General features: G+C 46.5%; 48 protein-coding genes and 2 long non-coding RNA genes across 67 annotated transcripts in view; 24 read left to right on the top strand and 26 right to left on the bottom strand.

Moving 5' to 3' along the window:
• LOC117592303 (long-chain-fatty-acid--CoA ligase 3) overlaps window positions 1-3,634 on the bottom strand; it is a 15,814-nt gene extending 12,180 nt beyond the window's left edge. Inside the window, exons 1-2 of one of the 2 annotated variants that reach the window (XM_034285977.1) lie at window positions 3,495-3,634; window positions 3,048-3,083 (exon numbers count right to left, since the gene is read on the bottom strand). The gene's annotated coding sequence lies outside the window, so the exon portion shown is untranslated. Of the gene's footprint in view, window positions 1-3,047; window positions 3,084-3,494 lie in introns of those variants that run through there. The other variant, XM_034285975.1, reaches the window with a different exon arrangement.
• Window positions 3,635-4,777: 1,143 nt separating this feature from the next.
• LOC117592302 (protein patched) lies at window positions 4,778-19,816 on the bottom strand. The gene is made up of 6 exons (XM_034285971.1): window positions 18,895-19,816; window positions 8,952-9,505; window positions 6,921-8,874; window positions 6,647-6,854; window positions 6,309-6,580; window positions 4,778-6,249 (listed from the first exon to the last, which is right to left on the bottom strand). Exons 1-6 carry the CDS (start codon window positions 19,021-19,023, stop codon window positions 5,464-5,466), a joined length of 3,903 nt encoding a protein of 1,300 aa, XP_034141862.1. The 5' UTR covers window positions 19,024-19,816; the 3' UTR covers window positions 4,778-5,463.
• Window positions 19,817-20,416: 600 nt separating this feature from the next.
• On the top strand, window positions 20,417-20,798 carry LOC117591901. The gene is made up of 2 exons (XR_004574498.1): window positions 20,417-20,459; window positions 20,517-20,798. It is a non-coding gene; the product is annotated as an uncharacterized LOC117591901 (long non-coding RNA).
• A 14,404-nt stretch (window positions 20,799-35,202) lies between these two features.
• On the top strand, window positions 35,203-36,727 carry LOC117591999 (zinc finger CCCH domain-containing protein 15 homolog). The gene is made up of 3 exons (XM_034285447.1): window positions 35,203-35,274; window positions 35,394-35,831; window positions 35,888-36,727. The coding sequence occupies exons 1-3, from the start codon at window positions 35,203-35,205 to the stop codon at window positions 36,602-36,604; spliced, it is 1,227 nt and encodes a 408-aa protein (XP_034141338.1). The 3' UTR covers window positions 36,605-36,727.
• Window positions 36,728-36,795: 68 nt separating this feature from the next.
• LOC117591997 (nucleoporin Gle1) lies at window positions 36,796-39,068 on the bottom strand. Its single transcript, XM_034285444.1, has 2 exons — window positions 38,949-39,068; window positions 36,796-38,889 (listed from the first exon to the last, which is right to left on the bottom strand). Exons 1-2 carry the CDS (start codon window positions 38,988-38,990, stop codon window positions 36,877-36,879), a joined length of 2,055 nt encoding a protein of 684 aa, XP_034141335.1. The 5' UTR covers window positions 38,991-39,068; the 3' UTR covers window positions 36,796-36,876.
• Window positions 39,069-39,215: 147 nt separating this feature from the next.
• LOC117592000 (vacuolar protein-sorting-associated protein 25) lies at window positions 39,216-40,095 on the bottom strand. The gene is made up of 2 exons (XM_034285448.1): window positions 39,978-40,095; window positions 39,216-39,925 (listed from the first exon to the last, which is right to left on the bottom strand). The coding sequence occupies exons 1-2, from the start codon at window positions 40,025-40,027 to the stop codon at window positions 39,451-39,453; spliced, it is 525 nt and encodes a 174-aa protein (XP_034141339.1). The 5' UTR covers window positions 40,028-40,095; the 3' UTR covers window positions 39,216-39,450.
• An 835-nt stretch (window positions 40,096-40,930) lies between these two features.
• On the bottom strand, window positions 40,931-50,870 carry LOC117591995 (latrophilin Cirl). 2 transcript variants are annotated; one of them, XM_034285441.1, is made up of 13 exons: window positions 50,288-50,870; window positions 50,081-50,143; window positions 49,859-49,938; window positions 49,310-49,499; window positions 47,780-49,248; window positions 47,473-47,700; window positions 47,203-47,413; window positions 46,896-47,136; window positions 45,169-45,337; window positions 44,878-45,107; window positions 44,709-44,806; window positions 42,907-44,637; window positions 42,383-42,839 (listed from the first exon to the last, which is right to left on the bottom strand). In XM_034285441.1, the coding sequence occupies exons 4-13, from the start codon at window positions 49,342-49,344 to the stop codon at window positions 42,383-42,385; spliced, it is 4,869 nt and encodes a 1,622-aa protein (XP_034141332.1). In that variant the 5' UTR covers window positions 49,345-49,499; window positions 49,859-49,938; window positions 50,081-50,143; window positions 50,288-50,870. The 2 variants fall into 2 exon arrangements, with proteins under 2 accessions (XP_034141331.1, XP_034141332.1); XM_034285440.1 differs by having other exon boundaries at window positions 40,931-42,839; window positions 49,310-49,938.
• Window positions 50,871-51,332: 462 nt separating this feature from the next.
• On the top strand, window positions 51,333-53,185 carry LOC117591998 (fibrinogen-like protein 1). The gene is made up of 3 exons (XM_034285446.1): window positions 51,333-51,447; window positions 51,533-52,889; window positions 52,951-53,185. The coding sequence occupies exons 2-3, from the start codon at window positions 51,733-51,735 to the stop codon at window positions 53,168-53,170; spliced, it is 1,377 nt and encodes a 458-aa protein (XP_034141337.1). The 5' UTR covers window positions 51,333-51,447; window positions 51,533-51,732; the 3' UTR covers window positions 53,171-53,185.
• A 487-nt stretch (window positions 53,186-53,672) lies between these two features.
• LOC117591996 (zinc finger protein 479) lies at window positions 53,673-64,561 on the bottom strand. 2 transcript variants are annotated; one of them, XM_034285442.1, is made up of 5 exons: window positions 63,566-64,561; window positions 56,072-56,275; window positions 55,643-55,987; window positions 55,192-55,584; window positions 53,673-55,126 (listed from the first exon to the last, which is right to left on the bottom strand). In XM_034285442.1, exons 1-5 carry the CDS (start codon window positions 64,316-64,318, stop codon window positions 54,155-54,157), a joined length of 2,667 nt encoding a protein of 888 aa, XP_034141333.1. In that variant the 5' UTR covers window positions 64,319-64,561; the 3' UTR covers window positions 53,673-54,154. The 2 variants fall into 2 exon arrangements, with proteins under 2 accessions (XP_034141333.1, XP_034141334.1); XM_034285443.1 differs by lacking the exon at window positions 63,566-64,561 and having other exon boundaries at window positions 56,068-56,233.
• A 538-nt stretch (window positions 64,562-65,099) lies between these two features.
• LOC117591361 (39S ribosomal protein L41, mitochondrial) lies at window positions 65,100-65,699 on the top strand. The gene has a single exon (XM_034284595.1). It carries the CDS (start codon window positions 65,150-65,152, stop codon window positions 65,648-65,650), a length of 501 nt encoding a protein of 166 aa, XP_034140486.1. The 5' UTR covers window positions 65,100-65,149; the 3' UTR covers window positions 65,651-65,699.
• Window positions 65,603-66,494, bottom strand: LOC117591354 (serine/threonine-protein kinase fray2). The gene is made up of 2 exons (XM_034284586.1): window positions 65,844-66,494; window positions 65,603-65,778 (listed from the first exon to the last, which is right to left on the bottom strand). The coding sequence occupies exons 1-2, from the start codon at window positions 66,402-66,404 to the stop codon at window positions 65,692-65,694; spliced, it is 648 nt and encodes a 215-aa protein (XP_034140477.1). The 5' UTR covers window positions 66,405-66,494; the 3' UTR covers window positions 65,603-65,691.
• A 519-nt stretch (window positions 66,495-67,013) lies between these two features.
• LOC117578673 (lipase 3) lies at window positions 67,014-68,392 on the top strand. Its single transcript, XM_034264300.1, has 2 exons — window positions 67,014-67,169; window positions 67,230-68,392. Exons 1-2 carry the CDS (start codon window positions 67,071-67,073, stop codon window positions 68,331-68,333), a joined length of 1,203 nt encoding a protein of 400 aa, XP_034120191.1. The 5' UTR covers window positions 67,014-67,070; the 3' UTR covers window positions 68,334-68,392.
• Window positions 68,393-68,666: 274 nt separating this feature from the next.
• On the top strand, window positions 68,667-73,804 carry LOC117578669. Its single transcript, XM_034264296.1, has 7 exons — window positions 68,667-69,674; window positions 69,731-70,035; window positions 70,099-70,623; window positions 70,687-70,777; window positions 71,447-72,252; window positions 72,316-72,683; window positions 72,761-73,804. Exons 1-7 carry the CDS (start codon window positions 68,798-68,800, stop codon window positions 73,599-73,601), a joined length of 3,813 nt encoding a protein of 1,270 aa, XP_034120187.1. The 5' UTR covers window positions 68,667-68,797; the 3' UTR covers window positions 73,602-73,804.
• A 125-nt stretch (window positions 73,805-73,929) lies between these two features.
• LOC117578670 lies at window positions 73,930-76,131 on the bottom strand. The gene has a single exon (XM_034264297.1). It carries the CDS (start codon window positions 75,967-75,969, stop codon window positions 74,167-74,169), a length of 1,803 nt encoding a protein of 600 aa, XP_034120188.1. The 5' UTR covers window positions 75,970-76,131; the 3' UTR covers window positions 73,930-74,166.
• Window positions 76,132-76,201: 70 nt separating this feature from the next.
• Window positions 76,202-79,112, bottom strand: LOC117578671 (nischarin). Its single transcript, XM_034264298.1, has 4 exons — window positions 78,735-79,112; window positions 78,424-78,657; window positions 76,628-77,489; window positions 76,202-76,559 (listed from the first exon to the last, which is right to left on the bottom strand). The coding sequence occupies exons 1-4, from the start codon at window positions 78,948-78,950 to the stop codon at window positions 76,414-76,416; spliced, it is 1,458 nt and encodes a 485-aa protein (XP_034120189.1). The 5' UTR covers window positions 78,951-79,112; the 3' UTR covers window positions 76,202-76,413.
• LOC117578674 (ankyrin repeat and LEM domain-containing protein 1) lies at window positions 77,523-78,343 on the bottom strand. The gene has a single exon (XM_034264301.1). It carries the CDS (start codon window positions 78,320-78,322, stop codon window positions 77,555-77,557), a length of 768 nt encoding a protein of 255 aa, XP_034120192.1. The 5' UTR covers window positions 78,323-78,343; the 3' UTR covers window positions 77,523-77,554.
• Window positions 79,113-79,340: 228 nt separating the features above from the next.
• LOC117578672 (Golgi pH regulator) lies at window positions 79,341-81,305 on the top strand. The gene is made up of 7 exons (XM_034264299.1): window positions 79,341-79,522; window positions 79,589-79,859; window positions 79,917-80,142; window positions 80,210-80,391; window positions 80,449-80,630; window positions 80,685-80,870; window positions 80,928-81,305. Exons 1-7 carry the CDS (start codon window positions 79,481-79,483, stop codon window positions 81,201-81,203), a joined length of 1,365 nt encoding a protein of 454 aa, XP_034120190.1. The 5' UTR covers window positions 79,341-79,480; the 3' UTR covers window positions 81,204-81,305.
• A 3,955-nt stretch (window positions 81,306-85,260) lies between these two features.
• Window positions 85,261-85,902, top strand: LOC117587862. The gene has a single exon (XM_034278831.1). It carries the CDS (start codon window positions 85,262-85,264, stop codon window positions 85,853-85,855), a length of 594 nt encoding a protein of 197 aa, XP_034134722.1. The 5' UTR covers window position 85,261; the 3' UTR covers window positions 85,856-85,902.
• A 4,845-nt stretch (window positions 85,903-90,747) lies between these two features.
• Window positions 90,748-120,868, bottom strand: LOC117578712 (protein bfr2). Its single transcript, XM_034264362.1, has 3 exons — window positions 120,420-120,868; window positions 97,902-98,111; window positions 90,748-92,008 (listed from the first exon to the last, which is right to left on the bottom strand). The coding sequence occupies exons 1-3, from the start codon at window positions 120,739-120,741 to the stop codon at window positions 91,782-91,784; spliced, it is 759 nt and encodes a 252-aa protein (XP_034120253.1). The 5' UTR covers window positions 120,742-120,868; the 3' UTR covers window positions 90,748-91,781.
• Window positions 98,039-128,036, bottom strand: LOC117578710 (U6 small nuclear RNA (adenine-(43)-N(6))-methyltransferase). Its single transcript, XM_034264360.1, has 6 exons — window positions 127,879-128,036; window positions 127,599-127,809; window positions 127,134-127,545; window positions 126,792-127,074; window positions 112,421-112,487; window positions 98,039-98,111 (listed from the first exon to the last, which is right to left on the bottom strand). The coding sequence occupies exons 1-4, from the start codon at window positions 127,990-127,992 to the stop codon at window positions 126,897-126,899; spliced, it is 915 nt and encodes a 304-aa protein (XP_034120251.1). The 5' UTR covers window positions 127,993-128,036; the 3' UTR covers window positions 98,039-98,111; window positions 112,421-112,487; window positions 126,792-126,896.
• A 104-nt stretch (window positions 128,037-128,140) lies between these two features.
• On the top strand, window positions 128,141-130,280 carry LOC117578700 (transcriptional repressor CTCF). 2 transcript variants are annotated; one of them, XM_034264346.1, is made up of 2 exons: window positions 128,141-128,974; window positions 129,036-129,252. In XM_034264346.1, the coding sequence occupies exons 1-2, from the start codon at window positions 128,149-128,151 to the stop codon at window positions 129,134-129,136; spliced, it is 927 nt and encodes a 308-aa protein (XP_034120237.1). In that variant the 5' UTR covers window positions 128,141-128,148; the 3' UTR covers window positions 129,137-129,252. The 2 variants fall into 2 exon arrangements, with proteins under 2 accessions (XP_034120237.1, XP_034120236.1); XM_034264345.1 differs by having other exon boundaries at window positions 128,141-130,280.
• A 388-nt stretch (window positions 130,281-130,668) lies between these two features.
• LOC117578715 lies at window positions 130,669-133,067 on the top strand. Its single transcript, XR_004573391.1, has 2 exons — window positions 130,669-130,796; window positions 132,982-133,067. It is a non-coding gene; the product is annotated as an uncharacterized LOC117578715 (long non-coding RNA).
• A 274-nt stretch (window positions 133,068-133,341) lies between these two features.
• LOC117578697 (eukaryotic translation initiation factor 4 gamma 2) lies at window positions 133,342-138,276 on the top strand (the record flags this gene model as incomplete). The annotated part of the gene is given in 3 exon segments (XM_034264342.1): window positions 133,342-135,866; window positions 135,926-137,733; window positions 137,834-138,276. Coding segments are annotated over 3 exon segments (4,512 nt in total), but the record flags the coding sequence as incomplete, so codon positions are not given.
• An 855-nt stretch (window positions 138,277-139,131) lies between these two features.
• On the top strand, window positions 139,132-139,999 carry LOC117578714. 2 transcript variants are annotated; one of them, XM_034264367.1, is made up of 2 exons: window positions 139,132-139,680; window positions 139,741-139,999. In XM_034264367.1, the coding sequence occupies exon 1, from the start codon at window positions 139,227-139,229 to the stop codon at window positions 139,662-139,664; it is 438 nt and encodes a 145-aa protein (XP_034120258.1). In that variant the 5' UTR covers window positions 139,132-139,226; the 3' UTR covers window positions 139,665-139,680; window positions 139,741-139,999. The 2 variants fall into 2 exon arrangements, with proteins under 2 accessions (XP_034120258.1, XP_034120257.1); XM_034264366.1 differs by having other exon boundaries at window positions 139,134-139,675.
• Window positions 140,000-143,039: 3,040 nt separating this feature from the next.
• LOC117578705 (zinc finger protein GLIS2 homolog) lies at window positions 143,040-159,164 on the top strand. 2 transcript variants are annotated; one of them, XM_034264352.1, is made up of 5 exons: window positions 143,041-143,620; window positions 143,686-144,028; window positions 144,107-144,525; window positions 151,024-151,033; window positions 159,147-159,164. In XM_034264352.1, exons 1-3 carry the CDS (start codon window positions 143,238-143,240, stop codon window positions 144,521-144,523), a joined length of 1,143 nt encoding a protein of 380 aa, XP_034120243.1. In that variant the 5' UTR covers window positions 143,041-143,237; the 3' UTR covers window positions 144,524-144,525; window positions 151,024-151,033; window positions 159,147-159,164. The 2 variants fall into 2 exon arrangements, with proteins under 2 accessions (XP_034120244.1, XP_034120243.1); XM_034264353.1 differs by lacking the exons at window positions 151,024-151,033; window positions 159,147-159,164 and having other exon boundaries at window positions 143,040-143,620; window positions 144,107-144,638.
• LOC117578699 lies at window positions 144,688-148,002 on the bottom strand. The gene is made up of 5 exons (XM_034264344.1): window positions 147,643-148,002; window positions 147,341-147,498; window positions 145,741-147,277; window positions 145,536-145,675; window positions 144,688-145,472 (listed from the first exon to the last, which is right to left on the bottom strand). Exons 1-5 carry the CDS (start codon window positions 147,708-147,710, stop codon window positions 145,297-145,299), a joined length of 2,079 nt encoding a protein of 692 aa, XP_034120235.1. The 5' UTR covers window positions 147,711-148,002; the 3' UTR covers window positions 144,688-145,296.
• LOC117578708 (DCN1-like protein 3) lies at window positions 148,621-150,906 on the bottom strand. The gene is made up of 4 exons (XM_034264358.1): window positions 150,226-150,906; window positions 150,017-150,154; window positions 149,615-149,948; window positions 148,621-149,539 (listed from the first exon to the last, which is right to left on the bottom strand). The coding sequence occupies exons 1-4, from the start codon at window positions 150,404-150,406 to the stop codon at window positions 149,182-149,184; spliced, it is 1,011 nt and encodes a 336-aa protein (XP_034120249.1). The 5' UTR covers window positions 150,407-150,906; the 3' UTR covers window positions 148,621-149,181.
• Window positions 151,209-153,719, top strand: LOC117578703 (Usher syndrome type-1G protein homolog). The gene is made up of 6 exons (XM_034264350.1): window positions 151,209-151,312; window positions 151,712-151,796; window positions 151,908-152,051; window positions 152,118-152,339; window positions 152,401-153,423; window positions 153,486-153,719. Exons 2-6 carry the CDS (start codon window positions 151,774-151,776, stop codon window positions 153,649-153,651), a joined length of 1,578 nt encoding a protein of 525 aa, XP_034120241.1. The 5' UTR covers window positions 151,209-151,312; window positions 151,712-151,773; the 3' UTR covers window positions 153,652-153,719.
• LOC117578713 (S-phase kinase-associated protein 1) lies at window positions 154,785-155,878 on the top strand. Its single transcript, XM_034264363.1, has 3 exons — window positions 154,785-154,955; window positions 155,025-155,171; window positions 155,232-155,878. The coding sequence occupies exon 3, from the start codon at window positions 155,240-155,242 to the stop codon at window positions 155,723-155,725; it is 486 nt and encodes a 161-aa protein (XP_034120254.1). The 5' UTR covers window positions 154,785-154,955; window positions 155,025-155,171; window positions 155,232-155,239; the 3' UTR covers window positions 155,726-155,878.
• On the top strand, window positions 156,356-158,895 carry LOC117578702 (SET and MYND domain-containing protein 4). Its single transcript, XM_034264349.1, has 3 exons — window positions 156,356-156,907; window positions 156,967-158,090; window positions 158,150-158,895. The coding sequence occupies exons 1-3, from the start codon at window positions 156,644-156,646 to the stop codon at window positions 158,484-158,486; spliced, it is 1,725 nt and encodes a 574-aa protein (XP_034120240.1). The 5' UTR covers window positions 156,356-156,643; the 3' UTR covers window positions 158,487-158,895.
• Window positions 159,016-160,516, bottom strand: LOC117578706 (protein OSCP1). Of its 2 annotated transcripts, XM_034264354.1 has the most exons (3): window positions 160,166-160,516; window positions 159,925-160,049; window positions 159,016-159,863 (listed from the first exon to the last, which is right to left on the bottom strand). In XM_034264354.1, the coding sequence occupies exons 1-3, from the start codon at window positions 160,291-160,293 to the stop codon at window positions 159,034-159,036; spliced, it is 1,083 nt and encodes a 360-aa protein (XP_034120245.1). In that variant the 5' UTR covers window positions 160,294-160,516; the 3' UTR covers window positions 159,016-159,033. The 2 variants fall into 2 exon arrangements, with proteins under 2 accessions (XP_034120245.1, XP_034120246.1); XM_034264355.1 differs by having other exon boundaries at window positions 159,925-160,266.
• A 287-nt stretch (window positions 160,517-160,803) lies between these two features.
• Window positions 160,804-162,093, top strand: LOC117578707 (enoyl-[acyl-carrier-protein] reductase, mitochondrial). The gene is made up of 2 exons (XM_034264357.1): window positions 160,804-161,072; window positions 161,133-162,093. Exons 1-2 carry the CDS (start codon window positions 160,862-160,864, stop codon window positions 161,990-161,992), a joined length of 1,071 nt encoding a protein of 356 aa, XP_034120248.1. The 5' UTR covers window positions 160,804-160,861; the 3' UTR covers window positions 161,993-162,093.
• LOC117578704 (nedd8-activating enzyme E1 catalytic subunit) lies at window positions 161,993-163,490 on the bottom strand. Its single transcript, XM_034264351.1, has one exon. The coding sequence runs from the start codon at window positions 163,434-163,436 to the stop codon at window positions 162,084-162,086; it is 1,353 nt and encodes a 450-aa protein (XP_034120242.1). The 5' UTR covers window positions 163,437-163,490; the 3' UTR covers window positions 161,993-162,083.
• A 105-nt stretch (window positions 163,491-163,595) lies between these two features.
• Window positions 163,596-166,097, top strand: LOC117578701 (rac GTPase-activating protein 1). The gene is made up of 4 exons (XM_034264347.1): window positions 163,596-163,849; window positions 163,916-164,849; window positions 164,916-165,703; window positions 165,759-166,097. Exons 1-4 carry the CDS (start codon window positions 163,771-163,773, stop codon window positions 165,830-165,832), a joined length of 1,875 nt encoding a protein of 624 aa, XP_034120238.1. The 5' UTR covers window positions 163,596-163,770; the 3' UTR covers window positions 165,833-166,097.
• A 203-nt stretch (window positions 166,098-166,300) lies between these two features.
• Window positions 166,301-167,473, top strand: LOC117578709 (low-density lipoprotein receptor). Its single transcript, XM_034264359.1, has 2 exons — window positions 166,301-167,168; window positions 167,225-167,473. The coding sequence occupies exons 1-2, from the start codon at window positions 166,430-166,432 to the stop codon at window positions 167,407-167,409; spliced, it is 924 nt and encodes a 307-aa protein (XP_034120250.1). The 5' UTR covers window positions 166,301-166,429; the 3' UTR covers window positions 167,410-167,473.
• A 13-nt stretch (window positions 167,474-167,486) lies between these two features.
• LOC117578711 (probable enoyl-CoA hydratase, mitochondrial) lies at window positions 167,487-168,910 on the top strand. Its single transcript, XM_034264361.1, has 4 exons — window positions 167,487-167,603; window positions 167,663-167,786; window positions 167,970-168,691; window positions 168,758-168,910. Exons 2-4 carry the CDS (start codon window positions 167,684-167,686, stop codon window positions 168,821-168,823), a joined length of 891 nt encoding a protein of 296 aa, XP_034120252.1. The 5' UTR covers window positions 167,487-167,603; window positions 167,663-167,683; the 3' UTR covers window positions 168,824-168,910.
• On the bottom strand, window positions 168,836-172,058 carry LOC117578698. Its single transcript, XM_034264343.1, has 2 exons — window positions 169,298-172,058; window positions 168,836-169,236 (listed from the first exon to the last, which is right to left on the bottom strand). Exons 1-2 carry the CDS (start codon window positions 171,948-171,950, stop codon window positions 169,073-169,075), a joined length of 2,817 nt encoding a protein of 938 aa, XP_034120234.1. The 5' UTR covers window positions 171,951-172,058; the 3' UTR covers window positions 168,836-169,072.
• A 507-nt stretch (window positions 172,059-172,565) lies between these two features.
• LOC117587958 (synaptogyrin) lies at window positions 172,566-175,529 on the top strand. 2 transcript variants are annotated; one of them, XM_034278974.1, is made up of 5 exons: window positions 172,566-173,180; window positions 173,820-174,051; window positions 174,113-174,252; window positions 174,331-174,501; window positions 174,570-175,529. In XM_034278974.1, the coding sequence occupies exons 1-5, from the start codon at window positions 173,052-173,054 to the stop codon at window positions 174,624-174,626; spliced, it is 729 nt and encodes a 242-aa protein (XP_034134865.1). In that variant the 5' UTR covers window positions 172,566-173,051; the 3' UTR covers window positions 174,627-175,529. The 2 variants fall into 2 exon arrangements, with proteins under 2 accessions (XP_034134865.1, XP_034134856.1); XM_034278965.1 differs by having other exon boundaries at window positions 174,331-174,505; window positions 174,571-175,529.
• Window positions 175,530-176,102: 573 nt separating this feature from the next.
• On the bottom strand, window positions 176,103-176,859 carry LOC117587973. The gene is made up of 2 exons (XM_034278985.1): window positions 176,421-176,859; window positions 176,103-176,362 (listed from the first exon to the last, which is right to left on the bottom strand). The coding sequence occupies exons 1-2, from the start codon at window positions 176,826-176,828 to the stop codon at window positions 176,144-176,146; spliced, it is 627 nt and encodes a 208-aa protein (XP_034134876.1). The 5' UTR covers window positions 176,829-176,859; the 3' UTR covers window positions 176,103-176,143.
• A 348-nt stretch (window positions 176,860-177,207) lies between these two features.
• On the bottom strand, window positions 177,208-179,558 carry LOC117587950 (cathepsin L1). Its single transcript, XM_034278952.1, has 3 exons — window positions 179,447-179,558; window positions 178,303-178,634; window positions 177,208-177,998 (listed from the first exon to the last, which is right to left on the bottom strand). Exons 2-3 carry the CDS (start codon window positions 178,632-178,634, stop codon window positions 177,269-177,271), a joined length of 1,062 nt encoding a protein of 353 aa, XP_034134843.1. The 5' UTR covers window positions 179,447-179,558; the 3' UTR covers window positions 177,208-177,268.
• Window positions 179,559-180,528: 970 nt separating this feature from the next.
• LOC117582008 (zingipain-2) lies at window positions 180,529-181,686 on the top strand. The gene is made up of 2 exons (XM_034269516.1): window positions 180,529-180,660; window positions 180,726-181,686. Exons 1-2 carry the CDS (start codon window positions 180,562-180,564, stop codon window positions 181,635-181,637), a joined length of 1,011 nt encoding a protein of 336 aa, XP_034125407.1. The 5' UTR covers window positions 180,529-180,561; the 3' UTR covers window positions 181,638-181,686.
• A 2,155-nt stretch (window positions 181,687-183,841) lies between these two features.
• Window positions 183,842-187,459, bottom strand: LOC117582011. Its single transcript, XM_034269530.1, has 4 exons — window positions 187,367-187,459; window positions 184,720-184,899; window positions 184,369-184,536; window positions 183,842-184,298 (listed from the first exon to the last, which is right to left on the bottom strand). The coding sequence occupies exons 2-4, from the start codon at window positions 184,775-184,777 to the stop codon at window positions 184,057-184,059; spliced, it is 468 nt and encodes a 155-aa protein (XP_034125421.1). The 5' UTR covers window positions 184,778-184,899; window positions 187,367-187,459; the 3' UTR covers window positions 183,842-184,056.
• A 579-nt stretch (window positions 187,460-188,038) lies between these two features.
• On the bottom strand, window positions 188,039-188,923 carry LOC117582018. Its single transcript, XM_034269543.1, has 2 exons — window positions 188,651-188,923; window positions 188,039-188,599 (listed from the first exon to the last, which is right to left on the bottom strand). Exons 1-2 carry the CDS (start codon window positions 188,886-188,888, stop codon window positions 188,379-188,381), a joined length of 459 nt encoding a protein of 152 aa, XP_034125434.1. The 5' UTR covers window positions 188,889-188,923; the 3' UTR covers window positions 188,039-188,378.
• A 728-nt stretch (window positions 188,924-189,651) lies between these two features.
• LOC117588657 (pre-mRNA-splicing regulator female-lethal(2)D) lies at window positions 189,652-194,489 on the top strand. Of its 2 annotated transcripts, none has more exons than XM_034280137.1 (4): window positions 189,652-190,381; window positions 192,488-192,612; window positions 192,670-193,003; window positions 193,068-194,489. In XM_034280137.1, exons 1-4 carry the CDS (start codon window positions 190,024-190,026, stop codon window positions 193,964-193,966), a joined length of 1,716 nt encoding a protein of 571 aa, XP_034136028.1. In that variant the 5' UTR covers window positions 189,652-190,023; the 3' UTR covers window positions 193,967-194,489. The 2 variants fall into 2 exon arrangements, with proteins under 2 accessions (XP_034136028.1, XP_034136110.1); XM_034280219.1 differs by lacking the exon at window positions 189,652-190,381 and adding an exon at window positions 191,981-192,262.
• Window positions 194,490-194,632: 143 nt separating this feature from the next.
• Window positions 194,633-208,037, bottom strand: LOC117588291 (voltage-dependent calcium channel subunit alpha-2/delta-3). 7 transcript variants are annotated; one of them, XM_034279510.1, is made up of 24 exons: window positions 207,433-208,037; window positions 207,292-207,373; window positions 206,343-206,447; window positions 206,004-206,280; window positions 204,759-205,153; window positions 204,087-204,536; window positions 203,848-203,988; window positions 203,704-203,787; window positions 203,250-203,306; window positions 200,025-200,105; window positions 199,878-199,952; window positions 199,713-199,820; window positions 199,578-199,649; window positions 199,317-199,519; window positions 199,121-199,263; window positions 198,868-198,924; window positions 198,294-198,387; window positions 197,890-197,937; window positions 197,666-197,770; window positions 197,492-197,610; window positions 197,295-197,434; window positions 197,011-197,235; window positions 196,429-196,953; window positions 194,633-196,371 (listed from the first exon to the last, which is right to left on the bottom strand). In XM_034279510.1, the coding sequence occupies exons 1-24, from the start codon at window positions 207,546-207,548 to the stop codon at window positions 196,279-196,281; spliced, it is 3,795 nt and encodes a 1,264-aa protein (XP_034135401.1). In that variant the 5' UTR covers window positions 207,549-208,037; the 3' UTR covers window positions 194,633-196,278. The 7 variants fall into 7 exon arrangements, with proteins under 7 accessions (XP_034135401.1, XP_034135905.1, XP_034135481.1 ...); XM_034280014.1 differs by lacking the exon at window positions 203,250-203,306 and adding an exon at window positions 201,763-201,816; XM_034279590.1 differs by lacking the exon at window positions 197,890-197,937.
• A 396-nt stretch (window positions 208,038-208,433) lies between these two features.
• LOC117582946 (pro-resilin) lies at window positions 208,434-216,015 on the bottom strand. Its single transcript, XM_034271058.1, has 4 exons — window positions 215,646-216,015; window positions 209,416-209,532; window positions 208,863-208,955; window positions 208,434-208,809 (listed from the first exon to the last, which is right to left on the bottom strand). The coding sequence occupies exons 1-4, from the start codon at window positions 215,673-215,675 to the stop codon at window positions 208,519-208,521; spliced, it is 531 nt and encodes a 176-aa protein (XP_034126949.1). The 5' UTR covers window positions 215,676-216,015; the 3' UTR covers window positions 208,434-208,518.
• Window positions 216,016-222,311: 6,296 nt separating this feature from the next.
• LOC117592508 lies at window positions 222,312-236,169 on the bottom strand. The gene is made up of 4 exons (XM_034286353.1): window positions 236,131-236,169; window positions 233,258-233,341; window positions 231,012-233,192; window positions 222,312-222,590 (listed from the first exon to the last, which is right to left on the bottom strand). Exons 1-4 carry the CDS (start codon window positions 236,167-236,169, stop codon window positions 222,372-222,374), a joined length of 2,523 nt encoding a protein of 840 aa, XP_034142244.1. The 3' UTR covers window positions 222,312-222,371.
• Window positions 228,479-230,206, top strand: LOC117591732 (cytosol aminopeptidase). Its single transcript, XM_034285048.1, has one exon. It carries the CDS (start codon window positions 228,558-228,560, stop codon window positions 230,127-230,129), a length of 1,572 nt encoding a protein of 523 aa, XP_034140939.1. The 5' UTR covers window positions 228,479-228,557; the 3' UTR covers window positions 230,130-230,206.
• A 9,940-nt stretch (window positions 236,170-246,109) lies between the features above and the next one.
• On the bottom strand, window positions 246,110-250,491 carry LOC117581106. Its single transcript, XM_034268002.1, has 4 exons — window positions 250,472-250,491; window positions 249,268-249,505; window positions 249,060-249,208; window positions 246,110-248,997 (listed from the first exon to the last, which is right to left on the bottom strand). The coding sequence occupies exons 2-4, from the start codon at window positions 249,496-249,498 to the stop codon at window positions 246,165-246,167; spliced, it is 3,213 nt and encodes a 1,070-aa protein (XP_034123893.1). The 5' UTR covers window positions 249,499-249,505; window positions 250,472-250,491; the 3' UTR covers window positions 246,110-246,164.
• Window positions 250,492-256,239: 5,748 nt separating this feature from the next.
• LOC117581330 overlaps window positions 256,240-267,261 on the bottom strand; it is a 121,625-nt gene continuing 110,603 nt past the window's right edge. For all 3 annotated transcript variants that reach the window (XM_034268455.1, XM_034268447.1, XM_034268464.1), the window contains exons 11-12: window positions 257,641-257,819; window positions 256,240-257,576 (exon numbers count right to left, since the gene is read on the bottom strand). In XM_034268455.1, coding sequence (XP_034124346.1) covers window positions 257,256-257,576; window positions 257,641-257,819 — 500 coding nt within the window. In that variant the 3' untranslated portion in view covers window positions 256,240-257,255. The remainder of the gene's footprint in view (window positions 257,577-257,640; window positions 257,820-267,261) is intronic.

Raw genomic sequence — 267,261 nt, 5'->3', positions numbered from 1 at the left:
GGTCGGAACAATGTGCTTTAAAGAACTGTTTCCCATTTTATCACCCGACCCATGAGCCACTGCACCTCGCTTATCTCCCCGCTTGGCTGTGTGCGGTCCATTCCAACAGTAAAAAATGTCATGCTTCCTAAACCTGACGCGCCGCGTATGCCGAAATAGAATTTTTAAATTGAAAACAAGTTAAGAATTGAATGGCGTGACAACTAGAAACAGGAAACAGCAATACTTATAGCAACTAAAATCACTAATGTGTTTGTCTTATCCCCATCGATCCATCTCTCGTGCGAGTATTTGGCTGTTTAAGTAAATCCAAAGTAAATAATACCTTGGTTATCCAAAATCGAATGCAACTGATGTGAAGAACAAACAGAAGCACTGACAGGAATGCAGGGCAACATTTACTAATGGAATTAACAAGTCCGCGCTGAAGCTATTTTCGCAAGCCGAAGCATGTGATACAGTGCTTTTTAATCCGTATAAATTTAAGCAATTCTTGAAATGTTTTGTCGTTCTTTAAACTTCGTGTTTTCTTCTCTAGACTTACAAATTCCAGGGGTAAAAAACAGAGACGAACAGATGAATAGAGAGAGCAATAACGGCAGCTAACGCTGCGCTGCACTGTTGCACCGTGAAGGAAAAAAAAGTAATAGCGAAACTGTTGAAGCCCTGGCAAACAGCCCAAAGGGGGTTGGGCAACCGATTACAAAATGTCATTACAATCTGAAATCCAGTCGGGGGGTGGTGCAGGGTTGGAGGGTCTGATCTGCCTTCGGTCGCCCCAGACATCGTGTGACTATTTTTGACACAGCGCCCGGCGCGAGCCAGCGAGAGAGAAAGAGAAAAGCAAAAAATGCAACGGCAAACGGGAAATCCTCCAACAAGAGTCACAAGGCGGGGTGAAAGGGACGGGTAGCCGGGTGGTGGTGAGGCAGTCGGGCAACTCTGGTGGCACGTTTTTCTTTCATTCGATGGCATTTCGTTATACCAGCTGAAAATCGTACGAGTTTCAGGGGAAATGCTGCCGCTCCCTCTGCCCTACCTATCCACCCTGTAAGCTTAAAACAAAGTAAAAGAATATGCGGCGAAGAGAGTAACCAAGATTAGGTGACTCAGAGAGAGCGAGAGTCGAAGAGAGACAGCCGGTTGCATGCGTGTGCGTCACAACTGTACTGTGGAAGAGCGAAGAGCGACTGTGTGTGTTGGTGTATGTGTGAGCAGGGGAAAATATTGAAAGGTCAAAGAGTACATTGTTTACATGAAAACACCTCGTGGAGTGGGGAAATGGCCTGCCTGCGTTGTAGGTGTGTGTGTGTGCTGGCTTGGCCATGAATGAAAACTGAGACCGGCAAATTCATTCCACGCACCTCCACTCGGCGAGGCAAAGAAGTTGAGGGCGCTTCTGGAAACTTATTAAAAATTGTTCGAAAAGTTGGTTCTCGTACATTAAATATGCACAAAATAATACATAAAATAAAGTTTATCTTTCAACATGTGGCCACAAAAATAACATTTTAATGCGACGTTGAATTACAGAAGCGGAAATGCCTGAGACACCAGTTTTGTAATGAAGACTGGCTATCACAGCAGTTTCCTCTTATCGCAACAGCCGACCCAATTGATTTACGTTGAATCTATTATATGTTACTCATTCGTAAAGGGTATAATTTGTACAGTAATTTCAATACACAAAGCTGCCATAGAAAACATGAATCAACAAAGGTTTTTGGCGTTTCTTTGATTCAAACAAAAACAGTTCTTACTGCCACCTGGAATCGCGCCATCTCACATTTTCAGCATTTGCTGCTTATTGCACTCACCGCTGGCAGTCCTGCTATCTTTTGCGTTTATCTTTTCCGCCTGAACTTTTGAAATGCATTCCACTTGCAACACGAAGCGCGACGTGCCGTACCTCTAGACTAACGGCAGCTATATGAGCGATATTTCGATTCTAAACTGCTTACAGTACGACCTGCTTCCGGCCATTGGCGAAGCCGCGCCCTAGAAACAAGACGGGGCCAACCGACCAACCACCCACATCCGTTTGAATGCAACACACCCACGCAGGCCTCCAGCCCACGGCCACACGCCACCCATCCAGCCGCTCAGCTGGTTCCAAGGAATCAGAAACAGATGACACACGTCACACCAGAACACACACACACACACACACACGCACATGCAGAGACAGTCACAGATGACCCCGAACTGGAGGCCCCAGCCTTGTGCCCCGGCATTCTCCTGCCACCCATCAAAGGCAAAACTCGCATGATTTTCAGTTGGTATAACATGGCGAGACAGTGGGACAGAGAGAGCAAGACCGGGAGAGAGAGATAACACGATGGGGAGAGCGTTTGCGCAAAATAAATTACAAGAACTTTACACGTGGAAAACAAGTAGGGGAAATCCACGAAGAGAGCAATATCTAAAGGGAAGAGCAAAGAGGAAAGAGAGAGCATATGCATGTGCGTAGGTCCGAAGAATGAAATATATAATTCTAATTGAAAAACAAAATGCGGGAGGGGCATCAATTAACAGGTTGTGAAAGCAAACGGAACACCAATGGAGTGTGACCAAGCCGACGCATCAATCGCCAACAGCTTCTCCATTGCACAAACAAATCAATAAATAACTCAAGAAAACAATACCTAAACACTGCGCTGCCATTGGCAACCAACAATTGCATAAGGAAAAGTGCAGTTGCACTGGAATAACGTGCATACATACATATGTATGTACATGCATACATCTGCATACATGTGCATATTTGTACATATATATTTATACGTAGGATAAATTGGGTCAGCGTCCGAGTGACAAATATAGTCGATTTCTCAAAGACTCTTTATAGACAAATTGCATATGTACGTCATTGATAAGGTAAGGTGGCGTGACATTCGGAAAACTACAAACTGAGAAGAGGCCCAGCCGGCGCAGGGGTGATAGAATAAAAGAGAGATATCGAGACAAAAGAGAGGCTTGCCAGCTGAGTCTCACTCACCTACGTCACAACAACATAACTCTGAAACGGAGTGATATGCTAAACTTACCTATGATGTGTGTCGCAGTTCTTGACAGAGGGAAAACTTTTGGTTTGTTTTGGTGGGAGACGCACATGGAATGGAGATAAAATATAAATCAGCGATCGGCGATTATATAAAATGACGTTTGCCAATAAGAACACGAAAACACACACACAGGCGCTGGCGCTCCCGCTCACGCATAAACGTAAAGCCACTGCCAGCATAAAATGATGCGTTGGCGTTGGCGTTGGATTCTTGAGCACGCTACACTCCGCTTCTCTTGATTTTCCCTAATCCTCACATTTTGCATGCGCTATATATATGAATAAATATTTTGTGAGTGAATCGGTGGCCGCTTTTCTCAAATGCGCTTTAAAGTGGTCACAAAACTTTCGCAAAAAAACTTTCACAAACTGCACAATTACTCACAAACACCAGCGCACACACGTATTGTGTTTAGACCACGTTACTTACTCCACTCACACACTCCTAAGAAGCGCTGTTGAACTGCGTTTTAAGAATTTGGCTTGTATTTTAGTTAGTGTGCTGTTTTAATTGGCGCCCGCATGAAACAAATTGTTGGAGCTCTCTTTCTGTACGGCAACGACGACGCGTGAACAACCGTTTGCGTTGGGCGGCGTTGGTTTTGGTTTTGATTCGAATTTTTCGCCGTCGTTTGCTTTTGCCACGATATTATTTTCTCCTTCATGGTCGCGCTCTCTCGCACGCTCTCACTCCCATCAGCACACACACACGCACACAACCAAACGGTGCTCACGTTTTTCTGATGTCTTTCGTCTGCTGTTCTTTTATGCAATTACGGGGCTCAGAATGTGATTGATTTATCAAAAGTAATTGATTCTCTTATTACATCGGCCACACACTTACTCTCATGATAACACTGTCATGCGATTTCGGTTAATTTTTATTTTTTTAGACTTTAGTTTGTTTGTTTGGCAATTGCCTTAGAGATGCGCATGGCCCCTGCCGGTCCGATGGTGCTATCGATATTATCTATGGGTTCGATAGTATCGCTAAAATAGTAGTATAGTATCGCCAGTACCCTTTAAAAACAACTTGAGCTTCCAGCCCTGTATAGAGGCGCAAGTGTACTTCCATTCTAGGTATACCCATTACTTTTTAATTTATCGCCATGATAGAAATTTGATCGATTCTAGAAGCGACACCGAGTGAGAAGGTAAAATCATTTACTAATGGGTCAAATATCACATGTAGTTGATTTATTTTTTAAATAATAAATATAATTACGTTGACTGGCTCACAGTTCGATTCTATTTGGCATTTCAGTAATTAGAAAGTAATTCTAATTTTAATGAAATAAAGGAAATAATGGCTGGCTTATTGCGTATCTAATACAGGGAATTAAATACAAAAAAACACGCAAATAAAGTCCTAACGGACTTCAAAATGCAAGCAGCTAAATTATATCGAATTAAGAACATCGCACATCCGATACTATCTAAGAGAGGAGCATGGTGTGTTAGCTAGAGAGGGTTCAACTAAAAAAATCAACTTCTTGTTCGCTAAATTGACCAACACTTAAATAACCGCCAAATTGCTGCAAAAGAATCGTTTCGCTTTTAAAAAACTGTATATTTTATTTAAAAGAAAGTCAATCCGTCTTTGGGCAACAAATGTACATGGTTAAATGCCGCGTTTACAATGATTCGCTTCCAGTCGCATTCTCATTAATTTCCATTAATCTCTTTTATGTTTTTCAATTATTTATATTTTCATTTTATTTTGGTTGTAAGTACCGTTACGGGGGATGGGCTTTTTTTGGAGTTTTTGTTGTTTTATTTTGCTTGTAATTGTTGTTGCTCGATTCAGTAATAGTAATTTTTTGTTTCTTTCGTTTCCATATAAGCGATACTATTTTGGTTCAAGTCCTTGTGGTTTTTTTTCGTTTGTCGTATGTACATATTTAAACTAAATTAAAGACTATAAATTACTAGTTTGTTTGTTTGCTTTGTGTGTCGTGCGGAGTGGTGGGGTGGGGGAGGGTGGTGTCGTGAATATCGCTTTTAATTGTGTTGGTGTGTAAGTACAGTGTGTGCTTGTGTGTGTGTGTGTGTGTGTGTTATAATAAATATGTATCTCTATGTATAAGAAATGCCTTAAGAGCTAAATACATACATACAAAGCTGCTAGGCAGAGGGATGGGATGGGAAGGAGTTCAGGGTAGGGCGAGGATGGTGACAGATAGTAGGAGTAGGATTAGAAGTAGGGGAACGTGGGGTTGTGGGGCATAGCAGCTGCTACATATAGATGCGCGCGGAAATTAACTAACATGCATACACATATACACATAAGCATATACACATATATATATATATAGACATATCTCGATTATACAGATAAAGTTAGAGTTAAAGCTTAAGCTACAGTTAGAGATAGTGGCTAATGGCTACAGGAACTAGTGCTAACTCGTAAAGTTATAGCTGCGCACCGCCCGCCCGGGCGTGACCAGCTCCACCTTAATGTTGGCCGTTGCCGTCACCTTGGTGGTGTTGCTGTCCGAGTGCGTCGTCTCCACCGTCACCTCCGGCTGCACAACGATGCTCTGCAGTTCTGGTGGATACTGCTGCTGTTGCTGTGCGGCCTTGTGGTACGCGGGTGGCGGTGCTCCATACGAGGCGGGGCGTGATCCCCCGCCGTGCTGATAGTTTATGTTGTTGAAGTTGTTCGTTGTCTGTGTCGGCGGCGGCGGTGCTGGTGCACTCCAGTCGTTGTGCATCTGGATGGAGGAGTTGCTGGACTTCCAGGACTGCGGCTCCTCCGTGATGGTCGTCAGCGAGGGATCGTTGATGTTGACGTCTTTGTGGTAGTGGTGCGCCTTCTGGCAGTTGTTGCGCGACGACGAACGCGAGCCGTTCCCACTGAACGACTTGTTCGAGCGCTTGCTGCTGCGCATGGGCAGGGGCGAGGGCGTGGATATCCTATCGGGATGTTCCAGTGGCACCAGCTCCGCCTCCGGCCCCAGCATGCTCAGCAGAATGGGGAAGACCACCAGGCTGTTGCATGCCCCCACACAAAGCACCACAATCAGCAGGAAGCAGAAGTGGCGGATGACAAACTCGAAGGGCGATGTGGAGAGCATGAAAACTGCCACCCCAGAGGTGAGCATTCCATGCACCAGCGGACCCAATGACAGTTGCATGGCCAGATGGACGCGGCGCTGACGATTGCCCACCGATGTCATAAAGCCCTGAGGAGAGATCAAAGGTTAGATATTGTTTGCAGCCATTGGGCAGATTGAGGACTCACCAGGGATATGTGCACATTGAAGCAGAGCATCATGCCCACGCTCAGTATTAGTATGACTGCGGGTATGGCCGACAGCTTTATGCCCAGCAAGGTCATGGCCCCAAAGATCTGTGCCAGCGAGGCCAAAACACTGAGTATCACCAGCACGGCGGCCCAAACGGACAGCAGCAGCAGCGAGACGAGCACCAAGGCAGCCAGCAAAACACACGCCAGAATCATGGCCAGCGAGGAGCGCAATGTCATGTACTGCTCCCAGAAAATGAAGGGAATGCCTGAGGATGCAGCAGAGAGATTGGGTTAGCTTTGGAGAATACATTTCTTGATGGTTTTGGACCTACCGGAAGGATAGTTGGGCAGTCCAAAGCCCTCGAACTTGACACTCAGGTCGCGTATGTGGCCGATCAGGGTCTTGATCTGTGAGGTGTCCGTGAGGCCGTGCAGATAGAAGGGCATCTGTGCATAGACCAGTGGCAGGCTCTTGGGTATCTTCAGGTCATACTCGTTGGGCGCATGATAATACTGACGCGGTTCTGGATACAGTTTGCCCTGCAAAAACAAAAAACACAAAAAGAGTTAGCTTTTGGGTGTAGAAAAGGTGTTAAAAGGACGTACCTGGGATGCACCATAGGCAAAGACATCGTTGGTGGCCCAGGCAGAGAGATAGTTGTAGAAGGCCTTTGGATTGATGATGCCATCGCTGAAGACCAGCCGATTCGTCTTCACCAGCTCCTTGTCCACCGGATTGTCCACATGGCCCGTCTGCACGATCAGCTTGTAGGCCAGGATGGCATCGCTGCTGGCATTCGGGTACCACACCTCCTTGTTCAGCCGCCCATCCCGAATCTCATCGTCGAAGATGCGCTGCAGATTTTTCAGCCAGTCGCGGAACAGCAGCAGCCAGAAGTCGGGCAGGCCTCCATTATCATTCTTGATGACATGCGGCACCCGGACGAAGGCGTCATGGTAGTCCCTCAGCAGCTGCTGCTGCGTGGGATACTCGAAGTTGCCCTGCGTCACCGCGTACATGCTGTAGAATCCGAAGAGGCGCGTCTGCGCGTCCAGGAACTTGTGCTCGTTGCTGTGCTTCGGCACCAGGTCAATGATGTCGAGGCCATCCTGCAGCTTGGTGGAGGCGTACAGACTGAAGATCAGCGCCACCAGGAAGCCCATAACGGCCAGAAACTTCACCCAGCTGCGCATCAGGAAGGGTGTGTAGTAGTCGAAGGCAAAGCTGGACAGGGAAAACGACGGCAGGGAGCTGCTCTTGCTGCTGCTGCTGATGCTGCCAGGCGTTGCGCCGCCGCCGTGCTGCTCCAGTAGAGGATTTTGGGATGGTGGCGGCGGAGGGAGACCCACGCGGCTGTTGTTACAATTCTTCACGTGACGCGCTCCCCGCAGGCTATTGTTGTTGTTCATCGGCATGACCTTGGGCTGCTCCTTCCACACGGGAAAGCAGCAGCAGAAGATGTCCGCCCGGCCGGCAGTGCGCCGTCGCAGATCGAGCGAAATCATGGCCGGAAAGACCAGCAGAGCAGCCGCCAGATTGAAGCACATCACGATGGCTGCCTGCAGGCAGAACACCTTTAGCGCCGGCACCGGAATGAAGGCTGCCGCGAAGAAGGAGCCGGCCGTGCTGCAGGCGCTGAAAAGGATGCTTGGTCCGACCTTCTTCAGGATCAGCTTGGTCTGCTCTTTGCGATTGCTCTCCGCATAGGCAGCCGTCAGCATGAAGATGTGATCCACGCCCAGGCCCAGGGCCAGGAATGGCACCACCTGAGTGCTGGCCGCATTGAAGACGATCCCCATCAGGGCACACAGACCCAAGCCAGCTGCGGTGCTGAAGCACATGAGCAGCACACCAGCGACACCCACGCTGCTCTGGCCCCGGACGGGATCACGCCACCGGAGAAGCGTGCAAAATGCGTAGAGAACGGTGACAGCTACTCCAATGACGATGCTTAGGGCACTCGGGTGCGAGAATTTGGCCAGAATGTCGTCAAGGGCGGCCGAGCTGAAAACGTAGATGTCATAGTTGGCGGAAATGCGAGACTGCTTGCGCAGCAGGAGCTCCACTTCGCGGGAAAAGTTACGCTGCCAGGCATTCAGCACTTCGGCGGCCTTCTCTTGGGTCCAGCCGATGTGGTGCACCTTGTAGTTGTCCTCCCACTGGTCGTACATCTCCTTCTCGGTCATCAGCTGCACCACCGTTTGCAGGGCCTGAGCCTTCTTCAGGTGTCCACTGCGATTCCGCTGTGCGCCGCCCACAATCAGCTGCTCCGGCCAGTGCATGTGCTTGGCCGCATAGCCGTAGCAGCCGCCCGACAGTATGGCCCCCACATCCGGCGGCGTGGTGCTATTCTTGTTCGGTGCCGTCTCCGGGCAGTTGGGATTCAGCGGATTGAGGCAGGGCTTCTCCATGTATCCGCTGCCGATGGCCGCCCGCTTCAAATACTGCTCCACGGTCTCGAAGTCAAAGCTGATCTTCTGGTCGGACATCTGCTGCTTCATGAACTGCATCACCGACGCGGGGTTCAGGGTGCTCCACATGAGGCGTTGATTAAGGCCACTGCCAGGCGCATGGAATGTCGAAACGTAAGATTAGACAACTGGAAATACTGGAAACTATTTCTAAGGATTACTCACGGAATGTTCACGGGAAACTCTGGTCCCAGCAGCTGGCTGCCCTCCCAGAAGCAATCCAAAGGCGTGATGATCGAGCACGGTATCAAATGCTTCAGTATCTGCTCGATGTAGTAGTGTCCCTCGAAAGTGGGCGTGGTCGGGGAGTTGCACATGTCGCGCAGTCCCCACTCGGCGTCGTACATGTGGATCTTGACGGCGGTGGCCTTGACCAGCACCTCGAGGTGGGAGAGCAGCGCCTGCGGATGCAACACCGAGACATTCGGATCGTGGGCCGTCTGGATGAGCAGCTGATGCGTGGAGGACTCGTCCTCGCCGATGGTCTTTTGTGTGTACGCCAGCTCCGACTCGAGGCGGCCGCCCTCCTGTATCCAAAGCTGGTGCACCTTAGAGTGGATCTGGGCGCTCTTCAGGCCCACACAGAAGGTGCTCAGCACCAGGATGGCCACGAATAGCACCTTGCCGGCATGCTTCTGCACGGAGCTGCCGAGCGTTTCGAGGTGGGACTGGAATACTGAACGCAGATAGATGGCCGTCCGGCTGCCACGCGCTTTACCCTGCAACGAGCGAGAGAGAGAGAGAGAGAGAGAACGGAATTAGTTTCCATGGATCTTGTCGATTTCGTTTCCCTTTCGGTGGATGCCATAAATAACGCATTAAAATTATAACGAAACAGCGTGTGGCCCGACGCAGCCATATAATTTATTTGTGTGTTTCTCGTGGCATCGCATCTGCGAGAACCGACCACAGAGGGAGCAGAGCAGCCGCCAAGCAGTCCCGATGAAACCATCATCATCATCATCATCATTCCCATTCCCAATTCCAGCGGACCCGGCGGGCCCAACCCAATATCCAGCCGCAGACATACAAAAACAACACAAGACGCCGCTGTCGCCGACGACGTTGCCAGGCCGAAAAAAAGAAGCGAACCTATAATCGCCTGCTTGGGCAATTGGATCGATCAGCTAGGGGCCTGGCTTTCTGGCTTTCCTTTCCCCTCCTTTCTCCGCTAATTTCGTGCCTGTTGCAGCGCCTGCACGAAAATTGTGCCCACCGTTCCCAAAAAAAATAATAATGAGGCGCGCGCTAACGCTAACGTCTCAATCGAAGTTTGAGTCAAACAATCATAAAAACAGTGGGTCAAGGCTGATAAAAACTGCATGGAAACATTCTTTAGATTGAAATCTTAAGGTGATTCCAATATTATTGATAGCGTTGTGTTGAGTGATATGGGCAACTAAATTCTATATTGATTCCACATCTCTGCCAATTTAATTAAAACGAGAACATAAACGTGTATAAATTCCACTCAAGTAAATCTATCCAGACCCACTGTACCCGCAAAGGCGCACCCACAGCAGGAACAGAACAGAACGGAACGCATTCCACACAAAACGAGACCGAAACAAACTCGAAAGTTCTCGAAGTTTAGCTCTCTTCTTTGATCGCTTTTCAAAGATTTTTCTCCAGCCAGAACCCAGTGGAAGTAAAGTCAGGTTGTTGGTAAAAAGCAACAAACAAAAAAAAACCAAAAAGAACATAGAGAGACGAAGCTTTAAATGCCCTTATGATTACCGATTGCTGTAATGCTAGTTCGAAAGAAGCAGAGAGAGCCACCAGACGGAGAGGATATCACTCTCTGCAAGAGTATACAAAAGATGAGTTAAGATCGGGAGTGGCTGCAGAGGTGGACAGTGGGAAGGAGCCATCACGGAGTGCCTTTGTTGTTGGGTCTTTGAGCATTTTATGACTACCGTTAAGATAGAGCGGGAGTACCACATAAATAATCCACGCTTAATGTCTTTGTTTGCTTCTCTCTCTCCCGCTCTATCCTCTCTGACAGAGTGGAAGTTGGAGTGGGATAGGCTGCACTTCCTGCCGTCGACGCCACTGCTCCTGCTGCTGTTTGTTTATGCAAGAGAGTACGCTGCACTTCCGCAAAGAGAGAGGGAGCGAGAAGGTAAACGCAAAGAGAGAGCACATCAAACGCTGCGCGTTCGATTTTGTCGCCATTAATTAAGTCATTGGCGGCGAGTCCCCTTTGAGACACTCTGAGGCTGCCTGTGCGCCGCCTGTGGCGACCTGTTCGTGGAAATTTTCCATAACATAATAATGTTGTATGCTCCTCGCCGCTCCCTTTTAATACAGCTGCTGCTTAGGTGCAAGAGCGTGAGGAAAACAAAAGCAGGCAAGAGGCATAGTATTCTTGGAATTGTTCCCTCTCTCAATCTGCCGCCCCTACAGAGGGGGAGGCAAACCATTTCTGCAGAGGCAGTGGGCCCCGAGGGGGCAGCCATAGCTAAAAATAAACGCAATCTAGATTTGGCCAGGTATTCCAGTGCGCCTCAAACTGTGCGATTATTGAGCCATCAGCCTGGTCGCTTACTGTTAACGCTTGTCACTCAGTCCTCTCTCATTCCTGCCTCTCCCTCGCTCCGTATCTGTAATATGATGCTCAACATGTTGCATGCACTGTGTGTGTGTGTGCGCGTGTGTGCATGTGACCATGTCATCAATCTTGTTGTTGCTGTTTTTTCCCTACGGCACACACCCCCCGAGGCTGCCTAAGGCTCGTTGTGAGGAAATGTGTCACAAATTGATTTATGACCAGGCCTTTTTCCTGAAACCGTTCCTTTCTGGTGCTCTCTCTCTCTCCTGGAAACGTCTTCATTAGAAACTAGCCTCGCCTCCAGGCAGGAGCCTGCCTTCTTAATCCCGCTGGACTAAGACCCCAGACGAGCTTAGACCTCGGATCCCATGACGAATCGCTCAGAAGGAGAAACAGAGATGGAAGTAGAGAGCTAAATGCAATGGCAGGTGCAAGTACAGAAGAATGGTACCACTTGGGAAGAAAGAATAAAGATGGTTTCTGGGTTATTTATTGATGCCTCTTTTTAGGTTATATTAAACATCTAAAAACAAAAAACATAATTATATATTCCCCTTTAATAACAATTTTCAATCAGGCATCAATCAATCAAAAGAACCGACACATCATCCGCCATAAAATCAAATTTCCCCTGGGCTGTGCCGGGCGGCCCCCCACAGAGTTTGACTACTTAATTACACGGTCCCGGTTCGGGAGGGAGCCACTCCACAAATATGAACACAAAAAACTTTTCCATGCCTTTTGGAAATCGAAAAACCACTTGACCGGGATATGGCGCGTCAAGCCATAAAATATGAGCGCACCCAGTTATGCCGCAATAAAAATCGAATGCAAAACAGCAAAAAGATACAACAAACAGTTTTTAGCATAAAATGAAATTCAATATGGCAGACCACCCAAAGGCAAAAGGCAATGAATATGAATATGAATAGTGACTGAATGTCTCTATAGAGCCTCTATAGAGCCAAATATGTATCTGCCATTGCCGAGCAAAATTTATGGGCTACAGTTTGTCCGAAGAAAGGAAAGAAATTACAGGGAAACATTGTAGTCCGCACCTGCTTTTTAGCGGGAGCGCAGCTTTTGATAGCTGACAAAAGGATGGTTGGATCGGATCTGCTCTATTTATGGAATCCATTGTCTGTGTGTGTCATGCCCCCCAGCCCAGCACACTGCACAGCTTTCCCATGTTGCTCACGTAAGCGTGTGCCATAAAACTTGTAGCTACCATAAAAGTTATATGCCACTTGATAACGTTTTGGAATACGAAATCCCCGACATTGCCCCATCCCATACATTTCCGATCTTCTCCTCTTATGTCTCTGTATATCTTATGGTTTTTTCTCTTTAGTATCTGTGTTTTTTTTATCTCTTTCCTTTGGCATTTAAATGGAGCTCTGTGCTTTTATTTTCACATGCCATTCACACAGCTGCGGCAGCTGTCAAACGGAATGGGAGAAGAAATGGAAACTGCGTCACTGGGAAGACGGTTTAATGTCTATTTTAAATGGGTTGGTGGGTATTGGAGGGAACTTGAAACAGATCTGTGAGGGGTATATATTTACACTATTCCAGTCTCCGCTTCCCTACTCTCCCTTGGAGAGTAGCCAGCCAAACGGCAACTACAAAATGGACTTTGACCGTCTTATTTTCTCTTCGACTGCCGGAAAGTAAATTGAATTTGCAGCAATTAAAAGAGATGCACAACTAAATGAGAAACCGTTGAATGCAAATTATCGCCTGCCGCCGATTTATGGCGCCCCCAAAACGTGACTAGCAAGCTGTTTGCCGAATTTATTCCCATTTCATGCTCTTCTTCAGGTTTTTCGATTTTGCTTTTTTTTAGACCGAGACCAAAAATTTGCATGCCCATAAAATGGAATCGTTAAAAAAGGTTTGAAGGTCATTGGAGCAGTGCCTTTTTCAGATCAGGGGAAGAGAGAGACAGCCAGTGAGCCGAGGTGAGAGGTAAGCCGAGGCTGAATTTTTACAGTTATGTACATAGCTCCAGCCAGCAGTGCCAGGTGCAAAGGAGAAACAGGGATAGCGAGTGACCGCACCCGCAGCTGTTGCGCCTGAAGAGAGCTCATGCAAAAGCTCTCTTGCTACAGTCTCTCGAAGAAGTAACGCCACTCAAATTTCAATATTATATGGAAATAATTTCCACCTGCCCAACAAGTTGCAGGAACAATTTTATTTTCTTGATTATTTTCAGACGAACATCGAAAACACAACAACCCCGGGGCTACCTTTTCGGCCTACCTGGCCGATTCATCCGTCCTCGCTGTCGTCGCAGGTACACACACACGCACTACTCGTACTCTGCGCCGACCCGAGACGAGTCGTCCGAGTGGAGTCTTCGTTGTTGTCCGGACCGCTCTGTCTGTCCGTTAACTGCTTTTTTAGTGAATTCCGTGATTATTGCTTGAATGTTTCTTTCCGGTATTCGGGCCCCCTCTCTTCCATTCACTCGCTCGCTCTCTCGCATTCTCTGTGTCTGCCTGTCTCTCCCTGGCCAGTGTCACTGTGTGTCTCGTCTGCTTCTTCTTGTACCTTTTTGTGTACCTTTTTTCGTTGTTACTCTTGGTCATAAGGTTCGGTCGGATCGGTTCGTCTCTTCTCTTCTCTCCTCGTTTCGTCTTGTCTCTTTATTCGGCTTGGACCGGGTCGGACCGGGCCGCGTGCTGTGTGGTCGAGTTAATGTCTTCATAATTCTTCTGATTTTTCTTCTCTCTTTTGTTGTTGCTGTTATGTCTTGCTACGTTCGTTTCTCGTTCGTGTGGGCCCGGCAGAAAGACGACTGATGAAGACAATAACAGTTTTATGTGCGGCCACTCCGAGCCCCACCCCCCCTCTGTTGGGAGCACACCTTTGGCTTTGCCTTTGGCCTGCACGAACCTGGCCCTAATGAAGACCAAACTGTGGCCGAGTACGTATCGTTTTTTTTCGTTTTTATTTCGAGTGTTTCAGTCCCCTCGCCAGCTGCTGCGGATGCCACGCACACGAACATCTCTATAGAGAAGTGTGTGTGTGTGTGTGTGTGTGTGTGTTTCGGTGGCCACGAATCACTTGATGAAGCTGTCAATCGTTTGGATCCGATACCCATGTGGGTGTGATGTGGGCCATTGGGTACTGCTCTGTGTTTGTGGTATTAAAGGCGGGACAACCAGGATCGATAATGGGCCATGGGATTACGTAGAGAGAGAGGGAGCAATACAGAGCGTTGGTATTTATGAATGAAGGAACATTATGACTAAGACGACCTTTGAAATTCGACTAAGTCTTATTTAAATAGTTTCAAAAATAAGTTTCTTTATCAAATAAGAATCCCCATAACTTCCCGTGTTTACATGGAAAAAACCCTTTTCAGATACCCCACATTTTGAGATTAGAATGTCCCAGAGTCATGTTCTGTTCGTGTAAGGAAAATTCGTAAGGAGAATACATATGTATTTCTTGGAAGAAGACCGTTTCTAGGCGTACACTTCCATTTCCACGGTCCTTATGTTGTTTTGCTTTCAACACGCCCAGCATGTCGAATTACCGTTAACTTGTTAAGCACTTCCTCCCTGTGTCGCTTCTATATCGGCATCTCTATCGCAGTATACCGGCCCGGCCCGGGGCCGTCCCTCTCTCGTGTTTACCCACTCATGGAGTAACCGTAAGCCGGAAATGCTTGTAGGCGTGAGATATCTTCATCGACATTTTTGTCGGAGCCTTCTGGGAAGCGAACGAAGCATCGATGAATCTATTCCACCCCTGCTGAAGGGGAATGGCAATTTATGCAGGTATCTCTCCATCCATCCATCCATTTCTCTCTCTCTCTCTCTCTCTCTCGCTATCACAGTGTGTCACTCCTCGAGCGAGTTTGCCCAAGGATTACTCTCCACTCCACACTCCACTTGAGATCCCGACTCACCCTCGCTTTTGCTTTCGGTTTACTCCCTTTGATCTTTTCTGGCATGCCTTACATGTACTTGTACTCTTTGTCATTTGGCATATTTTGTATTTCATATTATCCTAGTTCTACTCCTGTCTATTGGAGGTCGCCCCATGATATCTCCTCCATGAAAATATCACCTAACAAATATTGATCGAAAGTGTGACAATGATTTATTTGCCTTACACCTTCCCCACGCTCGAGATCTTATCTATGAGATAACGATCTGGAAATTATAATATTTGACTTACGGTCTCTGAAAGTCAATAGAAAACGTTATCGGTGGCTGTAGTAGAGGTTGAGGTCTTGATTTAATATTTGTTTTACCCACATGGTGCTTTGGGTGAGGTTGGAAGATACAGAAATATCTGTATCCTTCGAATAAGGAATTTATTTAAGCTCTGTATGCCCCATGTAGCAAGTAAACAAATGTCTTCTCCCACCATATTTCTTACGTTATATTCCCCACATCTTGGATGTTTGTCCAATCCATTAGGATCCTCTGCCTGAATGACAATTTCAAAGTTTGTGTAACTGAGCTACTGGTTGTGGTCTTCTTCGTTCAACTTTGGTTTTTTCTCGTTTTGGCCATGTCAATTTGAGAAATGTTTGCCCATTGTGTGTGTGTGGATGCCACAAATATTTGTGTTTGTGTTTGTTTTTCATGGGCAGTTGTGAAAAGAGTGCGCCGGATGGAAGGGGGCAATGGACAGTGCAGTGGACAGCGATGGATATCGCGGCATGACTAAACAAATTTATTGCCTACTGCCAGCAGCGGCAGCAACGTGAAGACTTCTTCAAAATGCCGCCAATGTTTCCCAACTTCCTGTGCAAAGTGTGTATCTGAGTATCTCTCTCTCCCTCTTGCTCCCTCTTGGTGTGAGTGTGTGTTTGCTTTACAATTGGCACAGCAAACCGAAGAAAGAGGGTGGGCAGAGGAGCCGCGACAAGCGATTTCATTCATGAATTTATACGTATCTCATAGATACAATACAACGAGCTCAATCCTCGCTGATCGACGGCGTACATGGCCTGCATCGATAGTGCGGCATTGCCTTTAAATTTGAATTCAGTTTGGGTTTGTCCGGAGGTTTTTTTGAGACACCTGACAAATACATATCTTTATAAACGGAATTGCAGAGAGCTTTTCAATGTAGGGAAAACTTTGGATTTCTCCGCCTCATCACATATTATGTATAAATTGATTAATGAACAACAAAAAGCTGACAAAATTGATTCCCAAGTTGTGACGGCCTTTGGATAGAGTAGAGCATATTTCTTTATGCTCGGCTTCATTTGGCATTCAGATCATGTGGGCGCAACGTCATCCCCTCTTCAAAGTCCGCCAGCCAGCCAGCAAAAGACCTCCCAGTAGCGCAAAAAAAAGGATAAAATAAATAAAAATAATAATAATAGTCACGTTGAGTAATTTGCATAGTCCCCAAAAAAAAAAAAAAAAAAAGCAAACGCACTTTGACAGCGTTGTGGCTGTTGTTGTTGCTTGGACGTGTGTGGTTCGCTCGGTTCGTTAGACAATTTTAATGTCTTCATATATTTCGTTAAATTGAGTCATTAAAATAAATCGCCATGGACGATGCTCGATGCGCGATGCCCGATGTCGATGACTACGACGACGACGATGACGGCGCCATCACGATCGATCGTTTGCTGCAACTTTCCAGAAGAGTTTAGGGCAGGAGAGGACCACGTTACAGCAGTGCCCCCAAGAGACTTTACGAGAAATAATTGAGATACGAAGAGAAGTCAGAAAGCGCACAGTTGCAGGAGGAGATGTAGATGGAGAAGAGGCAACAGAAAAACAACAACAGAGCAAGACACGCCACGCGGAGCGGCAGCAAACAGCAACAACCGGAGACCAGCAACATCCAGAAACAACCATGATGAAGACATCAAGTTGTAACAAGAAAGGCAGGCCTATCCTCGATGGCGTCGAAGCTTTAGATACCCTTTCAGGTCGTACAATTTTGTGGGAACTTATTCTGGCATGACCAGAGTGTAGAAGAAAGAGAAGCAGCGGTAAAGGTGGGGGGATACTGACACTGGAAAGTGCTGCAGCAACAACAAAGCGCGTGCGTCAGTGAAATTTTTCATTCGGTTTTATTTCTTTGTGCCTTTGGGCCACCCGTATCGAAGCAACTCGCCTCGCCTGCCACAGCCCCGTCTACATTTGCACCAGCCGCAACAACAAACAAAAATGCTTTTTGCTTTTGGCAATGATTGTTTACAGTTCTCTTTTTTGGGTTCAGTAATTGATGGAATAGCGAATGTAGCACACCCTTTCCCCGTTTACGCATAATGCTTTTTAATAAGCCCGCGCTGCATTACGTCACGCATCCTTCCACTCAAGCCGCCCAGAAGTGAGAGCATTCCCGACAAAAGCCATGCTACAACAAGAACGCATTCCATTTGAAAGAGCATCTGCAGCGGGGGGTGAGACACAAAGAAAGAGAGAGAGGGATAGACAGCAGCAGCACGTACGAAACGATTCGACTCTCGCGGAGAGCTCTGAGAAGACCAGAGCCCGCGCCCACCCATGTTGGGGCTGACTGAGGCTGCGGTTGCTCACACACACACACACACCCATACACATTAAAGCAAACAGCATTGTTGTTTATGATTATACCCTCGCGGAAGGTATTCCTATTTTGAGCATATGTTTGCAGGGCAGAGACTAAAGAAGGTCGAAAACCATATCTAAAAGATGCGTATCTTTATATACAGTATGTATATTCTTTAGAATGATCATCAGTAGTCCCTCAGTTAAAGGGCTATTGGCAGCATTCGATCTAAGTACTTTCGATATCGTTTCGAAAGGGTATTAAGGCTTCGGGACCACTTGTTTGAATTCCTTTCTTGTTTTCGTGTTGTGGTTTCCAAAGCTTTTTGCCTTTTTGGAAGGCTGCTGCTGCTGCTGCTGATGTTGCTATTGCTTTCCCTTGGATCTCCTGCTGCCACACAGACCTGATCTTTGCTGTTTTTGGCGCTAGCTGCAGTTGCAGTTTCTGTTTCTTTCCTTATTTTACGGTCAGACCAGACCCCAACTCGACTGCACAGTAGCGCCAAAGTAATGAAGTTGTCTGTGGAAATGTCTGTCCCTCCGAATCCAGATCTTGAGCCCTGCTGTGTGTGGCAGACCATACAGAGGAAATAGTCATTTTGACTCTGACATGAGAAGGATTGGCTTTAAACATAATGAAAACAAACCTTCTTTCTTGATGCCATATTTTAAAGCGTACAAAATGTATTTTTATAGAACTAATTCCTCCACGCTCTTTAGCCATAAAAAATATAAAATAACAAATTTGCATATAAGCCGATTGGCAGCATATTTCGCATAGATTTTTGCTAATCACTGTAATTAATAGGCTGACTTGTCTGGGGAACAGACAGCTCTATTAACCAGAGGCGACCCAGAGGCAGACCCGGGCAAACGAAAACGAAACAAAGCGAAATGAAACGAAAAATTATTGCGAGAGATATTGGCAATAAAATTTATTGGAGACTGTCTCCACGGCTTAATGGCCGCATTAAGCAAAAGTTACATGGGGCAAAGGCTCAATTGTTGTTGCTGTTTTTGGTTGATTTTGACCACTTACCTTATCAATTTGATCGAGCGCCACTTGGGCATCCACCCAGCTGGTCCTTATGTACAGATCCGAGAATAATTTCTCATCGACTACGTCGCCGTGGGTGTCCGGTACGCGGGGTAGGCTGTCCCTGTCCATGGCTTTATCTTTAGCTGTTTTAGCGCTAAAACGTGAGGGAATCTCTCTCGCTTTCGATATACAGTGCCTGCTGTCTGTCTGCGACCTGAGGTGTAGACAGATACAGTGCGTGCTGTGGAATTGTCTTCGCTTCTTTATTTGATTAATTTTTCGTGTGTTTTAGTAATTTGTTTGGCTGCATTTTGCACCGCACGCTGCATTCCCTCTAAAACGAGTCGACACTCCTCTCTCTCTCTCTCGCTCTCTTGTTATCTGTTCTCTCCGCAGCGTTGTGTATCTCTGGCCTCTCTTTTGTGTTGTTTGGTTTTGTTGTGATTGCTGGCTTCGTTGCTCAAGTCTTTTTGGACTCGGATTTTGGTTAGATCGAATATCGGGTTTTATCTACGGATTTGCTTCACTCACGGCCGGCCATTTGGGCACATTTTGTTGGGAAATTCGATGAATTTTTCACACATCATTTACACATGGAAAAGCAAAGCGCGTACGCGACAAACGGACGCCTCACGTTTTTCTTTGCAGCTCGTTTTCTTTGCCTTGCTCTCTCACTCTCTCTCTCTCTCTCTCGGGTTTTTGTTGCTTCGCGGCCAAGAAATTTGTGTTTGTTGAATATACTTATTATTATTATTTTTTAATCATATTTTTGTAGGTGATATCAACGTACTTTTCTGAATTCACAAATTCTACACTATTTTTCTGGTGTGTCCGACGCGGTCGACATTTTCATTCACGCTCGGTTCAAAAAGTTATTCATTTTATTTACGAATAGATTCAATGGATTCAATGTGGCGGTAGAAACCATACTGGCTTGGTTTTGTTGTCATATCGTGAATGGGGAATATTGCCTTATTGTGAACGTGCGCATAAAAGGTGCGCGAAATAAGCCAGCTTACAAACAGAAATACCCTTGATCAATATGAGCACAGAGTCCCACAGAAATATACCAAAAATAATATACGTTCACACTTAAAAACACTATTCCTAGATTTTGATCTTCCATTTAATATTACCAGCTAGTTAGAGCTCTTAACACAAAAACTATAATTTTAATTGACTAAGGAAGGAATTCTCCTCAAGATTTACCAGTTTTCATGGCTCTCTTTTATTGGATTTTTTACAAAATAAGGGTTTCTCCGCAACATTCAGAGGCCCCGAGCGTTTTGAGAGAGTGTCTCTCAGACAGTGTGACCGCGGAATTATCGATAGAATATACGGGCAGACCCTCGAAAATATACCAAAACATACCTTTCCTCTCCAAAACATACTGTAAATATACCAAATATCTTCAAAAAATTGATTTGAGAATGAACAGTGCGAGGGTAGATCGAGAGATTTGTCTTGACTAATACCGAATGGGATTTAGCGAACATCTATTTTAGTTTATGGACTGTTTGAATGTTGAGAGACGATCCGATTAAAATACATCTTTTTATAAAATTGTAATGGTTCGCTCATTTGTGTATGTATACTTCGTTACTAAGATATTTATTTTACAGATATTTAAGGCATTGAACTGACTTGGAGTAGTCGGACATGGATAAATCCAATCGGAATTTCATGCGAATCAAGAATACCATATGCACCCACTGATGAAACCGAGCAGTGGCAAAGCAGAGGGGTGGCAGAGGGGCGGCACAGGGGCGGCAGTATGCCTGCTCGCTAATTTCTATTGTTGGTTGAGACGACCACCCAAAAGTTTTTGATTGTTGTTGTAGCGGACCACCCAAAAATACATTTTTTGCTGTTGTTGTTGCCTTCATTAAACTCAACGACCGGCATTGTGGGTGGTCTTCGCGCGACCGGGTTTCATCTCTCAACTCTCCTCCCCCCCTGGTTTGTTGCCGCGGCCTTCAGCGTCGACGTTCGTTGGCGCTGAGCAGCAGAGAGGAGCATTTATTGTCTGTAACTTTTGCTTATGTAGTGGTGGGGAGCGCGTGCGTGGCAGGCTTTGGCGCTGGCTGTGTGAACTGCTGGCAAATTTGTTAGCTTTGCTTTGCAGTTGCTGTTTTTTTGCCTCGCTGTCTGTTTTTTGCATGGTCTTTTAATACTATATAATGAAACAGGATGTTTTTGTTATTCGCTTTGTTTTTGCATCATCTGATCCCCCTCTCCTATCGCGACTGTGTCCGAGTGTTTTTGGACCACACCGGACCATAATTTATCGCAGTAATTTGTATACTAATTTTGGACGATAGCAATAAACAATAATAATAAAACTAAAAACATCCCACCAAAAATTACAAAATAATAATGTACTAAATATTAAACTATCATGAAAATATTGAATTCATTTTAGAATCACTTCCCGTTGAAAATTTTTTGTTCGAACACCAGCCGAACAACACACAGGGCACATCGTCTTAAAATTTATGAATGAAACTGTATCTTTTACACGGCTAGTACCCCTTCTGCCATCTCCTCCCCCCGCAATGATAACCACACAGTGCACGACTTCCCCGCTGGTTTCCAACAGTAACAATAACAAAAACAACACCAACAAAAAACATCCACCGCAAAAAAATTGGCGCTCGAATCTGCCTCGGAATTCCAATTCGAATGCAACTGCAGCGTCATGGACCGTCGAAGGAGGAAGAAAGAGAGATGAAGTGATGGCCGGAGATGGGATGTGAATGTGGATGGAGACCCACCACCAAGCGGGGGGCTATTACAATCAAAGAGTCAAAGCAGCGGCAACAACAACAACAGCAGACAACATTGATGAGGGGCAGCGCACACGCTGCAGTTGCCTCTGCCTGCCCCACTATCTCTCTCTCTCTCTCTGATGTTCCATCTCTCTCCAGCGCACTCACCTGAGCGTTGCATCAATGGAATGGCTGGCTCTTGGTTTCTCATCAAACGTACTCTCGCGCTCCCGCTCTCTATCATTTGGTCTGCGTGTGGCGCTTTTTGGCGACATGGGCGGCATTTTTTTGCCGTAGCAGCATCGGCTTGCATATTTTAGCCATATCCATTGCTCTCTCTCTCTTGCGTTCTTTTACTCTCTGAAGATTGCGCCATCTTTATACACACTCACACACATGCTGAGAGCGCTCGCTCTTCAGTTTTTGCTCTCAATGACTTGCATTTTGTTTTGCTTTCGCTCAATCGCCTGCAGCAGCAGCTCCAATCCCCCAATGTTCACTTATAGCCACTGTGGAGAGCCAGAGAGAGAGAAAACGAACGCAAGAGAGAGAGGGCCACACACATACACCTAAAGTGGGCTGCGCCTGTGTGGCAGCGGCAGCTGCCACTGGACCACCAACGTTGAGAGGAGTTTGCTTTGAGAGCTTCATTTGCCGTTTCATTTGGAGTTGTAGTTGGAGAGGGAGCCAAGGAGACAGAGATGGAGACAGAGTCGGTTTTTATGGCTGGAGTTGTAGTTTGGATATATATTTTTACAGCCTGCGGAGCGAGCTTTGATCCAGGGTTGATCGATTATTATTTATCATTCATAATTGCATTAAAATATATATTATACATATTATATATTATATATGTATATTATATATTATACATATGTACATACATACATATGTATGTATGTTCTCTTTCTTTTTGTTCTTATGACTAGGAATGAATGATTTCATTTTATCGGTCTCGTCTGTTTACTATGACGCTTGAGCCTGAGTCTAACCCTGATCTCTTCTTTCCACTCTCCGGCTTTCTCTGTCGCTCCTTCTGCGACTTTAACGACAGGCTGTTTGTTTTTAATCGTATAATGTCTTAATTTATAGTGCAGCGTTGCCTAGACCTCCACTTGATATCCCGTCCCTCGTCGAGCGGACTCCTTCCTCAGCCGACCAGCCATCTATACAAATGCAATTGCATTTGTCATTGGCCTATAACGCCATTAACATTACTACATTGCGCGGTGGGTTTCATTCCATCTCTGCCTCCTCCTTCTTGGGTGTTTACTCTTCTGCGTGGTCTATCTTCCTGTTGCCATCCCAGGTGACGATCGCTCGCTCTGCCACTTAAAGTTTAACTGCATTCGCATTCGCCCAGAAAGCTTTTCTGACTGCACGAAGAGGGAAGCTCAGGGGAGTGCAGATTTTGTTGTTGCTGTGTTGCGGGGCTGCATTATTGCGGTGCATTTAATGTAATAATTACTATTTGCCACCGGTAATACGTAGGCCGGCAGCAGCAGCCTCAGCAGCAGATCGCCCAAGTCTCAATTCCTCTGCGTTGGGATGTGCACGGGGATGGATGGAATGGATGGCGTGTGTGGTTTGCTCTTTGTTGCTTTTTCTGTAGCTTTTGTAGTTGTTGTTTTGGTTAACTCGTTATCTTGGCGTCGGCTTTTGCGGTTGGGTCTGAGACGGAGACTTAGACTGGGACTGGGGTCTGGCTGGTGGCTGGAGACTGGGTCTGGGTCTGGGGACTGGTGCCGAGGTAGCCTTCGGTTCGGTTCGGTTCGTTTGTTCATGTAATCAACCGCCCCGTCCAACAGCAACTGGCAACTGGCAGCCGGCAATGGCAACCGCAACCCCCTCCTGATGCGCTGTGTGTGGGCTTTTCCAGCTTCTTGTGTGGTCCTGTCAGGCTTTCAACTCTGTTTCGCTCCATCTCTCGCTCTCTCTCTATCTCTCTTTTTCCCTCGGCCACTCCATACCTCGCCCTCCTTGGGTTTTGGATTTTGTTTTCGTGGGCCTTTTTTTTTAGGTTGCGATGCCTAGGGATCGATGGCTTTTTGGTTATCATTTGGCAAAGCCTACGCGTGACGACATTTCCAGCGAGGAGTCCATTCCAGATGGAATTGAAAGTGCCAGGCGGGTGGTCTCTGTTGTTGTAATTAATAGAACTAATCCCTGTGGCATGGACTTCCTTTAATGAAGCTTAGCCAAAAATTATCATAACTTTCCTTAACATACTATATCCGATCCTTTTCTTTCCCATAAACACCTCCCACATGGTCTCAGATCTCACTCAATCTCTGCGATTGCAGCTGCAAATCCCTCACCCATTAATTCTCTGGTAATCCCCAGTCCTCTGACATCAGTTAAGCTCAGCGCATAACCCATTTCCAAGTCGGGATGTGTTAATGTGACTGCAACGACGATAACGACAATAAGAGAAAGAGAGAGAGAGAGAGATCGAAACGAAACGAAGCGGAGAGACCCCAGAAATCGGAGAGAGGAAAAGGCAACAACAAGCTTAAGATAGATATAAAAGTAAGGCGATAAGCATGGAACCCCGTCACTGGGTCTGTCGGAGTGTCGACGTCGCTTTCGATGGAGTTGTGTGGATATAAGAAGATGAGGGCGCAGGGAAGGGGTGTAGGTACCAGAAGAATGTTGACGATGCATGCGTTTTGCGTTGGCTGTCAAATTAATTTCGTACGCTTCCCCGACTACGATTACCCGAGGAGGCACGATGACAATCCGACTTTGACTGCGACTGCGACTGTGTGGGCGTGCTTCGCTTTGACTGAGGGCCCAGGTCCAAGGCTCGATGGCGATATGGAGGGAGAGGTAATTTACATATCTTTGGAGACGCATGCATAATTTTGAGTTTGACAATGCTCACAGAGCGTGGGGAGGGTGGTGAGGGGATACAGGGAACAGACCCTACACTCATGACGCAGGCAGCGACATCCTTAGCATACTTAAGGCTGGTGAAATGTGAAATGGTACCCCAGCTCCTCCCACACCCACACCCACACCTACTCCCCCCCTCGCCATATGTCTAGAATTCGCCACAAAAGCGCCCCCTTGGTCCGAGAATTCGTGGAATGACTGCACAAATCGTTACCTGGGTGGTCCTCCACTCCACTCGACTCCACTCGAGTCGTCTCGGACTCGGACTCGGCTCGGTTTCGACTTTGACTGTGGCTTGGACCTCGCCCGGTGGTTTATGAGGCACGTGCGCTGGCGTTCGCTGCCCATTGAGTTGCTTATTTACGGCTCGAAGGTATTTCGTTCCCCCAATACCCAATACCCAATCCCAATCACAATCACCATGCCCCTTCTGCCACAACCTACGCTTTGGCTGTATTTATAAATGTATATTGGTGTGAAGTCAAGTGAAGTAATAAGAGTGGCAATTGCCGGATCGCCGGCGAGTGTCTGTGTGTGTGTTTCCAACAAATTGTGGTGAATATCCGATGATTGGATTGGGAGTTAGCTTAACTTTGGGCTTAAGAAAGTTTCGGCTAATTGGAAAAAGAGAAATATCTCAAGTTCAAGTTTTTCCTTCAGTGGATTGCCTTTTACCGATTGGCCAAGGATCACCCAAGAGATCAACCTACAAATGCCCAGTGTACAAACTACATTTTCCATTTGGTTAATGCGATCAATTAGGCAAATGTTTCAGTAAAGTCATAAAAAGACGTAGACGTGGATCGGGGGATCGGGGGATCGGGACCGGGACGGGACCGTCATAACTCAACGACACTTCACTTGCCTGCGGAGCTGCGTTGACAACTCAACTTGTTTGGGCCGACATATCTGGCTAGATACGATCGCTAGTCGGACTCCGAGTTGGACCACACCACGCCACAGCAATGCCAGTCAAATGTAAACCTAACCACAGCCCGCGTTTTTATTGCATTTCAGGCAGCAAAACCCAGAGAGAACTCGCTGATAGTGGAAGCGGGAGGCAGGGTAGGGAAGGGAAAAACGACTCAAATCAAATGAAAATCTCTTTCAAATTGATTTGCTGCGACTGCTGGCTGTAGTGCCAGGCAATGAAAACCCAAGTCGCAGCAGTGCAGCGCAGTCGCGTCCAGCTGTGCGGCTGTCGTTCTGGTCGAAAAGGTAGAAAACATTTCAATCTCGGGGAAAATGGAACTGGAATTGAAACTGGAAGAGAGAGAGGGAGAGAGAGAGACCTGGTCGGGGTCCCTACGACCGTATATCATTTGTTTACATTGTATTGAGTTGTTAGCCCGCCGCCTGCTGCCCTCGGCTACATTTTAATTGGTCCATGGGCGGGGGGCCAGGGGCCGCACACGTCGATGTCTTGATAAGCCCAGTCCAGTGCCCAGTCGGGGTCATGCGTGGGCCATCCCGCCCATAGACTCTTCTTGGTTTTCCATTCTTTCTTTCCATCACTGTATTTGGTTTTGTTTTTTGGCCAGCAGAAGACTTTATTTATGAGCTTGAGCATGCCGGAAGTCTGTGATAAGATCAAGTAATTTATCAAAAGTATTCTACTACGAGACTATCTGTAAAGAGAAAGAGAAACAAAATTTCCAGTTAATAACTTGATCGACTCCAAATACAATTTCTCTACTGCGGTAGGTACATACATACATAAACGAGAAACTGGAAAAGTAGAAAAGAATAGAAAAGAAAGGAAAGAAACGTTAGGAGCGCGCGTTAAACCTCTTAAGTTCCCATTCAGCTTTGACAGTTTTCTTAATGTATTGTGGCCGGGACAGCGCTTCCTCTATTCAGAAAAAAAGCAGAGGAAAATGAAAAGAGAGAAGAGAATGGGAGACTCGAAACGCCTTTGTCTTGGAACCCACAGGGGAATTCATCTTCAGAATCTATTTGTTTGTTGTCGCACTCGGTGTAATGATCTGCGTTTGTCATTCGGCAAGAGAATCCGAGAGTTGCTCTATGCATACACAGTGACGGTGCGTGGGAGTGGGGGATAGATCGTGTTGGAGGAGTCCTAAGTTGTTGTAGGAGGCAGTTCCTATGAACAGATGTTTCACCAGAAGTGATTGAACAACGTTATTCTAACGTTTACTCGAGAATCTTTCACTTTTTATGAAGTTCCTAAAGAGAGAGAAATGTAGGTAAACAAATTTCTGCTAATGTGTGACAAAAAGCTAATGCACTCAAGACCTTTACTATCGCCTGAATTGGATCTTCGTAGCACAGCAAACTCAAGAGTTCCATGGGTCGACCAGTAGCATTCTGCTCTACCATCGCAATGATAAGCTACACAGGCTACAGTTGAGAGGAAAGTCAGTCAAAAATGTACGAGTTCAGTGCAGAGAATAGAAATTCGTTCTACCTTCCAAGAACACTGATTTTTCCATGATGCTGCTGTTGGCCTGACACCGAAGGAGGTCTGCACTCGTAACTCATCATTAATAACCGAACCTAAATAAGACATTTTATTGTTGTAAACCAAATTGAATTCCCGCTGCGAGAGAAAGAGATCAACCCGTAGATTATCGATACAATGCCGGAGAGAGAGAGAGTGTCCAGAGAGTTCTCTCTCAGGTGTTACCCGGTCTCGGCACCGAACCAAAGGACCAGACACCAGAGGAAGACATCAAAGAGAACTGCGAGAACTGCCTGTCCTCTGCTTTGTTATTATTGTTATTATTACAGACACACATACATATATTATTGTTATTCCTCACTCACACTTCCTACACTGCACCCTGGGCAATGTCGTAATTAAAACCATTTTCGGGCCCCTCTATCCCATAATCTCATTTTGTTGGCATCTTTCTTTCTCTTTCTCTGTGGCTGCTGTTGTTGTTGTTGTTGGTTTTTGCGCAAGTGCAAAAGTCGTCGCTGGAGATCAAAGTCAAAGTCAAAGTCGAAGAAGCCATCTCGCCCCGAGCATTAATCTGGCGTATAAGGCTACCGCTACCTGTTGCCCCATCTGCTGACTGCTGATCTGCCGATCTGCTTGTCTTGTCCGACTGCTGTCGTCGCTCGGCTCGGCTCTGCTCGGCTCAGCTCCCCTGCCCATCCCCTTCCATCAACTATTCTTACACCAGTTTCCGTAATTTCGTAAAAGCGATTTGTGTTTCTCTTTGTTTTTTTTTTGGCTGGAACGATTCTACGAAACTAATTGATTATTTTGCTCAATCTTTGTCTTGTCTTTTGCTGGCGGCAACGGAAGACAAGTTAATTTTCTCACACCTTTTTCTACGAATTAATTTGATGGAGATTTCAATGGTTAATCAAGGGAGAGCCCGCCAGAACGTTGATGGATAATAATTGTACGATGTTTAATGGCTGCAACCGATCTAAGGAAATGAGTTTCGTGTAGCCCAAATGGGCCATTGATGGGAAATTGGCTCCATCAGGCCTGGCTTGGTTGATCAAAGGTGAACGATTTCCATGGAAAATCAAACGTACGTTCCCTGTCGCTTCAGTTTAACAATTTAAACAAATAAAGATCAGTGCAGATTCAGGCTTAAGTGTGTAAACAAATATTTGCTAAAAAAGATACCTAAGCCGAGCGAAGAGTGAACTTGAGCTGAAACTTGGGCTACATATAATTAGGCGCCTAACTAAACAAGGACAAGGCAAAGCTTTCGCAACCATCCAGGCCATTAAAATAATTTGAGACGAATGGGGGACTCAGCCAGAGTTCAGGCAAACTTTTCAGAGGGAACCACCACGAATTAAGCTACCTACAAATTACGCAGGAATAGAAAGAGAGGCCAAAGCTCGGACCAGGGCCAAAAACTGACAAGACAGACACACAAACATCCGGATTGCTGTAGATCGTACATATCTGTATGTATGTATATGTATATACGATGCACAACAGATGCTGGAAGCATTGAATAACCCAAAACGAAGACGAAAACCTCTACCTCTGCGGTGGCTGGCTGTTGCCTTACATTTATTGATTTCATCGCAGCAACATGCCCGCCGAGACGAGAAAGAGGAGGGAAGGAGATGGGGTGGAGAGATGTATTCCCCCCTGTTAGGGGTCCCAGTCCGAGCGTAGCCGGAGGAAACGGGTCTTCTGGTTCTGCTGCTGCGCATCGCATTAAGCGTAGAACAGTGGCAGCCGCACAGCCCGGAGGGATTTACCCCACACCCATCGACATTTCAACTTAATTCCTTTTTTGAGTCGCTTTCTGTCAGACCCGCAGATGCTCCCCATCCGCCATCTGGCATATGCGACTTTATAGATAGCCTTACGCTTTAAGAGATTTGGGTATAGAGAATATCTTTTAGGTAAGAAAATCTTGTATGCCTTCGAAAAACTGCCATTTAGAATCCCCACTAAAGCAGCGTAGCTCATTCTTTCATTCTGCATGGTCGAACTTTCTGGGGGAGACCCGGTCCCGGACTGGTTGTTTGACTTGCTGATTGCCAAGGTGCTGCCTGCGATTGCCGCGTATGCCATGAATTTGTTCCACTCTACGTGCAATCATGTTGACTGAGTCCGACTCTCCACTGGCTTCCACAGCTTGCTCCTTTCGTTGCGAGATCCGATACATACATACAAATACATATACATATACATATGTATACATACATAGATGTATGTATGTACATACATTTATGTAAATGTCTGCGGTCGTCGGGGCTTTTGTGCAAATCAGTAGCCTCCGTATTGAGTCGTTGACGTTACATGAACTTTGGTTACGGTTCAATTCGGACCATGGGCCCATCCTCTGGTAGCTCTTGTCTCCTACAGGATGCACTCTCTGGGCATGGGCATGCTCGACATGCTCACATTTTGTACCTAACAAAGTTGTAATTATTGTTGGGTACATTTCTAGCTAATCTGCTTAAGTTCCTCGCCTAGAAAGGAGATTCCCACGCACCAGAAAAGGGACTCAACTAATCCTGCGCACCTAATCCAATCAGAGTCGGAGCAGGAAACGCGGCAATGGCTGTCACTTATCACATCAGTTACGGCCACCCGCATACGATGTCAACAAAGTGGATTTATGCCTCACCTCGGTTAACCTCCTACTCCACCATGCAACATGCTCAGACCCAAAGACAGACCCCTGCCCCATGCCTATAGACATTTCCAATGGCCATTAGTCTGTCTGTCTTGGCAATTATCAACGCCCTGGAGTAGAGATGACTCACGTTTGACACTCAAGTCATAATGGAGAAGGCACTTAGCCAGAGACGGGATGGGACGGCAACCGATGGCTTTTTACGGTCAACACCCATTCGGGCCAAATTTAGACATTATCGGGGGATTGGGCCACATACACTCATACACACACACACACACACACACACGACATCATTGTTTGTCCAACTGTTTTGCGGTTGTGTAAATGCGTATAATTCCGTTTTATGGCTCCTGTGCTGCTGCCACCATCATCATCAGAAGAGGCAACTCCGACCGCGACTGTGACCGCATCCACCTCCAATTCGAGTTCCAACTCGCATTCTTGATGGACTTTAGAGACATGCTGCAGGAGTGGGAACGTGAAGACCGGGTACCGGCTGGCTACATAAAATTGTATTTAGTCATGCTACATCACTTTGTAATAATTTTCATTTTGGCGCTTGCTTTGATCTTCAGCCGCATGGCATACCGTGTGTGCGGGCCTCCGGGCCTGGCAGCAGCTCCACCGCGTCGCCACAGCCATCACAGCCATCACAGCCATCGTCTTGCTGCCACCGTGTGGCGTTCGTCGAGGCTGTGTGTTAAAATTTGTGAAATTATTATCATCGCTGTGACGGGGAATCGGAGCGCCAAGTCTCTTGTTGTTCTCTTTAGTTCCCCTAGCCCCATAGCTGGTACTCTGCAATTTGATTGAGCAATCATCAATTCAGCATGAAGCAACAGATTTTGCGGTGAGTGGAATTGAAGGGTCTTCCGAAAGCGTAATCGATATTTTGACCATGGATTGGGCTATGCAAATGCCAATCAAAGGAATTCCTTCTTTATGGAAGTTGAAGGCTCTGTGATCCATTCTGTGATCCCATTCCATTTGCTACTCCCTCTGCTGTGCCCCATATGGTTTATGTTTACCCACAAGTCTGTCACGGCCAACAGTTCGGAAAATCGTTGACATGCAAATAGGCAACGAGCCGTGTAAACTGAACAGTGGCTCATATATCATCATCCATGGGTGGTGTACTTACTCAATTGTAGGTAGTTTACAAAACGTTTTTCCCTATAAATAGCACGTGTTGCCTGTGTGTGTGTGTGTGTGTGTGTGTGTGTGTGTTTGCATGGTTTCCAAGTGCAATGATTCCCATTTACTGGGAAATGGTAGAGGATCTGGTTTTATGGTCTGAACTAACTGCTTTGACCTTGTTTCTTTGCCCCTAAGTTTATTGGTTTTTCCCTGTTTATGACTTAGTTGTTGACTTAGTTCAACTTTTAGGGGGAGAGAGGCTTAGATCGGCAGAAGAAATGTCCCCAAATGGTCCCCCCCCCCCCCAACTCTAAATCTCGCTCAATCGATATTAATTAGAGTTTGAAATTAGCATCGGAACCAATTGCTCGGATCGAGTTAAGGGAGCGATTAATTATGGCCATTGGGCAGGGACAATATGTGTGTGACAGCCATGAAACACGAGCAAGACCCGTGGAGTGGTAAACACTCAGAGAACAGGCAGCAGCAAGCTAGAACTGGAACTGGAACTGGAACTGGAACTGGACAAGGGATATGGCATCTTGGATATGGGATGGGACCACACGCATCGTGTGTGACGGCGATAAAAATCACAGCATGTTGCAAACAGCCCATTGACGTTACTCTCCTCCTCCTCCTCCTTGCTGTTTGCTGTTGTTGGGCAAATCTTTTGACAGTTGTGTTGAAGCATAAAGATGCCAAAAGGAACAACAGCAACAGCAACAGCAACAGCATAAAGCCGCCAAGTGCGTATCTGAAGCGTCTTGGCACTCGCAGCCAGCCACGAAAAGCGCATCAATCAAAGCGCACCGCCAACGCTGTTGCCCCACGCATACACACACACACACACACAGCTCACACAGCTCTCACACATTCGATCAATCATTTATTATGGCATCGCTGATGGCGGCCCCAACGTTGGTGGCCCCCAACCAAAATACAACAAAAAAACTCATAACACACACAAAAAAAGGAAAGAAAATACTTGGAAAATATAGCTAATTTTCTATGGGCCCCATATACTCGTACATTTTTAGTTTCTATTTTTTTGTGTGTGTTTGTGGGCGGGGTTGGAGGGGCGGACAGCCAATTTTGAGCACGAAAAGCAATTGTATCGTATGGCTGTCAGATCCACTTATAGAGAGGGCCAAATGCCATTAGCCCAGGGTATTATGATGGGGTCTCTACGACCGCACTTTTGTTTGGATTTGCTTATCAAACAGATGCTGGCAGTGGGGCCACGAGCTGTGCTGTTTGGATATCCTAATTAATCTTTAAAACTAAAACTCCAAAAGGAACATTCGCCTGCATAGCATTCGTATGTCCCAATATTCCCCACAGCTAAAATAAAAGCAATCTATTTGATTGACATTTTGTGGCTTGCCGCGAAATAAACATTTCAATTCGAATTAAATTTTGTTGAAATTAATTGCGATACATATTTATGTACATATGTATGTAGTACAATGTACCCGCTGAACAAAAACACACAAACCAAATGAGACCCAAAAAACTGAATAAAAACAGAACAAATCGCGCGACTGGCGACCGCCCAAGTGGACGCCAGATCAGAGTCGCGGCATCGACGCCGGCATCGTTGGTGGTCCCCCCTCTCCCACCGATCCCCAATCAGAGGGCAACGAAAATTTAGTTGTTTAGCTGTGGCTTTTGTTGTTGCTGTAGCGCTTTATCGACTTCATAAATATGGAAATTTTTCATTAGCGATTTCCGTTTCCGATTTATCTTAATGGCCACGTCAAGCTCTGTGGCTGTGGCAAGTTTCTTGTTGCTGCTGGATGTTGGTGTTCTTGTAATTAAGAGAGCTGCTACCGTTTTGGGGCTTGGGTCCAAATATGTTGCGGCAACATATTGCTGATAAACATCAAGGCTAATGCGATGTTGCCGATGAGACGAGACGACAACGACGATCGGAGGCGAAGTTCGTCTTCGTGTGTGGTCTTCGATCAGATCAGGCTTTTGGCCAATGAAAGCGGCTATTAAGTCGCGGCCAGGCAGCCAGCCAGCCAACCGAGACACTGTTGGCAACTTGGGTGGCAACATGCCATTCACCAATCACACATATACTCGTACCACGGGGTCTGTCTGTGAGCTGGCGGCGCCGCACAAAAAAGAAAGCGCGTGCAACAGCCAGAGGACCAGAGGCCGCCAATAGGGGCAAAAGCAAAAGCAACAAAAACAAAAACAACAACAAAAACCAAACCGACCGGAACTGCAACTGGCGCTATATGCAATTATAAGACTGTGGGGTTTCTGTGTGTGTGTGTGTGTTTGTGTGTGCATCTGCAGCAAACAGTAGCAGCCACATTTGCCTTTGCCAAAGATTGACAGCAGCAACTAAGACCGAGATGGAGGAGAGATGTGGAGACCACCGTGCAGTGCATGATGCCGCCACCGAGTGACGCAGTTCTCCGTGGGGATGGGATAGCGCTCTCTGAGTGGCCTCTGCTTGGCACTGTTGTTGTTTGTTGTTGCTTGTCGCCACACCGTTGGGTTATATTGTCAAAAGTACGAGTTGCATGGGTAGGGGGAGGGACAACTTTGACTTTTTATTGTTATTGTTCAGAGCAGGCAACTTTAGTAGGGTAGTCTCATAGCAGCCAGCGTCTTGCTTAGAGGAATTAAGCTTCCCAGCCAAGACTTGCCGTTAGGTACATGTGTAGAAACTTAGCAGCATACTTTTGTTTAGCGGGTATCCATTAGTCGGAATAGCTTTCGTAAAGAATTCCTGCTCTAGTTGCTCTTCTTTTTCTTGGTTCTTGTTATTGCTGCAGCTGGTTCTGGTGCTGCTTCTGTTGATGGTGATGCAAATTGTTGCCATCTATCTTGCTGTCAACATCAGAATAATTGTTGGTAACATTTGATGTTGCTGCCGTTGCTTGTCATAATATGATTGCAGCCGCGGGGCAACCTTTTAAGCTGTGCTACAGTGCAACGTGCCTAGTGGAGAAACTTGGTGGCTCAAGGATTAGTCCATACGCCATGTGCAAACCATTAAAACTAATTTAATGTTCATTTTCTGCGGAACCATAAAAGTAAACTTAAAGTTTACGGACTTTTCGCACACAACAATAGTTCCTAGAAACTCAAGAAGAGTAAAATGAAGAAGGAAACGATAAAGATTCGCTCGAATTAAGGCCAAAAAACAAATAATGCCCCCATATCATGGGAGAAGCAACCCGGACCCGCCCGGACCCGCCCGAACCCAACCGCACTGCATCGGATCGGGCCACACACAATGCTCGCCCAGGCAGGCCCAGGAGCACACACACTTAAAAGGCAAATAAAAACGGGGCAGCGAGAGGGAGAAAAACAAATAATTGCTAATTTTATGCTCGAATAAATGAGCGTGAGTGTGCCCCAAGAGTAAAGAAGGATCAAAATGGGGCGCCCCGCCACCGGAATCGGCGGCATAAATTAGTGCGAGTGAAATAGCAACATTAAAACGTCACGCACTATCAAACGAGAGAATGATCAATGGGGGCACAACCAACCAACCGAACGCCTGAGAGCATTCATATACGCGGGGAGAGCATATACAGAGCAGAGGCAGGCTGGCTAATAGACCACCCATGACGATGACGACGAATCAAAGGCCACCCACGATGTCGAGCAAGAGCAAGAGCCATGTCGCTGCGGCTCTGTGTTTCTGTGTGTTGTGCGTGTGTGTGTGTGTGTGTGGTGTGTTTGAGTTAAAAGACAGACCTTTGAAAACAATTCCAGCATTGGCTGTGGAGGGGATAGGGGACGAGACCCGCAGCAGATAATTGAAATATGTACAACTTGAACATGTGTTATGGTGGTGTGCTGTGCTCTGAAGTGGGTGTACTATCCACACGAAGTAATAATAAAACAGATGTTTGTGGGCAGGGGCAGGGGCAGGGCAGGCATAATAAATACATAAATAAATAGCTGGGTGAATCCAAGACAAAAGTCCTCCAGATTGCTAAACACAATTTTAGAATTATTTAGAGGAAATAGGGTATTGATAGAGTCCATACTCCACTCATATGTTGTTGATATGTAGCAATTGTGTAGTTGCTGTGTAGTTACTATATATAAATTTATTCTATTTTGTAAATATCTTGCCAAACCTTTTTTTTATAACCATTACATTAAAAGTGGCTTTGAAACTAACTAATCTTGTAGAAAATTGTTCCATAAATAGGATTAATCTACAAGCTTAGTGTTGGGAAATTTAACTACCGTGTAAAGTTTAATAGAATAATACAATTTATGAATATGATGATATCCATGGTAAGATGAGGTATAATTTAGTATATTTCTGAGGGTAGTCGGTATAATTAATCCGCGGTCACACTGCATGCAGCGTGGTTGTGCAAAATTATTTAGTTGGATTTTTCTAATTTTATATTTAATTTACAAAAAAGGACAACAAGATGCCGCCGAAGAAAGCGCCGGCGGGTCCCAGCAAAAAAACGGAACAGAAGAAGAAGGAAAAAGTTATTGAGGTATGCTAGAGTATGCTGCCAGACTTGCTTTGGCCGGATGATATATGTTCAAAGATGTGGAACCACGATGTGGCATAATAGCTCTGCGGAGATATTGATTTCTGACTATTTATCTGTAGGACAAGACCTTTGGCTTGAAGAACAAGAAGGGAAACAAGCAGCAAAAGTTCATACAGCAAGTGCAGAAGCAGGTGCAGGCCGGCGGCCATCATCCACGTCCGGAAGGCGACAAAAAGAAAGATGAGAAGGAAAAGAAATTGGCTGAGCAGCGTGAGATGGCATTGATCTTCAAGCCGGTGCAGACACAAAAGGTGGAAAAGGGAACTGATCCCAAGTCTGTGGTGTGTGCGTTCTTTAAGCAGGGACTCTGCACCAAGGGAGACAAGTGCAAGTTCTCCCACGACCTGACCCTGGAGAACAAGGTGGAGAAGCGCTCCATGTATGTTGATATGCGCGACAACGAAGACGACCTCATGACCAACTGGGACGATGCCAAGCTCAAGGAAGTTGTGGACAAGAAACATGCTGAGGAAAAGCGACGACCCACTACTGAAATCGTAAGTCAAGTTACGGCCTGCTCCTTACGAAATATTAATTAAACATTTCCGAACAGATTTGCAAGTACTTCCTGGAAGCTGTGGAGAAGTCCAAGTACGGTTGGTTCTGGGAATGTCCCAACGGAGAGAAGTGCATCTATCGTCACGCCTTGCCGCCCGGTTACGTGCTGAAGCGAGACAAGAAGAAGGAGGATAAGCCCACGGAAATCTCGCTGGTCGATTTGATTGAGAAGGAACGCGCCGCTCTGGGCTCCAACCAAACGCGAGTTACCCTGGAAACCTTCTTGGCATGGAAGAAACGTAAGCTGACGGAGAAGAAGGCCAAGATGGTCGCTGAGGAGGAGCGCAAGAAGAGCGATTTCAGCAAGGGCAAACAGTTTGGTATCTCTGGTCGTGAAATGTTCAGCTTTAATCCGGACCTCGTTGACGATGGACCCATCGAGGAGGGCGATGCCGCCTTTGATATCTACAACCGTGAGGACGACGATGATGATAATGCCTTCGAGTTCAAGGAGCTCGATCTGGCTGCCCTTTCGCTGGCTGCCAAGGAAGTGGATGGCTCTGGCACCATAGCATCTAGCACCAGGCTGCTAGATCAAGCCACGGAAGCAGCCAAAACCGCAGCCGCAGAGGACGGAGCGGCTTCTGAGGACAACGATGAGAACCCATCATCGTCTGCACCCGCCAACGATGCTGCTCCCATCAACAAAGATCTCTTTGTTGATTTGGCCGGCGAACTGGATGACTTGGATCTAGATGATGACGATGACTAGGCTTGCTCAATTCAATTCTTTCTATTTTGATTTGTCAAATCCAAATGCGTTCATATAGATTTCTGCCTTTAGCTACTTTCTGATCAATAAAACTGTAGCTTTCAAATGTTGCATTTCTGAAAATCCATTTACTGTTTAATCAGAGTGAAGTCCAGTAGAAGAACCACTACCACAGCAGTGGAACATTTCAGTTAAATTACAAATGCCACAAAGACAACACCTTTAACTTTACTAATCGTACGTTAACAAAATATATTAAATTACAGTTTAAACTACCAAAAGCCAGGAGGCAACAGACCAACCGCCTGTGGAATCTGGCGCTCGCGCAGGAACTTCCCCAAAAGCATTTCCAGTCGCGTCTTTGGTCCACCCTCATCGTAGACGGCCAGCTGGGGCATATAGGAAACGTGAATGTAGAGCAATAGCTTGAGGAACTGTTTGCCGTAGGTGCGCCACAGCTCAAAGCCCAGTGTCTGCAGTATCTCCATGATCAGGGTGGCGCTGATGTCTGGCAACGGTTTCACATGCACCACATGGGCCAGCCAACGCCAGCCCTCCTCCAAACCGAAACAGTGGGCAGGCCCGTCTGCTTTTCGACCTGGCGTAATAATCACAGCAGCAAAGAGACGTGCGATGCCAGTTTGTCGCTTGAGAAACATGTCCGGCTTCTCCAGCTCGTTTTTATCCGACAGCCGATAGCCCATAGATTTTAAATATTGCTCTGCTGTCTGTCCCGGTTGCTGCGGTATCACGTAGGGCACCAGATAGGGCGACTCTTTGTAGAGATATGCCAGGAAAACTTTTCCAAAGTCCGGCAGCAACTTCCAGAAGGTCACAATAACCGATGCAAACGGAAAGGCGGCTTGGGGATTGCCAGAGATGGCCGTCTCCGATTGACTAACGAACTTCTTGGCCATCAAGAGCATGCAATAGTCACGAGCCAACGGATGATCATTAATGGTAATGGTGGCATCATTCATTACTCTCACGGGCTGGCCGGCAAAGAAGTTGTAGAGCTTTTCGAAATTGCTGCTTAGATGCTGCGGACTGACCGCCGTGATGGCGTTCAGCGGCAAGTTGATTGCTCTTTGACAACCTGAGCGATACTGCTTCAGTGACTCCTCGGACTGCAAGGGCTTCACTGCGTCCACTTTGGCTTGGTAGAGTGAAATGATTTCATTGTAGAATGTTAGGCGCGATGGGTGGACATAGGACCTAGACATGTTGCCTTCCGCCTGCGAAACCTGAACGGAACCTGGCTCAGGGGGTGGTGTTACCTTGGCGGCTTCAGCTTTGGCAGCCTCTTCTGCCAATTGTTTTTGTTGAGCTTCTGACTCATCCTTTTCCTTCTGTCTCTGCGTCTGTTCTTCAAACTGCCTCTTTTCTTCCTCCAACTGTCGCTGTTTCTCTTCCTCCTGACGCTGTGCAGCTTCTCTTTTGAGCTGCTGCTGGATGAGCTCGGAGAATTTCGCCAGTTCTTTGATCATATCGGCCTCCAATTCGTCCAAGCTTTTGCAATAATGCTCAGCCTTAATGATTGAGCTTAAATACTGACTTTGCTCGCAGTTGCCCATCTTCACAGCGCAAACCAGTTGATCAAACTTTTCACCCAGCTCCTTGAGTTGCTGGTTTTGGGCGGCACAGACCTGCACCGTCTCCTTGTCCAAGGACAGCAACAGCTTTATGATTCCCTCATACTTGTTGCCGAATCTTCTTTGGCATCGGGACAAGCCCTCCAGAGCCAGTTTATGCAACTTTTGGTCAGTTCTCTTGCGCAGCTCCAGCTGTTGCCGCTGCTGTGCCTCCAGCTGATCCTGGGCCATCTGTTCCGCCTGCTGATTGATCAGATTCTCATTCTTCTCTCGTAAAGCTTTTTGCGCCAGGCGCTCGGCCTTCTGCTCTTCTTCCCGCTGACGGGCTTCCCGCTGTATCTGCTGGCTTTGTTGCCGCTCCTTTAATACTTGAAGTTGATTACGGACGCTCCTCTTGCACTGCTCCGCCATTTCCCGCTTTAATATGCTAGCGTTTATTTCCTCTGCATCTGGGAAGCACGACAAGCTCGGCTCCTTGTCCCGGATGCTGGGCGAAACAATCGTTTCCTCTGCTACAGTCTCCTCGGCATTTACGATGCCTTCGTCCTGACTTTTCTGTTCCCCTTTCACCCAAAATGGTTCCCGGTCGGGGCCCAATGTCCGTCCTTTGCATGTGAGCGAAGCAATGGCTGCATGCTTAAGCACAGTTTCTAGGTTCAAGCTATCCATGGACCGTATAGCATCCTCAACGCTCTGTGATTAAATAACCCATATAAATGACATATTAAAGCAATTTGTGGGATATTCTTTACCATTTTGTTGATTTGTAAATTTTTTCTGGGCCGCCCTGGCATATGCCTAGTGGTGGCAAAAAGTTGACAGGTTTGTTCGATTTCCAGAAAAGTTCAACCCTGTTCGTCTATCGCATGAGCGTTATCACCACTAGCAGCAACTACAAACAAACAAATTTTTCCAATGGGTGGCGTGAGGAAAAGGGGTATATTAGTTTTGTGGTCGAAATGGATTACCGAATCGCTAACCTCTGATTGATGTCGAATTATTATTATAGTCAAAATTAATCCTTGTGTCAAAATAATTTTTATTTTTTATTTAAAATGTACTTGCTCTGACATAATGCGTATATAGCCATACTGGCGTTAATGCATATGAATATGGCTACATCGACTGATATTGCGATTGATACTAATAATGAATATTGGTAAAACCAATATAATGAATTTCCTTACCGGGTCGGTGACGCATTCTTTTTTGTTTATATTGGAGAGAATACACAATACCAAGCCTCAAAATCATTTAGAAGAATTTGACACCATGGCTGCCATCCATCTCAATTAGTTCACATCGGCCTTTCTCTTCCAGCAGTCGTAGTGCACTCAGGAGCACTGACTCATCCACGCCATGGAAATCCATTTGAGTGGAGTTCTCGCCAGAAGCTATTTCGTACAGTGTGCAAATGCTGTTGGTCTGCCCCGTCTCCTGTATCCAATCGTATACCATATTCCCATACTCCTCCAATGTGTACCAATACACTTGCCACTCCTGGCGGCGTTTGTCCAAGGCAGCTGCATGCCCAGTCCGTTGCAGTTCCTCCAGTATTACCAGAATGAGCTCCGGGGAAAGGCGCCGCTGAATTGACTCATTGTGGAATAGTGGCAAGCTCTGTTCGTTGATGCTGAGTGAAAACTTATTCGTATGCTTGAGGTATTTGAGAAAGAGATCCGTCCAGACCTTCAGCTGCTGCTGTCTGGTTTCTTCGTGGGGCTGTAAACTGTCGGGGAAGTTAAATAATGCATACTTGTACTAATTGCCAAAATGCTTACGTGAAGAACGGTGGGAATGTGTACTCCCAGGGCCATTGGAATTCAGTCATTTTCGTTTATTTGCAAAAGCATCAGTGCGACCGCGGATTTATCGATAAAAGAAAACACCTGACTGCAACGAAATTAACACTCTAAGCCCGATATATCTAAAAAGTTTAAAACTGAGTCAACGAAAATGGGTTAATCGTGCTCTGACCATGTCCGAAAATCATTTTCCACGATTTCTGCTTAATATTACTAGCAAGCTAACATGAAAAACTTACCTTATTTCTATAATATCCTCTTTGCCAAGGAATGCAGAATGCTGCACATGCCCTGGTCATTATCATAATTTCATAAATTTGTTTTACCCAAAACACAGTCTTCAGGTCCAAATTATAACTCCGATTTTCCATTTACATTCAAATGAAATAAATTTTAATTGTTCTTAAATAGAATAAAATGCGTACATAAACATTTCCTCGGGCTTTTCCGTACAGTTTGAGAGGATGCATGATTTGGTTTATTTCAAAAATTTCGATTTTCAGTTGTTGTCCAGTATCATGAAGAAAGTCAACATACAGGCATTTTAGTGGATTTGTTTGATGGATAATCAAAATACATACACGTATACGTACTCACATATATATATATATTTAATTAATTGTTCTGCAATATATTCTTGTTTAATATATGTAAGTTAAGTACTAGCTGGCGTAATACATTCAATATCTTCTCATTCGGTTCGCTTAGAGTCTCTCTCTCGTGTCCTTTGCTTGTTTTCTATCAGACCTGCGCGTCTTTGTTTTCTTTTGGAAATCATTTACACTAACTTGAGTTTTATGTTTCTAGCTGATTTACGTTAATTTGGTTTTTCTTATAAAACTTGCATGCTGCGGGTGCTTAATAACTATCTTTATCCTGTGTTTGTGTGTGTGTGCCATTAGTTTTCGTAATACATTCATTTTCTTTGTTTTCTTTCTGTGGTATAGACAGTTGTTTTGTTCTTTGTGCTGCGAGTTTTGCATGCAAGTTGCTCTTACTGGGAATCGGGACACTCTTTAGCATGGTTGATACAACATATAATATTTACTATATTTTATATCTTTTGGTTTTGCACTTTATTTTATTTGTTTTTGTTTTTTGTACACATGCGTGAAATTCTCTAGGGAGCGAAGGTTTCTCTTGATAGTACCGTTAAGAGTGTCTGTGTGAGTTTGCTAGTGTTCAAAGAGCTTTACAGTTAGTTCCTAGTTAACAAGTGAGGTTTGGTTGAAATCTTTCTTTGCTAGATAGGTATTTTGTTTTGTATGATGTCTCTCTCTCGTTTTCAAGCTGTATGCCTCCTGCCATTCAATATCAAAGTCAGTTACATAGCAATCGATTTATTTATCTTCCAGTATATATTAGTAATATATATAAATAATAAAGCAATCAAAGAGTTCTCTTCAAAATATACATAATAAATGCCCTCATATGTGTGCTTAAAGCATCTATATTGATGAAAATGTACACTTGAAATGCTTCGCTCTGGTTCGTTCACTTACAACATAAAAGAAATATAAAAGCAACAACAAAATGGTAGTTGGAATTCCGCTCGACTTTCCAATCGAATTTCCACAAAATTTGTTTCATAATTGGAAGGAATATTTGGTTCAGAGGTGCAAAGCGGCAGTTGGATAGTACAAAAATACAATTATAAAAACGAAAGTACTTCATATATGTTTTCTGCTTTCTTTTTTTTTGGTTAATGAAACGTGAAACAAATCTTAAGCCTGCGTGTCTCTATATCTATTTATATCTTAAGATCGTAATCAGCGACAAATCAAATAAACAACTAATTGATTCCTTACAAAATACATAAAACATAATCCGCCAGCATTCAATATAATATATATAATGTACATATACAGTTCTCAGATCTTATACATACACATTCAAATATATATATTTGGGGTTTGTTTTAATGTTATCGACAATCTACTTAAAATGGCATGTGGTGGCATGTATTACAATACAGTATACATATAGTACATACATTTATTTATAATATATCATTATAGATCGTTTTCCAAGTTGGTATAAAATGCATGCAAGTCGAGGACAGACAAACATTAAATCAAATCAAGTCCCTTCTATTTAGGTTAAGCTTGCATTTGCTCCATGTTGGGTCTTCTATGCTTCTTCCGTGTTTCTTTTCTGTCTTCTGTGTTTTGCCTATCGTCTAGATTTGAGTTATTACATATACATTCATAAAGTTTTGGGATTCTAGAATCACTGCACGTATAGATAGCATGACAGCATGTTGTTTCACACAATGCTCCATATTTTCGACTAACGACTAATACTAGGTATAGTTAGAGACCCTAAGCTACAATTTTTGCCTAAGACTGTTTCGGGGTATCCCATGCGGTGGGCTGCTTGCTCTACTTTGCCAACGGCTCAAGGTAGCAGCGCACCGTGTTGTTCTCATCCAGCATGGCCGACAGATGACGCTGTTGGTGTTGTGGGGGATGCGGATGGGGGTTTACTGTGTGGGGATTACTGTGTGATGTATGCGACGACGATGATGTTGTGGACTGCGGTGATAGTTTCTGAAGCTGTTGACGCTTCTGTGCGGGCGTCTGATTGGCCGGTGGCAGTGGTGGTCCGGCGTTGCCATGACCAAATAGCTCATTTACCGCCAAACGGGCGCTCGGTGACTTGGCATGCTGTTGCTGTTGCTGCCTAAGCGCGCCCCGCATGGAGCCCTCACCAACGCCGCCGCTAACCCCAAAAACCGCACCATTGTGTTCTGGGTGCGATCCTCCTATTGCTGCTTGCGCTGCTCCGGGTGGTTGCGTTCCATAATCAACGGGCGCTCCATGCTTGCGCAGCTGACGCCTAGAGTTGGATTAAATTCTCCTTATTACAAATTCGCTGTCTTCGCACTTTGTGTTTAGTTACTTACTGAAACCGCCGCTTAAAGTCCGCATCCTGCAGTGCCATTAATCGACGCATTCGCTCAGCGCTTTGGGGTGGCAAACCGTGCGAATCATCCTCCATATCGCTCTCGTCATCTTCCTCCTCCTCCTCATCACAGGCGCCATCGTGCAGTTGCTCTGCGGCAGTTGTCTCTTCATCATCCTCCTCCTCGTCATCGTCCTCGTCGGCAGTGCAACGTCTCGCAGGAATTGGCTGCGACAGCGGCTGCTGTTGGTTTCGTGATGAGACACTGCCTCCACTTAGACTGCCACCATAGCGACTCCCGCCAGTAGCCACTGCCGCACGCATGTTGTTAAATACGCCGGTGCCCACGCTGTTGTTATAGACCTCATCCACATCAAAGTCGCCCACTTCGTAGTGTTGCGCATCCGAGTTGCGATTACTGAGTATCTCCTCGTACACAGGCCCGCCATCCACTCCGCCGACACTGCCTTGATTATAGTAGGCATCGCCCAGATCACAGTTGGAATGCTTATTTCTATATTGACGCTGCATGAACTCCTGCTGGTACTGCGCCATGTGCGGCGGCGGAGCTGGCAGCTGTTGCTGGCCATTTGCTCGTCGTTGCTGCTGCTGCTGTTGCTGGTGCTGCAAGTGCAACAGATGGGCATGCTGTTCTGCCTGCTCCTCATCGGAGGAGACTTGCTGCTGCTGCTGTTGCTGCCGTTGTTGACGCAACTGCTGCTGCTGCTGCTGTTGATAAAAGGCAGCAGTGTTGGGTGGCAGTGGTGGGTCCAGGGCCTCGGCATAGTGCGGATAGGCCTGTTGTCCCGGCTTTGTCTTCTTGTACGATGGATAGAACAGCACTTGGGAGGCGGCTGTGGCCCGGCTGTGCAGTGAACCACTCGGAGATGCCGGAATAGCTCCTCCGCCACCCCTCTTCTTCTTGCCGTGCTGGCTGTTTGGCTTCTGCGTCCAGTAGAACACCTCATGGGCCTGCTGCGGTGAGGATGTGGGTGCCCCAGCGTTATTGTAAAACTCCCGTTGGGCCTTCTGCTTCCAGCTGTAGTAGTCCGGCTGATTGTAGTAGGCCTCACCCAAAGGCGGTTGTTGCTGCGGCTGCTGCTGTTTGTGGGCGAAGATCATGTGCGTAGATCCCGCCGAGCTGGTTGGCGACGCATGCCCAGTGGAGCGCAAAGTATTCCCTCTCTCTAGCACTACATGACCACCAAGAGGAGGCTGCGCTGGTTGCAGGGTGCCCGTTATCAGTCCGCTCTTTAAGGTGCGTCTCTGCTGGGCTTCATTGAGCTCACAATCAGAACTTGCGCCCATGATGGCGTCTTCGGTAGCAGGTAAATGTTGCTGCTGCTGCTCATCGTGCGCCTCATCCCTGACCCCCAACGGTAGCTTGGATTTCTTTGCATTCGAGACGCTGCATAATGTGCCAGCGTTGGTGCCACCAAGTCCAGCTCCGGCCCCTATGCCCGACGAAATGGAGGTCTTGGAGCAACGCAGGCACTTGGGCAGCCATGCGTGCTGTCGCACATATTTGCGATACTCTCGGCGTATTTTCTCGTTCTGAATGCAGTGGAACACAAAGATGTAGAGTCCCAGGAGGGTGTTGAAGCAAATAAAGCTATATCCATAGACGTCGGTCACGTCCTCATCCATTTTAGCACCGCGCAAATACAGATAGGCTGACAACCAAACGGCGCTGAGCAGCAGGAAGAACACAAACGAGCAACGTATGTCGAAGCTGCAAGCAAAGAGAAAACATGAACAGATAATCTCATCGGTTATCGATGGAAAGGGCAAAGGAAATCTTACCGAACAGTGGCCAGGCGTGTGTGCTCTTTGGTCTTCAATCCAGTGCGACTCTTGCGGCACATGATAATCCAGGAGAGGAATGTGTAACCAATGGCAGCCTAAGGATATTGTTGGCGAATGATTTTATTGGGTTTATCCAAGCTGTTATTTTTTGATGTTGTGAGCTTACCATAAAGAAGATAAGCACTGGAGAAACAAAAGTAGCATAGAACACTACATTGGCCTCCATGAGAACGCAATAATCGTTTTGGGTGTAGGTGCTGGGATCGATGATCAGCGATATGGCCACCACGCTCAATGCCATGCCATAGGAGAGCAGGTAATAGCAGTTCACTTTCGGTGTCTGATCCACCTCCAGGAGCAGCTCATCCGAGGTGAGAGTGGAGTACGAGTGGAAGGCTAAAGGATGTTAGAGCTTTAGGGATTTCTTTGCATTGAGTGGGAGTAGAGGTTGGCTTACCTTCGTAGCAGAACCAGGCGGTGCCAGAGAGTATGGCACAGTGGAGGAAAACGGTTATAAAACCACAGAAGAATATGCTTGTTTCGGTCTGTTCAATGCCCAGTAGAAAGAGCAGCTCAATGGCCAGCAGGCAAATATAAATGTTGATATATATCGAGGTGCGTGCGGACTAGAAGAATATCGAAAAGAAATGGAGTAGAAAATTGGATGGATAAGATAGGGAATTGATTTAAATTTTCCGAGCAGCGAGCGCAGACCAGGCAGAAAAATGAATGGAAAGAGCAGTCATACTGAGCATACTGAACGTATGTTCGATGCTCAAACTTAATTTAGTATTTGATTTACAATAATTTTGGTGGTTGGTGGTGAAATGTCCAGAAACAAATAGCTATGTAAAATTAATAAGACTAATAATGAAAGTAAGACATAGAACAAGACTCGAAACAAGCAAAACGAAATGGAAGATACATATTACGACAAACTAAAATATAAATCAACAAATAAACAAACACAAAATTCACGTTTACAGGACAAAATTAGCAACATTTGTATATTTTATTAATTAAATACATACAAAAGAAAGTTTTGAAATGATTAAAGGAATTATATCAATGGTACGATGTCTAGGTTAAATTTGTTAGACAATGAAAATGCACACAACGGGGTTAGGAATACACTAGAATGGATAATAGATTAATATGTAAGTAAAACATGCCAAAATATAATGAATGAACTGTTTGTGCGATTGAACAGAAACATCAATTTAAAATCTCACACTTCTGGAACTGAGAAGAGGGAGCTAAGCTTAGACTATGACAAATTACTACGAAATAGAACTACTACATATAACTGAACTGGGAGAGTCTTCAAGTGTTAGCCGTTGCTGGAAAGCGATTCATATATAGATCCTTATCGCTTTCCTGTGCAGCTTCCGAGTCTTATGATTGAATTAGTTTCGATTCATTTACAATTTGAGTTACTTAAGCATTATATCACATGTGTCTCTTGATCATAAATATATAAATTAATGTAAGAGTAGAGAGAGCCTAGCCTAGCCTACAGTTTATGCTTGCTTCTCTTCTTTTTCACCACCACCACCACTTATATTGTAAATCATCCATATTGGCCTGCATTATAATGTTGTTCGTGTTGTCCATGCCGTTGCCGTCCGCCACATTCAGATTGTGGTTGCGGTGTGGATGCTGTTGCAGCTGCTGCTGCTGCTGTGCCTGCTGCTGGTGCTGTTGCTGCTGCCTAGCTTGCAGGTAGTTGTGGCTTATGTTCAGATTATTACTGGACACAGAATTGTTTGCCTGGACAGCATGCTGCTGCAGTGCAGCGGCAATCGAAGCAGCAGCTGCAGCAGCCGCCGCCGTTTGCTGGCCATGTTGGTGAAGATTCAGATTTAAATTATTCATTTGCATAGCGCCGCGTTGCGGCTGGTTGGACAGCACCACAGCAGCAGCAGCAGCTGCCACAACTTGTTGCTGGTGCTGTTGTTGTTGCTGCTGCTGCTGTTGGACATTGTAATTCAAGTTGTTGCGATGCGAATTGCGAATGGAATTGTGTTGAATAAAGTTTGTATTGGTGTGAGTTGGTGTAGCGACATTCGTCTGGCTGCTGGGTGTGGTCAAGGTCAATGACTCGTGGGTCTGATCCCGTATATTATTCTGCTGGCGCCTGCTGCCCGCCCTCTGATGGGGCAACGGACTTGTGGCGTTTCTTACCTTGACAAAGACCCCATTGAACAGCTTCAATGTGAGCAGTGCAATAACTATAAAGACCACACAGATGGCGATGCTGATGTAGATAAAGATGCGCATATTCCCATCAAACATTGTGAACAGCGAGTGCTGATGCTCATCCACCACATCCATGAGTATGGCGAAGTTGGTCAGATGATTGCAGCTGCAGACGCTGTGTGTGCGATTGGTGGACTCCAAGCTGCAGCCATTGGCAGACCAGGCACTACAAAAGGGAAAGTAATTATTGAATCTCGAATCAATATACAATCTAAGTCATTTGGACACTCACTGATCAATATAGTTCCAGAACACACAGGTGGGATTGGTCACATTCTCCGTTTTCAAATGCTTTAATGTCAATGTAATGGGTTGGGAGAGCTGGATATGCCGTCCCTTGCCCAAGCTGGCTGAGATCACCTTACTGTTCAGTATGCGCAAGCGCTGCTGAAGATCTCCCTCGCCAGCATCGCTGTCGTTGGCCAAGATTGCTGTGTTGCGCACTAAGACCCGGATTTGATTATTCACTTTTATTCTATTCAGAGTCAATGATGAGACTTACCGTAGCTGCGGGAGCTCTTGAGGTCAAAGTGATCATAGCTGGGCTTCAATATGGACTCAAGGCGATCAAAGGCGGCAAATACAATGCGCACGAGGCCGCCTTCGCTATTCTCAATAAGCGCAGCTCGGGGCAATTCAATACGGTCGGAGCTGAGAGGCCACTGATCCGAGTCCGGGAACACCACGCTGGATTGAATGGTTTTCGTTTCCAAGACACGCACCGAGAGCACTACCCAGAGAGAGAGAGAGAGAATCCAATATTGTGTGATGAAGATTTTAATGACATTGGCAAGAGTGAAGCTACTCACATATATTCTTGACTTTCTGCACCACGCTGCGCTCCCTGATAATCGTATCGGCCAGCAGGAAGGCATTGTACTCCAAGCCTGTCAGCAGGGATGTGGCCACACGCATCTGATCCTCAGGATTGAGATCCAGCCAGGAAGACAGCTGCGACTCATCCAGCAAGTTGGAGCCAGTTTTGACCACACAATGTAGCAGTTCCATGATCATAGCTTCCCGCTGCCGCTGGTCGGGGAAAGTCTCCTTGTCGTGGAGCATTTTCTCGGACACGGTTTGGATAATTTTGGTGGTGACCAGCATATCCCCGCCATACAGAGTTTTACTGCTCGTTACCTCGGACATGTCATTGGCAATGGAAATCAGCGAGGAGTCTCTTTGGTTTAGTCGCATCTCCAGATTGTTCAGCCAGAGGCTGCGACACTGTGTCAGATCTGGTGTGAGTGGATGCCAGGTAGGCTCAAAGTTGCGCAGACGCTGATTGACCTTGTGGGCCATGGTCACTGGCGGCTCACAGTTGCTGTTATTGTACATGCAGTCGCCACTGGTGGGCATGGGGGTCGTGGTGCTGGAGCCAGCCATTTCGTCATCTTCCTCATCGAAGCTTGAGTCGGGAATACGCTTCATCAGCACACAGCGCCACTTGGCAATGCCTGCTGCGCCACCCGGGCACGGCTGGACATTCACATCGCCCACACGGGTCATGTTCCAAAAGAGATTCCTGGCATGGGTGGGACCGCAGAACAGCTTGGACTCGTCATCAGATCCAGCCATGCCAGCGGCATTTAGATTGATGTTATTTATGGTTCGCACAGCGCTTCCGTTGCTCAAAACCGATGGCCCACTGGCCGCCGTTCCCGGATTCCGATTGGGCGAACTCTTTGTAGTTAGCAGCGTTCCGTCATCAGTTCCACCTCCGCCCATTCCAGTTAGGATGCGGGTATTCGAGGGTGCTGTAGCATTGCTGGCAGCCGGAAGCTTGCCGCTGGACTTGGTGGGCGTGCTCTCGTCTGTGTGATGGTTGTGATGGTGATGCAGCTGTGGGGGAGGCGGTAGACCATCGCGACGACCACCTGGAAGCTTAGTGGTCGTGCTGGAGGATGCCACCCCCTTGAGACGTCCGCCCGGCAGTGCAGCAGTGCTGCCCTGGGGCGTTGCATGCGTGACAGGCGGTTGTACATTGAATATGCCACCATTGGCATTGATTCCCACCACGCCAGGTAACGTCGGCAGACGGGGCGGAGCAGCCGAAGCACCACCGATATTCGATGGGTGTATTAGACCGCTGCCATTGCCAAAGATTGGCGGCCCATTGTTCAGCACCCATGGCGGTGGACTAGGCCTGTTGGTCGTCGTCGAAGTCTGTGCCGCCGAAACGCACTGATAATGTGCCTCGAGATACTTGTGAGTGCCCATACAGGGGTCCCCGAACATACTGGTCGCTGCCAACACACTGCAGCTGTTCTTGTGGGCGCATCTGAAATTGGGATTGTGTTGGACAAAGGGCTCCCGTCACGCAGTTCAGTGTTAGGACTTACCTTGAATTGAGAACTGTGAGGGACTTGGGGAACATGCAGTTGACACTCCACTCCACGTTGCCATGGTCGTTGCATATGGTAATCGAGAAGCGTCCATAGTTGGCCCGTATCAGGTTGATAAGCTCTCCCTGCTCGCACTCAATGGTCAGTTTCTTGCCCTCGCAGGCATAGGCTGTTTGGTACTTGGGAGCTGCAAATCGAATTATTCATAAGTTGAAGATCATATGTAGAGTTGGTGGGATAAATAAAGGATATATGTTGGTTTGTTGATATAGTTATATGGCATATATAGAGAGAGTATTGATTAGCGTTGCGTTGATTTGTTGTAGTTTGGTTTGGTTTTGTGATGATGGATCTGCAAATACACTTACGCTCTATAAACATATGGATGGATACAAATTGATATACAGATATAGTATGGTAGGTAGATAATGTGATATTTAGCATGATACGCTTTTACGCTGCCTGCGTTATACTTAGTATATATATTAAGTGGTGGGTCGATAGCGATGGATGCTTTGTTGCAAGTAGAATAGTAGTCATAAATACCAAGTCCTGCCAGCCCCTGCTAGCTCACGTATCGTCAACCGTCCATAGGTATCACCATTTTTAGCATCGATTTGTAAACGCTGAAAGAAAATAAAACAAAGAAATTTCTAAATTTAGTTCTTATTTCAAAACAAAAGTTGGTTTTCGTACAGATACTTTAATTCTCTACTTTTATATTTTCTATGCAAAACTAGTTTGGTGACCTCTTTTCAGGTTACTTACAATAACTCCATTCCGTAGCTCTCGCATGGGAAAACAGGCTTGGAAAAGTGACTAATGCCTTATCTGGAGAAGACAGAACACACACAAAAAAATTATTTATATGGAATCCATTGCGGGCACACACACACACTCACAAACAGACACTCGGATAGACACACAAGAAAAAGATAAAAGAAGTTAGGAGAGAGGGAGCCTAAAAATACACACCCTTCTCCATTATGTGGATGTAGTTGTTGCTGTTCATCGATTTAAGTCTCGTACAGCAGAACAAAGACTCGTTTTCTTTGTATACGTACAAAATGCAGTTGCATGTAGAGAAATGTTGGCGCTGGCTGCGCTGCGACTGCAGACAGTGCGCTTGCTTCATGTTAACATACTCAGCACGCACGTATCCAAGTCTTTGCTGCTGCAGCGCAGTCGCTGCCTTGGCCAGTGGAGCACCATTTTCTGTGGTTTTCTTTGTTCTGCCATGGCACCACATCATATGCATTTTCATATACAATTTTCATTTTTGAAATCAAAGACTTTTGTGTGGTTTTTGTTGTAAGCTCCATTACAGCACTAAAATGAACACTTTTTAGCTTTTGGCACTCAAAATATGCTGACGTTGGCTTTTACATTGGAAAAAAAACTGGCTTAAGTTGCAGGTTTCTTTTAACTTTATTCACTATTCGCGAGTTTTTCAGTTTCTTAAGCAGTGAGCTTTAACAATAGATATTTTTCAACTAATTGACAATTTCTTTTGGTTATTTGAATTTTAAATCCGGGTGCTGCGTTCAACTTTTTGTTAGAAAATGTGTATACTAGAATTTGTGGTGTGACCGTGGCATTATCGATAACAGGACTTCGTAAATATACCGAAATATACCTTGCTTTCAAAATATACTGTAAATATACAGTAGTCTTCAATCATATTCTTCGATTTTTATGTTCTATTTGATATTACTCGCTAGTTAGAAGTCTCCGCAGTAAAATTATAACTTTATTCGATTTATCAATTAATTCTACACAAGATTGGCTAGTTTTCACGACTTCCTTTTGGTGAAATGCTTATAAATTAACTTAGTTATTTCAGCATGGTTATAGGATAACATTTTCGTTGATTTTGATATTCTGCTAAGCATTACCAGGCAGTTAGAGTTCCCAGCGCTAAAACTATAATTTTATATGATTGATGAATTAATTATGCATGAGATTGGCAAGTTTTGTTGTCTTCTTTTTACAGGATTGTTTAAAAAATGAGGATTTAACTAAAAAGGTCAGCCAACCATACAACTTTAACATGATAGCTACTCGGGAACTACACGTTTACAACATATCAACTACATATTTATGTAATAAGCAGCAGAGACACCTGAAGAGGAAGTGTAAGTTTACAGCAAAATACAGCGCGAAGTTTGAATTTGAATTCTTTTGTATTTATTTTTTTGTAATTACGTCCACAAATATTAGTGTCCGCAGTGAAGTGTTGGTGTATGCCCAGCTATAATTAATAAATGATTAAAGAGTCAGCTGTAGAAGTGTACGCTTCAAGTTCAAGTGCAGCTTGGAAGTGCAGTATTTCTTATCAGGAGCCAGCTTTACATTCACTTCCGGATTTGGATAATTTATTTATTTATTTCGCTTGCGATTTCAGTTGAATTTCGATTTCCATGTGCACGGTTCGGGAAGTACGTCTCAAAATGGAGAATAGTTTGGTTTTGCTGCTGATTGTTTTGACAGTACCCGGGTCCTTCCAGGCCAGTCCCAAGATCAAGCCAACCAAGGATGTCATTAAAGATTTGAAGAACAAGACAGAAGTAGTACCCGCAAGTAGCCTGCCCATTGTCAATGTCACACCAGTGCCTGAGAAGTTGGCAGAAGTCCACATTGATCAGCACAAAACCATTCGCATTAGCAAGGGGGATCTGGACGATTTATTGGATGTTTATATGGGTAAAATAGCAGAGAGTGCGGCGACCATCAAGGACAAGGAGAATGAAATAAACAAGCTGCAAACCAAGGAACACACTGACGACGATTTGCTGAAGAGATTCGAGAATCTCACAGAGATTTGTAATGTTCAGAATTCTACATATGCAGCAAAGCTGACGGAGAAGGATGAAAAAATCAAGGAACTCGAGCAGAAGGTCAAGATCTACGAAACCAGATTGAAGAGGAAACAGCACGTGTTGACTGAGCTGAGAAAACAGAACATCTCCAGTACGGCATTGATCGATCATCTGAAGGCCAAAGTCGTATACTTTGAAGGCAAATTCAGGGAGAAGAAGGATGATCTGTTGGCAGACTGGGAGGCAGCCACCACCAGTTGCATTCCGTTTGGCATGTCGCCTGGCATTCATTTGATACATCTGCCCGGATTCCTGCCCTTTCTGGTGCCCTGCGAGGGTCTCCCATCCGCCGGTCCTGGCTGGATGGTTATTCAGCGCCGACTGGATGGCTCTGTGAACTTCTATCGCAACTGGGATCAGTACAGCAAGGGGTTTGGCAAGCTCAACGGAGAGTTCTTCATTGGCCTCGAAAAACTGCACCGCATGACAAATTCACAGCCCCATGAGCTCTACATAAGCTTCAGGAGATTCAATGGGGAGATGAGCTATGCCCACTACGATGACTTTGTTATCGGCAGTGAGGAGGAAGGCTACGAATTGAAATTGCTGGGCCATTATCAAGGCAATTCCAGTGATGCGTTGCGCACCCATGACAAGATGAAGTTCTCCACCTTCGATAGGGATAACGACGAGTTTACGCATATGAATTGCGCCGAATATCATCACGGTGCCTGGTGGTACGATTTTTGTTCTCGAAGGTAATAATCCATTTGAACAGTTGAAAATAAATATGGAATTATTCTCTTACCCAACCCTTAGCAACTTGAATGGCAAGTACTTCAAGTCCGAGGTGGACAATGTCCAGGGCATTTTCTGGGAGCCCTGGTACAGCTTCAGATCTCTGAAATCCGTGCAGATGCTAATACGCCCAAAGAGCCAAAGGGAGTTGAAAGATTTACCCATTACAAAGCGTACACCTAGAGCTATATTAAAACGAAACTCTCCATCAGCTCAACAGATAAATTCTCATTATTTGTAATAAATTATTTACCCGTACTATGTTTTTTTTCCAACAGCTTAAACGACACTTCGAAACGGATAAATCTCGAATCCAATTTGTCAGCTCGTAGTTTACTTTTCCTACGCCCCCTTCTTGCTCGACAGTTGATTACCTTTCGATTTTTCGCCCTCTCCTCTCTGTAATTACTTCGTTACAGTTCAGTGCAGTTGGTGTTGGCTGCTCTAGACATTTGTTTATTCGCGCACAAGTCATTATTGGTGCAATTAATTCTCGTTTTCATGTTCATTTGTGCTCGCATTTTGCTCTCTCTGTTGCTACTACAATTTAATGAAATCTAATTGAGTGTGTGCACTGGGCTCTGACTCTGGGTCTTGGCTGTGTCTCCATCATTTGTCACTTGCACTTTTATTACCAAGGGACGGCCGTGGGAGTAAAGAAACTCAATTGGAGTCAATAAACGCTTGACAAATTAGCCAGAACTGGAGAAATATAAATTAATATCGATTCGAAGCAAGATTTATAGCCTGAGCAGAGAATTTGTTCTCTTAAAATGAGTTTATTCCAGTTTCTTACAGAATATATCCCAATCCAACTGGTTGTTTCCACTTCAAAAGAGCTGAAGAGAACACTTACATTCATTTACGATGTACATAAATACATTCAATGTGCCTTGGGTTTCACTTTCAATGACATTTCGACCGAACCGAAACGAACCGAACTGAACCCATAAGGCAAGTTACAATCGATCGGCTAATGGAAACCTAATCGCTCGATTATAGCGATTAAGCGTACAGAACTCAAGCAGCAGAACTCTTGCTGCCTGGCCATTTAACAGACATACTTAAATGGTAAATAAATACATTACTTAGCGCAAGATAAGTACACTTTCAGCTGGCAATATCCTCAAGTGGATGATGGCAATATAACTTGTAACTTTTTACTAGTAACTAACTCTCTACGATTGGCGTGTAAATAACCTGGAGTAGCCCCACAGAAGTGGGTCTACGTCTCCTCCGATTGCCCGGAGCCGTGTGCACGCTTTTTGTGCCATCGTAGACTGGCGAACTGGGCGAATCGCTTGCCGCACGTGCAGCACTTGTACTTCTTCACGGCCAAATGCAGTTCGGTGTGCTTCTTGAGGTTGCCATAGGTGGTAAAGGTCTTGCCACACACCGTGCACAGGTGCTTGCGTATGGCCCAGTGGGAGTTCATGTGGTCTGTGAAGCGATTCTTCTCGTAGAATCCCTTCGCACAGATGGGGCAGCTGAATGTTGACTGGTTGAGGTGTCTGCGCCGATGTATGTCGAAGAAGGACCACGTCTTGAAGGATTTCCCGCACAGGTCACAAATGTAGGGTCGCTCCCCAGTGTGTGTCCGCAGGTGGATGGCCACCTCTGTGGAGGTGGCAAAGCGTTTGTCGCACTTCTCGCACGCATAGGGAAAGTCGCGCCGATGCCGTCGAATGTGCACAGTCAGATTGCACGGCATCTGGAAGCCCTTGCCGCAGAGCGTGCAAATGAAGGGCGGGGTGCCGTCGTGCCCGGAGCGATGCACCTTATACTGGTCGCAGGTTTTGATGAGCTCTGAGCAGACATCGCATCGAAAAGGACCCAGATTCTGTTCCAGAAAGTCTGCCAGTCTGGCGTGCAGCAGGGGAACGCTGCACGATTCTCCTGGGTTGGTGAGTAATTTCCGTTTCTGCGCTGAAAACTCCTTGCGCAGCTCGAACAGAGTCTTCTCCAGCTGCTCGGCGGCATACGCTGTGTGGAAGGTTGTGTTCAGCTCGTCCAACATCTGGGTCAGCGCCTGACTGCGGTAGGCATTCGATCGAAAGTCGGGATGATCCACATCCCACAACGCCGCATAGTTGCGATAGATCTCCACAAACTGCAGCTGATCCTCTGCCGATCCGAATTCAATGGAGCTGGCGTCAATGAACTTTGTCTTCTGATTGGTCTCCACCACACCGACTTTCTGCAAAAGCGAAAGGATGCCAAAGGATATAGAAGGGTAGCCAACTAGCAGACGCATGTACATACCTTGCTTATCTTATTGAAGATCTGCTCTTGCAGTATCGGATGCAGGAACTCCATCTCGTCGTAGCACCAGAGCTTGGGCAGATACAGTCCCTTGTGTTTGATCACCATGCGCAGCTCCTTGCGGTAGCGCGTCCTCAGCTTCTGTATCTCCTTGTAGCACTCGTCGCCACTCAGCTCGTAGTTCAGCTCCTCCTGCAATTGGCCAGAGATCTCCCGGTACAGTTCCTTCTTGCTGCAGCTGGTATATTCGTAGTGCTGGGGATTCCACAGACACTCCAGCCGCTTGAATGCATCCAGGATGAAGCTGAGCACCTCCCGATACAGTGCAGACTTGCTGCAGGACTCGGCATCGGTTTCACAGGACTTCTCGCTTTCGGTACTCTCATTGGTGACCTGTAGGTAAGGTCCAGATGAGTTGCGTGTTACGATAGTCTCTCATCTGGCTACCTACCTTGGCATCCCTTTCGGCTCGCTTGTTCTCGATGACGCCTCTGAGGAAGTGCATCTTGTCAAAGTACCACAGACGGGACTTGTGCTTACCGCCGAGGGCATTCAGCTTGCTCAGCTCCCGTCGATAGCGACTCCGCAGCTCCTTGAGTACGGCGAAGATTTCGGCGCCGGTCAGCTGCATCTGGCAGATGCCCTCCAGTGGCGCAGCCAATTCTCCATAAACACTTCGCTTCGCATTGTACTTGTAGTCGGGATGCCTGGGATTCCATAACTTTTCCATGCGCTCATACGCCGCCAGCAGAGAGCCAACAAATTCTCGATTTCGTTCCAGTTCGCGACGAGTGCGCTGTGTGGGTTGAGGAGGGAAGTGCGGATCGGCTAGAGAACGATCAAATAGGGATGGGGGCATCATTGGCATATATTTACACACCGCCTGGAAGTCCACATTGCTGCCAATACTACTCGCGGGGGATGTGGGCGGCCCTGGGGCCGGAGGCGTCGCTGGCGGTGTTAGTTCCGACACGTTCTCGGCGGAGAATTGTTCAGCATCTGCCACTGCCTCCGGGTCTGCCTCTTGCCTGGTTGAATCTTTTGCATTCTTGTTTTCCGCTTGACGAAGCTTGCGCTGCATTGCCTGTATCCAACAAGAATAAATATTTCGCATAAATAAATAAATTGTGTTACGATTGCCTCTGCTTGTGTTGTATCTTTGAGATGAGCAATGATCTTGGTCAGCCTCAGACGATTCGGAGGCGGTTGGGTTTATCGATGGAACAACACACAACCACAATCGTCCATGTGAACGAACAAAGTCAAACAAAATAAAAAGGGAAAGTTCGCTCTCCTCTTCCCACAGTTCCCTGTTCACCAATATCAGCGGCTATTGGCCTTTGTGTCGTCTACACGTACGTTGTCATCGTCATTGTTCTTATCGGCATTGCAAATGGCCCGACTGGGTTCTACATACACTCATATATATGCATATGTACGTACATAACGATGTGTATATCTATTTGCTCCCCTGTTTGTTGTTGTTTTGTTTTTTGCTTACGAAATATTTGTCATAAAGGTATATTTCTTCTTCGCATTCTATTGTACTGTCCATGAATGAAACATACGAGTGGCATGTATATAAATATGTACATATGAATAATGCAAGGGTACAAGTCTAGAGTTTGACAGCTATAATGGACACTTGATTTGATTTGAAACCACCTTGATCTGTGGAAAATCACAGGCAAACCTTTCCCTGTCATAAGTTCCGACCTACCCCAGAACAAAAATCGATAAGTAGCCCCATAATTATAGAAACTCCAAACGAAACGAAATTAATTTGTTCATGCAAATGTTTTGTTTTACCGGCCGTCTGGGGCGCAAACATTAGATACGGTAAATGTACTACGTGATAAGCGGTTCTAACTGGTTCCCACCCGTTATGATCGGATTCGGGTGAAACATAATATAATTCCCTCACACTAGGTATTGCTGTTTTTCCTATAGGTTTGACCAACGAATCATTACAAATGGGATTACAAACTAAAAAGATCTTAGGGTGTGCATTTTAGAGTAGTTTATTTCGTTTTAATTGCTAATTGAAGTTGTCTTGAGTGGCCTGGCCGGCCACAACAATCGTCGATGATTTAGTCCCCTTTGCTTTATTCCAATTCCATAGCTCCCACCCATAAAAAGTCGAAAATACTATTGGGGGTAGATAAAGTAACAAGAAACGTTGTTTGGGGATGGTTAATTGTGATTTGAGGTATGTATTGAGGTTTTGGAATGGATGGAATAAACTGAATGGAACTTCTGGTGGGCACAACATAAATCAATACTAATGTTATTATAAGATAATCTTGAGCACAGCACAAACTATTCACGAGCTAAATGAAATAAAAGGGTAGAGGGAAACTCCACCAGAGTCCTTTCCTGTCTGACATTTATCAATGTTACAGCTGTGTCCACGAACCCACTGAGTGTTAATCAATACCCAAATTGGGTTACTGGCCAAAGTGGATTCTGATTAATTGGCTGGCATTTCAGCGGACCTCAACCACTCTCATTCACCTGTCGAAAGAGGCCTTGGCCGAACTTTTTTCATACAAACAAAAAACTAAACCTTTCCCAAGTTAATGGAATAACTGAAGACTACAAACAAAAACCTTGGCCCCAAACGGGAATGCAATTTAAAAACGTGGAAATTAAAGTTTCGACCCTCTCACTTTCTGTCAGGCCCAGGAAAAACATGTTCGGGTCACACCCAACGCTCATAAAAAGAACGGCCCAACGCCACCCCAAAAAGGTGAGTGAAGGGAACTGAAAGCCCATTAAAGTAACCCCCTTGTAGCCCCTTTTTCTCACTCTCAGTGTCGACCCGCTGGCTGACCCTCTATGGCTGGGCTCTCTATCCTTGCGAGTCGCTGTCTACCTAGCAACAGGAAATAGTTCCATATCCATGCAGTACATATCCGTCTGCACATCGTTGTGGAGAAGACTATATCGGAAATTTGAATAGTGCAAATGGTTGAGCAGCTGTTTCTTAGTGCGCTCTTCTTTTTAGCTTTTATTTCTATTGTCGAGTGTCGAGCGAGAGGGCAAACAAAGGCGAGGCTAGGGCGGGCAACGTTCAAGCGGGAGTTGGCTTCTTTGGACACAGAGACAGTTCTGGGGCGTGTCCAGTCTGTCCAGCCTTTTCTGTGTCTGTGCTGCTGCTTCGACTGTGTTTACCGAACACGCAATTCAAATAATTGATCCAGTTAACTGTTTAACAAAATTGCATAAAAATTCAATAAGCAACAATAGAAACAAAACGGGCTTCGATGACGGCAACGGCAACGGCAACGGCAACGTCAGCGGGCACCATTAAATGGGGCATCGCTGAACTTCTCCAGGGTGCTCCTCATATGTACATCCATTCATATGTATGTACATTTGTGTATTGAAACCCGATCGCAGACCAATTTGATTGAGTTAGTTGTGTGCTTTTTCGTTTCCCCCCTTATGGTTTATTTATATTTTTTAAATTGAAAGGGGTCGAAACTCGTTAGAACTGTCATAGAAAGAGACGGGCAGTCAGGGAGTGCAATGCAATGCAGTGCGAGTAAAGTAAAGATTTTGTTGGGGCATGGATTAGGGATATGCATTATATCCATATGTATTTTGAAGTAAACGTATGAAGGGAACTGATGTGTGGATATATCTGAAGATATTCTTCAATAATATGCATTCCTCAAGCATACCCATCCACCTCCACTTGCTTGCTTGCCAGCAAACTTGAGACATAAATAAACTCTGCGATAAGCAGAACCCACGCTTGCAGTGCCGGCTCCAATGCCTGACGATTCCGATTCCGATTCCGAGTCCAATTTCAATTCCAATTCCGGGTGCGAAAGCTGCGTCATCCATGCGAGATGGGGGAGGGAGGGCTAACTCTGATGTTTTCTCGTCAATTAGAAACGATTCTTTATTGCATTTGTCACCAAGAAATATGCGGGCAGGCAGTGCCAATCAAAAAATTCCTTTGATGATGATGCGATGATAAAGCGTTGCTGTTTTCGTTTTCGTTTTCGTTTTCGCCTCAAATTAATTAACAGAAACTCGCTTATGCCGATACATTTTAATTTCCATTTGGACAGCGTGGCCAATTGCTGATTATCGGCACAGATCTGCTGGAGCTACAGCCCCGTTCCGCCACACCCCACTCAATCTCTTAGCTTCTAATTAGAACGCGCTCCCGTTAAGCCACTGGCCAATGTGTGACATGTAGCGCGATGGTTGGAGCTTTGAATGTGGCGACGGGCTATAGGCTGTGGGCTGGGAATGGCTATGGGGCTGCGCCCAAGTGCAAATAAAAAGATTCATGGCAAAGCCACGTTAATGCTGCATTTACTCGTAAACCATTATAAGGCTTTGGGCCTGGAAAATCGAATCGAGCTACAAAATGGTGTCATGGGGGATTGCAAGTTTTAGGTGTTCTGTTTGGTTGTTTTGTCGCCCGTTTTCCGTTCGATTTATTGCTCCGAGTGAATCGTTTCAGGCTCAAGGGAAGGTTTTAATTGATCGAACAGAAGGCGCTTGCCAGACACGAGAGTTTAATGTTTCACTTATGAACAGGGTTTAGAGGCCAGGCTCCGATTTGTATGCTATATAAAATAGCCCCAAAACCATATGACATGCATAATCCGGAATACCACGAGACTCAACTCAACTGAAATGTAATAAACTCAACGTGCGGTAATAAATTATGAGGAATACGTTGCTGGTGTGTTTCCACGCAACCCGCCGGAGGTTTCCGTTCATTTCTTTTATGGCCAAACGTGCCGCATGTCCACGTCCTCCCAGTGATGAAAGAAGCCCATGCAACCGACGAAAATAAACCTTACGATGGGAGGGAAACCTTATAGAGAACCCAAGAACCGGGAAGCAAATACGAACGAAAGTCCAAAATCAAAGATAATACTACGCGCGGCATTGCGGCTATGGTGCAATCAATTTCTGACAAAACGAAATGCGTTCGGTTTGAAGAGGTCGAGAGCTCTTAAGCACAGAGTCGTGGCCAAAACTTTAAGCAAATAACTTTCGTCTGACGGCGGAGTCAGTCACAAGGTAAGGCTGCCTTAATTTAATTAGACTGATTATAAAACCTCCTCAGCTGATCGATCAGCGGGTCGAAACAACACTCTAAGCCCCTCTTCAGACAGACCGTCCACCTTCCAACGGTATGTTTAATGTTTGGTTAAACTTGTTAATTATTTAATAAGCGCGGCTGTGACTGATAGAATCTGAGGCAACGCCTGTCAATAGCCCTAAAGGAGGGGAACCTTTCAATGTTCAATAATGTTTAACGTTGGCATAAAACGCACCTGTCTGAAAATGTTGAAATATGGGAAGGGAATTATCGTTGGGGCAGATAATAAACCCACACGGTGATATCCCCGACTTAAGATTAGATTATGGGCAGTGATATATGGGATGGTTTTCTGTGGAGTACTTTGATTTCAACGGATAATCGATGATTTAGATGAGTCAAAATTCTTCGTGATACTGCGTTCGTGATAATAAAAACCAAATAACTAATCTTTGGTAATAATTTCTGAGATTTTACAACTATATAAATAGTACATACATACATACATATGTTGTATGTAGTTCTTACTCGTAAATACCTATAATCATTGCACAGCAATAATTTAATAGTTATCCATAAAAACACACCCAATTCTCTCAATATTATCGTCAGTATTGGTACATACGACAATTTCTATATGTCACTCTGTTTGGACAATGATTTATGGGTAGCAGGCGCATTTATGGCAGGTGCTCTAAAAATTCCAATTTACAAGTGTTTAAATAAACATTAAAACCTCCTTAGTTAGGGGTTTTGCAGCGCTTTCGTCGTCTTTGAGCCGTCTTATCTCTAAGCCATTTTGAACAGCTAACAATATGGACAGAAATCGACAATTATTTTATTACCTCCAACGCGAAGGCGGCAATATCGCGCCAAATGTGACATAGAGGCACTGAAAGTCAGAGAGGAGGACTGATTGGGTTGTCTGGGGCAACGATCGGTCGAGGCGATCGATCGATCGATCGTTCGCTCGAGCAAATGTTAAATTACTCAAAGTGGCTGGAGAGACGCGCGTCATTGTCTCATCGCCATCGTTTATTCACTTAGAGATGGCTAGGAATATATCATAATCAGGCAAGACACAAACTGATTTCATGGAAAAACTGATTTCAAATGTAAGACAAATTTAAAATAAGGTTCTGCGGGAAGAATTATATCCCTAGATTTTACTTTTTTACCAATAACATTCGCCCCAAGGTGCAGAGCGTCTCGAAAAACGCTTACCAAATCGAAGCTTAGATAATTTTCCCCTATTTGTTTACCTCTTTGTGGTCTAGATAATGCTCGCCTCGCCCGACAGACTTGCCCAATGTTGATAATAGCAAAATACTCGTAAAAAAAAAACGAAAATAAACAAAAATTACCCATAATTTCTATTGAAAGTGTCGTGTAGCCGGGTTTCTAGGGGCAAATAGAAAATGATTTTTATCAGCATTCACATTCACATTTCACAGAGAGTTCTGTTGTTCTGTCCCCGCCCCCCACCATTCCAATGCCCTAGCCCGGATATCGGCTATGCGATAATAATAATCAAGCATTCGAGATCGAATTTTGTTCTTTCTTTATGTGACGAGAACTGCCTTTAATACTGTATGTATTCCCTCCAATTATAGTACTTAGCGTTTTAAAATCAGACCAAGTGCTGAATTATTAGTCGCTGACATTTAGATTGCGTCAATGCAGTGGCCCATGTCCCATGTCTCTGGTCTATATTTATCTGGAAGACGGAAAACTCTTGAGATTTCTCTACGTCAAATTGATGAGAAACCAAAAACATTACCAATCTATGGTCTGATATTTTAAAGGCCGATTATCACCGTCATTATTGACAAGCATCTAAATACATACATCACGGCCTGAAGTGTTTGCCAGAACAGAGAAAGCAATTAACTATAGGGAGGGTTGCTTGAGAAGTGGCTCTAAGTTATACGCATAGTTTAAAAAGAATTAGAATTACTCTTATATTACGCACTTATAAAAGTTCTATGCCCATTTACGGGTATGAATTCCACGTAGAAACGTATGTACATAATATAAATACATGGTACGTGCAACGACAGATCCAAATTGAACCAGTTCGGTATCTATGAGTGTACATATTTATAGGCCGACACTGTTCACAAATTTCGTTAAATATCGTTTAATAGCTTTTTATTTTTGTAAATCCACAACAAAGAAAGTGCTACAAAAAAACCAAAAAGTTTTCCAAAATAAAATGCTGAAATGTTTGTGTCGCACATTTTGAGTCTAGAATCTAGATATACATATGTACATACATGTACATATGTACATATATACATATGTATATTTATTAATGCCTGCCTCTCTCCAAGCACCCCCCCTTACAGAAATTGCACAGATCCTATGAACGAGATACATATACATAAATACATACATATGTACATGCATATGCACAAAAAAGTTATTGTTGTTTTCTATAGAATTTCCATGTCCACAAAAACAAAACAAAATTGGAAACCAAAGATGAAAAGACTCTGAAAAATTGAGTCGGGTTGACGGGAGAAGAAACACAAAAGAAAATATATTGCATCCTGAGCATTTGATACCCTTGCAAATCTATTACCTATAGCCTTTAAATAGTACCACTAAGCAAAGAACGTCAAATGAACTAACTGATAGTTCTGTATGAAGCAAATATGACAGTAGTTGGGTATTAACACAACAGATGAATCAGATGATCAAGAATACCTCCTTGCGTTGCAAACCGCTGATCAAACTGATAATACTCTATCCAAGGGTATGCAAACGGAACAACAAAAATAGCAACGTCTCTGACGAACTGACAAAACGTCTCTCTCTCTCCCTATGTGCTTCCACAAGAACCACAACAAAACATTTGAAAACATAGGGCCGTGGATAGCAACGGGACTCAAAGGGGAAAACAAGAAACAAAGGAGAACCACGAGGGAGCGACGTATACAGAGAGAGAGCGCGCGGACAGGGCGAAAAAGCGACACACTTTTTCTCAATATTTTGTTGTGTGCCATTGCGCCGTTATTTTGAAGGTCAAGTGACCAGGTTAAGCTTCCTCCGGAACTGCCTTCAGCCTTCAGCCCTTCTTCTACCTCTTGACAGCGGCGGAAAACCATTTTTGCATTACAAAATCTAATAAAAAGAAAAAGGGGAAACGACAGTGAATCACCCCGAGCGCGAACTACTGTGGTAATTGGAAAAGCTAACAACTCGCTGTGGCGCTGACGTTAGAGCGTGTACTGTAGCAAGAGAGGACAGCGAAATGACGCAGAGCGAATGTACAGAAGGAATCAGCGATTAACTTACCACGCGTCGTGTTTCGTATCGCGGCAGTGGAAGTGGAGCGACCCCAACGTCAGCGCCAGCCACAACACCAATCTCACCAGCCAAAGGTGAGAGCGTCGGTGTGGGCGTGACCATATCTACCACTTCATGAAGCACTTCAAATGGATCCAGTGCCTGCAGGCAGGTCTTCCCGTCACCCAAAATGTCCGCGGAAGGCGGCGGCGAGGGTGGCAATGGATTTTCCATAACATAAACCAAATCTATTTCGGGTGCTCCCACTGCATGGGATAGCTGCATTGCGGGGGTCGCCGCGACGATATTCATTAACTGAATGTCCATGTCTATCACCGCCAGGCGTTGCGTGTCTGCCGTGTTTTCCTCCGTCTCCGTCTCTATCACCATTCCATTCAAATTCGATTTCTTGGTGCCTTTGCTGGCTGTGGTGGTCTGGTCTTGGTCTTCCAGTTGGAATATGTCATGGCAGTCCATTTCCATTATCATTAAATCTGTTTGGGTTGTTTGTTCGATTGTATCCTCGCAGTCCTCGTACCGTCGTCTCATTTCCTGAATATGCTGGCCGCGAATGTGATCCATAAACACCGAGAACTGCAAGCAAATTGCAGGGCAAAAGGCGCAATTGAAGCCAAAGCTCTGTACATCCGGCGATGTGGTAAGTTCTCCACATTTACGAAAGTAGGCGTAATCCTCCAGTTGCCAATTAAAGCTCTGGGGTTGCGGCTCTGGCTGCTGCACTGGCTCCTGCAGCGGCAGCATGGTGGGTGGTTGTTTCTTGATTACACAAAAAGTTGTTTACTTTGTCAGAATTCGTTTGGCGCACACACGACCGTGGAAGTGAAGTTCAGCGACGCGGCGGACTTTCTCATAAAATTGCGATTTATTCTAGCATTAAAAATTCAGAACAGCAAACTGTCAACCTAGTATCACTCGCGCCGGCGTTTTTCAACAGTTTGAAAGTTTTGGCAGCCGCGCGCATCCACTAGCCGCGAACTTTATAATATTTCTAAATAGTGATGAGAGCAAGTAGGGTTTGTCAAAAATATATAACAATATCAATATATCGATATTTTTAAAAAATAAAAATATATATCTATCGTAATATATTTTTTGCAAAAATATCAATATATTGATATATTTTTGCGATATTTTATGTTTGGTAACCAACCACAATATGAGAGACCACGGAATCTAAATAAAGATATGGGGGATATTGAATTTGTGCACAAAAGTGGATGTATGTAACGCACAGATGGAAAAGTTTCTGACACCATAAAGCAAATATATTCTTGATCAGAATCAATAGCCTAGTAGATAAACCCATGACTGTCTCCCAGTTGCGCTAAATTTTCTTGCGAACACTGAATATTTGTATTTGTTTAAGCCCAGTACGCTAATAAAATATATTATTTTGTGGCTATTTTTACATTTTAAATTGCTTAAAACGATTTTGATGAACGGTTTAATGTATCGATGGTTTTGCAGCCATGAAACTCGAAATAATAAAAATAGATTGGCAGCTCGCACGGCTTACAGCTGATTGATTTTGTTATTTAACCAACTCGAGTTTTCCCCAAAACATAAGAAACAATGCAAAATTGTATGAAACTAGTGCCATTCGCACTCAAGTGCCCACAGAGAGCCATCTGCACGTCTGCTGTCTTGGATGGCAAGCGGAACTTTCGCAAGTTTAACGTGCACGGCAAGCGAGGCACTCGAGTGGTTAAGGAGGCCCAGAAGACGATGGCCAATCCGCCGGTGGCCATTGATAAGCGGGGCGTGCGCGACACAGGCATTATGGTTGATGGAAAATTTGTGGAGATACCCGAGAAGATTCCCGACATTATTGTGCCCGATCTAACAGACTGCAAACTGAAGCCGTATGTGTCCTACAAAGCACCGGACGTGGTGCAGTCTGAGTTCACCAGCCTGGACTTGTTCAACGCCGTCTATTCGAAAAAGATTATTGAAGATTTCAAGGCGGGCAGCCTCCAGGCAGATGGCAGTGCCAAGGAACCGTCGGATAACGAGCAACTTACTTCATCGGAGGCATTGCTGCGTGCGCGACGAACAGGCAGCGATATATTCTAAGCATAAGTTTTATGATTCTTAAATACAGATTGTAAATTCTACTATTCTACTTCCTGGATGTACTTTTGGCGATATACGTAAAGTTTGCGAATCCATTTCTCTGTCTTTAAATCCGGATTGCCAAGGAACTGAAAGATGAAAACACATGATTGTGAGAAGAAAACCAGAGGTAGAGCCGAAAAATACTACTTACGCTGGGATGGAATATTACATCTTCGGTATGGACCGGGACTGGGACAGGCTTCGGCACAGTCACCGTTTCGTTTTTCAGATCTATGATAACCTTCTCTGGGGCCTCACGATCTTTGGTGCTGAAGAAAGCAGACGGCTTGAAGGTATCCTCGTCTATCTTTTCCAAGGCCTTTTGCACTTTGGAGTCGAGCAGATCGATACCCTTTACGTTGCTACTGACAGGCGTTGAACGAGAATTGCTCTCCGAGCTTGGGGCTCTGGTTGTCCGTTGGGAGGCAGAGCGAGATTTGTTATAGTCCCGACTGCGACTCTTGCTGTGCCGGCTGCGGGAGCTGCTTGGACTGCGTGGCGAAGAGCTGCGCGACGTGCTGCGGCTGCTGCTACGACTACGTCTGTAGTACTTTTTAGATTTCTTTGACTTCTTCTTTTTGGGCTTGGAGCTCTGCCGGCTGCTCCTGCTGGGCGACTTGGAGTGGTAGCGTCGCTCGCGTTCCTTGTCGCGTTCCCGATCTCTCTCCCTATCTCGTTCTCTTTCCCTATCATGTCTGTCCCGTTCACGCATTTTGCTATGTCTTTTTTACATAAGAATTAAGTAAAATTTAAACATTTATTTTGTAAATTGAGGAAGAGTGTGACCGTGTATTTATGAATTGAATATACCGTATGGTTCTTAGTAGTAAACTGAAATATACCTTCTCATTTTCAAAATATACCGTTGATATACCTACAAAAAGTGTTGGTTGACCCAGTTAGACCTCCTTTAACTATCGAAACTTAAACGGAGGCGCGAAAGCTGCACAATAAAGAAATATCACATTTTTGGGTGCATATTTGATTACATTCCATTGCAGATTGTGATCTAGATCTGGAATCCGAACATGTAATTAACATAAAACCCGTTTATTAAATTAAATTAACCTTGGCTGAACTTCCTGCAAATGTAATCATATTACATGAAGCCCCACCAGCAGCGTATCTGTCAAGATTCACAGAATGATAGCAGCACTCACTTATCGTGAGCCACCTGTATTATTATCGCTACAGGAAAATCGCTTCTGTATTTTTCAAGCGAACTATCAGTCTTGATGAACGTCGTTTCTATACGAAAATAGCCAGCCATAAATATGTTTCGGCAAATCTAGCGCTGCTTATCGGATGTTCCTTGGGGGTATATAAAAGGCAGGAGAGGCGACACCAGTAGTTAAATTACCTACACGTGTGATCAAAAATGATGGTGCCTCAACTTCTTGTGGGTCTGCTATGTCTAGGCCTAGTCAGAGCCTCGGCCTTGCCCGCCGACGGGGGCCGAGCCAGCTCTGTGACAACGGTACGGATAAATGCTTTCCTTACACTTGAATATATTTAAATTACGATTGCTATTATTCAGCTGACTCTGGTGAGAGGACAGGGCTATGAGATTCAGGAGCACACTGTTCAGACATCGGACGGGTACATCCTCACCATGCACCGCATTCCCTACTCGAAGAACACAGGCTATGATGGCGTTCGCCCTGTTGTCTTCCTCATGCACGGTCTGCTGTGCTCGTCCTCTGACTGGGTCTTGGGCGGCACACACAGTGGTCTGGCCTACCTGCTCTCGGAGGCTGGCTATGATGTCTGGATGGGCAATGCTCGTGGCAACACCTACTCGAAGAAACATGCCACCAAAACACCGCTGCTGCAGCCCTTCTGGAACTTCGAGTGGCATGACATTGGCATCTACGATCTGCCCGCCATGATGGACTACGTCCTGTACACCACTGGCGCTGATCAGCTGTCGTACGTGGGTCACTCCCAGGGCACGACCTCATTCTTCGTGCTCAACTCCATGATTCCCCGGTTCAAGAGTCGCATACGCTCGGCCCATCTCCTGGCGCCCGTCGCCTGGATGGAGCACATGGAGAGTCCCTTGGCCGTCGTTGGAGGACCCCTGTTGGGACAGCCAAATGCCTTTGTTGAGCTGTTCGGCAGTGCGGAGTTTTTGCCAAACACCCAACTTATGAATTTGCTGGGCGGTCTCTTGTGCAGCGATCAGTCCATATCCCAAGTGATTTGCACAAACAGCCTCTTCCTGCTGGGTGGCTGGAACTCGCCGTATCTCAACGAGACATTGATACCGGAAATTATGGCCACCACACCGGCGGGCTGTTCGGTGAACCAGATCTTCCACTATCTGCAGGAGTACAATTCGGGATATTTCCGACAGTTCGACTACGGCTCGAGCCGCAACAAGAAGGAGTACGGCTCCAAGACTGCCCCAGACTATGATGTGGCGGGCATCAATGTTCCCACATACCTCTACTACAGCGACAATGACTACTTTGCCAGCTTAATCGATGTCGATCGTCTTCGCTACGTGATGGATCCCAATTCGTTGAGGAGCGCCTATCGCCTACCGGAGACTAAGTGGAATCACTTGGACTTCTTGTGGGGCCTGAATGTCAAGGAAATACTTTATGACCGCGTGCTCAATGACATAAGGAATGCGTAAGCATGTGTTGCAAATAAAACTCAAGATTGTGAGATCAAGATCCAAGCAACAAAACACTTCCCACAGCTGCTTATTTAATCAATGGGGTTTAATTACTGATGAGCTCATAGTTGTTAAGTTGCTCATAAATTCTATATAAATCAGCGATAATTTTCCGTTTTGTTATGGTTTTAATGGTAGTCGATCCCATTCATGGTCAAAGCACGTTATAATTCAAATTCAAACTCATAAAAATGCGCAGAATACAACACTGCTTGATACCATAAAATGAGTATCGATTTCCACGCATTTCGGTATATTTCGGTATATTTTTGAGCGTCGTGCACATAAATCCGCGGTCACACTTCCGCAGGTACACCCACGACGAAAAACCTAATCAAATACAGAAAATAATATCTTTTCGCATAAAATTTATTTAAAAAACGCCAAATATTGGCCAGTGGTCGGGCTATCAATTCCCCAAGATGACGCGTGTAACGAAAAGTGACATTTCACTCGATATGGAGGTCTGGGTGGAGGAATTGTCCGAGGCGCAGTTGGCATACTATGACAAAATCACCAGCGAGCATTATGCCGTGAAAAATGCGCTCAAGAGTGCCGTGAGCGCGAATGAAGGAAAGGAGCTGTTCAATGGCCAAGTGTTTCAGGCTTATTCGTTCAAGGGAAAGGTCCTGCAGGAGCTGAAAGAGGCCACATTGCCTAAAAAGCCGCCCAAGCCGGTCGAACTGCCTCAGTCTTCTACACCGGTTGCTGGCTCCACGGGCAGAGGACGTGGGCGACCAAAGCAGTCGTCAAATATTGCCTATTTGGAGTCATCCGACGACGGGGATGATGATGTTCCCTTAGCGAAGAGATTAGCCTTGTCGGCGGGTAAAAAAGCGGCTGCTGGAACGTCTCCGAAGCTTGGCAAAAAATCATCAGCCGCCGCTGCGTCATCTCCTGGCAAGTCATCGCCCCAGCCCAAGGGCAGCAAAAGTAGCTCGAGTGGCAAATCTTCAAAAGACTCCACTGGTGAATCTCCTCCTAAGAACTATCGCCCAGCTGAGGTCAACTCGGTGGGAGGTCTAGTTGTGGGCAGCACTGACGAGAGTAAAGATTCAAAAGACGTCAAGGATGGCAAGGACTCAAAAATGCAGGGGAAAACATATCCCTCGCTGGTGGTGCTGGCCAAGCCGTTCCTCAAGATCAAAGACATGGCTGCAACTCGCAGCAAACTGGACTCCAAGGTCAAACTGGTTCTCATGCTGACCCCGAACAAGTTTTGCGAGTGGCTGCTCCAGGAGGGTCTTCTCAGGTCCCAGCAGAATTGCATTAATCATCGAAATAGCGAACTGAAATTGGGTATGTAGAGGATCAATCAACTCCATAAACTCTTCTCACGTTCAATTCTCCCTCAGGAATATACTCGGATGTCTCGAAATTCCCCTATACCGGAGGCTATGTGTGGATCAGTGACTGTTGTCCATATCGCTTCGTTTCGGTCTTCAATAATTCAATATTTGAGGGAGCTTCGCATCCGCCCACGTTTCTTCTAAAGCTCATCTACCATTGGGCCTGTCAGACCAGCATTCAGAATGTGGTCCAGTGGGTCAAGGTGGACAGTGTGTACATAAAGGGCATATACACCTGGCTGCGAGCCATTTGCACTTTGGCTGTGCATCAGAAGTGCAAGAAGCTAGGAGGTCCCGGAAAGTTTGTTGAGGTACTGTATAGAATTCTTCCCCAAATTTATTTATGTCCACTCACTGTTTAATGTACTTCGCAGGTGGGTGTCATATCACTGGGAACCACCTCGCAGGATGGTGCTCAACGTCAGGTTAAGGTCGAAGTGCTAGGCGTCTATGACTATGCAGAGAAATCCATTCGTTTGCGCGCAGTGGAACCGATTATTGATGGTGATCGTAATTACAAGAAACGCTTCCAGGGCATACTTGAGCCGCTTTCGCGCTGGGTCCACAAGGACAGCACCATTTGCATCGACCTGACGGTCGACAAGATCACCCTGTTCAGCTTGGGATTCAAGAATATTGTCCAGGCAGCGGCCACAGACAACACGGCCAAGCACAACAACTCGGCGGTGATGGAGTATTTGCGTCGAATCGTTCCTCGCATGTTCCAGAACACATTGTCCCTGCTGTCGCGTCAGATGATCCAGCAATTCCTGGACGAGCTTGTGTGGCGTGAATCTTTTGGCACGTATGCCCTGCAGGCCTTCAATAACATTATAATACACATAGCCGAGCAGACGAGAGTCACTACCACGGAGACAATCACCCAGCGCCTGTATCAGGTAAGAAAAGAGAAAACATTTGGCTGGCACTAACATTTCTGATCGATCTCTTGTTCCGTTCAGGTGGCAACTAACCCTTTCAAAGATTGGAGCGTACTGCCAGCCAACTACAAGGAGACACCGGCCAATGCGGCACCCAAGCGCCTCAAGAAACGTTAGTAGTTTCGTAGTGTTCAATCGTCTCCGTTAATAGAATAATTCTAAGTAAATGCGTTGTGTCACTCCAAAGCAGTGGTCGTCGGCATGGCCCTATCTCGTGTTGCTGCCCTGCCGCCACACGTAAACAGTGTCGAACAGAGGTCAGCTCGGCTCGGCTCCTATTGAATTCAATAATATTTTTCCATTGTCTGTTGATCCACACAACCAAACGGAAAAATGTTATTGCATTGGTGAGCATCGACCCCTTCTTTAAAGTCAAGTGTTTTGCGGCCATTTTTCGATTTTTTTTGTAATTATTGTCGCCCAGTCTTGAGCTCAGGAAGAGTTGTTGTGAGAACACCAAGTGTTTGATCTTGGTACTCGCATAAAACCCAACACCTACTCACTTTTTGGCATCTTTCATGTTAACTTATTTTAAACTGCAGTCAACTAAACGAAAAACACTAAATAAAATTGCCCAAAAACTTAAGAAATGGAAAGCCTTGGCAAAACAATGTTTTTATTTGATTTATTTATGATTTGGAGTGATAAAACGCATAGAGTTTTTTTTTAAATATGGCTCCAGCCACGAGCTAAGTTTTATGTGATATTGAGAGTGGCAGGAGGAGTTAGTTCAACTGATAATTTACCCTTATTCTTACCCTTACTCTTTATCTGTGTGCAGCGATTAACGATGCGGATTACAACAGCTCCAAGACACCCAAGAAGGAAAAGAAAGAGAAGGACATTGAGAAGGAGATATTGCCAGCTGGTACCAAAAGACGTGCGGTGAACACTCCGCCACCACCGCCACCAGCTACAAAGGGACCGGGAAGACCACCAGGCAAGAGCTCAGCCAAACACACGCCCTCGAAGCCAGTCGCACCTTCAGCAACGGTGACTAAATCATCGGCCAAGAAGCCAAAGGAAAAAGAGGAGAAAATTCCAGTGGTGGTCAAGAAAGAGGAGGACGACCTTAAGGGACTGGAAGAGCTCTACTATGGCATAAGCGATGGATTGGATGAATACTTTGAACAATTTCCATACAACTCGCCCAGGGCCAATCCCAATGAGCTTATCAAGACAGTAGACTGCCCGATTTGCCTGAGCGAATCCTTTGACTCGAATGAGAAGCTGCAAACGCATTTGGTGTCCCACATCTCGCCCGAGGGCAAGCAACATCAGTTCCAGTGCCTGTTCTGCCTGGAGAAGCATCCCACGGAGTCGGTGCTGGCCAAGCATAACCAGATAATGCATCCCACCGAGACCAAGACGGAGGGTTCACCCTCCTACTATTGCCTCATTTGCCAGCAGCGGCACAACTCTTTGCATTTGCTGACGGCCCATCTACAAAGGGTCCACAGCACCCTGGAGCTGCCGTATTGGTGTCAGTCCTGCAGCTACCGCTCGTCGTCCCATCGCGATCTTGTCCGGCATTTCTACGACGACCACAAGAACCAGAACTTCCTGCAGTGTCCCTACTGCTTGGACGTAAGTTCCTTCCGTAAATAACGTGTCAAATAATATATATAATAGCTCTCTTCCCTCTTTTAGATATTCTACTTTTCCATTCGCGGCGCTGTCAACCAGTTGCGCATCGAAAACTACTTCCTGCACTTGAATGATCATATCAATAAGCGGGAGCCATCGTTGCGCTGCCAGAAGTGCTCGCTCAGCTTCCTGGAGAAAGGGGACCTGAAGCAGCATTCGGTTCAGCACCATGTCAGCATGACCAAGACCAACAAGCCGGTGCGACTGTTGCTCAACAATTCGCTGCTGATTCCACCACCAAAGGTGCGCACCCATCACAAGGAGCCCGCTCCCTTCTCCACCAACAAGCGACCAATTTTCTTTGCCTTCCTCGAGGGCAAGACCTGTGCCGAGTGCAACACCGATTTCGCCAGCGAGGAGACGCACTACACGTACGTAACTCCCAGATCTCCCAATCTTGTGTGGCCTGGAATTAAATGCTTTAATCGTCTCCCTTCTTTCGTTACAGCGGGTGGCTGCACTGCCTGAAGTGCAATTATCAGACATGTTGCGAGCGGGCACAGTTCCGGCACGGTGTGGACTGCAATGGAAACTTCGTGGATGCCATGGAGGTAAATCTGCCGCAGGAGATGCACTGTATCTGCGGCTTCGCTACCAGCAATGGCAACAATATGGCACAGCATTTGGCCAACTGTGGCCTGAGCACCTGCTACCCCAGTCACGAGGCGGCCAATGAGAATGCCGTGAAGCGCAATATGCTGGACATGTTGGGTTTGGTCCGACGCGATGGGGACACATCCGGCGAGGGTGCAGATATAAGTGAGGCTGCCGACGATGTCACTGACGATCACAACGAATTGTTGCAGGCGCCAGGGGAGCAACAACTGGAGCAGCAGCAGCAGCCAATGGAGGTCCAGCAGCCAGAACAACAGCAAGACCTCGCGGAGCCACAGACAGAGCTCCAGCAGAACTACTTGTCCGCGCCTGTGGACCCCGAACCAGTGCCGGTCCTACCCGTGCAACAGAGCTTGCCTGCACCAATTCAGTTTGGGGAAATGGAAGCAGCCCCGGTATTGATAGACACCCAGCATCAGGTACAGGCACCCGCCGACTACGCTCAAGTGTCCGTGGTGCAGCAGCACCAGCAGCAGCAGCAGTCCTATGGACTGGGATATGGCCAAGGCGCCATATCCACCGACATCGACATGCCACTAATCGGGGAACTGTCCGAGCCCAATGCACCGCCCACGCCCCAGTTTCTGGGCGAGGTGCACACGCCCATGTTCGATGCAGTGGCCGCTGCCGAGCAGCAGCACTACCATGCCCAGCAGCATCATCATCCCCAATGATATAGGCCACCAGGCAAACTAAAGTCACGCGACTACACACTTCATTGGCAGAATTACTAGACACTAACGATTCGCTATTTAAGATGATTCAAACATTAGTCCTTTTCGGATCGTATCTAAAAGAATATTATAACATGCAGACACCCAGTTGAGATAATTTAGGCAAGGGCTTTTCTGTTTTTAGCATATAATTTTGCAGTAGATATAATACATAATGGAAATAATCTCAATTGCTTGACGGAAATTCCTCTGCAATTCGACCAACTCGTATCACACATAATTGAAATCACTTAAACTTGACACACAATTTTGATAAAAGACAATATCAATAAAATTATAACACTTTAGAATGTGACTTTCCTATGTGGTAGAAAATTAGGAATTGTCTTGTTAAAATAATCTCCCTAATGGGCTGTCAGCGGTGGGTTCTCTCACACTTTAATTCTCTTATGGTAATTCTTTTAAGTGCTGAAATCAGTGTACTGCTGATGCAATAATAGAAAAGTAGACAGATATGTTCAGAGTTGAAGAGCTCTAATCCATGCTTTATGTATTTTTTGTTTGCTTAAAATGAACGGCCTGTGTTCAGTCTTAAGTGCTCGAATGCGAAACCCAATAAGGACAGTAGCCAACCGCCGCCGAGAACAAACCAGCCTAGCCGCAAGGTGTCCACATCGAGGGCTTGGAAACCCAGGACATTGTCCAGCAGACGCACATAGCCAGCGCGCATGGCATCGTTGAAGTCGGAGACAAACCAGTGCTGCAGTAGCCCCGTGGCCTGAATTCTCATAATGAACATGCTGAGAGATGCCTTCAGGTGGCAGTCGCTGCGCATGGGATAGCCAATGATGGGCGATCCCAGACAAGCCGAGGAGAAGCGAAAGATCGGCTTGAAGGCGTACTGCTGCTGCAACGAGAAGAACTCCCAGCGCTCCAGGGTGAAGGGGTACGCGTAGCTGCGATTGAAGCCGAGCAGGGCCGAGACCTGTTCACTGGCATTCACGCCCACCAGCAGGCGGGACAGTCCATTGATTAGATGGGGCTCTACGTGGCGAAGAAAAGTGCTGGCTTCATAGTGCTTCACCAAAACCTGCTGTTGCTGGTCGATCAGGTCCTCCATGCTCTCCACCTGCTTGCCCACGACCAAGGCCGTCAGGAAGCTGTCCAACTGAATGTTGTAATAGCTGGTCAGAACAAATCCCAACACCGTCAGCTGCAATGATACTATAAAATAGCGAAGCGATGGCCTGTGCACGATTGTGGGGGAACAGATGAAAAGTATCCGGCTGAGACCGTCCAGAAAGTTGAAGCCAACCCGTTCATGCCAGCTGCTATGATCGTGTCCGGGATTAATAAAGTAAAGTACGCCGCTTATGTAGAACACTCCACCGAGAAGAAGCAGCCAACTCCAGCGGTTGAGGGGCAGCAGTAGGTACATGTGACGCGGAATCTCGTTCCTTACGGGCACAATCAGGCAATTCCTTGCTACGACCAGGGGATAGCTGTAGTCGCCCATATCCTCTGGCACATCCACATACGGATGCAAGGAGATCTCCAAATTCCCGTCCATTATCAGCTGTATTATTCGGCTCATGTTGACATTGCTTGTGGGGCCGAGATCCTGATTCGGATTTGTCACCTGCAGTGTGGCATTGTGGCGGTGCAGGAACTCAAGAAAGGTCCGATAGCCATAGCCGCGTATCAGTCGCTGCCCTGTCCGCTGGTCACGGATAAGAAACACACGCGGTACATCGTTCTCCGCCGGAGTGGACACAACATAGCCCTGGAAGTCCCTAGTAGCCGGCGGAAACAGCGGGTACGAGTAGATATTCACTTTGTAGAAGCGCACAGCCGGATAGGGAGTATACGAATATATTTGGTTGTTGTGCAAGACCAGAACATTGAGAAACTGGTAGAGCCAGAGTTTCTGGAATAGAGCCTCCAGTGCTTTGTAGGACCCACTTCGTTCATTGGGCAAGGCGACAATCAAGCGAACTGGGCGCATCCTTCGAAGACTCCTGTTGAGATGGTACCAAATGAGTTCCTGGGAGGTGTGACAGAAGACGAGAGCGACGGCATTGTCCGCGTTCATGTTGTATTGGCCGAGTGGCTTATGCTTGTGCTCCGCAATGGATGTATCCACTATGTGGCTGGTGACTTCCATGGTTCGATGTAGCCAAATTATCAGACTGTTGATATCATTCCGCTTTGTCCTGTGTCCCAAGAAGATTGGCGTATGTTTCCAATGCTCTCGGCTAGAGATGACGTCCAGAACTGACTTCACTAAACTCATGTTGTGGACGCTTGCGACGGGCTCCGGCCGGAAGGAAGTACATAGCAGGACCACAAGTATAAGCATAGTGCACATAGCGGACTGGTACTGTTGTGATTCCTTGCAGCACAGAGGTCAGGCTTTTAAGGCATCGAATAATTGGTTTCATTAGAAATAATCATCCCTGATTAGGTCTTATCACTGATGAACATTGGTGTCTTTATGGTATATAATTCATTTGCTTCAAAATAGTCTCAATGCGGGAGGGTTGCGGCTCCTAATAATTGGGCACGTAATGTGCTAGCGTAATGGGTCAATCGCTCAATCCTTCGTTGTCCTACAAGTATACACTTTATTAAGATATACGAATTACATTTTCAGGTGATGATTGAAATATTGCACATCGGAAATTGACGAAACAGTAAGAAAATTACAAGAGACAGAGACAGAGACTATTACTATTAAATTTTGATGGTTGGAATACTTTCGCGCATGGAGAGATTTGTGGAATTCTAGAATTGGGTATATCTTATGCGAATATCATTTATGGCGTTGCCGTTGCTTTGATAGCAGCAAAGCGGAGAGCACTAGGGCCGTGTCCAACTCTTGCTGACTGCCCCGCTCATTGTCCAGAGAAATCTCGACGGCGCGCTCATGGAAACGAGCCAAGACACGTGGCCGATAGTCTACGGAGAAGTTACAATTCAAAAGTTCAATGGTAGAAAAAAAGCAGAAAATCAATGAGCAAACTCACCCACACTGCCCGCCAGGGGATTGCCAGTGAGTCTGAGGGCCTCCAGCAGTGGAAGATTGGCCACGTAGTCAACCTCATCGAGCTCTTCAATCTGATTGCAGCTCAAGTCCAAATTGACCAAAGAAAGCAGCTTGCGCAGGCCCTTCAACGACTTGAGCTTATTTTGGGCCAGCTTTAGTGTGACAAGATTTCCCATCGTCAGATGCCAGTCCACGCACTCGGCTATGAGGTTTCCCGACAGAGACAGCAGCTGCAGATGCGGCAGCTCCGCCAGGTTTTGTACAGCCCGGATGCGATTCTGCTCGAGCACGAGGCGACGCAGTTTAGGTGCTGTCCGCACACTGCCATCGATTTGGGTGAGCAGATTGCCAGTCAAATCGAGTTCGGTTAGCTCCTGCCACGCATCTGTGCTGATTAGAGCACTGCCATCCGCCGGAGTGGCTGGACTGATGGTCTCAGGCAGGAGGCTCGGAACTTCGCAGTGTTTGTGCAAGTTATCGCAGAGCAGCACCTGGTTTATGCTTTGTATGGTTGTGTTGTGAACACAGATTGTCTGCAACGTTGGCTTCAGCAGCTCAATGTCCACGATGTTCTCCGTGGACAGGGCCGAGAATTTGAGGGTTTTGAGATTTCGAAATGCATTCAGGTTGAAGTTGAGCCTATTCGGAATGATGTTGCTTCGTCCAATGGGCACGTCCACTGTGTTGTAGTCCTGCGCATAGCTGGCATTATCTTTAACCGGCGTCACTACCAAGGCCACGAGTTGTGTGCAGAAGTCCATGACGTGCGAGAAGTCGTATTTTCCTCCACGGTCCACGTTTGGCGGGCAGGGAAGACACAGGCGCTCACTTATGGCAAATACCTGTGCATAAAGCAGATATTAATTTACATTTTAATACATTTTCGGTAGTGGTTTATGTGAGCATGTTAGGCTGCCTTTGCCGCTGGCAATTTAGATATCTGAGGATAAATTTCTCGCTCTTCCTTTGAAATGAAATGCTTCATTAGCTTATAGAGCAATGCAATTCCCAGAAGCTTCCTCTGCGAGGGAGTAAATTTGTCCTTAGTCGGACCGAAGTAAGCACCCATTCGTCGATTGGTTAAATGATTCATGCTCAGAGCACTAATCATGGAGGCCTCGCGAGTCTGCGCATCTGTGGACGAGATGCCGCGGAAGACACGCATCAGCAGAACACCGCGTTGCTGCTCCCAAATGGACAAAATTAAAGCTAGTTTCGGATCTTTGGCCTGCTTGATGCTGTCCGGCTTTTCCAGTAGTTTCTCCGCTTGCATAAAGTGGATGTATGGGCGGATGCCCTTGCCTTTGCCCACATAGAAAATGGCCCTTAGAAAAGTAAACCAGATATCAATGCAGTGCATTCGCGAGGCCCGACTCGGCAGCTTGTTTGTCACGCGGGGATCCAGCAACAAATAGTTGAAATATTGCAGATCCGACTGGTCTTGTCGGCGCTGCCATTTAATGTGGCGGGCTGAATACTTAGAGAGTTTTTTGATGCTCTGAAAATGTATCTCCGACTGCAGGGTCTTCTGCAGCTCAGGAGAGAAGTTAGTGTAGCGACAATTGATGGTGCCAAGGGAGTACTTGGCACCTCGAAAGAGGACGCAGCTACTGTCCACTTTTTTAAGCTGCAATGGCCAGCTCTTCACTAAAGAAGTTAACAAACAATTTGACATTTCTGATCGTCCAAAAAATTATAACTAGTATATATCCTCTACGTATTTGATTTAAAGTGTGTATTAATCCATAAAGTAATGAAAAATGACAATTTTCTCACCTCCAATGCCGACAGGTTGTATTCCTTTGTGGAGCTCAGCAGCGCATCACCGCTCTCGTGGAAAAGCTTGGCAAGATCCTGCAGCAGATATATAATGTCGTATTTGTTAAAATCCAGGAACTCGGCCAGAGCACGCGGTGGTTCCGTGCGAAAATAGATGAGCAGCTCCTGCAAGTAGCCTTCCAATTGTTCTCGACGCTGCTCCAGAAACGCTGGCTGCTTATTACCCACAAGCTGCAACCGAAATTGACATATGAATAGATTCTCGTTACGCGTTATGTTTTGTTATGTTTTGCATTGAGGGGGCGTACCTTTTTTGGAGGCAGCAACTTTTTGCTTATTGCTATCTCCTCCACCAGTTTGTCGTGCAGCTGGGCAAAGTCTCGATAGCGCCGCTCCACCATCCACTCCACCTTTGCGACACGCACTTTGATGTCATAGTAGGTGACCCCGCCACTGGAGGTTTCATTCGTGTATTTTGGTATTGTCACCGACGTCTCCTCGTTCTGGCGGTAATAGCAAGCCATCGCTGTCCTTTTATTGCCCTCGCAGATATTTGACGCATTAAACACGTATTTATAAGCTAAACATGCATTTAAACGGGATTGTGTGCAATAGTTGTCCAACAATAAAAGCAATTTTCTAATTTATTGCAATTGTAGTCAAGTGAACAGCTGTTTACTGTTATCGATTAGAGATGAGCGATAGCAGTCACTTTCATTGTGTGAAATTTCTATTCACGACTTGCATTAAAAACGGCGCCTTGTAAATGAATTAGCTACAATTTATACATAAATAAATGATTAATTTGAGATTATATTGCTAGTTTTGTGCTCCCAGTCTACACGGCTGCGACTGGAGCTAACCAAAGTTGCTACACTTCGCCGCCGCCTATCGATGTATTCGTATCGGAGGCATACGGCACCTTTTGTTTATATTTTAGTATGTTGGCATATTCATGTTCTAAGAGCGAAATTCCAACGAAGCAATGAAAATTACCTGGGCGACCTGAAAAATAACTACTATATCTGAGCTGAAAGGAGATCAAGGGCTAAAAATGGCATTCCTGGGCGACTGTGTGATTGTATTTGTGTCGCAGGCAAGTGGCGGGAGACGTCATGTCGATGTCAGCAAATGGAATTTCAATTGTGTTTTTTTTTTACAGATGCTGTTTTTTGCCGGAGGATGGCTGTTTTTCAACAAGGAACTCTTCAAGCACTATGAAATACGCCACATATCCGTTCAGCTGATCTTCTCAGCCACCTTCGCGCTGTCGGTGACCATGTTTGAGTTGATTATATTCGAGATCATTGGCGTTCTAGAGTCCAGTTCCCGGTACTTCCATTGGCGCTTGGGTCTCACATTGCTACTGTTTATGGTGACGGCTGTGATACCGATCTATATCTGCCACTCTGTGATACACAGCATTTCCTTCTGTAAGTTCACCCCCAATATATGCATGTATTTCCGCTTTAATGTGAATTCTTCCTTAGTTTCCGACAAATTGGTGAGAATACTGACGACAATCTGCTGGTTTGTCTTTCTCTATGGCCTCTGGCGTATTGGTGAACCGTTTCCACTGCTTAGTGCCTCCCACGGAATTTTTACAATTGAGCAGGGCGTTTCGCGGATCAGTGTCATTGGTGTCACCGTAATGGCCATACTCTCTGGCTTTGGTGCCGTGAACTATCCCTACACCAGCATGACGTACTTCATAAAGTAATGTTAACTGCGCTAAATCGTTCCTTATCATTGTGACATGCCTTTTATTTAATTTGTTTGCCAGGCCCGTTTCACGTAATGACATCATCTGTTTCGAGCGTCGATTGGCTTTGACCGTGGATATGCTGGTGGCCAAGAAGCGACGCATTGCCATGGCTGCCTACATCCATAATAAGCAGCATACCACAAAGCCGAGAATCTGGGAAATGATAACATCGGCAGTGCACCGCACAAGCAGCGGAGAAGGTGAGAATGCCTTGACCATAAATTTGGGCTTACGTTTATTTCGTTGGTGACTTTCAGACATCAATCAATTGAAGCAAGAAGTCTATGGCTTGGAGGAGCTACTGCGCTCCGTTTTCCTGGAGTTGAATTCGCTGAAAAACATGGAAGAGCGTCAGCGATGGTCGCAAACGCTGAAGGGAAAGTACTTTAATGTGATTGGACACTTTTTCAGTGTTTACTGCGTCTATAAGATATTTATGGTAGGTCGACCAAAATCATAGTCTCTCTATTAATTTATTTATTTCGCTGAGTAGTGTTGCATCAACATCATATTCGACAGAGTGGGCCGCAAGGATCCCGTAACTCGTGGCCTGGAGATTGCCATCCATTGGTGTGGCTTTGACATAGACTTTGCCTTTTGGAACCAGCATATTTCATTTATGCTGGTCGGCTGCATCGTGGTCACCTCCATACGTGGCCTGTTGCTAACCCTCACTAAGGTAAGTAATACAAGCAAAACACGATTATTTTTCATTACAACTTTTGCTGTTTTGCAGTTCTTTTATCGCATTTCATCGAGTAAGTCCAGCAACATCATCGTGCTGATCTTGGGTCAGATCATGGGCATGTATTTCTGCTCCTCGGTGCTGCTGATGCGCATGAATATGCCCGCCGAGTATCGGGTGATCATCACCGAGGTTCTCGGCAATCTACACTTTAACTTCTATCATCGTTGGTTCGATGTCATATTCCTGGTTAGCGCCCTGACTACCACCGTTGTGTTGTATCTGTCTCGGAAGCCAGTTCCTTCGGATGACTCCGACTTGCACTGATTCTCTCTTTCTGTTAGGTTAAAAGCAATTGTTTTAGAATCATTTTGTTTAACCTCGTCAAGCTTAAGGTTGTTTTAAATCAATGTATGTACATATATACCAGTGTATATATTTATAGAATTAATATTTAACTATACAGTCAATGCGCATAAAAATTAAAAACCCTTCTAAAACGTTATAGTTGTGCTTGATTTTGGTATGTAGTTAGTTTACCATCTGATTTCCCACTAATTCCCGAGCTTTTGTAAGCTTTTGGCGCTTTTGCTTTCTAGGTCTCTGGGTTGCTGGGTTACCGGTGAGTGGCGTGGCCCATTGTGACATAAGGTTGTTGGACTCAACATCGAGAGAGAGTCCGCGCATCGTCTTTGAGCGCATTTAAAATTACTGTTACTCTCCAATCCCGTTGTTCCCAGGTTCCTAGCACAGTCCTCTGTTGTTCTCTGAGGCAACGCGAACAGAATTGTTGGGTAATTATGGGGTGTGGGTTGGACTAGAGAAACATTGAGGTAGCCGTAAGCGTAGGGCGGCTAGAAACTTCACCGCCCAATGCCAATGCTGTTCAAATATGAAAACCAATTAAAGAATATGAATATGTATGGATTGTAACAATCAATTCCTTCGAGATATCCGTTTTTATTTCCTACAAACATTTAATATTCATCTCTTTGAATATTCAGAGCACCTGGTGCGCACCTTAAAGGCAACATTCCAACCATATTCATTCAGTTCCTAGGCTTCCGGAGCGTACCACTTTGGTGGTACGATAAACACCTACATCAAAAATGCCCTTTCAATTAAAGGGGAACGACTTTTTTGTAAGCAGCATTGCCAAAAAGTAATACAGGAATTTCGCAACTGTTACCGCTTCCAAACCGATGCCCACCCATCCCTTGTCAGAGCGGAATCCACTCAGATGAGGAGCAACTTAATGGGCTATTCCGGGACCGCACATCGCTGCCTAAAAATGCCATTAAAATGTTGCGGCTGCCGCAGATCCAACTGGGCGAAAAAAATACATTCCAAATGTCTAGATGAATAAGTGATGAAACAAAAAAATGATTGAAGGGTTCAAAAAGACGGGTGGCTGTTAAAAGAGCACATGTCCAGGGTCGGTGGAGGGTTCACAGAACTGCAATTACGTCGATACCAGCCAAAAGTGCAGGACATGATTGTATTTCATCCTGTCGAAGAATCAATCGGCTGTAAATTCGATGGGTTTTATTTACGGAAAAACGGCGGAACCCTCTCTAATTAGGAGTGACTCGACCCATCCATCGATTTCATCGATTTTTGATTGATAAAATGTGGGTTAAACGTGTGGCAGTGTTCCTCCAGTTGGCTGCTCCTGCTGTCTCGGGGCTGACTTCATGGCCATTATGCAAATTTGGGCAACAATTGATTAGAGTTTCAGTGTGGCATTGCACAAACGTCCCGCCCCGTATGCTTCGGCTGCCACAATTAACGCCGTATGCCCCAGTCACGGTTGGCTAATTAGCATAAATTCAATTAGGTTTCGTGTTTGCGCCTTCGGTTGTCTTTGGAGCCTTGACAGCGGCAGTCCTTCACTCTTCCTCTCACCTATGTACACTTTAGGGCCACACTCGCGCCACCTCTTAAGTCGTTTCCATACTTAGCATATTTCCTGTTTGACATCTGACCTTTTGTTGTGCCTTCATGGAATGTGTGAGATTCAGATTTGAGCCCGTCTGAAGGTGCTGCCACAGGAACGATTTGTGTGTTTGCGGTTATCTGCCTGGGTGTGGCCTCGGGACAAGAGAAAGGCATTAGCATAAGCAGCGAGGCGTTTGTTCAGATTGCCGACGAATCTGTGACAAGTTATGCAATAGATCCTCCCAGAGGATTTACATATGTTGCTACCTATGTTCCCATGGGATATAAGTGTGATACGGATAAGGGTACTTTGGGGACTGCTTACCAGCAGGAACAATTGCATCTGCAGCTGGGGGGCAAACTGAAGGCGAGCCAACTGCCTGCCAATGATCCGACATTACTTCTTGCCCCTGCCTTAATGGGCATTCGTTAACCTTTAGCTTTCGATTCAGCATCATTAAACCTCATCTATATGGCAGCCAAGCAGCTAATTAGGTTCCATCTCCAGCTTGGGCCCAGTCCACGTGCTGAGCGGCTCATTAGTGGAGGGCTCCACATCCACGTAATTAAAGCCTGGCCTGGAGCAAAGCGCAACATCATGGCAATCAAGGAATTTGCAATTATTACATTGATTACCAGATGAATGCCATAAATGGCCAATACAGACCCAAGGGACCCCATCGAATACGCAGAGGAAATTAAACTACATACAGAAATGTTCAGTTCATTAGGCGAGCGCCAGCACTTACCATTTCGCCTTTAAAACTTTAAGCGGAATATTGAATATCTTCTCAAATACGGATTTGCAATCAAATTATTTGCTATATCAAATATTTAAAGGCCCGCAGGCTCCCGCTGCAAAGGGATGGCCAGACGATGGCCAGTCAATGGCAGTTGCCCATCAACAGGGTGCGATCAGTGGATTTATTTGTATACAGCAAACCTTAAACTAAAGATAATAGCATATTGAGTAGAGATTGCCACGCTAATGGTGCTCTTTCAGAGTAAATCGCTTCAACAGCAACACACGGCCACAAACACCCTGTCCGGGCGGAGTGATATATATTTTTTGTTGCCTCAGCCCGGATAGTCTATTTGTTCCCAACCGGACCTGGACCCAGCTGTGTGCGTGCAATCATCGTTTTTAATCATGATGCTGCTAATGGAGTTGAGTGGATGTGGTAGAAGGTAGGACCAGAACCAGAACCAGAACCAGAACCAGAACCTGTACCTGGAAACTTAATCATCCAATGTGGAGTGGCTCTTACATACACACATACATATATGTATACATTATGTACCTGTGATATTTGCCACATAAATGGGGATGTAAGTACAAAGGTGCGTTAAGCTGACTTTAATGCGCCCAAGGCCGCATTGACCAACTGACAGGGCAGGGGGAAAAGCGTTCACAAACCGTATGGGCTATGCACTCACACATCCATACCATTCCACACACTTTTACTTTCAAACTGTGCCAAGATTATTGCTCCATTTAGCGCCTCAATGATTTTTCCTCCCACTAACGGCAAAGCTTAGCACGCCTTTGCCTGTGCCTGTGTGGCTGAGAGCCTCATAAAAGTGTCATAAATGTTGATAAGACATGTTTGTCACACCTCCTCGATTGCCCTCTGCACCTGCACCTGCACTTGCACTTGCACCTAAAGAAATGATGTGCCAGGTTGTTTGTCTGGCGGATATCCCATAGATTGCTTTATTACCTACCCTACCCTACCCTATAACGAGCCATCTATAAGTGGGTTTACTTCCGACATACACACACTCCGTACTCGGATGTCTGTCGATTTATTAGCATAGCCTTTCTTGCGCATAAATGACATTTTGCAGCAGCTTTCAGCAATTGTGTGGAGTCATCTTTCATTCGGTCTTTCATTCCACAATGGCAACCACTTCTCGATCAGAGCAGAGGCCGCAACCCAAGCAATCAGCATTCTAACTGGCCATTTGCTGGATGCCAGTCGAGCATCCCGGGCATCCACGCTAACACTGCCAATGATGGCCTCAATCAGAACTGTCATAAACAGCCACAATGTCGGGTGACAGTCCATCCCGTAGCCATGGCTACCATTGCAATAGAGAGAGAGAGAGAGCAGGAGGAGAGGATGAATGAGCGATAGAGAGGGAGAAAGGAGTGACAGTTGAATCGGTTGAGTCTTGTGTTTCTTTTGTGGAACCATCAAGTGCCATTAATATGGAAATTATGCAAATTTAATTGACTTTCACCGAGACACACAGTTGCCCCATTGTGTGCTGTTTTTGTTCTTTGTTGTTTTGCCCCATCACGAAGGTGTTTAAATGCGATTATGATGGAGATTATGTTTGGCAATAGCAATCGTGAGAGCGGGCAATCCAGCTTAGTAGCCCGACAAAAACTAATCATAAAAGTCATAGCTATAGTTAGAAACCCGAAAACCTGAAAGCTGAAGATGCCGCATCATCAATACGTGGAACACAAGAACACTCGCGGCATAATGCTTGTGCTGCGGCTGGTGTGGTCATTTGCCTATCTGTGGGTAATGCTGCATGCGGCCAGTGTGGTCCCCACGGTCAATGAGAGCTTGGAGAGCTCTGGGCTCTGGAGCCATGAACAAACGATTCTGATCTCATATAAATCTCTAGCATTCTTCAACATACGCGGTGATATCGTACACCTCTGCACAACGGCAGGTATGCTGATCTTCCCCTACCTGTGCTCTCGGAGCTTGCACTCCTCTCCGTATCGACTACTGATGTTTATTATGCCCTACATGTGGTCATTCCTCTTTCAATGGACAACAAGTGTGCCGATGATCTGCTGGACTCTAGTTATTTTGATCAGAGACTATGAGATCGACAGTCTGCGTGATGTGTTTCTGGAGGTTGCCAAAGTTCTGGTCTTCAAAATATTGGTGCTAGCCAATTTCAGCTCCATTATGATTCGCACTTTTGCTCTGCTGAAGATTCTCGACGAACAAGACGAAGAAGGCATCGTGAATGTGGCCAATTTGGGCGAACATTTGAATTTATTCCTGCGCATTTGACCTCAGATCTCTCTACACATAGAGTTTAAATTGTGCTTTTCCCCAATAAAGTTTGGATAACCAGACACTCAGCTATGCGGCGTTTAAGCTGGGAGTTTTCCCCCAATAAAGTTGGCCTCAAAGTTTCGTTTGCTTCGGCGGCTGACAAAGTTTTTGAAGCGCATGTCATGCATACGCCCCCGTTGACGCACTACTTTTTGTTGCAATTTTTCCACTGTGTCCACTGTGTTATGGTAAGTGGAATGAGTTGGGGGTCGTGACAACTCCGGAGAAGTGGAACTTTGTGGTTGGACACATAAATTATATAATCAAATTTTGGAGCTATTATTCAGGGTCTTTCGCAGCTCGTTTTGCAATACAAAAACAAACACTCTCCATGGTCTTTTCCATCCAATCATAGAATAGAACCTCTGCAGCCCCACTCATTACCATAGCAAAGCCATAAATGTCGGCATAAATGTATACTAATGCAGATACATCTAGGTGAAGCCCTCAGGCAAATTACGCATACGCATCGAGAGCTGTTCCACTGTGTGGGAGACTTTAATCGTGAAATATTCTCGTATCCGCAGCCCCCATTGGTTAATCATGTTAGGTGGCTCGACTCAGAACTGCCGCAGGTGTTGGGCTGACACATTTTTCATCTTCATCACCGCTTGGGAATGCGCTCTGGAGCTGGAGCGTTGCGACCTCACAGTCACAGTCACCGTCACAGAGTATGTGACAACTGCCTGGGAGCTAAGCTGCCGTAGAAGAAGCCTTGACTAATCAATATATGGTGGTTGGGGGGGTTGGCACAACTGGGCCAATGGCTCACTCGCCATGAAACTTTCTCAGCTGATTGTGGTATTGATTTTGATAATAGTCCATCGCGGTGGTCGAAGAAAGTGTCCGCTGGGCAAGCAGTGGAACATTATGGCCAAAAAGTGTGAAAAATACTACTTGGGCTCGTAGTCAGACCGACCCGTAATCCCCGATCTTATCGTACATAATGAGCCCAACGAGTCCATTTGGCTCTGCCGCATTAATAGCTACACACACAAAAAGGTGCGCCCAGACTATTAAATCTAATGACAACTAATTTTTGGACTAAGCCACACGCAAAACACCCACCCCCTACCCAAAACATAAACATAATTTATAACATTTTCCGGAAAGAAAAATAAAAGGATTCACAGGGAACGCACAGAAAAACATGAAAACGTGAAAAATGAAATGCCATTTGGTTGGTTTTTCCTTTATCCTTTATTTTTGTGTGTGCTTAGGGGGGGCCAAACAAAGGTCTTCAGAATTCTGTCAGCACTCCATTTGGGCTAGTCCCTGCCTCAATCCATTGCCAATTTGCGGAAAGTATTGCTGAATTTATCCCGACATTGCTCTCCATTTGCACCTCAATCAAAAACTTTTATTAAGTTCCAGACACCAACGCAAATGAAGTGGGAAAAGGGTTACGCTACGGCTTCGCCTCTCTCGATTATTATTATCAACGACAGTTGCTTTTCCCATCGGAATGTTGATTTCTGATTGCTTACTATTGCCAGTTAGCAGTGTGACTGGAACATAAATCAAATGAAGTATATCGTTGCCAGGGGATTCCATTGAAATACTGCCACATTTTGTTGCATTTATGCATTCATGCAGCACGAAAAACACACATAAATACCCATATATCGGAAGCTGCAGCAAAATATAAACAAGATACACACCATTTGGTTGGTAAATCCTGAATGGCCATCGATTTTTTGTTTGGGGCCCGCCTTACTTTTATTATCATATGCAAATGTTCCGCCTGTCGCGTGCAAATTGAATAATCGGGTGGCAAATTGAATGTTCCGCCCAGCCCTTCACACACGTTCTGGTTTGAGTGTGTGTGTAGTGTGTGTAATTATAGACCGGTAGACAGTTGGACAGCTGAACAGGTGAACAGGTTCGGGCCCTCCAGTCCGTTCCGTTCCGCACTGCAACACAGAGGAGAGTCCGTTTATTCTCCGGCCTGACACTGTCATGTGCCAGTTTCAGTCACATAATAACTCAAATTACATTCATTCAGGGGTAGGCTGAGATGGTAAAGGGTCAGCGCATAGCTGCTCATAGACATAGATGTAAGCATGTACCAGATGGTTCTTTGCTTTTATATAGTATAAGATTCCCGACTTTTAGCAGAGATAAAACAATGTTCCGCCCGGGCCGCAGCTGTCTGGCGGTGGCAATAATGAACAACCGCAATCAATAGACTGGAGACGGAGGACGGGGACGGGGACGGGGACAGTACCAAAATGATGGTAAACAACTTGTTTACGGGCTGCAATTGCAGCCAGTCAAACTGTGGGCGGAACGTCCTGTCCACCGTCCTGGCAGTTGGCCAACAAATTACACTAACACTCACCCTGTCAGCCATGTCTGCTGGCCCTGCCAGTCAGTTGGTCCAAGCTGTTGGTTCTGTTGGTCAAGAAAAAGCCAATCAAGATGAGGAGAATTCTGTGAATAATAAAGGGAATTCATTCGAAAATGCAGCAAGCAGATGGTTAAACTCCACAGAGTGCCCAGAAAATTTAATCAGCAGATGCTGCTGCCCAGACTACTGCCACGTGTCGGTCGGAAGTGCCAAGTGGCAGCAAGAGTTACCAATTTGAATGCGTTCAGAGTACCCAGCAGCCAGCACTCCGCACAAAAGGTGTGAACATTAGCAGCTGACGCTAGAGCCGGAATGGCGGCTCTTTCGATGTGATGCTGTTGCTTACTTGGCACAGATTCGTATGCCATTCGGTGCGGCCCACCCGCTGGGGCCACCTGAGAGTGGTCCCAGAAATTGAAGGTTCACGTGGAGCGGTGGCGGTGTGGCTGCGTGTGGCACTTGCCACTCACTGTAAATGTGCTATAACTGCGCACGTGTGCAACCCCACGGATGCATCGTGGAAAAGCAGTGGCCGTGTGCATTGACTGAATCGAATTGTCAGTAGAATGTCCCTTGAGCTGAACGTATTAGGAGCTAAAAGCAAGTCCAACGAATTCACTGCCGATCGATAATCTGAAAGTGCCATAAAAATGGATGCTTGGATTGTATTTACCCGCTGGAAGAGTCAGTCTCCGACTCACAATATATATGGAGAGCCCATCAAAAGCAAATTGCAATCGGCCATCAAAAAGTTGCAAATTTGTTGCCCACTCACAGGTCTTACATGACACTCTCGACTGGCTCTTGTTGCTCCAGCACTTACACAACGCTTTGTTCCGCATGCCTCATAAATTGCGCATACGCCATGTTGCACAGAGAGGCCACCCACAGAGGGCCAGGAGTCAGAGCAGAGGCAGAGGGCAAAAGGAAAGCCAGAACCAGCACAGACGGAACCACGCATAAATTCAAGGGCTGAAATATTTGTGAACCGTGAAGTGACACATAAAACAAGTGGGGAAAAAAGCAGTCAGCTGAAGGTTCCATGGGGATCCGAATATGAGGTTGCAATGGAATGCAAATTGCTCTGGGTCTGTTTCCGTGTGTGCACGTCTCTATCTACCTTTCCGTTCTCTATTTGGTGGCAAGTTTAATTTCATAGTCACACCTACACTTGGCCCATTCTGAGGGTGCACTCTCCGCGGATTTGAGGGAATTTTACACGGAATTTTCCGTAACAGAATTGCAGATATATGCACATCTCCCTGGGGGGTTCTTCTCTTTGCTAGGTGTGTGTGTGTGTGGGTGTGATTGCATGAGAACTTAAATATTTGTTGGCTCTGACTCTGTCTGTAAACATTGGCACGAGGGATAATGCTGTGAAAGTCCTTTTGCCACTCCTTTCCGCTGACGTCTCAAGTGGTTGCCTTTGCCCGGGACTTACCTCCACTAGAAACCTCCACACAGGCCCCATCTAGGTCAAGCATTGTCAGCATCATTCTCTTGGTAGCTCTCGTTCTCGTCCTCGTCCTCGTCGTCAACGCCATCGCAGTCCTCGTCATTGTCATGAAAATGTCTTGTGCTAAAACTGTCAGTGAAGTTCATGTCAGCCGTCAGCCCAGTCAGCACAGTGGCCCGGGCCCATCAGAAAGTCTGAAACTCTTACTGACGGAGTGTGCTGCCACAGTTGACCTTGCCACGTCTGATGCCTCCGCCTAACTACATTAGGTACACCGCAATATACTCTAAATGGATGCATTTATATTTTGCCAAGAACGTGCACCGGAATTTGCCTATATTTAGACCACAAACAGATCCCTTCAAAATGCCCAAACGTCCTTGACAACTGACAGTTGCAGTGGTAATGCCAAGCCACAGCAGCAGCAGCAGCAGCAGCTGGAGAGGCTCACGAGCTCTTGGGGTGGCAACAAAAAATCGTTAAATGCGAGCGCTGGAGGACGCTTGAGGACTAATGCCACACTGGCCAGGCTGCGATAATGACAGTGATGATGGTAAGCTGTTGAGCAGATCAGCTTCTACTTGCTAGGAGGCTGGAATATGAGAGGGTGCGATCAATATATTAGCTGATCAACTGAAATGGTTGCATTTATTACTTTTATTGTATTTACTTTTATTACTCAATTAAAGTTTAGTTGGGACACATTTTGTTTTTGGTTTTCCATCTTGTATATGGAATGTCATGCTGTCATTTGTTGTATCTGTTTTAGCCTGTCTTTTCCTTCAGTTATCCACAGTCTGCATTTTGTATCTGCATTACCCATTTTGCTTGTTTGGATGAATTTTATTTGAATTTGACGCTGATTTCTAATACAATTTCAATGCTCTCCGTTAGCTAAATTGAATTAATTTGAGTTTTAAACATTTATTTATTTAGTGGCTTAGCTTCAAAGTTTTCCAATTCAACTTGCTCTAATACTCTAATACTCACATACCCACCCGCAAGTATATGTGGCTCAGTTTTTGCCGCATTATTTTTGACTTGGGCTTCGTTTCGGCTACATTTTGTTCTCTTTTGTTAAGTAGACAAATTGGTAATACACTTGGTAGAAAAACGAAAAAATTGTGCCACCAGATTGGTAATCGCCTTTCGATTTGCTTTGGTTGATCTATGCCTCAGTTTTCCACATATGTACGTAGAGCCCAGAGGCTGGAAAATTGTGTTGACATCTCCTCGTAGCGTAGCTGCTTGCTGTTGCTCGGATACCCCTAATGTGAAACAACATCGAGTTTCTTTGGTTATAATTCATGTGTGTATATATATGTATATATCTTCATGTAGGTACAATTAAATTTCTTTGACTTTTGGCTTTGGCCAGACAAAAACGGAAAAATGTTTTCCCAAAAGTTTGTTCAGCATTTTCCTTGCATTTGTCGATTTGTCTACAATAAATTTTTATATGGAACATCGTGCCTTTTAATTACCATTTTGTTGTTGTTGTTGTTGTTGTTGATTCTCTTTGTTTTTAAACATTAAGTATTAATTTTACTTTGCAAATTTAACTGGTTTGCCATTTAACGTTTTGTTACTTGTTAGTTATAGTTTAGGTTTAGTTACTGTTTTGGGGTTTAGTCCTAAGTTCGAGAACCAAAATTAAATGTAATTAAATATTAATTAACTCAGTTATCCGATTAATTGAGAGACTTTGAACTAGCAAGAAAAGCTTCCAAATAATGACAATCTATGTTGTACTCTAGACAATGCTTCAAACAATCTCTCCAGCTCTTTAAAGCCAAGCAAAAATCATTCAAACCATTGCCCGACTTCCGACTTATTAATATGCTAATATGTATTGTATAATTATTATGAGATTTTCTTTGGTTTTCCATTTAGTTCACTTAAAAGATTCCAATTGTGTGCCCTCGTCTCGAACGGCCTTTTGCACATTTACAATTTACCAATTTTTTTTGCTTGTTTTTCTGTTACTGTTTCTGTTTCTATTTTTTGTATATATTTATTTTCAGTGACTTTCATTCTTTCAAGCCATGACCAACAAAATTCAAATTGTGATTCCCTTACTCGGGCTGGGTGTCCCTGCGTGTCTTGTGGCCGCGGAACGAGGCCTGGATCTTGGTGGCGGCCTTGTTCAACTCCGGATCGGTCAGATCTATGTCCAATTCCTCGGCAACCTTCTTGGTTATCTCCTGGATGTCCTCATCCTCGGGCGCATCCTTGTTGACCAGCTTGCGTGCCAAATGGCCACGGAATGTGGACTGAATCTTCAGTGCTGCATGGCAGAGCTCTAAGAGAATGAAACAAAAAGATAACGAATAAAAGGGTGTCTGTCAAGAGTGTTGCAAACTGCTGTCAAGTGGCCACAAAACACACACAACAAATTGGTCTAAGCTGCAATGAAAGTTGCAAGAAACCAGGGGTCCAGGGTTCCTCCTGCAATTCCTCCTGCCAATTGCAACTTGGGATGATACTCCAGCAATTGCCACAGTTCGTTGCCAACTATTTTCAATTAGCCTGCGCAGAGTGGACGAGTGTGCCAGACAGATGTTTTGGCTTTCACAATTCTCTATACAATTTAGTGTAATGTTTGAGCGCTATCCCCGATCCCAGTGCTGTATTATTTATAGCTCCTGCCCCTCCTTGGGGCACACCGCAGACTTGATTGTGTTTCAATGCGAGAGCGTAGCGCGAGTGGCCCACAATGGCAGTAAATCTTCTACGACGCGTCCCTGAGCGCTTGTATAAAAGCAAAATAATCGAAATCCCACGCAGAATTATTCCCCATGGGCTCTTCAGAGTGTTTGGTATTCGTTGTTCCTGTTCCTGTGTCAGCTCTTCCTTTTCCGGCCACGTCGCTTGGCTAATCACGTTACGTATACGCAGCGCATATTTGCTGCACATTTAATCTGACACGAGTGCAGAGCGAAGCTCCATTTGAAACACTCACAGCGTGACACACGTCCTACGTGTCCCAGAGTAGTTCCACCTAATAAGCTTACTTTTTCGAAACGGATGGTCAATGTAATCACTGAGTAATTGTGTAAAAGTTCTCTCTGCAGCGGCTTCCTAGGCTCCCAGGCGCCTGTGCATTTTGGCTGCTTGGTAGACGACACGATTGCATCATATCCTCAGCTGGCATTTGGTGTAGTTATGCAAACGTTGGGGCTGCCCATGAACCTAAGCTACTTCCCCTCCACTGGCACTGCTACTTCCCTTGGCAAATATTGTCTGGGAAAACGGTTTGCGTTAATTCGCTAAGCATAATTGGAGTTTGGCCAAGATAAGCATTTGGCAGGGCCATGCCAGAACTACCGGAAGTAGTCGGAGCCGTGACGCAGCCGTGCTCCTTTATCAAATTACCTACACATGGCGTATACGCAACGTGACCCAGGCCGGCATCACGTGCTGCCACTGCATTTACGTATGTGTGTGTACGTTTATTTATAAAATATTTAAAAATAGCAGCAGGACGTGCAAATGACTTTGTAATTCCTGGGATATTCTGCGGCTTAGTGTTTGCTCGCACTCGGCGCTGATCAACCCGTCCCCAGATGTGCCTTCCAACTGCAATCGTCTCGATTTCATTCCAAGTTGTTCCATCGCCACGCTTGCTGTTGACAAAGTTTTGCGATTTTCCAAGGCACCCTGTTCGGATTTAAGAGATTTTCTGCTGTCGACGGTCATGTAACCCGTGTAGAGCAAGCCGCTCACGTACACGACACTGCGTGTCCTGTCACAGGACCATGCCCAAAGACCCAAAATCCAAGGGTATGGTGTCTCCAAAAACCTGCCATCAGTCATCAGGCTTCTGCTTCTCCAACTTTTGCTGCCTGCTCGAGGGGGGGGGGAACACAAATTGAGTTTGCTTTTCTTTCTCTGGTAAAATGTCACAGTGACTGTTGCAGCTGTACATTTTGCCGGTGCGCCATGTCGGTGCGAGGGAGTCGGAGACACCCTATTTGCCTTTTTGCACACTGTTTTGCATGTGTCGAGCCTCGGGGCATCGGTCACGTTGCCTTGATTGACTGACTATCTGACTATCTGACTAGCTTGGGTTCCGTCACGCCAGCAGCTTTTTGGTCTCTCTGCAGCTACACCTTTGATTGGCCTTCGCTCTTATGGCACTCCCCACACACCCCACCCCATACATAATCAGCTTCCACCATTGGGCACGACCATCGCCTACTGCCATTAAGCTCCTTTGCAGCTTCTAGTGCCACAATGCCACAGATCCCCAAGGGGTCTGCCTCGAATGCAATCAATCATGCAGCAGGCAATGCTGCACTTTTCACCTGTCCTTCACGGGCCCTTTATTGTGATTATTGCCAGAGCGAGGGAAAGATTGTTGCCACAACACACGTGCTGCCACTTTGCGTGTGTCGCTGCGTGGCCACTGGTCTCACTGTGGTCTTGACCCACATTTGCCTCACAATGCAAAATGTATCTGGAAAAGAATGGGCAAGGCAAGGCGCTCAAAATATGACAGTGCACAGTGGCTTGAGGACCATTAGCGAGAGTACAAATCTCTGGCGTTTGTTAAGTGATTGTGTCAGAAACAATATACACACACAAGAGTAGTGTTCCACACGGTGGCACTCGTAATGAGCTCTTAATGTTCAGAAAGTAGCCCTACATAAAGGATGCTAGAACGTGGAATAACTTTTGCACAGTCCAACTTTTCGTAATGAGTGATAAGACTTAGCTAAGATTAGGCACAAAAAGGTTGTAATACTCTTACGAGAAGCACCTGGAACCGCTGGTCGGGTACCGCTGCCGTGCTCGCCTTTGTCAGTCAACTTTCCTGTCCAAATGAGTCCCATAATTGCCGGGTTTTCTGCCCTGTTTTCGTACTTTTGTGCGGTTTACCAAATAACGACAAATTGTGACAAATGAACCACGGATAATAAGCTGGTAAATGGAATTTTTAAGCAGAAAGTCTTGTCCTGATATGAGAAATGGGTTTGCGGTTGCCAAGATATTGCCATTTATTTTGGCCTTCTACGTTTGCTTCTTGCTGGCTCTGGCTCTCTGGCTCTCTGGCATAAGACCATAAGAACTAAGCCCATTTTTCAATTTCCGTCAGAACAAAGTCTTGCGGTTTCGTCCTGTTTTCGTCGGGTCTGTTCTGGTCTGCTATTCGCAATCGATTGGACAGAGTTGGGTTTTGGCTGTTTCCTCAAATGCCGTTGGCTTATTATTGGAGAAAATAAATCTTCACGAAAGGCAAACAGAAACAGAAATATTCCTGTTCCAGTTTTATTCCTTTCCTGCGGCAAGTCCTCGCTTTGGTTTGGCGAAAATTTGTCGAAGCCCGAAATGCGGTTGATGCCAAGTGACTGCTGGGTTTGGGTTGAATGGGAGCTTGCCAGGGAATTCAAAACGAACTTTAATTAATATTAATCTCTCGTACAAAAAGCTGCCTATGGCTTATTTTCTACAATACAGCAAGACTGCGAAACTCATTAAAAGTTGGCCCGACTTCCGGCAAATCCCAGCCCATAATTAACTAGATTAAAGGCTTGCATTAAATATGGGATATTGGGTCATTGTTAATTCTATCGGGAAAGTGTAAACACAGCGCACTCGGGCACACATTTTCGTACTTGTGTTCGAGTAGTCGAATTTCCCTCTCAAATGGCAATTAAATATTTATCGAGGGGGAACCTTGCTCAAGCAGGACAACAGGCCTGTGGGGGAATGCCATGAACAGGTGCTAAAATTGTTGAAATATTTAAACAAAACCAACTTGGCTTAAACACTGGAAAGCAGCTAAACAAAATTTCCCCCCCCCCTGTAGACACCTCGTGACAAGCGGGCATTATCCATTCACATTAGAGGTCCGAGAGTCCGTGTCTGTTCCAGTCGCAGTGCCCGTGCCATTACCAGTCCGGCCATGCACGTTCTGTTGTCTGTTTTATTGGGTTGCCATTTGCCATTTGCCATTTGCCTTTGCTGCTGCCTCCATCGGTGTCTGTGTGGGTGTGTGTTAGTGCGGAAAGACACACAAAAAATCGCCAATTCAGCGGCCAAGCAATGTTTTTGGCTGCCTGCTCGGTGCGTGTTTCATGTCAATGTTGTCGCTGTCATTCATGCTTTATTTCACGTATTTCTGTTGTTGTTCCTCTTTTGTTTCTTCTGTCGCCTGCTTTTTAGATCCGCCTTCGTGTACGTGCAACACCGAGGCAGCTGAACAAATACAACAGAAACAAGAGCACTTAACATTTTACTTAAATGGCTCTTGTCCCACCGCTGGCACGGCTGGTGCTGGTGTTTTGTGGGCCTCCTGGCGGTGTAAATGGAATTACAAGCTTGCCTTAAACCCAAAATCCAATTAGGAGAGCGCGCTGTGCTGCTGCTTTATCTGCCGGATGGCAGCTCCTTTGTGACACTTTCCCGCTTCTTCTTAGATTCTTGGATGATGACAGAGTGACAATGGCTGACAATGAGTGTTAAATATATCCACCAATGAGCCCCTTTACATAATATTCATTCGTTCATTTGCACTCTTTTTAGTCAGCTCTTTAAGCTTCGGCTCCAGTGTGTGCATCCAGAAATCAATGCATATCATGGGCCTCCACCAATTACAGCAAACAACGGGCCGAATTTAGTTCAAATTACCATACCGCACTCGCACTTACTGGCAAATGTTGGTATTGTTCGGGAGTGCGAGGGAGTGTGAGCTGGGAGCATAAACTATAATTAGTGAGGGGAGTGAAACTGCAGGGAGAACGAGGCCAGCACGAGCTGGGGCCAAGCCACAGAGCACCCCAAAAACAAATCGCCAGACAAACAAGTCGACCCAAAACACATTAAGACCAAATGCGTAAGCCCACGTTCATGTTTGTGTATGGCTCATGTGTGCTTGTGTTTGATAGCCTTGTGCATTTGTGAATCGGTATGCCTGATGCACGTAAAGCAAGAGCCTTACCATAAGCCAGTAAGCCAAGACCTTATGACCAAAATGCGAAATGCACACAAGAAACGACCATCCTCAAATGGCTCTAGATTTGTGTCCTTTCTGTGGGCCTCTGTGTTTTTGTGTGGATGTGTGTGCGCTCCAATTTGCATATAATATGGCCAAAATGGCTCTTGGCTTTCAGTTTTCCCTCTCTGCACGAAACAACGTCCATTGTTGCGGCTGATATTGTTTTCGCCACAAGTTTACAACTAGGCCAACGCCATTAGCTTGTCGCTGGAGCGCGATAGCTGTGCATAATGATGATGTTCCAACTGCTTTGAAGGAGTTAAATGTGAGCGAATTGGATTCAGTTATGGAGCGGCAACAAAGCATTAAGGACTGTAGCCATCTTGCTACAGACATCCATCCACAAGCTGGCAGCGACTTGCACCTATAATTAAGTGTGGGCTCAGTGACAAAGCCGAACGAGTGAGTCTTCTTGGAGATCTCGTGCGAGCCTAATTAGCCGTCTCAGATATGTGTGCAAGAGGAGGGTTACTTCTCTGGAGACACGCCCTGCACTATAATTAAGGCTACAATGGCAAAGAGACGGAGCAGTAGACAGAGAGAGAGAGAGAGAGGCAGTGAGAGACAGGGACACAGGAAAGCGCTGTGGAAGTGGGAGCCTCACGTGAGCTTTGGGCAAAGAGAAACTGTCGTCTAACAGCTACTGAGAGCCCCTGACACAGTCCTCCTTGCTTATGCGCCTCGCTGACAGTTTCCTACAAGTTTTTAATGAGCGCAGAAGGAGGAGGAGCAGGAGGAGCAGGAGGAGCAGGAGGATTCGTTCTCTTTCGCCTCCTCCTCGAGTGTGCCCCAGACGAATTATGGCTAAAAACTGTCAGCGGTTGTAACATCCTAATAAGGTTAAGTTGCTCGCTCCAACACTTTGGAGATTCTTGTATTATTTATGGGAATGCTGTGTGGATCTGCGGAGTTAACGCTTTGAATATCCCAAGGCTGAAATGAAACTTTTGACAAACACTTTTGGTTGCCTCACGCTCGAAAATGGATTGCACAACACGAAAAGTTTGCTTGTGCGTGGAGGTGGAACCCCGCTGCTTCGGCAAACAATGTGTGAAAGAAGGAATCGAGAATGCTCTGGGGAGGGAGCACACAGATGGCAGCTGTAAAGCAGAAGTGCTGGAAACTTAATCCACAGTTGAGCGGGAATCATGCAGCCACAGACAACAGAGCAGCATTGGGTCAACCTTGCACTTACCTTTGTCGTTCGGATCGAACTCAGCCTCGAGCTCTGCCTTGGTCTGCTCTGCCGAGGAGCCGGCTGCCTCTTCGACCTCTGCAGCGGCTGCGGCGGCGGCGGCTGCGGCGGCGGCACCATTGTTGGTCACAGTTTTGGTTTCCGATTTTTTCATGGTTTCTCTCACTTTGTGGCCTCGAAAGACTGCTTGAATTTTTGTTGCGGCTTTTGCTGTAATTAAAAGTGGACACCAAAAGACAAAAGACAAAAGAGAACGAAAACGAAACTATTAATTTTTGGTTAAGAGTGCAGAAAAGTTTCCCTTTTATTGGAAACTCGATAAGAAAGAAAGGACTCGGATCCATTCTCGTGTGCAATGAGCCAAGTTTTGGTATTCCCTTGGCCTATCCCAGACACTTTCACTTTAACCAACTTTCAATGCAGCGCTCTCAAATAATTAACTTCAAAAGGAATTCTTCAGCCTGGCCGCCCCCGGGGGGGTTAGCCAATCGATTTCGAGACAAGCTCAAGGAATGCTCAGCATTTCTGGCCCCCTGCCAGAGCCGACTCAACAGAAAATGGCAAAAGGGAAACGAAGTTCGCTTTGGCTAATAAACTTCAAGCGAAGTAGAGAAGCAGAGAGAAGAGAAGGAGAATTAAATGGTGGAAGGCTATGTATAATAAAGAGGGATTTATCGAGCATGTTCCAGGGCTGCTTCTCCCGGGTCAGCATTCATTTTTTATGGCACTTTTCACGCAGATACCGAGCAACAACAACAACAACAACAGCAACAACAAATGCAAACAAAACGCTGCCGTCCTTGAATAAGTTATAATAAATTGACACGTGAGGCTTTCGGTACGGGCATTCCCGCCAAACACCATCAATAAGGGAAAGGCAAAGGCAAAGACAAAAGGAAATTTCTAAAAAAGAGAAAATGGTAGTTGTTTGTGCCTGGCACAAGGCTGCCCCCGCAGCACGGGGCACGGCATGGGCTTGTGCATGTGCATGGGTCTACGGCTCTGAGGCAGAGTGTGGCAAGGTTGTCCCTGTCAAGGGGCGAGTGCTATGCTCTTAATAGCTGCCCACAGCGGCTGAAAGTGCTCTCCGGCTTGCCCATTAAATCATCGAATATTCCCCCTGCCATCGGCCTCGCTTTAAGCACTTTTATTGCACACTGGGCTAGTAGCAATCGAATTAAAGCATTTTTATGCCATGCAGCGAGTTCTTTGCACATCGGAACTGTCATCAAATATGCACATATCCCATTCAAAATGAAACAATTGACAAAAACTCTTGCTTGCCAGCAGATGCTGTTTGTTGTTTTTTTTTCACTTTTCCATCAAATGCCAAATTGAATTTATTTGTGTCCCAGCTGTGTCCTTAATTCAGGCAAATTACATTGAAAAAGCAGAGCCCACCCAAGCCTCTAGCACTCATAGTAAAAACCATATTCCAATCAACTTGCTAGCTATAAAAACAGGCTCTTTCTAGGGAAGATTTTTGCATGCACATTTGCATAAATTCAAAACATATTTCCACTGCATCAACAACAATCCAGTCGCACCATGCCGGATGGGCTAATGAGCACAAACCACTGTCTACCTCTAATTAGAAACTGAAAATGAAAAATGAAAAATGCAAATGTATACTCCGCCGCATGCGGCGTGGCAGGTTCTAGTGTGGCCATCAAACTCGGCGAGGCAAGGTTATTTATTAAATAAATATTGCATGCGCCTCATTAAACTTGGCAGAGGCATCAGAGGATGGTGCTCTCAGTGTTCCTTCAGCGCCAAATGCCAAATAAAATTGGATAACCGCAGAAGGTAGATGGAGGAAGTGGATGGAAAGGGCAAAGGGACACGGGACTGGCATACTCACACATTCACACCTGTGTCTCTGGCGCCGGAACATCGACACGCGAAACGGAGCAGTATATCTGTATGTTCGTATAATATAAAGTGCCTGACACTAAACGCAGCACGCACCCAATTACACACGACGTATACGCAATGTGGTGCCAGGAACAGGCTCTGCGCGTGGCAGCCCCCCCCCCCATTCATTCATAATTTGCCATTTGGCGAGCAATAACCCGAAACCATTTCCGTTTCCGACCAGAAGAATCTGATTAAATTTGTCAAGCTGCGAGTGCTTCCCATTCCCCCGTGCTTGTGGAAGTTCTGAGCCGCTTGACAAGGTCCAAGCTGAAAGTTATTCACGCAATTAAAATTCACAACCGAACTGTCCGTTCCGCATTCCTCCAGCAACTTTTTCTGCTACTCCTACTTGGACAATTGTCATTTGAAAAACATTATTTGTTGTCCTAATTAATTGAATTTCAGTGGCATTTGTGCAGTGTCAGGCTGCTGTCAGGGCAGATGTGTAGAGTTATGCTGTTGCCGGCACAGAAAGTTCAGCAAAGCAAACGGGGACACCCTGCTAATGGAAATTAAACTACAGCGAGGGACAAATGTCCCTGGCTCTGTGGGGATTTCAGCAGAACTGCTCGAGCTTCTCTAATTGATTGCCCGCTGCTAAAGCCACGGTAATGAGGCAACTCCCACAGAGCAGAGGCTTAACCCTGACTCTGACCTAGGGTCCTCCATTCCTGGAATATTCTGGTAAAGTTATTTCAATCACAATGCGCCCAGCCAGCCAGGCGGTTATCTGCAACAAATGACTTGCAATTTATTATTTTAATTAAATCCTTAACTGTCAGGGTGGCTGGTGCATTTGTAGAAGGAATTTCAGCTGGCAGTAGGGCGTGCAGCACAGGTGCTGGCACAAGAAAAAATAATACGAGCACAAGCAGAGGAGGGAGGGAGCAGAATGGAGCAGAATGCCTGTAGAATATTAAAACGAATGAGTTATGCAGGAGCCAAAGAGCCAGCAAGAGACTCGGCCTTAGAGCCATAAACTCGGAGAAGAGTCGGGCCCAGGGCTTGAATAAATAAGCAAAACAACGTAGTATTTTGTATTTTGCCCCTCTCTGTTTTGTGAATCATTTTAAATGATTTCATTCATTATATCAAGGGGAAATTCTACTTATAGTTCCATAGGTGCATTTAATGTTGAGTCTTATTGAAAATCCCGCTTAAACCAATGTCAAGTCCGCGTCCCAGACTGGCAATTAATTCAGTGCCCAAACTGACAGACCAATTCGAAATGATACTCTGATAACTCTTTTAATTCCAGCTCCCCTATGCTGCCATATAATTTGCAATTATAAATTAAATGCAAACACTTCCATGCCAGATTCATGGCCTCCGGCTCTTTGGGTTTCCCACAATCCTCGTTGACCTGTCGGTGAGTTTGACAAAGTCCATTAAATGTCCATATGGTGGTGTGCTTGGCGAAACTTTTCCCCATTTAGATTCACTTAGCCAGCCACTTGGGTCCATCATCAGGACACACCCTAGGAAGAGCAGAGGCAGAGTGGCAATGGGACTGTGATAATTTGTGACCAAATTGTCGCCACTCACGTGCCACTGTGCGAAGGTTTATTTATGAGGCCGGTCACGGGGTCACGAGTACAACTGTTATTCCACAACTACTGAGTCTCGATTTATACAGTTAACAATCCTAATTTATTGCCGTGACTCTGTTTGCCATGTTTTCCAGAGTGCGTGCCATTTTTGCCGCCACCTGAGCACCATGGATGACCTTGGAGGGTTGTGGGGGGGGGGCGGGGTTGAGCAATCGATATCAGTTTTAGAAAACGCGAATGTTAATCAGGCGAACGTTTTGCTAACATTGTTATAGTTGTTGTCGTTGCTGGCATGCGAAAGGGCAATGTTTGTCGCACGTGCCACACAAATAGCAGGCGGCTGGCTATTGATTGGGGGGTATCCTTATGGCAGCATTGTAGAAATGATCGGAATTTATGTGATGTCATAGGGATCGCCGCTAATTGTGCCATAAATTACAGGCTCTTATCTGAGCCTTATATGTGACTTAGCAACACTCTCATTCAGATGGGCTGCCATAATGCACAGGCTTTGCATAATTAAATCCTGGCCGACCACAGCTCGGGGTAGGCACTCGCAAACATTATTCATGTGCGATAAAAACCCACTTCCCTGCAAACATTGTCCATTCATTTGTGTGGAAATCCATTATTCGTTCTTCAATTGCCATTCGATACAGTGTGGCAGTCTCCTCGGATTGACTGGCTGGACTGGAATTTGTTTATGCCATTGCAGATATGACTACTCCTATGTCGTCTGTCTTCTGTCTGCCCACAATCGCCTGCGATTAGGCTGTCAGCTAAGAGCCCAATCAGCTAATCGACACACAATCGATTGATGCCTGTGTAAACTTGGCCTGAAGGTACTATAAACAGTTCAGCCACTTGTTATGCAAGATGTGCAGGGCCTTGGAAATTATGAAAATGGAAGAGATGATAACAGCTGTGAGCGAGCATGCTGTTCCACAGGGAACCGCCTCATAGCCTATGAGTCACGTTTCATTCCAGAGAAGAACCAAAAATAAATAAACCCATTTGTTAACTATTTGACTACGTGTCGAGAACATTTCACTCTACAAACCGCTGAGCCTCGAGCAAAGCTTTAACTCAGCATGGCAGGAGTATTTGCTGTCATTGAAGTTGGTCTTGGAGCGGAAGTGCTAGTTTGTTGGACGCTTTCTAGTTGGAAACGCAATTAAACAGTTGCCATAGTTGTGGAAAGTTTTCAATTAAATTAACACAACTTTGGCGCTTCTCTAAATGTTGTAGTTCACGGCAAGAAAAGCAATCAGCAGCAAGTTGGCTATCATTATTCATTTAGGCCCGCCAACAGGAAGGAAGGGATGAACGGGCAAATTAAAGAGTTACCAAAGGAATTTGATTTTTTAGACACAATTTAAAAGTGTGGCCTGCCGGATGTGCTCTCGCTCAGCCCTCCTCCGCCTTCCATTAGCATAGTTCCGGTCTATCTATGAAGGCGCTCCGATCCGATCCGATTCCGGACCTCTCCAGCCCAGAGTTGCGAGCGTTGGTAATATTTATTATTAAAATGCTACTCAAAAACTCGCCTCCAACTTTTGGCAACAAATTTAAAACAGTCCGCAGGCGAAGGGCGCGCAGCACAAAAAGTTGGCCATAAAGAAATGAAAGGCAAGAGGGAAAAAATTCCATCCACCGACAGTCCAGTTCCATTTGCCTTTTTTACCCCAGCATGTATTCATTTTTCATCTCTAGATGCGAGAAGGGAAAGGGCTGGAAAACTATGTGGACAGGTCCTGAAACTCCGGCCTTCAAAAGTTATATTTATTAATAAAGAATCCACTCGGTCTACCTCTTGCTCTGCGCATCTATCTGCCTGCTCCTGGTCCTGCTCCTGCTCCTGCTCCTGCTCTGTTTGCCACTCGAATAGCTGTCCTTTTGTGGAGGCCAATTGAAATTGAAACTGATGTACGTCGATGCCACACGGCTGCAACAGCCAGCCAGAACCCATAAAAACCAAGTGCAGGAGTGCAAAGGGTCTGCCCTGTGGTGGTCCTTGGGCAGCCAAAGTAACTGCGTTGGGCTGGCATGCCAAATTGCAATTTGCTGACTGGTGCTCCTGGTCCTGGCCAAGTCTTTTGAAGCTCACCCCCCAACCGAAAGGGTCATTGAGGTATTCTTTATCTCTCCACATTAATCAAGGGACTTAGGTGCAAGACACTCGAATGCTTATGATGCATGCAAGGCATGATGGGAAGTACTGGAAAGGACTGCGCTGCGAGATAAATTCTCGTACTCCCAAGAGGCATTCTATGTGTACCACAAAGCCGTTGCTCTTTTCGAATGTTCATTGGATTTTCTTCTTTCAGTTCTCAAAGAGTTTGAGAATTAATTGCGAGCTGACATGCGAAAATTAAATTTTCACCTTGTAATGTGCAGTGTATAAAACAAAAAACATAAAAGAAACTTTCTAAAGAGTCATGCTTATGAGGGAAGCCTTTCCTTTTCCCACGTTTGCTTTTTCCTACATTCATTATTTTTCCGTGCAGCAGCAGCAGCAGCAGCAGCAGTTTCCGCTGCCATTTTGTGGTTTTTGTTTGGTTTCTTGTTGTTTCCTTTTATTTCTTTGTTTTTTGTTGTTCCCCCCTCTGATGCGTGAGCTATTGACTGCCATTGCCAGAGCTTTATATTTATGGTGGCCATTTATACTTAAACTTCCCTTCTACTCTCTCTTCTCGTTCTTCGTGGCCTGCCACATTTTGTTTATGGCTGTTGGCGTCTTTTGTTTGTGGTTAACTCGAACCCGTTTGTGAACACTAATGCCCGCGAGTGTCAGTTTAAATGATCAAAACAGCACAAAAATGTGCTGAAATATATCTGCAATAAGTATTTGGTACTGGAAGTCTCCTTGTGACTCAGCACACACTGTGTTGTCCAAGAGTTTAATGGAATGCACCAACAAAGCAGCTTAATTAACTGGTTCTTGTCGGGCGTCGAGTAGAACTGGGTCAATCCCAGTCAAGACACTGTCAGTGTCACAGAATAAATGACAAATAAGAGCCGAACTAAGTCAAATTAAGTGGGGCATGTCATGTGGCTCCGCTTGTGCCCCCAAAAGAGACCCGGTCGCAACATTTCTCTTCCATTTGCGCTGACAAAGAAAGCCTGTCCGAGCGACCACTCAATTAAGCCGCTGGAGCAGGCAGAGCGAAGTCCAGAATTAAATTAACTCATGGACGTCGTCCCCCGAAGAGTCATAACAAATGTGGGAATGCGAATCCCCACTCACTCCCGAGTAGTCCCAGTCCAGTGCAAACATGCAAATGCAAACATTACATGGGGAAAAGAAGAGGGTTCGGGTTCGGTTTCGAGTCGGGGTCTCGAGTGCCATTTTGTCCTTTTGTGGGGCATGTATCTAGCAAGGATATGGAAGAACAACAACCGCATCAATACCCCAAGCTAAAGGCAGTGAAATGATGGCTAATCGAGAGCGCACACAATCAGAGGGGAAACTACATAAACAGCCAAAACAAAACAAAACAAAACAACAAAAAAGATAGAAGATAAAACATTGTTTATTGCCAAGCCAAAGTGGTGGATGTTGGGCAGCATCAATTTTAAAAGAATCTCCAAAATGATTAACTAGAGTTCCCCGATAGTGAGTGCGTTCAGCTTCCATGTCGGATGTGGGCCAAAAGCAGATATGGCCAGAACGGTAGCATAAAGTGGCAGACCATGAAAATTGCAGCTGTTGAGTGGAAACTCTAAGCCGACTGGAATTTGTGTGTTTTGCTGTTTTCTCTCTCTCTGTGTGTGTGTGTGTTTATGTGTCTTGTATCTGTATTTGTGGTAGAAGAGCCTGGCGAATGGGATGAAAAGGGAAGGAGCAGCTCAGCCCCAAAGCAGCTTACCAAATGGTTTGTCACTCAAAGTGTTTGCCCACCGACAACAGCCAGCAGCAGAGCTTGCGAGCACAACACACAAATGTAGATATGCGAAAAGTCAATTTTAAAACAATTTTCGCAACATTTCAAGCGGAAGAGTCAACGCGAAAGGAATCCAATATCGATGTAGGAGGGAACTAATTCAAAACTCCCCCTCCCTGCCGAGTAAATAAACTTTCTGCTACATTGAAAGCCAATCTGGTTAAAGAGAGCTCGCTCTCACACGTGGCACTTGCTTATTCAAAGTGCAGTCTGAGCTCCTGCTGCAACATGCAGTTTGTCCAAATTGATTTTATGCTCGAATTACTCTCAGCTTATTTGCACTTCAATGTTGTCGCAATTAAATATTAAAATCAATTAAAGTCCTCCCGACAGCTGCTCTGACTCTCTCTCTCTCTCGCTCTCTCTCTCGCTCTCTCGCTCTCTCTCTATCTCTGTTGACTGAGCAATGGATATTTTTGTGTGCAGCCTGCAGCCATGATATCATATCATTATGCCAAGGCAAGCCGCAAATGTATACCAACATTAGAGGGGGGATTCATTTTAATGGGCGTATCTGACGAGCCATAAAATTAGACGAGTGGGAAGCTCAACCCAGATTGAACTGTCACAATTAATGTGCATAGCAAAACAAATTCCTCGAGAGATTCCAACCGATTGAATGAGATTCTCCATTCTCGAATCAGAGTCTCCGCACATTTCACATTTACATGGAATGCTGTTTACTTTGCACTACTTTTTGTTCTCAAAAGTCAAACAAGCCAAAGCTAGAGCCACAAAAATAACACATAACCAAGTGGAAAGTGGAAAGTGGAAACTGGAAAGTAAAGGGAAACAGAGTCGAGGCGGGTGAGACAGAGAGAGCGTCAAATTTGTTGCCTCGACAATTTCCAAGAGGGGGGGAAAGACGAGTGCAAAAACAACAAGAACAAGAGCGAGAGCGAGAGGAAGAAACGAAAAATGTGGCCAAAGAGGAATTGCGACCCCTTTGGCCTGCAGCTCTGTGGGCTGCTGGCGGGTTACACGATTTAAAGGTGGATAATAAAAAGGGATTTACAGTTATGAGCAGAAACATGCCGTAAAGCAAATAAGTGGGAGCGCAAATCCAAGAGAAGGTGGCAAATGCTTGTATTTGCCGGACCTTGGACCCTCCGTCCTGGGCAAACACGACACAAATCCCAATCCAATTAAAGAGAAAGCAATTCCACGGATAAATCGCGCCAGCCTTGGATTTTCCTCAAAAGTGAGATTGTCGTTTGATAACGTCCAAAGTAGAGCGCTCAATTTAATTAGATACTTGATGACGAACGGGCAACGGGACAGATAACCCAACGCCCTGCACCCACTTCCGCCATCGATGGAGGAGCAGGAGGAGGCCAAAAGCTTTGGCCCACTCGAGGGATCCAACCGATTAACAAAGGCCACAAGCAGCAGCAGCAGCAGCAGCAGCTGCTCGTCGCTTTGGCTTGCATTGTGTTGATTGAAGAGTTCGTGGACAGTTGCATTGTCAGCAGAGCAGAGCAGAGCAACAAAGGCTTCCTCTAAGGGGCATGACACACTTTATACTCTTCACAATTGAAGGGCCCCAGCCCATTCAACAGTGTGTGTTCGGTATTCAAAAGTGTTTCCTAACGGAAACCAAAGTGCATAAATTGTGGGAACACTGTGTGGGTGGGTGTGTACCCATCATATTTGTGGGCAATCTGGTGCAGGGTATCCTCACTGTCGCTGCACTCTGCAGCGCGATTCTCCCTTGAATATATTCGAGTTTGCAGCCTTATCGAAAATGGGGGCGTTACGACATTATCAGCGCCTGCATCTACGTCATTGCACATTAAAATTGCAAAAAGTACTACACAGTCGAGTGGGTCCTGGGCGGCGGCGGAGGTCCTTCAGGCAGCACACAGACACACAACACACACACACAGAGAGAGAGAGAGAGAGCACCACGTAAGACTTTCAATCAGAGTGCATTGAAACGGAAATTCTGCGCTGCAGCGCAGAAAGGCAGGAAATACATGCTCGATGGCTCGATGGCGGACTAACGGACCAAAGGACGCAGACAGACGAGACGATACGAGACGATACCCATGTATTGAGTAACCGACAGACTCTGCTCGATTGGGGTTGGGGTACCAACTAACTGTATCAAATGGCAGCCAAAGCAATGTTCCAAGAACTCCTTGCTTTGAGCTGTGCTTGAGTAAAGGACGAAGCGGAGTAGGTGGCGGCCTCTTGGTTGGCCATAACGAGGTTGCTGTCAGTTCGTTACTGTGGCAGCAACTTTGCTGCTTTGCCACCGACTTTGCATACTTTGAACTTTGCCAATACATTAGCTTGTTGGCTGTTTTTTGTTTGCTGCTGGCAACTGGCGACTGGCTGCAGCCAATTTCAGCCGAAAGGGAAAAGTCAAAAGTATTGACTGAGAGTCAACACACTGACTGATTGACGGAGCGTCTCAGGGAAAATCTGAGCATGAGTGCCGTTTGGCACATTATCTGGACAGGACACAAGGTATGCGATGATATGGCCAAGATTATTGCCTGACTGGAAATGGGATTCGAAGCAGAAAGCAACGGACAGTGGAATAATTGATGAGCTCTGCTAAGCTTCGGACGATTCAAACGAGTTAGTTAAAGGTTAAATCTTGCCTGTAGTAAGACATTGCCAAATCCCCTTTACATCCGCACACTCAAGCAACATTTCAGACCCATTTAGAGACATTCTTTAGCTTTCAATTTCCTGGCTGAGCGGATCAATGGCGCACAGCCGAAGCTCAAAACAGGAAAACTCACGGAAAACAAATTCCACTCAACGACCGAAAATCCCTAACTGAAATAAATTTGATTTTATTGACTGCGAATCAGAAGGCAGCCAGCGCCGAAAAGCGATTTGAATTTCCCAGACAATGGCCGTGCCCGATTTAGGAAATTACATTTGCCGCCCTGCCACGCATACACCGAAACAAATGAATTATGATGTGGCCAAACAAACAACAACAACAACAACAAAAAGAAGTGTTTTCCTTTCCTACCCGCTTACCCAAGGCCCACAGCAGGAGCCGCCATGACACGTGCGTTTGGGCCCTGTCAACGGGGCGTATAAATCTTTTCAGGCTACCCAATACTGATGACTATCCCCGACCATCGTCGCACTTTCCTTTCTCCTGTGCTGGTTAAAAGTTCTTGGGGCTCCCAATGCTATTAAATATTTAGGCAATTTGTAGTTCTACGGCGATTTGGCCCTAATGTGGGCTATATTTATGAGCATGCCCTGAATAATTCACCTTGCCCCGCCGCCTGGTCTGGTCCGCTCTGACCTAACCTGGACAGATTCCCGTCCTGACTCCGGTTTGGTTCGTGTTCGCGTTGGGCTACGTAATTTATTGACCACATCTTTCAATATTTAATTGAATACGGTGTCGCAGGGCTAGACAAATGGCCACGGCCAGTGGCCCTGACGATGCGTGCTGTCAAAAGTGCGGCACTAAATTGCAGGCCACTTAGCAGTAGCCCCAGCAGGAGGCCTTTGCCTGCTTTATTAATAGAAGTCCAGAATGGCCTCAGCTGCCAGGGAAAAAGTGCCAGGGTAGTATCCAGTTCGAAATAGATTTGAACTTTCCCAAAGAGTCGACTGTTGTTTGAAGGGAAAAGGTTATTGTGTTACTCGTTGTCACACGGCGCTTGCCATCGGAAATCTGTTCAGGGCAAGTATATCTCAGTCTCACCTTCAGAGTCGAACGAAACCCAAGACAAGTTTGTGCCAGGGACTTGTCGTTAGTCATTCGAGATGCAAAGTCAACACGAGTGCAGAGTGCAGCCCCCCCGCCTCGGAGACTTCCAACGAAAGCTGACCCAGCAACGCGGCGTATGAGCAACGCTCATGGGGTGGCACAATTTCACGGCCCGATTGAAGAACAAACAACTGGTCGCGGGTAGCTGCTGGCTGTTTCAGCTGTAGACAAGTAACTGTTTGCCATTGGCATTTATTATGCGGCATGAGAGACCACAGGAACACCTGGGGGACAAGAGGCAGTGCCACAGAATGCCATAGCGAATGTGTCATATCAGGTAAACTTTTGCAGCATAATTTGACAGCACAAAAATGCATTTGTGGCCACAGAGCTCAAGTGAGGCATGACACTCGCAGATACACATGTGTGTTTGGAATTGAATTATAGCAAACCGAATGCACAGCACAAAAGTCAAGCTCAGAGCCAGCAGGCGGAGCACAACACGTTTCCAATTTGTTGGGATACATCCAATCCAAGCTGCGGGGTTTTGTGTGTCACTTGACATTTGTATAAACAGAGGGAGGCAGGCTACAGGATACAATCTGAAATGCTGTCCCATTCTTCGCTCTGTTTTGTTGTTATGCGCCTGAATGATTTCCTTTGTGAAATTGATAACTCTGTGTATATGTACGCGGGTGTTTTTGTATATCCTGCCAGTGCACATTCTCGAATCTCATGTTTCAAAAAATGCCTCAGAGTCAGCTGTGGCTTTGCGGGCTGCCTCAAGGCCCGGAGGATTATAACAAATTAAAGCTGTGTAAGCCTGCAGGGGTAGCACAATTGTGACAGGGGATTCGTCGTTTTCGGTTAGCAGCATTGAGCGAATATTGGGCAGTCATGTGGTAAGACAACAAACCACAGCACAGAGGGGAGGGCTGTCGAAAAGTACTCCAGCTGATGGCTTGCGACTAGGTTGCCAACTCATGCAGCTTGAACAAATCCATTAATATTGATAACAAGCCAGTGTGCAGCTCACACTCGAAGTGACTTCTAACATGAATTGACTTCTTTAAAGCCAGAGAACAAGAACATCAACTAATCTTTGATGATCCAAAACTGGTGGAGTATTTTCATGTTCGTTTCCCATATATGCAATATGTATTTCCCCGCTCATGTGTGACCATCCATCACATTTATTTAATTTCAGTTAGGCTCCTCCGAATGCGGATTTGCATAACTCTGAGGAATATTTTCCCCTCGTTTATTTATTCTTTCGAATTATGCGCTAAGCGGAGCTCGCCAGTGATTGATTGGCCAGAGAGAGAGATGGAGAGAGGGGAAGAAGTGCAAGAAGGCAAGACGAATGCCAGGCCGAGTGGCGTGAGTTCTAAGCCTCACGTAAAGCAAGTCATGAAAATATTTCAGCAAACAATAAAAAGTGAGGCGAAAAAACGTTGTGGGTCATGTGTCATTTGCAGAGTCCTTAGTTCCGTTCCCGATCCTGCTCCTGTTCCCGTTCGCCCTCTTTTGTTTCGTTTAGTTTTGCTTCGCCTCATGGCTCGTGGCTCGTGGCTCGTGGCTCGTGTTGCATGTGGCATGTTTGTTTGCACTCAGCAGGGAGTGCTCCGGGGATATCAAAGTTTCACACAGAATATTTTGTACCGTGGCTGCCACGGGCCTTAAATTGAATATTTAATTTCTGCTTTGTCGCCATCTCTTTGACACACATTATTTCTTTTTGTTGGTGGCATAGTAAGGCGTTAATTAAATTCCTTGTGAATATTTTAGACAGCTGGTGCACGTGGCAGAGGGACAGAGAGAGAGAGAGACAGAGAGAGAGAGCCAAATGCTTTGGATAACTTGCGATGAGTTTTGGCAAATTTTGAGAGTGCTTTCTCCAACTCGGAGCAAAGGTGCGGAAGCATACAAAAAATGTCGAAATTAAATAATTTTCTCAAACAAAAAATATTTATGCACATAAGCTCGGAGTGGGAGAGAAACTTTTGCTATTTTTCTAATACTACACAAATACTTTTTGGCAAGTGCAAAAGTTTTCTTACTGGTGAAGGCCTTTCTGGTTGGACTTCAATGATAATTTGAATACAGCTCAAGGAACATATTCAGAGTCCCCTGAAACTTGTGTTCATGCTTTCCGCCCATGTTCTCTGTTCTGTTTTTTAGCCCACTTACTTCCATTTTCTCCAGCTAAAGGCCACTTAATTAAATTGGATGCTTCACAGAAAAAAGCAATAAACCGAAATTTCAAACGAAAAGCCCCCATGGCACTGTATCAGCACTTAATCATTAAGATTTAACATCATCCCGGGAAAGGCAAAGAGAGAGAGAGAGAGAGAGTACATTGGTTAAGAGACACTTTTAATTGCCATTCTACGTAGATATGGAACATACATTATAATAAAATCAAATATGCCAGTGTTGTGGCGTCAATTTTAAGCTGATTAGATGCAAATGTTGGTGATAAAAATAAAAATAACGAATCAATATCAAACTAAGTCGTTACCTGTCCCCCCCGCCTCCGAATGACACTTCAAAACAAACTACACAACGGAAGAGGAAGGAAGCAAAAAAAGAATGGCAAATCCCGAGCAGATTTGATGTTATTTTTTTTATGTTCAAACCTGAGGGCTGGGGGGGTGGAGCAGTGTGTGACGACGGACACACACAAAAGTCTTATTTATTCATGGGCACGACGGCAGGACGTCACCAGGAAATCAGCAACTAAGACAGTAACTGTCTCGGGGCTCGCTGCTTGCACGGAAATACTTGGTTTACGAGCACCATCGAAATATGTCCCAGATTTTAATGGCCCTGGCACTACGCCTGCGAATCGCAAACCGAAACAACGGGCACCCCAGCCACAGTGATGCGACAGTTAAGTTCAAATTTTAGTTCAACTTAAAAACCCAAAAACGCCCACAGAATGAATTACCTTTTGCTCTCCTTTGAGAATGCTTGGCACAAAACTTGGGCAAACTATTGGTTTGCCTTACTTTGCGTTAGAATATTTGAAATATGCTTGATGGCGCGCACTTTCCTTTTCTGGGAGGAGTTATGTGTGTTGGCACTTTCCGAATAGAACCTATTGAACCGAACGCCTCGCTGGATTTGTGAAACTGGCCTCGTTTGGCCCCGTGAATTTGGTTAAGAACGTATATCGGTCTGGCTCTGTTAGCACGCTTCGGGCCAATGTTAACTGCCGTTGACTGAGAACGTGGAGAAAACCCGGCCGAAAGTAGGTCTCGTTGAGTGCGACTGAGTGAGAACTTACTTGGAACACATTGAGCGAATTTCTTAAGCCTATTTAAAGTAGCTTTCCCACCCCCCTGAAATAAGTTCAGCTAAGCTTTTGAAAGCTTTCACAGAAAGTTCCCAGTATTTATCAAATGCTATAAATACCTGAAGTAGTGTTTTTGTATCGAAATGTTATGTTGATTTTGGTAAAATGTGAACTGCCAATAATTACCTGTAAGTAAATAAATCATATGCAAATCAGTTGGCATAAGGGCTAAGAACACAACGGAAACAAACACACACTGAACACACACAAATAACGGTAAATAGTTTTGTAATAACGGGATTTTACAGATGCTATAAATACATACAAGGAACTAAGAAATATCAAGGCAAGCTTTGGTTAGTACTAAGCACAGAGTGTGTGAGAGAGTGAGCCTGAGAGAGAGAGAGAGAGAAAGCTTTCACGGAAGCTTTCACGCTTTGGGGGAAAGTGTTGCCAGCTAAAAGTTGAATTTGAAATTTGAATTTGGTAAATATTTAGAGGACAGAAAACATGCCAATTGAATATGTTTATTATTAGATTAGGTATTTAGTCAGGTATTACGAGTATGTATGTATTTAGGAGTTGGAAAAGCTAAGGCAAAGGTGTACAAAACGTGCAAAGAAATGTTCCTATACGTTGGCTACTTTAACAAAGAGTTGAACACTTTTCTTTTGGTTAGTATTAACGGGGAGCATCGACAATTGCAACATCGAGAACGGCAAACATTAAACAACTGGAACTGCAACTGCAACTGCAACTGCAACCGCAACTGCAACTGCAACTGCAACTAGAACACAGACACATGTAGAACTAACAGCACGTGCTCTCTAGCTAAGACAAATATTAGATAGATTAGCACTTGGTTGCGGCTTTCGCCGGGAAAGCTCCAGCCACAACCCGGAAGCGTTAATCTTTGACTAATCACACACACCGGTTGACGGACTGGTTGTTGGCTAAAACGAATTAACATCGAATTTAAAATCGAGATCCAAATTTTTCAACGGATTTCGACGGAATTTCTTGCTGCCATGGTGATGGTGGTGATGTGGTATGTGTATCTCCACCTCCGGTTCTGCGTCGGTTTGAGTTTTCGTTTGTTAATAGTTATTTTGGTTTTGTTGCAATCATTTATCAAATTTATACGTGAGCAGAGATAAATACAGAAGAGAAACCATTAAAAATACCATCAATAATGTGGACAATTATTATCTTTATCTTTTCTTTATCTTTTGTATGTATCGATATTGGCTTATGTATTGTCAGTCGTATGATGCATACAGAGAGCAAAAGAGTGAGGGGAAAGTTTGAATAGTTTAATGAAGTAGGTGAATTAAATGTATATTAAGGTATAAAGTGAAAGTCGACAACAGTTGCACACTCACATTCACAATCACAATCACAATCACAATCACATTGACGAGACACACGCGATCATAAATGCTATGCGGCGTATACGCAATATTTGCTTATACCACTCAATTTGTTGCAAACACGCACTCCCCCAGCCCAGCCTGGTTCCATCCACCCCCATCAGCGCCTCAGCAATATCATAAATTTGCAGCTAATTTCCCGCACACAAAACTTTTTAATCATATAAATAGCAATAAAGTGCGAGTCCTTGGGGAGCGCGCACAAACTTTCCCTACAAATAGTGCGAAAAGAGCCACAATGGAGGAATGAAAGCGGAAGTCAAGTCTGCCGTTTGGCTTCTTCCTATATGAGTGTCTCTGATAAAGTTATGTAATAAAGAAATTCTGAAGTGGAGTTTCCACAGTTGAGCTTGAGCCAAGTATGTCTGAAAGTTTGAATACCTGACAAGTGGATTTGCCATTTCTATTGCCCAAGGAAAAGGGAAGCTAAGCCCCCGAAAATATTCAAAATTCTCATGAAATATGTATATGAAAAACAAGTATGTACATTTAATTCTCTAATCCTCTCTTAATTATGCAATTTCTGGCTCAGCCTAAGTGCATTATGCTGGGACTATGGTAGACAAACTCCCTTGAAAATTGTTCAACTTTCCTAGTTTCTCCACTCTGTTCTGTTAACAAGTTTCTCGGTCCTTCTCCCCTTCGTCTTGCTCAATACATTTGGAAACAGTATCGATTATATGCTTCTGTATGTATAAGTTTGCCTGCGGCCAGGCTTCTGAAATTTCATTATGGAATTAGCTTGTGCAGATCCAACCATATCCATTTCCTTGTGCTAGCCGCCAGTCAAAAACAAAAAGCATTTGTGAGCCAGGCTGCCAATGACAAGCACAAGTCCCAAGCACAATCGCACACACACACACACACCCATATACTGACAGGACTGAGTAAAGTCTGCCAAAAGTTAGACATCGCACAGACGTCGGCCTGCCCCAAACTTTTAATCAGCCTCAAAAGAGAAGAGTAGTCAAGTGTCTGCCTTCGCCTGCTTTTGGGCGCACAATTATAGCAACTTTTTCCCTATAACAAAAACATAATCAACGTAATTGCATAAGGAATGTGGCATGCACAAAGGGCTTCAAGCTCCCAACACACAAAGCCGGCAAAAAGAAACCGAAGAGCAGGTTCGACCTTTAAGTACCCTAAAAGCTTGTGCAGAGCAACAGGAAAACAGGCAGAGAGCCAGATGGGTAGAATAATGTTAGGAGGGTATAAAGTGGAGGCAGAAGAAAAGATAACACTTTATGGTAGCATGAAGAAATCATGAGTTCTCAGCCAACCCAGACTCTTAGAATTAAAATGAAAAATCCAAATTGAAAGAGCGTTGGATCTATTCGACTGTTTGTTACCCTCAGCCGCTGAATTATTATGACCAAAGTTGAGGTTCAAAATTTGGTTTCTTCGAGTGAAGCCAGGCAGAAAGTAGACCAAGCCGTGTGCACCCCTCATTCAAATGCCCACGAGGAATGTTAGGATACTCGGAAAGAGGGTTAGGCCGGCGCCAAGTTTATTGTCCGGGTGTCGCAAAACATAACATTCCGTTGTATTGGAGTTGGGGCATGGAGGTATGGGGCCTGCCGCTCGTAATACAATCAATTTCCGCTTTGTTTGTCAAGAAAAGTTGATGACGGAGCTGTGGGTGTGCCAGTGGGAGTTTGCTCCATGTTTTTGCCTGGCATTTTTTGTTGTGTACGAAGCGGCAACGGCAACGGCAACAGCAACGGCAGCGGAAGCAACAGCTCAGCTGCCAATACTGTTCAAACATGACGTATACGTAACATGCCACACCACACCACTTGCCTCATCGTTGTTAAGCACTGAGCACACACTTTTTAATTAAATGTTGTATATATGTACTATATGTACAAGTATATGTATGATCCTTGAGCATAACAATGGATGGCACTTCATTAGTCGCCAGTTCGGCTGCTATGGGCCACTTTATTGGGTCGTTGGCTCCATGGCATTGGCTTTGTGCAATTAGCCTTTATGTTGTGTGCTCTTGATTAGGACGACACATAAGTAGAGCACACCACAGCCGACACAGAAGCCACTTCCAATTGGGGAAAACCTCTTCATTGTCTGCTGCGTGCTTGAAATTGTTTTTTTGGGCCATGCTTGAACTTTTCCCTAGGTCTGGAACTAGTTTTGTTCCTCAGAAAGTTATTAATAAGAAATGCGAGTCTATTTTGGGAAGCCTTGGCCTAAATTGAAACCGAAACTAGTACCAGGGTGGAGGGCAAATCAATCAGGCGGCAATCAGAACCTTATCAATTGATTAACGATTGGTAAATTTAATGGGTACCCACATGAAATTATATTTACTGCCGCCTGTTTATTTCCAAAGGGAATTTGCTTATAAATATTTCATTCGGTGGAACGGAACACTATTGTTAGAGCGATGTAGAATCGCAGAATAATCGCAGCTAATTATTCACAGCCCCAAAGTATTCCCCTGTCTGGCATATCCCAGATATGTGTGCTCCTATCTGTATCTGTATCTGCATGAATACAAATTTTATGCGCATATATTTGCGTCAAGTGACAACGGGAAGCTCGGAGAGATGTGTCAGACCGTACTGATAGGCATCATAAATAATGTGAGGCATATCAATTGCTCTATAATAAATTTATAACCTTGCTGCCCAAGGAAATCTCTGAAATTCCGCTTACTCCAGTGTCGAACTTAAAGACAAGAAAAAGTGCTGGACCAAGAAAAAACAAACAGAGAAAGTGGGAAAAGTTGAGCAAGAGCAAAGACCAGAAAGAGGAAAAAGTTAGTTTCCAATTTGTTTAAGAAATAGAAAAAGAAGTACAAACGCCACAAAATACAGACGCGGTGAAGTAAATCAAAACTTGTGCATCGATTGCAAGGACAAATAAAGGAAATACGAGTGCCACTCATCCGCAAATCTCTTTCATCCCAATAAGCGAAATCCATTCAGGGAACACACACAAAAAAGGAAAGCGTCACGGAAATTCCCAAGGGGCTGAATCAGCAGTCGGTGCGGAAATACTTTAACCCAAGCTGAGCAATGACAATACGCGTAATAACGAGTAAACCTGAACCGAGGAGCAACCCGAGGAGGTGGATGGAATGGGTAAAGTTCGCCCCAGCTCGTGGAGCTCCAGCTAAATCTCAATTTATCATTTCCTGTAGGGGGGCGCCGCAAATTTGAGAGCTTGGGAAATGCTTTGCGCGCCTGTTTAAAAGGCATTTTATCAGAATGTCCGCACAGACATTAGTCGGACGGGCAGGGACTCGCACACATACAGATGTGGCATTAATGGCCAACAGTGGTATGCATAATGTCAGCAGTGGCGCCGACATTCTTCAGTCTGAAGTCGGACAGAAATATGAAATAACATTCGGGCACGCATCTGGGGCGCTTGCCTTTGGCCGCTTGGCCACTTTAATGCGACCCGAGTGTCCAATTTGTATGCATTTAGCTCGTGTATAAATGCCGCACCTCTCCCTGCTCCCCTCTGCACCCCAAATCGTTTATGGGCAAGGCCATTGCCAAGAGAGAAGTATTTTTAGGCTAGACCAATCCTCGCCTTTTCCGAAAATTGATACGGCGTCTACGTGCTATTGATATAGCTTCCGTCCCGAACCAAATGGCCTGTGAACGAGCGTTCTGCTGTATTTGAATTTGAATGTTTATGAGGCTTTTCATTTAATGGCCTTCCCATCCAGGTACATATGTGCCTGTGGAAATGCTTTAAAGCCATGGCTTTGTCAGTGTAGTTGAAGGACTTTGGGTTCACATTCTAAGCAAATAGCTCATCGCGGAGGCACACCTCAGAGCGGGAATGGCGCTAATTACACTGACAACAGCCACGCACCTCATCGACACGACAGGGACGACAGGACGTTGTGGCGACGACGCAACAAATACGCCTTGACCACACCCTCAGAAGGCGACGGCAGAACACACAGTTTGCGTATATGAGGTGGAAATTATTTGTTCAATAAATCAAATTGACTCCTGTCCGTGGCAACTAGAACATCGTATTTACTCTCAATTAGTTAGCAACATTAGCAAGACATTTCGCTAGGCAAACAATCATTATTAAGGGAGGACCGCACCTTGTTCCTTTGTACTTTGTACTACGCCTTTGACTTGTCTCAAGCCTGGGCAAAAAATGGATTAAAACTATGCAAACAGTGGAGCGTTTCCGTGTGTGAAATCAGCTTTGGGTTTGCTTCAATTGGGCAATCGAGAGAAGGCAATGTAATGTGTACATGTAATCTACTTAAAGTGATAGCCAACAGTTGTGAGGCAACGCAACAACAACTTTCCACTTCGGATCGTAAATCCGTCCCTGTAGAGCATCTCTTAGTCTCAATTGGCGCTCATTCACACGACCCGTGTATGCCTGCCTGTGTGTGGTTTAATTGCCTGTCTAGAGGAGCAACAACAGTGGGCCAGGCGAAGCACAAACACTGCCTGGGACTTATTTGCATTTCACATTAGGCAGAGGCGGCTGAAAGCAGCTTAGCATGTTCCGACAGAGAACAGCCATCGCCTCTGCTTTCCCCTGTTTATTTGGGCGTAGGCCGCCGCCACGCATGAGCTGACATCTTTGTTCGCAATTTATACTCGTATCCTGTCGAGCCTATCCCCAATTGTCAGGTAATTGCGCCTGGGCGTGGCTGCCCATCGTCGACGAGTCCATAAAGATAGGGAATTAACAGCAGCCGCGTCATCAGCATTTCCTAATTAGTTGACAGGCCACAAAAAATCCGAGTTGAGCACACTCAGCGCTCGGCTCGGCTCGGCCATTTGCGGATTTATGTTTTCAATTTATTTTCAGCTGCAGCTAAAAGGAGCAGCCTCGTAAAACGGCGAGCACAGAGCAGCACAGTGGAGGGGAGTTCAGCCTACGTGTTTGTAATATGAAAAACATTTTTTGTTTGCCCAAAAAAGTGGAGGCTGTTTTATGCTTGATTTGGGCTCCACCCCGATTTTCTTTAGTTCGTTTTTATGCTTTGTGTGCTCTCTTGTTGCTCTGTTCCCCGTTTATGCCACTGCGGCGGAGTATCAAAACTTTGTAGAGAAAGGAAAGGAGAGAGAGAGAGAGATACATTTCTCAAAAGTTTAGGGCACATACAAGTAAGCTCAGTGGAAATGTCTGGCAAATATTTATAGAAAACCACTCAAGGAATGGGCAATGGGAAGTTCGCAAGCAATTCTTGAACTGTAGACAGAAATGTCTCAAAAACTTACCGCAAATTTGCGTACATTATTTTCCTTGGAATCTTACTTCAGATTGCTTCGACCTTTGCTTCTCAACATCAAAGGCATTAATCAAGTACTAATTAGCCGAGGCAATCCAAAGTTACCAGGAAAATGCCAAGAAATCGTATACATATAGAAAATGTATTTTGCCAAATTAAAAGCAACGTCGAAAGCCGCAGCAAGGAAAACTGCCAAGCAATAATCATAATTTGTGGCATTAACGGGGCGAGCGTTTCTGGGTAACTTTGCACTTTTCCCCACAGCAAAACCCCTGCCCCAAGCAGCATTGATAAAGTGTCGCTAAACAATTTATCAGCACCAACCCGGGGGAACTGGGCACCAAAGCAAGGGGCATGAGCAGTTAGCGGTGTGGAAATGGCAGCTTAACAAACTCTCCTCTCTGCGCTAGTGGCAGGACTGCACCTGCCACAGGGGAAAACGCGTTGCGGTTATTTATGAGTCATTCCCTGTTTTCTTTATATACACAAAACGCAAATAAACCGCCAGAAAAACTTGTAAAATAAGCAAAAAGGAACTTTCACGGTTCAGTCTCTCTCGTTTCGAGGTCTGCAAAATGGAACTTTTGACTCGCTTGCGAAGCGAGCAAAAAAGTTTCCCAATTCATGCTGGGTTATTTTCAAATGAGTACAATTTTGAATAAATAAACGTATTACATTTGAAATTACTTTTTCCAAGGGAATAACCAAATTTCCCTGAGCTCAAAGTGAAATAAATTACTGTCGGAGAATTCCCTCATGGATGGCTGTGTGCTAAACAAGATCCACTTATGCTAACGTATGTTCATTATCTCATTATCATTATATTATCTCTGTTCGTTGCCTGTCCTCCGCATTAAAAGCCAAAACAACGACATCGTCCGTCACCTTAGTCCTGCACGTCATGTTTGTGAGTAAGTCATAATCTCGAATGGCGCCCCAAAAAGTACGTAATGGAATTTGTATTATGATGTTGCCGTGTATCGTGAAATTATATTCGAGCTACGATTATTAGGTAACAACATAAACGGAAACGGGAAAATCTTTGATCCTGGCCTTGGGCCGAGCCTCGCCTGAGGGAAAACAGAGGCCTTCAATGTAACTAAGTTAAGAAACTTACGCAAAAGCCACAACAATGCAGTGAAGTGTAATGGAGTGCAGTGTACATAAATATATATATATATATATATGTATAGTGGATCAATTTATATTTGCGACACCATTAAGCAGCGGAACGGCGTGGGGGCAAGTGCGAGCAACTGCGATAAAGATGTGCTCGCAGCATGTTGATATAATAAATAATAATGAATCCCTTGGACAAGGGATTACGCTCAATCCTCAAGCGAACACACACACACACACACACAGCGAGAATGTTGAATAGGTTTAGTTATGAATGCATTGCGTATTGAGGATTAGTTGAGGAAGTTGAAAGCGCCCCAGCCTTACCTTCGTCCTCGTCCTCGTCGTCATCGTCGTCGTCGAATTCCGTGATTGCCGCCTTATCGAAGGGACGATCAATGCCATTTGTTGCTTCGGATGAGGCACCTCCGCCTCCTCCAGCGCTGCCAACGTTCGGCGCCTTGGCATCACCATTGGAGGTAATTGAACTTGATTTGGCGTGATTTGTATGATTGTTTGATGACTTTGCAGAGGACTGAAGAGCTTCGTTCTCCATTTGCGGAGCACTCGGCTCCGGCTCCCCATTGCTGACCGCGTCGATGGCGGCGCCATCCTTCGTCTTCAGCTCCTGGCTGGTGTTGCAGCCCATTATATTTGATTTGATTTTAAGTCACTTGTATTGGTGGGGTGGTCTCTATAATTCCAGTTGGCCTAGGTTACCAAATGCCTTTTGTTTAATCAATTACTCACACAAGCGCGCTCATAAACACCACGCACACACACACACACACACACACACATACGCACACACACAACAGTTTAAGCAAGTTATACTTGTTGTTTGTATTTTGATATTATTTGCTGGATTTATTTATTTGGGCAATTTGCACTGTGACGCTCACGAGTAGAAACCTTTTTGCATAAAATTGTTAGAAAAATACGGATTGGATTTCTGTTTTTGAATATTTGGAATGTTTATAAAAACAGTTAGAAAAAGGTACACAACCACAGATTACCAGCCAGGGACTTGCTGAACGGAAACGGCAACCAGACTCGCTCACACACTCGCTGACTGACTCACTGACTGTCTCTGGCACAAGCTCAGGCACAACTGACAAAGGCCAGCGACGCGTCAACACTAAGAATGGCCAGGACCCTGGGTGTCCTTACTGCCATCCTGCAGGAGCAGCAGCAGCAGCGGCAGGAGCAGGAGCAGCCACAGCAACAGCAGCAACTCCGAGCTCACCATCGCTTCCCGGCGACACTCAACGACACCAGGCAAAACCAGGCGAGAGAGAGAGAGAGAGAGAGCGTGCCCGAGAGAGCTCTCACAGTGCTCTCACTCTCTCTCTATCTCTCTCTCTCTCTCTCTCGTGGGGCTCACAGTGGGCAAAGCTTTTACAAGCAGAGTTGCTGGAAAGTTGAAGTATTAGTTGGAAGGTTTTACGCTGAGATTCAACATTCAACCACTGTGTAGGCTACAAAATTACCGAATCTGAGAGCAGGCGAGTGAGTGAACAAGAGAGAGCACGCTTTGGCTGCAACATTTTTTCGCAAATAAACAAACCGACAACCAAAGCCGACAGCCGACAGCCGACAGAGGCACACAGAGATACTCCTAAGAGTGGGAAACAAAATCGGTTGCGGCAGCAACAGAATCCAAAGAGCAACGCAACAGCAGCCGGGGCATTGTCAAAGGCAATGGCATCATCATCATGGAAGCTACGGTCACACTCCCACTTTCACTCCCACAGCCACACAGACAGTTACGTGCAGGCAGCGTGTGGCTGAATGGTGGAAGGACCCGGACCCGGACTATACTACAAAAGGGGCACCTCATCCATAAAGATATCAATGAATACTTTCTTGTGTTGCTTCTTGGCAGAAAGCAATTCATAAAACTAACTGTTTTCCCTCTATCTGCCTCTGCCTCTGCCTCTTCTCCTTCCGCTGCTGCTGCTGCTGCTCAGCTGTCACTGGCCATCTACTTCGCTCTTCTCTGGCTTGCTGTGTATTTATTTTTGGCTGCGTCCGCTTTGGGCTTTTGGGAAGTTGGCTCTTCGACTCCAATCTTTCACAGAAATGCTCGCTGCCTGACTTTCTGTCTGACTGCTCCGTGTGTCTGCGTGTTGCGAGGCACTCGCAAATGAATTGGTAAGCCTGTATTGTGTTTGGTCTCTTTCCATTTCTCTCCACCTCCATCTCTACCTCTCTCGCTCTATTCATTCCCCTTTCCCAGGCCACCTTTATGGCTGCTCTAAGCACACAGGGTGACGTGTCCATCTTCACGTTGAAGTGAAAAGAGAGAGAGAGAGAGAGCTCCTGCATACGGTATTCGTATGTACGCAACATTCATGCGTAATTTTAATCAAAAATGGAGCTCAGCTTAGACCACATTTGTATGTGCATATGCAAATGTTCTTATACATAATAAATGCGGCAAACACCCTGTATGCAAATGGAAATATTTGTCAATTACAGTTGCATTTTTTAAAGTGCAAAATATAATAATGCAACCACAACACACACACAAAAAAATGAAAATGAATCTCTATGATTTAAAGTTGATTTCAGCTAAAACGTTGTTCCCAGTGCATGCCAGATATCAAAGCAGATAAAGTGGATGGCACTTGGGAATACTTGTAGTAATCCTCTTTAAATTTTCGTTTAATCTCTCTCAACTGTCTAAAGCCAGAGCCTAGGCAAAAAGGCCAAACAATTAAGTGTGAAGAGGCAGGAAACAGCTGCGGTTCTGCCCTTATCCTCTGCTGTACGAGAGCATTTGCACTCAGACAGGCGGCACAACGACAACAACGATACGAACAAGAGACTGCAGCAACTGTCGTGCTCCACCAGAGCTGGTCAGGACAGCCTTGAAAAGCGCGAATTTGCGCACCCAAAACATGTCAAGGCTGCCACCGAACAACATGGTGTGAAAACGCATAGACCACAAATTCCAACATGCTCTCGACTGACTGGCAATCCCGCTGTCGGTCCGCTGGGACTTGAAGCATTTCGCCATGATGGCAAAAACGCGTGCGACACATAAACCCTTTTTGAGGGGGGGATAGCGGCCTGATAAGATGACTGACAACTCGAGACAAGAGCGATGGATGGGCTGGCAGAGTGTCCATGTAGAGGCTGGGTTTTGTTAACCAAAAGCTTGCGCATCATTTGGCGAGGCAAATGCCAAGTCATTATTCTCCACAAAGAATATAAATAGCTTTGTTTTTAGATAAAATTCCAGGCTTTTCGATTTGTTCTCTCTCTCTCTCTCTCTCTCTGTCTATGAGGGAAATTACTGTCCTGCCCTGCCTTGCCCTGAACTCTGGCACTAAACACCTAAACAGCATCGAATGGCATGCCCTGCCCTTTGCTGTGTCCCAGGCTTTGGGTCTATTTTATTTTATTCTTTTCTGTACGAGTATGCTCCTGGGATGGCTGCCAACTGGAAAGTTTTTCACGTCCGCTTTTTTTCCCTGTCCGAAGTCTGAAGTTCAACGGTGCGCAACAATTCGCAGGTCTACTAGAAGAACTCACAATAAATTTAAAATGAACATTGAGAGTCGCAAATTTAGGAATTTAAGATGTTCTCGTTTTATGCAAGATATTCTCATAATTTACAAATATAATTTTGGGGGCATTTGCTCTGATTTCTAAGTAAAATATCTTGTCTAATATTTAATGTATCTGTTGGGAAATTTGCTGATTTTCTTGTCTTCAGTTTTGAGTTTGTGCTTTAGTTGCTTTGTTTAGTTGACAACGCTGCCTCATTAGTTATTTGACTTCCGACCTTTGACCATATCCATACTTATATGTATTTGTATATGTGCTCTCGTATCTGATGTCATTTAGCACACATTGAACTGTGCGATACAATAATTCATTTTGCCACCATCATTTGTTGTCGACTTCATCTGACGGGCTGATTTGTGTCGCTACAGCGAAATTCGCTAAGGATAATTGAATTAGTCGAGACATGATACATGTACGGATGGAATGAATTTGGTGAACGTTTTCCGTGGCATTCCAATTAATAATACGCCCTGGTGGATGGCGCTAAAGTGAAATATTCGTTGTGTGGGATTTAATTAATGATGGTAAACCAAACCATTCAAGTTTGGGGTGAGTTTCCACTCGAATTCGTTTGGCTTTAGGAAAAGTGTTGCATATTGCATGGAAAGCAGAGCATTCATGGCCCATGCTCGTATCTGCCATTCCTAGCCGGCGCCTGTCGTGGCTGCACTGGCTGCATGCCAAGCCAATATTAACCGGCGATATGAGCAGACAATAGATGGCTAAGGGGATAACGGCTGTCTGTGTGTGCATGGAAAGGCTTTGGCTTGGAGATAGGAGCTTGAGGGGGGCGTGACAGACAGGCAGACAAGCGGCAAACCAAAAAATGACAGTTCGTATGTCACAAGTGCTCACTGTTGACTTTAAAATCACATTCAAGAGTTCCCTGCTCCATGCAGAGACATACACACACACACACACACACACACACACACACACACACATGCAGATTTCCAGTTCAATTACACGACTGGGGCGTTGCATGCCACGACTGCAGACTGCCACAACTCCTGCAGGCAGCTGAAGCTCCCTTCCTCACTGTGGCTGTCGCTGGCCACCCACACACACATGTTTATTGAAAGGTTACATGAATGACACACACGCCACAGAAATAGAGGCAGAAAGTGAAGCACCACCCACCCATCCACACAGACATCGACATCGACTTCGCCATCAACATCGACATCGACCCGGGGGCAGGCCATTTGCATTGGCTGCCTGTATCCTTTTGGATTCGTTCTCAGTTCGCAGTTCTCTCCCCTCTGTTTTTCAATGCATTAAGTGAATGTATCTGATATACAGTCGCACACAGGCACAAATATGCATGTGACATGACAATGGGCATGCATTTAGGAGCACGAACATGCCGGAGACGAGCATCGAGCAAACGAGAGGCAAGCAGCAGCAGCAGCAGCAGCAGTCTGCGGCCAATTGCAACAGACGCCGCTGTCTGGCAGCTCGTTACGTGCCGTCACGACACTCTTCCCCCCACTTTTGGTTTACCCCTTAAAGAGCTTCACACAATTTGTTGACTTTAAAGTACAAACAAATCTACATGGATATTTGTATATATTTACATTTTTCTGGTCATTGACTAGATGTCCCTTTTTGGCTTTGCTTGATGGATGATTTTTGGAAATTGATTGATGTTGGAACTTTGAAAACTTGGCAAAGATTGTAGCTGAAGATTGAAAAGGAAATCCTCAAACTTAATGAGTTAATCAATGTCTTAAGCAAACCTTACTTCAGCAATCACTTATCTCTACCCGAAAATTCCCTAAATAAAGTTCAAATACATTAAAAATGTGCTACAAAGTCAATTCTACAAGCAGGCATTATGTTAGCGTTATGGTCGCCCATAAACTTATTTTCTAAACAATTTAACGAGCTCCAATAAAAGACTCGGACCCACAAGAACAAGGTCCTTTGCAGCCATAAATCCGAATGTTTCGGGGCTTTACGGTTGTAATTCGACACCTCACCGACAACGGACAACCCCATTCACACAATACGTGACCTGGTCGCGTTTTTAATTAACAATTTCGTAGAACAGGAGAGGCAAGCCCAAGTCCCAGGAACACGTGTTCCGGACTGTATGTAGGTTTCTGTCTATGTGGCTCAGGGGGTTCAGTAGGGTTTCTTGAATTAAGATAATAGCTGGGAAATTACAAAGAGCACTCTCTTGGGGAGCCAGGGAAATTGAAGGCCCTATCCAAATCAAAAAGAATGGGGGAAGGGAACGGCTAGAGCTCGCCCATCGAGGCTACAAAATCCGGAAAAGCTAAAACATACAAACAAACATTGGGCGCACCTTCAGCGCATGACGCAGGCTGAAACCTTCTTTTCAAACTGAAAACCCTACGACATGCATTTTAATTACATTGTTTTTTGCACCTTAACGTGTGGATCTACCGTAAAAGCCAACACCAACAACTACAACAATACATTTTGCATTGGCCAAAAAGGAACAACAGCACTGCCATGAAAAGCTTCTTAAAGGCAAACCGAAAGCAGAGGTGCCAGGTAGAGGAAGGACCAATGAAACCTGGATGCCCCCTTTCAATCAAAGCATTTGGGGCGAATTTTCTGGATTCGTCTGAATTGTGCAGGATTTTGTACTTAAACAGAAGTATATAAATATAATTGTAATAATGGAAATCTAATATTTTAGAGTATACCTTTGGTCGGATTGGAAGAGCATGCCGTGGTATGGACTTTGGTAAACTGAAGCGAGGCATGTGCAGCAATTAAAACTAGCTGCCACTCGCTCACATGAAGAGCGGGAAGAGAGAAGACCTCAAGTTCCTGGGGCCAAAGGTGTGGACAAGCCAACGTAACGCCAGCACCTGCTACTCGGCCAGAGTAGCGTGGGTGCGTTCAAATTCCCTCTTCTGTTGCTCTTTCTGTTTGGCTAGTTCCGGGCTGTGTGCGATGGGGGGGGGGGGGGGGGGGGGGGGGGGGGGGGTCAACTTTGGTCAGTGATAAAAGCGAAACGATAATTTCCCCACACGTGTATTTGTGTGTTGTTTGGTTTGTGGTAAAGTGAGCATTGACATGCAAATTTGCATTTAGAGGAAAAGCTTTTTGACGGCACGAAATGCCCAAAACAGGGAATGGACTTACATTATTAGTTGGAGAATAAATGTAGACCAGGCCATGTGAAGGTCACAGTTGAGTTCTATGTGCAGCTGCTGTTGCAGCTGAACTTTATTCCGAGCTGGTAGCAACTCAATTACATTGTGTTCCGGGGCTGAGGGGCGCTTTTTGGTAGCTCCAGGCCACGGCCCAGCGTGTGGTGTGTCCCTGATGAAACTCCGTGGTGGTAACATTGTTGATCTGACGTTCCTTCAGGTAGTCCAGGATCTTGGGCACGTTGGCCTTAACACCCAGCATGCTGGTGAAGATGCTGAAAATGTCAACGTAAATTCACTTTAAGCAACTTATCTCTAATTAAGATTGACTCACAGCACGCGCTGCTGGTTAAGCCGGCTCTCCTCAATGATGCGCTGAACGAACTGCACCTCGCCCCCCTCACAAGTCAGCTCCTCGGCACTGCCAGTGCGCACGTTGTTCGGCGCTGGTCGTCTCTGGGGATTGCGAGTGTTGCCCCCGAACGGATTGGGGGAGTTTGAGTCGAAGAAGGGTGGATTACACAGGCAGAAGTGGAATTCCTTCTCCAGTTTCTCCGACTCAAAGTAGCTCTTGAAGATGCTGGACTTGTCTGGCTGGGCATAGACTTCAATGCGGTCTTCCAGGTTGTTTCGCTTGACATTCTGCCGGGCATAGACAATGTTTTGTTGCTTCGACTCGAGGGCAAGCATGTTCCAGCCATTCTTTTTGGCGCCAAGCAACGAGTAAATGCAAGAGGAGCCACAACCTGCAGGAAATTTATATCAAATACACTGACAACGAAATTAGTACAAAACTTGCCAATATCAATGCCCCGCACATTCTCTAAATTGAGCGGCTCCAGCATGTCCTCCAGCCAGAGGATGTAGTTCAAGCGCAGGGCCAAGGTGGGCACCAAGCTGCCGGGTGCAAAATCCACGTTCAATTCAAAATATTCTTTAAGCAGCATCTTCGTCAGTTCGCGCAAGGTCTTCTCGTTGCGAAAATTAATCGACACCTTGCCAGTTAGTTCCTGTTTAAAGAGAATTTGCAATTAGTTCCTGGCTCCACGCTGCGGCTGCATCCAGTAGATTCCACTTACCAATTCGCAGACTTGTCTGAAATCTTTGTGCTTGATGGCCAGCTTGGTGTAGTCGGGCGGCACACGCAGAATATTGCGCGGATGCATGGCATACTTGCTTTGATTGTTAACCATTTTATTTGGATTAATTAATACCGCGAAATGCCGGGAAGCTGGAACAGCTGAGTGAGTACCTATCGAACTATCGGACAATACCTCGTCGTGCTGACACACCATGGGCTGCAAAAACATCGATTGCCAATATATTTAATATTATTGCGCAGCCGCAACATGTCTTGGCCTGGAAAATTGTTAATTACGTTTGAAAACTTCACCGCTGGCTTGCCAGCATTGACAAATGACAAAAGTGCAACGGTCTGCCCCAGCTCCTGTGATTGCCAATGTAAATGCTGTCGGGGTTTCAGCCAAAATTACGTTGCCTTCAATGGAGAACCTGTTGCGTCCTCCTCCACTGGCGGCGATGTCCAGAAAATGATGCGTCTCAGCACAGTGGACATGCTGCTGCTGCTACAGTCGGCACAGGCGCGCGACAATTTCTGGACAAATAATTTCTACAAGGCCAATCTTCAAGAGGATTATCAGGCGATTGTGGATGCCTTCGCATCGAGGCGGCGACAGGTGGATCTTGGGAAACTAGAGCCAATTATGGACACCATTACAGCTGGGTATCGACGCGCGGTGGGCCTTCTGCGTGGTGCCGAGGCCCATGGAGAGCTCCGGCCAAGCGCTGTTGCCCCAGCATATCCGGGACTGCGTTGCGGCTGCTTGGATTGTGAGAAATGGCCCTGGCGAACCCTCCAGCAGGTGGAGGAGCATCAGCGTGAGCACAGTCTGAGCTACAACTGGCACTGTCGGATTTGCTATCGCAGATACTACCTTCAACACATGCTCTCCTCTCACCTGAAGAGGAACGTGCGGCGCGACGGCTTCGGACAGCTAATGGAGAATGAAACGTACAAACAGCTGCTGAAGGATCAAAAGAAACAGGAAGTCGAATCGTACCAATCACCTCCTAAATTCCAGGAGATGATTATCAGCATACCCCAGGGCGTCCATCTCGACTTTGTGAGGGAACTGAGAGTGGGGTTATTGAAACGTAAACGTTGTTATCTCAGCAATTGTCCGCGATGTAATCACGAGTATCACTTTCCTTTCAGCCATCAGCTGCACATGCGCCGACATCAAGAACAGCGCAAGAACACCACCAGATCGTGCCCCACCTGCTGGCGGTCGTTCCGTACTCGTGCATGTCTTCTGAAGCATCAAAAAAGAGCTCGCCTAGCATGTCGTCTGCGGTATCGACCCTTCAAATGTCGCAGTTGCCGCTGGAGATTCCAAATGTGGTCGGCCCTGAAGACCCATGTGCTCCGGATGCATCAGCGAAGGAAGCCATGTCTGATATGCCAGATGCCCACAGTGAGTCGTTGTTGCTGCGCCCACTCAGCCGAGGAGTGCCGTGATGCTATTAAGAAGCATCGAGAGATGCTGCGCCTGCAGCGTGGACCCCCGAAGGTGGACAGGAAGCAACCCAAGCCGGTTTGCGGCATTTGCTCCCAAGAGTTGAGCAACAACTTCCTTCTGAAAGAGCACATGAACAAAAAGCATCTACACCGGCGAGATTTTTCGTGCGAATTCTGTGGATTGGCCTTCTACAGCCAGGGCTTGATGCAAGTCCACCGAAAAGCGGTCCATCTAATGGCGAAGAAAATACACTGCGAGGTCTGCGATCTCACCATCAAGGACAAGAGCAACTATAAGCGTCACTGCCAGAGCCAGAGGCACCTGGATCAGATAGTCAAAGCGTCCAAGGAGCGGTGCGAGGAGCGGTGCGAGGTGAAGCCTTTCGAGAGCCAGAGATCAGGTGTTTCAGTTCACTGTGAGACGTGTAAAGTCACCCTCAAAGGCGACATCAACCAGCACTTGCAGACCATCAAGCACAAGCGAAATGTTACGAAATCAAAAGAAATTAAAGCGGAAAAAAAGGATTCCTTGGAGCATTCCAGCGTGCGCCAGGAAGCAGTAGTTGGCTCGGAGCCATGTAGATTCCAGAAACCCGAAAAAGTGAATTACTGTGATATTTGTGATCACACAATCATTGGAACTATGCAGAGACACTTAAAATTGAGAAAGCATAGGAATAATTTAATGAATGATAAGGGAAAATAGAAACTGTGGTATACAAGTGTTAATGTTAATTGTTAATATTTATAAGCAGCTGGTAAAATGGAGGTGTATTATTAATTATTGGAAATAATACTAATACTAATCCATACTAAACTATACTATCGGTGGTATACCACATAGACACAGGAGATAATTTCCCTGACCGATTAGACACAGGAGAGAATTTAAGGTCATAAGTTATACAATCTAATAAAAATGAATATTTATAATAAGTCAAATTGATTATTAAATAGCTTTAAATTATTGTTTCAGTGTGAAAAGTCTTTGCAAGCTAGTAAAATCAAATTGAACATCAAAATCGAGGAATATGATTTAAGACTACAGTATATTTTGAAAATGAGTAGGTGTATTTTGGTATATTTCCGAGGTTCTGTTATCGATAATTCCTCGGTCACACCGAATCTAAAATTTTATATATTAGGCAAATGTAAGGTCATAAGGTATACAATCCAATAAAAACGAGTATTTATAACAAGTTAAATTGATTTTTCAATCGGATTAAATTATCGTTTTAGTGTCAAAAGTCTTTTCAAGCTGGTAATATCAAATAGAACATCAGAACCGAGGAATATGACGTAAGACTACGGTGTATTTACGGTATATTTTTAAAATGAGTAGGTATATTTTGGTATATTTCCAAGGTTCTGGTATCGATAATTCCGCAGTCACACTGGCGGTAACACTGATTTTCAGCTTGCAGCGTGTTGGCCCATACTAAATTATTGAAAATAAAGGTTAGTAAAATTAAATTGACAAGTAGTTGCTAAGCCGTCGATTTTCCTCCTATTTTTGGTCGAAAACGCAAAGTGAACTAGGTTAAAAAGAGTGTTTTAAATTATAGCCTCAAAATTTTCCATGATGATTTAGAGAAAACCAATTTTTTGTGTATGTATATGTGTGTCTGTGCGTGTGTATGTACGTCCTCGTTTCTTCATGGCGAAAAAATCATGCTGTGAAATCAATAAAAATGAGAGCAAATGATTAGTGCAATATTATTTTCAAAGTGATGAAGGATAAGGATTAAACAGAATGTGGTCTGTGGGGAATCGAAAAAATAATATAAATGAATCACTTGGAAGTACTCGCACAAAGAAAGTTATGTGTGCGTGTGTATGTATGTACACATATTCATGCAACAAAATGGCGGAGGCACATCGGAAAATCTCAAATGCTGTTGACGTTGCCTCTGCCAGTGTCTTTCCTCTTCGGGATGACCCGCCACCCCTGGTGGGTGAGTTTGAGTTTTTCGATTTTCCATCGGCCAGCTTCACTTTGTGTATCCTCCGTGTGCGCCTCAATCTCGCTGAGATCTGTGAACAAACACGCACACAAATGCATGCGAAATGTGTTTGTATTGTTGCACTTTGTTCGCCTTCTTTTCGTCATTGTAAAAATTGAGTACGCCTTAGTGGGGAAGTAGGAGGAGGCGAAGGCCTCTGAGATCGGTTCAAGATTCGAGATATTCCATCTTACTGCGCACACATCCAAGAGATTTGTATAACGTGGGTGTGCCATTTGGTTTTGGTTAGTTAAATATGCACCTCTCAGCCCCAGCAAACACTTGTACACGAGTCACGCGCTGGAATTGAGGTCAAAATCATCCACAACTGGGTCTTTTGCCGTGGCAGAGGGCCCGAGGCGCGGTCGGGTCGGGGTCGTCGACGCCTCGTTGCAGTGACTCTGCCACGGGGTGGCTTTTCACATTGGCCACTTTTGGGGAGGTGTTTAGAAGACATTGCAGGAAAAGTTCTTGCGAGTCGATTATGGATATACACACGTACAAACAGACTCGAGGCTAGGCTTAGGGCCAGGGTTGTTTAAGCTGTTTCGATACACACACACCCTAACATACACACATACATACGGTTGTATATGTATGTACAATCAATTAAGGCAAGGAAAGAAATTTCAGCTAAATAAACAGTGACTCATGTCCAAGTCTGCAATGTGGGACTGTTTACCACTTTGTCGTTGACTAAACACGCTAATCAACGCTCGACTATGCCTAGTATATGTATGTGTATCGGCGGGAGCGACTCTGTTTATTTCTCGGGGTCAAGGCACTTTAATTCGATGGCGCAGAAGACCAGCATCGAGCGAGTGAGATAGGTAGCAGGCGAACGAGCAGCAAAGCAGAGGCCATAAACCTCCACACAAAGAAAGGACACTGACACTATGGTGCGCCGTTCTTGCGCATCGGCGGAGGGCAGACACAGCTTCTAGCCAGCAATTTGGTTATTTTTCGTGTCCCCACCCCCATCCCTCTCGCTCCATGGTCCGCATTCTTCCAGTTTCAATTGTGGGCTGGGCTATGAGAGTATGAGCGTGAGAGCAAACAAAGAAAGCTGGAACAAAGAAGTAGAGAGAGCCACCATATGATTCTATGCGAGCGAAAGTAATTCAAGTTGGTTGAACTAAAGTCCATATTTTTCATGAGATACATCTAGAAAATATTGATTTTTTCACACTAATATCGTTAAATATCAGCAAATTTATGTGCTGAACTTCCAATGGATGGCAATGCTTAACAAACAAAGCAAGTGAAAAAGAGATCTAGAGAGTGTGTGAGTGAGAGAGAGAGAGCAGAAAGGGGAGAACAGAACAAAGCAGCAGAAACAGTGAAATGAACTTGAGTTTGTTTTATTTGGCGAGGTTATTTCCATTAAGTATTTCCAGTTTGCATTGAATGTTTTTCCGAGTGCAGGTGCTCAGTCATGTACATATGTGGAGAAAATAATTGTAATTATCTATGTGGAAGCTGTCGATTAGTTTTCCTGTAAATTTGCGTCACAATAGAACGTGACTGTGTAAGAGCTGGAATTAGAGTTGTGATATTTTAGTCTTTCCTTTTCCGTCTCCCAAGTCGGGTATAAATTTGTTTTGTTTTTGATTCCCAAATTCCATCTTTGCTTGAAACAGGACTCCCATATACGCAAGGCAGCCCAAGTTTAACGGAACTGAGAGACTAATCCCCAGTTTCCACGCAGGCCACAGCTGAAGAAGACCAAGACTTAGACGAAGAAGCAACCCAACCGAACGGAAGGAACGCGTCCACTCCACTCCAGTCTCAACGCAACCTACACCTTACCTTGTCCCTGTGTGCGTGCGCGTGTGTGTTGTTTGATTTGTGTGTGTCTCGTTTCTGTGTTGAAGGATCAGACCAGATCCGACCAGGAGGAGCAACCAGCGGATCCCCCAAACGACCGACCGACCACACTCTAGACAGATCTCGCTCCTTGCACCTGTGTCCACAGCTGCAATTTATATTTCGCCCCGAGTTGATCAAGAAAAATCATCACCATTCCTCTATCAACGTTCGACGCCGCTCCCCTTTTGCACTCTTACGACGACAGTCCGCAACGTTGGGAGCACACCAACGGGCACCAGGCAGGCGTCATCATAGATCAGTTTCGGAGCGGTAAAACGATCACCATTGAGGGAGGCACCAGCACCGGTGATACGACGAGCATCGGCGGCGGCAGCGATTTAAGACTGGTAATAACGGCGAACCCTAGCGAGATCGAGCGCAATTACGATCAGCTTACCAATCGTGGTGGCGGCGGAGGCGGTGGCGTTATAGGCGTCAGCTGCGGTGGCCAAACACCACCGACACCAACGGTCGGGAAAACCCTGCTCAACACCAGTCCCAATCTTTTGCCGATTACAACAGCGACTGACACGTTCAACAACCTTAAGAATCTGGTGAAGATCGACAAGGGCTCATCACCCGCATCGAATCAAGGAGGTGGCAACTATCGCAAGGGCTCGAACAGTTCTATCTACAAGTCGGGCAGTGGCGGTGGAGTATCCCCAGCCATAAGCAATAGCAACGAGGGTTTGGGTGGTAGAAACGGCAGCCGTTCATCTGGTGGCCCAACTGGACACTTTTCCACTGGCTATAGCAAAAATTCCGCCAAAATTCGTCAACACGATAGTGAGGTGAGCCCAAGACCTCGACGATCTTACCAGGGTGACTCGTCGTCGTCGCGTTACTATCAAAAGAATAGTGACATTTTGGGTCAAAGCATCAGCAGTCAGCAGCTTGGAAGCACCGACGGAAGCTACAACGGCTCTGGACGATATTCTTCGAGTGATCAGCAAGGCGGAGCGCATCGTGGTAGTCGCAGCTATCACTCCAACTCCGATGGCAGCTATAATCGATCAATAAACTCCAATTCCACCGGCGGTCCTGCTGGCGGAGCAAGCAGCGGAAGTGGTGGCGGCGGCGGCAGTAATTACCGCTCCTCCCGCAACTACGAAAACGGCAATGGAAGCAACGGACAACAGTCGCGTTACGGCAACGGCAACTCCTCGTCCAACTACAACGGAGCCGCATCGAGCTCAATTAACAAGTCATCGTCGTACGGGCATCAGCGTGGTGGCAACGATGGAGTCGTGAGCGGAGTTCGTCGCGAAGAATACCCCAACAACTACCGCGACAGCTACGAAGACTCTCCCTCACATCAACGATACAACAATACTAACAGCCAAGAGCGAAACGGAGGCTCTGGAGCAGCAGGCCCACGATCTGGTTACAATAGGGCCCCTGAGACCGATCGCTACGAGCGTGGAGCGCCCTCCAGTCGTCCTACAGGCGTTCGCAACGGAAATGCGCCTGCTCAGGTGTCAGCTTCCACTTCCAATTCTTCGAACATTTCTCTGAACAACTCCGCCAACTCGGCAGCCACTTCTCAGCAATTACAGTCGTCGCAACAGCATCAGCAGCAGCACCAAAACCAATCGCAACAGCAGCAGCAACAACAACAACAGCAGCAATCACAGGCAGCAGGAGGCACCAAGGCAAACACTCCGCCACCAATTACTGGTCGTTGGATACCACCATCTTTGCGTCCACAGCATGGACTTACCCAGAGCGAGAAGAACGATGCCGTGTTCCGGCGCGTGAGGGGAATACTGAACAAGCTTACGCCCGAGAAATTCCAGGAGCTGAGCGATGAACTACTGCAGCTTGACCTCAATTCGATTGTCATTTTGAATGGTGTGATCTTGCTGATCTTTGACAAGGCATTGGATGAGCCCAAGTATTCGTCTATGTACGCACAGCTGTGCAAGCGCCTGTCCGAGGAAGCACCATCGTTTGATAAGGAACCGAACAACTCTTGCACTTTCCTGCGACTGCTGATTGCCGTGTGTCGCGACAAGTTTAACAATCGGCTGAAGCGTGACGAGAACGACAACAGCAGACCGCCGCCAGAAAATGAGGCCGACGAGGAGGAACGCCGCCACCTGGCGAAGCAGCGCATGCTCGGCAACGTTAAATTTATTGGGGAGCTCAACAAGCTCGACATGCTGTCGAAGACCGTGCTGCATCAGTGCATCATGGAGCTACTGGACAAGAAGAAGAAACGTACGGCCGGTGCGCAGGAAATGTGCGAGGACATGGAATGCCTGGCTCAGTTGCTCAAGACTTGCGGCAAGAATCTGGATTCAGAACAGGGCAAAGAGCTGATGAATCAGTACTTCGAGACGTTGGAACGTCGATCAAAGTCAACTGAATATCCACCAAGGATACGCTTCATGCTAAAGGATGTCATCGAGCTGCGACTGAACCATTGGATTCCACGCAAGGTTGGCACCGCCGAGGGACCCGTCCCCATAAAGCAAATACGCTCGGACGACGACTCTATCATTCGCACCCCCTTCCCCAATCGCAATCGCGATATGCGCAACAACGAACGCGATGGCGACAGCTGGATGAATCGATTCCACTTGAATATCCAGCCTGGCTACAATGATATGTTCAGCGGGCTAAGCGTCACCGGATCCTCTCCCATTGTGTCCCCGTAAGTAGAGAATTTCAGTCTGGTATTCAAACTGTTTTTACATTAAATCTTCCTTTCAGATTCGCCACCAGCTCGAATCGGGACCGGGATCGCGATAATCGCCAGTACAACAATCGCGGCGACCGTAATCGCGACCAGAACGGTGGAGGCGGCGGCAGCGGTGGCGGTGGTGGCGGAAACTACAACAATCGCTACAACAAGCACAACCAGAACGGTGGAGGAAATATCGGTGGAGGGTCGTCCGGTAACCGGGACCGCGACCGTGATGATTCGCGCAGGAACAACGACCGCGACAGGGACCGCAACGATGGACAATATGGAGGTAATCAGCTGCTTGGAAGCAAGGAGCTAGCGCCGCGTTTCAAGCGTAATTTGATCACCACAAACCAGGATGCGGTGGAGAACTTGCAAATGCGCCCGGCGGCCAACTCCTTGCTTTTCCGAGCGGCCAACCAGAACCAGAAGTTCCCAGCCACGTTGCCCATGTCGACGCCACCCAACAGCAGTCAGAGCAAGGAACAGGGTCAGCTATCCAACTCTCACTATCCATTGTTGGGCACTCCAACATCCCATCTGATGAATCCAGCACGTCCATCGTCCACTCCGTCTGCAGAATATGCAGATAACAAGACACTGCATGGTATTCAGCAGGAGAAGACCCTTAAGGCGACTTCATCATCGCCCAACTTCAGCTCGGCTGGTGGTGGCTCTCATGAGAAACTGAATGAGCAGAACTCGGATGCCCAATCCGCAAAGTCTTCGATCGACGGCAAAGATCAACAATCCGTGGAGAGACCTATAACACCAGCTGGCAATGGCTCAGCCAAGCAAAATAAGAAGGATAAGTATACCAGCAAGGAGGAACTGGGCAAGAAGGCCACCATCTACTTCAAGGAGAACTTCTTTTACGAAGAGGAGCCAAAGGATGAGGAGGAGACAGAGGTCGAGGCTCCAGCACCAGCTGCAGAGCAGGAAGGTGAAACACCAGCACCTTCTGTCAAGTCGGACCGATTCACTGAGCTGCTGGAAGGATTCCAAGAGTTAAAATTACCCGAGAAGGCTCTGAAGGATGTGTGCATTAACTTGCTAATGGATGTGCTGGACCGTGCGAATGAAGTCTACTTGGAGCGCGTCGTGCGCTTCTTGCAGGCAATGCGCAAACAGTCGAGCATTAAGCCGAACATTATTGTAGAGGTCTTCAAGCAGCTGGTGAACAAGATGAATGAGCGCGAGGCTCTTAACCCGAGGATCACGGCCCTCGTGGCAAATGTCCTAAGCAAGACCGTTTGCGAGCCAGCTTTGCTGAAGCTGAACGACATCGCCAACTACACGGACAATGGTCAGCACTTCCCGCTGTTCCTTTTGGTGCTGCAGCAGCTGCACAAGAGCATTGGCAAGGAGAGTTTGGAGGAGAAGTTCAGAGCAAGCAAAATAGATCTGATGAACAGTCTGCCGGAGGTTGATCGAAACAAGGAGAGACTGGCAGAAATACTCGAGGATCGCAATCTTTCCTTCCTTTATCCGTTGCTTAAAGTGCAGGCCGAGATGATGAAGCAGCTGCTGAGCGATCCAAGTCCCCAAAACTTCTACAAGTGGATTAAATCGAATGTGGACAACAAGTACTACAAGGACCCCGGCTTTATTCAAGCCCTTATGACAGTAGTGGTCAAATATATAACCAAGGAGACGACATTGGCCCCCAATCTGGATCCAAAGGAAGCACCGGAGAAGTCTGTTACCCAGAAGGAGCAGCAACTGCTGGAGAACTACAGCCAGATGCTGCAGACCTTCCTTGGACAAAACGAACTGCAACTTATCGCGCTTTATGCATTGCAGGCGTTCTGCTTTAACGAGAATTTCCCCAAGGGTAAGTCGGTGAAGAAGAGACCCCTTCCCTGCCCCTGCCCCCTTTTTATTCGATTAGTTTAAAGTGCTAACCTCCTAACCATTCTCTTTTTACGTTTTAGGCATGCTGTGCCGCTGGTTCAAATATCTGTACGAGTCGGAAATTATTGAGGAGGAGGCATTCGTCTCGTGGAAGGAGGAGATTTCCGACAAATATCCAGGCAAAGGATCTGCCCTGTTCCAAGTGAACGCCTGGCTGACTTGGCTACAAGAAGCCGAATCCGAGGACGATGAGGATTAAGAAGCACCGCTCCGAATAACAAAAATAACAACAACAACAACAAAAACACTATTGTATATCACCTTAATTTATATTCACAAATTGATTACATGAAAAATAACAAAGAAAAAGCCACAAAAATTAAGCAGGATGAAAGTGAAAGTGAACGCTTGGAAACGCGGTTGCAAATCTTAGTCAAATTATAGTAGAAGAACCCACAAGTTAATCAAAATTATTTGATATCCATAAATGCAAACAATTAACAAATTAATATCAACAAATACAGACGTAACGAATAATTATTCCATGAAATATAAACGCAAACGAAAGTAGTAGATTTCAATTGACATTTCAAGTCACGTAAACGTTCGTAAACAATACAATTTTAATTTATAATTAGTAAATCTTAAATCTTAACTCAACCGGAACTGAGAACTGATCTATCGAATATTATATTCCCCCTAAATTTTTTGTTATCTTATCTCTATTTAATTGCCACTCGCACATTTCTCTTTTTTGTATCCATTAACAGTAGTTCAAATCAAACACAGCTAAAGGAATATAAAAATCATTAGATGTGCGCAGTAATTGCAGTAATCTGAATGTAATTGTGAACAAAATATCGTGCATATGTATTTTAACTCAAACAAAAATCTATAAAAAATCTGTCGACATTAATTAGAACTCTAATAAAAATGCTATTGAAGTCGCAGGAAAATACACAGTCTATTATATTAGTTATGTTGATATCCAAATCAAAGGGAGCAAATTATGCATATTTATATAACGATGATGCCCTGTGGCCCAGTGCCGCATTTCTTTTTCAGGATAATTACGGTCTGAGTTGGAGGCAGGAGCAGTGTGACCAAGAGGGTCCCATCTGAAGCTGAATCTTCTGGTAGAGAAGACTGACTCCTACGCTTCTGGCCAATAATAAGCAGGCATCACTGTATTGATGGACTTTACAGCAATTGAATTGGTCTTCATGTAGTTTCTTGAACACCACAATAGCTTCTCGTTACTTCATTTAAATTTGAACGGACTGTACATTTTGGCGGCAACTGACTAGCGAATGGTTAACCAGTACTGGTCAGCGCGATTCAAAGCTTTGCAACACTGTTTGCCCACGCCAAAATCTGCATTTCATTGTTTTGTTTATTTACTCTTTTCAAAGTGACATTTCTATAAGAAATTAACTTTAAATATAGTCAAACACATAAGTTGGAGTTAGAGACATGGAGAATCTTAGAATTTCGGATACAGCAGCAGCCGGAGATGCTGTACAGCTGAATGGCCACGGACACAACCAGGAGGCCGGTAGATTCACCTCACACATGACCATTTTGGACAATGGTCCGGCACAGTTTATAGTGCGTGTCCTCAAGATGAATGGCAGCACAATGCTGATAATAAATTCGAAGGAAAGTGAGGTTTTCGATGAGCTGGCGGTTGGCATGCCCCCACGCGACTCCACCAAAAGCGATGCACTCTCATCGACCATTATGGGTGGTTACGGCCAAACCGAATCATCTGTTCTGGCCGCCAAGCTGAGCAAGCGATATCGTCGGCAGTTCTTCGTGAGCTTAAACATTGGAGGAGATCGTCTGGTGACTCCGTTGTTCGAAAAATCGCTTGTCACCTATATGCAGAGCCATCTGGATCACTTCGTATAGCCAGGCCCTTCGCAAGGTATGTAGTGTGGCCTGTGATTAAAATTAAACTGCAGCAATATTTATTTATGGTTCATAGGCATAGCCAGCAATTGTTGACACTGCGCCGTGTGGGGGTCACAGGCATTGGGTGCGTTTATTTTGGTGATTGCTGGTTGCTGGCGACCCCACGGACGCCACTCTCTCGCCGCACAGAACTCCATTCTCCGCTCAGACGACGGCAACAACACAACACAACACAGCCAGCGTCATGCGTCGGACGAGTGAGCGCGAACTTTAAAAGTACAACAACGGAATTGTTTTAGTCTAATAAATTTACTACCCCCCCAAAAAAGTAAGTTTACATTCGTTCAATCTGCCTGCTGGCCAGCCCTGCAATCAATTGTGTCGCGATAGTATTCGGTGTGTGTGTAAGGCCGAGTTCACACGCTGTAGGTGTGCATGGCCGCATGCCGCACTCATGATCAGGTCTGTGTTCACGGTTGGATCTCGTTGTCGATGTACAAATTCAAGGCCAGTTCGTCTGCACGGGTAATGTTGAGTGTCTAGTGATTCCATCAGGTCCTATATTTTTGCCCATTTCCAGTACATTAGACAAAAAGATTTGCTTGGATAGCTAAGCTCTTCAGCTCTTCGAAAACTTGAAGTTTCACTTCCTGCCTGACTCTTATGAATCGAAATCTAGAGATAATCCAGCAGGCTGGCCAATTATTGCCCCCTTCAAGAATTTCTACCATAGAGTATATAAAAAGAAAAGACCCCAGCGGCTTTTGGGTAGTTGTTGGATCTACCATACCATTACGTGCATATTTGTTATTAAAACTTTTCCGTTAAACTTGAACAATTGGGCCTCTCGTGCGCCCAGTCTAGACGAGATATTGTCAGCCGTATCAGCGGCAGAAACAAACGCATATCGCACCCAAATAGCAACACCAATTGTATGTACGGGTATATAAATAGAGCCACTGCCGGAAGGTCTGGCTGGTGGCAGGCCATGGGCTCCCACGAATGTCTGGAATGGTCTTTTTGCTTTACGTTTTTCGCCATATCACACTGTCTGGGGATGTTGTTCGTTGGATGATAAGGCATATAAATAATAGATCAGAATCACCTATACATAATGGAGGTGACAAGAGAGGAACCCGTTCGCGTTTCCATGCCCCTGCTGCATGCAAACGTTCCTCATTTGGTGATGGATGCGTCTGGCTGGAGTACCGGGCAGCTTGCTGTCTGGATGGACTTTGGAAGTCTGTCGTTGTCAGCAACAAAGCAATTAGCCATCCATTGGACTCTGCAGTAACCACTCATATCAGCTCGCAGTGGGTCCACCGCCGCCCAGCGTCGCCACCGTCGCGACAAGATAACTCCAATCAACAATGTCCACATGACATGGAGCATTCTCGGCTGTCTCCGTTCTTGGCCGCGGTACGTGCATCTTCAAGATAAACCCGACTTGAGCACACGCCCGACCCAAAGCCTCTTATTGGACCCAATACACGGCTCGTTCCGAGATCTCGTTTGTGGGCTTATCAGCACCCAAAATCACCTTTGCCAACCACCCAGACCCCGTGCCGTTCGTTATCAGTCGAGTGTTGTTAATTTGACGGAAATATTGAACATCATCCCGTTGCCGGGAATCGCAACCAGATCGAACTGGATCCCAGAGTCCCGCATCCCGACTTCAAGTGTCTGAGATTTCGAATTTGTTTTTATTTACGTTCGCTTTGAATTCGGACCACGGAAAATTAATAGGCGGCACACACACGCTTCCCGCAACGGCTCCCCAACCGAAATTCGCAAATGTTTATATTATTTTTTTGTCTGTTATCAGCCCCGCCCCTAGTTAATGGACTTTGGGAGTGTCCGAGGGGGGGAATGGTCTGTGCATTCCCTGTCCATACATGTGTATGTGCAGTAGGAGAGCTGCAGGGAGGGAAGGGCTGCTCGTAGAACGTTTTGCTTATCAATCGCCGCTCGCGCCATACAAAGTTCAGAATCGAAGTCAGAAAATCCGGATTTCTGTATTGTCACCGCTGCCGCCGCCGGCCCGCTTCCATTTCGCCAATGATATTTTGGGATGATTATGTTATATGACCGCCAAACGCATGGCAAACATTAAATTAGGTTGCGCCTGGGGTCCTTCAGCGGCAGTCTTTGGCAAAGCAAATAGAGATTATACAGAAATCCGATCGCTCCCCAAGGTTGAGCTTTGAGCTGTGCGCGAAACTGTACTTAAATATGGGAGAGGCACACGAGGCAGCAGCTGCAGAGCAGTCCGTGGGCTGATTCCTCTATCTATTTATAAATCTGATGCTTCAATTCTCTCGCTCGAGTTTCCATCAGTTCGGCTTGATTAGCGATTGAGTGGGGAATGTACTATTGGCACTGAGTACACCTGTTGCGGAATTACATTTGCTGATAGTGGCCAAGAGCTTATCAAAATCAAAGTCAAAACCTCTCCCCTACCCGTTTCTTTATGTAATGCAGAGACCCCACTCGGTGGCCCGTGTGGCAGGCCTTGGGCTGCTAGAGAGGGAGGCTAGAGTGAAGGTTGTCCGTGCCCATGCCCGTGATTCACTAACTTTCGGCCGCCAGACAGTGCCTGATAGCGTGATAAGCGAAGCCAGCACCCAGCAGAGCGATACCAATGCCGTCGGCACCCCTGCATACACGCTTTGGCCTTAAGAATAGACTCACACGATTCCCGTTTCATTCACGTCATGGCGCAGAAACTTGGCTGATTTCGATATGGGAGCGGAACGGCATGTGGCGTCGGCATTTGTTGACTCGCCGTGAGATAACGGGACGGTGCGGTGCGACGGTGACTGCGCCTCCTGCTTTATCACAGCGGGCGCACACACACGCAGTACACGGTCACAGCTGGCACCTGGACTCGTGGTGGGAGGGGGCTTGTGGGTGGACCGCTGGCAGGCTGGCAGGCTGGCGGGGAATTCGACTTCGGCTACGGTACGAAGTGCAAGTCAGACAGACGAGCCGAGTAGCGTCGAAGCGATAACGCTTGCCCCCCAAAGAGCTTTACTGCGGTCTGATCATCGGGCGCACACATGCAGAGGCAGCAGCAACAGCAGCAGCAGCGACAGCGGCAGATCCGACGCTGGGTTTCCACTTGTGCGTTGATAAGGGAGCCCAGCCGAACCCACAGCACCTCCCATGCGTCCCACCAGACCAATCAGAACTATTGGAACGACGCTACACTCACGTACTGTGTGTGCGCCTTTGCCCCAGATCCACTTGCCCCAATGGATTTTTTCCATCACGTCCCCAATGCACACGCACCTGCCCCGCAGCCCCGCTGCTCGCTGCTGTTTTGGTTCCGATCGCCTTTCCCCCCTGGCACAGCCCACCCCTGGCCCGTCTGCAGCCTTCGGCTGATAAGAGCCTCCGTCTGGCCGCCCTTATCGGAATCCACGTTTCGAATATTACTCGAATGTCTGCAGGCGAGCGGTTCATTCGTTTGGAAAACGCGTTAGCGAACGCCTCGCCACAAGACACAAGTCACAAGACACAGAGAAAACGAATAGTTTTTCCCCTCTGAGAGCTAATCCAGTCATCAGCATGGATATTTTAGTACAAAAGTCGATCTTCAACAGCGGCAGAATCGGGGAGATATACGAGCCGCACGCTGGCTACTATTCGCCGTATAACACACCGCCGTACATAGCGCCGTATCCGGATCCCGGCAGCTGGATAGCGGAACAGCAGATGCAGCAGCACATCAGATTCCCCACGCCGCCCATCACACCGCCGCGTCCTGCCGAGCATCAGCAGCATCCCACGCCTCGCACATATTCGGTGATCATGAAAGTGCACAGCCAAGGCGACCTGTGTCGCAGTCCCGTGGAGTACCAGGACGAGAGCAAGTCCTGCAACAGCAGCAGCAGCAGCAGCGAGTGTGGAGCTGGCAGCGACTTCATTTGCAACTGGTTGGAGTGCGAAAGGTGAGCTTGGATCTCTAGCCATGGATCTGTATTCATGGACTTACGCTGCTTCGTCGCTTTTGCAGGGTATTCGAGACATTGGAAGCACTGGCCCAACACGTCAACCAGCAGCATGCCATTGCCTCCCTGACAGACGGCCTCTACTACTGCCGCTGGGCGGGATGCCAGCGCAGCGAGCGGGGGTTCAATGCCCGCTACAAGATGCTCGTCCACACGCGCACCCACACCAAGGAGAAGCCCCACAGTTGCCATCTGTGCGAGAAGTCATTCTCGAGGGCGGAAAATCTAAAGATTCACATACGATCGCATTCGGGAGAGAAGCCATACAAGTGCAGCTTCGACGGCTGCCAGAAGGCCTACTCCAACTCCTCCGATCGTTTTAAGCACACAAGGACACACTCAATGGAGGTAAGTTAACTCACACGTGCACAGCCCACTCCTCGATCACACATGCTAACCATCGTTTGTCTTCTCTTTCCCTTCCAGAAACCCTACATGTGCAAGGTGGCAGGATGCCAGAAGCGCTACACGGATCCCTCGTCGCTACGCAAGCACGTGAAGACCTTCAAGCACAGCATCCATCTAATTGCTAGCCAGCCACTGACTCTGCCCCATCAGACCCGCGCGCCGTATATGCTCGAGGCCAGTGAGGCCACAGCACCGTACAACTGTCTGCCCGCTGTCAGCGTTGAGTCATCCGCCTCCTCCTCCGCCTCCACTCGCTACTACCTGGAGCTGTCCAGCAACGAGCCCAGCGACTACTCGCGAAAGCACAAGCCAGAAGCGGAGTATTCCCCCAGCTATTGGCTGAACGAGAGGCAACACAGCTATCTGCAGAGCGAAGATTACTTCATGAGCATGGAGGTGGACTCCCCGCTCGATCTGCGCATGCACCGAATTTGAATCCGTCTCTCTTCCTACCCCACCCAACCCTGCCCTCTAGTCACTGCGCTGTCCCAGCTCTTGTCATTAATCTTAGGCTACCGCTTAACTGCAAATAAAGACTGTTGTATTTGAAGAACAACTTCCATTACTCACTTGCAGAAAGTACTTTGCGCGGCAGACACTTACGGCGAAGAAGAACCATTTTAGGTTTTAATTTATTTCTCGCATTTTAACACATTTGCTTAGTCTTTTCGATCTATTATATTATTTTCATTTGAATTGTTAATTGAGATGAATGGCTGATTCTCCGATCTGTTACTGTTTCCCTAAGATTTCCTTACCGAAGAATCGGGTGTGGGAAATGTGCTCATGGTTGAGCGATCTCTGGGGTGATGACGTAACTAACAATTAATAAGTAATCGATTTAATCTGGTTTCTTCTTATAGGAATGTTAGTTTTATCTAGATAACCTCTCGTTTCTTATACAAACAACAAGAACAAACTAAATATATATAGCAAAATTATTTCCAAATTTCAAATAGATAAATACACTTTGAAAGCGGTATCTGTGGTAGGTCTGTGTATGTGTATGTGTCTGTGTGTGTGTATGCATTTTTTACATACATACTTGCAACTTGTAATTAAATCGTAAAACATAAAAACCAATTTCTGAATTTTTGCACTTGCATCATCTTTGACATCAATTAAGGATGTACTTTGACCTGCAAAGGTGCTGGCGGCATCCCATCTCTAGCACCAGTAACCGTAACCATACATATATGAAATCAAAATTATGCCCTAAAGAATCTTACAACCCGTACAATATATTGTCGGCAAATGGGGCACTCGTTCAGCACTTTGCCACACTTCGTGCACGTGGCCATGTGCCCGCACTCCAGGAATACGCACTCAATGGGCGCATCCATGCAAATCTTACAAAGCTCATCCGTAGCCAGTTTTTCCACAGCTGAAATACACGTTAGTTGAGTTACCACTGGGAAAGCCAAGCAGCGGAAAGAGTATAACTCACCTGGTGTCGAGCGCATTGTCTTCCAGAGCCTGCTCACTCGATCCAGCAGTTCCTGTTTCTCACAGCAGCCTTTGTAGTCGACGCGATGCAACATGAGGACCTCCTTCAGCTGTTTCACTGTCAGACTCTCCAAATCATTTCTGCAAAGCAAAGTGAGAATATTTGTAGTATAATTCGTGTAGCCCAGAGAGCATCATCCACATACAAATCTTCAAAATCCTGCAAATTAACATAACGCGAATCAATGCAGGCCGCCGGCTCAAAGTCCAAGGGTGCTGCATACACATGAATGCCCTCGTCATCGTCCCAGTGAATATCATCATCCTGCGTCGGCGAGAACTCAATTGTTGGAGTAATGGGCATACCCGAAGATCTGCCACCAGCGGCCACGCTGATCGCCTCTCCACTCAGTGGAGAGACAGCATAGCTGCCCGCCTCAGAGCCTTCCACAGACTTTGTGCGCTGTTCCAGGTACGTGAGAAAGTCCTGCAGTTCCCTCTTGATGTCCTCCTCCGACATTTGCGAGTTCTCCAAATGACGCCGCATCTTCTCCACTTGCCGCCGAATATTTGTCTTGTTCTTCCCACAGCGCTGGCAGCTTGGGCGCTGCGAGTAGGTGGCAGGCTCTGGCTGTTCACTCAAAGTGGAGAGACCCAGACTAAGTCCACGTCCCCCAGAAGCCACCGGCGATTCATCATCGCTGGAATGATGGGTGCGACTCAAGTAGCCATCGGAGCGTCGTCGCGTGACTTTCTTGGCGCGTTGCGGCACAACGGGATAATGGTTTGGCGGCATAGGGCGCTGCTCAATGTTGAGAGTCTCTGTGGTGTGCCTAGCCCCTCCGACTTCGTCCGTGGCTGGTCGGCTGCGTAGAGTCACTTCAAGAATTTCCTCCGCGTTGCTTGTACTCGGTGTGTCAGCTGCTGGGTCGATCCTATTTACCTCCAGCACTTGCCACTGGTCCAGATTGCTGCTGTTGGTGTCTGTGGTGGTCTTGCTCTCGTCGGATATGCCCCCAATAGCGCCTAGCTCCTCGAAACTTGACTGTGAGGAAACGTCCGCCCCGCAGGCATCCTTGCCAGCATCTTCCATTATATGGGAGTAGCCTGGACTCGTGTTGGTGGCTGTCGTGGATGGACCTAGACCCAATTCAGCTGAGCTTGGCTCTGGCGCTGGATTGGCTTGCCCACTCGTGGCGCGTTCACTGAACGTGGCCATAATCTCATCATCGAAGCACTCACACTCGGATCTGTTGTCATGGGCTTCTTCAGCCGCTGGCCCGTTTTGGTTACCGCCACGGCTGCTTTGTGGATTGGCCTCAGCATCGCGGCTAACGGATGGCTGTGTGGAAGTCGACGGACTATTGCTGCTACGGCTACTGCCGTTCGTATTGGCATGGACATGGACCCGCTCTGGTCCACTAGAGCCGTTCACGGCACTGGCATATGTGGGAATCTCCCGCGTGGACACACGCGGCTGCTCAAATATGTGCGAGGGTGCTTCCGTGCCCCCTGCGGCTTGGCGGCCATTCTCGGGCGGCCTTGAACTTGCCTTTGTATCGAAGGAAGCAAAGGAATCACTTAAGTTGTCGGTTAGATTGGTAAAGAAATTTTGGCACGATTGTTTGATGCTATCAATAGGGTTCGCCTGTCCACGTCCAGGACTGTGGGGCCCATTGTTGGCTCGACCCGTGTCCACTTGGGCCACATGCGCCAGCACAAGTCCCACAAGTTCCTCTTTCTCTGCAAACAAAAGGGTGTCTGGGTAAAACTTTGGATCTGGTGAAATGGCAGTGTCTGACTCACCCAAACAGCCATCAGTGGAAATGTGCTTAGACTGCAAGTAGAATATTAGATCCTTCGGTTTCAGCTTTAGCAAGTCGGTCCGCAGTAGCGGTCTTTGAGCAAATATCGCACATCGCTGGCAGCGCCTGGCATCAATGCAGTTGCCGCAATAAAAGCGCCTTGGGTTCGGATAAATCAAATAAATAGAATTATTCTCGCATATCAATCACATGCACATGTATGTGTGTATGTGTACATGTGTGCATGCATGTTTGTTTTGCACATACGGATGTATAGATATGGATATTTATTTATGTACTCACTTGCAATCGAAGCAGGCGCGCTTCCGACGAAATACGGTGAACTCAACTCCGCAACTCTCGCAGGGCATAATTTGATTGTAGTTTATGAGCTTTTGTACCAGTCTGATCGACCATTTATCCTTGCCCTTCCTTCTCACACCCTCTATGTTGGCATTGCATTTGTTTTTCAATGTCAACTCTCTGAATCACTGGATACTCGAGCCTTTTTGCGCCGTTATCATATCTCCGTTGGTTGGAATGGTCTATGGGCGCAGAAATTCTGCCAAATACTTACTCATAACCAATCCAATAAAGCTTGCGAATGATTTTTATAAATTTTTATCAAAATAGCAATACATATGCGCAGTGTGACCGCGAATTACCGATAAAGTGGTATAAAAAAGAGCTTAACCCACTCAACACCCCTCCATTTAAACAGTTTAACACCTTGAGTTCAACCGCAAGTTCTTAAAAGATTCGTCTTTGATTATAAAAAATTATTGCCACGATATCTATCACCTGAACTCGGCTGATAATTGTGTAAGTCTCATAATATTCGTGCGTAACTTGAAATACCCACTGGTTCACAATGGGTTAAACGTTGGCAGTCCATGGTCGTAAATCATATTACTCGACTTTAATATTCGGCCTAATATTACTTGTAAGCTACGCCTCATAGCCCTGAAACTATAGTTTTATCCATATTTTGAATCAATTTTACACAAGATTGGCTTATTTTCAGGACTCACTTTTTAAGAAGAAACCAGGGTTTAAAAAGAAAAGGCCAACAAAAAATAAATGCACAAAACGTAAGTGGGCCTGAAATGTTATGTAGTGTAATGTTACGTCATTTGACCACTTGTTGCTTGTGTGGACATTTTTATACCCTAGTTTCAAAAATGGTCGATACCCTATTTAACCCACAGATATAGACACATACGTTTATATTTATTATTTGCTGCGAAGTCGCACAGATTTCACACAACAATTACACTCGTATCACGTATTTAGTTATTATTTATTTAATTCACATCCACTACTTACATTTAAGTATATAATTATATGCATTTAAATAGTTAAGTGCCATAAAATGTTGCAATCTTGTTTAAAATAATACATCGTTTAATTGCTAAATATTATACGGTCTGCCTTTCTGCTCTTCCTACAAGTCATTTAGTTATATACACATGGTTCCCGATGATTGAGCTTTTCCGAAGTTCTTGATAAGTCTTTAATTATATAAACAAATGCGTCCGTTGCCCCTGCTACTGCTACGAGCACAGAGAGTAAAGTGTGTGCAAGCAAGCTATTCTTCAAACTGCCGCGACTGATGAGTGTTGGAATCCTTAAGCAGCGCCAGCACCGCAACGTTTTTGTCTAAAGTAGCCACACAGGTGTATTGTGTGTGGTGTGGTGTGGGTGTGCGTTGGAAAGGAAACATAGGCAACAGCAAGAGAGCAAATGAATATTGAATTTGAAAATGTACAGTTCTTGTTTTATATAGAGTTATATATTGGCGAGTTGGAACGCTGCCTTAAGCTGCTGCTCTGAAGACAGATACTACGAAACGTGATGCAGATCCCCAGCCTTGACGTGGCTTTGAAGGAGATCATCATTGTTGTTGTCATCGTCGTGAATACCTGACAGTTCCAGCGCACGATTCTTTTCATATTCCACAAAGTCGTCGAAGAGACTGGGCCACGCTTCGGTGTCATCGTAATTGTTTATATCACATTGTTCCGTAAAGTTGAGGTACATGTTCCATGTATCCTTCGGTATGCGGCGTATATTCGGGTGCTTTTCGAGGAAGTTTATCCAGTTTGAAAAGAGATCAGGTGAGTGTACAGTGAACACTAGTTTCCACAAATCGATTGCCATCTCCAAAGAGAGGACGCGCTGATCTGGTTCCAGGCCAAAGCTGCGAAAACAAGCAAATAAAACGTGAAGTTTAATTATACTGAAATGAGAACATAGCAGCAAAGTGGTAAATTACCGAAAAGTGAAACGGTATAGCTGCTTGAACATCTCAGAGTCTGCCTTAAGCATCTCAATGGTTTGTTCGAGCCGCAGGCGAATGTTGGCTATTGTGTCCGCACGCATCTTGTGCAGGCCATCAATGAATTCTGTCTTGGTGAAGCGGCACATCTGAGAGGCATCCAGGCACCAGGCCAATACAAGTATTGCGAACTCATCGGGCTGATAGTTCAGATCATTGCATAAACGTTCGATGCCGTCAGTGAGTATCATGTCTTCATCGTCCGGGTCCTTGTACACATCGAACAGTTTGATTAGAGTTTGGTGTGAAACCTCCATCGATTCTTTGACGGCTGCGACGGAACGAAAGATAAGTCAAATGCACTCAAATGGATATATCTGGGCAGACCAAATTACTCACCAGTTGTTATGATATCGCTCATCGTGGGTGCACTTCCATTAAGCAAACCTAAAGACTTAAAACTATTACGCTTAGTATCACAATTGTTTGCTTTTACTGGCTTGAGTGGAGTTCGGCTAGAGAGCAACTCGTCAGTTTCTGCAATGTTGGGAGGTGATGAGAGAATGAGAATTTCGAATTGAAAGTAAAAGGTTGCTTGTTTTACGTACCACGTGGCCGATCGTTGTATATGGCGCAACGCTCATTCGCATTGGGATTGGGGCCGACCGATTCGTAGCAGTTGGCGAGGCTGGTGGTTTGGCAGGCGTTCGAGTGCGATGCGTTAGGAGACGAGGACGTTGGCAACGATTGTTCGGCAGAAGACTGGAAGCATTTCAGGCAATTGCCCATAGTGCGGGCGGTTTGGTGTCCTCCGCGACTTGCCCTGGCCCTGCACTTTGCTTCGCATATGCTTCCTTAGCACTGTCTAAATGGCAGACAATTGCACTTGCGTGTGTTGCGGGTCCTATGACTACTGGCTCTTGGCTACTGACTATCGGCTTGACATTGGCACTGCGGGTTCGCCCAATGACGCTCTGACGCATCGAACATATGGTGAGACTTCTTTGTTGCTGCTGCTGCTACGCTGTTATTATTTTGGTGCCCCCTACGCAAACGCACTGCTGCATGTGTCTGTGTATACATACATATATTGACACACGTCGTGCAAATACATCCAGCTGCAGTAATCACTGCCACAAAAGTCCTCGATACGAGTAGTTTTCACATCTTATTCCATTTTATTTTTGGCCGCACTCAAACATTAGTGTGGTGTGGCACATTTCCCAGAGTTTAATTTAATTTTTAAAATAATTTTTAGGTTTTTCTCTTCCTTGCAGTGTGACCGCGGTTTTATCAATTAAATATACCGCCTGCATACAAAAATATGCATTCTCAATTTTTAAAAATACCGAAATATACCTATGTAGGTCCACCATTAACAAATTCTTTTTAACAAAAGTTCCTCCTTCCTATCAACTATCGATGTAAGCATGTAAATATCTATGTAAAAATTTAATAATCAATGTAAACATGTAATTATCAATTTATATTTGTAACTATCAATGTAAAAATGTAAGTCGATGAAAGGAGTTTATCGACTGAGGTATTTTGCCGCCCAGAGGGCGCCACTGCAGAGCTCACAATTACGAAAAGTTTGTGTGCACTCGGGTTTAAGCCAAGCAGTTACCAATTTCACTTACTATCTTCAGGTTGCTCGGTGCATGGAAAAAGCGGTCTTGAACTCTACCAAAAAAAAGTACGTATGACCTACGTGTGTGTATTGGTTGAGTGCCTCGTCGGATCTGCACAATAGATGGTTTTTGGGCAATTTCCAAACCAGCCATCAGGGTTGACTGAACTTGGTAGTTGGGACGCCAAGACAGCCAGCGTGTGTGTGTGTGTGTGCGTGTTCTTTGGCCAACATCGTGTGAACATTTGGCAGCGTATGTGTCCATGTTGGTATGTTTGGGAAGGGGTAAAACGAAATACGCTGTGCGGACTGCTTGGATGATCATTGTTTTGACTGGTTTTAATTGGGCCTGTAACGAGAGAGAGTTTCCAACTGTGAAAAATCTACTTGCTCTAGTTTTGTATAAAAAGGGACAAAATGAGTATTTCCGTACCCCCCACTAAAGTGTTTGTACTTCCTTCCAGTTCGATTAGAGACGTCCCATCAGCGGAGCAACTGATTGGATTGATAAGGCTGACAGCTGGGAATGTCTTCAGATCGGTTTCACAAGTGAGTGTAGTCGTAGCATACATGCAATTAATTTCGTTCTATCTTATCGAGCCCCGCGGCATGCACAAGACTCATTAACTTTTCGAATCTGCTCTCCCCCTGGGTCGCCAGAGCCGCCAAAGATGGGCTGCTAGACGTGCTGTCGGCGGCCACACGCAAGGACACGAATGCCAAGGACAGTGACTCCATGACTCCAGTTATGTGGGCGGCCTTTGAGGGACGCCTAGATGCACTGCGCCTACTGTGTGGCAGAGGGTAAGCAAAGCCCGTCCCCTCCACCATCTTTACTTTGCTTTTAACTTGTCCATTTCCACCTGCCAGAGGAGACCCCGATAAGTGCGATCAGTTTGGCAACACAGCCTTACACTTGGCTGCGGCCAAGGGGCATCTTCATTGCGTGGACTTCTTGGTCAAGTTTGGTGTCAACATTTATGCCTTGGACATTGATAAGCACAGTGCCAAGGACCTGGCGGCCATCAACGGTCGGGACGAAATCCTACGCTACTTGGACGCGGCCACTGCCCAATTCGAGACAAATGAAAAGTATGCGCAAGAAAAATACTCCAATAATCACTTGTTTATGGACAAGTTGTTCCCCTTGCAGAAAGAAGTCCAGGGCTTTGAGGGAGCTGGCGGAGAAGAACTGCGAGAAACGAGTCCGTGAGTACATGAAGCGTCAGCAGCAGCGGCAGGATGCAGACTACTGCGATGCCATCCCTCCACACGCACCGAGCCACGGCACCAGCAAGCCCAGCAACATGTTGTCCACGCTCAAGCAGAAGATCTGGTCCAGCCAGGGGAACTTGAATAAGGCACCGCGCGACACAGCTCCAGCCACTGCGTCGACAAAGTTCAGCGATTTGGTAGGCAGCGGGAGCAGCAGCAGCGGAGGCTCCACCATAGCCAGCCGAGTGGGAACCGTACAAAAGAGACCCTCGCACCTACAGAGCAGGCAGCACACAAGCGGATGTCCACACGCGAAGGTGGCTGGCGACGGAGGGGATGGAGGCTTCAAAGTGCGGGAGCTGGAGCCGGATGGCAAGCGGACCATCACCTCGCTGACGGGCCTGCAGCGCGACTCGGAGGTGCTGTACGTGGGCACCTTCAGCTCCACCGAAGAGAGTATTGGCAAGCGTGGCAAGATCACGGACGTGTTCGAGGTGGAGTCGAGCATCGACGAACCGGAACACAACGAGGCACGAATTGGCTACAGTTCCACACTGTCACGCTCCTTCTCCCAGCCGGACATTCTTGGCGATAGCCCCTTGACGCAGAAGCTGAACGAGGATCTGGGTCGCCAGAGACCCGTCGGCCTCTTCGACAGACCCACCATGCTCGGCAGCATTGCATTTAGGCGCTCCGTGACGGCGGCCCTCAGCCAACTCCAGCTGCACACAGACTCCAGCTCAACCTCCACTATGCGCAATGCTGGAGGTGACGGCGGAAAGGCACGCTCTGGCGGCAGCAAGGGGAGAATGTACCTGAATCTGTCCGACGACACGGACTCCGAGGGCGGCGGCAACGACATTTACAGCGAAGATGAGGACGACGATCAGGATCAGGAGACCATGTGCACTGCCCTGCAGCGGTTCCTAGCTGTCTGGGCCCTGGAAGAGTACCTGCCAGTGTGAGTGATTCTCCTCCAGTCTCTATGCGCCCTAATTTGACATATCGCATGCTGTCTTGCAGATTTCAGAAACAAGAGATTGACCTCGAAACGCTGATGCTACTTACCGAGGGGGACATCAAGTCGCTCGGCCTGCCGCTGGGACCGTTCAGGAAGCTCACCTTTGCCATCCAGGAGCGACGCAACGCCTTGGCAAATCCTGGACCCATGCTAGACAGTCGCCTTTAGTTCGTAGCGTTAAAGTATATTTAATTTAATTTCAATTTCATTTCGTGATAAAAGCTTAGTGGACCAGAGTTTTACAGCAGTCAGCTTTAATTGCAATCATAATTTGCGTCACCTTAACTTTTCTTCGACCTTGCAGGGCTGCATACTGCTGATCGATGTCCCATTGTTATCAGCTGATTTTCGCAAAGTTTGATCTTTAGTGAACCACTTCAAAAATTGGAGTTCCCCCAGTGTGCCTAGTCTTGGATCTCAAAAACCTGTAATAGGGAAAAGGGAAATTTGTTTAGTTAAAATGGACAAGTCCAGCAAAGCTCGCAGCTCTGAGGAAATCGCCGACTGGCGCGACGCTTCATTCCACATGGTTATCTATGAATACTTCGTGAAGAACATGTCGCTTCCGTCGGAACTGGGTACGCTCATCGGCTACATATTATTCTTCATAATCACGTGGTATGTGCTTCTGTGGGCGCTGCGTTTCATGTTCTCGTTGATCTGGCCGGTGGTCATGGTGGTCCTTGCTGTGCTCATCATCCGCTTCCTAGCCACATTCGAAGCCGTAGATTTGGTAGACATGTTCTTCCAGGCCGTAGTACTGGTGTCCGATATGTTATTTTCGGTCGGGGCCAGAGTCTTGGAGTTTGGCTTAAGTTTTTTAAATTAAATAAAATTACAAATAAATGTAACTTCCACATTCTACAGTACTTCACGGAAACAAAAATTAAATAAAATACTGATTTTGTACATTAATTGTATTCGAATAAAATATCGATGCATATAAAAGATATTTTAATGCTGGCAATTGTGTTTTGAGGTACCGAAAAAGTTCAATTGCCATTTCAGTTTTGGACAAGCAGGAAACAACCACTGAAAAAACACATTTTAAATAGAATGAAGTCCATTGGTAATGTGTAAATTGCAACCGAACTAATTTATAATCGCAAGAAAAAATGAGAAGGTATATTTCTGAGGGTCGGACGGTTTAGTAGATAAATTTTGTTCATTATTTTGTAAACACCATATAGTTGTCAGAGTAAATATTCTATCGATCGAGTTTCTATCGGTAAATTATGTATATCGAAATTAGTGGGCGCGCTAGATATTAGATATTAGATTTAACTGCTAACTGCAACCGGCTGAAATAAATGTTATACCAGCAGAAGAAAGAATAAATTCAACAGAATTCATATTCCCAATACTTGAGGCCATAAGTGCCCGCCATTTCATCCGAGACTGTGCTCAACAATACGCCAACACAGACGGCAACCACATCTGCAAGGCGTGACATAAACTGAAACATTTTCCATGTGAATTTTCTGAGATTTTTGATATAAATGTGATGAGTATAACGTAAAATTTATACTTTCACCATCTAGCAAAAGACGACCCCTTGCAGCACCTCTGCGGTTCAAGTTGAAGGCGACCAAATCTTATTTTTAGCTAGTAGGCCATAGCTAAGGTGTCCGCGGCGTCTGTCTGGTGCTCTTTCATATATTTTTGGCGGCCAAATATAACACACATATGTAAGAGCAGCGGATAAAAGCCCTTTGAGCTTAATATTAATAATATTTTACCTATTGCAGCTATTACAATGACCATAATTCGGCTGGAATCGTCGGATAAGGAAATATTTGACACGGACACGGAGATCGCCAAGTGCTCGGAGACCATCAAGACTGCTCTCGAAGATCTGGGCGATGAAGCCGACAATAGCGTGCTGCCCTTGCCAAACGTCAACTCGCTAATTTTGAAGAAGGTGCTCCATTGGGCCACCTACCACAAGGACGATCCCGAGCTGGCTGAAGAGGACGAAAACAAGGAGAAGCGCACCGATGACATTTCGTCATGGGATGCCGATTTCTTGAAAGTGGACCAGGGCACATTGTTCGAACTCATTTTGGCTGCCAATTATCTAAACATTCAGGGATTGTTGGACGTCACATGCAAGACTGTGGCCAATATGATCAAGGGGAAGTCGCCCCAAGAGATCCGGGACACTTTTGCCATTATGAACGACTTCTCGCCAGCTGAGGAGGAGCAGGTGCGTAAGGAAAACGAATGGTGCGAGGAGAAGTGAAGCCAGCAGTGCAGTGCGTAGCCATGAACATACATAGTTGCAATTGGTTGTGCATAAAGAACATTTGATTTACCTCTTTTTACCTCTCATATTATGTTGTCCATTTTTGTTATCGGCTAAAACCGAAAATAAATTATCCAAAAATTAATCTGAGACTAAAATTAAGCCCCAGAGCAAGACCTAAAATACGTTAAAGAGCTTTTGTATATATTCACACAACTCACCAACATTTTTTCATTATTAAATTCAATTCAATTATTCCGCAATTGAGATGGCAATGGTGTGACCGCGGAATTATCGATCAATTATACCAACAGACCCTCGGAAATACCAAAATAGAGCCAGAGAATTGCACAATTTCCTCAATTCGACGATATCCATACCTCTGAGTGTTCTAAACGTTGCAATATTCATTAAATTTACAATTATAAACCGTAAATATGCATTGACTCATTTTCGTAGTTTAAATATCCCCAAAAGTATATACCGTAAATGGACTCACCGCGATAGAAAATTCACGGTGGTGGAACTTCTCTAATAAAGTAAATCGATGCAAAGTGTAATTATCAATCGAACTATCGATGTACCAGAGCTGGTCTCGATAGTTCCGTCGAAGTATTCCCACCTCTAAAGTGTACCATGGTACAAATGTACCCAACTCTAGCGGAGATTGGCCAAAAAAAAATAAAACATTTGCTTCGCATTTGCCTTTGCAATATTTGAAAAAGTATCTGTGAAATAGTAATTTAACGCTCCACACGTGCGCCACCCAACAATTGCGTGGCATCTGGAGAGGAGAGAATAAACCGATTTTCTGGCTGAAAAAACAGGCGGCGGCGTAAACACGCGGAAGGAAGGAAGGAAGGAGCCGGGAGCAGGTATATGTGCATAACGTCTGGGGATAAATATTAAAGAGCAATGGACGTGTACGACGTGAGCGACGATCTGGTGAAAAAGCTCAACGACTGGAAGCTGATTGGCATTATTTCGGGAAAGTTCAACGAGCTGAAGGAGAACTACTCCAAGGTGAACTTTGTCGAGCACGCTCTGATCGACTTCAAGTACATGGAGAAGATCTTCCTGAACGTGACCCTGCGAGAGGACAAGTGCAACAAGAGGAGTGTCGAATTCCGCATGCTAGGAAACGAGCAATTCTCCCTAAAGAACAGGAAATACTTTCAGGTGAGTCAATGCTCTGGTCACATCCAGGCTGAACTAACCTCTTGCGCCTTGCATTCCAGGCCTTGGAGCTGTACAACAAAAGCATTTGCTACGCCGAACCCAACTCGGAGCATCTGTCCATCGGCTATGCCAATCGGTCGGCTGTTCTCTTCGAATGGAAGCGATACAGGGACTGTCTGGCCAACATTGAGCTGGCCCGCAAGGCGAATTACCCGGCGAGACTAAGCCACAAATTGGACAAGCGAGAACGTGACTGCCAGCAGCTTTTAGAGCAGCAACCACCCGATGTTGTTCCTCACGAGTTCAAGCTGAGCTTCGATTCCCATGCCCAGGTGCCGTACATTGCCGACTGCCTGGAGCTGAGGGAATCCCCCGACGAGGGTCGGTTCATTGTGACCAACCGGGATCTGGTGGTGGGCGATCTGGTCGCTGTCGAGCAGCCGTTCTGCTCGACTCTGCTACCCCCGATGCGGTACATTCGGTGTGCCACCTGCAAGCGGGAGAACTACCTTACCCTCATTCCCTGCGATAGTTGTTGCTCCGTAATGTTCTGCTCCGAGGAGTGTAAGCAGCGGGCCACATCCAGTTTTCATCGTTTCGAGTGTCCCATCATAGACTTCTTGCACCGCATGTTCAACAAGATCCACGGCATCGCCCTGCGGACCACCATGGCTGCCCTGGACCTGTATCCCAGCATCGAAGAGCTGATGGCCTTCTGTGAGCAGCCGCAGAACCAGCACAAGTGCGCCTTCGACTTGGACTACAGCCAGCTGTCTGCCCAGGAGCATTACCGGGCTATCCACGGACTGGTGACCAACCAGCATCTGCGATCCGTCTCCGATCTCTTCCAGCGCTCGGTTGTCTGTGCCGTGCTGAAGCACTTCATCATCGAGTACACGCCGCTGAAGGACTTTCTGGGCGGCGAGGATGGCAGGAACTTCTTTACGGACCTCCTCTTCAGGCATCTGCAGACATCATCCTCGAATATGCATGGCATCGATCTTGTCGAACAGGTGAACGAAACGAAGGACGATCAAACGCACTCATCGGGCGCATATGCCTTTCTTTCGCTGCTGAATCACTCTTGCGCGCCCAACACCCTCCGAATCTATGAAGGCACCAAGGCATACCTCTTTGTGCTTAGGCCCATCAAGGCGGGGAATGTTCTATACGACAATTACGGGTAAGTAATTAATCATGAATCCCTCATTGGCTCGACTAAACCTTCGTTTCCAATTGCAGCGCCCATTTTGCCGTCTTCAGCAAGCAGCAACGGCTGGACACTCTCTCTATGCAGTACAGATTCGATTGCAAGTGCGAGGGCTGCGAGCTGGACTACCCGACCTTTGGTCGAATGCCGCACAAGGCGACAGTTCCTTCGGTCACCGACGACACGGACATGAAGTCGCTGGGTGCCTACAACTATGACTTTGCGACAAGCAATTACACAAAGTACTGCGAATTCCTTACGCAATACGGCGCTGCCTATCCCTGCGAGCAGATCAGCTCGGCCGAGGAGTGCCTCAAAATGGCGCTGCATATCATGGTGGATGCAGTACCGCTCAAGGCGAAAATGTAATCTGACTTCAACCTAACTTAACACCCTCTTTCACCTTTGACCTGTATCCTGCATGCTGCATCTCCCACACCACAAACGGACAAACTCTTTCGGAGCTGATTGAGAGAATCGTATTAAAAAACACAAAAGCAAACAAGTAATTAATTACGATACATTTTGTTGCCATAAGTCTAGACTGTAGACTCCAGCAACCAGGATCACACCACACTTCAATTTTTCTTGTAATTTGTAATTGTACATTTCGACCGATATAAATCCTTGGTTCTACTAAACGCAACACCAGCACAACACAACACACACCGCACACCACATCGTTGCAAGTCGCAAGCTCAAAATTTTAAATGTTGTTCTTTATTTTTGTCTATGACTCAAAATGAAAACATTCACTCAAAGCCTGCTAAAAGAGATAAAAAAAAAACAGAATCCATAAAACCGCAACAAGTTTATATAATTAATTTACAAAACAAAAAACAAAACAAAGCAAAAACACCCACTAAATGATAAAATACAATATTTTTTAATTGTAAATATCTCTTCCAAGTAATTTCTAAGCCATTTTGCTGTACAAGTCGATGAGATTCTGATTGAGTATGGAGTCGCCAGCACGGCTGTGGGCTTCCGTGCTTGACCCAGCCGGCTGCAGCTGGACAAACTCGCAACCTGTCGCTGATTGGCCCTCATCGAAGAGAACATTGCCGAATGTCTGCTCAAACTGCTCCTGGAATTGGCGGGCATTAATCGGCTGCAGATCCTCGCCTTCAGGCAGTGGATTGATGTTCAGCTGGGCAGCCAGTTGGTCTATACGGTTGGGCTCCCGCCCTGCCTGCTGATGCGGCTCCTCGCTCTTCACGTACATGTTGTCGCCCATGGTCTGGACATAATCTCCAAAGTATTCCTGATCCACGTCCTTGAAGAAGCTGCCGTCCATGCCCTGGAAACCCAGACGAATCAGCAGTGATATTTTCGTATTGAAGCACTCCAGCCAGGCCTTGTTGGTGCTGTAAATGGACAGCTGCGCCTCCTCCCCGCTGGCATTCCAAAAGTCCAGCAGAGTGTTCTTGGTAAAGTCAATCAGCATGTGGCGCTTGGCATCGGGATACAGCTTGTTAATGGCGTCCAGGTGTCTGAAGGTTATCTCGAGCAAATGGTGCTGGTGCCGGGACACAAATAGCTGCCACTTGTACAGCATGGTCATCAGGTTCCACAGCTTGCCCATGGACTGTTCGTCGATGCGCATCACGGAGCAGGTGGCTATATCGTTCAGCATGAATTTGCAGTGTTCGGCGGTCAGGAGCTGGGCGTTGTTGTGCTTGGAGCCATTCAGCAGGGAGTCTATGAACTTGGGATCCAGCAGTACTGCAGTCACATCGTGGATAACTAACAGAAGCGGACACTGTAGTCTTGAAGGTGTGGTGTGCCAGTGGCTCCCTGAACTCACCTTGAACCGACTTGTCCTTGGCGATTTGTTGCGCCTTCAGACGCTGATCTATCACATAGAGCATCTCGCAGCCCAGGTTGACCAAAATAAATACATTGGCGCGGGGATTCAACTGCTGTTTCGTACTGGAATTGGACATTGCTTAAGGGCTACTGCCATTAACGAGGGTCGAAAGTAAACTAAAGTTAGCCAAGACGACGGCGACGACGGCACGCAAGCCTCAAAAATTATTCACACATACATTTGGATTTTTATTGGATTTTTCGTTTCCGTGCGGAGAGGTCCCCGTGTGTCCGCCTGCCTGCCATGTTTGACGGCTTTATGAGAGCCCCCGGCAACGTCTTTTACTGCAAACAAAAACAACAACATCGCCCGACGGCAGGCGACGTGTATAATTATGACCACAGTGTGGGTACAGTGGCTTCCTCCTGTGGAGTGGGGATTGGGAGGGTGGGAGCAGCTCGTTCCACTGCATGGAGAGTTATTGATTAGATTAGTCCATTTCAATGGCAAACGCAAGGCAATTATTATGGAAATTATGGCAGCTGGCTAAAAAATTAAAACGTTTTCGCGTTCGTGCTATTGGTAGGGGGGAGTGTGGAGCTGATATTATGGACAGCAGTCAATCTTTGTGGTGGTTGCTTTCTACTTGAGAATCAAGCACCTGCAGTGAAGGGCAGCAGGAAGTAGATGCCGGAAGTTGCGTGATTCTCCCCCACAAGTCGATCGAATTATTTTATTTTTTTTTTTTTTGAGGTTTTAAGTTACCGCTCTACCCTTAGGTAATGGATCGAATTAATTTAAAAATAAAATGTTCAAGCGCCAAAACAGAGCTCTAGTGTGCAACAGGCGCCGCATCGTATCGTATGTTCTCAGCAAGCATTATACAACACTGCTCTGAAATTCTAAGGCAAATTAAATTTTTATTTTATAAATAATGTTGCGTCAAACGCTTTGTCCAGGGCCCGTCGCCCATTGGTGTCGGCAAATGTCTGTTGTGGCCAAGTCCTTAAAATACACCCAACACGGAGAGCCACAAGATGTTTTGCAGCTGGTCGAGGACACGCTGCCCGACCCCAAGGATAAGCAAGTGCTGCTGAGGATATTGGCGGCTCCCATCAACCCAGCGGACATTAATACCATTCAAGGTGAGCAAATATATACGCTGGTGGCCACACAGATTATAACTCCTGTATTCTAATCGCTAGGAAAATATCCGGTCAAGCCAAAATTTCCAGCCGTTGCCGGCAATGAACTTGTCGGCGAGGTCATCTGTGTCGGTGAGAATGTCAAGTGCTTAAAAGCGGGAGAACGCGTCATCTCGCTGACCACCGGGCTGGGGACCTGGGCAACACATGCCATCTACAATCAGGATCAGCTTATGAGCGTGCCCAAAAATGTTGGCTTGGCAGAGGCGGCCACCGTCACTGTCAATCCGTGCACTGCCTATCGCATGCTGAAGGACTTTGTCAAACTGTCGCCGGGGGACACGGTCATACAGAATGGAGCCAACAGCGCTGTGGGACAGGCTGTCCACCAACTGTGCCGTTCCTGGGGCATCAATAGCATTGGCATTGTCCGCGACCGACCGGAGATATCCGAGCTGAAGCAGCTGCTGGAGTGCCTGGGTGCCACGGCGGTGCTCACAGAGGCAGAGGTTCGCACCAGCGACATATTCAAAACGGGCAAATTTAAGCGCCCCAAGCTGGCGTTCAATTGTGTGGGCGGCAAAAGTGCCACGGAAGTGTCGCGCCATCTGGATGATCGCGGCGTTATGGTCACCTACGGTGGCATGTCCCGGGAGCCAGTCACGGTAGCTACTGGACCACTCATTTTCAAAGATATTGCATTTAGAGGCTTCTGGATGACGCGCTGGTCCAAGGAAAACTACGATACGCCCGAACGCAAACAAATGTTCAAGGAACTGTTCGAGCTAATGGAACAGAAGAAATTTGTGGCTCCCACCCATGAGATGGTGCCGCTGGAGAAGTTTAAGGCAGCAGCAGCAGCTGCTCTCAGCTTCAAGGGTTTCACGGGCAAGAAGTTCATCTTGGACATGTGCAACTAATTAGATTAATTGAGGCTTAGCCTTTGGCTTTATTGTATACACATGGCCGTATGCAAAACACATTATGTTTTCTCTTGTGATTGAATATGATTCAGCTCATCTCCACCTCGTTTGCATGATATTTGAGCTGCAGAGTCATGGCTGTGGGAGAGGTGGGATCGGTCACGGTCAGCTGCTGTCCATCTTGGAGTCCCAATTCGCCCAGGGATTGTGTTAGATTCTTCCTGGTGGCTTCCTCAATACTCTTCACTGTGGACATGTACAGAGTGCGCTGCTTGCCGTCCTTCATCACTGTGGTCAGAGCGGGGCTCTTGAGCTGGAAACGAGGCGACTCGCAGAGTAACTTGATGACATCCTCCAGGGTGGTGGTATTGGCATCCCCGATGGGCAGCAGCTGTGGCTTGTTGCTACATGCCAGGCAGCCCTCTGACTTTTCCGCCTCATAGGTGTAGGTGTAAATGCCATCCAGATCGTTGAAATTCAGGTAGTTGGACATGCTGTCGTAGCAGCTGGTGGCCATTTTGAAGACCTCCAGAGCACAGGCAGCAGCAATGACCGCATTGGTGCTGGCCACGGCAGGAATTATGTGCTTGATGACGCCCTGGACGAGGCGATAGGTGATGCCGCTTATGTTGAATTCGTTTGCCCTCTCCAGTGCTCTCTCGTAGATCCAGCCAATGTGTTGGGGATCATCTCCATCCAGGGGCACACCGAAGGGGCTCTCCTTATCCCACTGTATCAGCTTCACGTACTCCACACAATGCTCCGGCAATCGGGGAGTATTTGCAATGGTACACAGCGGATAGTTCACTTGGGGTGGAAACAGGTCGAGAGTGCACTCGATGCAGGCTGTGAAGCCTGGCAGAATGACACGAGCATTGCCCTTGAAGCCCTCCGTGCCGCCATCAATCATGGGCACAATTGAGCTGGCATCTATGGTGCCATCATCCTCATAGCGCAGCATCGATAGCAGCATGCCGTTGATCCATCTCCGTGCCACAATCGAGTCCAGTCCACAAACTATCAGGTGAAACTGCTGGTAGAAGGACTCGTCAAAGTCCTGGATTTTCTTGAAATGCGGCGTGACCCGGCATGTGGGAACTCTTCCGTTGATGAAACGCGCAGCGCATTCCGCCTTCGATGCTCCAATGTCCGTGCGTCGGAACAGGAACTGTCTGTTCAGATTAGACAGTTCTATGGTGTCCATGTCAATCACGTGCAAGTTTCCGAAGCCCATTAGTGCCAAGTCCTTCAGCAGCTCACAGCCCAGACCGCCGGCGCCGATGATTAAAACTTTGGATTTCGTTTGCAAGAAATCCAAGTTGTCGGCCGAGGCTGTGAAGTCATCCTTGCAGAATGGGCCCTCGCGCTCCAGTATGTGGCGCAGACCATTCCAGCGCTTGCTGTGCAACCCGAGGGCGGGATTGGGCGAAGGAACCGTCATTTTCGTGCTGCTTCAAATCAAAATCTCGAAAACAGGAAAAAAAAAACAAATGTACTAGTGCTGTAGGCCGCTGCGAATACGCAAAATTGTGTAGTGCAGCCCTGTCAATGAGCAGCATGCAACCCTGAGGCCGCGTGTTATCGATAGCAGCTGGGTTAAATTGAAAACAACGGCACTTGGAAAAAAATTATAGCGTCCCTTGCAGCGTGCCTGTCACTTGTATTAAAGTAACTCACAAATACGAATACTAATTTGTATCAAATCAGGCTGAATCAGCGCGTGAGTATCACCTGTTCGGATATATCTATCTACAGTTAAAAGGATCACAGTGAAAATGACGCTCTCGACTCTGGCGTCGTTTGATGATCTGCGGCGTTGCATGCAAGTGCTGACCGACGGCACCGCCGAGGAGGGTGAGTTATTTACTCAAATCTGAGTGTGTGTGTGGAACGAACGTTAGCTATAGGTTGATATTGCAGAGTTTCTACGGTTCCTGCGGATGTTTGAGCAGTTCCATGAAAAGTGCGCTGGTTATGCGGCGGAAACGGCGCGGATACAAAATGAGCTTGATAAATCCCTAGTCAAGATGGGTGATTTGGAGGGCAAACTATTCCACGCTCGCCGCATCATCGATATGGAGATTAAGGCTCGCCGCCTGGCCGAGCACGACAGGGATGCCATGGAAAACAAGATAATGGCTGTGGCTGATCTGTTGCGGCACGAGCGCAATCTGAACAACGAGACACGCGATAAGCTGGCATTTATTCACACACTGCCGTCATCCCGGAAGCGTAAGTCGCTGAACGCTGTTAGGGAGGACAGATCCTATGGAGACATCAATTCCACAGGCTCGATGCTGTCCGATATGTCCATCACGCATTCGGAAGACGACTTTCTAGACGTGCGCCGGTCCAAGTCGTGGCGCGAGCATCGACCCTCGTTACCCAAGAATCCGATCCCCAGTGTGGGCAACAAGAGGTCGCGGATAAGTACCGGATTGAATGGCAGCATGTCGGCGCACACGCCAACTACAACAAAGATGCGGCGCTCTGGTGCTGGCATAGGCGTGGAGCAGCATACAGTGAATGTGGGTCAGGGCGCTGAGCGCTTTTGTGCTACCACCAAGGTCACCATACCCCAGGATGGGCAGGGAGTGATCCGTGCAGAGTCTACCATTGAGTCGCTGCCAGTGAAGGGTGGCCCTGAAAGGATTGCTGATGGCTCGGTATACACGCCTCGACGCTCCGCCCATAAGGAGGCCACAGCTCCACCCCTAACTCCCCTGAATGCCATGGCTTCGCATGTGCTAGCCGAATCGTGTACTCCCGGTCAGCACCGTCCCTTGATGAGAAATCACACCTTCACCCAGAAGACGTTCTTGCGCGGTGACACCTGTGTGCAGTGCCAAAAGCGGTAGGATAAATATAAACTAACCATTTTACCCCCCACAAATTTATGTATTAAACACTCTTCTTGCAGGATTCGGTTCGGAGCTGCCGGCTTGCGTTGTCGGGATTGCACAGTGCGCTGTCACATTGACTGCAAGTATCTGCTCACAGTCAGCTGCGTGCCCCAATCGGGTACACCCACGACCAAGACAATGACGGGCTACCTCAGTGACTTTGCACCGTCCATCACTCCCATGATTCCGGCACTGATTGTGCACTGTGTGAATGAGATTGAGGCACGCGGCCTCAACGAAGTGGGGCTCTATCGCTTGTCCTCCTCGGAGCGGGAGTACAAAGCCCTCAAAGAGCAGTTTTTGCGTGGAAAGGCGACGCCACATTTGGGCAACACGGATATCTATGTGCTATGCTGTTGTGTGAAAGATTTCCTGAGGTCTCTCATCGAGCCGCTCATCCCCACCGGCCAGTGGAAAGATTTTGCCAATGCTGTTCAAAATCCAGATATTTCCATGACCCAGGAAATGCTGTACAAGTCTGTAAAGCAGATGCCCCAGGCCAATCGGGATACGTTGGCCTTCCTAATTCTGCATTTCCAGCGCATCGCGCAATGCCCAGTGGTGCAAATGCCGATCGACAACCTCTCGCTTATCTTTGGACCCACCATTGTGGGATACTCTTCGCCGGATCCCGATCAACATGCCATCTACACAGAGGTCTTTACGCAGAAGCAGGTGATGAAAGCATTGCTCGAGCTGCCAATCGCATTCTGGGAGCAATATATTGTTATAGACTCGCCCCGAGCGCCAGCCACCGTTGTGAAGCGAGTACCCAGCAGCAACAAGGACTTGCTATCAATATATGGTGAGTAGATCGCTGAACTTAAGCCACTGCAATGTTGACAGCGCATTTATTGCAGCGACTCCCTTCAAGGGCACCATGAAGAAGCGCAAGTTATACGGAACGCCGACTGCATCTGCCCACAAGAAATAAACTTAGGTCCCTTTCCTCGCCGAAAGCCCCATTGACACGTTACTTAAGTTTACTAAAAGTATTTCAGTTTTTGTTTCCGGCCAGCAGCCATACACAACGAGCTGTAGTTATGTATATGTATGTGCATCCAACTAACACTGTCTAGAGAAGGTTTTTCTTTATAATTAACCATTTCAATTATAAAATAGAAGACTCTATTAACAATAGCATAAGTATACTTACTCAAAATGAGAAATAAAGTATAATTACTCATCAGAAAAAGTCATCGAACTCCCCCCAGAAGCGCTTTCGATTGTGTGGGCACCACCCGAGTTCCGAGTTCTAGTCAAAATGAACCCGTTTCGGGCTGAAATTCATGTGCATTTGCAAACGTCAGAGTTGGAACAGATAACCCGAGATTGATACTACATAAACAAGCAAATTTAATAATATGCGCTGTAACACACACAAACACGGAAGGTAATCGTTAAAGGCGCTTTGAAAAGCCCATGAGATCGTCATATCAAACGGGTTTTTAGCATGCTAGTGGGGATTCCGCCATAATAGCCTTGAAATATCAAATGGAATCGGCAGTCTCTATACCGAAAGCCAGCCAGAATGAACAGCGCGCATCAGAACCATTCCATTTTGCTGCTGCTTCTCATCTGTGTGGCCAGCTCTGGAGCGCACAACACCACCACTAAGTGCTCGCATCGCTGTGGTAGCGGCGATTGCATTCAACTGGATCAGCTGTGCGATGGCAGGGCCCAATGCTTGGATGCCTCCGATGAGACCGTCGAGTTGTGCGGCAAAGTCTGGTGTCCTGGCTACAGCTTCCGCTGCAGTTATGGCGCTTGTATTGCCAGCACGGCCGTCTGTGATGGCCAGCACGACTGTGTGGATGGATCCGATGAGGAAAGATGGCTGTGCCGGGCCCAGATGCAACAGGCCAACTGCGACAACTGGGAGATGTACTGCCAGTCCGGCCAGTGCGTACCGTATTCGAGACTTTGTGATGGAAAGAACGATTGTCCGGATGGGGATGATGAGTTGGCCACCTTATGCGAGGGCGTCACCATAGTCAGCTCCACAATAAACCCAACAGCATCCACAGACAACGACATGTTACTGGGGACATCGACAACGTCAATGCGAAACCTGCCTGACGAGTGCGTCGTGCCACAGATAACCAATCTAATAATAAAGCATTCCAGCAATGCAGTCCTTCATGCGGGCACGAAAGTACCCAACGACACGAGGATTCACTATGATTGCCCAGCAGATCATTCGGTCAAAGGAGCGCAAGAGAATATCTGCAATGCACCCATGTGGCTGCATCTGTTTCCATACTGCGAAAGTAAGTAAAAGGTTGAACCACAGCTAATGCATATTATAATAATCACTTACTTGCAGCTCCCACATCATTCGATTTTGGCCTGGTCATAGCAATTGTCTCCTTACTGATCGTCGCCGGCCTGCTGATTCTCATCTACAAAGTGCTCAGAGATGACCGCCATAGGCCGCATGAAGAGCAAATTTGGCTTGTAGACACAACAGGCAACAGGCCTCCAAAGCAGTCGGACATAGCCAAGGTCTAAAAGAATCTCGTTCTTCAATTGTAAACTATTAAAACTAAAGTAAAGTACTGAAGCTCCAACCAAATTTAAACAGCAACAGTTTAGTGCTGCGAAGCGGGCGTGGCACTAGTGTTGTGAGACGTCGTTTATTTTGCTACTAGAATCATGTTTATCTCGCGCCCCCAGCTCCACATTATTGTTCCAGTGCCCCAAGCGTAAGCACCAGCCTCCAAAGTTAATTCCAGCATCATTAGATAACGAATTGCATTTGCAGCCGGTAACAGTTTCGTTCAACATGGCCAACATTGCAAAGATCTTCGCTTCCCGCACCCAGAGCATGCTCCAGGCTGCCGCCAGACAGCCACAGGTGGCCACCAGATTCAGTCGCAGCGCTTCCAGTAAGTATCAAGTGGATGGGGAGCAAAGTCCACAACTGCAACGAACAGCTGTAAGAGATCATTCCAGTTCCACTTTTGCCGGCACTTTCGACTTTTCGTGGTTTTTTCCATCACCACCGTTCACAAACATTCTTTTGTTGCGTAATCAGATCACCTCATAAGGCCATCTCTTTCACTCCGCAGCGGCCAGCAACTGGGAGTTCATTAAGACCGATATTACGGGAGAGAAGAAAAATGTGGCTGTGATCACATTGAACCGTCCCAAGGCTCTGAATGCACTTTGCAATGGCCTCATGAAGGAAATCTCCATCGCCCTGAAGCAGTTTGGCAAGGACAAGAACATCGCCGCCATTGTGCTGACTGGCAGTGAGAAAGCCTTCGCCGCTGGCGCCGACATCAAGGAGATGTTGCCCAACACCTACTCGCAGTGCATTCAGGGCAACTTCCTCAATGACTGGGTTGAGGTGGCCCGCACCCAGAAGCCCATCATTGCCGCTGTGAACGGCTACGCCCTCGGTGGTGGCTGCGAGCTGGCCATGATGTGTGACATCATCTATGCCGGCGACAAGGCCAAGTTTGGACAGCCTGAGATCGCTCTCGGCACCATTCCCGGAGCTGGCGGCACCCAGCGACTCACTCGCGTTGTGGGCAAGTCCAAGGCGATGGAGATGTGCCTCACTGGCAACATGATCAGCGCCCAGGAGGCCGAGAAGTTGGGTCTGGCCAGCAAAGTCGTTCCAGCCGATCAGCTGCTCGCCGAAGCCATCAAACTGGCCGAGAAAATTGGCACACACTCGAGCCTGATTGTCCAGCTGTGCAAGGAGTCCGTGAACACGGCCTACGAGACAACCCTCCAGGAGGGTCTGAAGTTCGAGCGTCGCACCTTCCACGCCACGTTCTCCACGGTAAGGGGACATCTCGTGTGCCCGTATCTATTTTGTAATCTTATCGTTTCTTTTTGTTTTCCGCAGGCCGATCGCAAGGAGGGCATGACTGCCTTTGCGGAGAAGCGCCCAGCCAACTTCACCAACGAATAAACTCAACTTTTCTGAAGTCTTCCCAGCCAGCACTGCATTTATATCACTTGTATTATTTGTACGCAAATAAAAACGTTTAAACCTGTAGCACACTCGAAGGATGGCGGAGGCAGTCTGGCCATCTGGCTGCCAGGTGAGGCACTTAATATGCTCCCACCTGGCAGCCAGAGTTCCGGGCTGCCTTTTGGCCACCCAAACCCATGCTTTGTATGATGAAAGGTGCCCCCAAGGTGCTTCTTTTGTTCGCACTCAGCAGCAGTTCGCTGTCTGCGCTGGGCAGGTAGCTACAGGAGTCGCTTGCAGGCCTTTCTGCAGCTCTCGACGCCTCATTTGACGGTAATAAGCACGAAGTTCGAGACGTCGCGACTGGGCCTTTAACCGCTTGATCAGTGGGGAGTCCGGCTCCCGTTTATCTAAACGATATAAGAATGAAGGATCCGAAATAAAATGAATTAAAATATGTATAATGCGTACGCTTTCCGAGCCGATTGCAAATGCTGCAATCACAATGATCTCCATCTATGGCTTGGCTATCTCCAGCTTCCCGCTCATCCACCTTTGGCAGTTCTTCGAGAGTTTTCTTCTGCTCCAGCTGTTTGTCCATGCAAATGTAAGCAGGGCTGCGATTTGAATAGCGACGTATCCTTAGAGGCTTTATCGGCTCCAACAGCGGATAGTCCCACTCTGTTGACTTTTCGGACGGGTATTTTTGGAGGCTCCTCTCGTAGACAGTTGGCCCCTTGATGGTCCTAGGCATTCTCAGCAGCTCCACAGTGGTGGGGAACTTGTCTCTGGGCCGCTGCTTCGCTTTGCTGGGATCAGGTTTCTTGTGTTTGTGTGGCGGGGGTACATAGGTGCGGTGAATGGCCTCGGCCACAAAATTACGCTTCGCCTTGGGTTGATGGATCTGCCGAATGGCACAGTGTTCCATGAGCTTCTTGATTTTCGTCTCCAGCATGGCCCTCTCCTCGCTGGTATTTTCCGTTCGTTGCACAACTTTACTTTGTCGCCTGGATGTGGTCACTGATAGCATGGGCGAGGGTGTGTTCACCTCGTTAAGGACAGGGTCTGGCATGTTTCCGAACACAAAGTCTAATTCATCGAACACTTCATCTTCCTTCACTTCTTTTTTCTGCTCGGGCAGCACAGCCTTGGCCATATCCATTAGGCTGATCACTGATCCTTTTTCTGTGTAACTGTGAGAGCTTTTCCTGCTCAGCCAACTGGCACGGCTGAGGAGACTTCTCGTGGGCGACAGGTAGCCAATGGAGTGCTTCGAGCCTTCTCTTCTCATTATTTTACGATCCGGCTTGGAGTTCTTGATGTAAAAAGAAAAGTTTTTTATTTTTGTGTTTTTCTCAGTCGGATGTGAACCCTTCCCATCCACATACAAATTATGAAAGACATCAGAGTCAATGTGGGAGGCGTAGGGTATGAGTTTTTCCGGCACGTAGTCAGCGAACCTTTGCCTGCCCAGACGAGGTATATTTCTCGAAGATTTGAATTTCGTTCTGATGGGCTTGTACCAGGTTTTGTTGTCGGGCAGCCCTCTGATTTGATGGGGTTTATCCTCAAATTCAGATGGCAGTTTTAGGATCGAGGCAATCGAGCTCACATCCGCACTGTCCTCCATGGGTCTCCGGCCACTCTTGGGTGCGTGTGCGGGCATGTGCATGGCTGCCTGAATGTGTGCGGGTATCCCTGAAATGATTTTTCCGTGTTTTGATCCGTGTGATCGCGTGGGTGGAGTCGATGCCTCATCAGTGGCTGTGGGCATGTGGTGGAAGCTCTTCAGAGCCGGGTGGAGCTCTGGTATGGCGGCTGCCTTGCCCTGAAGCATTTTACCAAAGGTTTTCGAAAACTTTGGCTCTGTTATGTTGATTTTTTTCTCCCGATGCTTGAGGGACATCTCACTGTCGGCGTTGGCATTCTCTCTTTCCTGGATGAAGGTCTCCAGATTGACGCTGGCAAAGCTGTCGACACTGTTCCTCCCTTCTCGCTGACTCCCCGTCGTTCGCTTCCGATTGGAGTCACGTTCATGTTTGGGGCTACCCTCCGATCTTTTCTTCAGTCCTGACCCTGCCTGATCGGAGCTATCCTCATTCTTGGAGCTACCTGAAGCTCTTTTCTTAAGTCTTAAGTCTCTTCTTGTCTTGCTCTTGGAATCCCCTTCCTTGCCCAACTGCATTCGGTGCGAGCTCTTAAGCAAAGGAATCTTCTCTGAAAAGGTTTTGCCTTGCAGCATTTCCTTTAAGGGTTTTGTGTACCAGCTCCTCCCCTTCGGCTTCATCGCGTGTGCTTTGTGTTCCTTTTGTGGCACATGTGGCTGTCGACGCTCCTTGAGTTTCGCCACATCCTTGGCGGTGATCAAAGCGTGGGTGCTCTTGAGCAACGGATGGTGCTCTGACACCAAAGCAGCCGCACTTTTAATCATCTTATCGAATATATCGTGGGCTTGATGCGACTCCTCTTTGCCTTTATCGCTTTCCGTGTATTTTCCAAAGGGCGTATGTATCGAGGCAGTCGATTTGTTATGGGGAAACATATTCATCAAGTTCTTTTCATATAATTCGTTCCTCTCTTGGTTCTCTTCCGGCTCCTGCATTGGCGGCGGATCGGGCGTTGGATCACGATAAGGACCAGAAGCATGGACACCTTTCCCGGCTTGACTCGTCAGTTTCTGCCTTGGCCGAAGTCCCTCTATGTCTCTCTGCTCATCTTTAAGTCTTTTTTTGTGTTCAAGGCTCCACTTTGGTTTGTCACGTAATGGACGACGACCGCGGCCTCTCGAAGCCTCTTCTATGTTCACTTTGGCGTCACTCTGTGCTTTGATTTGAGGTTCCATTTGTTGTCTGCTCTTGCAGCACGCTGCGTAGGCCTCTGCTTCGGGACTAATCTTAGCTTTACACTCAACGAAGCAGTGCTTTACTTCGTCAAAGAAGTTGTCCAAGTACCACAGCATAGAAAACTCCCTCTGAAAGCAAGGGGAGGGTGTGCTATGTCCCATTGTTGCCTGTGGATGATTCTGCGACAGTTTGTCCATGTAGGTGGCAATAACTTGGCGCAGACAGTGTCTGTCCAGCAGCATGGGAACGGGCAGTTCCCGTTTCTTTTTAAAGCGATCCATTTTAGCAAGAAGCTTTCTTTCCACAAACAATTTAGTGCAAAAATGTATTTAAAAGATAGATATTTTGACATTGAATTGGTTAATTGATCCGATAAAATTATATGTCCAGGCCAGAAAGTCTTAGCTTGACAGTAATATTAAACAGAATATCAAAATCGAGGAATATGATATACGGACATTGACGTACATACGCACTAAAAAGAGTGGGGCCAAGTATGCTTGGGTATATTTTTTGGTATATTTCTGGGTATTTTTTCGAACCATTTTTGCAGCGGGAATGCTTCTTGCTTCCTAAAAGCCCTAATAATACAATTTCTAATACAAATTTTGATAAAAAATATGTTAAATAGATGAGCCTTATCGCTATGTGCTGATGACACATCAAAGTTGCTAAAAGTAATTAAGAATTTATTTGATTTTTTAAATCTGGAACTTAATAATCGACTATATCGATGTTTAAATCGATTTTTTCTAAGCACTGAGTATTCAACTGCCAAAAGCTGCCTGCTAGATAATATGTCGAACAACAAAAAAGGAATGATTTCTTATCGTTTCCATTCGAATATCATCCCTGGTTTCGGTAGACAGAAAACTTGGCGCATCTGAGTACTGAGGCTCTACCGTTGAGAGATGAGAGAGAAAGCAAGCTAGCAAAAAAAGTAAAAGTGAAAATCTGGCCCTTGAAATTTGTTCATTAATTATGCAGTAATACAATACAAATAAACGGAATATTTTGTGCGCGCCCCCAGAGAACAGGCCGTGTGTGAAGAGATTTTAAGTGAAGTGCGTGAAAGAGCAAAGGACATTTTTCAAGTATCTTTATTGTGGTCCGAATCGGATGTGCTGTAATCCACTATAGTGAGAGATATTGTACGACACACACACAGACAGACAGACATCTTGGTGCTCGGTGTATACACACAAACGGCCGAGACGCCCGCGCTTTGCCCTTGGCTTCATTCGATTTTTCACAACAGGCCGTGAAAAGCGACCAAAGAGCTCGCCTCGTCACTGAAGAGCCCTAACCGTCAGCGTCAGCGTCACTGTCACCATCATCATCACCATCATCAGTGTGACAAGGGAATATCAAAGGCTGCAAGCATGGACATGCTCAACCAGATACTCAGCATTAATAATGGCGGCGCCTATGGGGGCGGCAAGGCGGGCGGCGCCTTCGATCCACTCACGTTCGCCATGAAGCCCCAAGTAGTCATCAGGGCGCTCTGCTGGGTAAGTGTCAAGCGGTGCTGGGAATTGCTGTGAATGGTTGGGATTGCGGGACACACACACACACAGATACATGAATTCCTCACCGATTGTGGGGATGTTCCGATTTGTTTATAGTCCTGTCTGGGGGGTGGCTTATTGGATCAGCTGCAGGATGGTCATAAAAACTCTCACGTCCATAAAAAGTTTATAATTAAATGCAATAACGGGCACCGTCAAGGCTTATCTTTTTTATAGCACTGGCTTGATGGTTAGCGGAGGTTGGGGAGGAGGCCACTGATAGTTTGCTTTTCACGAGAGTGTACGTAATATTTGCACGGACCATCGTCCCCCAACCCATCATAGGAATGTCCCCATTCCCCAAGGCCTGCCTCCTGGCCAAACAAACTAAACTTGGCCTTCAGCGCGAATTGGGTCACAAACATAAGTCTGTCCCAGTCTGTATACATACGCTTTAACATATTTTTTGTGTACTTGAACTTTTCGTTTAATGCACCTGCTTAAGGAAATCAATGCAAAGAGTGCGTGAGAGGGAGATGGATGTTGGGAGTGACCCACATATGATGGTGTGGGATAATGCGCGAATGTGGTAGTGCTGTGTAACTCTAAAACTGAAACCTCTTGGATTCTTCCATTCTGCAGCTCTTTTCAGTGGTGGTCTTTGGCTGCATTTCCTCCGAAGGTTGGGCGGAGAAGGAGGGCAAGGAGTACTGCCTCTACAATGGCGATGGCATGGCCTGCAAGTATGGCAACATGGTGGGCGTATTCGGTTTTTTGGCCTCCATGGGCTTCATGGGCGGCGAGTTTCTCTTCGAGCGGATGTCGTCGGTGAAGAGCAGAAAGCGCTATGTCATGGCCGATTTGGGCTTCTCCGGTAAGAAGGGATCCTTCATATGCCATATCCTGTGACATTTTCATTTGCTTATCTTCTGCAGCTTTGTGGACCTTCATGTACTTTGTGGCGTTCTTGTATTTGTGGTCACAGTGGAGCTCGTCGCCGCCAGCACCTCTCGGCATTGGCGAAGGCAGCATGAAGACGGCCATTTGGTTCTGCCTCTTCTCGATTGCCACATGGGTGGGTGCCTGCAAGCAGTCTGCATGCGTACTATATGCCGGCGGTGTTATGTAATAATCCTTTCTCTTCATTTTGTAGGCCCTGTGTGCTTTGATGGCCTACAAACGTTTCCTGATTGGCGCCGGAGATGAGTTTACCTCGGCCTTCGAGACAGACCCCGCCAATGTGGTGCACCAGCAGGCCTACGGGTATGCCATGGACAATGACAACGATCAATACAGCGCCTCGCCCTTCGGCCAGGGCCAGCAGCAGGGTGAGTCCTGAATGAGATAAAATACGAGATTAATTGACACATTGTGGGTGCATCTACATCTACAGGCGGCATGGAGCCACAGCAACAGGCTGGCATGGAGTACCAGCAGCCCACCTATTAAGGGAATTTCCACAGCAGCTCCTACTCCTGCATTCTCCTGCCTCCTCCTCCTACTGCTCTTACTTCGGTTTTTGTTTGTAGTGCGAATGGCAAATGGTTTACACGACTACTAGCAAAACACACAAAGCGTTTGGCTTTTACCATATACACCGATGACGAACATATAAACCAGTAACAGAAACAATAACGATACAAAGTAATACTACAAATTGCAGCAGTCGCAACAGCAGCAGCAAGCAAATGCTTTAGCCACAAGAAAAGAAAGAAGAGAATATGTATAAATATATATTCGTATGTATCTGAATAATAAGAGATAGCTGGAGATGAAGATGAGGATGATAACTTATAAGCTAGCCCCCTAAGTTGAGTGTGCAGTTTTTTGTAGTGCGAATTTGTTGCTATATACAGATATACAAATGCAAATAATTACATATACATATGTATGTCCCGATAGGAACACTCGGATATGCTTTCAACGTTGTTAGTTATTTAGTGTTTACATGTAATCGAAACGTATCTATAACGATTTTCAGTTGTGCCCAGGCCCTGGTCCTGCCACAGTCACAGTTCCCACAGCTACCACAGGCGCAGTTTTAGATAAATTTACACACACACACACACACACACACACACACACTCCGCGCATTCACAGCAAAGAGAGGCCAATAAACGAGAAGAAGACGATGATGAAGAAGAGAGAGAGAGAGAGAGAGGAGAGAGAGAACTGCTCAAATCACATATCCAATAGCCAACAACAAAAGTACTCTACATACTCTTATTGTAGTCTTAAGGCCAGGCCAGGGCCGTGGGCAGAGGCACAGGCAGAGGGGCCGTCGCTTGGTTAGAAAAACGCAATACCTAATTAATTAGCAGCCAAAAAACAAATGTAAATTCTAAACTAAAACACAATTTAGAGGTGTTATGTGTGTGAGGGGAGAGCTGCACCAGAGAGCAACAAATTGTTAGCCAACGATTTGTATTTGTAGCCTAAACATTAATGCAAATAAATGATGTAACGCATACGATATGTGGCATATTGATTACATAGCTGTTCAGTTAATGCAAATTGCAAGTAAACTACTGCAAGTATTTGTTAAACTATAACTAAAACATATTGTATTGTATTTGTAAATCGAAACATTTAATTACCAGTTAATGCAAGACACAAGCAAAAGGAAATCTCAGTAAATATGTATACATACCTTATACATATTATATACATAAACACAAACATATACTATAAATTATTCATGTAGTTTTCGTGTGCGTTCAAATGATAGAAATACAACAAAAATTATCGTATTACTCATATTCGTATTTAAAACAAAAACAAAAACAAAAACAAAAACAAAAACAAAAGACACAAAAACCGCCAGAGGAACTAATCCAAAATCCCCGACACTTGTGAACAATATTGTACCAGAGTAAATCTTGAAAGAAAACCCAACCAACCCCCCATCCAAAATAAATATAAATATTTGTAAAAACTATTCGTGCACATGTGCAATTATTTAATTATCAAGCATCATTCGCCTCCATGAAAATGGGATGTGGCAGTTGCTTCTGGCGCCATTCCTCGAACGTCCGATCGCTGAACTGATTGATGCCCAGCTGGTAGGACACCAGTCCCTGATCGAATAGTTTATTGTGCTTCCTGATCGTTCGCCAGTTGTCGCAGAAGGCATCACGACGCTGCTCCGCCTCAATCTCACTGGCATAGAGGCGCTCAAAGTCAACCTTTGAAAAAATGGAACGCAATTTAATCAAAATTCTGAGAATCCTTATCAGAACTGACCAAGAATTTGTCCCAGTCAGCCAGACAATGCAGCTGATCTTTGGCCTCTGCCGAGAGCTCTGTTGTGCTCTCCTCAGTGTTTGTTGGTGCGTTCGAGGATTGTGGATTTTCTTCCGAGATTGTCCCTTCCGTTGTGAACTCCTCCAATGGCAAAGCCGTAGAGCTGTCATCCTCCGACGTGACAATCTCAGGTGCCATCTCCGTAGTGAGAATATCCCCCTGCGATGTGGAGCTACTCTCAGAAGTTGCCTCGAACAAGTCAATCTCGGTGGCTGTGGTCTCAAGCGACAGCACACCCGGCACTGGCAGCTCCACTTCTATGTTGGGTGCGCCAGGAGATGGGTTCGGGGTGGGCAGAGCCCATGCCACAGCCATGAGGCAGACACAGAGCAGCGCAACTGGGTTCATTTCGCTTGCTTTTCGCGCACTGAGCTGCGCTCACTGTGGATGCGATATATAAGGCACTTTTTTCGTTGCCATTGAGTGGAAAACATAGTCATGATTTCCGAGAAATTGCACTGAGTCTGAGCAGCCGAGCAGCGTTGATTACTGGGGTACAGATGAGTTCAGTTATAACCGTGAACAGATTAGAATTTTGGTGGCAGATAGGACCACAAATCATCTTGGAATATCCAAAATATGAGCTAACAGCGAACGCGTATCGAATGGGGTGCTTTGGAGAGTGCAAACACAAATAAGTCCAGCGATAAGAAAGTAATTGAATTATCTCGGATGGAAGGGGAACCATGAGCTCATCGGTGCATCGGTAAAAATTTAAGTTTAGTAAATTTATTCATTGCTTAATTGACTATCTAGAGGGGTACAGACTAAAGGGGTTTGCCATCCTATTATAGAATGGGGTAACTGCACTCGCTGGCAATGCCACAGAAGCCGCCGGCGTTGCGCAAGATTCGCATGAAGCCGCCCTCGCCCCAGTTCTGGGAGTACGAGTTCTTGATGATCCAGTAGTCGCGCCCGCCCTCGGACCCATAGCCCACCACGACAACAGAGTGATTCACCTCGTCCTGGTTGCACTCCTCGTCCGCGTAGATGCCGCCCTGATACTGCTCGAACGAGATGGGAGCAGCGTTCATGGAGCAGGCCAAGGGGCCCAGTGTGGCCACCACCTCCTTCATTTTCTGCTCATCGCCCGGTGTGATGGTGGCATAGTCGCGAATCTTCACGAGGCTCTCCCTGGGCGGTTGGCCCGCCGTCTCGTTCTGCCTGCACTGCATCTCGAACTGCGTGTACGGATACCTGTTGGCCAGCGTGATGCCGTGGTCGCGTATGTACTCGAAGCCATACTCCTGGAAGCCACCGTCGCAGCCCATGTTGCCGTAGTCGTCGGCACAGTCCACCAGATTCTGCTGGGACAGCGAGGCGAGCACACCCGTGCGCCGGAACAGATGGCCCTCGAGGGCGCCCGTGGTGGCGAACGACCAGCAGGCACCGCAGCCCACGCCCTGGAATCCTGGCGGCGTCACGCCTCCCTTTTCCCGCCAGTCAAAGGACTCGGGCAGATTGGCACTGGCCGGATTTGGGGCTGTCACAAAGTTGATGTGGCCATTCGTGTATTTCCTGAATAAAATTAATTATTTAGTACATTCCGATTATCGTCCCTTCCTGGAATAAGCTGTTGATAAGCGATGAATAAACAATGCATAAAATCAGTTGGAAATACCAAGAGAGAATTCATTCAAGAGATCACTGAACTAGTTCAGATATGCTACTCCTCTCTATGTAGGCCTATGTGGACTTATATTATGCAGAGCAAACCAAACCAGTTCCAAATGTGTGAAATGGGTGTTAATTATTCAAAAGATTGGACTCCCCCTTTATGTGTTTCTATTGCGTCATTAAGTGTGCGTGTTGTTCTACTTACTCGCCACTTTCGGAGACCTTCGATCCCAGCAGCGTGGCAATCTCCTTTTTGGTCATGTCAGCCAGCGGATTGAGACTCAAGCGGTAACCGGAAAATCCACTGTCCGCATTCCGATTGCTCAGATCGATGAGGGACTTCTTGGCCGCAAAGATACTCTCGCGGTACGCTCGCTCGCCATCGTCCGCGTAATTCTTGCCCGTTTGCCTCAAGTATTCATCAAAGTTGTGAACGTCGCAGAGCTTGGGAAACGACTGGAGTGACTGCAATGACACGGCACCCAGACAGACCCAGCCCAAGACCAGCTGCAGCCACATGGATGGATACTTCAGCATCTGTAAAGCATGGAAAACCAAAAAGAAGAAAAAATGGAAAGTGTTAGGCAGCAGTTAATGGCTCTTCTACCATCGAAACTCCACGTGCGATGGCCATTTGTCACCCGCGAATATTCATACGGATCGAGACCCATTTGGCTTAAGACCTGACGAATATTTAATATAATTTTTGCTCATTTTGGAAACCCTCTGCTCCAACTCGTTAGATTAAGAAGATCCTAAAAAGATACCACGATCTTGTTCGTTTCACAAACATTTTGTACACATTCTAAAAGTTGTACCCTTTGGCTGATGATTGGGGTAACAAACGATTATACAATCTGCAGATCATCTTCCATGCTGCTGGCCAACTGTCGCCCCAAAAAGTAATTAATGAATGACATTAACATGCCGTAACGTCCTCTCCACTATCGATCTTAATTGGAGAGCATTCGGTGTTCGTGGTTTGCTTTGTGCTGGACACGCGATTGGCCAATTTCTTGATGGATGACATATCATTAAAGGTTGAATAATCCCATTTGGGCATGATTTACATATGCTGGTTGGTTGGTTGGTGTCTGTTTTTGTTTTTGGTGTTTTTTACGGATCGGCTCTTTGGTTTCTTTTGGTTTCCAAACGAAAATTTCACTTTCGATGCTGTAAAGAAATATTCCATAAACTTTTGCACGCATCGCATGCTGGGATCGATGCTGGGTGAAAGGCATATTCGATCTCTGACCACATGCTAGCCCTAATTGCAAATGCAATTCTCTTGTCCACTTTTGATTTGTTTCACAATTGTGCTTCACTCACTGAAGACCTAGCTTAATCACCTTTTACAACGTATTTGAGAGCTGACGTTATTCGGGTCTCTTCCGCGTTCACAGATCTACTCGTCTCGGGTCGAAGATGCTGCCGACTCGGACACTGCTCAGGTTATAAGCGGCGCTCGGCGATGGGGCTTAGGTTTTATATAGTTGGAGCAGGGGTTTCCCCCTTGGCTGGGATTGGGCCAGAAACCAGATGTGTGTGTGTGTGTTTACAAATAGGAAAACTTTTCGAACATGAACATGAACAGCATCATCATCAGCATGATGTAAAAGTGTATGCTGTGGTGGGTGCCATTGCTTGATGATGTTGTTGAAGGCTTATCTAAAGTAAGTAAACAGAAATTTGATAAGTAAATCGGAATGGAATGAGTGCTAATCGAGAGTTGGATTAATGGCACAGCAATACACGCGAATTCAGTTTGATTCATTCATTCATCAACAGGTTTTGTGTTCCATTTATCAAGAAGAGATGCGTGAACAGTTCATTGACTTATGTGGGAGACATAAGACATAACTAGTCAGACCCTAGTTATATTTTATTGGCATACTTCCCATCCCGAGCTGAGCAGTTTGTCTTCTAATATTTGTGAATTGCATAATTTAGCACTTTAACAACAGAAACCACAAGGCACTCGTATAAATGTTGCAATATTTATGAGGCCCATGAATATGAATATGATTATTCATGCCTGCTGCTGCCATAAAGAGAGAGGAGCCCCCAAATGGGGCGTGGCGTGATTAGAGCTGCTTTTACGATGCTGGGGCTGGGGCTAGGGCTGGGGCTGGAACCAGGCCAGTGGGGTTTTCAAATTAACAAAGATACGAGAACCTGGCGAATCGAAACGGAACAGAACGAGCCTTATTTGACAAGTTTATTGGACAAATAGTGCGCCGCCGCACCCTGGATGCGTCTAACGGGGCTTATCTGCTCTGTGGGGCAAGTGCGAATTCGAGGCTACGGGAATGGGGCATAGAAATCTAGTGCTATTTGCACTTTTCTTGCGAAAGTGTCTTCTATTGTATTTGCTTTTGCAATCAGAAGGAGAGTTCATCGTTCGTCCGTATATAAGACCCGTCGAGTGGTTCTTTTGGGCATCAGTAACGCGGAATTCTCGGTCATGCTCAAGTTGGTGCTCTGTTTCGTTCTGCTCGCCTCCGCCGGCGGTGGCTGGGCCTTCAATCATGGCCAGGATTTAGCCGATTTCGAGGCCTATGTGGTAGGTTCTAACGATTAACTAACGATTGCCCCCACTTGAAAGTACTCGAAAATTCGTCTTCCTAGGCTCAATACGCAAAGGATTATCCGACTGCATCGGCTAGGTCCTTTGCCAACTATTACTTCATTTACAATCGCAACCAAGTGAATCAGCACAATGCCCAGGCGGACAGGAATCAAACCACATACCGCGAGGCGGTGAATCAATTCTCGGACATACGCCTGGTTCAGTTTGCTGCGCTGCTGCCCAAGGCCGTCTATCCGACTGTCTCGAATGCCGTGACTCCTGTGGCCACGCAGGCGCCGGCTGTCGAGTACGACATCGTCACGGATCTGGGCATTACTGTTACGGTGGAGGACCAGGGCGTGAACTGCAGCAGCAGCTGGGCCTATGCCGCGGCCAAGGCTGTGGAGATCATGAATGCCGTTGGCACGGGCAATCAGGCGCCGCAATCGCTGTCCGCTCAGCAGCTGATCGACTGCGCCGGCATGGGCGCTGGCTGCAGCACACAGGCACCGCAGTCGGCCTTCGACTATCTCACGCAGTACTCGGAGCTGTATCCAACCGATGACTATCCAAACAACATACAGCTCAAGCAGCAGGGCATGTGCCTGCCACCCCCAGCGGTGGCCGTGGGCGTCAAGCAGACCAGCTACTCGGTAATAGCTGAGAACGATGACACCGCCCTCATTCGTTATGTGTCCAATGACATACCCGTTGTGGTGGAGTACAATCCGGCGACCTTCGGCTTCATGCAGTACTCCAGTGGTGTCTATCAGCCGGCCACCAGAGCTGGCCAGGCCACCAGCTCTCAGTTCCTGGTGGTGGTGGGCTACGGCTTCGATGCCGCCACCAATCTCAACTACTGGCGGTGCCTCAACTCTTTCGGCCCGGGATGGGGCGAGCAGGGATACATCAGGATCGTGCGCAGCGCCAGTCAGCCAATCGCCAAGAAGGCAATTTTCCCCAACTCCTAACTTGTGACTTGAACAACGAAATAAAAGTTAATTTAAGAACCAAAGCTAATCGCAGTCGTGTCTGTGAATGTTTGCAACATTTGATTTGCAAAGTCCATTGCTTTATTCGATTTCCCATTTGTATTTAGTTTATTTATTGATTTTTCATCTACAAGCGGAGCTTTACAGACTTAAATGCTAAAAATTAACAAGTTCACATAATTTTGGGTTTGCTTTCTCTATTCTTTCTCATACGAGTGTGTGTGGATGTTGTTCGATTTTGTTTATTTGTATTATTATCTGTTATATTTCCCTTTGCATAATATGTTTTTTATGTATTTCCGTTTTAGTGGTGCGCTGCTGTGGAAAATCAATCATTTCTATTTTTCTGCTATTAAGAATTAGAAAATCGAAATCAAGGAAACGCAGCAAAAAGCATAATTTTGTTGTTGGTGTGTGTTGGACTTGTCGAAACTTTCATTTTGGGGCATTTATGTATGTAGATATATTTTGTTTTTTGTTTCCTTAAGTTGCTGTAACTTGTTTCGCAAACGTTTTGTGGTGTTATTATTACATCTCAATTGCATATAATAATTTGAAGTATCTTTTGTGTTCTTCCATATATTCCATTTAGTTTAAATGTTAGTTTAGAATCTCTTTCCGCCTCCGTGTCTGGTAAAGCAAAGCTCAATGATATGATTCACGCCGCCAATTCGTATTATTTTATAATCTTTATTTTTTTACGAGTATTATCAATTTTCAGCGTGTTTGTTTTGCTTGTTTTTGGTTTCCTTATGAATGTGCTCAAATGCGTTTTGGAGTTTTTGTAAACATTTTATTTGCTCTCATTTTTATTTGGTTTATCTCGTGTCGTGGATTGCAGTGAGTAACGAATAAAATGGAGTTCTGAGAATGTGGAATCTAAATTATATTCGTATCTGAGATTACTTATCTTGTTGGAGAATTGTATTTTGTTTTCTGTTTAATCTCTGCTTTCCTTTCCTCCTTATTTTCCTGTCTTTTTCTTTAATTACGGTACAACGGCTAGTGTTTTGTTATTTGTCTTTGGTTTTTGTTTTTCTTTATAAATTAAAATTAGTTAAGTTTATCTACATATGCTCACGCTTTCTCATTAATTTTCTTTTGTTTTTTAGTTTTATTAGCTTTCCATATAATTCTTAATAATATTTAACTAAATAAATATAATGTTATATATTTTATGCAATTTCTTGTATGTATACGATGATATATAAATATAATTTAATTTGCTTGTTTGCTTTCCTTTTCCTACACCAAATTATGTCTTCTCATCGGCTCTCATGTGTGTTGGCTAGTGCTTTTTTTTCCTTTCATTTTGTTCACTTTCTTGCTAACGCTTTTGTGTTGACTGTACCGTTTGCTGTTGGTGTTTTCTCTGTGTCTGTATGTGTGTCGCTTTGAGGGTTTGTGTTCTCTGGCTTGCCGGATCGGATCAATGATGATGATTATCGAAATTATAGGACATAATATGCTTTACGAGTTTTGTCTTCTGACAATTTTAGGAAGATTTATTTGTTAGTTTTCTATTTTGGTATTCGGTTTTGTATGAAGCTTAAAATGGACAAAATATGATTTCATAATTTAGTGGCTAACTTTATGTATTCTCTGGTTGGTTTGTAAATAGTTTTCCCATTCATTTTATTTAATGTATGTATTGTATGGATGCATATGTATACACACACACATGTATGTATGTATGTATTTATTTATTAATTTTCCATTTTTTCTTAAGTTTTCTTGAGTTACATATAAATCATTTTTGTGGTTTCTTATGAGTTTCGGAATCCAAATTATTGCAAAAACTCTGCTCTATAGATGTTCTCAATTAGTTTGCTTTCGTTTTTGCTTTATTTCTTTTCTTTTGCGTAGGTTTTACGAAGGGAAAGGGTTTCCTTACTCTTCCGTGGTGTTAAATTATACATTTTTCGCTTTTGGTTTTGTTTTTTCTTTTTTAGTGTTGGGCTCTTGAGATGTTTCGCCGCAACAAAATTTGTGAAAAAAACTTGGAAATCATTGCGATTAATTTTAGGTTTTGCTTTGTCAAGTTTTATTCTGGATTAAAGTTTTCTTGAAATTTTTCAGGCGGAGACATTTACTGGCAGTTTCTCTGTATTTTGTTTTCAATTTCGAACAAAATGTTAAGGTAAAATGTGGATTCTTGTATTACTGCCCCCTGCTGCTGCAACTGCTGTATTTTTCGTATGCGTGACCATAAGATATACTTCACTTTATTTTAGATCTTTTACACTTACGAACACATTCAATTAAATTATAGTAAATTATGCAACTAAATGAGCATCAACTCCGGACCTGAACCAGGCCAAGGAAAACCATCGAAAGAAAGGCGAAAATAAGTAGGGATACAAATTGAAGGTGTGAAAGCGCTAAGTCCCAGCTAAATTTATGAGCTCTGGAACTTTATTGTGTGCCCTGAGGTCAGCAGGAGCGCACAGCCGGCGGCCAGGGCTAGGGGCAGTATCATCCATGGGGCTGTCAGCGAGTTGCCGCCATTGCACAGGTCCTTGGTGCAGGAGCAGTAGGTGGCGGCCACATCGTGGGTGCCGGAACGCCGCACGCACTCTACATCGGTGCGCTCATCGTGAATGTAGCCGCAGCCGCGCACTATGCGGGTCTTGCCATAGACTGTGAAGGATTAACATATGTAATTTGGATTGCATTTGGATTGCATTGGTGTTTGTGCGCCATGACTCACTCTTCTGCACAGTTTTGCGGCACAAGGTGGGCTGGTACTTGTCCTTCAGGTGCTCCAGGGGCTCCTGTTTGCTGCAGTTCACCTCGCCAATGGAGTACGGCTCGAAGGGATCGCCGCAACGAGGATCAAATTCGCTATTGCAGTCGTAACACATCAGGGCAGTGGACACTGTGGATGGGTAAATGCAACAGTGAGTTAAACCGTTATATATATACGCACATTTGCAGGTACAGTTTTCCAAATGTCAGGGCTGTCAACTGTCTGCGATTGTGTTTGTGTGTGTGCGTGTGTGTGTGTCGGTCTGTGCAGTGTTGCCTCACTTTGTTGCATTGCATAAACTGTGGCGCTTACCTTGTATGCAGCAGAGCACGCCTAACAGCAGCAACATTTTCTCCATGAACGGCGACATTTTATCTGCACTTTTTGCTTTTCGTTTTATATTTTTCTTATGGCTTTAGTCTCTTTGACAACGCTTCTCTTTCTCAATTTGCGGTTTGCTTTTTGGCTTTGCTGTTAGTTTATCATGTTAGCCTGGAAAATGAGAATGCATTTGGTAATTCTGTGTAAACAGTTTTCCCCTGCCACTCGCTCTCATCTCTTTGCGACGACGATGAAAAGTGAAAATCTATTCCGAGTGCCATGCGGAAAGGCCAAAGAGGAATGGAAATAATGGCAGAGCAAAGTGGGACAGCCGCAAATAGGAAAGAAACAGCGAAGTACGAATGAAGTGCAGTTCGACAGCAGCGTCTCGGGGGGGGTGAGGGAGCAAAGTGTGAGGTAATAAAAGCGACGGCGCAATGCATCAAATGCGCTCTCTCTCTCTCTCTCTCTGTCTCTCTGTCGCTTGCACTCCACTCTCTGAGGGTAAGAGTAGTGGAACGAAACTGTAATGACGCGCTCTGTGTGGAACCCATTCGGACGACCCAATTAGTGGGCCTGTGGAAGCCAATTCAATGCTCTGATCACTGCACTAACTCAAAGTGCATGTAAAATGATTATAAAATGAACATTTATTATTAATTATGTAGAATTCATCTTCCCCTCTGACCCTCCACAAGTCACTAATCACTCTGTCAGGCAGGCAATTGATTGAAACATTGATTTTCCCTTCGTGTGGCGTGGGTGTTATGGATGGGGAAACCTATTGCTTACGCGGCCCTGCAACCTAGGTAACCCGTGCACCGCCCACTCATCCACAACGACCACTGAGCAACGAGCACCGAGTAAGGGGTAATCTTTTAATAGTTTTGTCATCGCAAGCGCTTTACCGTTGCCATTTCATTCCCTTTAGGCCTGGCCGAGTTGGCCTCGGTTACCGCCTCGAGTGACTTATTCTACAGAAGCAATTTACGGCACAATTGTAAGGGTGGTGAGGGGTAGAAGCAATTTACAGTTAATTTGTCGAGCAGTCAATGCTTTGCTACCGTAAACCAAAGCTCAAGGGGTTTATTTTTGGAATTAAATGTAGAATTACTAAACATACCGCCTCTAGGGACTTATTGTGGCCAAAAAGTAATTAAAAAAGTACTCAATGGCTCCTGTTAGTGTTTCATTTTGTATGACTTCATTTGGGGGCCAGCCTTTACTTCTCTTGCGCTCCCGTTGTGTCCACTCCTGGTGGTCAGCCAAACCCTTCTCATCCATTAACTTTGACAAGCACCAAGTCAGCTACGTAATCAAGAAAAGTGCAATGCACTGAAGCCCTAGTACAGCCCTAATTCTAGAGCACCACTCCAAGTGCTTAGCAGCTGAGGAAGCGGAAGAGCAGAATATGATCAGAGTTGGAAATATTACGCATACGTTTTGAATTCGGGTTTCTGGCACACAAACACACACACACAGACAAAGCGTGTGGAGAAGGAAAATGAAAAAAATGGACAACTAAACGAATGAAAAGCCAATCAATATGGTAGTCAAGGGGCTGTTGTCATGTCGAACCTCATGTCAATCACAACAAAATACTGTTGTCGGGCGGAAGAGTAGAGAACCCCCAGCAGAGTGTGCGTGTGCGTGTGCATGTGGCCATTTCCCTTTTTTAATATTGGATGTGCCTTTTCGATTTGATTGCATTCTCTGTGGCATGCAACACTCCATCTCCATACCCGTCTTCATATCAATCTCATCTCCTAACCTACGCGCCAGCCTGCCTCCCTCCTCCCCACTGTGGCTATAGAAAATTCAATGAATGACCTAGTTCGGGTGCAGTTAGCACCACCCACCCACCAATGCATACCATGACTGTCCCTCAGTGGCATCTCCCCCTTCTCATTGTGCTGCATGTTGTCAAGTGTCTCCGTCTTTTGGCATTTCCTGCGGGAAATGTTTTGCCTTCAGTTATTTACTGCCTTGCGGTACGTCAGGGTCTGTTTCATTCTGTTTTCTTGGTTGGCTTTTTCTTCTTTTGTTATATAATAGTCAGACAATTGGCATAAAGGCGTTCCTATCGATTTAGCCATTAAAAAAGAACACGAACGAGGCAGAAGGCAAGCCCCACAGAACTAGGCAGAATAAGTGGAACGAAATAGTTACTCAGGTGGGTGGCTCAGGTGGTTCGCTGGGACGGGTATCTCTGCAGCACTCGGTTGTATAATATATAGAAATATATATACATATGGGCGAAAAGGGTTTCAGGTTTAGGTTTAGGTTTATTTTTTCCTATTTAAAGTACTTTTGCCTGTTTGGTTAGGAATATTCATCAAAATAATATAAGGATTAAGTAATCTAAATTTGGGATTCGGTTTGGTTATACAATTCAATTAGGATTTGTAATCCTCCATTTATACAAGTACACAGGGATGTACATATATGCATGTATATGGATTTTTCTTTTTTCCAAACTGTTTTGTAATCACTTTTCACTTTTCACTGCTTTGTTTTGAAGTCACTTTTCACTCTTACTCTCACTGTTGTTATATAATTTTTTCTTCAGATAATTCTCACATAACATAACGATATGTGGGTTCTATATGTGGGTTTTTGTTCGTGGCTGTTCGTTTACATAAGAGCGGAAGATGATGTGGGAATGCGGAATTAATTTCCTTGGCTGAGTTGCTTTCGAACTATTTCAAGCTGACGTCCGACCAGAATGGAAATGAAAGGCCAGAAACTCTTGAAAACGAAAAGAAGGGCTTTGTGGGTGGTCCGGCCTGGTGTGGGTGGAGTGAGTGTGATTTCAGTGCAAATTCTCTCGCAAGGACGAAGCATAAAGTCAAAGCGTGGACAGCGAGAGAGAGCGAGAGCACCCAAAGTGTATTTGTACAGGGTGAGTCGTTCCCAGAGAGCCAGAGAGAGTCTCTTCTCTTATGTGTCCCAGCTACCTTTGCGTGTGAGCAGTAAGGAAATACGTCACCTTATAACTGTACACCCTGCTGTCTCCCTGAGCTTTGGCAGACCGACCGACCGAACGACGAGAGAGTGAGAGAGAGAGAGAGAGAGAGCCTGAGAATGAGCGCCCTAAAAGAAACCAAGCGAAAAAGTTAAATCGATAGCGAACCGCGCCGGAGCCCGTTCCCCAAGCGGGATTATCTAATACGGCTGGCTTAGTGGCCAAAAACTGAGGCCCTGGATTGCGGAATTGTCAGCAGGCAGCTGTGGCTTGGAAAGTGCACTTGATGTCGTTGCAGCTACCTTTTATATTATTTGGGTAAAACAAAACACACGATTTTATGTCTTTTGATATTTTGCAGTGTTATTAGATTTGGTTTGGCTTTTGATGTGCGGTCACGCGACGCGATGCAACCCCAGACACGGTGAAATTCCTTCTGAGCGGAAAGTCTGCAGCTGTCCGCAGGCCACCGCATCGGCCGGCAAGATGTGAGAGCGGAGACTGCGCACTGACACAAGGAACATTCAATTCCAGTTCAACAATTATTTAACTTAACAAGTATTGCAAAAAACAACATGCCCATTCCATCCACTCAGTTAACAGAGCATTCCCATTAACATACATTTCGAAAAGCCGTTTCGACCCATAACAGTGCTCTGTTGCCTAACAGTCGAGCGGCCGCCTCTTAGCTCTTGATGACTGCCATGATGCGAGTCCAGAATGCCTGAACCTCGGGATCTTGCATTAGGGCACGCTTCTTGGAGCTCAACACCATATTCAGTATGTCGGCATTCTTATAACGATCCCGGCTAGTCGGCTTGTGCTCTGCAGCCTCTGGGGAACCTCCTGGCTCGTCCTGCTCCTCCAGTGGCTCCGCTTCCAGCGCTGGGCTGGCGATTTGCGTAGCTGAAATTGGAACGTATTATCTTTGTCTTGCTGGAGTCTACGTTAATCTACCTTTCTTGCACTTTGTGGTCTCCGTTTTACTCTTTTCCGTCCGCTTTTGATACGGTTTGCGTTTCAGAGATTCCTTTGCCTTGCCACGCTTCCCAGCGCTAGCAGACAAATCCCCAGGGTATAGCTCGATGCCGTCGACGGCGCTTTCTGTATCCTGTTGCAGACGCCTCTTGACATGCAAATTCAACCGTTCCTTGATATTAGGTTGCTCCAATTTCACCTGTAGAATCGATTCCATGTCCGAATATAAAATAATGTAAAGTTATTGACAATATACCGAAAACGGGAGCCCTGGCCAGTTTGACAGCGGAATTATCGATAAAGTATCGCGGTAGACCCACGGAGATATACCAAAATAACCCAAGTCATTTTCCAAATATACAGTGAATCTTAAGTAATATTCTTCGACTTTGATCTTCTGTTCAGTTTAATTAGCAAGTTAGGACACTCAGCTCTAAGAATGTAATTTTACTTGAATCATCATTCAATTATATACAAGATCAGCTAGTTTTCATGACTTTCGTTTATTGGAATGTTAACAAATTAGGCTCAAAACTCAACTAAAATAACATACAACTTTTCGTGAGTGGGCATGGAATGTGACGTTTTGACAACCTGTTGCATGTCAACCGGTAAAATGGCATGTTATGTTCCTTTGTATACCCTATTCACATAAATTATTAAAAATCCATTTTTTCAAGATTCTTTTGAAAAATAGTAATGAATTTTCGCTCTTTTTGCAGAGTTGATTCGATATTCGGATGACATTTTTTATTCAGCGTGGAGGGATCTAGCTAGTCGATCATTGTCGATGAGGATATATTGTCTTACATGCTATAAAGAGGATGGGTCGATTAAAAGTAATTGATGTATGGTTCTTATATTCAGTGGCTCAGTTCAAGTTGTTAAAAAAAACAGGGTTCGGAGGGTTAAATTCGATTTGATTATTTCGGTATATTTCCCAGTCAGGCGGTATGTCTTATCGAATAACCCGCGGTCACACTGTTCGGCCGCCATGTTGATTCTACACAAATTTCAGCTTGACTGCGTCGTTGCGTGAAAAATTGTAAAATATCGCCAGTAAAGTGCAAATAACCACATAAAAATATAATAAAAGTGATAATTAATGAACAATCCACCACGTAATCAATAATTCAACGTTGCAAGTACGTGAAAAGTACGTGTTTTTGGCATCTGCAAGTGGGCAACGAAATTCTTTCGCTCTTTGCCTCCGCGTCGCCATTGGTGTATTGGTGTGTGCGCATTGGCAGTGTGTGGGTGCATATCCGTGTGTAATTTTTTCTGCCCATATGCAAAACAACGCTGGCAAAGGACCCCCAACACGAACAGCAAGAGGCGTTTGAAACCGAGTTATGAGTGTCGCTGCAATGACTATGGACGATCAGAGACCCCTGATGAACAGTTACGACAAAATGTCGACAGCCAAATACGAGCAAAACATAAACCTTATTAGCAGTGGCGCCAGCAGTGGCATCAGCGCGGGAGGTGTTGGTGGAGGGGGCGTGCCGCCCTCTGGCCCGGCCTCGCCGACACCCTCCGGGTCCGAGGAGTCGCACCACCATCCGCATCATCCGCACCACTCGCACCACCACCAGCACCACACCCCCAACCAGGAGCAACAGCGCCAACAACTGCAGCAGCAAGAACAACAGCATGCCGCTGTTGCCGAGGCTGTTGCAGCCGCCGAACAGCGCCAGCGTCTGCTCGAAGGTATTATACATAACAGTAATCAAAGCTCCTATATACTCTATCTTTATATACAACAAAAGAGCGGGAAGAACAGAAACGAAAGTGTAAAAATTCGTGTACATTGATTCTATTATTATTTCATGATTTGCCTAGTTCCCACTCTTGATTTAAACTCTCTCTATCTCTCTCTGTCTAAATTCCCTGTAAGTATTCCCTATCGATCCACCACCTGCACTCTCTTTTGGTTTGTGCGCAGGAGAAATTGTTTATGAAAAACACTCGAAAAAGAACTCCACGTGCGTGCCAGCATATAATCCTTGAAGCGAACACTCTTTGCGGAAGAACACTTTCCAGCAGCGTTTAGGAGTAACCTTTTGTTATTTTTATTTTCAAATAAATCATCTGAAATTGTGAAAGTGCCAGAGCAATGAACGCTAAACGAGTTTGTAACCGAGAAAAAGCCAAAAATGCATAAATCATTAAAAGTATTCATTAAAAATACAAAAATGTAATGAACTACATGAATAAAATAAATCAAAAGTGTTATAAAAGTGTTGTGCAAAAGAACAATCAAAGATAAATTTGATACAAATCATAACAAAATGTAAACCACAATATAATAATCTCGAAAATCTCTCGCGTTCTCTCGTTCGGCCTCCGACGCTGTGTACAGTTAGTTTTGCGTTTTTGTTTCGACCACCTTTTCGTTTGCCTACGTGCCAGAGCAGAGCCGCCAACGTGTCTCTGGCTCCCCCACCATCAATCTATCTCTGTCTCTCTCTCAATCTCCCACTCTCGTCTCTCTGCCATACTCTCCCATTCGAATCCATCGAGTCCATGAAACTAAAAGAAATTATAAATGAATAAAGCGTCAATGAAAGGCGAGTGTATAACATATTAAAAAGCGCACAAGAGAGCGCACAAATAATTCGCAATTATTTTTCTGTTCAAGTTTTGTGTTATCTCGGTATACAGTGAAAGAGAAAATATAATCCATATATCTATATATATATATATATATTAAATCATGGCCAAAGAACTCACAAAGTTGTATAAATAAATAATTGAAAAAGGCGGCAAAGAGCTCTGCCTGTGTATGTGTGTGTGGTTCGGTGTGCATGACTTGGTTTTGTTTCTCTTTCGAAAAGATAAGCAATCAAATAGTGTCATTAAATAATAGCAGCAATAATTTTGCCTGGCGGTAGAGAGAGAGCATTTAAGCAGTAAATTAACTGTAATTCAGGGCGCAATTATACTCATGCACACACGATACACGTATACATGCAAGTTCTACAGCTGCGGGTTCTAAAACGCAATTGTTTGCATAAATTAATTAATTGTATAAATAAATAATACAAAGTGTGTTTTTGCACAACAAGAAAAAGTCAAATACAACACAATAATCAAAGTCAATAAACTTTTTGTATATCACAAAAGAGTGTTCGAAAATGCCGTAAAGCAAAAGCAATGCTGAATGAATGAAGAGTGTGGGAAAGCTTTCTCCGAGAGCTTTCTGAGCTAAATGTGTGTGCGTCGAGTTTTTTGCAAGTGTTTTTCAAAATCATTTTCCGTTCTGCCACAATAAAATCTGTTCAACCGTTTGTTGCTGTTTCCCCTCAGTGTTTTTGCAAAAAGAAAAGCCAATCGAATCGAATCGAAATCGAGAAATAATGCAAGTAAAAGCAAGAGCCCAAGCAAGCAAGAAAGCAATATATGATCTGATCTGATATGATACGAATAAGTGCAAGATAAAGAATGAATCGTGTTCAAGTTTCCCCAAAAACCGTGACTCGTGACAACCCCCTCCGCGCCCAACAAGAGCCTGGCGAAGGACGGCGTCTGCGGCGGCGGCCTTTTCCACCAACAATGTCACGAACTTACACGAATGATTGCAACGCATTGGTATGATCTCGCATTAAGTTCCCTTTAAACAAAAACACACACACTCTGTCCCAAGAACTTGTAAAATACCATGTATAATTGTTAAAAAAAAGCAATGGCAATACCTATGGCTTAGGTGTATAAGAACTGTCTTGGCTGCCAGACCTTTGAGGCGAATGGCTTCCACGAATAACTCCGAAAAGCTCTGGCTAACACAGACCCTAAACTTTGTTTTCCGTCCTGCAGATGAGATCGAGACCCTCAAGGTGGAGCAGGTGCGCATGGGGCAGATCTGTGCCGATGCCCAGCGTCGCGAGAAGATCCTTATGCGGCGGCTGGCCAACAAGGAGCAGGAGTTTCAGGACTATGTGGTAGGTTGGCACAAAGCTCTGTTGTAAACGCATCTGATTCTGACTCCCCCCATACAGAGCCAAATTGCCGAATATAAGGCACAGCAGGCACCGACAGCCCTTGCGCTGCGCACCGCGCTGCTGGATCCGGCCGTTAATCTGCTCTTTGAGCGACTCAAAAAGGAGCTAAAGGCCACCAAGACCAAGCTGGAGGAGACCCAGAACGAGTTGTCGGCCTGGAAGTTCACACCGGACTCCAACACAGGCAAGAGGCTGATGGCCAAGTGCCGACTGCTCTACCAGGAGAACGAGGAGCTGGGCAAGATGACATCGAACGGAAGGCTGGCGAAGCTAGAGACTGAATTGGCCATGCAGAAAAGCTTCAGCGAGGAGGTGAAGAAATCGCAATCGGGTAAGTTGAGAAACCCTTTTCGGTATTGTTTTCGTCTGACATTTGTTTATTACATTCCTCTCAGAGCTGGATGACTTTCTGCAGGAGCTCGACGAGGATGTGGAGGGCATGCAGAGCACCATATTGTTTCTGCAGCAGGAACTTAAGACTACACGCGATCGCATACAAACGCTTGAGAAGGACAATGCTCAGCTGAAGCAGGCCCACACGAAGGACGAGACTGTTGCGTTGCCACCGCCCACAACAAACGGGTCCAACAACATGTCGCCGCCACAGACGCCGAATCCCTCAACGATGGGTAAACTAGAGACGATCGACGAGAACGCCACCCTGGAAAGCAAAGTCACAAATCCCGACTATCTGAACGGGGAGACCAAAGGAGTTAATAGCAACGAACAAATATTGCCTATTTCCGTAGAGCATATTTTACCCGATGATGTGAGCAATAGCAATAGCAACAGCAACGGTAATGGCAATGCGGCGCGGTTGGCCCGCAAGAGGAACTACGAAGAGGAGACGACCAAAACCGTGGTAACACCGATCCCTGTGAGCTACAATGTAGAGGAAATGATCACTGTGAGAGAAGTGAGTGCTCCGAGAACACTGCCGCCCAAGAAGTCCAAGCTGCGAGGCATGCCGACGCGACGCAGCTCCCAGTTGGAGGAAGAGATACAAGCAGCAGGAGCAGTAGGTACGGTAGCAACGTTAGCAATTACGGTGCCAACGCCGGTGATCTTGGAGAATAATGCTGTTGCTGTAATAGCCGCCACCGAGGAGGCGTCAGCAGCATCTGTTGTGTCAGCGGTTGTACCGCCAACATTAGCGAACGTTGTGGAATCTGGATCGGTATGCCCTGAGCCTACTGAAGCGGGAGTTGTGCCGTCACCTGCTCGCATATTGACGCGACGTCGGTCCGTGCGCATGCAGCAGAACGGAGGCGGTGCCGTGGACTACTCGACCTAAGCGACAGCAGGCCCTTCTGTAAAGGGTCACGCGCACTTTATGATTTTTTCGTCATATTAATCGTTGATTCCCCTGACGTTTCATTTTCGTTAATTGAGATTTCCAAACAGAGAGAGACTTCTTAAGAGTAATTATGCTATTACATATAATTTACTGTATTCGATTAATTTGTTTTTACACATGTCTTGTAAAATACGTTTAGCATTGTGTTTGCATTCACCATATAGGCATAATTGCACAGAAGTCCCTGATATAAATACATATGATCTACTGCTATATAAAATATGTATTTAAACATAAGAAAGTGAGAGTAGAGTTTATCCCACATATGAACGAGCTAAAGGATAAAGCGATAAACGATTACATATTGAATCAGCTGAATGAAATCTTGCACATAACAAGACTCGTCATCTAGCTAAATTAGATTTTAATTACTAGCGTAAGTCATTTTTTGTAATGCAATGAAAGTTCTGTAAAATACTATAAAACTTGTGTTAAAATAAATTGTTAAGCATAACGAAAATTATAATCCCACTGTCTTATCCACTTTTATCTTTTATTTCCAGGCTCCATTTCTAGTTCAATTCCCGTAATAATTGTGAAGTTATTTCGATTTTATTATCATTTTCTTCTTTTAGCACAGTAGACAAATGTTTTTTTTTGTTGTTGTTTTGTTTTGTAATTATTTGTAGTTTATTTAATGTAATACAATTGTGGCTGTCAATAGCGAGAGTTGAGTGTGTGAGTGTGAGTGAAAAGGTGTTCTAATTAATATCGGAGAGTGAGAATGGGCAATGGGTTCCATCTTAGTATTCGAGATTGGGAAATGTGTAAAGATTTTCTATTGGAATTTACAAATGATTTGGGTGTGTAACAAACAACCTGTGAGAGGAGAAAACAATTCTTGGGGATATTTGCTAAGATAATGGAAATGACATCATTCGATTAGTAAATAGTTAATAACAAATTCTAGGCAGTTCAAATGGCACAAGTCGATTACACTACCAAAGGGGGGAACAAGTGGGTGGCTAAAGCTTAGTAGGTTCCAATCCGATCTGAGGTGAGATCCGCTCTGTTGAGGATTATGGCCTAGACGCTTCTTAAGAGCACAAGTTTTCGTTTTGTTTTTTCGTAAATTTCAACTAGTCAATGTTCAAATTTAATATTAGTACGAGTCCAAGCATAGATGCTGTTTGCTAACACCAATCAGCGCTGTCGGCGGCTCAGTTCTGTGGCTCAAGTATCAAGTAGTTAGTAATAAAAAGGTTGAATCTTTCTTCCGTCTCCATATATCCGTATATGTAGGTACTTGTGGGTTATGCTAGGTATCATCATCATCATCATCATCGTAATTCGCTTTAATTGTGTAGGTTTATATATAAAAACATTGCATTTACGTAGGTCTTCTTTTGGTTTAGAAGTTTTGGTTACAAGGCAGAAATTTCGGTCTGTTTCTCCTCCCCCAAATGCGGGCTAAGCTAAGCAAATATACAAAAGCTACTTAGATGTAGTATGTATGTATGTATGTATGTATTTATGTATGTAGTATATAGGTAGAGTACAGTATATCGCATAAGTGTCTTGGGTGTGTACATACATAATACATTTCTCATTTATATATAATTAATGGTTCCATTATTCGCTTTATCGATAGTGTTCTTGATCCGCTCATTAAACATACATTTTGGTGGCCGTCTTAAATTAAGATTAATAACAAACATTCACTGGCATTCAAACGAAACTCATTCAAAGCACTCTCATTCACTCACATAACCATTGGGCAGTAGTCGGCATTGGTACAGTGCGTGCCATAAGTTCTATTGCGTATTACATGAACCGCGCTCGATGGCATTCAGCGAATATTTGTTTTGCAAGTCGTTTAAGGCCGTTGTTGGATTTGTGTGTAGTCTCTCGCATACATTATTACTATATGTAATATTTTTGTCTAATTAAGTTTTGTCTATTGGAAGGTCCACAATATGTGTAAGCTTAAGCCTGACGTCAGCTCAGTCGGCACGCACTGTCCCGGTATTCCTGGTAATCCTGGTAATCCTGGTAATCCTTCTCGTCCTGTCAGCCATCGAAAAACAGATACTTTACTCGTATTTAGCTACTTATGAACTAATTTGGAAAAGTTTCTCTAGGTGACCAAAAATATTTGTTAATTATCGAACTGCGCTCAAGCGTTGAGAGTACAAAAATGTCCATTGTTCAGGGATTGCTTTGGGGTCGTGGGGGGGGGGGTCCTATACTCGTACAATATAATACAAAAAACGTAATGCCTAGATTTAAGCTTATCTGGTCGTTTGCCGTTACAGCCAGCGACTCAGGATGTGGCAGAGCAGTAAGAGGCTGAGGCTCGCATAGAGGGAGCACGCCTTGCCGCACAGCTTGATGTTGCTCTCCTGCATAAAAAAGGCATACAATTAATATTCAAAGCTAATCTATTGTAATCGACTCACATTCGCATGCCGACTGATGCAGCTCTGGGGCCGCATGCGATTGAACTCGCGGGCGTGCTTGTAGCAGGCCAGCGAATCGTTCACCGACAGATGGTAGTCGATGGTCTGCGGATTGACCGTGAGGACGAGGGCAGCGTCCCGCGGACACAGCTGGTCGACGACCAGCAGAATGAGGTTGCTGAACGGTATGGGCAGGACGACAAATGGCCGCTCGCATGCGTGCGCTGTCATATTGTAGACAACGTTGTCCTTCTCGTTGTAGAGCGTGTAGAGCTCTCGCTGCATGTCGCAGGACTTGAGGCGTGTCCGGTGCAGCGTCAGATAGCGGAGCCAGTGCTCCTCGCTATCCGACTTCTTGCCGTGGCCATTGTGATGGTGCTCCGGCTCCGGCTCAGTGCCGTTTATGTCGCTGTACATCTCGGCATAGTGGGCGGACACCCCGGTCGCCAGTTGCATTAGTTGCACAATATACCACAGCGCCGTATGCAGCAGCCATTTGCTCATTCGAAGAACATGATAGAGAGGCTGAAAGTGTCAGAAAGTGAGTCTCAACAACGACAGATATCCAGAGTGTGCTCCTACCGATAGCAGCATGCTGGAGGCATTGTTGTCGCCCCTGGACTCAAAGCAAACCGCCTGGTAGTCATAGACGACGACGCGCTTGTACACGTTCTCCTCCAGCAGACGCTTCATAATCGCCCCATTGACCTCCCCGAAGAACCGGCCCGTTTCGTGTACACGCGTCGAGATGATCACATAGCCATTGTTGTCCAGTATATAGCAGTCTTTGTCATCCACGGCACAGGCCTGACAAAAGAGAGGAATAGAGTGAAAATGCATGCAGATGGACGGATCCTAGGGCTCACATTGCCGGTGATATTGTGGAAGAGCTTGTAGAGCGCCGAATGCTGAAACTGGAAGCCCACAACGGCCGCCGGCGCGGATCTGCCGCCCTCATTATGGAAGATGGCATGACTGGCAGTAACAAGGATCTCAGAGTTGCTTTCTAAATGACAAACAAATGGATTACTGAGTAAATGGGAAGTTCAAAGTCGAAACATACCACCAGCATCAAAGGGCACCGAGTAGACAAAGCTTTCCTCCCGTACAAAATGTTGGTCCACGGCGCGCTTGTACCAGATCTCATCGATGGCGCGTTTATTGTTCTGGCTGAAGGTCTCACTGCAAAGCGAAGTATCTGTAGTAATTGGTAGCTTGCCACTATGTTAAAGCTTACCCGACTCCTGGCTCCTCGGCCATGTTGAACTCGTGCCAGCGTGTGAGGCCGCTGTGGGTGGCCAGGAAGGCGACGGTGACGCCAAAGCGCTGCTTGAACTCGTTTCTAGGCGAACAGACAGAGGATAAATGTTAGAGCCATGTACGCTATATGCTACTTAACTATGCATAACTATAAGAAAAGTATTGAAGAAGTAGTACATAATGTATACTGTATTCGTTTACCTTGGCAGCAAACCCATTAGAACGGCTATTGGGCTTGATGCGCTTGTGCTAGATTTGTGAATGTTTTTTTTTTTTTGTGGTATTCAATATGAAGAGGCATTATGTTGTTTGTGGGGGTATATCAAGATCGGCAGATATATATTCAATATTGTGGGTGCGAAAAATTCATTATGAGAGAGACATCGACAAAGACAAAGACAAAGACAAAGACGACAAGAAAGTATTCGTATAATAAAGTGCAAATAAATGTGAGAAAAAGAAAGGGCGTATACAGAAATAAACATAATTAAAATATGGTTAATACGAGTATTGTATGTGCGTTGCCTTCGTCGATCTGTGCTGGCGGGGCGTTGACTGTACTTTTGGTCAAGGTGTCAAGCCTAGCACTACCGCATACCACTTACCCCTTGTCGTCCTTGGAGTTGAAGCTGGTGTTCTTGGAGAACCACTCGGTGACGCGGGCATCGAACACAAGGGCTTGCATCAGCTGCCTATCGCCTGCAAGCACAAAACCAAACGAGAGTCAAACGATGAAGAGTTGCGGCTGTCCAATTATTCTCCATAGATTACACTAAAACATTGGCTTGGTGTCGGCATTAATTACGAGTAAATGGGAGCAGAACCCTCATGTGACATGCAACGATTGAGTAGAGTGCAAATTCCTCAGCTAACTACAGTGAGTTTCAAAACCATAAGACTTTACACACGCGTGTCTTACAGCATTGAAACTTACATAAATATGATGCGGATTTTTGATAGAATTTTCTTGTCGCTTCACAGAGAAAACATCTACGAGGGTTGGACATAATCGCAGCAAGTGGATTAAGTGCAGATAAGTGAGAGTGAATGAGTGATTGATTGGTGCTACTTGGGTGCGTGTGGGTGTTTCTTTGGTTTTGCATAACAACAGACTATTACTGTGACTGTGACTGTGGCTGTGGCTGCAACTGTGCAACTATTTTGGCATTCGTTACTCACAATAGTAGCCTTCTTTTTCATTGATTGATGGATAGCGGCCAGTTGATGAGTTGTTAGCTGTGAATTTGCATGAATATTGAGATTGCAATCGTAATTTTCGCATGTCTAGGCCATAGTAACAGAACATTAAAACACACACACAAAAAGAGGGGCATAACACAGATGTTGGATAAGGCTAGCGGAGCGGCTTGTTGCGAAGTGGTTTTGATTTTGAGAGCCTCGAATAACGGTGGGGCCTGGGGGCTATACTTACAGAACATGGCAGCTGTATGCTCCGGGGGCATAGCGCTTCGACTCGCTGGCCATCGCCAGCCAGGCTCACTCATACGCTCGAGAAAGTACAAAAGTTCTATCTCTGGCGTTCTGAATGTTGTGTTGCTTTGCTTACAAAACAGCCTAAAAGCAAACAGGAAATTAGTTTTGATTTATTTTTAGAAGGTTTTACGTACCAATCTGGATGAATTTTCCATCGCTTGCCATCGAAGAAGCTGCGTATATTTGTGCCCTTAATATTGACGCGATGGATGTCCTGTTCGGACCGTATATCTATGCGGCTGACGCCGTACTGCTCCGGATAGGAGATGACCAGCGTGAATGGTGTGTTCTTGATGGCTGTCCAGTAATACTGGCGCTTGATGCGATTCACCCGTTTCTATTCAATGAGAAAAACAATTACAATTTATGCTGTTTACGATGTGGAAATTGCTTACCATTTCATCGAAATGATTCTTGACCAGCATCCATTTGCTGTTGGTCGATTGATTGATTATAGAATCGCGTATCTGTGCAGAAATCGAAATATATTTATGCAGGTTTTACTCCCAGTTCTTTGTAAGACAAATTACCGTCATCAGCACTGGATTGAAGTCTCTGGCGGGTCGATCGTCATCCAATAGCTCAACCTCAATCATGTCCACGCTATTGTATGCGGGTTTCAATATATAACCTTGGAACTGAAACAAAAGTCAGAATGGTAACTGAGAGACCTTGAGACAGCGGAATATACTCACAATTGGACGAAAGTCTGGATGGAATAGTACGTAACCATTGTTGGTTACTATAAACGCATAGCCATTCACGCCAAGCTGTGTGGTGAGAGAGAGTGAATTATGTATTTCCTTGATGATACTCTACAAGGTGTATTAAAGAGGACCTACCATAAATGGCGACAGCAGTTTTTTGATTTCATTGATGGGCACATCGGTGCCAGCCACGCCCAGAATGTTTGCAATCTTTGTCTGTTGTGGATGAGCGCGTCAGGGAGTGGTGAAGGGGGGGGGAAGAAGGGTTTTTGGATAAGTTATAGCAGAGTGTCGATCCGATCGAGAGAGAGAGAGAGAGAGAGTGGTCAGAAAACATATACACAAGTTTTTACTTTCAAATGTTTACCGAGTACAGAGAATGGTTTAGTTTATTTTTTTTGTTTTTTTGGTTTTTTGGTTTTTGCATGTTAATCAAATACTGAAAAATGAATTTGAAATTTGAGCTTGATAAATGGCATTGCTATTACAAAACGAAACTCGATTCGGCTTACGCATTTTATGTTAAGGCATCTCAAAGGAAAAATACAAAGATGTAGAAACAAAACGGAAACAATGTTGAATGCAAATACGAGTACGATTATGATAGAAGCATCGTCTACTACGCAAGAACTTACTAGTACAAGTACGAGTACAGTCAAGATCAAAAGAGAGTTCTTTTCAAAAGGATTTGTATGGATTTTTTTGTTTTTTTTTTTTTTTTGTATTTTTTTTGTATTGATGTTTACAAAGATTTGTTTGTTTGTTTTTTGGAATTTCGTAAAGCGTTTCTGGACGGTATTTTAGTGGCTAATTACATGGCTAGGCGGAGTAGTACGAAGAGCGTATGAGAGAGCGTGAGAGAGAGAGCGTTGTTGTTTTTGTTGAGTGTTGGCATGGTGGTGTGAACCGAAATGATGAACAGAGAGAGAGAGAGAGAGAGAGAGAGAGAGAGCGATAGCGAGAGGGCAGTGTAAGGAAAGAAGATAGTAGTGTAGAAATCAACAGAAGAATTGTTGGAAAGAAGCTGTTTACAGAGTGTGGATGGAAGGGGGTATGAATGGGGGGAGGGGTTGGCTTCCTTCCGCAACGCAGAAAGTACCGTTGTGCGTGTCTGTTTGTGTTGTTTATGTTGGCATTTGGTATTTGGCTGTTTGTGTTGGTGTTGCTTGGCGTTTTGGTGTATATTTTAACAGTTTTTATACCCTTCACACACACACACACACACATGAGGGATTGTTGTGTGGTGAACACAGATCTTATAAAAAATTGTACAGGGTGTAGACAGCATTTTGCCACAGCGAGTGCGGCGATAGAGAGTGAGACAGACAGTTAGTTTTAGCAGAGATATGCCATTGCCCCCAAAAAAATAGATCCGATCACGGATCAATATTTATTTCACTGATCTGGAAGCCCATTGGACAGAAGCATTACACAGACACAGAGAAATAGAGAGACAGATAGAGAGAGAGAGAGAGAGCAAGAGCAATAGTGAGAGAGAACTTAGTCTAGGATTGCAAAAAGAAATCAAAGCATTTACGGTGGGGCTACGAAATCATAAGAGGCATGGCTCAGGGGCGGTGGAGGGGAGTGCATGGAGGGCATGGATAGAGGCAGAACAGAAATAAAAACAAACCAAAACAAAAACCATGTGGAAATTGAAAACGGAATCTTCAATCGGCAGTGCTTGAATTTGATAAAAATTAAATCAAAATCAAATGAGAATCAAACGATTTTTGTTCACATGCGAAATGAGAAAGAAAGTGTCAAAATATTTAATTGGGATTTGCTTTTTCTTTTTAATTTTTGAATTAAAAAACAAAAGAGTTTTTGTTTGTTGCTGTTGTTGGATTTGATTTAGAAACAATTTACTCACAACTTGAAGGTTTATTTTCGCAGCCGGATTTATATCGGTCGTTAGATTAATGAGCTGTGAATTTGTATTTGTAGTACATATTTAATAAATCAATTCTCTAGGGAACGGAAGCAACTTAAATAGGGTGTATTCTAGAGGGGGGATGGGCTTTGGGGAGACTGTTGGGTAAAGGCTGTGGCGGTTGGCAGTGGGTGTTTCGGTGTCGCTGGTGTCGCAGAAGAAAAGGATGGAGTCCCTAGTCCCGTCCCGACTGCTGTTCAATCGAGGAAGGGTATAAAAACTACATCACTGAATTCGAGAATCGATGCCTCCCACTTCCATTCCATCGGGGCTGAAGGCGCTTAGTTGGTGTGTTGTTATTTTGGGAAGATATTTTTGTGGTGGGTTTGTTCTGGGTGTGCTCTATCATATGTAGGTCCTCAGCAGTAGCCTAGATCGGATTTCGTTTTCGTTTCTCTTGTCAATGATTTCACTTACTAAACATCAATTGTGTGTATGGGATGTACGTTGTACGCTAACATTTATTAATTGGAGGTGGTGGGAAGAGGGTTGGTTGGTTGGTTGGTTGGTTGGTTGGTTACCAATTGGCACTATTGTACGGAGTATACAGAACTAGTCGATCGCGAGCGAGCGTTACCTTACCCGTATAAATCTTTCTTAGTGAAAACAACAAATGTTAAAATCTACTACTCAAAATGCTAGATAAAAGGATAGTACTATTTATACGTTGAGTAATTACTAGGCATAGCTAAGTATGTTGATAATTAATTTGATAATTGGATAATTGTTATAATGGGTACGAGTACGGTTATACTATAAAGAAAATCAATATCTAATTATACGCATCGTTAAATAGCAAATACTTGGGCCAATTCGACTTGAATTTGTTGTTACATTTACAGTACAGTACAGTATCTGTATAAAGTACATAAATATTATGTATGTACTCATACGAATGAATGAAATATTTACTCGTATTGCATGAACTTTTTTCGGATTGGGTTTGGCTTTTGGAGTTTGCTTGGTTGGATTTGATTTGATTTTAATTGATTTGTACCCATTACTGCTGGGTCAACTATAATGTCAAAATGTTGCTAAAGAATGGCCATGGTCCTAGACCAGGTGTATATATTTTTAGTACTATACATAGTAATAGTTATTGGATATATTTTTGTTGGTTAAATATGGATAGGTATGCATGTATGTAGCGCAAAGTATAACAAATTGTTTACTTTATTGGTAGTATATATATTTATAAGAAGATATATATATATATATATATATATATATAAAGTAGGTATGTGGCTAGAGCTCAATACGGTATGCAATTAATTGGCGTAATTGGAGTACTATAAAACTTTTCTCAAGAGCAGTATATACGAGTTACGCAATCAATTTACGCATTTGGAATTCGATTGGGGGGTAATCTTTTATTTTATTTTATTTTTGTTGTTGTTGTTGTTAGAATTTGGCATTATAGTTTGTACCTCACGTGTTTGCAATTCCCAGAGTGCTTCATTTATTAAAACTTCTTCGGTGATATTCTGTGGTATAGTTGTGTATAGTTTGGTAGTAGTTGGTAGTAGTAGTAGTAGGTAGGTAGTAGTTGTGTGTTATATATATAACGCATAAAATATTAATATAGTAGTAGTAGTAGTAGTAGTAGGTAGTAGGCAGAGTTTGGGTGACTTGTTACATAGATAGATTTCGATTTCATGGCATTTCTGTGGCTATTCGATTGCTTGCTTCGGTTGTAAATTGTAAATGAGTCGAGGGCAAAATGAATGGCGGCCCTGCAGCTGCAGCCTGCTGAGTGGGGGATACTGCCATTTCGATTTTATTTTTAAGAACAATTTTGGCAGTGCTGATTTGTCGCTGATTTCGCATTGATTGAATAGAGTCTGGGTATTGGCTGTTGTCTGTTGTCTGGGATACACTTACCGCATTCTCGCGTCGATCGTAAATGGGCATCGACACGGTGGTCATGAATTGATAGACATTCGAGTCCACGGGCTGGTTCCACGTCTGGAATAAAACATAGTGCTCAGTGGTGCTGGAGATTTGCTAGCTTGATTGACCACTCACTTCCTTTATGCGCCGATACTCGCGTCTGTGCATCTCGCTGGGCTCCAGCATTCGGTCGTGCACCTGCCAATATTCGAGTACGTCCGCCTTCTGCTCCTCGCACTGCTTGATCTCCCACAGATGGTCGGAGAGTTTCGTATCCTAGAGGCATAGATCAAACGAGTGTTTTGGATATTGTCGTTCACGGTTATCCCCCTTCACACACACAATCAAACACACAAATTGTTGGATTTACCCACCTCAATGTCCGCATAGACCTGGGACCAAATGACCGGATGATCGTGCCTACCCAAAACAAGGGGCCTGGCCATAACTGGTATATAGTTAAGGACCATCTCGCGCACCTCAGCGGTGTCGCTGAGATGCACATAATAGCCCTGATTCTCGCATGCCATCCACCGTATATCATCCCAATTAGCCACCTCTTTGCCAATCAGATAGGTAAAGATCCGCACCGGCTTGTACGGCGGATCCCGCCAGTTGTGCAACTCGAAGACCTCGCGATTGTTCTCCGGCGCCCCATCCCCAATGATCATGATCGCCTGATTGCATTGTGCACCGCGCGACGACGACTTCGCCTCTTCCAATATCTCGAATGCTCTTGTCAATGCGGCGGTATAATTGGCGATCGATTTGGGTCCAAAGTTTTCAATCCCTTCTTTCAGTTCACGAATGTTGCCCAAAGTTGCCTGGATGGATTTCGAAAGAGTGGTGTAGATCGATCGAATTTGTAAATCGATTGCATGCATGATTGTGTGGTTTGAATTGTTTTTAAACGACAAAATGAATACGAATTGAATTGAAATGAATGTCAAATTGAATCGTAATCTCAAAATCAAGCGAAAATCAAAAGATATCTATGGTTGTTGTATGTGCGTATATGTATATGAAAGTATTTGAATGATATATACTTGAATCAGTGTATCCTCGAAACATCCGACAACTGGGTTCACTTCCTTATCAAAGGTGAAGATGTTCACAAAGTCATTTGTACCTAATGTATCGAGTATCGTATTGACAACATGCTTTGCGATATCTAGCCTCTGTCCCAACATTGAACCGGATCCATCCATCAGGATGACAATATCTTTTGGACTTGTCGCCGCCTCCATATACCAGGAGCGTAGCCGGCAATCGTATAGATCGACCGGCACGTCCTTCCTCCACTTGGATGCAGGGAATTGACGCATAAAGCCGGTCGAGCTGCCAAAAAACTGCCACGACAATGTGGGATCATTTTTGTAATTATCGCGGAATATCTGATCCAAATTCTCCGACCATTGTATCGCCTTTATCACATCCGGTGCTGTGTTTAGTGACCATGTTATTAGTGGGCAAGTTTGTTTATGGCACAAGAGAAACGGAAAGAATTTGTACAGAAACACACATTAGTAATCCTTTGTCCCAGCTGCACGTTGTGTTGTCTCTTCGGGCAGGACATAGCACAGGAAAGCGCAGGCACAGGCACAGGCACAGGACAGTGAGTGTGGTTTTTGGTGTGCTTGTACTCTCCGTGTTATATGGCTTTGGGTTGGGTGTTATACGGTTTCTGGCATTATTAATTAATTATTATTGTTATTGTTGTTGTTAGTAAGTTTCGCGTATCGAGCATCGAGCATTCTCTGCGTCCAACGCGTGCGAGACGGCAACGTACGCAATGCGCCACCAACGGCGATCGTTTACAGTTACAGTTACAGTTATTTGTCGAGGTTGCATTAGGTACTTGCTTGTGCTTGCCGGGCGGGCGCAATGCGGTGCTTGCTGCGCGCACGCGTATGGTCGCATTGACTTAAGCGATTTGTATATTGAAAAGGAAAAAGTAGCCGCACGAACGGATCAACGGTTAAACGGTTAAACGGGCAAGCAAGCGTAGAGCAAAGAGAGAGCGAAAGACAGAGAGAGAGCGGGAGCGGGAGCGGGAGCTTGCGCGAGAGCGAAAGCTAGACAGACGCGCATAGAGTGTTGGATAAGCTTTGCTTTTCATGCGCGTGTTTCGGGTTTGAAAGCTTTACACAAGACAATAGGCTCAGGCAGTGTGCTCGCAACAGCAAGTTACAGTTACAGAGCGGTAAGGGGAGACATATGTATAGAGAGATAGAGAGGTGGAAAGAGAAGAGATACACAGATTATAGCGTCATAAGCAATGAGTTCCAAACCTCGATCGAACACATTCACGGGCACGTGCACCGAGCTAACATTGAAGTTGACCGGCGTGTTGTGGAACTCTGGCCGCGGCTCCAGCACCACCACCTTGGGCTGCACATAGATCAATGGCTCCCCAATGTCCTTATCCATGTCGGGCGCTGGCGTTGGAATCGGTGGCACGGGATCGCCCGGCTCTAGCATCTCCTTGGCATTGTAATAGGAGAACATCTTATCCGCCATATCGTTCTGATGGGACAGAGCCGTGTTCTCAGCCGTGTCCATAATGCGCTGTGAAGTGATGCATCCACATATATATTAATATTCCTTGGACAGAACAGGACACCACTTACCCGCACAGCGCTGACCTTCAGATCCATCATCATTTCTATTTCCTTGGCCATCGAATCGACTATCGAGGCTCCAGTGCGCTGAACCACTTTGGCCTCCTTGAAACTCTGTGGGAAAGTCAAATGTGAAAGAATCTACCATCGGAATGTGCCCACCCGGAACATTTTCGTTGTCAAGTCCATTACAAGGCCCCAGAAGCGGGCCATCTGTCCGAGCTTAAGTACTTATTTACCCAAACATGAGTATGTGCTACATACTCGTTCATTAGACACACATAGATAAATAGTTGGCGACTCAAATAAGCCTGGAACTCACGTGCAACACAATTTCTTTAGCCTAAAAATAAATTACCAGCGTCAGACACTGACCGCATATGCTCTGACGTAGGCGTACAAATATTCTCTTGAAATGGAATACACTACCCAAAGGGGTTTACTGTACTGTCTGGTGGTTACTTTATAGATTCCAATTTATGCATTTATGATGATGATTCAGACACGTCGAAAGGCTTTGTAGCCAGTTGATACTTCTAAATAAACATTCGTGTCTTAATTCCACTTGAAAAGAGTGTCTGAGTATCAGTCAGAGAACTTGATTATTTTTAGTTAAATTATTCCATTTTAAATACAATCTGCTATTTCTAATAGCATTTTAACGTAATGTCTGCTACTGTTTCACACTCTGCCCATATTGTTTTTCTTTCTCAAAGTATTACTTTATAATTGGTGTGTTCGGGGGCAGCCTTTAACCCAAATAAGAAGCCGAAGTTGGCGTCGCCGTCTCGGCAGAGGCTGAGAAACGTCAACAACAAGAAGTACAGCAACAAAGAACAAAAAAACAGAGAGCAGAGCATAGAGCAAGTGGTAAACGGAGCGTAAAAAGCAAGAGACGGCGGACCGGAGGACGGGCGGACGAGTGGGAAAAATCAATAAAATTCTCGCTGGCACTCACCTCCTGCACCTCCTTGCGCCTGGTAATAAAATCGCCCAGATGAAACAGTTCCATGCCCAGTTTGTCGGCCCAGGAGTGAACGCTGTGCATGGGAGGGATGTGAGATTTTCTATCACTGATTTCTAGATCTTTGCCACTCACAGATTGTAGTTGATGTTCTCGGCAGGCTGGAGATTGGCGCAGGGGGCATGCCAGATGAGCATGGAAATGAGGCTCAGGCAGAGGCGCCAGCAGGGCCATGTCCAGGACCAGGCCATTGCTCTTCCCGCTGCTCCACTTGTACTGACTGCTGCTGATGCTGCTTCGGCTCCTGCTCCTGCTGGCGGTGGTGCTTGAAAATCGGTCGGAAGCGCGACATAAATACGAGCCAGAACTTATTTTGTAGCCTACTTTTCAGCACTCACACACGGGCACCGCTCACGCTCACGCACACGCTCACACAGGCACCGCACATGTACCACTCATACCCCGTTAGCCCGTTAGCTTGGCTCAGGCCACCTGTCCTGGCCATCCACACACATATCCTGCACACTGTTCACGTACAACCACTTCGATTCGGAGTCCCTAACTCAAGCAGAAAACATTTTCCATCAAACGATTTCCCGACAACGATCTGCAGACGGTTTTTCCCGAATTTTCTCAACGTGCCTGCACTGGGCTGCTGTGTGTGTGCGTGAAAATTTCGTGTTGTTTGGCAGCGAAAACTTTTCTCTCTACACTGTCGTGCCCGTTCTGCCTGAGCCCGTTCCTCTGACGTTTCCTTTGACGTTTCTGTGTCAGCGATGAGTTCATCGCCTGCTGCCCACCAGTCAGAGCGAGACCACAGCCAGGTGGCAGCCCCAAGCTCTAGCCGCACTGCTCTGGGCCTCCACTGCGCCTGCCCTGACAGTTGACGCTTCTGCGCGGTGGCTTTGTTTACCTCCTCGGGCGTCCCACAGGTGTCTGTTTACCCTCCGCGGCGACTGCGCAGAAGCTTTGTTGACACCCGAGCCCTGACATCTGGCGGAACATCTGTTGCTGCCGCTGACAGATGCTGATACTTTGACAGCAAAAGCTCTTGGCCAGAGAGCTTTGGATTGACGCACAACAAATGCGATAGGCGGCGTGGCAAGGCTTGCAAAAACACACGCCAGAGGTCGGGCTTAGTTTATCAATAAATTTTATTGGTACGGTACTCGTATATCGTAAAGTTTACACGTTTCTCATGAAATCCACACCACTCCACTCTTAGTACTTGTAACCAGCGGCACCGCCGCCGCCACCGCCACCGCGCGCTCCCGCCTGCGGTCCCTGGGGGAAGGTGGCCTCCCCCTCGTAGCTGACGTCCGCATGGTAGCCGGTCTTCCAGTCGGCGGTGTAGCGCACCACTTGGGTGCGTCCATCAGGCATCTGCACGCGGTATTCCCCGGTCACCACATCCCCATCGCTGGACGCCTTGTGCGCATAATCGTTGGCTGTCTCCGGATCCTGCACGGCGTACTCGAATTCGTAGGGCATGCCCGGCATATGCACATGATCCTGCATCAAAAATGGATTCAGTATTCAGTATTTGCTCAGTAAATGCTACTCACATCGCCTGGCTGGCCGGGAATGTTGCGTGGCTGGCCGGGTGGTGCTGGTGGACGTGGGCCGGGACCAGCGGGTCTGCCAGGTGGACCGGGTTTCTGTGAAGCGGTTGAACAAATAATTATGGATTAGTGCAGAAAAGAAATAATGCCAAAAGTGTACGATGTTTGTGATGGATCTTTGTGGTTCAACGATCAGGAAAGGTTAACGGCAACTCATCGCAGGCCCTTCACCATTCGAAAATGTTGCACAGCCGACAAGTGCAACATCATTTTGGGTCGACATTCAAGTCGACCCATCAAAAGCTAAATGCCGGTGGATGAGGTGGCAGCTTTTACTAGTGCCTGCTGCAGCATTTTGTCTTTTGCGGATTGCCAACCGCATCTGGAGTGATAAATGTGGCGACAAGCCAAGCAGAGAGGCAGGCCAATGGGAGTGAAAGGGCCTCCTGTGGCCCAAGAGCCAGACCAGACTGATGGCTGTAATTAGCCTGTTGACTTGGATTCAATTCTGCAGTGGTTTGCCAGACAATGTACTCTTGCTTATATTTATACTCACAAGGGAATTGGGCGGCTCGGGGTAGTCGTAGCCATTCTTCGTGGGCGGCAGGTACGCATTCGAGCCTGGGGCTATCTGGGCGTAGACATAGCCACTGATGGCAGCGAGGGATAAGCTCTGAAAGACAAAAGAGGCGGAGTGCATTTAGTGCAACATTCTTGCGTTGACGACGACTTAAAGGTTAAATGAAGAGCAAACCACAAAAAAGTGAGCGGTGGCAAATGGAAATAGAAGCTGCGATAAGATCGCGGCTGACATTCAGCCGGGGCCACAGTCAGAGCAGGTGCACCGCCAGCTCAACGACTGCACTGGGCTGCAATTTATTTAGAACGTGCCCCAGAGGCGTCTGCAAAAGGGCAGCAAATGGCGGAGGTTATGCCGCAAGCTGTGCCAGTGGCCGCTCTTTAAACACGACTAATTGACACATGCAGCAGCATCAGTCACATTGCAGTCATCCATCCCGTCCATCCATCCATCAAGCGTTGGACAGCCACTGACCAAAAGCCACTTGCCTCTGGGCTGCTTGCTGCTGCTGCCTGTCATCTAATGTCTCTTTTGAATCTTTCTGTTTTGCGGAAATCACTTGGAGCTTGAATATATTCTACCTGTGTTCCATGACGACTGATGATTTCAATGAGCGGTGTCCAGTGGGAACTGCTTTACATTGTTTGCTGTTTAGCTGCGGTGGCTGCCTCGCTTAATTACACATACGATGTGTTGGCCGATCGTGTAATTTTAGCCACGATTGGGTCAAGGAAAGCGGCATTTTTGCCAGACAAACATACCTGTTTGTTGTTTTTTTTTATGGATGGAAATCAATGTGAAATTGTTATCGCTATTCAAATTCGAAATTCATAAATTTATCCAGTTTTCACATACATCAACTACCCCAGGTAGATGTTTAGCTGCATCTCCATCGCCAACTACTTATATATCTACAGTAAATTATCTGCTAAATTGAATTGAATCTACTTTACCGAAAATGTCCGCAATTACCCTACCAGGGGGGTCCTAACCTTCAAGATCTTCAAGTACAGAGTACGAATGTGGCATGGAAAATGCGCGAGCAAAGGAGAGATCCAATGAGCATGTCAACGGTCATTTTCTGTGTTAAACAAATGCAATTACCGCCAGCCTGGCAACAGCATTAGCTTCAATAAAATAACTGCAAGCGATTTGCGTGTAAATTAAATTACAGACAGACAGAGGAGCTGGCACACAATTGCCGATTGCAGCAACAATGGAGCACAAGAGCCAGAGATAAAGATTGAGAGCGAAGATTGAGGCAGGTACAGTGGGTTTAAAGTTGATTGAAATGGATTATACACACTCGTAAGTGTCTGCAAAGTTTATGAACCGTAACTTGATTTATTTGCGGCTTTGCTTCTTCCACTAATTACATGTTTCCATATCAATTTCTGTTGCTATTTCCAGCACCAAGTGTGGGTCGTTCTCATTGTAATGGCTCTCAAGATTGAAGGTTGTACTTTGGTTTCCTTCCAACTGCCGTGTTTGGTGGCCACCTTTGGTAGACATTGGACTTGCCAACGATTTAAAAATAGAGCCACAAACACTCGAATAAACATGATTATTCTCTGTGGCACGCAGTCTGGCCCCCGGAATACTCATTGGCAGCTGTAAGGGGCAGTGGGGGACATTGCATTGAAGCATCACTAATCGCGCATAATCTAATAAATGAACAATTGTTTGCTTTGTGCGGCACATTATTATGAGCTTTACACAAATAATTGAATTTAATCAACAAGTTTTGTCTCAGCATTTCCTTACCATAATTAATCAGAAAAATCATGAAAATGTTTCAAGTGTGTGTCCCAGCTAAGATGAGACTCGCCACAGTACAGCCACATGTCAAGCCAGTCAAGTTGAAGGCCACACAGCAAAATAGAACAAATAAATGTTGCCATAGCAATGTCAGATGAATAGGAATATGGATTGGACTTGGAGTCGAAAAGAAGTTGAGAACGGAAACAGCCAATAGCAGCAGCAGTTCACTCACGACCCAGTTTATAAAAGTGTCTGATTGCATTTTGAATGCAGTCTAAATGGCAAATCCGAGATGTCTCGATCTGCCGCCTGACTGTTGATTTATGAACGCTTAGCATTTAATATGCTCAAGCGGATCGCATCGCATCGGATCGGATCGGATCGGATCGGGCAGACACTTTATGGTGGCAATAAAAAATGTTAACGCCAAAATGTCTTCATAAAGATTGTTGCATTTATTTGAATTAATTTAATTGGTGGCAAGCGAGAGCTAAGTTCGGTTGGGAATGCTGGATATTATTTGGGGGGCACGTTATTAAGCCATCAGCAGAGGGTGCAGAGACCTGCATGTACATAAATGAATTTTTGCTTTGTTACATCATTTTGGAGCGGCGGCACCTTAGACAACCAACTGCCACACATTCTGCAACGCCCACAAAAAGTTGCTGCCACTGCCACTGCCACTGATGCAGCCGATGCTGATGGCCCAACGAGGCTCGGCCTGGGCTTCCTACTTGTGGCTGCAACGCTGCGGCCTCTTAATTTATGGAATGTTTTATATGTATTTGGTATCTCGTACTGCTTGTACTTATTTTATTATCCGCTTCTATGCAGCTGTTCCCAGCAATTACCAGAGCAGCAGCATCACAAACGAAAAGTCCCCTACATAGATGTTAGATTAACATGCACTTGCAACACACGACACGACTCCGCCGACTCCGCCGACTCTGCGCCTCGTTCGGTAGAACAACAAACATTTGGTTGACCTTTTCATCGCCATCGCCATCGCCATCTCCAGTGCTCTTCCCTGCTCTGCTCTGTTGCATGTTGCATGTTTTTGCTTTTTGCTTTTTGCTTTTTGCTCTCCCCCACTTTGGGGCATTGAAATGCAAATTTGGCAAAATAAAAGTTAATGGGCCATGTGAATGGCAAAAAGCGCGGGCTCGAAACGCAACTCCCCACAGTTTTTGGGGGGGGCAACGCAGTGGCAACTGACTTTTATTGCCCCCGATCGCAGTTCGTTGTTTGACTCTTTTGTTGCCTCTTGTCTGGAGTTCAATCAATCGAGAGGTACGTGCAAATACGAGTACATTTTCATAGAGTCCAAGGACCAAGGCCAAAGACCAACTGTGGGCCTCCTTGAGGCTGAAGTGATCTCCTTNGGGGGGGGGGGGGGGGGGGGGGGGGGGGGGCTCTTGACTCGACTCAATTACGGCCCTCCCATTTCTCTCACCTGTCTGCAAAGCCGTAGATCCCATAGATCCCACATTAACCCTACTTAACCCCTATTTATTGGCCCATAAGCGCCGCCAGCAACCGCATGAAGATATTAACCTTTCAAATAACTCCCAAATTATATGTTAGCCAACAAGCTGTCGGCTTTGGCGTTGGCGTTGCGGTCGCGAATCTCTCTCAAGTAGTTGCAAATTGTCTGCCACGAAAAAAGGTTAAAATATCCATACATTTATTCCACATTTAAGTCGGGAAGTTGTTTCATTTCCAATTGAAAATTGCTCAGAAATCCCAATGAACTAATTTTCTAAATTCCCAGCTGTGGTCGGCTGCTATCCGGCTCCCAAAAGACATTGGGCCAGAACTATGCAATTAAAAAGAGAGAGAGAGAGAGAGAGAGAGAGAGAGCGAGATGGGAGGCGCAGACATTGCGCATACGCCGCATTGGACGCTGGTTGGGCAATTAGCGGAGGCTGTGAAGGGGAGTCACAGGCACAGGCGGAGGCGGAGGCGGAGGCTCTGCTTTTGTAATCGTTGGAAATTTCGATTTAATTAGATTACCAAACACACACACACACTTAGACCCAGATGGTTGGCTGGTTACCACCGACATTGCCTTCCTCTGATGCTGCTGCTGCTGCTGCTGCTGCTGCACTTGCCTCTTGCCGCTTGCTCAAGCGTCATTAATTTTTTGCTATTTGTTTCTCTTGCATTTTTTTTTGCTTGTTGAGAGCTTCAAGCCATTGCCAAAGACAATAAAAACCGCACAAAGATGCCACAAATATCGTAAAACCACAAAAATTGCATACATCCAAGCGTACGATGTAGGATGCCACGAGAAGCAGAATACAAAGCTCTGAGCCAACGAGCCACGGCTCAATTGCCGAAGGCTTTGATCAGCGAATGAAATCTGGCATATCTGGCGAGTTTGCCAAATTATTTCAATTAAAATTGCATTTGTAATGCAGCAGTGAAATCCAACAGGGGAAATGAACGAACTGCCAATGCGCTCCCGTGGCAGAAAGACAACTGGAGAAGACCAAGAGAATTTTAGCCTGAACGATGAAACGGATGTACCCTCTACATCTGGGTGTACATCTGAACAGCTATGGGTGCAAGCACGCTGTGGCCGCACAATTGGGCAATCATTCACACTTGAATCGTCAGCAGTCAACAGATGGATAGGGCTCTGGCCCCGGCCTACGATATATTGGCCATAATCAGTCGTCTCTAATCAGAGGCCGGCACAATGCAGAGTTGCGCCTCGCTGCATCCACAAATTCACAATTCGAATTTGCCAAAATTACCACAATTCAGCCCAGCATCGACAGAATGCAGATGGAACCGAAACCTCTATCATTGCCTTCGTTGCTGGCTCTTGCTGCTGGCTCTGGCTCTGCATCGGCGGCATTAGGTTGCATTTCAGAGGCTTCATCAAAGTCAAATAGCAAACCGTGAATATTTTATGTTTGTCATTTGAAATTCAAAAGCGTGCCCGAGCTGCACTCATCCATCGAGCTGCCTCGTCGCATTGAATCGTTTTTACATTTCGGGTCTTCGATTCTCTTTTTCATTTTGCGTGCGAAAATGAGCAGCTGCGGCGCAGGGCATGGGCATCGCAGTGGTTTAATGTGAAGGTGGATATGGATATGCGAAAATTAACATGTAAAACATGCTCGTTCCGCTGCCGTTCAGCGGACTCGGCGGCCAGCAGCCATTTGTCTACCGAGTGTCTGGCTCTGGCTCTGGCTCTGGCTCTGCCCCTTCGCATAGGTTTCGTCCCATGGGACACAACCTGCTCTTTGGGCGTGTCTGGCCAGCAGAAAAACGGGCCAACATACAAAAAGAAAAAAACAAAAAGGGAAGTAGTTATAGCAGAGAATCGCTGGCGAAAAAGTCAAAAAGTTACAAGCGGCAAATTACAAGCGTCTGGCTGGGTGTCCTGCCCCTTCATCTTCACCTTCGTCTGTGTCTGTGCCACCTTTTGGCAGTTAACTGCTTGGCAGGCCGCAGACACACAAAGGCTGGGAAAGTGGCGGCGTTTCCAGACATCCCGTGAGGAGCTGCTTGTGTGTCTGTCTGCAGCTGCAGCGGATCTGTTGCCTGCTTTAGGGCGATGGAAAGACAAGTGGATGGAGGGATATCCCTCCCCTGGTGGGGGCGTTCCAGACGCAAAGAAAAACAGTGAAAGTTTTTGAAGCATCTGCAAAAATAAAATTATTGTTTCGCGACACCTTTTGGCAGAGTATTATTCTACATTTTCTATGTGAAAATGGCTGCTAAATGTAGGCTAGAGAGAAGGCTATCACAAACATGTGTCCTGCCGCACCTGTCAGGCCACTACAGAAACGTTAAGTTGGGCAACAATCAAATAATATTGCCTCTGCCTAGATTTGGGGCACATTTTGCGTGGCACAGATGCTGCCTCCACTCGAAATATTGGATTGCCAGCTAAGGACCGAACATACATATGAGTAAAGTTGTATTAAGGGGCGGAAGAGGCACTTGAGTGTCTTTGATTATTTGCAATTTGTTCGATTTTTGGGGCGAGGCACTCGCACGCACTCTGCCTGTGCCTTGGCCACTTCAACCAGGAGGATTATGATGATGCTGATGCTGATGATGATGATGAGAGGGGGTTTCGGTGGCAGACGTGTGGCAAGTTATGCAATAGTTTATGTTGCCATTGACAGCAAGTGTTGCCCCAAACCCAACAGAAAGCAAACAGTTTGCTGTGTGCCACTCGAAGAAGAGTTTCCTTAGCAAATCCCATTTAAAGTTCACCAAGAAAGACAAAAAAAAAAACGGGAAAAATGACCCTGCAGGACCACGCATGACCATGATGTGTCCTTTTGCCTTTGCTTCTGGCATGTAACAAGCTTAACTTGCGTGGCAGAAGGATGTCCCAGGGCACTGCTCACATGATTTGTTTAACTGGACTTATGTGGGCTTACGAGTGTATGGAAATTTGATTAAACGTAACATTTACTTACGAGCAGCATAAACGACTTGAAGGACATCATATCGAGTGCAGTTTTTTGGTTGTTGTATCCACAAATCCGCGTGCTAAATAATTGAATTTTGTATGGATTAGATTTCGGTTTTTGTTTAAAGTAATTATTCTTCAATTATTTGCAGTGTTTGCTTAAGCGCCTTTTATTTATCGCACGGAAATTCCCATTTGAATTATTTTTATTATTTACGGACTTTCCACTTTCCACTTGGACGGGGCAGGCGGCGTGTGTGTGTGTGTGTGTGTGTGCGGGTGGAGGGGGTTGGTTGCTCCTCCTTTAATCTATTTTTAGTGTTGGCTTATTTTGGGTGTTTAACTATTCGATGCAAGACAACCGCACAAAGTACACGAACGTTTTGAATTAGGTTAGACAATGGAGATGTGCTGCCTTTTTATAATAAACGCTCGAGACGCTGCGCTGGCTGAGGCGCTGGCAGTGGCAGAGAAGCCAGCAGCCAACTGCACCTAAAAAGTAACGAAAAAGTGGTTTGAACAATTGAGGCAGGTCTCGCCGTCTAACTTCTAGATCATCTTCCTCTCTCGCTCTCCCTCGCTCTCCCTCACTCCCGCTCTCGCTCTCGCTCTCTCTCTCTGTATGTATGTATAAAGCTCTCTCTCAGAATGAGTCAACAATTGAGAGCCAGCCAAGACGGAGATCTGAGTGTTGAAAAGGTACAAAATATTGCAGATCATTCAACAACAACAACAACTACGCTCTTCGCGCAACAACAAACAATCGAACACGATGTGTACAGTTATGATCATTACGAACGAACGATGATGATGATGTTCGTTCGTTCGTTCGTTCGTCTATTTCAATTGAAGCGGATGTATAACAAGTCTAAGCAAAGAGCCTGCAACGCCCCAAAATGACTTCATTAAATCTTTTGGCCAATCAACGAACAAAATAGAAACCAAAATTTGATATTTAAGCTTTTATGAGCGGCTGGCTGCCCTCCCCTTGGGCAATGCAGCTGAAACCGAGACGGGGGACAAAATGTCACTGGGAATGTCAGACTTTTGCTCTGAGAGCCCTTTTATTTTTTAGTTTTTGTTTTTGTTTTTGTTTTTGTATTTTGAGCACTCAGCAGAACGCAGCAGCAGCTGAGAAGCAGAACTTTGTGTGGATAGAGAGAGGGCGAGAAGAACGTGATGCGGCTGCGAGTGAAAATTGCACAAGCTGCAGACGTGTTCATGTGGCGGCGTCCCGTCCCTGTTTCTCCATTTCCCATTTGCCATGTCCGCCCATCCCCCCTGCTGGTCGAAAATGCAATCTATGACGTGAGGCTCATGCCAAAAACCTACAAAACATAAGCTTATCCATTGGCTGTTGATGTTGCCCCCCCCCCCCCTCTGTATGTGTGTTGCACAAGGCTGGCGACGTGTCGGACGTGGCTCTGGGGGCTCCTTCCTTCCGTCAGGCATCATCAACCTTGAGCATAAAATATCATATTTGTGGTTGTGGTGGAAACATTTCAGATTAAATAACAATTAAAAGCAATCTATTTTTGATGACTGATTTCAGCGCGGGTTTCTTCACATTTGTATCGACCACTTGTGAGGAGCTGTCTGCGCATTTTAGAGCCAACCGATTCGCGGATACCCTCACTGGTCAGCCAACAGCCAGCTAGCTGAACCCCCCCATGGACTCTCTACCGGTTGGAGGGTAAATCCAAGTAATTGAACAACTTTTTGGTACTTAAAACTGCTTGATTTCCGTGACACTTGAGCCCCGCCACCGACCATCGACGATCGCCGAGCGACGAGCGACGAGCGAGACACATGCGAACATCTCCGCATGAAGGGAACCCACTGCCAAAGCTGTCTTTACAACATAATACCCGGCAACAATGGGGGCCGCACTCTACACTCCATACTCCACATTAAAAGTAAAAAATTTATAATAATTTCTATGAGCGCACTCGAGTGGGAGCAACTTCGAGTGCATTTTGTGGTAGCTGCGATTACGAAAAGATTTCAACTTGTAAAAATGTAAATAATTAGAGCAATATGATGGGGCGCAATTTTATATAATGCCAGGTGCCAGTAATGGCTTTCCTTTGATCCGCTTCCAACAATAACTTGACACCAATTGGCCAACATTTGTGATGGCCAAACTTTTGTCATTGCCGCTGCTGCTGCCACTTGCTGCTGTTGCAGTTGCTCTGCCTCTGATTTTTAGTCATTCGTCAAAAAGTCTGGAGTCATAAACTTTGGCAAGATTTGCCGCCCAATTCATCAAATGGCCACTCGAGAGAGCCTCTAGCCAAAACGGAAGCAGAATCTATTCAGAATTCATTTGCTTGCCAGCAACATTTTTCCCCCACAGCTCTTGACATTTTAAAGCTGCTGTTGCTGCTTTTGTTGTTGCTGTGCTTATTGAATTGTTGCAGCCACAAAGAAACAAAGATGGAAAAAAACATTAACATTTAAAAGAACAGACTCAGAAGCATTTAAAATGATTTTTTTTTGTTGCTGTTTACCATCGATTTTCCTTTGAATTTGTTAAGCGCATTTCGTGCCACATTTCAGACGAATCACCTGTTGAATGTTGCTGTTGTTGTTGCTTCTGTTGTTGCTGCCGCCGCACCTCTTTCCGAGCTAAAAATGAGTGAATTAGATAGAATAGTCGAACTATGTAATTGCCGCGTTTTATTGCCACCAGCAAATGTCGTTGCTGTTGTTGCTGTTGTTGCTGTTGTTGCTGCCTCCCTCTGGCTCTTTGGTCTCAATCCGGTGGGAAGTGGTCGGTGGCTGGCGCTGTCTGGACGCCAGACGCGTCGAATGATTTGCATTTTTGTTCGGCGAGGTGCGGAGTTTTGGGCATTTTTAGCATTTGCTATTTATAGACCAAATGTCTCGGACAGATCTTCGGTGAAGGGGAACCAAATGTCGTTCGATTCGCTTGGTATTTCGCATAGATCTTGTCATATCTCTGCTGCCAGCAAATACTCTCCGCCAACTGATTGCTCTCATTATCCCGCCTCTGATTTGATTTGATTTGATATCTTTTTATTTGTTGGCATTCTTTAGCTCTCTGCTGATTGCTCTCATTTCTTTGGGTGTTCCGTGCGGAGCGGTGATAAGTTTTTTGTTTCCCAACTAAACTTGAGCTTTCGCCGTCACTTGCCACACTTGCCACCATTTTTCTCAATGGAAATTTCCATGCGCCTGGCTTTTCTCTAGACAAATTAAGCGAATTTTTTCTCCGTTTCGCACCTTTCCAGAACTTTGTTTGGTCCTTTCCACCCATTGTCAGAGCCAAGCGATGATATCCTTGGCGTCTTGAGTCGCTGCACTTCCGTTCATTGCACCCAAATTGCAAAAAAAGGGGACAGCAGCCAGAGAAAAGTAGGGGAAAAAGTTTGCACCCAACATAAATCACATTTTCAGCACACGCCCCCGGACCACGCCCAGCCCGGGGACGAGTTGCATCAGAGAGTCGTGTGTGTGTGTGTGTGTGTGTGGGTGTGTGTTCCAGGGCTGCATTCGCTGCATTTGCATATTCCAATTTCCCATTTAATCAATTTAGCCAGAAGAGAGTGCAAAGCGGCGGAGGAGGACGGCATCTCCGGTTGCCGCTAGACAATTACCGACCCCCCACTGTCTGGCATTGTCTGCCATCGGTTGCCTCTTCACATCATTTATCCTTGTTAATTTTTATTTAGCCGTGCCACGGATGAATCTCAGCCAGCACCCAGCACCCAGCACCCTGAGCGATTGAGTCGTAACCTGCGCTGACGTTGTTTACGTGTTTACCAGTGCGCGCCACTCACGCTGTGGCACACAGATGCATTGTCCCAGGCACTGACAGCTCCAAAGAACTGCCAGCAGAAGCAGACGCCAAACACGTTGAGTGAGGGCAAAGGATAACCGAACACAGTGCTCAGGCAGCGGGCTGTTAAAGAGTTAAGCAAATCTAAGCACGGGATTCTATGCCCATTATTATGCTCTATAATTGCCCACTTTTTGATCGCTTCGAGAGCCATTCCCCCACCCATGCACATTTATCAAAAACAGTCGGCGCGAACCTTTGGACAAGTTTTGGCAAGACATTAGCCACGCCCACGCCCCCGCCACCAGGCCTCGCCCATTGCTTATCAATTGGAATGTGAGCCACCAAAGTTGGCCCATAACTTGCTGTGCCTTCAACAAAGCACAAGAAATAAAAGTGCAAAAAATGGTTAGCCCAAAAAGTAAGCAAAAAAGGAGCAAAATCCAAGGCGGGCCTCTGCTCTGAGCCCCCTCTGGCAGCCGACTAATGGTCAAAACTTATCGTCAAACTTAAATGGGATTTTATTATCGTCGCCAAAAACTTCTACTTACTCGTATTCGGGATGCTCCCCGCACCACCATCTGCGTCCATCGCCGACTCGATCTCTCTGCGGGGCTTCACATGCAGACCCGAGAATTGGCTTGGTCTGTGGGTTTTTGGTGGGCTCCTATGATTATTCTTCTCTTATTTGCCTTTTTTTTGCCACGACTAATGCGCTGATTTATATTTAAAATAATACCATAATTATAATGCACGCGGTTCCCATGGCTGGGCTCACAGAATTCATAGGGTTTTTGGGGCCAGGCCTTCATGAATCGTGTGCGTGTGGCTTCTGTTTTTAATTAACTCGACAACAAGAATCGCAGCAGTGAGGTGCATTGAGTGCTGCGAGCGACGTGTGCATCTCTTGGCCTGGTCGCGTTGGCAATTAACGTCAATCACGCTGAGAGAGTCGCCAAATTGGCAAGACAGGCAGGCCCCTATAGAAGGAGTTCGTTTGCTGGCAGCCTCTTACCAATCATTTTCCTGCCTGCTGAATGTCAAAACAATTAAAGCATCCAAAAATTAGAAGCCCCAAAGATCATGTTCTAAATTGTTTGGCCACAGTGCGCACCGAGAGTGCATGCATACGTACGCATAAGTAAATGTTGGCACTCCTTGCTGGCATATTTAATCATACATTTTGAGGGGTACTTGTAAATTAGTCAATAGTTTCGCTGAATTAAACACCTCGAAGACTTTTTTACGCTCAGCCAATAAATAGTTTCCATTTTGTTTTGTTTTTTACGAACCATAAACTGTTTACTGCTGGCCGTAGACTGGCACCGCTCACTGTGTTTGCCACTAAAAATTAGTTAATGAGCTCTGCATGAGTTCGGCTCGTCATGACAGGCACACCAAAATGCAATGCAATGCAAATGCAAAGACAAAGACAAATACAAATACACAGGCAAAGGCAAAAGTTAAGGTGCGGAGTCGGAAAGTGGCAAACAAATTGGCAAGAGTGGAGATGCTGGATCCATCTTAAAAATTTGTTATTTCTACAATTGCTGGCAACATTGAACTTTAAATGGTAGCAGAGCCCGAGTCAGAGCCAGAGCCACATGTGATTGCGGTTGCATTTCTTGCGTGTATCTGCGATGGCATCGAACTCGATCTCGGGCCAAGTACGTCACGTTGCTTCTCCCTCAAGCCGCAGGCCAGATCCACTGTTGCTGCCACTGAGGATGATGGCGCATAAAAGCGATCGATTTTCCAAGCACGTAAATTAATTAAAGTACAATCCCAGGCAAAAATGTTGTTGGCGAACAACACCTTGACCTTCGCAGATGAATGAAGATAAATGAATGGTTTGCTCGCTGCCTGGCCGCAGATCGCTAGAAGAAATTTTTGCTACAATTTTAATTAAAGTCGAAACACATGCAGATCGGAGAGACGGATCCCCCCCCCCCCCCCCCCCCCCCGCGCACCCTGAGAGCGCATCAAAACGATCACCGAAAAAGGCCAAGCGGAAGCGAAAGGTCACTGGCAAGGCAGGTCTTGCCTTGAATAATTGTACGGGGAGAAGGCTGCGGGGTATGCTGTGTGTACGCACAATAACGAAGCACTTAAAACTCAATTATGGATGGAAACGGAACCCGATGCCCCGCGGCTAACTACTGTACATACGCGAACTCGTAGTGCAAAACGGAGTGTAGCGCATCTGCCAATCCGAAGGTGTTTTCCCCCTGCCGTCATATCGATTCGCATCCGACATGCATTGCCTTGTGGAAAAGTTGTTCAATTTGTCAGAGAGCAGGCAACGGACAGTCGGACAGCCGGACAGCCGGACAGCCGGACAGCCAGGCAGTTGCGTATTCTGAAAAGTGATTTTCATTTAATTTATTGATTTAATTTTATTGCACATCGATTGAGCACATTTGTTTTCCCAGCCAGGGTCTGGCTCGGCTTGCATTCATTATTTAATTGATTTCCTTAACCTAAATTACATTTTTCATGGGCTTAAATTATTTGAGAACTGCTCGAGAAACCACACCAGAAAATGAGTTGCAATTCACATTGCAGCAACACACCCAAGACACGGCGAATATAATTATTTGGTAACGAGAAAGATTGTGCCGGCGAGGCTGAGAAATTCAATGGGTACTTCTGCATATGAATGCTTGAATGGATGGGCTTGGCCTCAAGTATATTGTTTGTGGCTCTGTGAATAGTTTCAGCTTACTCCTGACTAAGCAACCATTTCGCTAATTGGCGAAACTCAGTAGTCAAGTGGATAAAGGAAGCTCGAATCATGCTGGAGTCAATGGCAAAGGCTCATTCTCCCATGGGAGAGCCTTCACTTGGCTGGAAAGAACTTAGAGTTAGCTTAGAACATAGATTGCACATTAGGCCGCTCTCCGCTTTCCGCTCTCCACTGCAAATCCTGACTCAGTGCTTGGTCCCGCCCTCGAAGCTGACGTCCGCATGGAATCCCGTATCGTCGGCATGGTAAATCACATTCTGGATGCGTCCGTCGGGCAGAAGAATATGGTATTGGCCGCGTGTCACGCCATGGAAATCCCGGTTCTGCTTGTGGCCAAAATCGTTGCCGGTGTGGAAGTCACGTATGCGATAGCCGAATGCATACTTCGAGGCGTACTGCTGCATCTAAAGACAGCACAGAGAGAGGGAAGAGACGGCACAAAGCCAGTTAGTCATATGGCAATAGTCGGTATGTCTGTGTGTGGATTGCTCAGTAAACCGATAAGTTGCATGCAGCATTTCGTGCGCATGCTGAAAAATATGCAGTGCAGAATGTACTAAGAATGTATTAAGCACACTGCACACACTGTGTACAGTGAAGACAGCGAGCAGCAACAACTGCCAGATGCCATGCATTCGCCTGGGAGAACATCGAACAACGAACAGCGAGCCAAAGCCGTCAGATGATTACCAGCAGGAGGGCACTGGGAGTTGCTCTACTGTAGATCGGTCGGCACTGTTCCTGCTTCATGCACCAACTGCGTGGGAATTGGGGCGCAGAATTCGGAGCGGCATTCGGTGCCTGATGATGATTGGAATGCGCATGGGGGAGGAATGTCACTCACATGCCACATGCCACTGTTTGCTCTGCATGTGATTGTAAATTGTGTACGAGTATCGCGGCAGGCAGGAGGCGCGGGCGTAATGAAATTTGCAACAATATATTGTACAAATCTAGCACTCCCTCCCCCTCTCCCTCCCCCCTTTGACACTTGGCCATGCAGCGTTGATTTGCCCCCTCCAACCGCCCGGCTCCCCTCACTTTTTGTTTGGGTTTTGCCTTTTTATTGTAAGTATTCCCGCAGCAAGATGGCAACAAAATGTGTGTGTGTGTGTGTGTGTGTATTGGTGTGCGTGTGCGTTTCCGTTTCCGCTCATTCAAATGCCAGAACTCTCCCTCTCTCTCTCTCTCTCTCTCTGTACCTCTGTGCTGGCGACAACTGTTGGTAACTTTTGCTACATGTTTCGGGCTGTTTCTGTGGTATTTATGGCCTACCCAAGATTCGTGCTTGTGTGTGTGTGTGTGTGTGCGTGTGTCCCTGCGTATATGTGGGGGCGTGGCAAACTTTTTGATATGTTAATGAGTTGTAAATTAAGTTTAATTAAGTTACATTGTTGACTAGATTTTTGCTCAGCTTCCGTTTCCATTCTGCCGCAGAGAACAAAAGTTTTTCTCGGGCTTTGTGCAAGATTTATGGACCTGATTGCAAGGGACTTGCAACCGGAGTTGGAGCTGCTGTGATTGGCATTTGTTGTTCTCCATGGATTAAAAAGGAAACACATTTCAGCAGAATTCCGCGTACATTCAACATTTTTGCTTCTCTTAAACATAATTAATAAATTCTCTGGTCCAGCGATTTTGCCTTTCATCATTCTCCTCTCCTCTAATGGAATCCAAAAACAAAATATGCATTTTTTCCTCTATTCCGCATTGTTGCAGCAGTGGAGGCAGCAGCAGCAGCAGCTTCATTAAGGCAATGCAAAAATGTTAATAGATTTTAACGTGCAAAGCAGCAGCGGCCGCTGCCGCCTTCACGCTTCCTCCGCTGCATGCAAAAAGGACGCGAATATCTGCGGAATATGCAAATTGCAGGGGGTTCTGCAGTGGGTGGTGGAATTTCATTACATTACAAATTGATTTGATTAAAGTGAACATAATTACAATGCAGATGGAACATGTCCAAGCAAGCGATGGGTCACTTTTTTTTCACATCGAAACTAAAATATGAAAGCCATCGAAGTGGAAGCTGTATGAGGACCAAAAGCGAAGCCAAAATCAGAGTCACGTGCCATTGGCTGAATCGAAAAATGCATTTGCCGTAAACCCAATGACGCTGCCCAATCTTGGTGCTTTGTGTGTCCACGAGGGTCCATTAGTCGGCAAGGCTTGGGTGGGGAACAAACACTCAAACTGCCCAAATGCTGGGCATGACTGATGTTCTCAGGTGCCAAAACCAGACTGAAACGCAGATGGATCTCTGATCTGGAAGCAGCCACAAGATGCGAGTCTCATCTCAGATCTTCCCTGTTTATTCCTTGTTTATTAAGCCATATCATATGTATGTTTGTGGATGTCCAAATGGGAAAGTCAATGTCAAACGGGAGTGGACAGAGCTGGAGCTAAGAGCGGTCCAGCTGGAGGGTCGAGCTGGAGGTTTTTGCATTTAACACGTTTCCTTTCGTTGGCTTTTTGTCGAATTGTGCGACGAGGATTTGTGCAGTGTCGAGTGCAAAATGCAATTTAAGCCAAAAGCTACGTGAGTTCGTTTAGTTTGGAGTTCGGAGTTCGGAGTGAGTTGCTTTCATGGCTGCCCATTGGGCGGAACTTTGACGTTGGGTGTGTCCTTTGGCGTCCTTTCATTTGCATATAATCAAAGTTATTACCGGCGCCTCGGCTTTGTGTCATCTTTTGGTCATTAAAATGTTTCGCAACTCTCGAGCTTGGGCCTGCGGGGCCTCGCAATCTCCCCTGACCTCATCACTGCTGATTTCTTGCTTTCTTTTGATTTATTTTTGATTTGGATTTTGCTGGCCTCGCGGCTTCTTCTGCTACTTAGAATTCAGAGCCTTTTTGACGGGGTTTAGCCCTTTGAGAGCACTGTTAATGCAGGATGCCCCGCACTTGGGCAGCCTCTTCAATTAGCTGATGATTTGCACTCAGGTGGAAGGGTGGGCATGGCATGACACTAATCCTTGTTGGGTAACTGAGGATGCTCCCTCCCCAGTGAGCCACTGAGCGGGGGAGTGTGGTGCGTTTATTATTCACACAATTCGTTTAAGCGTTGCAAACACCTCGTGCCACACAACCGAAAACCTCAAGGGACACAGCGGGCAGGCAGGCAGGCAGGCTGGCTGGCTGGCTGGCTGGCTGGCTGGTGGTGTGTGGCAAGTGCAGCAGTGCCACAGTGCCACAGTGCTGCATGCTGCTCATTTAAAATTGAACAAGTGTGGCACTGAGTTGGTCTGAGCCCCGACAGGATTTGAGGCTGTGTGGGTGTGTGGGGGGGCAACGGCAACGGCAACCGAGTCGAGGCAAATCGCATTTAAATGGAAATAAATGTTGTGTCCAAACAATTTACAAAAACCAATTTTACAATGTAATGCGTCCAGAGCTGCACTTGGATATGAGTGCCGTCTGTGTGCCGCCTGCCCGTTAGCCCTTCCACCTCCATGGTCGGACTCTGGCCAAGAGTGGAACGAACGTGTTCAACAGCGCTCGTCAGTCAAATGAATGTCCTGGGCTCGTTTATGCCACACGGCAGCAGCCATTCGCCCAATTGTCGCTGTGCAACTTTTGGCCACACAATTATGAGGGGTGGGCAGAGGCAGAGGCAAAGGCAGGGGGGAGGCTGCTGCTGCTGCTGCTCAAACGTTGATGATTAGACTACGAAATTGTTGTATAATTTACAGTGTGGGTTGGAGGGGTGGGGAGGGGGGCAAATTTTAAATGCAGTCCACCCACAGTTTTTATGGCTCGCTTGTTAGCAATTTTCGTATCCAAGTTGGGCAGGGAGCATCTCTAACCAAAATTGAGTTATCAGTTTGTTGGCTTTGCCCTGGCAATGCGCTCGGGCTGATTGCGTGACAGCTGCTGCTGCGGCTGCTGCCCAAACCCATCCGAGTAAAAGCAGAACGAGGATGAGGATGAGAGCCAAGAACAACAGCAAAAAAAAAATCCATCCAACGAAATGGCAGAGCAGAGCAGAGCAGCAGGAAAAATGTCAAACTACGTGATTTTTATGCGAATGTGACTGTCAATAGCACGTTGCGAACAGCATTGGAAATGGGACTAGGAATAGGAATCGAAATGGGAGAACGGGCAAATGCCTTGCCACAGCATACAGTTTTAGTTTTCCTCCAGCCACGCCCCAAGAGCGCAATATTAGCGGGTAGAACGAGTAGTTGTAGTTGTAGTTGTAGTTGTAGTTGGGTTGCTGGTGCCGGACTGGCTGCGGTTTATTACGTCCAACGGCGGATGAAGTGGAGCTAATTTAAAGTCAACCCCAGGTCAGATGCGAGCATGTGCTGAGCCAGCGACACCGAGGATTCCGAGGCTGATTCCGGGTATTATATCCAGTATTTGAATAAAATCAAATACACTCAGCAGAACACGTTCCGAGTGTGCAGAAATATCCCAAGAACAGCGGACATCAGCAGACATAGCTCTTAAAACTGATCTGATGAAATTGTTTGCACAGTTTTTGGAGTGTCGGCCGGGCAGGCCATCAATTGCACGAACAAAGGCCTTAAGAACTCGAGAACATTAGCCACACATGTCCCGGGACCCAGGAGGGATCAAGGCTCCACAGGCTTAAGCTGTGCCCCTGCTAAACCTTTTTTGTCGAGTGATTTTCGATGCCAGAACCGAACTAATAATCAAGACCCGACCCATATGCTGCCGCTCCATTAAATAAAACTTAAATCTGTGCTTGGCCAGCGACCCTGCCCCACTCCCCGACCAAATCTCTTTTCAACACTTGCAAAAATATGTTGTGCTCCCACATTAAAAATAGTAGGCAAGGGGAAGGGCTAGGCAAACACAAAACGAACAGCAAAAGGGTTGAAATAAAAATGAAATTAAAATAATGCACAAGTGTGTGTGAGTGTGTGTGTGTGTGAGTGTGGGGAAGCCGAAAAATATTGCACCTGCAGATGTTGAAGCCCAGCCGAGGAGGAAACACCCACAGCAACACAGCCACACAGCAACACAGGCATCCTTTATCCTTCATCCTTGTAGCTCCACTTTGGAGAGTGAGTGACGACCATTACCAACCATTTCGGCCACAATAAAATGACAAATTCCCCAAAAATCCAGCCATGTTCGCTCGCACACGTTACCAGCAGTGGCACTGCCTGTGGCAGGGAGCCCAAGAGCAGCAGCAGCTGCTGTCAAACAAGTCCCATGACGAGCATTGCAACGGACACCCCACAACCGGCTCTAACCTCCGCCTAAACTTGAGCCTAACAAGTGTCGTTTGCCTGTCAGGGATGGACAGTCCGGACAGACAGACAGACAGGACAATGGGCAGGCGGCTGCCTTTCCCAGCCATGTCCTCGACTCAACTCCCATCTCCCATCATGGTCATCAGGCGTCGTTTCTGGGGTTTCACAACACAACCGAGCCGACGAGGCTCAGCCGGGGATGACGACAAGTACGACAGGGACAAGGCAAAAGCCTATTAAAAATCATGCTAAACGCCACTAAAACAATGTGTGTGTGTGTGCCTCATCAGCAGCAGGAACAGGAACAGGAACAGGACCATTACATTGGGGATTGCATTGCTTTTGCGGCTGTTGTTTGCTGGGTTCCGCAGAGGAGGGTGGCTGGGAGGAGGCTGGCCCTCCCCCAGCAAATGCACATTTCTGGCAGGACAACAAATGCCAATGAATAAAATGTAATAAGCTTCTCCCACCCAAATCGAATAAAAGTGCTACGACATAAAGCAGGAAAACGTCAAAGCAAACTTTGCTCGAAAACAATTTTAAGTCGATTCTGCGCCTCACAAAGGAGACAGCTCCATGGTGCTGGTCCTGGACTGCTGCTGGCTGGGGAAATATAATTTAAATTCCACCAAGTAGTACTCGAACTTGGGCCTGCTTATGGCATGCTCGTACTTATTGCCGACAGCTCTGTCCAGGCAGGGCCACGGTGTTGTCCCTACACCAAATGCAGTGGGGCAAGGGACAGCGACAGGGACCGGGGACCGGGGACCGGGGACATTGCATTCTGCAGGACTAAACGAATGAGAGTCAGGAGTACTCAGCAGTAGAGCAAATTGAAGTCCGCACAGATATTATTTTGATGGCTTACTTCTGTCTCTCCCTTGTTTTGTAATGGAACTCTGAAAAAGTCAACCATGAAGGCCTTGACATGTCTCACGTCAGTTAGCCAGCCGGCTTATCTCCCCTTTTCCCCCAGTCGTATTCTACAGTTCAGAAGAAACAGAACAAATTTTCGTTTTCTATAAAACAAAAAAAATTTGGAAATATTTTTCGCTCAACAAAAAAATTCGTTCGTTAAATATTTTGGAAGTTTCTTTCGTGGGAAATCGTTTAAATTGAAATTGAAATTGAAATTGAAATTAATTCGCAATGTCCGTAATGAGGAAGGTGAAACAATTGCCGCTGCGGGGCATGTGCAGCCTTTATGGGGTGGGGGTGCGCCACAGCTGCGGGGATGTCAAGGCCAACACGAAGGGCGTCGTGGTGGGGCTGTACCTGAAGGAGGATGGCGCCAAGGAGCCGAAGCTGACGCCCACCGGCCAGAAGGTGGACGGGCGCGTGAACGGCAAGCTGGCGGAGCTGATCTGCGAGACGAAGCTGGACGGGCGGTTGGGTCGGGGCAGGATCTTCAACAGCGTCGATGCCGAGTTCAGTTCGGTGGCTGTGGTGGGCCTGGGCGTGGAGGGCATCGCCTTCAACGAGCTGGAGATGCTGGACGAGGGCATGGAGAATGTGCGCATTGCGGCGGGCATTGGGGCGCGCTCCCTGCAGGACGAGGGCGTGGGTGCCATCTCGGTGGACGGCATGGACTATCCGGAGCAGGCGGCAGAGGGGGCTGCCCTCGCCGTCTGGCGCTTCCCCGAAAACCTGGCCCCCAGGAACATGCCGCTGATACCCACGCTCACTCTGTACGACTCCGCCGACGCCGACGGCTGGACACGCGGCATCTTCAAGGCCGACGCCCAGAACCTGGCGCGCCGCCTCAGCGATGCGCCAGCCAACTGCATGACGCCCACCCTGTTCGCCCAGGCCACCGTGGATGCCCTGTGCCCCTGCGGCATCACAGTCGAGGTGCGGACCATGGACTGGATCGAGGCGCAGCGGCTGAACGCCTTCCTTATGATCGCCAAAGGCAGCTGCGAGCCGCCCGTGATGCTGGAGATCAGCTACTGCGGCGCTGCTCCCGAGGAGAAGCCCATCCTGTTCGTGGGCAAGGGCATCACCTTCAACTCGGGCGCCCTCAATATGCGGCCGTGCAGGGGCATGGACGAGTACCGCGGCAGCATGTCGGGGGCAGCCGCCTGCGTGGGCATGATGCGCGCCTGCGCGGCCCTCTCCCTGCCCATCAATGTCACCTGCGTGATCCCGCTGTGCGAGAACATGCCCTCGGGCATGTCCTGCAAGCCCGGCGATGTGGTCCGCCTGCTCAACGGCAAGTCGATGGCCATCCGCGACCTGGACAAGGCCGGCGTTGTGGTGATGTCCGACGCCCTGCTCTACGGCCAGAACACCTACAATCCCCGGCTCGTGGCGGACGTGGCCACCCTCGAGATGGGCGTGAAGAAGGCCTTTGGCGGCGGCGCCACCGGCGTCTTCTCCAACTCCCACTACATCTGGAAGCAGTTCCAGCGCGCTGGCTCCCTCACCGGCGACCGCGTGTGGCGCCTGCCCCTGTGGCAGTACTACCGTCGCCAGGTGACCGACGAGCTGGGCTACGATCTGAGCAACAATGGGCGCGGCATTGCCAGCTCCTGCCTCGCGGCAGCCGTGCTCCACGAGCTGGTGCCCTGCGCCGACTGGGTGCACCTGGACACACGGGGCACGGGCCTGCTCAGCCAGTACGGACTCATCCCGTACCTCACGGCCAAGCGCATGACGGGACGTCCCACACGCACCATGGTCCAGTTTTTGTACCAAATGGCGTGCCCCGAGCTCAAGTGAGACGTTCGATCTTCGTGGAGGAATGTCTGATGTTTTTGCGCTAAGTTTTCGAAGTAAATTGCACTTTTTGGACCAGACCTTGGACTCGTCTTTAAGTTCCCATGTCCCTGCCCCTGTTTGTATCTATCTTTGGGATACCTTTTCCCTGCCCTGCCTTGCCATTGAAATGTGGACCCAGACGAAAGTAAGGAAAGGCAACTTCAGTTCTGCAGTGAAAGAAAAATGTTAATTCCGACGCATGTATCTGGCTCTGAGGAAACTCCCCAGGTGCTTGAGGTTTTGGCCCCATGAATAGCGTATCTGGATGCTATATATCTATATCAATTGGTTCAGACAGCAGCCGAATTCAATCCAAAGGGAAAGGGCACTACAGACTGCCGACTGCCGTCTGTCGTAGAGTAATGAAGGATGACAGGGGGGGGCCAGACGGATGCCAATCTGTGGCTGAATTGGCCAGGAGATGGCGGAGGATGTGGCTCGCTCTCTCGTGCCTGGCTAACGACATTGAAAATGCTTGTCGAACTTGAAAATTATTCGATTAAGTGCATTACCGGCGAGACGATGTGCCACAAACACATTCCCCTGTGTATCCTGCTGCAGGGGATATTCGGATATTCTCATTGTTGGGACTGCCGTCGCATTGTCGTGTGTGTCTGTGGATGTGGATGTGGCAAGCTCCCTCTTATTTATGTTGATTGTGTTCTTGCCTATGCCAATCAATGGAGCTATCGAGGCACATCCTTGTGTGGCACGCCCCAAGGTGTACTTTAATTTAATGCAACGGAAGAGTCAGCACCGGAAGGAGCGCCGCATCGCATCCACTTTCCTATATTAAGTATTCAGCTGCAAGCCTAAACCGAATCGGAAATGGGCAGGACTCACCGACTTATCCTCCTGACTGCTCACAAAGTGCAACCCGTTCGCACCCTTTTCTGCATCCAGCTCAGCCGGAAGCGAGGTGGCAGCCAGATGTGCACCCTGGTAATGATGCTGCTCCGGATGCTGCTGCTGCTGCTGCTGCTGCTGATGATAGTTCGTGATGGTTGGATGATGCACCACATGCTCCACTGTGGTCACGGGCTGCTGCCGCTCCTCGTCCCTGACGCCCTCGTACCCGTGCGACAGTCCATGGCCCGGGGTGTAGTCAATGAAGGAGCTGGGAGTCGGCAGCTTGGGGGGGGCAGCAGCCATGCTGCTGGGCACGGCGGGCAGCTGCTCCTTGACATCGTTGTTGCCCGCCGACTCGATGATCGGCACGTACTGCTTCGTCTTGGCCATGCCAATCAGTCGGCCCTGATGCACGCCCAGGGAGCCACCCAGATCCGCCAGCGTCTTGAGGGTGGGCACAGGAGCCGGGGCCTGCACCTGGCCGGGATGGAAGAGAATGGGCGCCGTGCTGTCCTGGGGGCGATCCATCACCAGCTGCTTGCCCTGGCGCTGCAGCTTGGCCTGCATCTCCTTGGCCAGGAGGTAGGTGAGTCCGTGGATCTGGTCGTCGGGCGACTTGCCAATGAGCGTCGACAGCTGCTGGAACTCGGGCAGCTGCTTGTAGTGCTCCTTGACGCTGTCCGCCGGCGCATGGTACTCGATCTTGATCAGCGGCGAGGCCGCGGGACTTGGCTCGTGCTGGATCGCGTACTGGTACGGCTCCAGGGCCCTGCCATAGATGGGCTCCTGGGCACGGTACTCCTCCTGCAGTGGGTCCGGCTTCGAGGGCCGAAACTGTGGCACAATCACGTCTATCGACTGGGTCGGCGGCACAGGAGCAGGTGTAGCTGCAGCTGCCAGTTCCGCTGTGTACGTGTGCGGCACGGCTGCCTCCTGCACCACAATCGGATGCTGGGCCATGTTGTTGGGCGGTTGGGCAGCGTAGACCTGGGCGTAGTTTGGCTTGTAGTGGATGTACCGCAGCTGCTCGACCACCGGCACGGGCTGGATGTGCACCTGGACGGGAACCTGGGCTGCCGCAGCAACCGGCGATGCTTCCACCAGCTTCGTCTGCCCTGCGCCCGGCATGTACTTCATGTAGGAGCTGGGCTTGAGGCCGTAGCCGGAGAGCGGGGACAGTGGCTTGATCTTGTAGTGCTCGTACTCGGACTTCTGGGCGGGCAGGTACTTGATGTACGCCTTGCCGCCGTGTCCCTCCTTCATGAGCTGGCTGATCGCCTTCTGCACCTCGTGCGGCAGTCCGCCCAGCGACTTCTTGCCCTTGCCCTGGCCGCTGCTCTGTGGCGCCTCCTTGTACACGTACATTCGCTTGGTCTCCGCTGTCGACTCGCTGTTGTGTATCGCATTGTCCTCCGCCCGGGGAGTGGCCTTCGTGGGGGCCTGGCCCTGAGTTGTGTTGCTCCTCTCCGGTTGGGTTTCCATTGTGAGGAGCGTGGGCGTGGGCTGCAGCTGCTTCCCAGCGCGTTGTGGCAGAAGGGACTGGGGCAGAGCTGCCTTCGCGTCGGTCAGCTCGAATTTGAACATCTGCGGGGAGGCGCCAGGGGCCGATCGCTTCGATCGCTTCGTCTTGCGTATGCGCACCTGGAAGCCGTGCTTCGGGCCCAACTTTGGCTCCGTTCTGGTGGCCTGACTCTGCAGATCCAGGATCCTGGCCTCGCGTATCAACTGCGCTGTGTAGGGATCGGGCTCTCGGGCATCGGTCTCTTGGAATGGAATCATCATTGCCTTAAAGTCCACCGGCTGCTGCTGGCCAATGATGGAGCGTCGCTGGCGCCGTGGCTTCCGCTTCGGGCGCTGGCTCTTTGCGGCTTTGGTGGTGCTGGCCGGCGCACTCTCTGTGGTGGGTGCATCCTTGAGAGCCCTGGCCTGATGCTGCCGCAGAAGCAGCTTCAGTTCGTCACTCGGTTCGACGGCGTCTGAGAGCTCGAAGCGCAGCATTCGCGGTGCGCTGGGCAGCCTGCGCTCCTCCCGCTTGGTGCGCGAGTGATGGCCCTGCGACCGATCCTCGGACTGCTCGTTGTACTGATTGAAGGCCGCCAGGTAGCTGTCGTCTGTGGGATTGTCGATGTGCCGCATGCTGCGTAGATTCCGCTGCTCAAAGTAGCGTTGCATGTCCTACAAAGCATCCAGAGAGACAAGATCAATGGGTGCTCCTGTGAGGGGCAAAGAGTGGTAGTTACCTCATAGCTGGCGAAGGTTTCCAGGGAGGGTAGGCGGTGCCAGGTGTCCATGGCCCTGGCCGTGCTCAGGCCAAGTAGCAGTAGCTGCAAACACAAAGCCCCATAAATTAAGCATCTGTGGAGGATCCATAAATAATCCCAATATGTCCGCCCAACACTTTCACTTTCCATCTGACCAAAAACAATACTTGGAGTCGCGCCACAGCCGCAGTTGGACGCTGGACGCTGGCCGATTCTCAGTTCGGAGCCACAAAACGAGTTGCGCACGCGCTCTGGCACAGCCACTTCTTCAGCTGGGTGTCTCCCAGCTGCCTCTTTGTCCATTCATGCAACCACTTTCACGTCAACAGGTTGAACTTGTGCCGCGGCTTGGCTTTTGTGGCCATTAAACTCGGTCTCCGCCGCTGAGTCCGAATTCAATTGCATTTCTCTTGCACCTCTCCAGAGTTTACGTAAGACCAATTATGGCACTGGGATTATATCTGTCTTGTGATGCAACTGGCTTACATTTCGCGATGGTTTCGGGGATAATCGAAGATTGCATTGGAATGCCAGAAACTCTTTTGCAATTACCTTTGCGGAAGATATCACACAAAAGCCATCAGTCAGTCGCTGTCCTTCCCCTTTACCAGCCTACAACATATGCCATGTGGCCGGGAATCAATAGCTAAAAGTTGGCCCTGCAACGGCTTCATTTGTGATCCATGGTGGCAGGGGGCCAGCCCTGGCTTATCTCGTGCCGCAGCAGCAGCAGCCATTTAGCAGCCATGCCAAAAGCCCTCTAAAGTTGAGGCTAAAACTGAATCCAAATGAACTGTCAACGGTCGTTAAGAATGCAACCGCGTAAACATTTAACGGCCGTTAAAGCTGCGCCCGAGTGAATTTTTATGAACTGTACCGAACAGGCAGCCAACCAGGCCAACCAGGCCAACCAGGCAGGCCCTTGCCACCTGCCTTCGGGTGAGCCTACGCGAGAGAGAGAGGCACACGCCCCACTTGTTGGATGAGAACTGCAGTTTCCCCTGCTCCACTTCTAACCCCTGCCAAGCCCCATGCCACTGTGTCGTGCATAAAATTTTATGTGTTTTCTATTTAACACTTTGGCGATGAGGCTGAGGGTGAGGCTGAGGGGGTGTGGATACTGCAGGGAGAGGTGTTCGTTTTATTCCGCTGTGGAAAATGTCTTTTCATTTTGGACCGCCACACGCGCAAGAATCGTTTTAAAATTCAATAGAAAACTCCAATAAAAGATTGTTGCTATTTTCCCTGGTGCTGCGCTCTCCATCTCTCTGGGGAACTGGCGGATTTTATGGCTCTAAAAGTGCTTGGCAAACTAGTTAACAATTTCTTTATGATACACCAAGGAAAAGTTCTACTCCGCGAAGTACTCTTCTACTCTCCTTAGTGTCTATCCCAAATGGAAATTCAATAGTTGCCAAAAAACACTTTTCGAGGCTCAGCTGCAGGCAGCCCCAACTAAAGTTTAACGATTTATTTGCCATTTATTGTGGCATTTAAGTAACATTTGTACAATCTATTCATGAGCCCAAAGCCCATTGTTCGCCAAAGAAAAAGATCAAAGTAAATAGAAGTCCGGCATGGGATCCTTCCTCTGGGACTCTTCTTGCGATCCGAACGCAGGTGGCTTCATTGACTGGCTGTAATTGCTGTTTGGCCACAAGTTTGTTTAATTGCTGCACGCACAATATGCACTTGCTGCTGCTGCTGTTGCATGCAGCAAAGCGGAAAAACGTTGCACACTTCTGGTAGGGGAGAGTCTTGGCCGAGACCGAGACCGAGACCGAGACCAACAGCAAGTGCAAGTGCAAGTCCAAGTCCAAGTCAAGACACAAGGCCAGGGAAAATGGAGCTGGCAAAAAGCTTGAGCAAACAGCTTGAGCTAATTGTTGCCCGGCATGCGAGGGTGGCTGGGAGTCACTGGGTGTGGCAGTGGCAAGAACCAGTTTGGTTTTTCATCTACAGCACAAGCCCCAACCCCAAGCCAGAGTCAAGTTCAATGCACATGCAATAAAAGACTGCGAGGAGTGCGGGGAGCGGAGTGGCGCCAGAGTGGAACTTCCCTGGCCACAGGGAAAACCACTGCACTCAAATGAAATGCCTGAAAACTTTTTTCCATCCACTTAAATTGCAAATTTCCCGTTTCGATGGCAAATGTGTGTGTTTCCTTTCTGTCTGACATTCCGATTCCCCGACTCCCATCTGACGGACTCTTAGATAATCGTTAAATGGAAGCCCGCTCCATGCAGCCGAGGTCATTAAATTATAAAATCCACATGGATTCAATGGCGAGAGACTTTTGTTCATTTGTTTCCGCACAATCCATGCCTATATTTTGAAGGCCAAGGAGAGACGCTTTAAAAATCAAATGGAAAGTATTTGAAATATTCGCATTCGAGTGGCGATTATTATGCACGAACGTGGGGCGGATGGCAAGTAATTAAACGAGAAATTTAAAGTGTGGCGTGGGGGACAGGCGGGCGGCTGCTAATTGAAGTTCAAGTGCCAGGGAGCACACGCGTTGGCAAAGGGAAAAGGGCAAACAAAAACGAAAATAAACATGAATTATTCACGAAGAGACATGAGTATGGAAAGCATTATGCACGGAATGGAATGGCTGGCATTGGGATTGGGATCGTCCATTTCCTGGCCAGGCCATGGCAGACTCTCACTTTAATGGCAATGGCAGACAATTTTTGCCGCTTTACTTTTCACTCTTTTTGGCTGAAAAGGTTTCCGCCGTGGCACTTGTTGTTTTCACGCCTCAGTTGCATTTTCAGTTGTCTGTTATTTATGTATATTAAAATTTCGGCATCTGAATGATTCAGGAATGACCTCCACGGCTTGGGACTTACCATTAAGGTGGGGCCAGCAGCAGCATCAGCGATGGCCATTTCGCCGGAAGTTCAAATGAGCGTTGCACGTTGCACGTTGCACGTTGCACGAAATGTGGCAGCTTAATTTGCAATTGTTGTTCAATCTCTGTCTTTCTCTGCTTCTCTCCTCAGGCTGATGTTTTTTTCTCTATGCTAATTATTATTGTCTTTTTTCCACACTCATCGAGCGTGTGGAATCTCTTTCGGTTAGTGGCTCCCTAAAGAATGTCTTTGGCTGCACAGTTTTATGGCCTTGAATCAATTTATTCTCATTGAATATTCCATTCGGGAAGCACTTGCTAAATAATTGATTGGCCAGGCTCTACGCTGCGAATTATATTTTTACGGACAACTTTTGTCTATTCAATTTAACTTTTGCTTTGAGCTTTCTTTAAACTTGCTACTCGTCCTCGTCCTCGTTGGTTTTTCATTTATTTAATGCGACTTTTAATTTGAGTTGAGTTTTCGTTGGTTTTTCCTGCTTTTACGGTATGCTTTTATTTTCGGCTGCGGAAAACTGTGGAGGGAAAACCGCACGCTTGCGCGCTGCTGCTGCAACTGTGCCTCACATTTTCGCGCCACTTGAGTTTTGTGTGTGCAGCGACATCCAGCCAGTTTGCTTTCCGCCCCGCCCCCCCCCTGCCATTTCCCCCCTCACGGCATTTCCCAGCCAAACGTCAGCTTTTCGCCAGTTGCAGTTGCAGACATGCTGTGGGGCTGGCTCTGGCATTTCTCATGCATACTTCCCTCTACAACTGGCCCGATGAGCCTGCGATTCGATTTGTAACGCTCCAGTGTAGGTCCATTGATAACTTTGATGATCGATGATCAGCTGCAAGAGAGCATTCCATAGTCGACCATCTTGAGAAGCCTCCGCTGCTCTCCTTGTTTGTCTTTGAACGTTTCTGTTTTTCGAGCAGCTTTTTTGGCCATGGCTTTGGCCACTTCAACTACTTTTGACCATCAACTTTTGCAGCATATTTGTTATTTGTTATGGCTGTTGTGGCTCCTGACAAAAATGCTCAAGTTTTTTACTATGTTAAGTTTTCGCTGTTTGTTTTGTTGGTGTTTTTGTGTTCATTGAAGTTGACTATCTTGTGCGTGCAGCTGAGGTTGAGGCTGAGACTGGGGCCGAGCCGAGCCGTTGTATAATTAATTTATTAATGCCAAAACGAACGCAATGCATTTCCACGCATTTCCTATGAGCCTGTGTCTGTTGTCTGGGATTATGTGGTTTATAGGAAGAATTTGGCCAACTGCTAGACAATCCTCCGTTGGATTGGATTGAGAGTTCAACTGAAGATGTTTCGCAACAGACGGGAGCAGCCGCGGCTGATGAAGTGGCTGACAAATTATTTGTATTGCCACCAATCCGAGACAGCGAGCTGCCATGGTTGATGCTGGGTTTGCGCTTTGGGGCTGTAGGTAGGAGCCATCTATTCGAGAGCATTAGACATGGAACTGCACCTGAGGCTGAGGCTGGATCCGCGCCGCATCCGAGTCTCAATCCGATGCATTTTTGGCGAGTGTCAGTCGCGACTTTGGCACTTTCACATTTGCTTTTGCGGCTGCAGGAGGCAGGCTGCTGGGTTTGATGTGGAAATTGAGTTATTAGACGGGGAGCGAGACTAAAGCAACGCCTTCGGGCACTGTGCCAGCGGCCAGAGACCTCCCCAAAAGCCACATAATTGCTGTAATCGTGGCGGAGATTCACAATCTCGTAATAAATTGAGCCACACACAGACACAGGCAGAGGAAGATGCGCCAGAAGCTGGCTTGCCCCTGCCCCTGCCCCAGCCAGGGGTTAGGGAGTTGCCGCACCAGTGGCAATAGGCGGAAATCTCACACCGAAAGTTGCATTGCGGATGCAGTCACCACAACTCCAGCTCCAACTGCAAGTCCAACTGCATCTCCAGTCCCTCTTGTTCCTGTTGCTGCTGCTGCTCTTGCTGTTGCTGTTGCTTTGTGGTGGCAAACATTCGCATTCGTGCGGAAGTTTAACCAACTAACTAAGTGACTTCAACGGGCGGTGTGGGCCTGCAACGGACCTGCCAAGTCAACAACAATTGCTTGGCCAAATGTGTGAGTCAACCTCACACACTGCCGGCTGCCGGCTGCTGAATGCTGAATGCTCCAGATTCCAGTTTTGACAATGGCCAAGCCTCTTCGCCACTTAATTGCCATTGAATTGGTTTTACTTTGCGGTCAGCTTTAAAACTTGGACAGTTGGTCATTTGGTTGTTGAGGAAATTGGCCCAGGCCATCGATTGGGGCACATTTTAATGGACTCATTTCGATGCTTCCTTCATGTGGTGGTCCAGAGCAGGATCTCCCTCCTGGTCGAGCGTTGCCTTAATAGTCCGACACTTCCCGTTGCGTGGTTTGTTTCCCATCTCATCCCAGACCGGACCAGACCAGACCAGACCAAACCATCTCCCGGTCCATTCCGCACAGACCGGACCAGGCCGAAATCTAATTACGCCATCGCAGCCAGAAAGCCAACGAGCGCAGCAAATTGACAACACAATAAACAGTGGGCGGAAGGAGAGGCTGGTGGCTGGTGGCTGGTGGCTCTGGGGAGGAGTTCTAGGAGGGTGTCACACATGTGCGACAGTTTCTGATTTATGAACACAATTTCCACTTTGACAATGAGCGAACTCCCCCCCCCATCGACCGACCTGAGCTCATGTCCGGGTCTGTCTTGATTCGGCTTCTGTTTTCGGAGGGAAGTTGCCCTCTGTCCTGCCCTGCGATTGCTACAGAAACTGTTAGTTTATGACTGGGGGAATCTCTGCTTCCTGCACCCACTCTAGGACTAGGTGAATTATGTTAATTGAGATTCGGGTGCTGATAGAATCGGCAGCTGCAGCTTGGCAGCTGCGTCTTGGCAGCAATGCCAAGGGACTGAAATGCCAGGCGTCCAAGAGGTTCGTGGCCATATTTCAGGGGCTAATCTCGGACCGAGGGATGCACATAAAAATGAAGCCAGATAGGGGAGCAGCTTGCTCCTTGAATGCAAACTGTGAAGTGAAATCTATGAGAGTGCTTCGACTTGGCCAGACCTGAGAGCGTAAATTGGCGCATCGAAAGGATTCGTTTTGTGGCCAGAGATGGAGATGGAGACGCATTTAATTTTATTTCTCTGTTTTCCCATTAATGGTCCAAGGCCTGGCATTTAAAAGGGTTTTCAATCAAAATTGAAATGGAGATTGGAGAGTGGAGAGTGGAGAGTGGAGAGCAGAGACCACAGAAAACCCCATGCGAAGTCAACTGAAAACTCATTTAAGGCTCCATTTCACAATGCGAAATATCAGCAATGGCAGGACAATGGCAGAGAACATCGAACGCCTGCCGCCTCTTCTTCGAGACAATTTGCCACTTTAATTGCCGCAATTTTTTGCCCATTTTTAAGTCAAATTCAGTCGACTCCGACTACGGACTGTCTCTCTTGGCCTGTCTCTGGTGTCTGCTCGTGTGTGCCGCATTCTGTTATCGTTGTTATTGCTGTGGACGGGGCAGGGGCTGCCTGCATGTGTGCGAGAGAGTCTCATGTGTCGTGCCATTATATTGTCCGGGCTCCTCTGTTGTGCCACTAAAATGCTTCGTAATTGCAAGCAATTTGATACTAAGTACGATTTCTAATTGTGCGAATGATTGCTTTTCATTGACCCGCTCCAGAGTGCGCTCCGGAGAGTGGAAGTGGAAAAACTATTACAAATATTTATACTTCATTTCTGCTGGAGGAGAGTTAACAAGTTGCCAAATAACTCGCAGGTCTAACGCCCTGCCAGGCCCAGTCCTGGGCAAATTAATTAGCCAATGGCCGAATGATAAGTATGCGGGCTAATCAAATGCGGATACAATAAACCAAAATCACTCAGTGTCCATATAATTAATTAAACTTTTATCGCCACAGGAGAGTCCTCCCCTCTGCTGTCTCCCCTCTCCTCCTGCTGCTTCTATATACAGAGCTGAGACATTTAATTTGCTTTAATGGTAAATCCCTGTTTTATATGCTCCTTTTGTGGCGGAGTCCAGGCAAATCTTTTAATGCCACACACAAAACGGCAGCCGCAAAACGAGAAAACTAAAATATCACTCATACGCCACAGTGGCAAGCCCCGAAAGCAAGCAGATTTATGCGCGTGCTGCTGCATTCCATCTCCCAGGGAGAGCTGAGAGCGGAAAGCAGAGATGTCCTTCGAGCAGAGGGAGCCTGGCTCCTAATCTAAATCTGCATGTCAACTCGAAGACCGCATAAATCACAAAATAATCCCAAAGTAAAATACCAAAACCGGAATGGCCAGCTGCCCCCTCAAGCCACTGTCCCACTGTCATTGGAAGTGGGTTGTGTGGCCAGCCGACTGTGTGTGTGTGTGGCAAATGTTTGGGGGCGCACATTAACTTCAATTGTCTTTTGTCTGTGGGCGCGCCCTCGATTTGGCGAGGGTTCTTGTAAATTTGCCCCGACAATCTGCTGTGGAAAGAGAGGAAATGTCACTTTAGTCCTGCGTCCTCGCCATTGTCTGGAGCAGCGGCCTTTACCTATTCGGCTTTGGGTTTATTTCGATGCAGAAACAAAGGCAAGGCTCGGCCGCAAAATGTAATTCGCCTCGCAATCGCATTCAATTTTATTTGAAATTGCAAAAAAAAAACATCGTTCGCTCTTTCGATTTGAAAGTGAAACCAAATGAGGGTGCCTTAGTGGATACTCTATAGAGGATTGTGGATGGCCACGCCTGAGTATTGGTGTTAGATGAGAGTATTAGCGTTGCGACTACAGCGTTTGCATTGCAAATGGTACACGTAATGTTTTGCAGTGATTTGCTTTATCATTTGCGGTCCTGGGGCCATTGTACGCTGTGACCGCCTGTCGTCTGGCTGTGGATCTGGCTTTGGGTCCGGCTCCGGGTCCGGGTCTGGCTTTTCGGGCTGAACCCAAATAAACGCCCAATGCAGCTAATGCTGATTTTATTTGTTGTTCGCCCCGTTAGCAGGGAGGCAAATATTGTAAATGAGACTGCGACAAAATCATCAGACAAAAGCGGCAATGAGACAAAGCCCTCGCAGCCATTTCCCATATCTCTCCACAGAACACAAGTGCGAGTGTGTCTGTGTGGGTGTGTTGTAAAAAGCTGTTAACGAGATGCACACGAGGAGATGGGGAACAAAAAAAAGGTAAAATGTACTGCCATAAAAAGCAGGCCGCCTTCCCTTTCCCATTCCCTTTCCCTTTGCCTCTGCCTCAACGAGAACTCTGGCAATTCTCTGGATGAAGAAGGAGTGCTCTGGCCCTCCCTCGTGGGACGACAGCCTCAATTGAAATAATTAAGTGTCAAAATGGCGCACACACTCGCACATTCACCGGAGCATGTAGGGAGCCTCTCGCCCAGAGATTTCGACGGAAATGAAAATGATTTTTCGTGGAAATTACTTGGCAAATGTAAAGCAAAGTTTTCCTTTGCCGCAACATGCGGGAGATGGAGATGCGAGACGGTGGCACAGCCGGCAGTGACACAAAGTGTAAACAGTTTAAAGTAATTTCTGTAGAATCTGGCATCCATAAGTACATGGGATTGTCGGGCTGCGGATTTGGGGATTTGGGGAGCAGTGCACTTGACACGCCCCACTTTGAGGAGGGTCGTTAAGTGCTTAACTATTGCGTCGGTCCCCTTACTGTTTTGCTTTGGTGCAGAAATAGGATTACGCTGCTAACGAGACGCCAGACTGTGGATAATGCGTGGAACGAAGATTGGATTGGTATCTGGGCGGATGGACCAATAAAGTGAATTAGTTGCCCAAAAACAAAGAGCCGAGATATTCAATGTAACTGCTGCTGCAGAAGCTCACCGAGAAGCCCCACCCGTTGTGTCTTCGCAATCTAAATAATTTACCACTGGCAAGAACAACAACAACAACAACAACAACAACAAGCACTTGCCTCTTGTGGCATAACACACAAAGACAAACACACAAAATAAACACTTGGTTACCACTTTTCCTTGACTCGCTCTCTCGCTCTTCCTGCCGCACACTTGAAAGTCGAACATGAAAACTTTGCCAATATTCTGACAGCAGTTCCAGTTGCCAGTTGCCAGTTGCCAGTTGCCGCTTCCCTCGACAAACCAATGCCCCCCACTCCCCATCCGCGCCAGGTCGATCCATTGTCGACCTGCTGACCGCGCTGCCGCAGCTGCTGCCGCTGCCCGACAACCGCACGCATGCTAAAAGTGTGGCCAGAGCCAGCTAAAGTCCGGGCATTGAGTGGGGATTGGTGTGGATGTGGATGTGAAAAGTTTGTTGTTCGCTCGGTGTGCTGTTGTTTTTGACAGAATATTTTGTGCAGGGCAGCTTGCTGCAGCGGTTGAAGCGTAGCCGGCACTCATCCCTCGGAACGGAATGCTGCAGGGGAAGTTACCTGAGCCCCGCTGGGAGCATTTTATACCGACAGGCACGGGGCAGTTATGCAATCACAAAGTTGCCTGCCTTCGCCAGTGATTGAAATTCCTTGGACAGCCATCTTCACGGGGTCTCGCAATTTTCAGCATCAACTCAGCTCAGATTCAGGCTCAAACTTTGGATTTGGCTAGTTTTCATCATCATCATCATCATCATCATGATCATCGTTATTATTGCTGTTGTTATCATGGAATGCATCTGTGCGTGTCCTTCCCTTCCTTTCGCCCGCACATTGTCAGATGCCAGCAGTATCCTCCTGCTTATTCTTCCTGTCCATAATTATTGTAGTTGGGCATTTCATAAAATTGGTTGTTGCTTCTGCTTCTGCTTCTGCTTCTGCTTTTGAATTCGAATTCCCCTTCTCATTGGGACTGGCCAATAATACATTTCTGCCTTGTGCATTTATTCCAGCATTGCAATTGAGGATTTTGATTAGTTTTTACTCTCTCGCTGGATTGGGGGGTCTCTCGACTGTTGCACAGCGCAAGAAGAGTCTTGGAAGGGGAGGGCCTGGCCTGGCTCTGCCCCAATCCAGTTTTACATGCACTTTACTTCAAGCTTACCTCTGCAACATTTCCCACTTCTGCTGCACACTTTCGGGCATAAGAAAGCAGCTTTAAAAGCTCCATCTAATCGGGCGTACTGGAAAATCTGTTGGGTGGCAATGGGAACTACCTACGAGTATCTGCGTTTCCCATTCGTTCATCTTGAACTGTTCAAACTCTTTTGTGTTCTCTTTCTTTCTCACACATTGGTTTTGTGGCTTTCAAAAAATGTTTGCCATTGTCGGGGCTGCTCTCCTTTTCCTCTACAAAGCTGTAGTCCTCCTCTGGGTCTGCGTTTTTCCAATGCAGCAAAGTTATGATTGTTTGCCCTGTTGGCACGTGGCAGACTTCTTTTCTATACAGCCATCCCTTTGTTGCGGCTGTCTTCTGCCTGCTGCCTGCTGCCTGCCAGTGCTCGATGTTTTCGAATTGATTGAAAGGAATTCTAGGGCTTCCCTGCTTGTTTGCAGATGTCGTCGTCGTCATCGCCGCCGCCTGTGACATGTCCGGAATACGAGGCGCAGAATGTCCGGCCCAGACAAGTGGAAGTGGCCGAGCTCTTCCACGCATTCGTTTCTATAGCCATCAATTTTGGAGGTGGCTCTGCTCCACTCGAGTAAGAGTCAAAGCAATTTGCCTGCCGCACAAATTGTCGCCAATTAGTGACGTGACTGAAGCAATCAAAGGTTTCAACCTGATGATAAATACGAGAGTGTGCACATGCTTTACTCTAAGTGGTTCTTATAGGTAGAAGCTAAGCAGGTTTGCATGTGCCCGGCCAGTGGGAAAAAACTGCAGCATTGAGGCTTAAGGTTCCCTCTATAAAGAGCCAGCTTAAATCCACATAAGCTTGATTCTCTTTGCTGCTATCATTACTTGAGCTATTTATTGGGTTTTTTGGCTGGCAACAGTGGAAACCGTGGAGGAATATTCCTTATTGGCTGTTGCCTTCCATTCAGTCTCTTACACTTTTTGTGCCAGAGTAATCTTTTTTTGTACTCTCTCTCTCTCTCGCTCTCTGTGCACTATCCGTTGTATGCTTTTGACATTTTTGCGTTCATTTTTGTGTGACAAGTTTTCTGTGGTTCACTGGGGCCACTTTGCGGCATGTCTGCCCCATTCTCCACTCCACCACGTTCTTCCACTGTGGCCAAAAGGGTGACGGGGTGACGGGGTGACGGCCTATTTCACACTTTTATAGAACATTTTTGCCAATTGTCTGGCGACGCTCCGACGTACTCGTGGTTAGCCTTTTTTCCTCTCTCGCTCTCGCTCTCACACTTGGGGCGGAAGTTTGCGCAATTTCCAAAGCGGAAATGCAATTTTCGGTTCAGCTGCATTTGTCTCGCAGTGCCACGCCCCCGTGCCGTGAATCGACCGTGCCGCCCTGTCGCCCTGTCGCCCGTCCGCCAACTTGGGCTGCCTGCCAACACATCGTATATCAAATGCAGAGTTGGCAGCCCCTGACAATGACATGCAGCGAGCAGCAGCCAAACCAGAAAGGGCCGACAGCCCTCCAGAGAGGGAGGTAGGCCTCCGCCAACAGGGGAAAAAAGCAAACTCGCAATCGTCGACATAGCCAATAGCTCCCAGCAATCGTTTGTTGTCGTTGTCCTTGTTCTTGTAGCTGTAGCTGTAGCCGTTGGACCCGTGGCAGTGTGTGTTACGCCTTTTGTGGCCAGATCAGAGAATTTATTTCACACGCTTTTCATGCACAATGAACACATACTTGGCCAGAACTTTTTCGGCTCTTTGTGCCGTCTGCCGACTGCCGAAAGTCCTCTTATTTATTTGCATATAAATTATTCAATTGTTCCTTTGGTTATCTTTCCCGTTGGCTGCCTCTGACCCACTCCCCTTTGGGGAGTCTATCAAAATGCTGAATGCATTTGCAGCTGCACTTGCAATTGCAATTGCAATTTCAATTGATTTCTGGGCTGATCTGTGGGCGTGGCGTGGCATTGCACAATCTATGATTTATGTGTGTGCTGGCATTTGGCAAAAGCCGAATAAAATCTGCTGACATGGCGTGCGCGCCGAGCTGAGCTGAGCTGAGCTGCAATTGAACTTAAAGAGTGTTGCCCAGTGATTTATAGACTCAACTCAACAGTGTCAAAAGAAAGTACAAGCTATGCAATTATTTATACACAACTATGCCCCATAAATAGTCGCAATGAATAATCCCAGAACGGATTGAAGCTGGAGGGCACATCCATCCACTCTGCTGGCGCCTCACATGCCGCCATTTCTGTGCGCCAAAGTTCCCGTTTCCGTTTCCGCCGCTCAACACGTGCTCTAAACGGTTTGTCTGCCCCTTTCTATTCCTGTTCACATGTCAAATGTCAACTGCAGCATCCGCTGCTGCCGTGACGTGCCTTTCGAGTCGCTGCGCAAACATTTGCCAAGCCCCCTGGCCTCCGGCCTGGCTTTCTTAGTTTCTTCCCTCCAAGAGCCTCCTTGCCTCTCAATACAATACAATACTGAGGCTGAGGCTTGACACCCAAAAATATCTTCTAATATCTGCTCGCTGCTGCTGCTGCTTTGCTACATGTGTTGAAAATTTATTAGCTGTCATATAAATCTTTGCACTCGGCCGCCTCTCTTTCGGGACATGTTTGGACGTGTGCGTCACTTCACCATTTGCCAATGGGCGTGGCAAAGGCCTCTGTTTGCGTACAGATAAAGAGGAATCGGCATTACGCTCCCTCACCCCTCTCCTCCTCCATGAGGCCAACTACTTAAGGCCTTTCCACTGAGTGCCTGTCATTTGTTTAATTAATACTGCACCCACGTTACCACATGTGTCCTTCAGGGGTGCTCCTTAAATTTGCCTTAGGGACTGCAGGTTTCCCTCGCTGCAGGAAGTTTGAAATGTTTATGGGCTTTTATTAAATGCAAAATACTTTAAATATGTGTAATAATAATAATTGCTAGAGCTCTACATATTTTGGCACACGTTTTCTCACATTTCCTCCGCCTGACTGGCTGGCTGCCTGGCTGCCTGCCTGCTCACCGCGTCTCTGGCTCCTGCTGCTTGAGCGGATTCCCCTTGTCGTCTATCTCCATGGACGGCACCAGGGGCGGCTTGAAGCCGTACTCCAGTTGCAGATTGCGCCCAAAGTCGGGACTCCGCTTGAGCGAGTGGCCATTCCGCCAGCGCTGGAACTCGTCGAACTCGCTGCCCGTCGATCCATCGGATGCGGAGTTTGCCGATCCCGGAACGGGTCCAATGTACGACTTGACCATCTGGGCGGGTGCCGAGGCGCCGGCAGTGGCCAGATCTGCCGGCAGAGTGTTGTAGATGTAGCGGGCGCCCTGCAGCCAGGCCGAGCCCTGAGGCGGTGGCGGTGGCGGGGGACGCAGATCGAAGCGCATGTCCGCCAGGCTGAAGGTCGCCACTGGCGGGGCCTCGCCTCGCACTGGCTTCACCGGAGGCTTCACCGGAGACTTGCCAGGAGTCTTGGCTGGCTTGGACTGGGACTGGGACTGGGATTGGGTAATCTGCGGCAGAAGCTTCTTCAGCATTCGCGTGTAGTAGTTCTGGAGAACTTTGGGCGGAATGTGGGCGGCCACTGTGTGCGCCCAGGGGGGCTGCAGGGCATTGGGATGGTGGCCGAAAGAGTGCCCGGAGTGGGTCGGCGGCATGGGCATGTGGATGGCGACGGGCACGTGGATGGGTATGGCCATTGGGCGATCGACGAACTTCTCCACGATCTTCTCCACCTCGACGGGACGCTCCACGATGCGCTCCACCTCCACGGGCACGTGCTTCTCCACGATCTTCTCCACCACAGTCTCCACGGGATAGGGCACCGGGCGCTCCACGTAGGTCGTCACCGGATAGGGCCGATCCACGTAGTGCTCCACATGCACGGGCACTGGCACCGGCTGGTGCACGGCATACGGCACGGGAATGTGCTTCTCCACGAACTGCTTGACGGGCCGATCGACATGCTTCTCCACCACATACGGCTGCGGCACAACCTTCTCCACAACAGCCACCTGCGGCACAGTCTGCTGCTGATGATAATGCTGATGATAGTGGGGGGGCTCTGGGTGAATCGTCTCGAAGTGCTGCTCCGCATGGATGTCTCTTGGTGTCTCCTGCTGGCGCGTTTCCAGGTTGATGGCAGCGTGTGCGAAGGCCACCTCTGGCGGCGAGCTCTCGCGCTCCGCCTGCTCCACGTGGATGGGGTTCGTGGTCAGCGACGGATAGCTCTTCCCTGTCGCCGCAGCAGGCGATGGCTGGTGGTAGATGGTCTCGTGCTGCTCGACGAGTCTTCCGTCCTTCTCCGTGATCAGCTTGTTGTGGATGTTGACGGACTTTTGCACCTCCACGAAGGTGTAGCCATTCGGCTGGCTCGCGGGGTGCGGGGCGTGCTGGATGTGCTGCTGGGAGGGCTCAGCCGCCGCCTCGTACTCGTGTGGCGCTGGATGATGGACCGTGATCTGAACTGCAGCCTCCTGCGCCGACGCATGAGCAGGCGCTGGCGAGGCTGCGATCTGCGGAGGCGGAGGAGGAGGAGGAGGAGTGTTGAGTGTCACAAAAACCAGACTGTTGGGCGTGGGTCCGGCGTAGTCCGAGTAATGCTGCTGCACCTCTGGTGGGGACTGAGCTGGCGAGGGTATGGCCTGGGTGTGCAGCTCCTGCTGGTGCTGCTGGTGCTGCTGGGAGGACTGTGGGATGCCATGACTGAGCTCCTGTTGGTAGGACAACGGGGCAGCAGGCCGCACAAAAATATTGGCAAAGTCGGCCTCCTGGCGTGGCCGCGACAACGGCAACTGGGGAGGCTGGCTGGCCTCGTAGTGGAAGGTTCCCTTGGCTATGGGGCCATCGCCGCTGCCCGATACGATTGGCTTGAAGCTCTTGAGGAACTGTCGCGACGGCGCCTCCTGTGCGCTCTGCTCGCCGCGTACCTGGTAATGATCGAGGGACTGCTGCTGCAGCTTTTCCGCTCCCTCTTGTGCCTTGGCCAGGGTATCGTCGTGCACGATGTGCACATTGATCTCCTGCTCCTGCCCGGGCCCCTTTCGATTCGCGTAGCTCTCGATGCTGTTCGGTGCTGGCGGTGGCAGCCGCTGCTGGTAATAACTTCTGCCCGCGTGGCGGCTCTCTGCTATTTGGTTGTCCTCAAACTCCTGGCCCTCCTCCAGCTCCGTCTCGTGCTCTCCGAGAATGACGATGGGTGCACTCTCGGCCGCCACCAGCGTCTCGTTGTCATCGCTCTCTGGGCGGAGCAGGAGGCTGGGCAGCACGGGGGCCTCCACCGCTGCCCGGTTGATGCGCAGCAGCTCGTCCCGCGAGATGTGGTTGCTGCCATCGCGGAAAGGGTGCCCGTCCCCCGACGACGGCTCACTTCTGGTGATCTTCTCCACCACGATCTCGGTGTGGCCTGGACGCAGCTCCCGGCGGTACTCCTTGGTGACTGTCGTCTGGTAGCTGAAGTACGTTTCGTGCCGCGGCTTCTCCTCTGCCCTGGCGGGCTCTGTGACTGTGGCCTCTGTGGTTATGGCTGTGGCATCAACTGTGGGCCGCACCACTGCTTTGTCGGTGGCAGTGTTGGCTGTGGGGGCAGTGGTGGTCGCTGGCTCTGTGTCTGTGTCTGTGCCTGTGCCTGGGACCCTGCCGCTGAAGCGGAAGATGTCCGAGAAGCCGTTCGGGAACAGATTGGACAGCACCTCGTTGACCGTCTCCGTTCGGGATTGGGTCACAGTCTGCTCGATGGGTCTCCGGCGGCGCACAGCCTCCACTGGCATCTCCTCGTTCATCTCGAACTGGATGTAGCCGTGTCCATTAGTCGGCGTGGACGGTGGCAGAACGGTGGGCAGAAATCCCGGCACTCTGCAACCAAAACGAAATTATGCCCATTCCCCACATGAAACCTGCCCTCACCCCTGACTTACCCCACGAACTCCGAAGGCCTTTCAGTGATTGCCGTGGTGGTGGAGTCTGCGGCAGAGTCCTTCTCCAGCTCCACCTGCACCTCGCTGCCGTAATTCAGATCCTCAATGACCTCCTGCTGTCCCGCATCTCCGGCTGCCTGCTTATTAAGCTGTCAAAAGCGACGCTCATTGCCTGTCAAAATCTTTCACTAAGCTCGGACGGACTCACCTCCTTGGCTCTGTCACTCAGTGCCTCGTCATCGTTCTCCAGTCGCAGCAGCCGCACTTCCTCCTCCATCGGCATTGTTACATTCTGCGTCGGCGGTGGCGGTGGCAGTGGCAGTGGCAGTGGCAGGTTGCTGGTGGAACTAGAGAGAGTTGGCTGTATGCTGGCCAGCATCGAGCAAATGCCAAAGAGCGTCGCTGCTAGCAGCGGTTTCTGTTGTTGCTTCTGCCACATGGCGCTGCTGCTGGATGGAAATTGCGGAAATGGAAATGGAAGTGGAAGTGGAAAGAGTTGAGTGGCTTGGCTATGTCTATGGCAGTGTGAATAACCCCGCATGACAAATTCCAAACAACAAATAAAAAGCCAAACGAAACATTTGATGGCCACACGAGGATGCCAAAGTGGTAAGGCCTGTTTTGGGCCCACTCCAAAAGGCACTCCGCTCCACGACACGCCACGCCACTCGCCGGTGGTGGCCAGCACTCACTTGTCCCGGGCTGTTTGATTTTAACCGATAGCCAAGCCGAGCCGAGCCGAGTCTTATGATGATTTTTCCTAAGTGGCTTTTCTTTCTCTTTCGCTGTGAGATTTTCCCTAAACGTCGCCTGCTGCCTGTCGCCTGTCGCTGGTTTGCCAAGTTGTTGAACTTGTCGGCATTTGCTTTGGGCTTATGTCATTGCCACTGGCAACGTAATGAATTATTAATCAACCCCTCCGGGCGGGCCTGCGGGCCTGCGCGCTCTGCCACGCATTTAATTTGCAAAATTGAAATTGATGGCGTTTAAAATGGTTCGTACGGCTTTTCACATAGTTTTCACATGCCTGCCTCTGGCCCCGTCTCTGCCGTACTCGTATTTTGATGGCCATTAAATATGCATGCCAAAACATATTTCACTTGCAATATTCATGGCTTTCCATGCCTAAGTGCCCCAAGGTGCTGCTGCGGCCCAGTTAAGTGGGGGGGCTCTGGTCTCGTGCCTGTCCAAGAAAGTGAGTCCAGCAAGACTTGCTGAACTTCCACTCTAATTGCAGCTAGATTATGGAATATTTTATGGAGTATATGCAAAGTCCTTCCATTCCACACACAAAATGTTCAATTGCTGCCAATCGCGGTCCAATTATGCGCATCACGCGTTTCATTTCAGCCACAAATTCAATTTTCCACCATTTAAATTGCATTTAAAATATATACTTTTTATTTATTTACCTGCATCCATGAAGTATAACGCGATGGATGGGGTTTGGGTGGGGTTTTGGTGGTGGGGGGTCTGGGAATGCCGCACAATGAAAACAACACTCAATTATTTATATTGATTGCCGGCCAATTAAAATGCACTTTTAATCACTTTTCTATTTGATTATTAGTCGGCTATTGTAATTAGCGTGGCAAATGGAATTCGTTCGGTTTGCTCTCCTGTTCTCCGAGCATCGAATCGGAATCGGAATCGCTTTTTCGCTTTTCGCTCGAACTCGAACTCGAACTCGAACTCGATGATGGCTGCGCGACCCTGACAGCTGCGCGTGCGCTTTGCGAATGAAAGTGAAACCGTCGGTGTCTGGGCATTTCGTTTTCTTTTCATCGATGTCTCGTCGTGGGTTGTTGCATGTTGTGTGCCTGCTGCTTGTCGCAGAGTTGCCTCTGCTGTTGCCTCTGCTGGGGATCCTTAAAGTGTAGCATAAAACTTGTTCGGCCAGCGATTGCGCAAGCGCAGCTATATCTACCTCTCTCTCTTGCTCTCTCTCTCTCTCTCTCTCTCTCTCTCGCTATCCCCTTAAAGGCAATGACAATTTGGTTTTTATGGCTTTCTACAGCAGCAGCAGCAGCAGCAGCAGCAGCATTGACCCTGCCAAAAAGTATGCGCGGGAAAACTTGCCAACAGGTTTTTGCCTGGCCAATTGTGTGGAAATGAGCATCGGGCATCGGGCATAACCATTTGGTGCGGACGTCACAGCACTCAGCACAACTCGCTTCAGGCAAGAGAAAGCCCTTTGGCCATGCGCTCCCCACACAGGTTGACACAAATTTCCATAGCCATTTCCTTGCCTCATAATGCCTCGATTATGGCATTCATTTCACACCTGTCAACAGCTGGCGACAGTTCGATCACCTTCGATCGCATTGTCTTCGCCAGTTGCAGCTTTTCTTTCTCTCTTGCCTGCCGCAGATATTTTCATTCAATTTTAATGAGGCGGCCCACTCGATGGCCTTTTTTTTTGTTGCTGTTTTTTTGTTTTGTTTGGAGCGTTTGACGTTTACTGATTGATTCATGGGGATGTGGTTTGTGGCAAGTGGCAAGTGGCAGTGCCTTTTTGCTTCTTTCTGATTTATTAAAGTGCAATTTTTTATTTTGCATTTTATTTATGCTTTGGTAATTCATTTTATTTATTGCGTATTTCATGACATTGTGTCGCACTTTTTTCTGCACTTTTATTGCGAATATTATCCGATGTTGTTGTTCAATTTAAAGGATTTAATCGTTGCCATTTATTAATTATCAACTTTAACACACCAAATTGTGATTTAACAATGGAGAAAAAGATACAACAAAATGAGGGAAAGCTGTCTGTGGTTCTACCCAAGCTGAGAGCTATCAACCCGTGCAAATGGGTGCTGCACAGATCGTGAGTTTCTTAATCGTTGCTTGCCTTATCTGCACGCATCTCATTACAGACTTGTGGCATGCCCCATGCCCCACGCACACACTTGGCTTTCTCCACTGGGCTGGTGGTCTGATCTTTTTCGGATGCCATTTCCCCTGGCGCTTTCCGCAGAGACAATTACGAAGAAAAAAAACCTGTGGACTGCAGAGCTCCAGATATTGCATCATCGGGGCGGGAACGTGGAACGGGAAGGGGTCTGGACAAATACCAAATCAAGGCAAGGCAAGCCAAGACGAGCCACATGAAAAACCCCAAGGCGACACACAGTTTTAGTCCCAGGAAATGCGAGTCATAAATTGGCTAATTTTCGCCACAAATGTGTAACAAAAGGCGACATTTAGCTGGTCGCCTTGTCACATTGGCTAAAAATTGACTTCCTTCCGCTGCTAATACAAAATCGTTGAAAAGTTGCCAAAGGAAATTGCTGAGATGGGGAATTGGGAAAAAGAAACCTCTGAAATGGCGGAAAAAATCTATGAAAAGCAATTCACTTAATTTCGATGCTGGCATTTCGCATATTCGCTTATTTCGCGTATATTGTACGCTTACCCGAAAGAGCATTCAGCCAGAAAGGCAGGTCGGGTTTGGGATTGGGACTGGAACTAGAACTGGGACCCACTGCTAATTAAGTGCACAGAGCAAATGAAATATGAGTGGGAAAGGTAATTACAATCAATGGGACCCTGGGCCCTGCATCGGTGTGTGGCGGTGCCCACAGACCGACTGGCAATTTCATGCAACAATCAATCAAAAACAATTTTTAATTTTGCGTTAACAATTTTCCTGATTCGCTTTTTTCTCTCCACGGATTCGATTGGTCTTTTCGCCTGCGTGTCGGCCCGCAGAGGCTGGCGGGTAGATGGCACAGGAGAGCAGATCTCTCGTTCGGCTCGACTGTGAAGTAAATTGGAAAATAAAGTTAAAATTAAAATGCATTAATTGAACTGTGAAATTTCATAAAAGCGTATTGAAGGGGGGCAGCGGTAGATGCGAAATTATTGCCGCGCCCAGTGATGTGCACTGAAAATGGTTTTAATTGTCAGCATTTTCTGTGCGCTTAAAGTGGCCGAAGATAATTTCGCATGAATACCTCTACCACCGAGCCACCGAGCCACCAAGCCACCGACTCCCCGACCAGCAAGTGGACAAGACTTACATTAAGCCAACGTGTCGGCAAAGCGTTAACTGATTGATTATGGCCATCTGCCACCGAAACGATGTGTTCATTAAGGCACCTAAAGTGTTTTATTTTAAGTGAATAACTTGAGTATTAATTGGGCAGAGAGAATACTCACACATGATGCAGCGGCACAGTGATGTGCCCCTAGGGAGCAGCTCTCTTCGCTGTAATTCCCTCAAATTACAGCTCTGCTGCATTAGCTCCCTGCATCCTCTGACACGCCCACTTTGCGACCGCATAAAGTCTGCAATTTTATTCCTCAACTCTGGCCATGGCGATGGCGCCTATCATAAGCGAATTGAAATATGTGGTCCCGGCTCGGAGTGGAGTCTCCGATTGGCAGTTGGCGGAGCCGGTTTCAGCTCTTCTGATTTGGTTGCCGTTGAGGCAACAATTAAAAAGAAATGCGCACAGTAATGCCAATTGGCAATCGCGGATATCTATCTGCACAGTTTTTGGACTGCGACTGGCACGAGATCCATTAGCCGGGGCACCTTTCGCTTTGGCGCGTGCGACGGCAGCGCCAGCGCCAGGGATATTACAAGTTTATCCACTCGATCAGTGGTCGGGAATTTTGATTGATAATTTACACTGCCCGAACAGAGTGTAGGTAGCCGCTGCATTCACTGCCACTATTTTCGCTCAGTGCAGTCGTGTGTGCGGTACGCCCCCGCGCTCTCCTTCAGATCCCGCCAGGCGCCAAACCGCGAAACCGGCCTGGTTATCGATGATTGTGGACTGGCGTTGCCCGTGATGTTGTCAGCCGGCAAACAGGTTGCCCGCTGCCAATTTCGCGCCATTCGGAGCGACTCTTTAGGCCAAAAACTGTAGCAGCCAGCTCCATACTGGCCGTCCCGATCCTCCGGTGTCGTTGTACTTTTGATTTCCAACTAATAAACATTAACCACAGTCTGCTGCTGCTGCTGTTGTTGACAACGCAACTCTGAGATTGGGCCAATGTACGAGAGACACAAACCGGAATCTCCTTCACCCAAAACGAGCAGAGCCTGCGGTCACCCAAGGCTTCACTCACTCATTGCTGGCCTTTCCCTTTCGTTGGCCTTTGGTTGGACTCTGATGCTGGTGCCCCTCAACGTTGCACTTGCACCTGTCAGCCTCCATTGAGGGGACTTTTAGCTTGATTTTTTCTATACATTTTCTTTTATTGGAATTCTGTGTGCCAAGTTTCCAGCAATATATTAAATTTGAACCATACTCAAAGCCAGTTGTGGCCACTTATCGGAGACTCAAAAAGTCTGTAAAAGGTGACCAAACATGAAGACAGCCTAAAAGTATCCCACAAGCTGCAAAGTTATGATTCGCCTGGCAAAGAGTTGAGTTTCTGCTGGCTCTTGGACTAACTTTTCTTAGATCTTAGCCCGATCCTCATTGTTTCCCCTCCCTCGGCCACTTTCCGTTGAAATAAATACTCTGTTTGTTTTTTTTTTTTTGCATTTTCTCCATTTAAATGTTTTATTTTATGTTCGTTTCTCTGTGTGTTTTGTTTGAGTCTTGGGTCTTGCTCTTTTATTTTAGGTTTCTGGTATTTTAGTTTAATTTGCATTTTCATTTGCGTTTTCCCTTTGTCATTTGTTTCGCTTTGTTTCGCTTTGCTTTATGCTAAATTGGCTATGTTGTTTTGTTGCTTTGTCACTTAAACATGTAAATGCCCTTGGCGGGTCCACCTCCACCTGCACACCCTCCAAGGTTGCTGGCTTAAATGTAACAGTTTGTTCTGGCACTGGCCAATGGATCAGTGAGGGTTTAGTTTATGTTTTGAGCACCACTCTATGAGTTGTGGGCTTACTCTTTTGATTCTGCATATCTGCTAGCTGGTGGCTCTCCATCTCCATCTCCATCTCCATCGCCGAGGCTTAGTTTAGGGCTAAAAGTGTTTTGTTCTGTTCTGTTCTTGGTGGTGGTGGTGGTTGCTCTTATGCCAATAACTTCTTTAAACCATTTCTGCTTATTGTAACACGTATTCTTGTATTTGTATTTGTATTTGTAAATGTAATTTTATTTTTTGCTCTTGTATTTTATGTTTTGCCTCAACAACTTTCGCACTGCAGACGAACATTCCTTCTGCCTGCCACATTCTGCTCCTCAATTTAATTACTCTTTACGTTAAAATTAATTTGCCACATTTTTTGTTTTGTTTTGTTTTGTTTTGTTTTGCTTTGTTTCGTGTTGCACTTAAACGCTAGCTTCTCTTTTTCCATTTAGTTTCGTCATATTTTATACTAAATAATATTTTTCAAATATTACCTAATGAGTAATGAGTCGCAAATGGGTCCATTCACTTGGTTGTTGAGTATGTAATTTGGTAAGTTAACATGTCGACGTGTTGGCTTTGCTTTGCCTTTGCTTTTGCCTTGTCAATGCAAAAACAATTTGCAACAATTTGCTTGATAAAAACGCAAGACAAACAAAAGGAAAGTAAATACCTTAACACACATACAGCTAGGCATAATCATAGGTATATTCATATTCATATTCGTATTCATATTTATTTATGCATTATTCAATTTTCAAATAATATTACTCTTTGCTGGAATTCTTGGAACTCTGCAAATTCTGGCTTAAATTGGCGTTAGGTTCTTCTAAATATTTTGTTGTTTTGTATCTTGTTTTTACACTGATCTCTTAGTCTATGGATATATTATTGTATGCTATAGATATATGTATTTGTATTTGTATTTGTATTTGTATGCAAATATAGCTTTGCGCATAGGATATAATGAATGCTTAGATCGTCTATGAAATAAATTACAAAAGCTTTGGCTCTCTCCTACAAAGCCTCATCTCGATATCTGGCTCTGAATGAGGCTCAACTGAAATATTTTACAATAGCGGGGCAGCATAATTGAAATGTGTGTGTCTCTTCCCTTTGTATATCGTTTCTTTTATGATACATTTTATACTTGGTTTCTGCAGATACTTATTGGGGAATGCTACGCATAGAATTCGCTTTGGCTCTCTGCTCTCAAACAACACTTCGTAGCATTCAACACTTTCCATATGTAATATCATAATGTTAAGGTTATTCATTCTGCTTTCGGTTGAGCAATTGCTACTTTAACACTTATGTACAACTATCGCTTATGTGGAGGGTCTTTTCTTGTTATTTTGTTAAGAGATTACACAAATGGTTTGGTTTTCTGTTACAAAAATATCCCTGGCAAGAAACAAACAGGTTTTTGGTCCTTTCAAACTATTTGCGGCATCAAAATCATACAAATTCACGTGTGAAATCAAGGTTTAGGGAACTGTAACTTTTATTTAAATATAATAATACAATAACGCCTTTTGATCGTTCGCTTACATCTTTTAGTTTTACTCAAAATATCTTACAACGGAACTGCCGCGGGGGCAAACAGTTCAAATGGAAGGAATTTGTTCGTGCCTGGTATTTTCTCCAACGTCTCGTCTCTTTCGTCATTTACAACTTTAAACTATAGGTCCACCCATCTCTGTCCATCCTCCTTTAGTACTCCTCTGCAGCTACCTTTTCCAAAATATTTAACAAAATCAGTCGCACTCCGATGACCGTTTTCGATCTCGATCTCCCTCGAAAAGGAACTTAAAGTATTCGTAATGACCAACTGTTAACAATGTTTATACCCCAAGATGAATGGCATTTTTGGCATCTACTCACACACATACACATTGACATACACCAATACAGAGTTACAGTTACAGTTACAGTTACAGTTACAGTTACAGTTTAGGGGCTACAGTAAAAATATTCGAGTAGTAGTTTAGGGCTGAAAAGTCAACGCCTCAACGCGTGGGGGGGGCTGGCCAACAATTGCGTAGAAGCAGCTAAGTGCGGATGGGGCTTAGTCTCTAGGCCCTGGGGCACTTTTGATGCTTGGCTAGATCGGCTACAGTTACAGTTACACATACACATAGCTATATAGAGTGGGGAGTAGTAGTTGCGTGGCATAGTCCACATGGTAATATCGAGTAATTGGATAGATCCACATACGAGTGCGGGCTAGCATATGCATAGTGGTAGTGTAGGTAGTGTAGGTAGTGGGTTTGATTACATAGAGTACAATATTTTTGGTTGAATCAACGAGTCAGGCACTCACATTCACACTCACACTCTCACACTCACACACACACGCACTCACTCACACACTTAAAGTTATTGGCATCTGAGCAGATTGAAACAGAGGAGAGCCAGGGCCAGAGACAGGCCAGGGCCACCAATGGCGGTGGCGGTGGCGGTGTTGCTGTTGAAGACGGGAAAGTGGATCTGCTCGGGCCGGTTGAGCTCCTCCTCCTCGTCGTCATCATCATCGATGGCATTGGACATCGTGCGGTGGCGCTTCGTGAAGTTCACATTGAAGATGGCCTCGGCCACGCCACCCGGCGACGAGACAATGAAGTAGAAGGTGCGCGGCACCCGCTCGTGCATGCTGACGTAGGTGAGGCGCGCCTCCTTGCAGTAGGGCGTGGGCAGATCCTGCGGCGGATCAAGAGTGGGTTAGTTCCAGCTGGGCAGCGAGTTTGGGATGTGCGAGACTCACCTTCACCGAGTAGGCCAGGACGGTGCTGCCGTATTGGTTGCCGGGCGTGAAGACGCGATCGCCGTGCAGCCAGCGGGCGGCATGGGCCGGCGGATTGGCACAGAACTCCACATTGAGGTGCAAGGGGGAGCCCGGGTAGGCAACGGGCGTGGCATTCAGGGCCGTCGCTGTGGGGGAGCCTGCAAATGGAAAATGGGACAGGGCACAGGGATTAGTGGGACAAACTTTTGTTCATCTAAGTTCGTTAGCGAACTTTCGTCCCAAGGACACACGGAGATTCGTTAAGTAAACTTCCCTAAGACCCGGCTCCGTCGCACTTCACACATGCTAAGCCAATTCCAGCACAACTGTACCCAAACCGAGACACTCACCCCACCCTCATCCTCCCCCTGCACAACTGTAGTTGTATCCCAAGTTTGTTTCGCTTCGCATCAGCTGCAATTAAAGCCCTGGCGAAAAGTTTCCTGCCATCTCCTATAGCTCTTTAGCCATTCCCTTCGCCACTAATTAAAAGCGTATCACCCAGCAAATGTGCCACTTACTGCCGTGGCTGGCAATCCCTGCCTGCCCTCGTGCATCCGCACCTTGCCAAAGTACAAACGGTGCTGGCAGTGCTGCAAAAAATCAAAATAAATAGAGAACAACATGTCGCTTGGGGTGGGGGCAAAAACTTTTCAAGAACGCCAAAACTTCATTAAAAAGTTTACGCCAAAGCGAATTCTGTGGATGGATCTTATGTGGATGGGCTGGATGGGCTGGATGGGCTGGATGGGCCACGTGATGTGTTGCGGGGATCTGAGGATTATCTTATCACTCTGCGAGAGGCGACTCGTCACCCGGTACAGCCTGCAGCCTGACGGCGTTAGCCAACACTAACGCGCCCATCCAATTAGCCACATGTGCTGCTGGCTCTCTCGCTCCCTCTCGCTCAATCGTTTTGCATTCCGCCGCCTTTGTGGGTGAGAATATTTAATTATCGAAAGGCTCGAAAATTTTGCAATTTTCCTCATCATTGCCTTGAGACAGAGATAGAGATAGAGATAGAGATAGAGAGTGGGAGAGAGAGAAAAATAAACTTGTGTCGGAATGGCGACTCTGGCACACAAACAAAATGGCGAAAAGTGTTAAGTGCAAATGGGTGTTTGGAGGGGGCAGGGACAGACACAAGCAAAAAACCGAAAACGAAGAACTCGTTCGACACTCGCAAATTTATAGCCCGAAAACCCCTTTTCCGGTGGTCGAAAAGGGAGCGAAACGATTCGGAGTGGGCAAGGGTGGAGCGAGGAAGGGTCTGTTGGGGCGACTAACTGTAAAATCAATTAAAGCAAGTGAGTTCTCCCTTTCCCTCTCCCACTCCCTTTCTCTTTCCCACTGTCTGCCAAATTATGCGTTGAACGCCATTTTGTACGGCCGTGCCACCTCCCACCAGCCACCCACCAACAAACAGCCAGGGGAAAAAGTGTAATTTATTTGACAGCTAAAAATGATTTTTGCATGGGCACCATGGGCATGGGCCACCACCCACGAACAACTCTGCTCTCAAAGATATTTAAATTCTATTTTCATTTGCACTCAGTGAGCCGTGTGCCAGCATTTTAGCCCAGAGCCAGGCCGCTCAGGTGGAGCAGAGGGCCGACCCGACGACTGTTCGTGGCTGTGCCCCCAAGGTCAGTGCTTTGGTCATTGGTGCGACTTTTAATTTGATTTGCACCCAGGGGACCAAGCCAGGGGCGCTAAGCTGAAATGAGTTTTCCGAGAGCGCGGTTCCTCCACAGAAGGGGATCAGAGACAGACACCCGAGGGGAAAGCAAATCAGAGCAGGCCCAAAGATAAAGACAAAGGTTATAAAGGACTCCGGACTGCAGACTGGAATCAGACATGGGTCCCAAATGGGTCTCATATGTGAAAGAGCGCCGCGAATAATGACAAAATAAAGGAAAATACTCAAAAGTCGTTTGTTAGCGGGGAGTAGAGTGAGCTCCAACTAATTGGAGCATCCAAATGAAGGCGAAAATTCAATTACTTTCGGGCATTATTATTGCCAAAGAATGTGCGATGTGCGATGTGCGTTTCCCCCACAATGTCCACGTCCATGTCCCCCACTGAAAAGGCAAGGTAGAACTTTCGGAGACGTGCAATCAATGGGGCAAGGTCCGCGCGAGGTCCTGTTGTTCCGCTCTGCATACTCTGGCTCTGGCTCATTGTCTCCTTGTGGCAGGAGGCAGCAGGAACGGAGCAGTAGCAGGACCTGGAGTGGCCGACAAAGTGTTGCCAAAACGTTTTGCTGCTGTTGTTGCATCATCCCCTCCCCTCACCTCACCACACCTCACCTCACCTCTTTTGCCAAAGTTTTCGCACAAAAGGCAACTACGAGAAATTAAGTTAACTTTTTCGGGCAACGGGAATTGAGTAATTTTCAGCCGTAAAACTTTATTATTTTGGACCTGCAGTTGGAACTGCTCCGAGTCCTGCCTGCTGCCCCCTGCCCGCTGCCCCCTGCCCACCACCCATTGTTGTTGCAACAATTGTAGAACATGCAAAAGTTGTTTGCTATTGTTTAAATATTTATTTTTAGCTGTTGCAGCTGTAAATGTTGCCAGCAAAACTTGTGCACTGCTCAAAAGTGGCCAAAAACATGCAAATTTCATTGTGAAAACGAAAGGAGCCGTGAGGAGTGGCAGCAACATGTAATTGCATTAAGAGAGCAGCTTCAGAGCACTGACTGCACCATGGGATTGCTGCAAGTGTTTGCCCTGGGTAACTCAATTTGGGGCTGACCTTCTGGCCGGCACAAGATCTCTCCATAAACATTTCCTGCTGTGGAATGATCGACTTCAATTTGAATTCTGGTCCGTTCTTACGTTAAGCTCGAATCCCACAGGTGCAAATCCGACATTTTGATGCGGCCAAATCCAAATTCCAACACATGGTCGGACAGCAGGGCCCCCGGAGCAGTTGCGGACACAACAACAGATTCCGAAGGTTAGCACAGGCAATTACAGGTGAGCGGCATTTAAAGACGCAAACAAGAGCAAAACATGCCCCAGGGGCCAGCGTTAGTTGGTATGCAAAAGCTCAAATGGGCACTGAGATAACAGGCAGCAATCCGACAGGCAGCAAGTGAAAATAACAATCATAATATTCAATTATGCAACGGCTGCCCGAGGAGCAACACGGAGGCGTGCGAGCCGGACTCGAAGTAGAAGCAGGAGCAGCGGCAGGGTCCTTCGTCCATGTTGTGTTGCTGAATAATTAATAAACATTGTGTGCACTTAATGCAAAAAGCAGCAAATAAAATTACCAACGAGACAAAAGGACACTCCACAGGAGAGCCACAAACACAGCCTTCAATTGAAATTACGTGCTCTGGCTGGGCAATCAAAGGGGGATTAGCGATTCGCTTTGTTTTTGCTCTCTCAGCTCTCTCGGCTCTAGCCGCCCATTCATCACCTGCTCATTGGGAGCTCATGGAACTAAATCTGGCACTGGGACGGGGGAACTACTCTCTCCTCTGGGCTGTTTTAATTGAATTTATTGCCAGCGCGAGCTGCGCTGAATTATTGATGGCCGCGATGACAGGTTAGCCCAAGCAAAAGGAGTCGATGCGAGACCCTTTCAACATTTGTCTCAACTTTTGCCAACTTTTCGGCCCCGCCAGCCTAAGCGGACCAAAGTGCTCAAATATTAATGAGGGGGAGGCCAAAGGCTGAGCTTTTGCGGTTTGCTTTGGCTTCGGTTTGGGTTTCCCTCCTCCTCCTCCTTTTCCATTTCCTTTTAAAGTCCAGCCACGAGTCGTCTGACGTTTTCCAGGGGCTATTCAGCGCAATCTTTAAAAGTCAATTGCTTGCGGGCATAAATGAATTGCACTGGAAATGCAGATAGAGCCGGAACAAGCTCCTGTACGAGTGACCAAACAAACTTTGATGTCATACAAACACACATGTGTGTTGCGGTGACCTTAAAGTGCCAGGCAAGAAGTGGATATAAAAGGATGTGCACAGACACTCGTGGAGTCACGGCTGAGGTGAAGTGCAGTTGCAGAGCTTGTAAAAAGTGGCAAACTTATTCCCATTCCCATTCCCATCTCTCTCTCTCTGCTCAGACTGTGTGTTTCTGTGTGTGTGTGTGTAAATATCTCTAACCCAAATCTTGAAAATGCACAAAGAGCGCTCGCATTGGAAAGCAAGTACGAGCCCAGGCCATGCCGCAGTCCTGGCCTCGTCCTTGTTTTGCCGCTGTCAACACAAATTAAGCTGCCATGTAAAGCTAAATGAAAGTCTCTGCTTCTGCTCTGCCCCCCCTAGTTAACGTATTTAAATATGCTCTTTCACTTTCAATACCAAATGAGTGGCTGGCTGGCTGGCTGTCTGCCGTTTGGCAACTTTTGCCTGGCAGCGGCAAAGATGCAGCTACCACTGCGAGTGGATCCATAGATAGAGATACTCTCGCACTCGCCCAGCAAACTTTGCCATGTGGCATTCGTGTGTGTGTGTGTGTGTGCTGCTGTTAATAGAAGCAAACTTTGGATGAGCAGCGGCAACCCAATTTGAGCTGCAACCTTCCCACTGCTGCCTGCCGTTCCCTGCTGCTGTTGCAAATTGCACAAGTTGCCAAAAATTGCTTCACATGTGCCACTTAAAGTTTTTGGTTTTGGCTCCCCTTCCTCATACATGGAGTTAGCCAAGTTTCGAGTTTCCCCCGCAGCAAGCTCCCTGCTCTTTTTTTGCTCCTTTTCTATGGCTACCTGTGCATTTAATAAATTTCTGCATATATTTTTGTTGCAGCTGCGAAAGTGAGATGTTGCCAAAGTTTAAAGTGATGTAAAATTATGGGCAAACAACAGACAGGGAGGGGCAGGCCGCAGCCAGCAGGCAGCAAGCTGGACAAGTTACACACATAAATGCATGGATGGGAAGGGCTCAACTTTGATGCCATCGAACAGTTCATTTGGCGTTGTCAAAAGAGGCAATCATCCACAAGAAAGACAAGAAAATGGCTTAACATAGGAAGTGCATAGATAGCACATGGATGGAGGGAGGCTGAAATGTCCTGCCACACAATGTTACTGGACACGGCTGAGTGGGCCAATGGTGTGGGCAGACGTTCGTCTGCGGTTTAGGCAAAACCCATTCAGGCACGGCCAAAACGGCCACGCCCATGTGTGGGCCTATGCTTTATGGTCTGACATTTGACATTTTTATTAGCTTTGCGGCAACGGCGTTTAATTACTTTGTGCCCTGCGAACAATGTCCGACATGCAGCAGCAGCGAAATGCAATTAAAATATGCATTTGAGTTGTGTTGCATGCCCCGAAGCAGCACACAAATTACACATTTTATGCGCGGCCAGCTCATTAAGCGAGTCGCCCCCCCTGCAGCACGAGCTGTGCGTAGAGTTTGCTGCTAATTGGGGCATGGATGCACTCAGGTGCAGCCGTGCCACTGATCAAATCTCTATCTTATGTCCTCGAATGGGCATGCAAAACGTGTCACCCTCTGATCATTTGTGTATAATCAATCCACTTGAGGAAAACTAGCGGGAGGTCGCCTGCCCCCGGGGGCTTGACATCGTTATAGAGCAACTGAGTTGCCTCTCAGCAGCTGGTTATTAGGTTGCTGCAAGAGCAGCAAATGTGGCTGCCGCTGGGCACAATTGGTGGCCTGACAAGTCCTTAACCATGCCACTGAATGCCATCCCCTCATACCCACACCCAACCCACAGCCAGCAGCCAGCAGCCAGCAGCACTCGATGCGATGTCTTGTGGTGCTTCGAGCTGTGTTCAAGTTGAATCAAATGCATTTTGCTAATATTTTCGTAGCTTAAGTGCGCCGATTTGTTTCCCCCCGTTCTGCCATTGGTCAAGGGCCTCTGGAATTAATTTTGATTTCTGCCTGCTGCATCACACCACACGGCTGTCAGCTTGTTTTACTGCTTGCATCCGGTCCTTTGGGGGGAATGGGTGGACAGGAAAGGAAAAGGGTTCACGCTGGCGACACTGCGCCGTCTGGTGGCATCTATTTGCACAACTTTTTCAGCTCATTTCCGCTGCAGTGGCAGACAGTCGACGACCAGCACCCACAAAAGTCACTACATCTCTCTCGCTCTCTCTGTCTGTCTGTCTCACTCTCACTCGCTTTCAAGCGAATGGCCAAAAATGATTTCTGCAACTGTCTGAAAAGTTTTGGCTGCTTCTTTTTTCGGCATCGTGTCGGGGATGTTTTCTGATGACAACTTTTTGAGTTCATATTTTAACTAACGACTCTAGACACCACAGAAAGAGACAGACAAAGAGAGAGCGAGAGCGAGAGAGAGAGAGAGAGAGAACACATATGGAAAATTATAATTTAGTCAACAGTTTTTCCCCCCTCTTCTGTTGCTCTTCCCATTTGTCAGCATCTCTCTCTCTCTCTCTCTCTCTGTGTGTGTGTGTGTGTGTGTTTTGTGTGAAAATTGAAGCGGAAAAATTAATGCTCGAGTGCATCTTGTGGAAAAGACAACACACACACAGAGGAAGGAATGGCCAGCAGAAGGACCGACGAAGCCGTTGACAAGGCACCAGGATCAACAGAAGTCGGAAACGGCAAATGGTAATGATTCTGGCAAATGGAACTTGCCAAATGTTTTTCTTTAGCCGAGCACTTTGAATGCATCTTCCACAGCAGCAAGTTCAAGCATCCAAATCGAATTTAAAGTTGCTCTTTAATACGAATGAATTGCAGGACTTCAAAGTGTTTTCCCGTCCAGACATTGGTTAAACTATTTACCAAATTATTGACAAATTCCCCTGGGCCTACGCTCATCAAACAACAAATGAAAGGCGCACTTTGAAGCTGCATTGGGGTAATTCCCATTTTTAAATTGTTTGGCGGCTCAACCACCCTTGGAAAATACATTTTGGAAAGCGTTTATCTAGTGCTCAAGATCTATGGGAGTGGCAGTGGCAGTGGAGGATGGTAAACATTTAACATGCAATTTGGCGCAGCTGCTGCGAAAATTCCACCCGCAAGTCCGCTTTAAGGCCTGCGACAAGGGCATAATAAATTGCCATTTAAATGAGGCACAAATGCAAAAGAAAGGAAAAGGAATACAAAAATGCTTTAGCATATTTTGTGAAAAGCAAACCCCGTATGAAAATTGTTGCCAAACCCCGCCCGAATCCCGAATCCCGAACCCCATCTAATGAGTAGAAACAAAGCAATCTTTTTGTTTTTTTTTTTGCAAGCGGATGAAAATTTGCCAAGAAGAGAAATTACGCATGGGGAAAATGGAAAAATGCGTCAAATATTTCCCCCCCACAGTCGGAGTGTGTGTGTTGATCAAAAGCGAAAAGGGAACATGCAGATATAACAAATTAGCATGCATAAAACAAGGCCAAGAAGCGGTGGCAGGCAGCAGAGTTCTTGTTCGTGTTCGTGTTCGAGTGTGTGTGTGTGGGTGTGTGTGTGTGCCGAGGCATAAAGCAATATTTATGCTCTCATGTATTGCCCGAAGGCGGAGCGAGAACAGCACTCCTCCTCCCTTAGCCTCTCTTCCAAATTAAGCGTGGAATATGCGTGGAGATGGTTTTTATTAATGAAAGACGCAGGCAGCTGGAGTGGAACACTTCATGGTTTGTAATAAGAATTCCGCAAATAATCATTACTTCTAAGCTCTCCTCTACCCTCCTCCCCTGGCAACCGTCATTCAGGCACATGCTGCGAGGCTGGCCAGCCGTTTTGGCTGCATTTGTTTAAAGTACTTGAAATAAAATGCAAACTGAAATTGCAATGCATAGTAAATGCCTTGGCAACATCATCAAGTAGGTGGAGGGCGCAGGGCGCAGGGCGTGGTCGACTACTGAGCCACTTTTTCCAAGTTGCAGTTAACATATGCAGAGCATGAGACGCACGCCCTACTCCCACGCACTGTCAACAAGGACACGCCCACATAAAGTTAACGACAGGACCAAGAAGCAGAGGGAGAAGGCAGCACCGAGGGGGAAGCACCAAAGCTGAAGCGAAATTCTGAGGCAAAATTGTTATTTAATTTGTGTGAGTGCTGAACATTTTTGCAGCTGCTGCTGCTGCTCCTCCAAGTTCTGCTGGAAAAGTTTCTGGCCAGCACACGCACCAAACTTTAACACAAGCATAAATTTTGGCCCACACACACACTGAGAGGTTGTGTGTGTGTGTGTGTGTGTGTGGGGGGTAAGTAAGTGCACTTTGCATTGGGGGCGCCGCGAATCCTTTTGGCTTTCTTCAAAATTCATATGCACATTTATTTTATTCTTAGCTGCACTCCTCCTGCCTCAAGTAGTTGCATATGCAAGTAGGTGCCGCTGCTGCCTCTTCTCCTTTGCTTATTTGTTGCATAATTTCACCTCCCCTGGCTCATGCTTAAACGAAGCGTAAAGGCAACACAGGAATGAAGAGCGAGTGCGTCCTGGGCTGGGGCCAAGGGTTCATTAGGAGGGCACACTGCGAAACAAAGCAGCAGAAAAAAACCCACACAAAAAAGTAAAGGGAGAAGCGAAACTTTCATATGCATAATGAAAATATTCTCTCTCTCTGTCTGCCTTTGGTTACTAATCAAAAATGTCAACGAAGCAAATGATTGGGGCCGGGGTGGTGGCAGTCGGCAGCTGGTAATTGCTCCTTTGTCATCGCTTTCTGGCCCAAACCATTTGACTTGATAATTAAGTGGTGTGTCCTGGCCCTGGCCAGGTAATCAGCGAGCTGCAATCTCTCGAGATCCTTCAGGTGGCAGTAATCCGTTTGCCGAGCTCTTCAAGCACTGCATTATCCCGACATCCCCACTAGACACAAAGATTACTTGCTACTTGGACCATATTTATTTTCCAATGTGATTTGCTGCTGCTGCTGCTGCTGCTGCTGCTGGGGAACTTCTTTGGCTTTCTTTTCGCTCAATCCACACAAAAGAAGCGGAAACTTTGCAGACTGCCTGCAGGAGTTGCTCGCTGTTGCTGGCTGTTGCTGCTGGTCTCCGTCTCCGTCTCCCAGAATTGTGTTTAATTTCAGCAGCAAATACAAATAGTACACACAGACAGACAACTCCTGTGGAGTTGCTCCCCGTCCCTCCGCGCATGTTAGCTATTGTGCGTCTGAGTCTGAACCTCCAACAGACTCGAGTCGACTCCTTCTCCCCGTCTGCCACTTGATAAATATGACTATTTCACGCTTCCTGCCACCCATATGTGTTGCATATTTGCGTTTAGTGTTAGAGAAGCGACGACTCGAATGGTGGAGGCTATGGGATCCCAACTCCTTTTGGCATTTTGTTTATCCAGCACTCAATTTCGCAGTTTTAATGACAAACTGTCTTACCTTGAAATTGCATGCGGCAGAGGGAGAGCATGTCCCCGTGTATCTGTGTACCGTAGACACCCCTGGACACCCCCCGAGCTGACTCCAACGACTTTGTTTGATTGCTTGCCTTGGCTTGGCTTGGCTGGAGCTGTGGGGCCATGGAGCTGCTTCATGTTTGGATTGCACTCGAGGGTAAGCTTGTCCAGATCTCTCTGCACATTGCTCATTGCTCTCCTGGCCTCACCACTGGGAGTGGGCACTTGGCAAGTTTTATTGTCTCAATGTCCACTTGGCTTTTGCCCCAAGACAACTTAAT

Source organism: Drosophila guanche, unplaced genomic scaffold, assembly GCF_900245975.1.
Source record: "Drosophila guanche unplaced genomic scaffold, DGUA_6, whole genome shotgun sequence".
Lineage (NCBI taxonomy): Eukaryota > Metazoa > Arthropoda > Insecta > Diptera > Drosophilidae > Drosophila > Drosophila guanche.
This window is presented reverse-complemented; position numbering and strand designations above follow the sequence as displayed.

What these genes read in the sequence shown, in the direction of transcription:
- LOC117591997 (XM_034285444.1), bottom strand. Translation starts at nt 38,990, where the DNA reads ATGCCAGGGCGGCCCAGAAAAAATTTACAAATCAACAAAATG. An exon ending in ATTTACAAATCAACAAAATG is followed by an intron (nt 38,890 to 38,948) that starts GTAAAGAATATC and finishes ATTTAATCACAG; the next exon opens with AGCGTTGAGGATGCTATACG.
- LOC117582008 (XM_034269516.1), top strand. Translation starts at nt 180,562, where the DNA reads ATGCTCAAGTTGGTGCTCTGTTTCGTTCTGCTCGCCTCCGCCGGCGGT. An exon ending in CCGATTTCGAGGCCTATGTG is followed by an intron (nt 180,661 to 180,725) that starts GTAGGTTCTAAC and finishes TCGTCTTCCTAG; the next exon opens with GCTCAATACGCAAAGGATTA.
- LOC117578713 (XM_034264363.1), top strand. Translation starts at nt 155,240, where the DNA reads ATGACCATAATTCGGCTGGAATCGTCGGATAAGGAAATATTTGACACG.
- LOC117587950 (XM_034278952.1), bottom strand. Translation starts at nt 178,634, where the DNA reads ATGCTGAAGTATCCATCCATGTGGCTGCAGCTGGTCTTGGGCTGGGTC. An exon ending in AAGGTCTCCGAAAGTGGCGA is followed by an intron (nt 177,999 to 178,302) that starts GTAAGTAGAACA and finishes AATTTTATTCAG; the next exon opens with GAAATACACGAATGGCCACA.
- LOC117578670 (XM_034264297.1), bottom strand. Translation starts at nt 75,969, where the DNA reads ATGTGCACTATGCTTATACTTGTGGTCCTGCTATGTACTTCCTTCCGG.
- LOC117578698 (XM_034264343.1), bottom strand. Translation starts at nt 171,950, where the DNA reads ATGGATCGCTTTAAAAAGAAACGGGAACTGCCCGTTCCCATGCTGCTG. An exon ending in TTGCAATCGGCTCGGAAAGC is followed by an intron (nt 169,237 to 169,297) that starts GTACGCATTATA and finishes TATATCGTTTAG; the next exon opens with ATAAACGGGAGCCGGACTCC.
- LOC117578701 (XM_034264347.1), top strand. Translation starts at nt 163,771, where the DNA reads ATGACGCTCTCGACTCTGGCGTCGTTTGATGATCTGCGGCGTTGCATG. An exon ending in CGACGGCACCGCCGAGGAGG is followed by an intron (nt 163,850 to 163,915) that starts GTGAGTTATTTA and finishes TTGATATTGCAG; the next exon opens with AGTTTCTACGGTTCCTGCGG. An exon ending in GGACTTGCTATCAATATATG is followed by an intron (nt 165,704 to 165,758) that starts GTGAGTAGATCG and finishes CATTTATTGCAG; the next exon opens with CGACTCCCTTCAAGGGCACC.
- LOC117578672 (XM_034264299.1), top strand. Translation starts at nt 79,481, where the DNA reads ATGGCATTCCTGGGCGACTGTGTGATTGTATTTGTGTCGCAG. An exon ending in GATACACAGCATTTCCTTCT is followed by an intron (nt 79,860 to 79,916) that starts GTAAGTTCACCC and finishes ATTCTTCCTTAG; the next exon opens with TTTCCGACAAATTGGTGAGA. An exon ending in CCGCACAAGCAGCGGAGAAG is followed by an intron (nt 80,392 to 80,448) that starts GTGAGAATGCCT and finishes GGTGACTTTCAG; the next exon opens with ACATCAATCAATTGAAGCAA.
- LOC117587958 (XM_034278965.1), top strand. Translation starts at nt 173,052, where the DNA reads ATGGACATGCTCAACCAGATACTCAGCATTAATAATGGCGGCGCCTAT. An exon ending in GGCCGATTTGGGCTTCTCCG is followed by an intron (nt 174,052 to 174,112) that starts GTAAGAAGGGAT and finishes TATCTTCTGCAG; the next exon opens with CTTTGTGGACCTTCATGTAC. An exon ending in CGGCCAGGGCCAGCAGCAGG is followed by an intron (nt 174,506 to 174,570) that starts GTGAGTCCTGAA and finishes CTACATCTACAG; the next exon opens with GCGGCATGGAGCCACAGCAA.
- LOC117591998 (XM_034285446.1), top strand. Translation starts at nt 51,733, where the DNA reads ATGTGCACGGTTCGGGAAGTACGTCTCAAAATGGAGAATAGTTTGGTT. An exon ending in TACGATTTTTGTTCTCGAAG is followed by an intron (nt 52,890 to 52,950) that starts GTAATAATCCAT and finishes CCCAACCCTTAG; the next exon opens with CAACTTGAATGGCAAGTACT.
- LOC117578669 (XM_034264296.1), top strand. Translation starts at nt 68,798, where the DNA reads ATGACGCGTGTAACGAAAAGTGACATTTCACTCGATATGGAGGTCTGG. An exon ending in TCACCCAGCGCCTGTATCAG is followed by an intron (nt 70,624 to 70,686) that starts GTAAGAAAAGAG and finishes TGTTCCGTTCAG; the next exon opens with GTGGCAACTAACCCTTTCAA. An exon ending in AGTGTCCCTACTGCTTGGAC is followed by an intron (nt 72,253 to 72,315) that starts GTAAGTTCCTTC and finishes TCCCTCTTTTAG; the next exon opens with ATATTCTACTTTTCCATTCG.
- LOC117578700 (XM_034264345.1), top strand. Translation starts at nt 128,149, where the DNA reads ATGTCTTGGCCTGGAAAATTGTTAATTACGTTTGAAAACTTCACCGCT.
- LOC117578704 (XM_034264351.1), bottom strand. Translation starts at nt 163,436, where the DNA reads ATGACGGTTCCTTCGCCCAATCCCGCCCTCGGGTTGCACAGCAAGCGC.
- LOC117578714 (XM_034264367.1), top strand. Translation starts at nt 139,227, where the DNA reads ATGGAGAATCTTAGAATTTCGGATACAGCAGCAGCCGGAGATGCTGTA.
- LOC117591354 (XM_034284586.1), bottom strand. Translation starts at nt 66,404, where the DNA reads ATGCGTGAACGGGACAGACATGATAGGGAAAGAGAACGAGATAGGGAG. An exon ending in ATGTAATATTCCATCCCAGC is followed by an intron (nt 65,779 to 65,843) that starts GTAAGTAGTATT and finishes TTCATCTTTCAG; the next exon opens with TTCCTTGGCAATCCGGATTT.
- LOC117578703 (XM_034264350.1), top strand. Translation starts at nt 151,774, where the DNA reads ATGTCTTCAGATCGGTTTCACAA. An exon ending in TCTTCAGATCGGTTTCACAA is followed by an intron (nt 151,797 to 151,907) that starts GTGAGTGTAGTC and finishes CTGGGTCGCCAG; the next exon opens with AGCCGCCAAAGATGGGCTGC. An exon ending in CAATTCGAGACAAATGAAAA is followed by an intron (nt 152,340 to 152,400) that starts GTATGCGCAAGA and finishes TTCCCCTTGCAG; the next exon opens with AAAGAAGTCCAGGGCTTTGA.
- LOC117587862 (XM_034278831.1), top strand. Translation starts at nt 85,262, where the DNA reads ATGCCGCATCATCAATACGTGGAACACAAGAACACTCGCGGCATAATG.
- LOC117578699 (XM_034264344.1), bottom strand. Translation starts at nt 147,710, where the DNA reads ATGCCCTGCGAGAGTTGCGGAGTTGAGTTCACCGTATTTCGTCGGAAG. An exon ending in TTCCACTGATGGCTGTTTGG is followed by an intron (nt 147,278 to 147,340) that starts GTGAGTCAGACA and finishes TTTTGTTTGCAG; the next exon opens with AGAAAGAGGAACTTGTGGGA. An exon ending in TTGCAGGATTTTGAAGATTT is followed by an intron (nt 145,676 to 145,740) that starts GTATGTGGATGA and finishes TTTGCTTTGCAG; the next exon opens with AAATGATTTGGAGAGTCTGA.
- LOC117578710 (XM_034264360.1), bottom strand. Translation starts at nt 127,992, where the DNA reads ATGGTTAACAATCAAAGCAAGTATGCCATGCATCCGCGCAATATTCTG. An exon ending in TCAGACAAGTCTGCGAATTG is followed by an intron (nt 127,810 to 127,878) that starts GTAAGTGGAATC and finishes CTCTTTAAACAG; the next exon opens with GAACTAACTGGCAAGGTGTC. An exon ending in CTTAACCAGCAGCGCGTGCT is followed by an intron (nt 127,075 to 127,133) that starts GTGAGTCAATCT and finishes TGACATTTTCAG; the next exon opens with CATCTTCACCAGCATGCTGG.
- LOC117581106 (XM_034268002.1), bottom strand. Translation starts at nt 249,498, where the DNA reads ATGTGGCAGAAGCAACAACAGAAACCGCTGCTAGCAGCGACGCTCTTT. An exon ending in TGAGTGACAGAGCCAAGGAG is followed by an intron (nt 249,209 to 249,267) that starts GTGAGTCCGTCC and finishes CGCTTTTGACAG; the next exon opens with CTTAATAAGCAGGCAGCCGG. An exon ending in AGGCCTTCGGAGTTCGTGGG is followed by an intron (nt 248,998 to 249,059) that starts GTAAGTCAGGGG and finishes TTTTGGTTGCAG; the next exon opens with AGTGCCGGGATTTCTGCCCA.
- LOC117591732 (XM_034285048.1), top strand. Translation starts at nt 228,558, where the DNA reads ATGTCCGTAATGAGGAAGGTGAAACAATTGCCGCTGCGGGGCATGTGC.
- LOC117578674 (XM_034264301.1), bottom strand. Translation starts at nt 78,322, where the DNA reads ATGTCAAATTGTTTGTTAACTTCTTTAGTGAAGAGCTGGCCATTGCAG.
- LOC117582018 (XM_034269543.1), bottom strand. Translation starts at nt 188,888, where the DNA reads ATGGAATCGATTCTACAGGTGAAATTGGAGCAACCTAATATCAAGGAA. An exon ending in GACCACAAAGTGCAAGAAAG is followed by an intron (nt 188,600 to 188,650) that starts GTAGATTAACGT and finishes TTCCAATTTCAG; the next exon opens with CTACGCAAATCGCCAGCCCA.
- LOC117578711 (XM_034264361.1), top strand. Translation starts at nt 167,684, where the DNA reads ATGGCCAACATTGCAAAGATCTTCGCTTCCCGCACCCAGAGCATGCTC. An exon ending in ATTCAGTCGCAGCGCTTCCA is followed by an intron (nt 167,787 to 167,969) that starts GTAAGTATCAAG and finishes TTCACTCCGCAG; the next exon opens with CGGCCAGCAACTGGGAGTTC. An exon ending in TCCACGCCACGTTCTCCACG is followed by an intron (nt 168,692 to 168,757) that starts GTAAGGGGACAT and finishes TGTTTTCCGCAG; the next exon opens with GCCGATCGCAAGGAGGGCAT.
- LOC117578673 (XM_034264300.1), top strand. Translation starts at nt 67,071, where the DNA reads ATGATGGTGCCTCAACTTCTTGTGGGTCTGCTATGTCTAGGCCTAGTC. An exon ending in GAGCCAGCTCTGTGACAACG is followed by an intron (nt 67,170 to 67,229) that starts GTACGGATAAAT and finishes GCTATTATTCAG; the next exon opens with CTGACTCTGGTGAGAGGACA.
- LOC117578706 (XM_034264354.1), bottom strand. Translation starts at nt 160,293, where the DNA reads ATGTTGTTGTTTTTGTTTGCAGTAAAAGACGTTGCCGGGGGCTCTCAT. An exon ending in AATCCAATAAAAATCCAAAT is followed by an intron (nt 160,050 to 160,165) that starts GTATGTGTGAAT and finishes GTCCAATTCCAG; the next exon opens with TACGAAACAGCAGTTGAATC. An exon ending in CAAGGACAAGTCGGTTCAAG is followed by an intron (nt 159,864 to 159,924) that starts GTGAGTTCAGGG and finishes CGCTTCTGTTAG; the next exon opens with TTATCCACGATGTGACTGCA.
- LOC117578712 (XM_034264362.1), bottom strand. Translation starts at nt 120,741, where the DNA reads ATGGGCTGCAACACCAGCCAGGAGCTGAAGACGAAGGATGGCGCCGCC. An exon ending in CGACGAGGACGAGGACGAAG is followed by an intron (nt 98,112 to 120,419) that starts GTAAGGCTGGGG and finishes TTTTAATTACAG; the next exon opens with CAAAAGCCGCAACAAAAATT. An exon ending in GTTCGATCCGAACGACAAAG is followed by an intron (nt 92,009 to 97,901) that starts GTAAGTGCAAGG and finishes TCATTCTCTTAG; the next exon opens with AGCTCTGCCATGCAGCACTG.
- LOC117578708 (XM_034264358.1), bottom strand. Translation starts at nt 150,406, where the DNA reads ATGGGCAATTGCCTGAAATGCTTCCAGTCTTCTGCCGAACAATCGTTG. An exon ending in ATACAACGATCGGCCACGTG is followed by an intron (nt 150,155 to 150,225) that starts GTACGTAAAACA and finishes CCAACATTGCAG; the next exon opens with AAACTGACGAGTTGCTCTCT. An exon ending in CTATACCGTTTCACTTTTCG is followed by an intron (nt 149,540 to 149,614) that starts GTAATTTACCAC and finishes TTGTTTTCGCAG; the next exon opens with CTTTGGCCTGGAACCAGATC.
- LOC117588657 (XM_034280137.1), top strand. Translation starts at nt 190,024, where the DNA reads ATGAGTGTCGCTGCAATGACTATGGACGATCAGAGACCCCTGATGAAC. An exon ending in GCGCCAGCGTCTGCTCGAAG is followed by an intron (nt 190,382 to 192,487) that starts GTATTATACATA and finishes TCCGTCCTGCAG; the next exon opens with ATGAGATCGAGACCCTCAAG. An exon ending in AGGAGTTTCAGGACTATGTG is followed by an intron (nt 192,613 to 192,669) that starts GTAGGTTGGCAC and finishes CCCCCCATACAG; the next exon opens with AGCCAAATTGCCGAATATAA.
- LOC117578709 (XM_034264359.1), top strand. Translation starts at nt 166,430, where the DNA reads ATGAACAGCGCGCATCAGAACCATTCCATTTTGCTGCTGCTTCTCATC. An exon ending in TCTGTTTCCATACTGCGAAA is followed by an intron (nt 167,169 to 167,224) that starts GTAAGTAAAAGG and finishes ACTTACTTGCAG; the next exon opens with CTCCCACATCATTCGATTTT.
- LOC117588291 (XM_034279510.1), bottom strand. Translation starts at nt 207,548, where the DNA reads ATGGCCTGGTCCTGGACATGGCCCTGCTGGCGCCTCTGCCTGAGCCTC. An exon ending in AACTGCTGTCGCCATTTATG is followed by an intron (nt 199,953 to 200,024) that starts GTAGGTCCTCTT and finishes CTCACCACACAG; the next exon opens with CTTGGCGTGAATGGCTATGC. An exon ending in TCAATCCAGTGCTGATGACG is followed by an intron (nt 199,650 to 199,712) that starts GTAATTTGTCTT and finishes ATTTCTGCACAG; the next exon opens with ATACGCGATTCTATAATCAA.
- LOC117592000 (XM_034285448.1), bottom strand. Translation starts at nt 40,027, where the DNA reads ATGACTGAATTCCAATGGCCCTGGGAGTACACATTCCCACCGTTCTTC. An exon ending in ACATTCCCACCGTTCTTCAC is followed by an intron (nt 39,926 to 39,977) that starts GTAAGCATTTTG and finishes CTTCCCCGACAG; the next exon opens with TTTACAGCCCCACGAAGAAA.
- LOC117592508 (XM_034286353.1), bottom strand. Translation starts at nt 236,169, where the DNA reads ATGGCCATCGCTGATGCTGCTGCTGGCCCCACCTTAATG. An exon ending in CTGCTGGCCCCACCTTAATG is followed by an intron (nt 233,342 to 236,130) that starts GTAAGTCCCAAG and finishes TTGTGTTTGCAG; the next exon opens with CTACTGCTACTTGGCCTGAG. An exon ending in AAACCTTCGCCAGCTATGAG is followed by an intron (nt 233,193 to 233,257) that starts GTAACTACCACT and finishes GATGCTTTGTAG; the next exon opens with GACATGCAACGCTACTTTGA.
- LOC117591999 (XM_034285447.1), top strand. Translation starts at nt 35,203, where the DNA reads ATGCCGCCGAAGAAAGCGCCGGCGGGTCCCAGCAAAAAAACGGAACAG. An exon ending in AGAAGGAAAAAGTTATTGAG is followed by an intron (nt 35,275 to 35,393) that starts GTATGCTAGAGT and finishes ATTTATCTGTAG; the next exon opens with GACAAGACCTTTGGCTTGAA. An exon ending in GACGACCCACTACTGAAATC is followed by an intron (nt 35,832 to 35,887) that starts GTAAGTCAAGTT and finishes ATTTCCGAACAG; the next exon opens with ATTTGCAAGTACTTCCTGGA.
- LOC117578707 (XM_034264357.1), top strand. Translation starts at nt 160,862, where the DNA reads ATGTTGCGTCAAACGCTTTGTCCAGGGCCCGTCGCCCATTGGTGTCGG. An exon ending in GGACATTAATACCATTCAAG is followed by an intron (nt 161,073 to 161,132) that starts GTGAGCAAATAT and finishes TCTAATCGCTAG; the next exon opens with GAAAATATCCGGTCAAGCCA.
- LOC117578702 (XM_034264349.1), top strand. Translation starts at nt 156,644, where the DNA reads ATGGACGTGTACGACGTGAGCGACGATCTGGTGAAAAAGCTCAACGAC. An exon ending in AGAACAGGAAATACTTTCAG is followed by an intron (nt 156,908 to 156,966) that starts GTGAGTCAATGC and finishes CTTGCATTCCAG; the next exon opens with GCCTTGGAGCTGTACAACAA. An exon ending in GTTCTATACGACAATTACGG is followed by an intron (nt 158,091 to 158,149) that starts GTAAGTAATTAA and finishes TTCCAATTGCAG; the next exon opens with CGCCCATTTTGCCGTCTTCA.
- LOC117578705 (XM_034264352.1), top strand. Translation starts at nt 143,238, where the DNA reads ATGGATATTTTAGTACAAAAGTCGATCTTCAACAGCGGCAGAATCGGG. An exon ending in AACTGGTTGGAGTGCGAAAG is followed by an intron (nt 143,621 to 143,685) that starts GTGAGCTTGGAT and finishes TCGCTTTTGCAG; the next exon opens with GGTATTCGAGACATTGGAAG. An exon ending in CAAGGACACACTCAATGGAG is followed by an intron (nt 144,029 to 144,106) that starts GTAAGTTAACTC and finishes TTTCCCTTCCAG; the next exon opens with AAACCCTACATGTGCAAGGT.
- LOC117591996 (XM_034285442.1), bottom strand. Translation starts at nt 64,318, where the DNA reads ATGCTGCCGCTGCAGGAGCCAGTGCAGCAGCCAGAGCCGCAACCCCAG. An exon ending in GATACGAAACACGACGCGTG is followed by an intron (nt 56,276 to 63,565) that starts GTAAGTTAATCG and finishes TGTTGGATACAG; the next exon opens with GCAATGCAGCGCAAGCTTCG. An exon ending in GAGCCGAAAGGGATGCCAAG is followed by an intron (nt 55,585 to 55,642) that starts GTAGGTAGCCAG and finishes CCTTACCTACAG; the next exon opens with GTCACCAATGAGAGTACCGA.
- LOC117587973 (XM_034278985.1), bottom strand. Translation starts at nt 176,828, where the DNA reads ATGAACCCAGTTGCGCTGCTCTGTGTCTGCCTCATGGCTGTGGCATGG. An exon ending in CTGACTGGGACAAATTCTTG is followed by an intron (nt 176,363 to 176,420) that starts GTCAGTTCTGAT and finishes ATTTTTTCAAAG; the next exon opens with GTTGACTTTGAGCGCCTCTA.
- LOC117591995 (XM_034285440.1), bottom strand. Translation starts at nt 49,344, where the DNA reads ATGTTCCCCAAGTCCCTCACAGTTCTCAATTCAAG. An exon ending in CGCCTGGTTCTGCTACGAAG is followed by an intron (nt 45,108 to 45,168) that starts GTAAGCCAACCT and finishes AACATCCTTTAG; the next exon opens with CCTTCCACTCGTACTCCACT. An exon ending in ACACGCCTGGCCACTGTTCG is followed by an intron (nt 44,638 to 44,708) that starts GTAAGATTTCCT and finishes CTTTGCTTGCAG; the next exon opens with CTTCGACATACGTTGCTCGT.
- LOC117582011 (XM_034269530.1), bottom strand. Translation starts at nt 184,777, where the DNA reads ATGTCGCCGTTCATGGAGAAAATGTTGCTGCTGTTAGGCGTGCTCTGC. An exon ending in CGTGCTCTGCTGCATACAAG is followed by an intron (nt 184,537 to 184,719) that starts GTAAGCGCCACA and finishes ACCCATCCACAG; the next exon opens with TGTCCACTGCCCTGATGTGT. An exon ending in CCGCAAAACTGTGCAGAAGA is followed by an intron (nt 184,299 to 184,368) that starts GTGAGTCATGGC and finishes AATCCTTCACAG; the next exon opens with TCTATGGCAAGACCCGCATA.
- LOC117582946 (XM_034271058.1), bottom strand. Translation starts at nt 215,675, where the DNA reads ATGATGTCCTTCAAGTCGTTTATGCTGCTC. An exon ending in CCGAGCCGCCCAATTCCCTT is followed by an intron (nt 208,956 to 209,415) that starts GTGAGTATAAAT and finishes ACCGCTTCACAG; the next exon opens with AAACCCGGTCCACCTGGCAG. An exon ending in TTCCCGGCCAGCCAGGCGAT is followed by an intron (nt 208,810 to 208,862) that starts GTGAGTAGCATT and finishes TTTTTGATGCAG; the next exon opens with GATCATGTGCATATGCCGGG.
- LOC117592302 (XM_034285971.1), bottom strand. Translation starts at nt 19,023, where the DNA reads ATGGACAGGGACAGCCTACCCCGCGTACCGGACACCCACGGCGACGTA. An exon ending in CGCTCGATCAAATTGATAAG is followed by an intron (nt 9,506 to 18,894) that starts GTAAGTGGTCAA and finishes CGCTCGTTGCAG; the next exon opens with GGTAAAGCGCGTGGCAGCCG. An exon ending in TCAATGTGCACATATCCCTG is followed by an intron (nt 6,250 to 6,308) that starts GTGAGTCCTCAA and finishes ATCTCTCCTCAG; the next exon opens with GGCTTTATGACATCGGTGGG.
- LOC117591361 (XM_034284595.1), top strand. Translation starts at nt 65,150, where the DNA reads ATGCAAAATTGTATGAAACTAGTGCCATTCGCACTCAAGTGCCCACAG.
- LOC117578671 (XM_034264298.1), bottom strand. Translation starts at nt 78,950, where the DNA reads ATGGCTTGCTATTACCGCCAGAACGAGGAGACGTCGGTGACAATACCA. An exon ending in AGTTGCTGCCTCCAAAAAAG is followed by an intron (nt 78,658 to 78,734) that starts GTACGCCCCCTC and finishes TTTCGGTTGCAG; the next exon opens with CTTGTGGGTAATAAGCAGCC. An exon ending in ACAACCTGTCGGCATTGGAG is followed by an intron (nt 77,490 to 78,423) that starts GTGAGAAAATTG and finishes CTTTATGCACAG; the next exon opens with GTATTTGCCATAAGTGAGCG.